Source organism: Daldinia childiae (assembly GCF_008694065.1).
Source record: "Daldinia childiae strain JS-1345 chromosome Unknown Scaffold5, whole genome shotgun sequence".
NCBI lineage: Eukaryota > Fungi > Ascomycota > Sordariomycetes > Xylariales > Hypoxylaceae > Daldinia > Daldinia childiae.
Genome location: NW_022984646.1, coordinates 201,644 through 415,358, shown reverse-complemented (window position 1 = coordinate 415,358; position 213,715 = coordinate 201,644). Strand labels below are relative to the sequence as shown.

Below are 213,715 nucleotides of genomic sequence, written 5' to 3'. Positions count from 1 at the left end.
GTCCTGTAGAGCTCGGACATGGCTTGAGGCGCCTATGTATAAACCACTTATCATCAATATTTCTGATTTGCTCGGCGGGGATTGGTTCGTCATTTATGACATATGTAAGTTGGGTAGTATTGTCTCTTAGAATGGAGCGGTAACATAGCCTCATAGCTGAATCATCCCAGTTCTGCTCTTCTTCCTCTTCTTCCCCTTCTTCTTCTTTAAATAACTCATAGCAACGCCTGCGTCAGCTCCTCCGAAATACTAGTAAGACATCATAGCTGATTTGAAATTGAAAATGTCATCAGAAAGCTCTGTTGGTTTTGCTTTCCAAGCAGATGTCGCCAATACCGGCTCTCTACTCCACCTACTCACGGGCAAAGCCCTCAAAGCTCTGAGCGACGGCGGGGTGGATTTCTACTCGGTAGTTGCTGCTATCACTCTCGGCAAAAGCTTCGAGGTTCGCAATTCTTTAGGAAACACTATTCCGGCACTTGTCAAGTCCAAACGTGGTATCCAATCCGTTTTATCAAAAGTCTTAAGCATTGGGTGGGGTCAACCAGAGCTTGCAGTTGCTATGGCACAGACTAAAGCAGGTGTGAATGCTCTAGTCCTGATTAACGCTATTGCTTATGGGTCTACCTACTACCAAGCTGCCGAGTGCTTTTCAAACCTCCTCTCACTACGGGGCTGTGAAGCTGACAAGTTGCCTAATGTCGACGTGCTGAAACATATGATTGGCTATCTCGCCCCCCTTCTTCTCGACTCGGGCTTTTCAAGAGTTGTCGCACATATTACAACAACTGCAACCCGTGCTATAAACCTGAACCAGCCTAGAGATCCTAAATTTCTTGAATATATTGAAAGAGCTGGGGATGCGTCAAGTGTCGCGGGCGCTATAAGTCAATTGATGCTGACCTCAGGAAGGAAAGAGAGTAGTTATATACCTATACGGTACGCCTTTATACCCTGCTGATAGGAGGGGTGATTCTTTTACTTCGCTAACTCTACTATTTCAAGCATGAGGGGCGCTTGGTTTTCAGCATTCGCAAGTCACATACTTGGGATGGCAGTCGAGTTACGTCTCAATAACGCTATCATATGGGAAAGTGCAGGAAGTAATGGGACTGCTATTTTTGAATTGGGAGAGTATCAAGCCAATGACTCCCACTTTCAGACCATCATAGGCCAGAGGGTCACAATAATCGAGTCACCAAATCCCGAAAACCAGGAGTCGATACTTTATAACTACCTTCCGATCGATATGGTTTTTGCGTCATTAATTTCTCGCGAACCGAGGATTGACATTTCACTCCAGCAAGACATTCATCGGGAGATATGTCGGCTATGCTTGGAGATATTGAAATCGGAGCTAGAAGTATATTATTCTCGGCATAAATATTTGCAGTTTCGCAAAATTTTCAAAACAGCCGAAGCACTCAAAGAAACTCTTAATGCCTTCGGATTTGAGGATTCTGTTTTTGATTCCGTTGAGAATCAACCAGTCATAGAAGAGGCACCAAACTTTACGAATAGGCTGCTTAGTCTTTGTGATGGCAATAGAGGTATCGAAACAAATCCGCAGGTGCCGCATAAATGTTCCGAATTATGTGACTATGTTATCCGCTTAGTTTATGGGTTTGCGTTTTCTGCAAGATGTCTGTAAGTTAGCACCCATGACAAATTTGCTTTCTCGACCCCCTCTTTCCCTCTGAAAATTTTCTTATATTAGAAATGGTTGTATTTATGGACAGGATTTCAGACGCTTTTCTAAATGATTGCTTAATAAGTGTTTAACCTATAAACTAACTGCTTACTCCCTATTACATAGAGCACGGTGCCAATTTGATGCTAGCCAACTCTACATTTACCCAGACATTCTTCTGGATTTTGGTAACACAAAAAGATATTCATACCACTGCCCTGAAACAACTGAAGACGACTTGTGGAGTATACTCTTTTTAGTGGAAAAGAACCCAGAAAGTATATTAACTACGGTACACGCTCTGGGATATTCAGGTAGAGACTTTACAGTTTGCTACACCTGTATACTGAGCTATGACTGTTTCGATAACCAGGGTCGCTTCTTAACTATACTACCTGGTCGTGCATCTGTGGCAGGTGCCTTTAGGTCCATAATATTAGAGAAAAACGAACCCGGTATACCTGCGCGGTTTTCAAGAGTTCCTGTTTCAACTCTACTCGCACCAGGACTATCTCTCATGCCACACCATGCCCCCTCAGAAAGTAACATATTCATGGACGTGTACTTTGACGAAAAAGCAATTTCACTGTCCTTCAAAGTTGGATACGAAAAGGCTTCTGCGGTATACATAGGTATCAATAGTTGTATCGAAGGTTTAGTGAAAGCACAGGGTGCGAGTTGCCTGCATGAACCTACATCGGAATTCCAGGTACAAAATGATCAAAATTTAGCAATTGTTGGATTCGGAGCCCTAGGCAGCAGAAATCAGAATGCCACACAGCTGATAGCTTTGCATGGGAATAAACTTGAACAGCTCCTTACATTTGGGATGATCAAGTCATATAATATGTCATTCGAGGATGTTCACCATACGGAGTTCATTTTCCAACTTACGGCATGTCTAAAGTGCTCCATTGCAACTGCGAAGAACGAGGGCTGTGAGTTTGTAGTCATGGGTGGATAAGTAGGTTATGTATTTGGTGTTCTAATATTCCTTAGATTTACGGCTACTATATAGAACTTGCCTTCAATTTCAAGTGAGGAAATCTCACTAGAAGACACAGGGAAGCTGAATGCTTGATATATCGGATGTAGTTAATATACATACACACAAGAAGTAGAAGGTATGATAAATATTGCATTGGCTAAGATTCGAGGATATGGACACTGAACAATGAATGGAGATATATGTAAAAGATAGCCTCTATTCAATCATTTAACAGCTCAAACCCGAGGTTACCCTCCGGGTGACACAAATGCCTAAGGTTTACACCGCACTATAAATGGTATTTATCAGGTATTATATCCTTAGTGAATATCAAGGTAGATTGAACAGTAGACTTACTCCTGAATCTACCCCTGAGTCATTTATACTTTAATAGGATTCTACCTCCTTTATCATTTATTTCTTTCTTTTACTACTTCTTATAAGGCAGGAAATTTTTGCATATGGTAGTAAGGCATACGTCCCGAATAGGAAAAATCTTTACTCGCATTTAACACAATATCCTAACTAACCTAACCTAATCCTAAGGTAATAATACACCTTAGGCATTGTAAAATTATACTGTAAAATTATACTGTAAAATTATACTGTAAAATTATATTTTTCGAGCTTCGAAGCTTCAAAGTACGATCTTTAAATACCACCGTTCATGTTTCTAAATCACTTCGATATATTAACAGTGAAAACAATCAGTTGATGATATTTCATAGCTAGGCACACATAGCTACAACCGTTGGAACGTAAATAGGTTAACTTAGGTAGGTTAATGGAGTCTAATACTGAATCTAAAGCTAGGACAATGATCAAATATCACAATAATCATAAAAATCCACCGCTTGTCAGTCTCTAAAGCGGGCACTTAAGGTACGTAGCCCACCACACCCGGTATGCACTATAATTGGCTCCCCAGCGTCATCCCAACAGCTCCATTTTTCCCCTTCCACCTAGGTACCTAACTGATCCACCTTCAGATCTTATAAACGATCTTCTTTCCAGTAACCCGTCCCTGTCGCAGATCATCCAGACCCTCGAGGATACGGTCCAAGCCGCCCTCGCGAATATCCGCCGGGTGCGGCTTAACCTTGCCTTGGGCTATCAGCTCGCCCGCCAGCTTCCAGAACTTGGTGCCGAACTCGAGGTCTGCGGGGTTCGCCGTGAACGTGTGTCCCAGCTTGACGAACGTCTCTCCGGTCGCCGTGTACGCCAGGGTCTGGAGCTTGGTGACGTCGTCGCGGGGGAAGTTCTCGACGGTTAGTAGAGAGCTGTACTTGCCGCCCTTGGAACTAAGCGCCTGCGCTGAGATCTCGGGTGCGGAACCCTCTGCGATGCAGTCGAATACGTATTCTAGGCTGTCGTTGGTGAAGGCGCGGATATCCGCACCGACGGTCGGGGACTTGTAGTCGAAGGTCGCGTCTGCGCCTAGGCTCTTTAGGAGATCGAAGTTGTGGGGCGAGGATGTCGTGATGACCTGCAGACCGGATAATTTGGCGAATTGGACTGCTAGCGTTCCAGTTGCAGTGCTACCTCCGTAGATAAGGACCGGGAAGGGCTTCTTAGCCGGCTCGGTGGGTAAAGGAAGGCCTAGCGATTGGTAGAGGGCTTGGCCGACTGTGCTGATGCCCACACCTAGCGTCGACGCCTGTTCCATGGTGATGGTGTCTGGGACCTTGATGGCAAGAGCTGCTTTCGCTACGATGTGTTCGGCGAAAGCACCATCTTCTGCGTTGCTCGCATTGGCGCCGGAGACGAAGCCTGCGATCTTGTCGCCGACTTTGAAGTTTGTGACGTCGGGTCCTAATTCCTCAACAATACCTGAATAGTCGCAACCAACTAGGCTGCCGGCAATTCCAACACCATCAATGTGCTTCCAGTCGGTAGGGTTTAGAGCAACAGCTACTGTCTTAACCTTGACGTAGCCGGGGCGCACTTTGGGAATAGATGCGTCGGTTACGACCTTTCCGACATTTCCCTCCTGGATAATAAGAGCTTTCTGAGTTGCAGCCATTTTGTTTTATGCGATTGGTATTCTAATGTTAGTGTAGAGTTTGGTGTATTAGAGGTTGAGTTATGTCGAGTGGTGTTGAGTGATATCGAGTGGTTTTAATGGTGTGATATAGTCTGCGTCGGCTGTTCTTAAATATTCTATTCTATTCTGTTCTTAAGTACGCGATATGTTGAGAAGCTTTCCACATTTAATATAGTTATGTGACGTCTCGAACCCCTCCACCCCTCCTTATGACAAAGCTATCGCGATATTCTCTGCAATGTATGACATGCGTAGTTGTGACCAATCAAATTTAGTTTGGTATTTACGTAGTCTATGGCTATTTTAGGAGATAATGTTATGTCCGACTTTATTAGTAACAGGGTCAATATATTTCCGATTACAAATTCTCTTGTCTATTCCCGATTGTGTTGGTGTAATTCTGTGGCTATCCAGGCTATCCACTTAGCTTGAGTCGCGATATCAACAGGTGGTTATACAAAATAATTATATCAGTCGATTTACCACCATCATGCACGAGAATCCTACGAGCCTCATGCAAGACGCATTTCCAGCGAATGAAATTATCTACTTTTTCTTCAGTGCTGACTATGAATATATTAGTATATTTCAATAGAGTATATTTCAACTACGTTAGGTATTTTTAAATGAGGGAACCCTTTTGGTTGAATTAAACCACTTGATATTTACAATGGTATTGATTATCCTTGATGGAGTTTTCCTGCTATCTTCTATTCATAAGCTACGTTAATTATATAACGGAGTTAAACGGAGTTAGTACTATCTGTATTCTCAAACCAAGCATCCCGGGACAAAGACGTCATTGTCTATTGTGGCTAGAATATGGCGTCTCTAGCATCTACCACTGAAAACACCAATCCTCAGTAGCCAATACCTATAGAAAATAAAAATCATAATGCTTCTAAGAACATGAATTGTCGATGCGAAAATCGGATAGACTACCCTTGATCATGATATCACTTATGCTGACATATCAAATTGAGCCTCAATATAGCGTCAACTACGCCGCAGCAATCTTGGCAGACCAGAAGATCCCCAGGTGCGAAACGAACTACTACGCCTCAATTATGAATAATCATATTTAGCACACCGACTACTACTAAGCCCGACGAGCTAGAATGCCTAGAAGATCATTAAACTTCCAATTACTAAGTATAGAATCGGCGATAATACACTTCATCCTTAAGATTACTTATTATTAGGATTTTAGATGAGACATCCAGAACAAAGGATGCTTTTAGTGTGTATAAATGTAGGCTCCCATGGTTAGCTTAAAATCCCTTGCGGAGCGGCAAAGTTGTTTTTGACCTGCAAGTAAACACGGGTATTGCCAAGATATTCTGGTATTAGACGACTGAGATTAGGAAGCTAGTTCTACACGACCATAATAGTAATACGACCCACTAGTCCGTAATAACTATTGGTTGAATAACCCAGGAAAATGGCCGAAGATTGCTCTTGATTATAAAGAAAATGGACACTCCCAACTTTTGAAGTCTCGGTAGTGAGTGTTCTATCACATAGGGACAGTATAATCCCGCGAGCCTCTAATTAACACATGAAACTCAACCCAGAATAACCGTGATATAAGAGGAGGTATAGAGAGCATCGCGTCTAATAAATTTGCCTACAAAAAAAATAAAGTAGATCTCGACTAATATTTCCCCTTATGATAACTCGATCGTAGCTGGCGGCTTGCTCGTCGTGTTGTAGAATACACAGCTTATGCCGTCGACTTCGTTAACAATCCGTGTGGATACATTCATGAGGAAGTCCATATCGAACTTATAAGCCTCGGCACTCATGAAATCCTTGGTCGTAACTGCACGCAGCAAGCAGAGGTATCCTTCGTAGCGCTTATCACCCTTTTAGAAAGTTAGCAATGGAATAAGAGAGAAATAGATCTTTGGATTTCTCACCATAACTCCTACAGCCTTGTTTGTGTCAAGGCCAGCATAGGCTTGGCTGATTTCGTTGTAGATACCTGCCTCCTTAATCATACTGATGAAGATCTTGAGTAGTGTCAGCACCTATAAGCCCCACATGTGAACAGATCGTATTTATCTAAACTTACGTCGTCTGCTTTCCTTGCAATCTCGACCCGCTCCGGGGTGACCTCGCCGAGAATTCGGATAGCAATACCAGGGCCAGGGAACGGCTAAAATAGGTAAGCAGTTGTTCGGGTGAACTAGATTCTAGAGTGACTTACATGTCTCATGACGAGTTCTTCGTTGACACCTAACTCCCGACCTAGGGCTCTAACTTCACTGTTTTTCTGATGTTAATACCTCACCAAACCCATTTGCAACATTTATGCAATTGGAACTGCATTAGGACACTTACTCTTTAAATAACTCTCTAAAAGGCTGTAACTTATTAGCAAGTATTTTGTTTTAGCAAAATAATATCTTACCTCAATAAGCTTGAGACCTTGGCCGTCCATCATTCGTTGCGGTAGACCACCAACATTGTGATGCGTCTAATTTACAGTCAATTTTGAACTCCTAATTAATTCAAATGATTGGTAGGACGTACCTTGATAGTCGCTGAAGGACCCTTGAAGGAGATCGATTCAATGACATCCTGTATAGGGAAAATTATTAGAGAATAAATTTGCTGGCTATTCAGCACGTTTTATAAGTGTTCTCTTACGGGGTATAGAGTGCCTTGGAGGAACCATTCGACTTTTCCGGCGTTTGGCGTGTTCTCCGCGGCCTTCTCAATCTTAATTGCTTCCTCTTCGAAAATGTCGATGAAAGTGTTGCCGATGATCTTTCGCTTTTGCTCCGGATCTAATACACCCTTCAATTTGGAAAGGAATATTTGAGAGGCATCTATAACCGTCAAGTTGATTCCAATATGCTCGCCAAGTGCTTCTTTCACCAATTTGCATTCATTGAGACGCATCACACCATTGTCCACGAGTACAGCGTGAAACCTATCGCCAATTGCCAATTTCACTAGAGGGGTATTATTAGTAATCTTAATCCTAATAGAATGGGCAAGAAGGTGGCACGCCGAAATCTTCTCATTTATAAAAGATAATAAATAGTATGACATTAACTTACTTAACTTTGCAGCAACTGTCGAGTCCACACCACCTGAAACGGCGCCGATCACCTGTCCGTTACCCACGAGTTTACGGATTCGAGCAACCTCCTTGTCGAGGAAGTCTGTCATCGTCCAGTTTTGGTTAACACCGCAAATGCCGACTGCAAAGTTCTTGAGAAGCTCAGTACCGCGAGGGGTATGTGTAACTTCAGGATGAAACTGTATACCAAAGATCGGCTTGCTCTCATGTGCGATACTAGCGTACGGAGAGTTTTTAGTGGTAGCAATGGTGACGAATCCATCCGGGAGTTGACTCAATTTGTCACCATGGCTCATCCAGCTGCTATTTGTTAGTAGGACCCTCTATCTATTTGATAGACGTCTATTAAACGCCAAAGGTTAATACACTCACACTCTCATGCCCGCATCCCCATACAAGCCTTCATATAATCGGTCCACTTGACTGTTGTGATGCTGTGGTATGAGATCCTAATTGACCATGAGTATTAAAACGCTAAATTTAACAATTGAAAGGTCGATGGAAGTTGTACCGCTTGTCCGTATTCTCTCTTGGTTCCGGCAACGACATTGTCTTTGCTCGAGTTCCAAGCAATTTCTTGGAGACCGTAGCATATACCTAGGATGGGGACTCCGAGATCGATAAAGGCTGAGTCAACATGAGGCGCATCATTGTCATAAACTGAAAATGGTCCACCGGATAGAATAATTCCCTTAGGCTTCCAGCTTAATTCTGAGAGCTTTGTAGTGCACCTATTTGGGATATTATCAGTCTTATAAGATTTGAATATTTTCTAATTTTTAGTTGCGTTTTTAAAAAACAAAAACAAAAACAAAAACCACTTACGGGAGCATCTCACTGTAGACGTTCAATTCTCGAAGTCGTCGAGTGATAAGATGCGTGAACTGGGACCCGAAGTCCAGCACCAGTATAGTGTCGTAGGCATTATGAGGAGCCTCAGCCTGCTCAATCTCTGCAGACATCTTGATTACTTGATATTATACTCGAGAAATGACCTGTGGACGAATTCTGGTATGGTCTTGGTTTGACATGCGACGCTGAGGTAAGGATTTGTTCGACTAATACTTGAAAAAAATGGTCGCGCGGAGGGGTTCGAATTTCTTATCTTTTCTTATCAGTCCTGAAATGGTCTAGTGGGGGTAAATTATTATCTTTGCGATTATTCGTACTTCGTACTTCGTATCATGCATTTACAAATTGTTTGCATGTGTACCTGGTTGCCAAGCTCCACGTGATCTCAGCTCAACAAGTATCTCGGTACATATTTGATGGTTATAATTCGTTATACAACTACCTAAATCAGTGACATATTTCCCTTTTTTTTTGAAGTCCTCTCTTAAGATCTCGGAACAATCTTATGAATTCAGCTTCATTACCTAAATAAACGTCCATTTCATTCTGGGCATGATTACACATGTCCAAGCTACCCCTGAGACGAGCCTCTTTAGCATTATACCTAAACCACCTTGGCCGAAGGTGATTCATGGCCCAAAATTAAGTAATAAAGTCAAAAACCAATTCCTATCCCACAGGAGAACGCTCAACTAATAACCGCTGCAAACGCCTCATACCCTTGTGGTCGTGCTACGTATCTGTCTTTCCATCCTAGACGCCGCCATATATGCCCTACTTGAATGGGATCCTCAAAGTGCCGCTATGGCCATCTGCCGATCCTCAAAATGATATTAGTGGCGAGCTCGCCTCGTGTTCGTTCGCGATAGCGATAGTAGGTAATGCCCATCATACTCCAATGCTCATCCACCCAAACGTCCCAACCGCAGAAGCTAGAACTAGGGCGGTTAGAATACCAGCACCTGCTCTGTCTCCTGTTGTTATTGGCGCTGGCGAGTGGATAAATGAGTCGCTTCCCGCTCCAGCATTTGGATCACCTTCGCTCGTACCACCGGATTCCATCGTCACTGGCGCTTTAGCCTTCCCAACCAAGAGAGACGATACAGCTCCTAGAACATTCATTGTCTGGCCAGCACCGACACTATTATCGAATATGCCACTTGCCCACCCGAACCCGCAGGTCTTCCCGGCTGGCGGCCCAGTACACTGCTTTACAGCAGCCTGGGCTGAGTCCTTTAAAACCGGTAGGACTTTCTCGGCCGTGAACGGGGCGATCTGTGTCATAGTTGTCATCCATCGGTGTAAGTAACCCTTGAAGCTCAACATATCTGTTGTGCAGGTCATGTGATCTTCGCACGCGATCTCATAGGCAACATTGTTTTTGAAGAAGTCGCGAATCGTTGCATCTAAGAGTCCACTAAGTCGCTGTTCCCATTTTGAGTCTCCACCAGTCTAGAGACATGTTAGTATCGGTATTATGGGGAGATTACGGGTAGTTCGTACGTAGTTGTACATATGCGCCGCCCCTAGTAGGTAGACGGCGTTATTGTATGAGAATTGGGCCTTGTTGATATCGGTACAATTGGTCTCGACGTGGGCGCCATCGTATATCCTGTAGTCGCTGTCCATCAAGCCAACACTCTGAACCCAGTCCCAAGTTTTCTCTGCCCAATCTGCGTATGTTTCGTTATTCAGATAACGTGCCAAGCGGGCGCCAAGATTGAAGAAGCAGCCATTGGCAATGCCTAGATCGGTATTAGTTTTGTATGTATAGAGTTGAAGTATTCGTGTATCTTACTGTTCTTGTAGTCATATCCATTATTCGCGAATGGAATTTGCCATCGCAAACCACCACCACAGGTATCATCATGGCGACTGGGGTCGGCTTGAGTATTAAAAACTGCTTGGGCTAGATATAGCCACTGAGGTTGGTCTGAAGGAGGGTCGGGGAAATTGAGCTCAGCCGCTAGCATGGCAGACATGCCCCAGAATCCCTGATCATCATTGCCAAGCGAGGCGGTAACGTTGGGGGGCATATAGTCTTTATTCGGACCAACCTGCCAAAGCATGGCTTGGGTAACTACGTCGTTGTAAGTGGTGTCGCCAGTGTAATGCCATAATCGATCATTGCTCCCCAAAGGGCACCGCCTTCCCACCAGTAGTATCACCCGCCGGTGGAGGGCCCGGGAGGATGCCGGGTGTTTGTCCGGATTCATTTCCGTGGTAATAAGTCATGACATTTTGAGCGAGAGCCTTAGATGTTGACATAATGTCGTCTGCAGCAGGAGGTATTAGAATAGCAGCTTACGAGATTATACCATTTGAAACACATCACGAAAGGCAAAGTAATAGACATACCATCCGAATCTATCTGGTAAGTTTGCGCGGATACGATATTTCTTTTAATAACAGCGCGACTGGATCGCGTGCGAAATGAAAGGCGACATGATGCTGGTAGTTGGAAGATTTGACATCCGCGAGAAGATAACGAGTGACGGAATTAGAAAAAGAGAAAGACGATGGTCGCGGCTAAGACCGCGTTTTCTTCAATACCAATCTATTGTATCGCACGAGGTTATAGATCAAGGTGACTTTGTAATTGCTACGATGAATACCGTCTTCTTCTCTGTACGAGGACAGATTTGGAGAGATAGTGACTGGAGTTAGAGTTTCGGACAAGAATGGAGATGTAGAGAATGAAATCCGAATTGATTGTCTACAGGTAGCGGGTTTCTTGGTGTAATGTACACATGTGTGTACCTACACCATATGCACCCCCGGGAGGGTGATGTATTCACCGTATAAATACTGTAATCATATTGCGTGTCACAATGTACTTTCCATATCAACTTGGTAACTCAACCAACTGTATATTAGCCCTCACTCCGCATCAAAAGCATGTTTAGCACTGTGGGGTGTAAATTTGTCTGGGGGAGACTCACGAGGTAAGGGCATTGGAGGGTACGTATTTGGCTGATGACGACTTTGGGACCCACAGCCAAGGAATACCCGCATGACCACCCTTGCTAATTCCTCTATTGTTTGCTGCTATGATTCGTCCCTTGGGTTAGAAAGAGTCTAGTGCCCCTGCTTCCAAGAAAATACAAGCTTTTCTATTCAAAATCCTTTCATCGATCGGTAGCCGTCTTGGCAAAACACGACCTAATAGTGTAAATCTAGAATCTAGAAACCCCACGCGAAACTACTGTCTCCATATTCAAGGTAGTAAACTATTTTTTACTATATTCAGCGGGTCCAGAAACATCTAAGGTCATAAATTCGATAGAACTGAAAAATAATCATCTTGGAGGGGAAGCTCATCCAGCCCCTTATTACAATTTCGGTTGACCAACAACAATGTTACGCACACATTGTGACGAACACGGTACAGATCAGCATGATGATCCCTAATTATGAGAGGTTAATATGTACGAATACAATCGGCAAATCGGCATATGTGTGAGACAATAAGGTTAGGACAAAAAACTTCGTTTCCGATAATAACTTTTAAGCGCAACTACTTACAATAGAATTTTTACTATTGAAATCCTTTACCGTCGTCTCTCGAGTGGTACCTACCCGTCCCTTTCGGGGTTTCACTAGGCTTGAGGCTTAATAACGGTCGTTTCAGTACCTTAGAGGCACAGCTCATTCGGTGGCTGGTATGTAAAAGCTTGGGATGCAAGCGCGTAGCCCACGTGCGTACCACATAGCAAAAGTCTATTTTTAGTAAGCACATTAAAGTGTCCATTAATAAAGAGAATCTTTATTAAATCTCTACATAAAGACCACATGAAATCCCTTATGTAAGAGATCAGACTCACTCTATTTTCGTGTATTATAGAGATATAGTTGATAGAAAGTGTCAGAATTGAAGTATTATACGAATCATGTACAATCTCATTGATTAAAAGAACTTTTCTGCAATCCAAAGGGAAGACCCGACTTATTTGTACCTTTCCTTTAATATACATTTCACTACCTTTAGCAAGTCTCTTAACCACGGTTTTCGACATACATGTATTACTTATGAAACATGATTGGGGTGGTTTGGCGAGTGGAAAATGATAAAGACATTTGTTTAACTACGAGTTAGTTATGAAAAGATTTACTTGCTAACGTGTATATTAATTTATTACTATAATATATGTTCCATATGTGGAGCCAGTTCAACTCAAGGTACTTAAGAGAACAAAGATTTCATATATATGGTGTGGATATTTAAGTGTTAAATACTACGTTAATTCAAGGTGCTCGGAGAAAATTTGAAAAATAGCTTAACAACTGTATTTATGGCGCCTCGTCTTATCACACTGTATAGGACACTTTTTTTAGAGCCAAATAGTGGCCCGCCCAATAGACTTATAGCAGTTCCATCTTTCTAAACCTCGAATAATACAGTGCATCTACTTCATTCACACATTGTTCCAATTGAGATATGCGAAGAATTTGACATAGATCTTTATATAATGTGATGTAAGGAGAAGATAGCTAAGAAACTAATAAGATAATAGCTACTTATTCTTATACATCTTAAATATGAACTATTTAAGCGCATGTAGGGAACAATATCCAAGGCATGGAAGGATAGCTGCAATGCTACTTGGGGGCCAGAAAAGTTCATGATAGTCAGCCTAGAACCAACCTGTTGGAACTCCAATCAAACAATATATGCAACTATTTAAGAGTTTCACATTCTAGTATTTCAAGTTCAAATCACACATACTCATGCGGTAACTGTTAGAAAGATTCAATAGAAATAATGGCTTGGTTATTTTAAGACTACGAGGTTATATAGGTAGTTAGGCGGTTATGTAAGTCTTATAACCCCGTGTATTATAGGTAGGTAGTCATGTTTATCAAACCCGAAGGATCCTTGGCGCAGGAAGCACAATTCTACTAGTCGAAAAATCCAACCTACGGATTTCAGCTGAATGCCTGAAATATGTGATCGCACTACTTGCTTGCGCATTGGGATCTAGCTTCGGTAGGGTTGCATAGGCCCCCAACTGTCGTATAAGTCTGACCCCCTCAGTAAACATAAAAGCATCAGCCCACGCCTCTTGAAGCTATCCTCACGTTTCCTGGTATCTGATGTTTCTTATCATCACGCCTAATTTTTGCCATAAACCTAGACATAATCCTACCTTCCCATCTTCTAACTTGGTTTGTTTGAATTTCGGTTGCTGTATGGCGCTCATCTATACGAATTTGATTAACTACTACGGCAGGCTACCTCTTAGTTGAATTGTAGCCCAATACACCAATCTTTATTAAATAGTGAAGATCTTGGGACCCTGTACTGATATCTTCGGCCACAGACCAGACCAGTCTAATCATGGAGGTCGTAGGTTCAGTCGCGTCCATCGCGCAGTTAATAGAGATTACAGCCAAAGTCTTCCACTACTGCGTCACAGTAATTGGCGCTTCAAAAATGATTGACGAGCTTGGTCGCACATCAAGTATGATGTTACAGCTGCTTTACGAGGTGAAGCGGCAGGTCGATGCAGATGCTTCCACGGCACGTAGCCGCCCCCTAGGACCCGATGACCTTATTCGAGAGTTACAAGATTGCATGATCGACTTATCACGGCAGTTTGAGAAAATGAGCTCCAAGGGTTTCATGCAAAAAATACGATTCGCTCATATGGAAAAGGATATACAGAAGACGGTTGAGAAGGCGTCTCGTATGAATGGCTTTCTTAACTCTTGGCTTACGCTGGACATCAAGCAGACGACCAAGGCAATTGATGATGGTGTCAAAGCACTCAATAACCATGCGGAAGAGGAGATGATTAATGGTAAAATTGATCGCATCGTAGAGCACTATGCTCCTGTTAGCTTCTCCGAGAAGCATGGAAACGTCGTTCAGCAGAGGCAGGACGGGACTGGCCAATGGTTTCTCGAGTCAGTAGAGTTCCAGGACTGGATGCAATCTGTCGGGGGGGCCATGTGGTGTTCAGGGGCACCGGGAGCCGGAAAGACAGTTATTGCCTCAACAGCCATAGAATATCTCCGGGACAGGGTGCGGGAGAGTGGGGATGGCCGTCTTGCATTTCTCTACTGCGACTATCGTCAACGCCAAGATCAGAAAGCGTCGATGATGCTTGGTAACATTTGGGCACAGCTTTTCCGACAGCGAGGTCCCTCCGCCACAGAGGTCGAGCAACTATTTGGAGAAATAGTAGCCCGCTTCGACTTTAAGCCATCTAGGACTCAGATAATAAACATGATCCGAGACGAATTAACAAATGGTACACCAGGGCAGATATACATAGTCGTTGATGCCCTTGACGAATGCGCAGACGAGAACGAACGAAATGGCTTCATTGATAGTCTGCGCAGCTTGCAACCGTTGGTTAACATATTAGTTACTTCCAGGACCACACATTTTGACAACGCAGGATTCACTGATGTACGGGCCTTTCGCTTTATACCCACCAACGAAGATATGAGTACTTATATAAACGCACGAATACGAGAATCGAAGAAAATGTCTGGTTATATACAACGGAAACCGGAGCTAGAGGGGGATATTCGACGCCTGGTTATCGAGAGGGCGAATGGAATGTAGGTTATAATCTAATACTTTCCATCATCCCTCACTCGATGATCAAATACTGACTACACGGTGTAGGTTTCTCCTATGTAGAATGCATTTAGATTCTTTGAGTAGAGCGATCACTCTTAAAGACCTGAAAAGGGAGTTGGCCCGCATCCCAGAAGGTGAAAACGTCATCAAGGATACGTACGACCAAGCCATGGAACGAATCCAAGATCAAGGCGTAAATATAGAGAAATTTGCTCTGAAAGTTATTCAATGGGTCTGTTTCGCAAGACGTCCGCTTAGACTGGCAGAGCTCCTGTGCGCCTTGTCTATTACCCCGGATGATACAGAACTCGACGAAGATGCAATTAGCGAAGAGAGTGATATCACTAACTATTGTGCTGGCCTCGTAGTTGTGGAAGGCGAAAGTAAAACCGTAAGATTCGTTCATTACACCACGCAGGAGTACTTCAACTCGCTGAAGGATGCACATAACTTTGCCCATAGCCACGGGGAGATAGCTTTGACTTGTATCTCTTTCCTTGGACTTAATGATCTGACACTTTCAATGAACGGTCCCTTGGCCCAAATCTGGTCCATAGGAGATGAAGCGCCATTCTTTGCATACGCGGCCATGCATTTTGGATACCACTATATCCAGGAGTCAAATCTCTCGGACCCGGAAGAGTCCGACTACTTAGAGGATATCACCGAGTTGTTACTGAGCTTTCTTAAACGTCCGGAACATGTTGAACGAGCAACCATGTCGATACTCAAGAATATAGGAGGTAGAATCTCCGTAATTTTCAACGATCCTAATCTTGGGGATGAAATGCCTGTTAAAGGTACGACGATGGATTTGGCGGCATTCTTCAACGTGATTAGGAAAGAATCTGATAGCCATCTGTTTGGAGTAACAATCGAATGGCTGTTAAAGAACACGTCCGGAGCAGCGGATGACGATAGAACACGTTTTGGAAACTCACTCCATTGGGCATGCCTTAACAATTCAGTCGAATCGATAAAGGTACTTTTAGAAAGCCCAGATATCGAACTAGATGCGAACGCATCTGCTGGGCATGGCGTCGGTTGGCCAACACAAATGGTTTCCGTCGCGTACGCTTCTCTCGGCACTCTTCAAGCCCTCTTAGATCACGGAATCGATATTTATAAAAGGTCTGCACAAGAATGGCACACGACACTATTAGAGGAAGCCATATGGTGGGCCCATGCTGTGAAGGGATCTGATAAAACGATACTGATAGAGGCGATAATGCAGAAAGATCCGCATGGTAGACTGTTACTCTCACGAGATGTTTACTTCAGCACGGCACTCATAGAAGCAGTGCGTATGGCAGACTTTAGCGTGTTTGAATGCATCATGGAGCATCATAACAAGATTCAAGAAGTTGGTAGAAGGAATGAAGCAATCATCACTGGCGACTTCCATAGGAGAACAGTGTTACATTTTGCTGTATCAGATTCCTCTCTGGCGTTCAAAAGTTCTGATGGAGGTGCGAACTCAGGCATTCTCCGAATACTCGAGACACTTTTGGAAGTCCATACGCCGGCCTCCTCCTAAAATGGCGCGATACAAAAGGAGATACACCGTTCGAGGCAGCTATCCGACGGAATAATATCCAAGCTGTCGATACTATCCTCCAGAAGCACGATGAGCACAAATTCCCTGATTTCTATCCATCTCAACTAATATCGGGTCTGTACCTTGCTGCTCGAGTCTCAAGTTCCTCTGTGATCGACCTGTTGCTAAGTAAAATGGACGATAGCCTTCTCCAAAATCCCGGTGCTGATAGCGTATTGCATTATGCTGCTGGTGGGAGTAGACCTGAAAACACAGAGTTCCTGCTGCAAAGACTCAAACATCTGTATCTCTATGGCTCTCCGGGGTCTGGGGGAAACCGACCTGTTCACTATGCGGCAGCAAGCGGCAATATCGACGCCGTGGTAGCTCTGTCAAGACAGAAAGGATTCAACATCGATTGTCAAAATGACCAAGGCCAAACCGCATTACACCTAGCCGCACACGGAAACTTAATTGATATATGTTCAAGTCTCTTGAAGGCCAACGCGAGTATCAACGTCAAAGACCTCAAAGGCTCTACCCCGCTCGACATTGCTATTAAGAACCGCTTTGCAGAAGCTGTACGTATTATGGCCCAACGTCCAATAACAGAGATTAGCGGCCTCGACGATGAAGATATTGCTTGGATACGGCAGCAGCCTTGGGGAAGTGCTTTAATACACGAGCCTGCTGGCTCCTCCAACTTAGTAGGAGACCCCGAGACGTGGCCGAAAGAAGAGGAAGACATCATAACGGCAGCGTTGTGTCTACAAAGGAAGCTTAGGCGACAAATAGGGGCATCTGAATACACCCACGTCTCAGCTTATCTCATATCCCGCATTCTTGATTTAGCAGAGTACTGGGTCAAGTCTACTAGCATCCGAGTTAGTATCGAAAGGGGCGGGGAGGTAAGGAGATGGGGCGACCCCTTAACACCATACATCACCAGCAAAGCCATCAACAGCCTGTCATCCCGACCTGTTCGACGCATCGTATTCGAAATCACAAGCCACGACCAAGGATACTGTTCCGACCCAAGTAGAGGGGAGAGCTGGACCTGGTTTACAGCCGACGTCCACCGGCGCGGGAACACATTTTCGCAAGACTTAGCCAGCCCGCAGGACCAAGGTACTACGAATAGGGAGATCTACCTCGCGCACAACCGCGGCGCGAATATACAGTGGCATACACATACGCTATCGTGGAACCTTGGAGATCTCACGGAGGCAGATGCCGAGCGTGGCTCTTGGATCAAGGCCCTAACGTCGGGGGATCGAGTCCTCGTCTTACCACACGCTCGGTACCCAGGTTGGGAGAATTGGGTCCGCCGCGTGAGGATCGATGTTTACACTACGTGTTTAAGGAGTAGTGGCAAAGGATGGTTAGAATAGGATAATAGGAGAGCCTAGATTCCTAGAAATCTTTAGTACAGCGTCGTGCCATAGATTTGAGCTGTCCTGCGGATTTAAAGGGGTTAGATGCATACGGAAGTGAAAAGGGGCTCTTAAATATTGTATATTATTACCAGCCAACATATTAAAGGCGTGTAAGATGAAGATTTACGAGATATTGTGAGGGAGAGCACTCATATGCCCTCGTACCTAGACACAACACTTGGGCAGATTGGGGATGGGATAGATTAAGATATAATATAGCATATATGGAAGTTAGGTAGGTAGCCTCATAAATGACGTATATAATTACCTGTACAACTACCTTAGGAGGTATGTACCTACCTGATATACTTCATGTACACGCGTCTACGGAAGTGAATCCATTAGGTCCGGTACATAAAACAGCTCTAGGGATTCCTAGTCATGTAACACAACATATATGATGTAAGCCAATCGATAGCCTTTTTAGGTATAATCAACACTCTTTCCTCGAGGTTGCCAGTTATTCGTTGAAACGTCTTATCTTTTTACTAGCTTATGTATCTTAAATTAAGAATATGTCTTATATCCGCACTCCTACACGGGTCCTACCCCTGGAGGAAAGAGGCATACATGGTAGGACGTACATACCTATCTGTCTCGAAAAGAACAATTTGTACCTCCCTCACGGTACCCGGCATAAGCGAGCGTCGTACACTCACCGCAATCTCATCTATAATTTCGAGACGTTCAACCCTAAATCATTTCGTTTGGTTTCTCCTTAAATTTCTCGATAACATCGTACATTAATAACACATTCAACCATTCCAACACTGAGAGGATAGGTCATCAAATAAAACCATCAAGATGGCCTTTGCCTACAATCATTTGAAGCTGCTCAATGCCGCTATTGACACTACGCCTCTCATTGATAACCACGCTCATCCACTACTCACCACCCAAAACATAAACAAACACTCTTTACTATCCATTGCCACCGAAGCAAACGGGACCGCTCTCCAAGATTCTAAAAAAGCCTCGCTCATCTTCGGCCGTGAAACACCTATCGAGTGTTCTTGGCTGCGAGCAGACATGGGAAGCTGTAGAAGCTGCTGTTGAGCGGAAACGACTCGAATCGCGCGATGCTTGGATCAAGCGCTGCCTCGACGGCATCGAGACTATTCTGATCGATGACGGACTAGATGTGCAGGGGCAAGCCGAGACCTATTCGTGGCATGGCCAATTTACCAACAGTGGATGCAAGCGCATCGTTAGGATTGAGACTATAGCAGCGGATATCATAGCCAAGTACTTCATCGAGCACGATGAGAATTCTTCTGCTATGAACGGCGATATAGCAGAATTCGAACGCCTAATGATAAATGAAATTACGCAGCTTGCTAAGGATCCCGATGTTGTCGCTTTCAAGTCCATCGTCTGCTATCGAACTGGACTGGACCTTTTTCCCTTAAAGGTATAGAAACGTCACATGCGGAACACGCTCTTGGGGACATTATATGTGCGGGAGTGATGTCTGGGAAACCCATTTCTGGGTTCTCACTGAGGAAGAGAATAGTGGATTCGTCCCTGAACGGCCTGATCGTTCATGTTGCCGCTGGCATCGCTCGGGACTATGGGAAGCCAATCCAATTCCACACAGGTCTCGGCGATAACGACATTACACTAACCAAGTCATCACCGTCTCATTTACAAGCTTTCATCAAAGAGTATCCTACACTCCAGATCGTACTTCTCCACGCAGGATATCCTTGGACAAAAGAGACGGCGTACCTAGCAGCTATGTATCCGAACGTCTATGCTGATATTGGCGAGGTGTTCCCCTGTATCAGCCGTGAGGGCCAGGAAAGCGTCCTGAAAGAAATGCTGGAAGTATGTCCGTGGTCTAAAATCCTCTGCAGCACGGACGGGCACGGGTTCCCGGAAATGTACTTGATCGCGACGACTCAGCTCCGCTCAGTTCTAAAGACGGTAAGTATCTTTGTGAATTATCTCTACTACCTTACTGACGCGGTTCAGGTACTAGGAGACTTAGTCCAGACTCGACAACTTGATGAAAAACAAGCTGTACAGATCGTTCAAGACATCTTGTTTTTCAATTCCAAGCAGCTCTACAGACTTGAGACGGAATCTACTCTCCTTACTCCTGCGCAGTTAACAACCGTCTCAACTGCCAATACCAACTGGAATAACCAGACAATTATCCGCAAGCTTCAGAGCATGAATGCCAAACATTTACGCATCTGCTGGCACGACTACACCTCCAGCAATAAATGCCGACTTATCCCAATCAAACAAGTGTTCAAGACGCTGTCTAGTGATAAACCACTGACCCTGTCCCTCCCCAAAGCCTGTTTTGGAATGACGCAGATTGATGTGTTGATTCCCCAAGCATCAGCGACCGGCATGTACACAGCCCATCCAGACTGGTCGAGTCTGAAGTCCGGCCCTGTCGATGGTCATGTCAGCTGCTACGCAGACTTCACGGAACTAGATGGCTCGGAGACGGTATTGTGCCCGAGAACTATTTGCGTAATGTGGTCAAGGATGCGGCAAATCAAGGATTAAACTTCCTCCTCGGTTTCGAGGTCGAGTTCCTCGTCATGGACGTATTAATCCAGATGAAGTTTTATTGGAAAAATTCAGAACATTACAAAATGATGGCCACAGTTGGTCGGTAGCGAGAGCATTCGCTGATTGGGGTCGTGAGGGTAGTTTTGCCACAGCTATTGACGAGATCCTGGATAATCTGGATGTGGCAGGTATCGAAATCGACCAATTCCATCCCGAGAACGCACCAGGCCAATTTGAGCTTGTATTGTCACCATTGCCACCGCTAGAAGCCTGCGACAGCATGCTCCATGCGCGCCAGATCCTCGAATCTGTCTCGGCGCGCCACGGGTTCCGAGTGACACTTCACCCTAAGCCGTTCCGTACAAAATGTGGATCAGCCTCGCACATGCACATGTCCATCTCCTCTCCCGGAGGTGATCAGCCGAAGGTTTATGAGCCATTCTACGCTGGCATCCTGGAACATTTCCGTGCTATTATCGCATTTACGAACAGCAACTTGACAAGCTACGAGCGTATGGTAGATAGTGCTTGGGCCGGTGGTCGATGGATTACTTGGGGCACGCAAAACAAGGAGTTGCCGCTTCGTAAGGTCGAGGGCAGCCACTGGGAAATTAAGGTCCTCGATGGCTTAGCAAACCCGTACTTCGCTGTTGCGGCGCTTCTGACTGCAGGTATGGATGGTGTCCGCAGAAAGGCACCGCTAATTTGGAAGGATTGCGCGGGGGATCCCGCCCACTTTACCATGGAAGAAAGGGTTAACTTGGGTATTGAGAAGATGTTTCCAGCAGACTTGCGGGAAGCTCTACAGGCGCTCAATTCAGACGATAGTCTCGGCCTTAATCCTGAGTTTATACAGCGGTATATCCATATTAAGGAGGCTGAGCTGGCACTGCTCGAGCCTATGACGGCTGAGAGGCGGCGCGAGTGGATTATGGAGAGATATTGAGAGTAAAAGAATAAAAAATGAAATAATAGAATCTGATAGAGTGGGGTATTAGGTTATCGGTCAATGAGGTATGTATAGATCATATGCTGATCCTATGGTCTTAGATATCTCGATTACAAAAGGTCATATTAGCTAGATGGAAGACAAAAGTGCGTTTTAGAAATCGTAATAATACAAAAAGAAAAGGCGATAACTCCTCATTTCGGGACTTAGGTACATGCAGTAATGAAATAATATGGCCCGAGTACTACCATCACATAGAAGACTTAAGCCACTCCCGGCCTTTTACGGATCCATACATAAGACAAAATATCTATTAACTCCAAACAATCTAATCAAACGTGATCTTCTTACCCTGGGGCTTAACAACAGCACCAGTAAGATACGTCGCCACGCCCGCATCTCCATACTTGGGCTTCGCAGGCTTCTCGCTCTTCCCATCCGCATTCACATCCCCATCCGTCCTCCGCGCCGGCCTAGGCTCTCTTCTCTCACCCAGCGGCCTCTCCCTCCCCCATTCCTTCTTGCCCGCCCCTTGAGGATCCCTATCCTTACCAAACCTCTTCTTATACCTCGCCTGGTCATCCTCCGCCAACTCAATCTTCAGCTCGCGTCCCCGAAGGCGATTAACCCACCACTTGCGCATCTTGAATTTCTTCTCCTCTCGCGCCACTCCGTCTCCGTCTCCGTCTCCGTCCGCTTTTTCATCCGCATCACGGAAATCTTCCTCCGTCTCGATTTCTTCTTTGATCTTGATGAACCCCTTTACCGCCCACCCTGCTGCTTCTGGCTCTTTGAACTTGACCCATCCGAACCCCTTGCACTTCCCGCTGTCCTCGAATGTTGCCACCTTGACCCATTCGATGTCGCCGCACTTGTCGAAGTGCGCGCGTAGGTCGTCGTCGGTGGTTTGGAAGGAGAGGTTGCCGACGTAGATTTTGCGGCTGGTGGGGGCCTTTTCTACTGTCTGGTTGCTATTTGTTGTAGCGCCGGTGGCGGCGGCAGTTCCATTCTCAGCTTCCTTTTTGGGTCGTCCCTCGTACGAATTGGAGTTTTTGATCAAGACTTTTCGACCGCTTAGTTCTGTCTCTGTAAGCGCCATGGCGGCAACAGATGCGGTTTCCACGTTGAAGTCCACGTATGCGAAACCCTTGTTTTGAGTCTTTGGCGTATCTTCAGCATTGCCGTATCTCCTATCCCCATTGTATTTACTCGTAGGCATGTTGACTCTTGTAATATTCTCTTCTTTTATCACGCCGCCTGAGCTTTCCACCAGCCATTTGAACAATTCCACTCTCGTCACGGTAAAAGGCAAGTTTCCTATCCATATGCCGTATTCAGAGCGTTGAGATTTCTTATCTCCCTTCCCGCCTTTAGATGCGCCCTTGGGTATAGATAACCCATCATCTGATTCAGCTTCGTCGTCGCTCTTGGGCTTTTCGGGAAGTGGTTTGCCTTTCTTGAGAAGTCGTTTCGCTTTTTTGGATGGCGGCTCTGGTAGCGTCAAGTCTACCTCAATCTCGTCGATTTGCGACTTGCGCTTCCTAGAATCATTGGTCTCTGGCGAAGCATGTTGCTCGGCCTCGGTCATAACTTCGGTCGCCATTGTAGTTCTGAGGCTTCCGAATTGGGTTTATTTCTGTAGTATGTTGGAGAGGCACACCGGTATTCGCCTTCATTCGACGTTGAAAAGTTGTAGGATGTAACTTTTACGAAATTTTTATGGATCTGATAAGATAAGGTTTGTGCTAGGTTAGTCGCATATATCATCTAGTCAGATAGGGGTGGTATATGCAAATAACCGATCTACCCCTGAACTACGCTTCATTCTGTCAAGAAACACCACTTTTCAAGCTGCTTTCATCGAATATGTGCAAGTCTTAAGATTTATATCTAACTCATATATATATCATATGTCGCCTGATATACTGCTCATTTATGAACCCACTTGTCATCCTCCTTACTCTTTATAATCTCATGCACATCAACCCTCTCCTTTACAATCTGCGCCCCATTCACAAGGTCATTCTCATCAGCACGTTTCCCAGCTTCCTCCTCGTCCTTCGCAATCCCGGCCTGGACATGTCTCTTCACCAGCCTCCTCCTTGCCGTTTCAAAGTCTACATCCACAAACCACCTCTCATCCATCAGCTGCGCAGCCTCGCGCCACTAGAGCAGTACGGATTAGCAATTACCTTTCCGAGATGTGAGTACCAGAATATGCTGAAAGTAACTCTTCACCCCTGAGACAAATGGATAAGAGATTTCTCGAAGTAAAACACATACTGGCTCCTTATCCAAACACACATAATTCCCCTCAAAAACCACAATCCTATGCGCCGGCAAAATCGCAATATCATCCGGTTTCGGATCCTTAACCGCATGGTCAAAACTCGGCGCATATACCGGTTGCAAAGGCGGCGGCGGCACAGTACGCAGCGCCTTGACCAGGGTCAGGAACGCGGGCCCGTCAAACGTGAACTCGGCGCCGCGCCGCGCGTGGGCAAGAGCCGGGTCCGGCATAGCGGATAGTTGCGCACGTGTCAGATGGTACCCGTCCATGGGCACGAAGACAGCGGGCGGTACAGCCTCGGGGACTTCTGGGTGCAGGCTTGCGTGCCGGGCGTTGAGGGCTGTGGTGACGATTTGGGAGAGGGTTGTTTTGCCTGGGGTTGGTTAGTGTGTATTCTGTAGTATAGGAAGGGTGACTTACCTGAGCCAGGAATGCCAGCTATCGCGATTACTTAAGGAATAATAGGTTAGATTTATAGATAGTATATCAACGTCATATTTTATGCGACTTACAGAGTCGACGGTCTGCCGGGAGCTGCTGGAATTTCTCCCACGCTTTGTCCACGAGGCGAGCTACCTGATCCTCCATTTCTCTCCAGTACCTAAGCTTTAACTAAATATAATGACCAGCAAAAAAAGAATAAAAAATAACGCTTGAATTCAAATCAAACGAAGCAGTTTAAGCAAGTATTATAGATCTTTGTAATACATAGAGATATGCTGTGTCAACGAAGCACCAGATCTCGCATTTGGAGATGTCAAGTTCCCAGTCCAAGTCAATTCTTATAACCCCATTGGCTCATCCCCCCTCACCCGGGGCGCGGAAGCTTTTATGCCCCACTAGCGGAAGAAGTAGACGCGCGCTGATGTCAAAGCCGAAGCAAACTTCGTCCAATATCTCGTTACACTAAAGAGATTTCCTCCGTCAAGGCAACGAACCCCGGTTCCAAAATCGGGCTCTTCATCCCCGTTTTAAGAAATTGTAGCATTGAGAATTTCGTAGCTAAATCATCCCGCAATGGATCCGGATCTCGATTCCGGCCTCTTCGGTATCCAACTCTCCGATTCCGAGGACGGAAGCAATGACTCAGAACCCGCTGAAGGAACTCGGCCGCCGAAGAAAGGAGAATCAAGCACGCCTGTAGACCGGACAGCCCAGTCGGAGGAGGAGTTTCAGGCTGTGCGGAGGGAATACCGAGTTAAAGTCGAAAACGGAGAAGTACGTATAACACTTCAACATCTACTCATGTGCACATTATTCATTACATATAGAAATATTGTAAAAAAGAAGAATATAGAAATAATAAAAGCCCAAGTCCAATAAGTTAACATATTCCCAGATATGGAAAACCATCCAACTACCCCTAGGACCAGGCCGGATCCCCAAGCCCGAGGCTCAAGCCCTACTACACGCAGTTGAGAGCTACTACTTCTTCCGGCGGTACTCCGAGGGCGCAAAATTTGCGCGAACTATTCTAGGTAGGAATGGGAGTGAAGGTATTGACGAAGAGGGACCATCTGGACTTGACGAGGACACTAAGAAGCTATTGCGATATTACGAAAAGAAATGTAATGAGAAAGTGTAACTATGGATGAAGAAGGGACTAAAAGGCTGATACCCCGCTACATAAAAGTTTAACTATACAAAATATACTGAAGTTCACAAGTTGATAGTACAACTAAAAAAAAAATCAAAATAAATGGGAGAAGAGTATTATTATCTTTATCCCTTGCTCTAAGCAGAGTATTCTATATATATCTAAGTCTAACATCTGTTCTCCCGTTCGTTCGGTCGTCGCGGCGAGGCAAATTGCCTACAGCCTATACCAGAACATAGACGATCTAAATAGCCCCTTTTTCTATGCAACACAGTTTGGTTGTTGGGTATGCCGGAACGCCGTGCTTTTTCGAAAACCAAAAATTCAAGTCAAGTTCACCACCCCTAATTTTTCTTTCTCTTCAATACTCCGGAAATGCTCATGTTGTGATATGGTATGTCGTTGTCTATCCCACTCGTCGGGTGACTTATGGTGGACGTCGTGGTCGTGATTTGATGGAATGAAATGGTAGGTACCCATATTCCTAGACCTACGCCATCATCTTGCCTTCAACTTGTAGCCTCTCCTTTTCCCGCTCCTCAGCGAAGACACGTCGGCTCATGGCAAGGACGCACTCGAAACCCTCTTTACCCTTTGTCGCGTTTTCTCGAAATCGGGTAACTAGGCTGTCTTCGATACTAGTCTTGATCCTCTGCCAACCACCGCACAGGGCCGTTATTCGGGCGTCCTGCTCAAATTGTGTCCTATGGGCATCTAGCGGGCGATAAACCACCGTCTCTTGAACGTTGACCATATTTGCCCAAGTGATGTTCTGCGATACCATAGTGACAGTCTTTGCGGCGGGGTCAACATAGGATGTCTCGAATACCTGACTCGTCTCCATGCAGCCGATGATCGATTTCAGCCATTCCGGTGCTGATTGCTTACAGGTAATAAGACGCTCTGTTCGTAATATGCCGGTGGCTGGATCGACTTCTCGGGCGAGTGTATCGACGGCTATGACATGAGTTGACTTGTCGTTCCAAGGGCAGTATTTCCGCCAGTTGGCGGTAGATACTTCTTCCCAGGAGTAGTTGAAGGTGTGGGTGTTGGAAAAGACCTTCATTTCTGACGGACGATCCCAATACGAGCCGGATTGATGGTTAGGGGGATAAAAGAACCCTTCCTCAAGGAAAAGACTTGTCGATACGGATGTAAATGTTTTTTTAAAGTCCGTCCGGACGTTCAACCGTTGAGTTTTAACAGAAGAAGTATGCGATGTCGGTCGGAGAGTGCGGACCGAGATAACAAATTCCGTAGGATCGCAGCGGTTTCAAAAAAGCACCGAATAAAATGTCTCGCGTGCTAATAAGGTACTGTGACGAAACAGATACAAACAATTTAAAAATCGCTCGTGACACGATAAATGATGGTGATATGGCAGAATGGCCAAACTCTTAGAAATTTTTTGAATGAATGCTAAGGGTGTCGAGGGATTTTGTTTTAAGTTAAGTATTTTTAAGTTGTTCAGTACATGTAAGATGCGAATAAAATGATAGGAAATGCAGAGGCTTTTGAGAAAATTTCAATCCAAAGGTCCCGACTGCCCGATCGGCATTGGCGACAAGGAATCTTATCGCGGATTCCTTTTTTGCCTTCCCGGCAATGTTCGGTATGTCCCCTTATAACCTCTCAGGATGTTCAATGTTATTTAGTGGAGATGTTGCTTGAAACAGTTAAATAAGTATTATGCTACTTTATTTATATGGTGAAATACAACCCCGTTAGAAGATTCTAGCTTAATCTTTGCCTGAATAGGTAATTTTGGATGAAAAAGTCTTCCCAAAAAATACGAGACATGTATTTTACCATATTATTTCGAGTGTTCCGATACTTCCTTTTTTTAAGTAACATCTCCACCAAATAACATTGAACATCCTAGTGTATTGTATATTCCCTTACACAATTCTTCTCGCTAGAACATCCTAATTAGGATTAGCTTTGCCAGGTCAGATAATAGTTCGGAGACGGCGTCAAAGCTTTTAACAAATTTCAAAATTTTAATTGGCTGATAAGTTCCTTAATGGATCCAAAGTGGATTATAAGCTTAGGCCAAGTGCCCAAAAACCTGGAGCAGGTGCGGAGTCAGCGAAGCATCCAGACTTTGTTAATGCTTCGTCAATTTTTGCATATGACAGAGACGATCTGCTGGGGCTGGATCCACGACCTCTTACCCCCTTACACATCAGTCTCCTATGATGATTTCTATGACTTCAACCCTAACCCAGACCCCTAATGATCATCTATTTAATCCATCAGTGATATCACTTGTTCTTAACCTGGAAAGTTAGTGATGTCTTTAATACTTATCAGGTAATTTACAGTCGGTTAAGCCCTAATAACTATTAGGGCTATCGGTTTATCGATAGGATCGCCTTCAAAATACCTACTATATATTTTTTGGTGATAGGGTCCAACGTCATTGTCTCCACCGCCACTTACAGGTAGGTACCTAGTCCATGTAAAGTAAAATCTCAATTACCCGATACAGGAACTCGGGGTGAGGTGAGCTTCAAGTTGATATCTGTGACTTCGACCTCAACTTACATTGTTCACTCTGTAAAGAATCACTTGGCTCTTTTACAAGTCATATATATCCTTCAGACAAGGAACAATAGCTCAAAGGTCAGAAATTTATTCATATTGGAATAGTGGCATAATGGCACTAGCCTGTCAAAGAACAAGTCGCCATTGTAATACAGGTTACTAACCCGTTGTTGCCATCCACCTCATAATCCCATCTAGTAATCGTCTCCACGACTAATGACCTCCTTTACGGTAGGTCGGAGCAAGATAGTCTGTAACCTCAAATCAGTACGACTAACATCTACGTCATAATTATAATAATAATAAAAAACTCACGTGCTCGAATTGGGCTGTATATGACCCTTTCTTATCCAGTAGAGGAGGGTAGTCCTCTACAATACCAGATTGGACGAGATTGTTAAGCTGATTCGAGGTCAACATTATTCAAATATGTATAGATTATTAGAGCGCTTACCCCCAGCAAGTATTTCTCCTGGCCAAGTCTGTCTAGGTATCTTCGTGCAAATGGAATAGTACCAAAGTTCTTCTTGATAACATTTAGAAGAGACTTGGCCGAGGATAAACGTAGGTCGACCTTAGGGGCATCGCTACGTAGAGCATAGTGGGAGACCTCTCCCTCATCGTGGACATAACCGTTTCCGGTACTACCGAAGGTCTCGATAGCGAAGACGTCGCCTTCTTCCATCTTCGTGTTGTCTTTCGTTTTAACAATGGGAACACTCTTGGTCCCGTGGATGCTATACGGCAAGATAGTATGACCAGTGAGGTTACGGATCGATTTAATCGGGTATGTAGTGCCGTTGATCTCGCATTCGTAGCTCTCCATGGCCTCTTGGATGTATCCACCAAGTTCACCAAGACGGACGTCAATACCCGCCTCCTTAATACCTGTATTGGTCGCATCCTTTACGGCTGCCAACAGGTTGTCATACATTGGGTCAAACGACATTGTAAAAGCGCTGTCGACGATCTTCCCGTTAACATGGACTCCAATGTCTACTTTCATGACATTACTTTGCTGCAGAACAGTCTTGTTCCCAGCATTGGGGGTGAAGTGAGCAGCAATATGATCCAAGTTCAAGCCCGTCGGGAAACCAACTCCGGCAACCTTAGCGTCACCTTCTGATAGCCCATCGTGGCCAACTAAGCGCCTAATGCTGTCCTCAATCCCCTCGGCGATCTCGGTCAAGGTTTGGCCAGGCTTGATGTTCTTCTGAGCCCACTGGCGAACTTGACGGTGGGTTTCGGCAGCATGACGATAGTCGACCAGGAAGTCGGTGTTCATGTTGTCCAAGTGCCTTTTCTCTTCGTTGGTAGTACGATAGAGGTTCTCATCTTTATATTCGACCTCTTCACCCTTAGGATAGGTGTTGTTCGGGAACAATTGGGACATCAAGACGCTCGGGGGGTCTGTCTGGGCGGTAGGAGCCTTCTTCTTCTTCTTTGGCTTCTTCTTTTTATTCTTCTTCTTCTTAGCGGCTTCGGGCGCAGGTTCGGCGGTTTGATCATCGGCGTCATCTTCGGAATCTTCACCAGAATGCTCTGCAGCATCGCCGTCCTTGGTCCCGTTGGATCCCGCGGCAGCCTTCCCGTTGGTGGCTCCCTCGCTCACTACTTAACGTTAGAGGATTATTTTTAAGCTATGATATTATTAGTTTAATACTAACCACTGAGCTTTTGGAGCTCATCCGATGGTGCTTTAGCAGCCATTTTGCGACGAGTTATGGCAAGGCTTTTCGGTTGTTTAAGTTAAGAAATCTAGATAAGATTTGAAGCTCGGAACTTTTGAACCCCACCAACTTTTTCTCGGTCTTAAGCATTACGCCAAAAACCCCGCTACTAGCTTGGCCTGCTCCCAATTCTAATATGATTTTAACCAGACTTTTAGTTAGACCATAACTAGATGTACATAAGGAACGCAATACATAGATCGAGGACTCATAAGTGGTTTTCAAATCGCATAATTTATTGGCCATTCAATTATATCCATGATTCAAACTCAACGGGTAAATATACTTAAAAACATCGTGTCAATTGCTTGTGATAATAATGGAATTGACAATTAATTCACCATTTGATAAAACACGTAGTTACTGAATGAAGCCTCATATCAATAATGATATCAAATGAAATAGCATACATTTAAAAAAAATTCGGGTTAATAAAAGAAATCCAAACACTACTTATCTGGAATTTGTGTAAACCATGCATATATAAAGTCAAGAAACATCCTTGTAAGAGTTAAATACTCAAATGAGAATGCGTATACATCATAATTATCAATAACAATAGCCATAAGGTTATTATACCAAGTAGACATTATTTAGGTGGACTAGGTAGCTAACTTGATATGTATTTAAGTTGTTTGTTACCTTAATTACGTTGGCACAAGGGCAAAGGAAAATGAGAATATTCTAACATCAACTTCGGGCACTTCCTCTCCGGCGGTAGAGGTTGAGTAAAACGCAGGGGCGAAAATTATTCTATAAGGAGCTCTACAGATATAAGTACCTGCATTCAAAGTATCCTTTGTTCTGGATGTCTCATCCGGAATCCTAACAACTAGCGCAATATCAGTGATTTGTGTGTTGATACAATAATTATCGCAATCCCCATGCTTAACGAAGGCAGACACATATTAATTTTGTGGTCTGTATATTTTACTTTTTAAAGAGACTTGGATATATATCTCTCTCGGTCTCTCTCCATGCGTGTCATGTTTTGAAGAACTAATCATTCGAAAGCACTAACAAGTAACGTCTGCGGAAAATTCTTGAAGATAGTTTATGACTATGAGATAGCTCTCCGGAATTAGTAGTTCATAACTTATAATTATCATTTCTTTAGAGTTTGTTATAATTTATATATAATTAACAATCTCACAACTTGATCCACAAGTTTATACAAGGTACCAGCTTAGTTTTACTAACCATGACATTTACAGTATTTAATTGTAGGGATTATAGTATATCTCACTGGTGAGATTGACATGATTAACTCTGCACGAACTAGAAGAAGTACACTTAGGTACTACAATGTCTAAGTGTTGGTCTTAAATCTGACCTTGTTCAATGACATTAGGATGATACACATTAAGTATTCAAGGGAAATATAATCTACTAATTCTGGATTATTCAGCGTGAATTTGCCTCTAAAGTCGATTTTACAAGATGATGAGATTGATGAAATTGGTAACCCCCCGAACAGATGCAAGAAAAAGGGGGCGGTGGTGACAAGCATTTACCTATCGGCTTTCATTCCTTTGCATATATGGCCGCGGCGCATTAATAGTACGTGAGATGACCGGAGTACTGAGTAAAGATAGTGTATAGCCTAGTAATTTAGTAATAAGGCTACTATCCCTCTTCCTCTTACAAAAACGTGAAAGGACTAAACTATTCTACTACTGGGAGTGCCGAAGCGATGAAAGCTTTAGCTACCCATCTTGCTCCCTTTTTAAAACTTAGACGCCGATTTTTTATCCACTTGCGGCTGGCATCAAGTAGGATGTGGCTTCTATTTCCTGCAGAGGCAAGCCTCCCAGTCTAGCTTCCCGAGAGGGTGTGCCGGGGAAGTGATATCTCAAAAAGAACTTTAGTACGTATTTCATAACTCACTCCCTATATGCGCCGTGTTCTCATCAACGATTTGATGAATTAATATTTCAGTAGCAAACCAAATTCTTAGTAGAACTCCTTTCCCTCGCATTCCATCTGGTAATCATTTCACGTTACAGCATCTCCGCGGGGAGGTTCTATTTTTACTGTGGCTTACTTTGCCCAGGCACCCTTAACTGTTGACCAGTCTGTTAATCCAATTACATTGTCGGCGGGGTGGATGGACTGCGAAACTGGCCCCAGTATCCTAATGGTATCTTGAAAGATAGGAGCCTAAGAGTTGATCTCCATATCCAATATCCTGACCGGCGGGCCAAAGAAAGATTAGTACTTAAGAAACTTCCCAACAGTCACATATAAATTTAGGTACCACGAGGTATCGTGGTAGGTTCGTGTCCCATCCGCTCTGGCCCGTATACGAAGATCTCCTTATTAGGAAGTTCATATGCTTCCCAGCTTATGTCCCGAGCTTTGGAATTTGGACAGCATTCATATTTGGTGCTCAAAAGGGCACCCATTTACCTGATATGTATGCGGCTGCGCCTTGTTTTGGCAATCCAATGGCATGGATACACATTTTCCTCTTCAATATCCATGTACACGGCTGTATTAGCACAGGTTACTGCCTTCGAGTGTATATATGCATACCTAGGAATGTAATGTAAACTTCAAAGCTCAACCGATATAGTACTTACGACATAACATTCACGATATCTCATTTATATCATCTAAGTTACTCAACGCAGCTCCGCTGGGGGTGACATATTCAAGGGTTAGAACCCTAAGACCATACAATTAATAAGAAGTCATTATGGAATTCGATCGCCCCCGTGGAGAATGGTTCAGGAACATTGAAGATTTCCTAGCCCGCATTAACGAACGTCTTTCTAGACTTGAATCTACTACCGTAAGTTCGCAAGGAGTTTATTTCTGGCTGATGCCACTGAAAATGTGATTAGAATTCCACACATTCTTGTTCTGCTTGCGGAAACGTCTTTACTACTATTGGTCATCGCAATCGACACGTTCGTGACTATGTGAAAAAATCATCCAACACACATCGTTGGACGGAACATAAACAGGTGTTTGATGTACTCTATCCGGATGCTGGTATGGATCAGCTACGAGGTAATGGCCATAACCTCCAATCTCCGAGAGTCGATCACATGTTGGGTCGTCTCGAGCTTCCTAGGTTTCTACCTACCGATCCCAGCCTCGGAGTAACAATGGGGACGTATGCTGTGAAACCACACTCAGTTACCGAACAGTACGGCTCAAATCAGCTTATATTTGATACGCCCGCACAATTCCAATATTCTGACAATTATGGCCAAAATTTCTATAGTGGCCCGGTCGCTTATAATGATAATTTTCCTTTACAGAGCTCCAATGCTCCAAGCCAGATGGGCTCTATTGAGCTTGATGGCGCCAATGAGAACATCGTTAATTACACCCAGCAAAACACCGACTCTAATGAAACTAATCAATACTGATTGAGAATTGGGGTGAAGGGGGGACCATACCTAGAGAGGAACTTATAACACTCGTTTTAATGGATTTATGGGTACATGTACATTTGGTGTTACCTACCTACGTGTAGCCAAATTCTTCATTCGTTTAAGCATGTCATTCATCAATATGTCAAGGTGGAACTACAGGATGATTTTCAAGATCTATGATCGGATTTATTTTTTACAGGGGAGATTCTTTCTCAAACATGATTTAGTTAACCCTTATAATTATTAAGTAATAAAGTGTGTTAGGGGTTTGGCCTTCTCTTATAAGGCACATTCATTAATTTACCTAGCTACTTAGGTTGGTATGCAAAGATGAATTTGCCGATGTTACCTTAGGTTGTTAGTGTTTGTAAGTAGTTCTCCTTGAGCATATATTCTCATAAAGCCTTCTATCAGACCTTAAAACTGTTCAAAATCTAAATTCATATTACTTATATTAAAAAGTACTCATCAGTTGTCGTATTGTATAGTCGTCATTAGCGCCTTGTTTTTTTTTTTGGCAATCATCTCTATCTAAGTAAATGTACTCATCCACTTCTTGTTAGATCTACCTAAGCGCTTTATGGTTAAGCGCATGCAGTATATCATTCTTGTTAAAGGAATATCTAACATCTATTCGTTAACTAACTAAAACTAAACAAGTTTAGCATGGATTGCAAAACATCCCAAAAACTCCGGAACTCCTGTGAAATACAAGTGTATAAGACAAGAATAGCTATTTTATGCAATCATAAAAAAGCCTTATTGGACGAAATATGTATGTCGTGGATACTTTAGTGATGTACTTTAGGACTCATGTCTGCAGTTTGATGGGATACTTTAGGTACCTGACCTAGGCACATTTTCTGCTCTACAAATTCAATATTAATAGTCCTTTTTTTCAGAAACTATTGCAGGTTAAAGTGCACGTAGGAATAAGTTACGAAGAAGTGTGACGACGAATACCGAATTTATAATCTTGTAGCTTTTATTTTCCATGTCATTAAAAGATATGTACCCTAAATTCTTTCTAAATTTAGTTCTTATTATAGGGTAGCTTTTATTACACCGTGTGCTGCATAGATAACCATGATGGATGCCAGAGGACATTCATGCAATATTTTGGTTATGGCTGCGCGTCATTATCACTTCACTAGAAATATTTCAAAAAGGAGGAAATGAAGGGAAAATGTAACATGACATCCCTTGATGCTATAGTGGTAAAAAATAAATGTAAAATTCGGTTCACTGTATAAATCATATATAGGAATTGTATTGATGGGATTAAAACTTCGTTGGTGTCGCCATGGATATGGCTGAATCCAATGGGTTGAAAACTTGGGCAAGGCATGTTGTTCATCCGTACAGAGGATTCAGTATGGAATATGAAATAGTAAGTATATATCTACGAGGTAACCATATACTGGAAGACTATGAAGACTCTCTGTATTACTACGAGTATTGCTGCTCTTGCGTCTCCGCTCTTCCAGTTATAATAATCAGAGCTGCTCGCAAAGCAGCCAAGGTTTTTTTTTTTTTTTTTAAAAAAAAAAAAATATCAGAGGTGGGAAGAGTCCAGTATTTTTCTAATTGAAGCCGTTCGCCTACTATTGATTATCAATCAGCATCATTCGAACCAGCGAGATCAACAGCATATATTAAATGAATTCGCTGGGCTAGCTACGCTGGCGGCATCTGCTGCCATTTTGGCGGAATTGTGACCTACAAAAGCTCTCGAACTCCTCGAACTTGGTCGAGGAGTTATTTTTCGGCTGAAATTATGTGCCCAGATGAATAGTGCCGGTCTCAAGAGACAATTCCCAGGATTACTTGAAGAGTCGAGTCGATTTCGAGTTTATCACGACTCTTCATTATTGGAACCATCGGAAAGCAAGACACTCGCCTATACTGATTCCATGGGATATATTGACATAGCCTGGAAATTATCAGCATCTGAAAGCTATCTACAACCCTTAGCAGGATGCGAATTACAAGACATAGCATCTAGCTGCCCTGTTGTTGTGATAAATGTCAGCACACTTCGCTGTGATGCGATTCTAAAAACAAGCGCGGCTCGATTAATGCCCCTTCCAAAGCTTCGTCATAAAGACATAGTAGAACAGGTCAAAACCTTGAATTCAACTCATGGATTGCTTAATAAATCGCTAAAATGCAAGCAAAACTTGCCAATGCTAATTGGAGTGGCTCTGGATCACAACAGCAGAGCCCATACTCGAGGCACTTGGATTCCAAGGACCCCCTATTGAAGGCAAATGGCCCCATATGTGGTGGGTACCAACAGGCCCGATGAGCTTGCTCCCGCTTCATGCTGCTGGTCGTCACTACTCTACATCATTTGAGACAGTAATTGACAGGGTAGTGTCATCTTATAGCAACGAGCCATTTGACGACGGAACAGTCGCATGGGCCGTACATCTAGCTACAAGACATATCCGACAACTTACTAGAGATAATGAGTACTATTCTTGCAGAGAGGGTGATCCATTTGCATGGGCCGCATATATTCACATGGGGCCGTATGTTACTTCCATACCTTCTGTCCTCTTGTGCTTCTATCTAACCCACTATAGGTGAACCCAGCCTCAAGTAAATGCAGTTCCAAATAGCAAAAGGGCTATGATGAGCCAATAAGGTGTTCTCTGGATGGTTGGAGGATGAGAATACGATCGTGTATTCGAAGAGTGGTTTAAATATGTACGTGTATTCTCAGGTTCATTATTTAAAAGGAAATTATTACTTACTTCATAACAGGAAGTTTTATGTACCTCTCTTACAAAAGATTGAAGTTTAATACACGGGATATAAATGCGGAAAGGTTGAATTGAGGTTACTCTAGCAGGTTTTCAAAATTATTGGTACACCTACCTAAATTAACACACTTGAGGTTGTTTCCACTACATACGAGGAACTATTTATGCTTCCAGTAACCTGGATACCTTTTATGCGGACTATGATTTTGACCAAGGTCTCGCGAGGTGGACTAAGAAGCTAGGAAATGACTGTTACGAAGTGGAACCAAACAGCGTGGAAACAACTTCAACTTCGTTGTTCCGTACCTAGGGAACTCTAAACGATCTAAGAAGTTCTACGTCTAACTATACATATTAAACATGTCTTTGTTCTAGATGTCTCATCTAGAATTCTGATATGAGGGTAAGGAGGACGAATGAAATTAATCATAGGTATGTAGGATCCCGGGCTGCAGAGGCGGTAAACTGCTATCTTCATTTTAATGGCTTCTTATCTCTACCGCTCTACCAATTAAACTACATAGAGATTCAATGGTGCCAAGTCATTCATCGCCACCTTTTACTATTGGGGGCTGAATGTCACACAGCATCAATAACCCAGCGCGAAACTGAACTTTCTCGTCCTCTCGTGTACTAAAAAATAGACGCCTAAGAAAAGTTCATGAACGTTCGAGTTAATCTCTCCTTCTACCATCGGGTCATCATTTGCCTAATTCAATTTTACATCTAAGGGATTTAGTTTTCCGAAATAATAATCCGCTACGTTATATCAACCGTAAAAGTCATCGAAATTTAGGATTTCCCCCCAGCTAAATCCCGAACCCCGCCACAGATTGCCTACTATGACTTTAATAACTACCACAGAAGAGGATATCCGCGGGAATAGGCCCGTATCGGTTCTAGAGGATGCCCAAGATGCTCAACCCACTCATACGCCCCTGCATGATTTACACAAGGATACCAATAGCATCCGGCTGGGCGATAGCTCCGAAGCTTCTAACAATGAATATGACTCTGATCACCAAATGATTTCTAGTTCAGACGACGATGACGACGATGACGACGACGACAAGTTATCCGATAACTGGTTCCAAGCTAAATTGACAAGACTGCTAAACTCTGCTAAAGGGGTAGCATCGAAGCCCGTGGTTAACTTTGTGGAGAAGTAGTACGTCTATATCGATGCATCTAAAGCTCAATTCAACAGCTATAGTGCTAATCTTGTTATAGCCTAAAAGGAACCAAGTTGATTTTCGTAGTAGGCCAAACGGGGACTGGGAAATCAACCATACTACAAGAACTAACTGGCTTGGATCTGAGTATTGGGTATACATTGAATTCAGGTACGTGCTGGGAGGTGTCATAAACGAAAATTAGGTTACTAAGTTAGCATCATAGGTACTCAAAAGTACGAAATATGTCCCGCGTTAATCGACGGGCAACAATATCTCTTCGTAGATACGGCTGGATTTGGCGCTGCGGATATGGACGACATGGCAAACTTTTATAATATAATCAGCTGCTTGAAAGCTCTTGGCCCTTTCGTCACAGTTGCCGGTCTTCTTTTTGTCTATGGCAGAATGCAAAACCGACTTCGCAAAGAGGACCTCAAAACCATCCAATGGGTTCAGTGTTTCTGCGGCCCAAAATTCTTCCGAAATATTGTCTTTGTCACGAACCAGTGGGATAGTTGGTCCCCAAAGACCCTCAGAAAGACTTGGAACGCAGTCCCAGAACTACTTAACCAGGAAGATATAAGCCGGATCCTGAATCCGCCAGGAAGCTACCGTGGCGGTACGGTGTACCATCACGGCTTTCCAGGAGGTAAAGGATCCGTTGACGATTTCGAGCATATACTAGACCTTGAGGACGACAAATCTCAAAGAAGGGACGAACTCCGGAACCTTATCAAACAACGCTACGCGAATGCAACGGGTATAAAACTGCAAGTCGCTCGCGAGATTGAAAGTGGCGTTCCCATAACGGAAACCGAAGCAGCTAAAGTGTTGAATGCAGACACATTCACCGCTAAAATCCACATCAAAAGTGGTCGCGCTCTCATCACGGTCAAGTCCGATGCCCTCCAAACATCAAGTCCTATTAGAGAAGCCCTACCAACACCATCTACCTCACAGTTACAAGTGCAATCCCAACGATCGGCTGGGTATGAGCTAAGCACCACCGACTTGTGTTCAACGGATCAAGTAGCGAAACCTCGCAAAGTTCAACCTTTTGTCCCAAAACCCCTCACCTTAACAGCCCCCCTACTTATAAAGGATACGGAGGATACGGAGGATACGGAGGATACAGTGAGGATAGGGAGTACAGAGGATACCGAGTCGTCATACCCTAAAAGTTGGTGGCAGACAGTCCTTGAATGGACAAAGCTAGCCTTGAAAATAGCCGACTTTTTCAAGAGCAGTCGCAACAATAGGCCCAAAGGCCAGAAAGAGAAATCTTCATAGATTATGAACAAACTGCCTTGAAGCCCTTTGACACCCTTGAATATTGCTCCAGATAACTACCGTCTAATCAACAGCAAGTCGGGTAGGGTAGGTAGTGTCAGCCTATTACATATATGAAAGAAGCTATTCGCATTCATTACATATATTTCTTTAGGGAGGCGGCATGGAACTTTCTCTGGGTAGTAGATTGCAACTTTTCATAGCTAACATCCATTTTATATCTTAGTTATGTAAAAAAACAAAGTGCTTTCTACTATCAAATACTATGAACAATTTCTAACTAGATGATAAAAAAAGGGCCAAGAGCATTTTAACCTACCTCATTATACTAGCAGCACTTAGTTTCAGTATTAAGTTTCAGTATTAGAATCACTTTAGGACGGGGGGAGGAGCAGGTACCCGGCCTATTTTATTATACACGTGAACAATGTAGACGAGGTCTATTCGGGTACTTGCTATACACCTTTGTAGACGATATTCTCAGGTTTTCACGGACTCAAAGAACCCCAAACTACGGAAAGTGGGGAGTAGAACATTAGGTATATAGGAGAAGATTAAAATGAAGGAGTTGATAAATTGAAAAGGAGATCACAATAATAAAAACAGAAAGTTGGGATTAGAGGGTAAACCATTGGACATTTAACCTAATTAAGTTGATCTTCTTGCTGCCCTGCCACAGGATTATTTCTACTCTCATCACGTCTCTAATCTCTAAGCCATGATAACTTCAACTAGGTAATCAGAAATCAAGAGTAATGAGGGGGTTTCTTATCATATTTTATAGCTTCCATCGCACCCCCTACTGCAGCTACCTAGCAACAGCTTAGAATTCCTAAGATGTAAGTTTTACCGTTTGTAATTCCAATGCTTCTAAATAATAAGCACTACTACGATTGCGATTCTATATTATGGCCTATGCCAATATGTCAGTCGATCTACCTACTTCTGGCATGCCATATTCTATAGCCCCTGTCTGCTCTTTTAGCTATGAGAAGACAAACTCACTTGAATAGGTACTTTATGGTGATTAGCTTTTTAGCCCAGAGTTTCACAAGGACAATATGCGGTTACGAGCCTCAGGTCGACGCCGTTTATGATCATCCCCAAATAGCAGCTTACTAATACCTTTAAATTTTATTTGACATAGCGTTATAGCAACATTTGTGCAATAATTCTTACTATAGATGTCCTAAAGCTATTATTTGAGCGGTAAAGTAGTTTATCGTGTACTATAACTAACCTAAGTACCTTTTAATACTTTCCGAAGTTATCCTACTACAATAGTTTTCTTTTCAGCTTCCTCCAACCACAATGGTGTCTTAGGAAATTCTATTATATCTGATACGTCATCAGATTCTATAAAATATTCGAAATATGCATATCTATTCATTATTGAGGGAAGATGTTGTCGGCTCGGCCACCGCCCTAAACAGCCAATCCTTTCGTAGCACGTACCGCTAGGTCTTAATAGTAATAAATGTGCATGGCTTAACTTCCAGAGGGTGGGAATATTTGTCCTAGAATCATTTCCGAGGATGAATCCGAGCACGTTACATGTCGTAAAATTGCTTTCATCAATATTAGTTTTAGCCTTCATGCGAAGGCCGGGGCGTATTTCTAGAGTCGCATATATTCCACTGGAAGGCCGCGTAGAGTATGCATCTATGCTAACACGTTTGCCGATAGTCCTTAGACGCGAGCTCTGCACTGGTTCTGTTTGCTGGATGTTTTCAAGTGGCAGGTTAACTGTAAAACCTGTTAGGTGCAAATATCGAGGCGTATTTTCACCAAGTCCCTTTAGTTTCGTGGTAATGGTACCTATGGGATTCCCGTCGAAAAGTAAGTTTTCTCCATCTCCTAACGATACTTCGAATGGTGCGCCGTGCTGGGAGTGAGAGTGAAGCGGATACATTTTGATGGGACCATCCCAGCCGAGAAATGACCAGCTGGGGAAGCCAAGGCGTCTTTTAGTTGGATGTTCATGGTACCAATGTATTGCAGGTAGGTTTCTATGTATGGGAATTCCCCAAATCAAAGTGAAGTTTTTGATTTCTAGGAGCCTTATAACACCATTAATGGCACGTAGTGCATCCAAAGGGTAACCTAGTTGTCTTCGGCTGTATTCCATTATCACTTCGTAGATATTGTCGATGCTATCTATGACTGTGTCATATTTGAAATAGGGTAGCATGAATGATTTAAGATGATGATCCCTATCGCTTGCTATTATGTCTCTTGGCTCTTTGTCGTGTTCGGCTAGGCCTATTGTATCGCAGAGATACGAGACTTCATAATCGGTGAAGATAAGTCTTCTTGGTGATAAAAACCCTTCTTGATATGTCCAACCACGGCTTGCCCAAACGGACGCCTTTAGTTGGTCGCTGAGTTCAGGGCCTGTCGTGTCTAATTGTCGTGCTCGGGGCCTGCTTATTCCGGGAAGACCGTAGGTAGGATTCGTTCCTGCGGCAGCAATAATTGTGATTTCTGCATTGGCATAAACATTGCCCATCTGGGAGATTTGATGATGTTTGTCTTCGTCGCTCTGATCGATGCACTTGTTATATAAGGTTTACAAATTAGATTAATCCTTCGTATTGAAAGTATGATGGCGAAACTTACATGACGGTCAACCCAAAGGTATTGGAGTTTCATCAATAAGGTGACTTCGATGGCATCAACAACCACCTGTGAAAAGCTGCTTTGAGAGGGGATAGGAATTGGATCATTGCCCCAAACATATGAAAGAGCTGCATACTTGCATACCGTAGGTGCGAAAATAACGATTCGTTGTGGGTGTTTGCAATCAATTACTCGGAGGCGAGATGCTGGGGGGAATAGTCCTCGAATACAGATGTTGTTATGTGCCCGATGACAATACGACACACATTCCTGTAGCCACGGAAATAAATTAAAATAAGGCAATATAATCTGTTCATCACACTTGAATGTTGCATCGTAATATGTTTTATATAATGATGGGTGTTTGATGTCCGCAAGAAGCCAGCAGATACGACAGCTTGAGGATTTGAGCCGCTCGCGGGGATCGGGTGACGGTATGATTCGTCTTTGTATCCTGTAATCTGAGTTTGCTGGTTTAGCCCATGGTATATTTCGACAGCGAGGACAAGCAGATAATGCCATATCCCTTTTCAAGTTCATCCTCAAATTCGTGTAGGGCAACCGAGGCTGCCTTGCAACCATCCTGTCCGACCGTTCCATCGTATTTGGTAGTACTCGTGAAGTTTGCTTGGAAATATTCAGTAGTAGTTTCTTTAAAAAAAATAATAATTATTTATTTTTAAAATCCCCTTATTGTGCCGTATCGCACATAGTTTATCAAGTCCCTTATTGGACCACGTTGAAGGGCTGAGCAATGAGGCGTTATGCGTTAAGAACCGCTCTGGGCATGTAAGTTAAAACCTAGGTAGGTACATACCTATGTCCAGCGGATATCCCCGGAGAAACCAATGGGAAGATGTACTGAATCAATATGAACCAGCATAAATAGGTTAGGTACCTACCGAAGTATCTATCGGGTGGACCTAGGAAGTCGGGACTGGTGCGCCCATCTCCCCTATCGTGTCGTTTCCATCACCTCCCCCACAACACTCCATAAAGAATTGGTAAGCACCTGGGTACTATGAATTAATAAAGGCGTATTCTTTATTATCTGTCCTTCTACCTACGTAGATAAAGTCACATGGTATCGTGTCGTCCGCCTGCCCTCTCTTCTCTGCTCTCTGCTCTCCGCCCATTACAGCGGCTATATTCCTACAACTTCTGTTGTTCTTTTTTTCCTTTTCCTTTTCCTGCAAGGCAGACTCGGGGCGGTATAAGCCACATTCTGATTATCCGCCTGCTCGGTAAACTAATCCGTTGGGATATATGCGTGGGCAAGTAGCAGCCACGACAACATACCAATAGTCTCCTTACTACTGTCCTGCCCTGATTACTGCTCCATATTCCAATCACCTTGTTTATCCAGCAAGCACGCCTTGGTCCGCCTTGAGCCGTAGGCGCTCTACCGCTTCTTGGCGCTCGGGCGAGGCTTACACTCGTCTCCCTGGATGGGGTGTAGCATGACTTTGTTGGGGTAGTTCTGATTGTTGCCCATATAGCCTTTACTCCAGTCGTATCCGACCGCGTATGCAAATATGGTGCCTCCCGAGTTGAACTTCGTCGCCGTAATGCTGCCTCCTACCGAAGGGTACCCCTTCAGCCGGTGTTTCGCATCCTTGTCCCAGAAGTGGAACGTGCCGTCGCTACCGGCCGTACTGAACGTCCCGTGCTGTGGATGGAATGAGATGTCGTTGACAGAGTATACCTGCGTCGTGTTACCCTGAGGCGGGTCACGGTGACATTTGAATGAGAAATTAGAGCTATACTACGTTAGTAATCTACTAAAATAGAGGGCATCTTTGGAAAAAAAAAGATTTTGGTTACGTACGCTGAGTCCTTCTCTTCCACATACTGGATAGCACAACGACCCTCGATACTGCCAATAGCAAAACCGCTAGCGTCTGTAAAACAGCTAACCACGCGAGTCTGCCACTTAAGGGGGCTCTGAAGTGTCTTGTAGAATTTCAGGGGGTCCTGAAGGTTGACGACGTTGATATAGCGGTCCGCAGTGCCGATTACCAGTAGCGTATTACGCACATCCATGGAATATACACGTTCTTGGCAAGTGACGGATCCGACAGGCGTACTTTGTCGTAGGTCCCAGTATTTGACGGTCTTGTCCCACGAGCCCGTCACGAGCATTGGACCGTTCGAGTTGGGTAGCTCGAAGAAACGTGCGCATCGGACGGTCTGCTCGTGCGCGGCTACCTGTGCCGTCTGGAGGGTTTGTAGGTCGCAGACTTTGGCCTGCTTGTCGGCACCGCAAGACACAATCTTGTTGCCATCCTAAGATATGTATTAATACACGATATTCAATAAGTATAATAGTGATAGTAATATAAATCAACTTACTTTAGAAAAGTCTACGCTGAGAACAGGGGCCTCGTGGTCATACATATGCTTCCCTTCACTAGTACCGTTGGCAGCAATCTGATATATACGGACCTTCTTGTCCCAGCTTGAGACGGCTAAGATATCTGAGGTAGGGGAAAAGGCGAGGTCTGAGACTGTGTCATCGGGGGGGTTCGCGAGGGCAACATCGTTCTTTAAGTCGCCAATAGTGTTACCAGGAGTTGATGCAGCAGCGCTGCTCCCGAAGAGTCCCGACATCTTGAATTGCGATACTGGCCGTTACAGCCGTATAGTTATGTAGTGTTGGTAATTCCTTAAGAATGGCGGTTTGTAAATATGGCGACAACAGCTAGAATATAGAGGATACAGCACGAGGCTGCCCTTCGGAATAAACAATGATAACTTTGTAAGCTGAAGGCAAAGCGTTAGAAGAACCGTATGGGTACTAAGTGACTTGTATAGAAATATGATGCGCCGGTATTATTATGTGGAATTCGGAATGGGGAATGGAAGATGAAGCGTTTTTGACATAAACGTGAAGTTAAAACGCGTGCTAGAATCTACATGTACTTAAGACTAGGTAACCAACTAAAAGCTACAGGTCATTTAGGTAACTAACCATTTCTCAAAGTTGGCTAGTCACATATTTGTCAGAGCTTTGATGAGTTCCACATATGATTGGATAATAATTCTACTAGGTTAACCCCACTATTTCAACTGCTTAGTCATTTCTAAAAGATGGAAACCTTTTAAAACTTTTTTTCCGGTCCAGCTTTTTTCATAAAAATTTCTTCCTTCTTCTACAACCCCCTCGCCCAACAAATCGCTATCGAAGCTACATACAGAGACTTTTGATCCATGATTGATCGTCTCCTCTTCTAGAATGCTTTGGGAGAAAGTCCCCGGACATCCTTCTTTCTGAAGGAAAGCGGAAACGCGCCGCCATAGAAGCACAGCGGCTTATATCTCTTTATCTGTCCCTTGTTCTGCTATAATTCGCCCCGTCTGTCGCTACATCGCTTGTTTTCTCTGCGTGCTGGCCCGTTCTTTTTGGCTTAGAGACCTTTTGGACGAAGATATGAGTCCGCGCTCTTGGTTGGGTGGTTCGGTGTTCAAGTGCCTGGGGGAGCTTGTCGATGACAGTTGGTCGTAGATTAGGCGAACGAGGGGCGCGAAGGATAGGTGTAGATCCCCTGTTGTCGAGATTGATAGTTATGCGATTGCCCTGCTTCTTCCCTGAGGAGGTGGCTCGGTTACTCGATGGGGCTTATTCTTGGTGTGAGGGGGTTCCCTTCATGATGGACTTCTAGACAACCCAAACTCTGGGCTTCGTGGGAAGCCTTTCTTCCGTCTATGCTGCTCCGGATCGAAGGATGTGGGTAGGGTCTTGGTAACTCAAGTGCCAGACGAATGTGAAGTTCATGTGATGATAACCAGTATTAGAGTCAAGCACTGAGGCTAGCCAATGGTTAGTTCGTTGAAGACTAAAAATGCGTTATGGTATCTGATGGACAGTATTCTCACTCCTTTTCTATAAGGTTAGTTCTAGAGATGTAGCTTAGGTTACATGATAGTCTCGGTCATTATGTTAGACAGTAATGCCTAATTATATTTATATACTCGCCATGGTTAGACATTGTTGTATACTAGTGATCATTATATGCATAATATCCAGTGATCATTATATGCATAATATCCCATTTAAAGATTTCAACGCCATTTTGCCCTAAAACCCATGCTACTTGGTATCCTCAACCGGAAGTGATCCTAAAAACACCAGGACAGCAACTCAGCCAAAACACAAACCCACTGTTACGCATATATAGGTATATATGTGAATATCCTCATCATATCAAGCCGCCAAGAACCACCTTACCCACACTAGCGATCTCCTGTTTCAAGCCCGTCCGACTAGAATCTTCAAATTCCTTAACCACACCTTGGATGATAATCTTGCGCACCTTAGCATCAGCTTTAGTAAATAGCTCCGCAATGATAGGAGTACAGTCTTTCGCTGTAGGAAGAAGAGACATAAGCCTCGAGTAGCAATCGATTAATACGTCGCATAGCGTAGCAAACGTCTCAAAAAAGTCGGGGTCGAAAGGAAGGTTCGGCGTTAAGAGGTGAGTGTACTCCTCTCCAGGCACAAGGTCGTTACCCTCACCGCCAAGACCGAAGTTGATAACGCTCGTAGGCATTGAGTTCACGGCTGAACCGCTAGCTAGGCTACTATTGCTGGTTTCCGTGTACAAATCATTGGCACCTGATTGCCTCCGACCTCTTCCACCAGGTCCTCGGCGGAACATATTTGGTATGCGGGCGCGGGAAAGCGAACTCGTGTTCACACCATTCTCGGTATGGATTTGCTGGTAGGATTCAAACTCGGCGAGTAGGGTATTGAGAGAGCGAAGAAACTCGAGCGGCGTGCCTGAGTTGAGGTCCATGACGGCCGGTAGTGAAAGACCGAGCAGAAGATAATTGGTAGCACGATAGGCCAGCTTGCGGCTGTCAAAATAAGGCATACGTGCTAGGTCGGGCTTGTCAAAGAGCAATGTGTTGAACCAATAGATGCGACCCTCATGACTAGCATAGATTATTAGCTTTCTAATCAAAGAGATATGGTGAAATACAAAGAGGAGGAGCCTGTTGTGGGAACATACGCTTTACGTAGATAATCTAAAGTCGATATCCTTTATTAGCAACTTCGTGGATATGCTGATGAAGCGAAGAGGGGATCTCGTTTGGAATTAAGGGGGAGAAGTTGTAGTCGAAACAGGATAGTAGCCATTGATGGGCGTTGGTGCCGTACGGGCTATCATCTTAGAAAAAGAATCGGTCGACGCCGGCGAGGGTACTATATCGGGTTCCTTTGCCAACCTAGCTGCGGCAGCAAGCGCAAAGTCAGGGGGGATAGCGGGTGGTATAGCAGCGTCGGTTCTGATCTGGCCTCCTGTTCCTGTTCCTGTTCCTGTTCCTGTTCCTGTTCCTGCATTGGACGAACTTCCCCGTCTTTTTCCCTTGGAGGGGGAAGAAAAGGATGGTTTGCGCCCAAAAGAAGGTTTGCGATCGCGGTCTTTAGTCAAGACGTTAGATTCCCTCTCTTTGTCCTTATCTTTGTCACCCGAACTGGTACCGGGGCGAGATCTGCTAGAGCTACGACCACCTTGGCTCGATTGCGACTGTGCGTTAGGGATCGAATTGACGCTGCTGTTCCCCCAGATATTGGTAGAAAAGAAAGGAGTCGCATTCTGCGTCGGTGTCGAAGCAGCAGATCTCTGCATGATTGACCGAGCGTAAGCGTAAGCGTAAGCGTGGGCGTGGGCGTGGGCGTGGGCGTGTGGCTCCCACCCTTCGAAGGTTGCGCCGTGGTAAGTCTAAGATTAGCGCGTTGCGCGACAAGGCCCCCGACAAGACGACCTCGATTCGTGTAAGCCGCTTCCCCCTATCTGGATTGGAAAATTCGTTTTGGTTTAATTGGATGTGGAGAGAGCAAATGCATGTGAAGGCAATTTAAACGAATTACTAAGAGATAGCAATACGTCCTAATTAGATGAATTATGGATTCGACATGATGTACATTAGATAAATGACGTTTAATGGGGATATATAAAGATTTGGGTATTAGATCGGAAGATGGAGCGAATGTGAAAATGGAGGAACGGTGTGTCAGTGTGTACATGTGTGCGCAGGATCGTGAGAATATTATGTACCTAATGTATGTAGGTACATATCTTAGATATATGCATGCAGGTAAGATAGTTCCCGTCCAAGTTGGCTGCGCTTGCTGTCCATTTAGCCTTCGATTAGAACGGGCAGGTAAGATCATATATGTACTTGTTTTACCGATAGCTGCATTGGCGGCAAGAGGAACCAACAGGTCGGGGTCGGGAGGTTATCACACGCATGCATTTGCTGTTTTGTAATGCAGCTTCAGGGGTTCCACTGATCCACAGCTTTATTAATTGGATAGAACAATCATAACGGATCTGTACCCTGATGTTTCATACCGAGCGAAGCGATGTAAAGCTCAAGATGTTGGTGTTAGAACGAGATATAGGTGACAATGGTCATGATATTGAATAGTACCTAAAGCAAGAAGAAAGTGATTACTATTTCAATTATATCAACCTTATAAAACAGGTAGATATGATGAGACCGAGTTTCTCTTATTTGAGTTCGATTCTATAATGTTTCAATTGTTTCAATGTTCTCGGTTAATTCTCCGAGTTGTGGAGCTAAACTCGTTTTGAGACTTGCTTCCATTTTAGCTATAGTGAATGTTATACCATTATTACCTAGGTAGGTCCAGATTCCATTTAAACGAGATCATAATAAACCGCTTATATTAGTTACTTGGGTAAATGTATTGTAAGAGTGAAGATGTAGAAATTGAATTAACCTAGAGGTTTTATACAATAGTGGGTACGAGATGTGTGTAAAAGGATAAGGTAGAAAATAGAATTGTTTAAAATCAAATTAGCATACACGTGTACGGTTACAACGATACGACAAGAAACCTTAGAGGGTTATCCGTATTCCGACTATAACCCCGCCAAATTTATGCATCTAGGTACCTAAAACGCGCTACGCGTCGATAAGACAACCCGTTATCAAATCTGTTAAAGCTCCAAGGGAGCATTTATTAAGAGAATATTTGTTTCATAGCATAACTAAGTCTACAAATTTACCTAAGAATAAAATACATGTCCCGATAATGCCCAGGTAGGCAAGCTCAAAATACCCCCCGACAATATTTATATCAATCTAATACTACTTTGAAGAGAAATCATTACGATTCAGGCGGGCCAGTGCGGCAATAGCAGTGAGTAATTCCCATTCGGAATCCCGAAAAGAGCTCTTGCAGCTAGGATATATACGCTGACATGTCCAAGTCGGTAGCCAGTTTTGGCAGCAGCTATGCCAGGAACACGGTATCAATCAAGACGGTAACCTCGAAGATTTTGCCACAGAGGGTGGTGATCGCAAGGATGTCTTCTACTACCAGAGTGACGATACGAGATATATTCCCCGAGCAATTCTAATAGATCTCGAACCCCGCGTCATCAATGGTATACAAACTGGCCCTTACAAAAACATCTACAACCCAGAGAACTTCTATGTCGGTAAAAGTGGCATCGGCGCAGGGAACAACTGGGGTGATGGGTACCAGACCGGTGAGGCCGTCCACGAGGAGATCATGGAGATGATAGAGCGCGAAGCAGATGGCAGTGATTCTCTTGAGGGGTTCATGCTACTTCATTCTATTGCTGGAGGTACAGGCTCCGGTCTAGGCTCCTTTCTTCTGGAACGGATGAACGACAGATTCCCCAAGAAGATCATCCAGACGTACTCAGTGTTCCCTGATACCACAAATTCAGGAGATGTCGTCGTTCACCCATATAACAGTCTTCCTCCATGAGGCGACTGACACAAAATGCCGACTCGGTCGTAGTTTTAGATAATGGAGCTTTATCTCATATCGCGGCAGACAGGTTGCACGTTCAGGAACCGTCATTCCAGCAAACTAATCAGCTGGTCTCAACAGTCATGTCGGCCAGTACAACAACACTAAGATACCCCGGTTATATGCACAATGATCTCGTTAGCAATTCTAGCATCGTTAATTCCTACGCCTCGCTGCCATTTCTTAATGACGGCATATACTCCCTTCACTGGAGATCAAGTTGAACAAGCCAAAACGGTCCGAAAAACTACCGTACTTGATGTTATGAGACGACTATTACAACCTAAGAATCGTATGGTCTCAACTATACCAGGGAAGAAGAGCTGCTACATTTCTATTCTCAATGTCATCCAAGGCGAGGTTGATCCAACAGACGTCCACAAGAGTCTACTACGTATTCGCGAACGAAGATTAGCAACATTTATACCATGGGGCCCGGCGAGCATACAGGTAGCTCTGACAAAGCGCAGTCCATATATCCCGATGAGCCATCGTGTTAGTGGTCTAATGTTGGCTAACCACACCAGTATCGCAACCGTAAGTCTCTTTAAATGTACATTTCACCAACAATCTATCAACTAACAATCACATAGTTATTTAAACGAATTGTTCGCCAATATGATGGTATGCGGAAACGCAACGCTTTCATAGATAGTTACAAGAAGACAGCACCCTTTTCAGAGAACTTCCACGAATTCGATGAGGCTAGGGAAGTAGTGACGGACCTAATTGCTGAGTACGAGGCAGCTGAAGATGCGAATTATCTAAACCCCGACGAAGGGGAAAAGGCGACATCTGCAGAGACGGACAAAAGAGTCGCGTAGTGAAAATGTTCCTTTGTAGGAAAAAAACAGAAATTATGAGATCATGTCGCATTGAAAAGCATGGCCAGTGGTTTTGTCGCAAGATTGGTAAGGGATATCAACGTGGTGTTTAGGCGTTCCAGGTATGACGTTTAGATATTGATATGAGGGTAAACCATTACCCAACAATACAGTGTCCCCTCTTAATAATTTAGAAGTATTGAGAATCCTCTAGACTAGGTAAGCAGTGACTAGAAATCGAATTTGCAGATTTGCAGATTCTGCTTCAATTTCAGCCTCTCGTTTGCTTAGTCGATTACGTCGTCGTCTGCGGGTCATCCCGTTCCTGGACCCAAGAATATTCAAAGGTTGACAGGGGCATTAGACGAGCTTTGGGGCTGAACAGGCGGGTCCAAAATCGGTACTGTGATAGCTTAAGATTGTCTATTGTGACGTCAACTCTCTCTTCAACCCATATTAGAGCCCCTCGAATGACGTCAAGATAGCTTCTGCTCTACCGGACCAAAAGCTCCTAGACGATATCATACATACAACTGACGTACATATTAAAGCATCGAGGTTCAGCAGTCTATTCTATTTAATCCTTATTTATCATTAGAATCACATAAAAAACACCAACTAAACTCAAAGACACTTCCCATCACAAGATCTATAACATACGACTAAATTCATACCTTGTCTTCTTCACATACTATCAAACAGTAAGTTTCCTAACCTAGCTATAGTTATACCAAATATAGCTTCACGACATGAGAACAACTCAAAACTAACATAGCCACAACAGAAATGACTCAATCAAAGGCAGACAAGATCGAGGAGGTCCGATCCAACCTCCCTCTACCTGACCAGCCCCCCGTCGCCTCAGACTGGAACTCGGCCGACGCCCGCAACGTCAACGTCGGCTCCGGCGGCGTCCAGAGCGATATCTCTACCGGCGCCGGCTCCACGTCGGGTCTGCGTGAGCCCGCAAGCAAGAAGGACGTCGACTTAAGCAGCGTGGGTCGCCAGGGCAAGGATAACCTGGAGAACCCGCCTAAGGATGCCAAGTCCAAATAGGGAGGTCGCGTGTTGTGTTGAGGGGATGGGATGGGATGGGTTGTGATGAGATGTTTTATTGGGACTTGTTTGTACAACATGAGGAACGGATCTATTCCGAAGGGAAGGGGGTGTCATTTATGGATGGATGACATAGATAGGTACGCATATATGCGTTGCATTAAAGTGCATAATAGCTTGGCATCGGTCGGCTACTTGGATAGTCATGAATTGACTATCATGAAGAATAATCTACGCGAGGCTCTCTCTTCACTGTGACTTGTTTTCTCTTTCTTTGGATTGTCATAATACAATTTATTTCCCTTCTACCCGACTAAGTCCATTCACACCAAAAGGTAATTAATCCATCAATTTAGGAACGCTGAAGGGAGTCCCTATCTAACCTGACACCTTCCGAATAACTACGAGCTTATCTTTGATTTGGCTTTCGTCACAGTGGTGGGCTGTAAATTATGCAAGAGCTCCAAGGTTTGTGAGTTGTTTCCAACTGATTGGGTGATAAGCTGTCCAGTTGTATCGCCGTGGCTTTCAGCTGCTGTTACAAGAGGTTGAGGGAAGCCATGACCGCGACGCACAACTCTTCTCCCACACCCTCTACCTCTTCAAAGCACAACACTTTACCTATCGACATATAGATTTAGTAGAAATTTTTGTTTAATCACCAAACATCTCACTAAGGAAAGGAAAGGAGAATGGCGGAATCATCGACAGGAGCAGATGTCGGTTTTCCACCTTTCAATTCCGACCGCGATGTCTTACTTGATGAATATTATATCTCTCCCGATATACAAGATATCCCGCCATCGGCAAGTGCTTCTTCAACAATGCAATCGCAAACGGAATCAGCTCAGTGTCAATCCAGAACTGGATTAACTGAAGAACAAAAGCAAGAGCTTCGTAGGTGCTTACGTTATTAATAATTATAGAATCAATGATAGTGATCTAATATTTGACAAAGTGAATGAAATAAATAAAGCAGATACACCAGAACAGATGAAATCGTTGATTCAGAAATGCCGCTCATTAGGTTCAGACCTCGACATAGACCGCCTTGTTCGATTTGCTGTCTACGGAAGTAAGCTGCCAATTGTCGAATATCTAGTCGAAGAAGAAAATGCGGACCTGACACGTCGAGATATCTTTGATAGATCTGTCATCTTCTACGTTCTGTACCCAAAATCTGAGCTTTGGGAGTATCTATCAAAACGCGGCTGCTTTGCCATAGAGCACTTGAACTACCTGGATAAGAAGAAATGGTCTCCCTTACACTATGCAGCAAGAGACGCAAATGAGAAGTATATCAAATACTTACTTACAATAGGTGCCAACGCTGAAATCAGAAACGGAGACGATAAGATGCCGATAGAAATGATTGATACAGATAGATTTGGAGGAAAGAGTAGCATGCTACTTCTCGCATTTTGGACGCTACGTCAATTATATCCACATTTGACAAATGCGCACTTATATCACTTTCGGGGTATCTCAGAGACGAAGCAGTTGGATATACTAAACCCAGGTTTCAGATTATTTAAAGGCACCGGCATAAGGTGGTGCCATATTCCGTGGACAAACGTAAGTCTACGGCAGCGCGCATCGTAACGTTAGGTAGGTATTCTAATAATTGATAGGGCATCATAGTCTTTGTATGTTTCAAGGACGACTCCGGATAATTAGCAACTAATACATTTCAGGCTGCTCTTCGGCAACTCCAACAAGGCAATTCGTTTTATACAGAGGATGTATATCGCTCGTGGTTCCAAGGTGCTACCCCCGTCCTTAGTAATCCAAAGCTTAACTGCCGTAAGCCATACTACGAGTCACATTATGGTCAATTTCGTATTGTAGTACGTACCCGCTCATGTATTGAAAATGCACAATTCTAATAAATACAGTTCCCTTGTCTCGTACTTCGGACCAAAAGCAATCATACACAGTCAAGGGAGGAGACTCTAGTGTTGAAGTCAAAAATGCTTGGTGGCCTTGCGCAGAATGTAGTACAGGTGGAACAAACACTGGATGAGACCTATTACTCGGCACTCTCTAAAGAAGCACTCGAACATCGAAATGGTGACCAGGTGGTTTACAGAGAGTACAAGGAAACATTTGATGGCATACCTATTGATGACCGTGATAGGCCGATTTTAGTCGTGTCCCAACTGTGGCTGTGGAGATCTGATAACTGCATTGTAACTGCCTACACAGAAGAAGGGCCATGTCTCCAACCGATTCCAGAGAGTACGTTCCACGAAGATTTTAAGAACGTAATCAAAGAATTTAGTCCAATTTGGGGCCCAGGTTTTAATGATTATTATTATACTGCATTACGAGCTATGCGTATTATAACCCATCGCCTTTCAAAATTTGGCAAATCCCAAGCCGGTGGGAAATTTCCATCGCCCCTTGATATTTTCGAGACCAGCGTGGTCCGAATCTTATCCGACGCTGAGGCATATACAGATCCGACCCAGAAATCGCTGCCCGAAGATATTGAGAAAGAGCGTGATTTTATGCATAGGATTGCTGACGTTAGAGAGGAACTGGTAATGATACAGGAAATCCTGGATCAGCAAAAGGAAATCCTGCAAGCTTTCATTCAGGATTTTGAGAACCATGAATTTGGTAGTATGTTAGATAGCAGTGATGAGCAAGATATAAAGGGGGCGAGGATCCTCTGGGAGCAATGGAAGCTACCAGCAAAAGACGTTGATATATTCACAAAGCGGCTTTCCAAGATTAATAAAGACGCAGAGAGGATCGAGAATCTGATTCAGAATCAGCTAAATATGAAGCGGACATACGCTAGTATAAGGGACACTCGCACCGGATTGATTCTCAGCGCGGCTGTTATTGGATTCACAGTTATCACGATCATATTCGCGCCGCTAGCCTTCATGACAAGCCTGTTCGCTCTACCTCTCGAGGGTCTCTTGAAAAATCAATACCAATCCGACGGAGGCAATGGAAGGGATCCGACCCCCGCGTACACCACTAGGTACGTTGTGACATGGTTTGGTAAGTATTGAGCCCTAGCTTCTGTCCCCTAAGCTTCTTAACAAACTAACATCTCGAAGTTGTGGCAGAGGTTGTATCGTTGGTTGTCACCATTTTGTTCGTAATGCTGTGCCTCTGGTATTTCGACGTTATCAAGAATTTCTCCGTGATGCGAGAAAACCATTCCAACAAAACAAAGGTGGCATGATTGGAAGCACCCCAAGCACAAGTCAAGTAAAGTGGACAATACGACTAGATCAGTCGGAGAGAAGAAGTCGGGATCAGATCAGGAGAATGCGGGTATGAGAAGAAGGATTACGAAACTTTGGAATCATCAAAAAAAGGGGGAATCGAGCATGGTATAAGGGGGTTTCTTATGATGTCCTGCGTCATGATTTGGTGTTTTTTGGTTGGGACAAAGCTTGTTTGAGCGAGGTGCAATCGTATTGGTAGTGATCTAGAGTAGGCTGATTAATCTAAATTCAGATGATTTTATGTAAATAGGTAGTTCCCTATTTTCCGCCCCTTTTCTCGCTTAATGGGGCCTTGGCCCACCATTTATCACAGTATCACAGCTACACATACTGAATTATACCACCTTTTCTGTACTCATTCTCTGTGTTATAAGCATGCTTATCGAGAAACTCTACGAAGGTTCGAGTACATGAAAGGGGTCCGGTTAATATCCTATCCCCTAGAGCTCATTGCTCTGGCTTAGTAGCTACGGAACTTCTTGGTCTACAGCTCGCAATTGTCAGAGGGGGTTATACCCAGGTGATTGATGTCATACACAGAGTGAATATCTAAGAAGGTAGACCAAAAGGTAAGGTATATTGAACTAGTAACGCCTGGCTTCTACTCTCTTTCGAGGGAGCTACGCGCCCTTATATAGTAGATAGACCCCTATAGGCCTCCTTACCCATTTATACTCTGACAGCAAATACTTATAAAGAACCATATAAAGATCATATTAATTTACTTTGGCAATGAGTCTAATGCAATCATAATTCATTTTTATGAACTGTGAAGCTTGGTGTATGTGAGGATGAGCTTGATGTTCTTTAGTAACGATGGTCTTTGGCTGTCAACCTCGAAAATGTATACCCAGACAGGCACTTATACCTATATAACAAGTAGACTCTAAATATTCAGGATATCATTGAAAGTATCTATAATCACCAATAGCTAAGTCGAGTTCACTGGTTATAGATCTCTGGTTTCGATTTAAATGGTAACATTACTGCTTTCAAACACATATATATCTACTCAGCTAATCTAGTCCATTATATCTTACATATTCTAGGCGCATAGGTATCTATACCTATATATATTTCTCAGTAGTAGCCGTCCAATATATGAATATTTCGTATTGCCTTTAGTATTGAGCATCATTTTAAATATTTGCATGATAACTATAACTAAAGCACTAAGGAAAATATCAAGTATTACATCCTTAACAATAGGGTATAATGAATACAATTACAACCCAATTAAAGCTGTTACTACTACTATCATATACCTTCGGCAGGTTACCTTTCTAGTTTCAGAGGATGATTGCTGGAGGTGCATGAAAGAATGCCCTAGAAGCACAGCGTCGACATACTATCAACATATCGGTAGGCTACTCGCTTAAAACACACAGGATATGCTAGATAACATTAAATCTTATCGTGCATGATATTAGGCGGCATTGTAATTATATTTGGTTTTGTTGCTCAGCACCGAACCTTTCTTTCCCATCTTCGTTTCCTAGTTCCCCTTTTCTACCACATACCGCATGAACGTGCAAACGGAACGCATGATTTCTTCCGCACGTTCAGATATCTCTTATATCTTCGTTACTAAGAGGTACCTTAAGTAACTTGACTTCAAGTGCATGTCAAGAAGGGAAAAGGTACGTACTCAGGCACATTTCCCATTTTGTTTGTTACTTAGGTAGGTAGCAACCGTACCTACCTAGGTATATGTACGCTCGTTCCGATACTCCCCTTGAGCCCTCGGCGATGACTACAAAACTACCCCTGACATATACATTGACATGCTCCGTCGCGTTAAAATAAAAACAAACTGTATGTGGCTAATCTGACCAGTCCTAGGGTTCGTGCATCAGTATTCCCTTTGGAACGTCCCGGAATAGCACAGACATCAACCTCATAAGAGGTACCGGATCCACTACCACTTCAAGTATCCGCAGTGATGTACGTGAAGTTTACCTGAACGAATTTTCACCGGAGACCCGGTTTACTTCAGGTGGTAATAAGGAAGTGACTTCCTTTCAGGTCACACCTTACTGGAATTCCTTAAGAATACAGTTCTTCCTTCCTTCTTACTTTTCTTCCTACCTTTATTCTTTTACGTACACCTGCTAGGTATTTAATCCTTCCCACTTTCTTACTTGGCCTATCTATTTACCTACCTTCTTCATTCTTCACTACCATCGGAGCATCCTACAAGGAACATTGCCTAGGTACCTTAGGTACCTAACATACCTCCTACACAACACTCCTGTCTCAAAACTTATTAACCAACACTATCAACTATCAAGACTCCATTTTTGGTTCGGGCTTGAGACAAGTCTCGATCTCTTAGATTCCTACCTACATTCATACAACGTTGTAGTTAAGGACTAAGGTCGCCGAGTAATTGTTTACGCCTTGTTTCTTTTTGATATTGCATTGGACGAGGCAATTCAAAAATCAACCATACTTTGTGTTGACCTCCTTTTCTTACTGATCACTCACGATGGTTGGTTCATCGGCGGATCTGTCCCAGCGCGAGGCGGACCAGCGCGAGGCAGAACAGCGCATCATGGACACTATGATGGCAAGTCTTCCCTAATTAATCTACTCAAGACTCAAAAGGACGATATACTAACTCTATTTGATAATAGGAGGATCTCGGAAATAGTCGTCTTGAGGAATTTGCTAGAGATACCGACGAAGATCGGCGTCGAGGCCATCAGACCTTCCAAGTAAACCGTCGTCTATTCTCGACGCAACGCGAGGAACGCCCTTCAGCGAATGACCCTGCTGCAGGCTGGAAGAGTGAGTTATTTACATACTATATATATTCATCATAGCCATCGCTTGATACGTAGCTAATCAATTGCGACAGATGCGTTTAAGGAGGGTCTGTTCAACGACTCCGATTATCATGCGGTCAAAGATCTTGACTCACTTGATGACGGGAATGCTCATCGCCTAAACCGAGTTGCAACGAAACCGGGAATTGGGGGTAGCGGGAATCCTGCTGGATATAACAGCCGGCCTCTAACCTTTGCATCCAAGGGAAATACTCCGATGTATGATCCACTGTACGTAACTGTTCATTTCCTAGAATTGATATGGAATCTATGCTAATTCAGTACCAGGAATCCCGGTTATTCTAAGAAGCCAAGACAGCCATCCCAACCTCTTCCGCCGGGACATAGAGAAACTTCGCTTGGTGGTATTGTGCCACCTGGGGTTGAGGTGAGACGATGGGACCCTAAGCGAGCGGAACAAGCTGGCAACCCAGTTCACTTCACCCCTATACCTAATATACCTGGCACCGGACGCGATACACCGGTCCAGGCGAGACCACAACAACCTCCTACTCTAGGCAGATTAGGACATGGCGCTCCGCTGCAGTTACAACCTACTCTCATGCCCCACGAGCAGGAGAGTACCCTGCTCCCGCACCAGAGACGACCAGCTGGACCAGCCGGACCCGCCCATAACACGCCTGATCAAAACAATGAAACTCAAGTCACTGGAAATTTGATCAAAACCACGACGCTTAAACTAGGTCGAGTTATTTTCCGAGATGAAGATGTTACTATCATGCTTGTCGTTGGACTAGATGCATTTAGCCCTGGCCAAGTTTCTCTCCATGAAAGACCGAGCGGCGTCGTTATCTGGAATCTACACATTAACACTGGCAGAGCGATGAGAGGCGATATTCGTCTCTGTTTGCAACCGTTCCAATACGGAAGTAGCGTTCATCTTCGACGACAAGATAATGAGGCTTCCGAAGTGCGATCGAGTCAGATACGATTCAGCAGTATTTCAGCCGCGCAGAAGTTCGAAGAAGTGGTAAAGTCTTATCGGAAGCAACAGGAGAATTCTCGCATACCAATCCTCATAGAAATGAGTGAAACCGAGCTCGTCCCCCAGCTAGAAAGTGGTACGGACAGCAAGGACTCGGAAAAGACAGATGAACAAGCTCCGGAGAATCAAGTATCTAAAACTGACCGCAGCAGAGTCGACACTGTGACTTCTACACCCCTTAAGTCTACACCCTCTCAGCCTATCCCGAGCACGGAGACCACGAATGAAGATTTGATTGATCTTCATTCTCCCGAATCCCTTAAGAGACCGAAGTCTCCTATAGACCTTATAGACCTGGGTTCTCATGAAAAGGCAATAGCCAATTCTATAGGCGATGCCGAGTCAGTTAGTCTCCAAAGAGAATCTGTAATCGCAGCGCCCATCAAAAGTGCATTCCCTACTATCGCCCAATCTCAAACTATTTCGCCATCAGTTACGACACAGTATAGCATTAGCTTCAGTACAGCTACGGTTCTTTCCACCCCGCAACTCGAGCAGGATATCGCGACAATTGAAGCGATCACAGCCGGAGTAGATCTGTCTCAAGATTCCCTTCGCGTACTTTCCTCCCTAATGGCTAGAGACTACGAACATATGATCAGAATAAGCCGAAACCTTCTGGAATATCTCATGTGGGCTCGGGATTCGTCATCAGTAACGTCCGCTAAACAAGCAGCAATGCAGGTCACGACGATGCAACTGAAGCGATATGAGGGATTCAGTGGCCTGGATCAAGACGAACAGAGAAAGGCAATTGCAGTCGTGTATGCGAATATCCTACATGGAAACGCTCCGATTATTCGTTCGGTCGACGAGATGATCATGCTGCGACAATATGCGCACCCCTGCCCCCCTAGAGTTCGCCGTTTTAACGAATATTTCCTCAGAGTGACTGGACGCCTGGGTCCGCAGCAGCCATCCACAAGCAACAATGCCTTCGTCTCAAAGGCTTCATTATTGCCAATGGAAAAGCATCTGGAAGATGCGCGATCTGTGCATGAAAAGCAATGGCCTGCACCGGAAGAGAAACTTATTGAAATAGGAGAACGATCTGAAGAGGAGACGGTAGAAAAAACCAATAAATTCTTAGCTCTATTAAGAGATGCCGTAAATTCGGACCAACCAGAGGTCAACATCTCGACGTACGCAATGAGTAACTCATCGGCGTCTACCATACGGCCTGGTGCAGTCCTCGTGCCACGTACCAACCCAATGCAGGAGGCGGATGCTTCTCCAGACCGTACGCCGACGGTTCATGGCATTGGTTCCTCTCGTTGGGCGAATCAGTCGCGCAATACATCTACAAGCAATGCCGACACGGAGAGCCGTCGCAACTCCCCAGCACCGAGTCACGGACGAACCGCAACGGGCGACTTAAGTTCTCTTTCGGGCATCACGGGGCGACTTGCGACGCTCGAGTTAGATGATATACAATACCTTTGATGCAATCAATCAGTCGTTTTCCCCAGAGTTCTTTTTTAACATACCTTATACTCTGGGTTACGAATTTCAAGCACAAATCTCCACGTGCTTATGAAGTTGAGCCTACGGACCATATTCACGCTCTAGCCATTTGTTTCATTTTCATTTTCCTGGCGTCTTAATAAGAAATCTCGGACGTCGCCTTCGATTTCCGCCTGGTCTGAAAGGGTGCTGAACCTCTTTTGCGTTACCTCACCTAATGTACGGCATTATGCCGCGTGGCGTTATCAAAGACCTTCGCAAAAATAATGTAATACCTAAGCTCGCCGAGATGTTCCGAGGTCTTTATAGATCTTGGACTATAGGGAATTATCTCTCCTATTTGTACTCTTCTATGATGGGATCATAGGATCCGACTCTCATAAAACAATAGGCCAGCAAACTAGGTTTTAGGAGAACAACTGTTGGGTGGGTAAAGAAACCCGAGTTTGACGGCAGAATTCGACGTGGGCAACAATGCATCTCGGAGAAACTCCTAATAAGCAAGCTCTTGCATGCTTAAGTCACTGCTAGACACAAGCAAAATTAGATTCTTGGCCGAAACCTCGGGTTAGCCGTGACGATGAGATGGCATGGTGGAGACTGTTGTATATAGGTGTGGATAATGCTAGGTTAATAGTGAATGTAATGAGTCGTGTAAACCTGATGTTGTTTTTGTGTGCCATGATCGGTTGACTTCTCGTGGGAACACATAATATGTACTCCTTGATTCAGTACTATCTATTAGCCACACGGATTCGATCGCTAAGGCTTAAGGGAGCGCATATATGTAAGGTTATGTGGCTAGACGGATCGGAGCTGTAGCCTCGGTTATTTGGCTATGATGGTAATATACCTGTGCAGTAGGTATATAGCTTAATATATTAGGTAGGTCCAGGTACCTACCTAAGTATTGTTGCATTTATCCTATGTTTAGCTCAGGTCAAAGCTCAGAAAAGTTCAACAACTACTTAAGCTAAAATGTGTACTTTTGTTCACTCAGTGTAAGAGCTTTACAAGGCAATTGATGATGTGTGTACAGTAAGAAAGAGGCGGTCACGTGTTTCTGACGGTGGCTTTTCTTAGGATCTTAGATTCTGATCAATGACCAATCAAGACGAGGGACGGGATGACCCTTGAACCGTTGCTGTGTTGGTAGCTTGTGACTTGTTTCCTTAGGAGATATGTTCCCCACAATGCGTGAGTTTAACGAGGGGTTCTGGTTGATGCTATGCGTTTTTTTGCTTATGCATAAGCCTCTTTTATGAGTATCTGATATACAGGTAGGTAGATAAGTACTTCAGCTGGTAACTACCTAGGTATATTAGGTATAGTTATTTTGAGTTAAAGGTGTATGTTATATGAAGATGCTAGAGGAGAGATTCATAAAGTATGCTTATGTTTATTTACTTAATATACCTCCTATGTTAAATATGAGATAAGGTGGCATGTAAGGATGTAAGGTACATGTACATATACATGTACATAATATGGTAAAGGGAAGTTGCATTGAAATAGGCATGAGGCACTAGTGCGGGCCATTGATGACAAAAGAGTAAGTGCGTAGGTAAGTACATATGTACATATGTACCTAGTAGCTCGTAGTGAGATATAGTACCGCTAGTCCACTTAGGGTATCACTACAGTGGTAGTACAGCTACAGGGGACCTTGTCTCCACCAGCTGGAGTCGAGAGAACCAACAACATTGCTAGATATATTGGGGATTTTGGGGCCTGACTTTTTTTTCCTTGACCCGAGCCAGCGGAAGGCAGTTTTCTGGATCATTAATGCCATCTTTTTGCGTATCTTTCCTTAGAACATCCAATCCACATCATCCACACGCACACACACAAACCTCCATAACCTCCATAACCTCCAAATCCTATTCAATCAAAGGGATTAGTCGAGTTATTAAGTTACCTTTAGGTGTTTGTTATTACTTTTTTTTTCTTAAACAGCTGCGCTACACCCTACACCCCTCCCGTCAATGCGCAACCAATATTAGGCTCCCTCTTTTATTTATCTGGCTTAAGGACCAGACGGAATAAAAGTAGCCACAAGTAACGACATTCTTTTTCGATCCACACTCTACATATCCACCCTTCTTACTTTCTCCCCTCTACTTTTTATTTATCTCTGGTTCTCCTCCTTCCCTCACTCAACCTCTTCCCCATCCTGCACCTCCGGTTTGTTCCCATCGTCGACGCCACTCCGCCGTACGTCAGATAAGCATACCGTCGATCCGTCGATCAGTCCAGCGTGGTGTCGACATCGCTATAGCTCGACCAAACACAGTCATCGAGAAGGGAATAGGATACCGAGTAGCACGACGTATTCGGACGGAATATACCTGCTAGCATAATGAACATTTTGTTATCGCCGCAGCCGCAACCGCCGTCTTTCTTCCCTCATCAACACGAGACCAATAGACGGTCACCTACTCGCTCAAGTATGTGAATATATTTAATTCCTCTGCTTTCTTGTTCCAAGTCATGTGGGGCGTTGTCTTGATACCCCTTTGCTGTGTGCGATCCCGAGCTGCGGACTCGACTACTCTGCATCTAAGGAAATCCAAACAGGCAGCAATATATATACTAACAATTCTGTTTAATAGTTTCTCCTTTTCATAACACTATGGCTAGTAACCGAAAGCGAAAGGCCGACGACGATGGCGATGAGATGTCGGTCTCACCCCTCAACTCCCCTGCTGCTCAATCACGACAGCTCGCGGCTAGACCATCGAAGAAAGTCCGGGCAAATGAAGTAGCGGGGCGGCCTCTATCGCTCCCTCGACTCCTCGAGACCCTCGACATCACGCAACTGCGAACTGTGCTACAGACAATCTGCGAGCGACAACCGGAAATTGGAGAAGAGGTCGTCAAAAGCGCTCCGAAGCCCTCCGTCGACTGCGCGCTACGAGTATTGAAAGAATATCAGGACAAACTACGAGATGCGTTCCCTTACGGCGATTCGAGTTCCGATTACACATACTACCGGGTCAAACATCAACTGATGGCACTGATCGATGCCCTTGCTGACTTCACACACCAATTTCTTCCGCCTAACGAGACAAGTGCCAACCTCTCGCTACAATATCTACATGGCGCCACGAAGGTAGTACACAGCTTGCCTGACTGGGAAAGCCAAAGCCACAGACATCATAAAGAGAACGTCTACTACGAAATATCACAAGCCTGGGCTTTGGTTATCAATGAGGCCTCTAAGAAAGGGGCCGGCTTCCTCTTACATTCGGGTGGTTGGGACCAAAAGCTTGCTAAGCACAATCTTCAATCGGGTGGCAGGTTAGGTGCTGCCATCTCCTCTATGGCCGCGAATGTCGGATGGGTCGGTGGAAATTCAGGCAACACTGCCTCAAATACACCTGCCAACCAAAGCTCCATTCTGGACCAGTTGATGGCTGGCAATTATAGCGCGCCTGTTCCTGTCGGACGTTGGTAGAGACTGCCACCACCAGGGAGGATGCAAGACAAAAAAGAAGATGGAGGAGGTGGATTTGGACAGGCCTAAAGGGGCACGAAGATTAATGAGCAAAATGATGTTTCACTAGCATCCAGCATATGACGGAGTAAACAGTCATGCAATAGGCATCGAGGATGGACGCATTTGCACATACCACCCACCTCGCAATGAGACTACGATGAATATTTTTGTTTTTCTTCCTTTCGTCTTAGGGGGCATGGCATAGGTTCATAGATTTGTCGGCCAAGGGTTCTTTGCTTTACGGTTACTTACTACATCACGGCGTTCTAGCACTTACACATCATATCACTGTTACTATCAATTCATGTTTTTTCTTTGTCATCCTGATATCCCTCCCCTATTTTTTTTTTTCTATTTCTTTATCCGAACCAATTACACATTACGGATACGTTAACTACTGTCGACCGAAACCTTTTCTGCATAGTGGATGGAACGAACCAACGAACGGAGGAACTGCTTCTTGGGTACCTACCTCTTAACTAGCTTTTCGGAACAGGTGGTCCTATCTACTTCTTACTTGTTGGTGGTCAGGGTGCCTTATGATGTACATGCAGCCCGTATTGACGCTGTTATAGTCGGAGCAGACGTGAGTGTTGTGGCTTAGCTCACCGGTCTGGCATAGGCATAGGGACATAATCATTACCAGCGATTTAGCTGTTATTGAAGGTGTTATGATTTTCAAATGAGTTTTTTTTTCTTCGGTGACTTGTTCGTGTTGTTTTGTGTTTTTTTGTGTTGATGTTAACCGGGCCGACGGATATACTGTCAAAAGCGCTATTATTTCGTGAATTATGAAGTGATGAGGGCTTTAGAGCGTTCGAAGTGATTCTAGATCTCATTGTCTGTAACGAAAGCAAATATCTACCTAAACTAACGGTGATGAAATTATATTTGCTAAATAAGGTCATTTTCTATGAGGAGCAATTACTAAGTCATATTCATTGCTTTCTAGAGCGGATAGGGATTTCCCGGTATTGGTTTACCCCTTTTTCACCTCGATAAATTCCAAAATACTGTGTAGCTTGATGAGGTAGGTACCGAGACCAAGCTCAGTAGTAATTTAGGTAGGTAGCCTTACTTGCCAGGTCTTTGTCACACGGGACATAGATCTTAAAACCTCGGTTTACAACGGGATAATCAGAAGGCCGTCGAGCAACTCAAGGTTCAGGTACCCGGTAAGCTAAACGCACGGGAAGACCTAGATGGTGAAACTAGCTCTTCATCTCGTATTATATACCTGGGTAGGTTAGGTAGGTTTTGGTAGCGAATTGAGTTTCAGATTGGACGACTTGTCCCGTGTTTTTGGAGCTTGGGTGGTGTTAAACTACGTATTTGCCATTAGGATTTGCCTATTAAGAAGGCACTTTATTACCGAGGAGCATTATAATACGTCTATAGCTTCTAGTATGGGCTTATTATCCTGTATAGTACCATAGTGATTTTCACGGAGTAAGTAATACAATAGGTAGAAATTTTCATTAGTTAAAAGTACCAAAGCTCCTACACAAGCTCGTATAGAATTATCTACTATGTGTGTCGTAAACCTAGAAAGGGGGTGAGCCTTTCCACGTAGTCTAAGCTCATCTCAGCTCAGGACCAGCCTAGAACTCTTCTCAACATGGAGCTGAACTCCATTAGAACTATATTCTACCAAGACCAATATCTACTACTTCAAGGCGATTTAACCATGCTACATAGTCTGAAGCTTATTTCCCTGTCCGTCCCCCGCGAACCCGACAGTGGATTAAGCTTTAAGATGGCATACCACTAAGTCCTTTAGGAGTACTATGAATATAGTTAATTTTAGGAGTCCGTCGCTCATTCTCGGTTTTGAGTATCGAGTCCCTTAGTTACCTGGATAAGTACACGCACTCACTTAACCATAACAGTGTTGAGCATACTTGGAGCTCTTGAGTGTCCTTGCTAGAGAGCACGTGTATATTCATCCGTCTAAAGGTCTCTTACTCCAGTAATATCACCCACGACATGGCTCACCCGGATAGCCTTGGCCGCCCAGGACAGAGGCAAGAATAAGCAAAAACCTACAGGAGTCACAGTGAAAAAACTATGTCCATATCAGGTCATGCCAACAGCGCTCTATTGCTACGATCTTTAACCTTTTAAATGCACACTTTTGAAGATACGTAATATAACCTATTTTCACTAAGCAATGGAGTCTAAGTAATTTGCGGGGTCCGGGGGTCTACGTGGAGAGCCTCATGTTTATACTCAGCCGTTGCATCATGCGCCGTATTCGGCCTCGTCGATACAAGGTAAGTGAAGACACGAAAGCTTGAAGATATCATCCACGAACTGAAAGAAACATGTGTCTTGAATATCAGTGAAAACATACATATACCAATCAACCTCCTCAAGACTATTCCATTCTCACCAAGCAACAGCGACTCGTTCAATAATTCATCAGCTTACCGTTTACTATTCATACATCTGTATAATACCAATAACTTACCAACTAAATTCAAAATGGTTACCTCTGGATCTCCTTCTGAATCTCCTCGTGGAGCTCCCAGCAATATTGATGCTTTTGCTCTGTTTGAGGCTCTTACGGGCCACAAGATCGACAGGCGCTCTATCCCTTCTAGGACTATGTCCGAGGACTACGAGGTTCTCGGCAACGAGAGGGATGACCATCCTCTCCTTGGCCAGGAGCCTTCTCCCGATGAGCCTCCTAAGGATGTGTTCATCGGCGCCATCAACCCGTATGCCCTGGTTGAGGCTATGATCGGCCATCGATTGGACCGCCATGCTCTTTCTACTGCACGCATCCTCGCGGATGTCCTGCAGACCGACTACGAAGAGCTCTTCGACCTGAAGCACAACTCCGTGCTCTTTGCTGGCCTTAAGCTCAACGAGGAGAACCGCCAAGCCGAGGAAATCTCCGAGAAGGAGATGCAGATCCTCGAGGAGCGCGACCTTGTCACTCCCGACTTGTCTCGCGTTAAGAAGCTTGATGATCTCGAGAAGATTGGCCTCAAAGAGGTTGGTGATGTCGCATCAAAATGGCCCGCATGGCAGAATGATCAGCTAGCTCGCGTCTCGTCCTCGATGGCCAGTCTCTCCGGCAAGACTGTCGGTAACCGCGATGTTACCGAGACCATCAACGAGCTTGTGCTTCCCTTCAGCCACGGAAAGGAAGACCATCGTGGTCTCCCCCTAACAGCTCCTGGCGCGACATGAACGATATCATCTTCCGGAGCATGCCGCGTCGCTTCATGATGGACGGCCCACCCTTCGCCATGCACGGCAGCTCCCACCAATTCCGGGAGCAATACCACACGCTTCGACGACCCGACCCAGGGAGCCTCGAGCAACAGCTGGCTAATCGCAGCCATCTTCTCCGTGTTCTGGGCGAACCCCGCCATGATCAACCGATCCACACGGATGACCATGACTGGACCCTGGACCGCGGCCGCCGCACCCTGAGCGTCCGCTTCCACGATAAGGGCGGCCGCAACAAGCTGACACGGACACTGTCGAGGTCGACTACCAGATCCCCGTCAATAACTCGACCGACATCACATCTATGCGCGCTCTAGCGACGGCTACGAGACTTGGCCCGCGCTATACGAGAAGGCCTTCGTCAAATGGATGACGCGTTCCGAGGACCCGCGGACGCGTTGACATGACGCAGGCTCACGCGGCGACCCAATCAAGGCCAGTGCGTACCTAAGTCATCCATCAATCCATCAATCCATATATTGAATATTTCCCTTCCTTTTTTTCCCCTCCCCCTTTTTCTCAACTCACACCGAAAGTCGGAGAATTTACCCCCTCCCCCCCCAAGACCCAGCCTAACCCCCTTTAGAACGTTCAATCGAAAAAGCAGCCGCTAACATGATATTTCATCAATAATAGTGGCCCAAATTAACGGCCGCGAGCCACGTTATTACTTCACCGACCGCCACTCGGGTCTGAGCTCGTGGGCCTTGTGCGCTCTTGCAGCGTGAACAAGCGTACATTAGTCCAATGGCTGCGTGGACGCACGCCACAGGAGACAGTATGTAACGTCTTGGGATTTCCTGTTTTCCCTTCGTGTATCGGGTCCGTGTCGAAAATTCTCGGTCAATGAGGCGGTGGCGGTTTTTCCGCCCGAGAGATAAGCGCTTTTGATTTGTTTTCGTTGGAGAGAGAGAGAGAGAAGAGAGATAGGCAGGTGGCTAATTCCCGATATTATTAGTGTTTCGCGGCAGCAACCTGGTTGCTAATCATGCGTACTCGGTCTTGGGCTGGGTCAGCGAAGGCCAAGAGGATAACGTGCGTGCCTTTATATATCCCCTTTTCCCAGCCAGCTTATCATCTCGAGCACTGTGGCTTTGGCGGTATGCCTTTCTGGGCGAGCCGATCAGAGAGCTATTGTTTCCGGGGCATTTCCGAGCCAGTAACGTTCTTCTCTAGTATAAGAAGCTAACCCTAACCACAGCAATACATTATCATCAGGAACCCGTGGGGCGTTACGGAGCCAAGAGGCCTAACATCGTACCCGGGCCTTCTTGATCGCGTCGAACCTGAATTCTGGCCACCGGCAGCTCTTCTCGATCGAGATGGTGTTTTTAGTGTTGAAGTTCAAGCTTTTAAGAAATATTTCGCGTGTATCGGAGTTGCCAAATAAGCCACTTCTCCGTCATCGGATAGTCTGTGAATCGTATCACAGCGTTTTCTGTGGGCTGATTCGAGTTTCAGTTCGGTGGGTTTGGGGTGGGTTTGCTGGTCTTGGTTTGCTTGGTTTGCATTGAAGTTTATCGAGTAAAAATGTCTTAAACAACGCAGATCTTTGTATGTCTGGGGACTGAAAAAAAAGAGGGTTGTTTTCTAGAAGGAAAAATTAGGGTACTAGGTTATAGACGTACAGATTGGCAATTCACCTTATAGGTTTATCATACCTTACCTACCTTATCCATCTTGAGCTGAGCTGTTTGTGTATATTAACTAACACTAGGCCAATCCCTAGATAGATATATAGATATAGCACATCTAGTATATTAACGAGAGCCAGCGCTAGTCGATATGATAAATGCGGAATCGTAATTAGCCCAATAATACCCCTGTACTATATCAATATACTTACACTACCTATGCTTAGTCCACGTCGCAAGCCTGAGAATAGACTGCATCAAACCATTCATCTCATTTAAGGTTAAATACGAGCTCGTCATTCTAGAGGTAGAGTTCAGCCTCTTAACTCACTACAGACTATAGCATGATTAGATTTGAACCACGTATTGTCCTATTTTATTTCAGCTTTACTTCAAATATATTTTTTATAAATAACATCCTGTCACGTCTGAGACCGTCATGCCTATGATTCTGTGTCATCATTGAAGAGGATGAGATATATCAAGCAGGCTCTGTTAGTCACATATCTATGGCGGCGAATATATATAGCTGAAAGACTGCATCAGGCATGAATCCAGGAGTGGATAGTGAGCTGACAAGATGATAGTGGAACTATACCCTGCAGGTCATATGCAGTGGATGGCTAAGGAGGTATACTAGAAGGTTCTTCACGCAAGGCTGCGAATATAAAATACTCCAACTGAATCACTTGGTATTACAACCACAGTCATCGCATTTCCTCGCCACTACCACTGTTCTACATAGCTGAGTCTCAATCAAAATATAGTTATGTGAATCCGAACTTATCTCATTTACTAGAGCTGACAATTATTTCAATGTCATATGCAATCACTCGCTGTGTAATTGTTAGACATCAAACTGCTAGTGACTACCTGATAGACGTTTTACTTTAGAATTTAAGTTTCTCTACTTAAGTAATTCTGCGGCGCATTATATATAAAGTTGGAAGGGCCTAAAACAATAAATCTGACGATACTTTCTCGTGGACACGTATCGCTTTTTAAACCCACACCTTTAATAACATAATGGATTCTACTATCATAATGGATCCCGATCAGTATCCTGGCCTTGAGGCTAATTTCCTCAAATTAAAGGAAATTCAAGATCTTCAGCTGGGTACTAAAGAAAGAAACAAAAAAATCATCGAGAGATGTAACTGGTACATGTTCTGCGCCTCAGATATCAGAGGGAAGGACTTTCAAGACCCCCATGAGTTTATTCTTCACTGCTATCAAAATGTCCAGGCAAATTGCCCCCCTAAGCAGATGAAACCAAATACTAAGATTGATGAAAATCTCGCAAAAACGTACGTCCAATATTTTCCACCAACCTTAAGGTCAATCAAGAAATAATATCATGCAAAGATTACTAACATGAAATAGTTTCATTTCCAAGTATCATAAACCATATGAAAAGGGCACCCGGAAATTCATTGACAGCCTCGATACTGTAAAGGCAGAAGAGATACAGGATACTCTTATCGATGCTTGGGAAAGGTGGAAGTGTGATAAAAACACCAGGGCTCATGAGTTCAAACAGGCTATAGATAGCATACCCAATCCAGAGAAAATTAAAAGGGTAGTTTGTTTAGGACTGGGTCGTATCCTTATGCCAAAGTTTTGCTCCAATCAACAATCTCCGGAGCAAAGCCCTACCAATACACAGAGTACAGAGAGTACAGAGAGCACGCAGAGTACAAAGAGACCATGTAACATCATCATGCCGCGAAATATTGCTCAACATATAGCCGCCATTTCGCTAGTGAAGCAATTAAGGAAGAAGACGGGCAATGAGGATATTCCACTCTTTACTGCAGATCCTGAATATGGAGACGAGCACAAGAAAGCTCTCAAGACATTACCGTCACCTCTTATTAACTTTACCGTTCTCGAACCAGGATACGGTATACACGAGCAATTTACATATATCGATGACGAAACTTTGGTTTTCGATATGGCTGGGCCGCCCCAATGTCCTACGATGAGAATAATCCAAGAGTTTGCTCGACCAGTCGCGATTATCACCGGGGAGGTTCCTCGCAGAGGAAAGTTTGAGGATAGGCTCTGGTTTGAGGTCCCAGAGAACGGCAAGGGAATACCAATACCGGGGTGCGCGTAAGTCACATCATTAAAATTCCAGATCTTTCTTCATATTACTAACGAGTACAGCCACCTACCTCTCCCCGATGGCTGCTTTCGATTCGGCGGACTATGCCCGAGACGGGTCAGAGACATGATCGTCTACGAATACAAACAAGAAAACAAGTTTCCCGCGGAAAAGGAGGCGTTTGCGCGGAAATGGGGTGCGTGCGACTTAGTGAACTACGGAGATCGGGAAAAATTAGACGCCCAGGTCGGCGCGTACTGGCACACCGATACTCGTTTGTACGTGCGTAGATCTCGTCCATCATACCTTTTGAGATTTCTCGAATGGTGTAGCGGTCTGCTACTGACATACTGAAGTCTACAGTAGACTATAACGTCGCTTTCGTCTATAAAAAAACAACACTTTATAGGTGGTTTAGTCAGTTTATTTAGTTAATATCATTACCGCGTTGCTTTTAGTTCTGACATTTACAGAGACTGCGAGACCATACGGAGAGGCTATTTTCCAAGGATAGTTCAAGATGCAAAATGACGAGAAATAAGTGATCGACAGAGCACAAATCCTTAGACCATCTGCTTTCCGGATATTCCGTAGATAAGTTCGAATTGTTTCCATACATCTACAGCTTGAGCTACGTTTGGACGAAAATACTGATACAACAAATTAATTCTATGCAGTTAGAACTTGAACGTAGAATTTCATTCGAGTATACTCCAATTTTCTTTCCAACTACCAGTTCCAGCCGTGCATAGAACTAGTCTTATTAGTAGTATTGAATGTGGGAATTTCTTTTTCCATCCACGGAGCCCACGTTCATCAAATAAAATAAAGACGCCAAGATTTTTGCATACCTACCGCCAACGCTAAAAATTAGACACAAATCAGATTCATTTAATTTCCAGACAAAAAAAAAAAAAAATATCCACCAGGCGCTCTAATACATATCGCGCCAAGTGGGCAGGCAAAAAAATAGTCTTTTGAGAGCTGCAGGATTCGAACCTGCGCGGTTTCCCATCGCGGGTTATATGGTATTCTTTGGGAAGACCTAAACACGACGCCTTAACCACTCGGCCAAACTCCCATTGGTTGTTGAAGAATTGATTATTAAACACGGCATATATACCACGGAAGCTTCTATAGTAAGCAGACTTCTTACGAAACTGCCCATTGATCTTTCGCCCCCTACGAGCCTTTTATTTCATTTCTAAGAATTCTTTTTATCATTTTTTATTTATTTTTTATTTTAGTTATAACATTAAGAGGGGGAGAGGTCTAAGTAGTTATGTTTATATTACTATAGGGCAAGATATTGATTCACTTTGTTTTATAAGTCGTTATAAAATTTAAGAACGGGTATCTCTAGATCTTAGCAAAATTCCAAACTAGATTACCCTAATTACCTTGGCTATTTTCATTATATTCAATTCTGTACCGTATTTCACTGCACTACTACTTTCATACGGCATAGAAGCATCTGTACTGTCTACCTTTAAACGTGGTGATGATGTCACGAGGTGGAACCAAACAGCATGGAAACAACTTCATCGTTCCGCAAGGAACTCTAGGTAACTATCTACGAGTTCTAGGTCCATACATACTAAACCTCTTCTTTGTTCTAGATGTCTCATCTAGAATCCTGACAGACGAGGTTCCAATGTGTTTTCAAGCGTCATTTATAAGATGTAATGATGCACTATGTTTAAGTAAAATCTTTACATGAAAAGATATGATTCTAGACGAGACATTTAGAACAGAGGATGATTTTGGTAATTTTATTCACGGGTTTACGTATGTATAGTCAAAATTCCTCGTATAATAATGAAGCCCTATCCCTACCTTTCTAGAACCACATTGTGATATAAACCCCAAATCTCTTTGATTACAATACCTCACATAAAGAATATTCTCTAGTATCTTGGAAAGAGATATTATACCTAAGACCATGTAAGTCCATGCCCGAAGATTCCAGCGGTCCGTAAACTAGTTTTGTGACTGGGAGGTGATAAAATGGAAAAAGTTCGGAGTTACTAGAGATTGTGATAACTTCGTATATCAGCAGGAGGAACTGGGATATTAGGTGGGTTTCTAGGCCTATGTTCCTTGATAGTATGAAGACCTTAAATAAAGACACGGGGTCCTAATTTTAGAGAATGATCGTGTATATTATTAAATATTTAAACTTCATGCAACTCTATCGTTTTACCTTGAGACTTGATTATAACCATATGCCCCTAGGCCAATGTAAGCAGCATGTTAATAGAAGGAACTATCTTGGTTATTACCATTCTCCTTATCGTTGCCATAGGGATCTATTGGAGAAACTCCCCGAAAACTCCCGTCACTCGACAAGCTCCTCGGCAAGAATTTTCGACTATTCAGCTACCCCCCAGCAAATGGAAGACAACTATCATTAACGGACTGGCGAAATTGCTGAGCTATATCGGAATTAAATTTGGTACACACAATATAGGGAAAGGATCCCAGAACGAGCGTAAACTGCACCATGGCTCCTCAGACGCAGAGATTATATCTTCAATTCGGGCACTTGGCGAAACTTCTTTTCCGAGTGACTATCTCGACTTCCTTCGACAAGACAATATGCCGAAATTTATCAAGTACGAGAATGGGCCGCTCTTACAATTCCACAACGCACAAGAAATTAAATGGGATGAGAATGGCCTTGAAACACGGACCTTTGTAGAATGCCTAATTGGAAAAACTGCCTTCAACGCCATCATCTCCGAGATAGAAGGTATTGAATCCCTCATTCCGCCATTGCGTGTGTTACACATCGAAGTATCTAATCGAGTATGTCTCATCGGACCTCAAGACTGTCGACGAATAGCCGAATTCTGGGAGCCTCTATTAGCCCACATGATTGTGCCCGAATGCATTAAGGAGGAAGCTTTTCGTTATTCCAAGGAACACTTCGGATGCACTTCTCCATTCGCGATGATGAAGTCCCAGCCAAGTTGGATTGTTGTAAAAATAATGTAAGAAAAACAGGCGCTCGGATATACCCGAGTTTTTCGCGCTATAGAGTAGAATTACCAAAAATGCAGGAACTACAAGTGGATATACGTGGCAGCAGACATAGAACAACGAATTGCTGCCTCTGATAGTCAGATGTGGAAACCCATCATTACGATAGAAACGAAACTGGACAACTACATCTTACCAAAATAGATTACCCGGATTTTCGCCATGTTCTTACGAGGTTCAGGCCAAAAGTCTTCAAGTTGGCAAACCCACGAGATGCAGCTCTTCACTATTAACTTCGAGCGTATCTAATGTATGGAGATGGAAGCGGAACGTGTTACCTGATTCACTCTTACGTTGATATTGAATTTATTTACAAGTATTATGCTATGTTATCAAAATCTTGGAAATTTCATTATTCTACGATAGGAGTCTGCTCTTTTAGAGATTCACCAATGAAACATCTGTATAATATATAATATTACGATACTTTTTCTTGAAATGACTCGCTTTAACTGAAAACAAACCTACTCGTCGATATGATTGATGGTTCCGGGGAAGCAGGCAACAAGAGACAACACCACGGTTATGTCTGGGGTAAAGTGTGGTTACTCCACCAAGAGCCGTAACATCTCATCAAATCGTGACTAAAGAAATGGGGATTTCTAGTTTGATCGACGGCACAAAAGTGGAAAGAGGGATGACATGGCCGTCTTAATGGTTGTATAAATGCAATTGAATTGGTTGACGCCATAATAAGATGTCAGGTAGCTATGGTGCGAAAGTAGTAAGCGAAGGCGCAACGGCAGTTATTCGAAGGTATGCTACTCGTCAGGGGTAATGGAATATCTAGAGTGAGGTCGTTTCCATTGCGTCTACATTGACTTCAGGTCATTATAGGAGTCAGCTCTTCGATATTTTCAACTCGGAAAATCGCGGATGTCCACTGCAACCTAACCTTAGATGCGGCCCTAATATTCGTTGCATATGCTACGTGAGGTATGAGTATGTCACGATGGATGGTAGTTCATAGAACTATACCTCTAATAAACGTTCGCTTGTCTCGGCATCGTTATATTGAGAATATGCACGGACGGAGTAAATAAATACTTGGTTTTAGTTTGCCGCTGGTTGAAATGGATGGCCGAAGAAATAAAAAATATTTCCTAAAATTTTCTGGTCACGACGTGTTCTCTTTTCACTTACCGCTTAGTGGTCAGCTGGTCTAAAGTAAGTAACATAGCCTGTCCCGTCGCCTATCCTGCCCATCGTGGTCCTCAAAATGTTGCGCTAGAGGGTCGAGAAGAGTAACGGCAGATCGACAAGTACGATCTAAATTCGGCCAAGCCGAAATCTGAAAAGTGCGAAACCTCTTTTTTTTTTTTTCCTTGCTTGTTACCAACTCCACATTTTGTGGATGCTGTCCTGGACTCTTACGCAGGTTTGAGGATGAAGCGGCACACGAACAATTTTTTATTTTTATTAACTAGCCGAATAATGGATCACATCGTGATTCCGATGAGACCGAGTTTTTGATGTGGTATCATCCCTCGGAGATGCACATACCGTCGCAGCAGTTCGCTTCAGCTGGTACAATGTAATGCTGTCGACAGCGCAGCAATTACAGCGAAGTGGCTGGTAGGTGCTGAAGCCAGCCAGCCAGCCAGCCAGCATGGCTTGGACATGCTCGACATGGCAAATCGCCTATTAGAATATAAGCATATGGCGAGATTCGGTCCTTAATTGATCTCAGCCTGTTGTCAACCAATCAAAGTGGTCAGGCTTTAGATCTATTGGTTCACGAATTGTAGCGGCTCTTTTCGATCAACGCCCGTACCTGCAGTGGACTTACATGGACTTAGACGGGAGAAGACTAAGGATTGGCTGATCCATCCTACATATATCTCTCCATTAGGTACATAAACAAATATATGTACAACATGACGTTTGCCGGGCCTTTGTTCCTACCTATGAATACCAGACAAGTAGTTAACAAAGATTCCAGCTCGCCCAAAAACAGAAACGAGATCAATTACACCACCAATTGCACCACCGAGAGCCCATTCTTGCCCATTCTTGCCCATCCTGCAAGAATCCCTGTCTAGCGGCGAGGGAGCAAACTATGGGGTAATAGTTAGGTACAAAAAACTCCTCTGCAGGTCTCATGATGCCTTTACCTAAGACCCGATTTCGTAACTACAACAACTTTTGCCAGTCTGAAAGGCTCTTGTTAGCTAATTCCTTGCTAATGGGATCCATCACGCGGTTACCCCAGATTCCACTTATACATGTTACCATACATGTTTCCCTTACGATTTGGACCCGCCAAGACGATGGTTTTTCCTGTCTAAGTGGCACCGGAATCTACCTGTCTGGTCCTATTTTTCTGAGTCTACCAGCCCTGTGAAGCAAAAATTCGGCTGGACCATGTTGTCATCTCCACGCGACGAGCTACGCCGGCAACCTCGCCTAGCGCTTCACACGAAGTCTTGCGTGCGCCGCGTGCCTTATGCCATCTCTCCTTGGGGCCATGAAAAAATTTTCCTTAATGGGATTCTATTCTACTCTAGGACTGAGTACGTAGTTACGTATCGTGATCGGCTTTGTCCCTAAACTCTCGCCCTGGTGCCACGTGCGGCAAACCTGGAACTTTCTCGAGAACTACGGTGTAATTTATGACAAAGGGGTTGCTCCCCTGGTCCTCACGATAAAATTATGTATATTAGCCCGTTCCCTCCATCCCACTGACCTATCTTGGGATCTGTTATACTATTTTGCTGCCACCATTCATCATATAAGCTTCCCAGTAGAAACAATATCAACCTAAACTTATAAATTTCAGAGATACACTAAACCCGCTGTTATCCAAGACCATTCCAAGATGCCTGATCTCACTATCACCGAGCCTCACCCAACCGTCCCGCAGAACTCATACACTCACTCGGGACGAGGTGGCGCTGGCAACTACTTCCGGGCTCCTAGCACCACACCCTCATCCGGTGTAGCGACAAAGCCGACATCAGTGCAACACACCACATCGCGCTTCTACTCCGGACGAGGAGGAGCAGGCAACGCGCACGTCGCAGCCGCGAAACCTGTTCTATCGTTCGACGAGGAATTCACCCACAAAAGCCACATCGAGGAGAAGCCCATCGGCTACGTTGGCCGGGGCGGCGCCGGAAATGTCTACGGTGCTAGCGGCTCTGGCGCCTCCCGCAAGAGCAGCGATGCTTCCAGCCAGCACAGCTCAAGCAGCTCAGGTAGCTTGTCCAACATATGGAGCCGCATAAGCCACCGACGCTAAGAGTCGCAACAGCTCCCGCTAAATGAACCACAACTATTAATTCACCACGACGTATTTTTCAACACATTGCATACTACACACCATCATCTCTCTACTTCATCACCATCATCATCATGGGAAAGCAAGGCGCATCGGAGTTTCGGGCATCATCATACTCAATCAACTACGGGTATGAGCAGGCAGGCATGTGCCCTAGAGAAAGGACAGGAAAAGGAGGATAAGGAGGGGAAAAAAAGTTTGGGGCCTCAGAGCAAACAGGGAAGCTCGAAGATTTGGTTTACGGGAGAAAGAAGGATAATAGGGAACATACTAACACCCATGACACTATCTATCTTTCTCCCTTCCGGCTGGCAGACTCCGGGACGAAGGAATCCTCACAACAACCATTTGTTTCTGGTGAATATTTACGAGCGATATATACCCCCCTACAGCGACTTTTCAGTTGAAAAGGTCTTTGCGTTTAAAGAAGGCATATAGCATTGCGCCGAATAAAATAGTTATACGTAGTTCATAGCTACGAAGAATAAAAAAATATGAATCATACCTCCATGATCCGTTCTTGATTCGAGTTTACATCGCGTAGTGTTACCTTACTAGTGTTACCATCCTCATACTATTAGTCTTTAGCCTCCTAGTTTTCCCCTGTAACCTCAGCAACACCTCAGGTCACAGACTTACAGTCTGACCTATCTAACCTAGTCGAACTCAAACACCACCATACCTAAGGTAGATGCATCATCACTATCACGTAACGCATATATCATCTTATATGGGATCTTCAAACGCCTGGGTATCATTCATCTACATAGATGACTTAAGTATTCCGCCAATAATCTGACACGCAAGCTTGTCGGCTTCTCTTCTCCGTCCCATCCTCTCTTCTCTCCCCCTTCAGACATTGCGAGAGCCTCAACTTGCTAGAGGGTCCTTTGCAGCCATACACTATCTACTACATCTCTGGACTGTTGCTTAGAGTGGAATGAGTCTCTCGCTGCGCTTACGCTATGCTACCTTACCATGAAATCTCCTCGATCTACTACACTCGGACCGGGAGATCGTCAATCCGTAACTAGTTGGCCTCCTTTCCCTGGTCCGAATTGTCGCGATTTGTGAAATCTTCCCGTTCTATTTTTGGGGTTCCGAAAAATGAGATAGGTAGGGAGATTATGTCAGTTTCTTGTGGATGATATCAGGATCCTCGTGCCAGTCGTCAATGCTAACCACATCTATCATCCTATTAGTACATATTTAATTAAGGAGTAGTGAAATAGCAGACGTACCTTTCTGAACGTGCTTAAGCCCGCAAGAATGCTACCTCCGATCCAGGTCGAGTACTTGCGCTCAGGCGGTGCGAAGATCTTGATCCGCATGTCCTTGACAGCTAGCTTCTTGACTTCGCTCAGCAGGCGGTCACCGAACCCTTTGGTCAGGGTACTACCGCCAGACAATACGATATTGGCATAAAGCGCCTTACGTAGGTCCAGATCTGTCCTGTTGATGGCATCTGTTACGATCTGCTGAATACCCGGATACTCTAACCCGATGAGTTCAGGGTCGAACAAGATCTCGGGCGCACGGAAACGCTCCTGGCCCACGCGCAGTCGGTTACCGTCAGGTAGCACGTACTCCGCCGTTTTCCCCTGGTCTAACTTCGCGCTCTGCCAGTCCTTCTCCTCTTGCTTAGGGTTTATAGCCACGTATGAAACAGCTTCCTTAATTAACCGCACGACTTCCTTTTCGGCACTCGTATGGAAGACGTAGCCACTCTTGCGCAGTAGCGTCTGCATGTACTCGGTGACGTCACGGCCAGCAACGTCGATGCGGCGCATAGAGGAAGGGATCGCAAACCCCTCGTATACAGGAACCGCATGCGAGACACCGTCACCCGAATCTAACACGCAACCCGTGGTACGTCCGCTAGCATAGAGGGAGAGAACAGCTTGGATAGATGTGTATAGGGCAGGAACGTTAAAGGTCTCGAAAAGTATTTGAGCTGCCGTATCCCGATTTGCTCGCGGGTTAAGTGGTGGTTCGGTTAAGAGGACGGGATGCTGGTGGAAATATTAATATTAGAGATGTCATACTGGAATAGGAGTCCTAGGATCATACATACCTCTTCGCTGATAGTCTTGAGTCCTTCACTATAGACATACTCCCATATCTCTCCATATCGTCCCAATCTGTGACTATGCCATGTTCTAAAGGGTATCTTATCTTTAGGAGCCCTCTCAGCTCCGTCGCCGCCTTTTGACCAATGAATACCTCGCCTTCCAAAGCACCAGCAAGTACTCGCAAGTGCTTCGGTCGACCTACAAAGGAAGGGAAGTAACATTTTGGTAGATCGTCTCCCGCAAAACCCGCTCGAATTGTACCAGAACCATTATCCAGTACAATGGGCGCGTTGTGGAGGGAGTCTGTCATTGTGGGCGTCTGGGCGTTTGGGCGTTTAAGCAGCTCTTCGTATGTATCCACTTCCGTCTCCCCTTTACACTTTGTACTTGACCCTTAACCGTCTAATCCTTCGCTTTCGAATCTGAAAATTGCGAGTTTTCACCCTTCACCACCAAATTGTAATTTTCGCAAATTACAGTCAAACAAAGTTGGTGTTCTCCTGTTTATTGGCCACAAGGGTTTGTAGCAGTTTGAAGCGAATTCGGAGGTTCAAGAGTATTATTATTAACTATAAAATAGCAAGTGGATGTAGAAAAAAAGGTTCGGTCGTCACCTCGTAAATCCAAGAAGCATTTCGTGTTGTGGTCGTCAAGTGGGAAAGGTCGTGCAGCGTTGGCGATCGGCTTGGGGACAATTTTTCGGCGAAGCTTCAAATTCACGACGCGCCTTTTGCCCAGGTGCCCTTTCCCTTTCTTTGGATGGTTCAGGAGCTCCTGCAGGGGGTTCGTTGTCGAATAGAGTACGTATTTACACGTGGCCCAAGCTTGATTCGCTTAGTGCACTGACCACTACCTTATCTCGAATTGCCCACTATGCCACTACGCTAACAGGTACGAAGTACAATGTGAATTACGACAAGACTTTTACTAATATTCTATCTATTATAGAAGTCAATTCTTATTCTTTACAACTTAATAAAATATCTCATAAATCTTGTATATCTAGTTCTATAAATTTGAAGTTACCATTCAAATAAATATCAAATCTTATCTCAATACTATTACCGGTAATAGTATTGCCATCTAATCTTCGTGCATGAACCGGTGCAGCGCTTCGTTCCTAGCGATATACTCCCTAATTCGCTTGCCGAAAATCCATAGAGGAATAGTCAATACGTTTACGCCAACAAATACGGCACCGAGTACGTTGAAGACTGCGAGAACTCCATTTTTTGCTAGCCAGTCGTTGACGAAATAAGTCAAACCAAAAGTCAGAATATTTCGAGCATTGATAGCCACGAATGCTACAAATAAATAATGATTAGCATGTACTCGAGATTGCCACAGATAATAAATAAGAGCATGTATACCTTCTTCGCTTAACTCCTTATGAGCGTCGATCACATAACCAAAAACAGATGAGTTAGATAGGGCAAGACTCATGTTTGCTAAACCAAAACATAGAACCGGCCCGGACCAATGAGTTTGATAATGGACAGTAGCGCCAAATCCAAAGAAGCCGACGATACCAACAAAGAATGAGATAATAATCGGTGGTAATCGGAACTCGGGTTCGTAGATACCACGATTCTTCTTAGCCAGATACATACAAACCCAATCGGTCAATGGGCCTGATAAGACCTCACCAACGAAGGTGAGAATAAAGGGGGATAGCGAGATCAGCCCTGTTTCTGATACCGAGAAATTGTACGGTGGAGCCGTGAAGATGACTGCGTTTACGACGCTGAATACCACAATCCAAGTCAAGGTGACCCCGTAAAGCAAGAATGCCCAAAGTACGGCTGGATAGAAGAAGACGACGACCGGACGCAAAAAGATCTTCCAAAGGGGCGTGGTGGTATAAATAGTACCACTCCAAAGTTTTAGGCTTCGTAGATACGAATCTTTGCGTTCAGTCACCACACCAGTCTCTATCGTTTCAACCTTAGCACTATCCTCTGGTCCGGACGAGGCATCTTTCTTCTCTGGAATCTCTGGCTTAGCATCTTGACTGTTGGCGCCTTTAACTGCTAGCTGTTGCTCAAACGACTGCCGTCTATATGCGGTTTCGGGGACAAAGAGTATCACGAAAGGGAGAAGCATGCCAAAGATTATGGCACACCAGATCAAAGTCCACTGCCAGCCTTGGTCCTACGAAGATGTTAGCGAGTCTAGCACAGCAGAGTCCCGAATGTGACTTACCTCGATAATATAACCGGCAATAAGAGCACCTCCGCTGATACCACATAACAAGAACATATTCCAGACGGCGATTCTAGTAGCCCGTTGGTGGACATAGTAGATGTCGGCGATCGTGCACTGTACGAGGATCTCGTAAGGTGCCATTCCTAAGCCGCTCCATACTCTGCTACCCAGGAAGCTACTGTAATCCTTCGCAAGGGCTCCCCAGATGCTTCCGGAGAGCATAATGATGCTCGATATCACATATACCGGACGCCGCCCAACTTTTTTTGCCAGCGGGTTGAAGACGAAGAGTGAGAGCCCAATCGTCAGAACTACCCAAGCTGTTGCTTGAGAAAGCGTGTTGACCGTTACATTGAGCGCTGCGGCAATTTCAACAAAAACCCGGTGAAATCATCGGTCCATACGCGCCCACAACTCCGGCGGAGAGGCCTACGATAACAAGAACAACATCCTTGCGCCATGTCGGCCACTATATTCTTGTGAGTTCTTAATTCCCAAGCTTCTCTGCCGTAGTGAACTCACATTAAGAGGGTCGTTGGGAGAGTCGCTTGGCTGAGGAGTTAATATAATATTGGAATACTTGCCGGTACCATGTTTGAGCAGCTCTCGAGAGACGTTTCGGTATTCGTCTGGTATATCGGACTGATCCGTGAGTATTACTGGAACTTGGATTAGCATCCGCTTTACCGCTTTACCGCTTTTTTGATTTTAAGAGATTTCCATACCTGTTCCAGGGACATTTCCCTCATACTTGCTCTCGAGGATTCCCCAAGGCATTGTGCCAACTTGCTTTGACGCGAATGATCCAGTCGTCGTTTGTCTGTTGCTCTGCAAAATCAACTGACGTTATTGGCACGCGTTCAGAGGACAACCATGTCTGAAATACATATGTAACAGTTGGAGATCCATGTTTATAAGCACTGACTACTCCTCGCGGTGGCCATGGGTGTGCAGGCAAGGGTTCAAATGACGGCAAGACGCATATGCAGTATAGCGTAGCATCGCGCTGCTCCCCGTTACCATTGCCGACGAAACAAGCACAGATCCACGGAATCTCCGCACATACTAAACCTGATTAACAGAAACTCCGCGTCTCTAAACTTGGGGAAATAAGCATTCTACGGGGTATCAGACGGCTCCGCGAGCTTCCCCACTCGAAGTTGAACAAGGGGGTTAACGACGCAGAACCCAAGTGTCCTATCCTATTGAGCCTTTCATTGGCTGCTGCTATCAAGGGTTATATGGAACCTGCTCGGGATAATCAACTCGACATTTAACCATCATCTCGTACTACAGTCCAGAGACTTACCGTCACGGCGCAACTGCCGATACTCCTTCTAGATCCTGATGCGGGGAATATTGATTCTAATATAGTTAGGTTGAAGAACTAGATAGGTAAGTTCGTACCTCCACCATGGAGATCCAGTAATGCACAAGTAGAAGTATGTGCCGCCCGGCCAGTTTAGATGTCATGTGAGAACGTGAGGCCTATACAGTTAGGTTAGACTAATCCAACCAGTTGATCATACCCGAGGTCAACTCAAAGACAGATTCATGATAAACACCTACTCCTCCAATCTCGATGGTTGATAAAGATAGAGGGTCGATTGAAACGATTTATCAGTAAAACGCAAATATTTAACAAAATGGCCGAGTCACAGAAACCTGCGCAGACAGGCATCAAGGTGATCGTGGTGGGCACAGGTTTCGCAGGATTAACAGCCGCGATAGAATGCCACCGCAAGGGACATGATGTATTAGTGCTGGAGAAATTCCCAGAGCTTAAGCTCCTAGGCGACATTATTTCGTTTGGGCCCAACTCATCGCGATTATTCCGTCGATGGCCAGGTGTCGCCGAGCAATTGGAGCCCCTTAGTATGAGAGCTGACGCGATCACTCTGAAATCCTGGAAAGGTGAAACACTATTTACCCAATACTGGGAAGGTGAAGACGCAGAGTTTGGCATCCGTTATGATGGCCACCGCGGCGAGTTCCACGAGGTCGTTTACAACCATGCCAAAGAAATTGGCGTCAAGATTCGGCTTAATGCCCGTGTTGAGGACTATTTCGAAGACGATAAAGAAGCAGGTGTAGTCCTTGAAAATGGCGAGCGAATTACGGCTGATGTTGTAATCGCGGCCGAGGGTGTACGTAGCAAGGGCCGCAAGATCGTTCTCGGATTTGAGGATCAGCCCAAGCCTTCCGGCTACGCTGTATACCGCAGTTGGTTCAGCGCAGACGAGATCGCAAAGGATCCTGATACCAAATTCTTTACCGAAGGTGGTGACCGGCACGTTGCTTGGCTCGGCCCAGATGTGCACTTCATCGCAGCCTGTATGAAGGGGGGGAAGGATTTCTCGTGGGTATGCACGCACAAGGACGAGGCAGATATCGAAGAGAGTTGGCAACTGGAGGCGCCACTGGAAGATGCACGCAAAGTTCTCGAGGGCTGGGATCCTGTCATACAAAAGATCTTAGACAAAACACCATCGCCCCTAATCGACTGGAAGCTTGTCTACCGTGACCCCCTACCAACGTGGATCTCGAAAGGCAGACGTATTGCGCTAATTGGTGACTCGGCCCATCCGTTTTTGCCAACGTCTATTCAGGGGGCGTCGCAGGCGATGGAGGACGGAGTCACGATTGCCGTATGCCTGCGCGAATGCGGCAGCCCCGAAAAGGTTCAAGAAGCAGTCGCGGCATTTGAAGCGATCCGATACGAGCGCGTTAAATCTGCCCAGAAGACAGGAGAACAGACACGCGACATCTGGCACCAAGGCGGACTTCGACGCCGCTAAGAAGAACCCTGAAAGCATGAGGCTCAGACGTGAGGCCTGGATACTGGGGTTCGATGCTGAGAAATACGCCGAGGATAACTACGAGCATACAGTCAATGTCCTAAGACGTACGGGCTTACACGATACTAGCGAGGCAAGAAAGCTGCACTTACCTGAAGGAAAGCACGGGTATTTAGAATACGGAAGTGGAACTGATAAAGGAACTAATATTTCTGTCGCCGCTCATGCGGTCAACGGTACTGTTATATCATAAATAGGTATATATATAGATAGACATATAGAAGAGGTTGAAGATGGTCGACAACGTTGTACGACTTCCAAGAATGCAGCACGACTCCAGACGATTTTTCCGCTTTCCTTCTCAATGCCCCCCTATTTACCCTTCTTCAAATTGATTAGGTAGTAAGCCAGAACGCCTCTGATTATCATATAGAATACAGCCAGTTATTCTGTTTCTCTCTGGCAGACCAAAAACGCCTTCCGGATGTCGTAAATGCGAGGACTCTATGTACAGGTGTATAGTCGTCGAAGTAGTGAATGGTAGGTATTATATAACCCGGTATATATGTAAAGGTAACACATGTTCGAAGCGAATTATAACTGTCCCATGTGGCCGTCGAGGACGGCCTTGCTGATGAAAGGCCAAGAGAGGAAGCTACCCAGAGCAGGGAAGTATCTAAGAATGACAGTCAGCTTCGTGTTCTTCATCGTATCTTAGGGAGGTATATATAGGGGTTGGAAGACGGGATGAAACTTACATTACAGCAACACCGGCACGAGCTCGTGCGATGCGGCCCCAGTCAGCGCGCTGGGATCGAACGGCTGAGGGGAGTGCTTCGGTAGGGCCCTCCACGATCCTGGCTGATTGCCGGAAGCTCTTGGAAGCTTGTCGGGCAAGAGCCGAAAGGGGAGATCGGGCGGCATTCATGGCGATGGCTGACATTTTGATTTTATGGGGTTGAAACTTAAGATAGTTTTAATAAGTGTGGATGGTTGTCGTTATAGTTAAGTGTCTAATAAGACAAGGTTTCGAAGTGGACTGGTTTTTTTTTCTGAGTTGAGATGAACTTCTCGAGAGGTGAGATGTCTATATTTGCTCTAATTGAGACTTTGGAGAGGAGATGTCTTTTTTGGAAATGTTTTATGATTGATGAGTGAAGATGTCTATGTTGCTGATGATGATGATGATAATACACATTATTTCCAAAATTCCCAGACTTCGCGGGCTGCTCTTATATTACATCCAACGACCGGCCACTACGGCGAATGACAATAATAATAATCACACTCCCAACACTCCATAGCCCTAGAGCCCGAGCCAGAATCTTCGTAGATACTGGCGAACGTATGACCCAGAACCCGTTCAGGGCTTAGCCAGGAATCCAGCGCCGCGGTACTGACAGGTGGTTCGGGCTGGTCCATGACGGCATGCGGCACCTATCCCCAGAAAGCTTACCGTCGACTTCCTGTATAGTACGAATGGGTCCGGGGGGGACAGTTTGCGCCTTAGGGATCTGGTGAGAGGCAGAGAGCAGTCATCATGTCACGCCACGCGGCTGCGCGTTATTCAGCTAGAAGGGCGATATCTAAGGATATCTTAGTAGCCGGCGAAAAGGGACCGGAGATGAGAGGCTGAAAAATCAGGTCGTTTTGTGCACGCTTATGGCATTCTGGCCTGGTGCGTGGTACGATGTAAAGGATGGGTGGTACGATCGGAGTTGGCCGATGGGTTGTGGGAGTGGGTAAATGGGGGGAGAAGAGCGGGTCGGGTTAAATATTGACCACGGGAGGGAAAATCTGGATTGAGGCACGTGATTTTAAGTGTTTCTTACTAGCTCGAGGTTATTTTTGTCTTTTCTGTCTGTCAATTATTACTTTTATGCTTATATTTGATGACAACCTTGTTGCAAATAGACTTGCTTCGATTATATAATATTTGCGAATGTTCTTTTTTCTATTTCTTTTTTTTCATGTTTCTGATTTTGCATTCTAGTTTCTCTGTTCTGGTATATCTTGAAAATAGAATACGTTAAGCGACAAGATCCTCTTAGGCCACTTACAGCAGACGTAGCTCTACATAGACCGTCAGTATTACTTCGCTCGTATTCATAATTCTACCACAGAACTCAAGAATAGTCATCGTGGTCTCGGTAAATACGATAATCTTGACAGCTCTAGCATAATGCTGGTTCTCCTTCAGTCTATTAAATATTCCCGATTTCAATAAGACCGAATTTGATGTCACATCGCCGTTCGGTAGGAGCGAGTGAAACACGTTCCCAGTGCCCAAAAAGTACAGCACCTGTCTTTAATTGATTGAAACGTTCCATTACCTGCCTAATCGCGCACTCCTCAAAGTGCTGCAAACGAATATCAAGGAAGCCTTGGACTTTAACTTTTTCCCCCTTGTAATTGAAGCTTCAGTTTATGCACCCAGGGTACGGGTTCCAAGGTAAACTTATAAATATTAATCATAGCGTACGATCCAGCCCTGGAACATCACGGCTCTCGGAACCGCCTCAAGTCCAATGGCTGGCACATACCAACTTGGCGAAACCACCTTCTCGAATAAGGATTATAATCGGTCTGCTAAAATAGCCCAAATTCAACTTTAACCCTAGTCGGCGGCGCCCCTTTGAGTCTCTGAGCATCTATAAGTAATCCACTATACTCATATTAAGCTATACAAAAACACTATGTTACCAAATCTGGACAGTTGCACTTGACAATTGGACCTTGCATACTACTATGTATATTCACCTGGCTAGTTAATCCTATGATAATGATTTCGTTAAGGCGACGAACAAGAGGAACCGAGGATGCGATGGTATTTCTAATGGTAGTACTAGCACGGGCATTGCGACAATGTGTCACTGTGTCTATATTATAACTATTAGACGCCCATATGATGATCTACATAGGCTGTGTGACGACCACGATCACGATCTACATCAATTACAAGCATATCAGCACTGTGCATCATGTTCGTCTCTAAGATCCTCTTCGCGGCACTTGCCATCGTCGAGGTAGCATCAGCCGCCCCGGCCTCCCTCGCCAAGCGCCTGCCGGGCCGCGTCGTGAAAGCCGGTGAGCCGGTAGTGATCGACACCAACTCTGAGTACGTCCGAGTCAGCTTTATGAACGACGGCAGCCTGCTCGGCGGGTACGCCGCCAAGGACGGCACTCAAAATGTCTTGCGCGTCGTGAAGTCGACCAACGGCGGCCAGTCGTGGGAGCATCTCGGCGAAGTATTCAGAGGCGAAATCGCAACCCACGACATCAACAACGCCATGCCGCTTCAGCTACCCAACGGCCGCATCCTGTACGCGTACCGGAACCACGACCGTATGGGCGCTGACTGGCACTACACGTACTTCCGCATCTCGATCTCGTACTCGGACGACGGCGGCAAGACCTTCAAGTATCTCTCTACCGTCGAGGAACACGTCCCGTCGGGCGTCAATGGTCTTTGGGAGCCGTTCTTGCGGATCGCTAGGGATGGGTCGCTGCAGTGCTATTACTCTGCTGAGAACAGCGGGGGCGACCAGGACAATTTTATGAAGTACTCCACGGACGGCGGCGCGACGTGGTCTCATTGGATTGCCGTCTCGGGCGGTGATAAGAATTCTCGCGATGGTATGGTTGGTGTTGCGCCTATTGACAATAACGGAAATCTCATGTCAGTATCTCTTCACGCACTCTCCAGCATTGCTCAGGGGCCGGCTTCTGATTATCACATGGAATACTAACGCGCCATAGTGCTGTCTTTGAAAACACCGAAAGCGGAGTCTTCTCAGTCAACTACGTGCTCTCGCACGACGACGGGCGATCGTGGGGCTCGCGCGGCAGGCTGTACACGGCGCGCAACGGGAAGCTGGCGGGGGCGCCGCAGGTGTACAACGTGTGGGGCACGCTGGTGGCCAGCTTCATGACGAACGAGGACGTGGAGGGCACGAGCGGGTACGACGGCGCGCAGATGAAGGTTATTACTAGCGTGGACGGAGGTAAGACGTGGTCCGGCAGCGTGGTTACCGGCGAGGCGGCGTCGCATTGGCCGGGCGTGTTTAATCGCGATGCTACGCATTTCTTGGCGCTGTATTCGAAGGATGGGCTCGGGGCTGTTAGTCAGTTGTATGAGTTGAAGAATTAGAACCGTGGTTACTTGTGAAGGGTCTTTGCGTCCTAGAGTTAGCTTCTGAGGGAACTTATTTTGATTGGGCTTTGGTCGTTTAACCCAAGTTATATAGGTAGTTATGTTCATTGTATATATTCTGCAGATATTGCGAGTTGTGAATATAAATTTGATTATAAACACTCAGGTTTGAATTAGTTGCTGTAGGATATGAGGCTTCAGTGGGTGCTATTACCCAAAGCTTCCAGTTGCATTTTCTCGACTATATACATATTATGGGTCTTATTCATATAAAGAACGTGAACAGGCCTACATATCAGGTCGCGTAGGCAAATTCTCCATTGCTAGGTACCTAGCAATTTTCATGGAAACTTGTATAGTTATCCCTCGAAGTGTTTGACATCACGTTATGGTAAGAGGCGTCGGCTGCAGCGTCAAGATTGATCGGTGAAAGCTTGGCGACTTGTTCAACTACGATCGGATTTGTATTATTGGGCCACTTCATGAGCTGCTACGTGACATCGGCCGCTGGATGCATTTATCCTAGGTGACCTGACTTGCAAAATCAGCGAAGCCGTTCAGCCGTAGGTGTATTTCATAATATGATCTATCGAGACTGTATTCGTAAACAACTGACCTGGCCACACGTACGCTTAGGATATATGCTTCCGATAATCATGTTTAGCCAATCAGATCCGGTCGATGGATGTGCTTGCTTTTAGTTGGCTGGAATCTAGCCACTCATACTGTCGCGAAGAACAATGGTAATAGCCCTACATTCTGCGGATGCAATCGCAGTTTCACGATGTAGACTCATTCCGTTAGGGCTCTTGTCCAATTGTGTATCCTATTCTTATCCTTAATTACTGTGTAGGCTTGGATGTAAGGGTTTATACAAACGTGTAGGATATGGAAATAGTAATATGACTTGTATTTTTTATATTCTCTTTAAGTCCGCTATTTGTCTGAAAACCACTACTACCCGGAATTTTGAGGTACAACAGCATTGTAGTTGCGGTGCTATAACAAAAACTTTTGGTAAAAAATTTTTTTTTAATATAAATGGACTCGGATGCGACGTAGAAGTACTTTAGGTGTGGTTTTAAATCGAATGTTAAGGTTGCTGCTTTAAGTAGTTGTTTTTACCAGACATGATAAAATAAAGAAGGCTCGTTAAATTAGTTTGGTAGTATAGTAAATCAAGTTGCTGTGTGTAACGTGATATTATACAGATATTGCGCTGACATTTATAAGTATAGTTAACGAAAAGAGATAACTACAGGATAAATAAGCTTGTTCTATAAGACTATTGTTATCATGTAATTATTGAAATACTTTGGTAAGGTAGTTTTGCGATATTATCAACTTTAATACATAATCGTAAGGCGTGGGGGAATTATCACCCTCGTATATGACTACGTTATGAAATATGATATGGAATGTCAACGTTGTAAGTCGCGTATTTTAAGCGCGCGCTATAAACGTAACTAATAATATTGCTAATAATAGGTATGTTTTCTTAGGCACACATGACAGCATAGTAGAACTAATCATTCCTTAGGCAATCTTTGCATATAAATTTTAAATAGCGCTTACCGCGATGATGGATAGATAGCACGCGACGTGTCAATTATGCGGTTGGGAATCCGTATGAAGATTATTGAAACGTTGCTAATAAGGGATCTTCTATGATTGGTGATTGGTCCTAGTGGAGGCGGTCTTCTGATCGGTATACTTGGGTGAATATTGACCGAACATCAACTAAATGTGTGGATAGAAAAGAATGAAACAAGGTGCGACTTGTAATTTATGTAAGAGATACTTTAGGTAATTGTCGAATATTCGTGTGTGACATAGTGGATAATGCAAGTGCACCTGAAGTGGTTATATTAATCTCGGCTGGTCATTTCTTATTTCCCTAAGTCAAAGAAGATTCTCCCTCGATTTGAGATAGAAAGGGCAAGTCCATTCTATCTTACGACTAAATGAATATAGCATTTATGTACCTAGGTTTATACATTACCTAAGATAACAATCGTAATAATCCAAGTTCGTAAAAGAAGGTACGGCTCTCGAGATTATTCCCTATCGCCTCAAATTATAAACTCCGTTAAAACAATAGTCCGACAAGCGACTCCACATCTTAAACCTATCGCACGGGCCACTTTATGGACAGTAGACCGTCGACGCTAATTCTCATCATTTACATACATACAGCCAGCATTGAACTTGTTACGGTGGACCATTATGACATTAGTGCCAAAATCAAGAAAATCAATAGCACTAGGTCTAATAAGGTAATAGTAAGGCAAAAATACAGTGTAAGCTCAATTAATATGCGCTGTATACACAATTAACACCCCTTTTAACCTTATACCATAATAACTTTACGAGTATCTATCCAAATCTTTTCTAAAAAACACTGATATTTTGACTAAAAGAAGAATAAAATTACAATCCAAATTGCATGTAATTTGACCCAAGATTGGTAGTGTTATTAAAAAGGCTATAAAGCCGGCCAAAAGTTAAATAGCCAATCAGATATAGCCTTTATCTTAGCCTCAAAATACACGAATTTAAAAACAACATTTACACATAACTAGTTATTTGAATAACTTTACCAATATACCATTTCAAAAAATATAATTAGTATCATTTTATAGCCTTGATTAATGCGAAAATAATGATATAGGTTGCATGTATATATCCTTTGGCTGGCGTGTCGTATAGCGTGTTATATCAATATCCAGTAAGTCTTATACGGCACGTGATACCCTTTATGACCACCTGTACACCTCCTTTTATACTACACATTATCTTTACGAAATAAATCAGCAATATTATGAGACTATTTTAATAATTTTTATTATACTTTAAATAAAATATTAATATTTATGTTAATTTATGCTAGTAATATTCGAAACGTTACTATAAATATAAGAATTCTGTATTCAATTTTGTATATACCCCGCATAGTATACTGTGCACTCGATATATTACCCTTTTTGGACAGCCCTGACCTATTTTCTTGATTTTGGCACTAATGTCATAATAGTCCGCCGTACTTGTTCCTAGGAAATTCATCTTTTATGTGCCAAACTATTTTCCCGTTTGTATATTCTTTTTCCCGAATTGACATTTGCACACCGACTTATTGAGACTGTTGATGCGATGTGATGAAGAATATTTCCGTAACGTCAGAAACGCCATTCACATCCATTTTACGCAGTGTAAAATCCCGATCGGCGCGATCCTAATCCGTTTTGGTGTTTATTTAAGCTTGCCAGCTAAATTCCCTTTCGGACCATGACGAGGAAGCCTTGCAGCCGTATTGGATCCTATACCGCAAAGGTATTAATCGTTACCGGTATGTTGCTTTTCAAATATTTCTACTTACTGCTGTTCTTCGCTTTAAGTCCTTATTTATTTTATTTTATTTTTGTGGCGAGGCTTGTCTATGATGAACAAATATGGTAAAAGGGCGGACTGCATCTATGGATATTGCTGGTTTTAAATTCTATAACCCGCCTCAAATTCAGCCGGTGTTTTCTATTTGAGAACGCGTCTTCAACCCCCCGCAACATCTTATGTAGGACTCGCCACACTTAAGTTATTGGCCCGTCTATCTCTTGGGGGAGAAGGCAAAGAAAGTTGCAGCAATAGCTGCATGTTCCGCTATATAGGAGCCTAGCTTTGCATTACCGCAATAAGGCAGGACCAAAGGCTGCGGTGAATATACGCCCCCTTCCCCCCCCCCAAACTCTGGGGATCGTGATAAGCGAGGTTCGGAATTCGAAGCCGGTGTATCCTGCAGGTTGATGACTCAAATTAAAAACTGAAAAGATCTGAGACAAGCCTCCCATTTTGTTTTTCGTTATCGTTTATCGGGTGTGTAGACTAGTTATTATATCCAATCTAACATTGTCTATAGGACCTCATTTCTTATTGGTATCTAAAGATATAAGTTGGGTATACCACAATCCTTCATCTTTTTAAGATAAGACTGCCAGCAATATCACAAGACGGATTAGTATTCAAGCCACTTTTTTCAGCAAGCTCTTACTTCCCCTATCTTCCTGTTATTATTGCTGCCGCCATTTTTTAACGGGTTTGTTCAACCATTTCATTAAGTACCTGTCTGTCATTCACCCCACCAACTCACATTTCTTTTTTTCTCGTTTTTTTTTTAATTATCTACCCAGATTGGTTTCTACTTTTATCTGATTTAGTAATTAAATTTACCGGTAGCGCATCCCCACGATATCTCACTTATTTCATAGTTTTCAAGTATTGACTTTCTACTTCAGGTAGTTCCCAGTGTAATCACTGAAGTTATTTCCATAGTAAGGGAAAAGGCGGCTAAGATGACACGACTTCGACAAAACTCAAGGGAACGAACGCAGGTATCTTATCGATATTTTCATAAGCCCTCGCGGCTACCCGCGCATTGGGACTTAACGAAGCCTCCTTCCTGCCGCATCACGTTCTTAGATAGAGTGTGATTGGGTTATCCCACAAATTGAGTCATGGAGAATAATCAGTACATCTTACAACGATGTCAATTCGAAGAATGCGAAGCTACCATCTTCATCAAGGGACTTATTGCACACCAACATACTCAGACGTCATAGACGCACCTAAGCCTACAACCGTTATGATGCCCTCTTCTACTCCATCCAGTCATCAGCAGTCAAGCAATGATGAACATTTGCAACGGTCCGCATCACAGCCCAAAAGCAATTCTGCTGCCACGATCCCCCCATCGGAGAAGCTAGGAGATGCTATCACTGTGAAGGCTCCCCTTCCAATGGCGGGGCCTGTGAACGAAAAGAAGCACCTTCCCATCAAAATGGTAGCGAGAAAGACCGTCGGCAGCGCGTTTTCTAACCCGAAGCATGAACCAGTAGGCACTCGAAAGCATGAGCCCAAGCATCCTTTTTATGCTAGCTCTACTGAAGATACTGCTTCCTCGAGTCAACGGCCACCAAAACGGCCAAGATTGTCTACTGACGTGGATAAAGGCGAAATAGAGGCCCGTCATCGTGTTTCCTCATTTTCTGAGAGCGGCTCTTATTCATCTCCTATTGCGGCATCGACGAATATTGGTGAACGCGATCATGAACCCGTGGCAGCTTCTGACTTTGCTCTTCGGCCAAAGAAAGGAGTCTCTTCTCCGTTAGAGACGTCGTCAAGGTCTAGGTCACGGGATGATCGTTCAGCTTCGAAGTCCTTCTACAAGGATCGGTCACATAAGCAACAAGGTCTATATGACAATTCTAAGAGTTATAAAGTTCCAACTCAAGGAATCATAGACCTCACAGAAGATGACAACCCTCGTCCCCGACCTTCTAGTAATGCCGTTGAAAATCTGAAGGTCAGTACAGAGAAGCATCAAGAAGATCATACTGGAGGTCCGAACCCTCGCACTCCACATATTGCTTCCGAGTCGAGACGCGAGGGAGAGTCAATAAAGGTGCAAGTCTCCAAAAGTAAAGACACAAATAAGCCTCATCGAAATAGTGCAACAGGTCGGAAGGAGCAGAATGGTGTTCGCAAAGTAAGTTCCTACTCGACAATTCGGCCCCTCCCGCGGAAGCCTCACGTTCATATCGCACCTCGGCCCCCGCCAACGTTGCCTTCGCCAGACTCGCAGGTCGCTTCACCCCCTACGGAACCCAAACCAGCCAACGACAAACAGGTCTCTGTCCACCGTCCTAAGTCGCCCCTTGAAAACCCCGCAGCTGAAGCCAGGCAAGATGATAATCAAGGTCAACCAAAAAACGAAGTACCAATACCGGCGGAAGATACTGGAAGAATTGTCAATGGTGCTGCTGCTAATCCCCCTCCAGTAGTGTCTACTGCTCCTACTACAGTTGCAACATCAGACACTATAAAGGTTAATGGGATTCCGACGAAGGAACAAGTAAATGAGTATATACGCAATATACTTGAAAATCCAACAAAGATAATATTTCCACCCCCAAAACCCCCAGAATTGATTTAGGTACTCCGCTACCTCGGTTAAATTCTGAGGAAGCATCTAATCCTACACACCAGTCACCAAGTAAGGGAGATCTAGATCCTTCGGGTACGCAGACAGTCAGTGGGCCGCAGATGACGGAGAAACGTCCCTTAGCAAAACGTCATCACGCTGCGCCAAAGACTGCACCGTTCACCAATAATCGAAACGCCGCAAAGAGGCCTATCAACGCACCAGCCGGCGAGTCAACTCTTGCATCTATAATTCAAAACCGACGTTGGAAACATCTGAACCCCGAGGAAAGGCGGCAGGTCTGGATATCCAAACATGATCCTGATAAATTCGACTCTTATATACGGCAAACTTAATGAAGCTAATAGACCTGGCTCTATATCATTCGCTCTACCTGAATATCAACAACCTCTGCGCCCAACTCGTCCAGCAGCACATTTTGGTCATATAGACCCGCGGGTCCACTGGACACGCCCTCGCTCCAAGAAGTGGTATCTCGAAAAGCAGAACGAGATTCGTCAACGAGGAAGTAGAAAAAGTAATTTTGGCCAAGTTGCAGCTCGTGCAGTAAAGCGGAGACTAGAAGAAGGCGACAATGCGCCTAGAATCGACTTACCTGATCGAGTGCGGAATAACCCCGCCTGGCTATCCGCTCTAGATGAACTAGACGCGATGACAGACCAGTATTACGCGCAAAAGCATCATGGCCGTCAAAATGGGATCCAACAAAAGGAAATGGAAAGTAAAATTACTAATGTAGATGAAGATAGCGATATCGAAATGGAGGAAGATCCAGCAGAAGCCGTTTAAACTAGCTACCCGCGAAGTTGATTGTCCGAGAACTATTCAAAAATGCACATATATAACGTATTTGGCTGGCGCTGCTACGAATAGCTAGGCTCTTAACGGCACGGCAATATGGACAATGTGGAAATGATTTTTAGAGAGCATTGCATCGGGTGGCGCGAGGCGTCTTTGGAGAGGAATATATTACCGACTAGGAGGTGGCTTGAAGTTCATGGAAGAGCTAGAAATATTAAATGAACCAGGTTGGTTCGAGGTAGCTAATCGACACTGTACACCTTGGTCGCATTTACATGCGACTCGGATATCATCCTGAGAAATTACTATGCGTATGGTATTACCAGAAATTACCTAGTATTTCAATATAAATGCTTGGCATCATCAGTAGTTTTAAGGGAATCGTACTTTTTGTTCTAGCTTTTTTATTCTTGTTGAAGGAACAGATACGTGAGACAAAAATTATAGACTGTTACTAATTACACAGCTATAATTTATATTACTTCCGTTGAGTTACAATAGATCGACGGGGTACATACGCCACAATCCTTAGTGAGGGTTACCTTTGAGAATTACCAGCAACATTCTGAAACATCAGGTTAGCTATTTAATAAGTGATTATGACGGGGTTCCGGGTAATGAAATCTCTTTTAAAAGTTAAGCTGAATTTAATATTTTGACTGTTATAGTCATCTTTACTAACTACTACCTACCCTTATAATGTAGTCGCTAAATTAATAATCAAGTAAGGCAATAAGTATATCAGGTAGTGAATTAGGCTGGACATTTTATACTAGTTATTACATCATGCTTACTATACATAGGTATTTATCCCTTCGTTGTGGCTAAAGTTTGACGACTATGAAAATAGGTAGGAAACATCAATAATGCTATAAGTAATATGTAACAGCTTATTAATGAAATGGCTTCCGGAGTAAAATGAGTAGAGGATAGAGGTACGTTATCATGTCTATATTTCTTTTTTACATCTCGACTAAATTTTTCGTATCTTGCCGCTTAGCATGCTTGTCTATAATTTTGCCATATGAACATAGACCATACATATCTGTCATCCAGCACGTAGGGCAATCTCCATCTATCTTCAAATTTATCCTCGTCACTTACTTTTTCGAGAGCAGATTCAGCGCACTACCCGCCAGAATGAAACCTGCCTGGTCCTTGCTAACAGCGTGCTTTGTCTTGATAAGCACTTCCTCTCCGGTTTTCTGTTTTTTCACCTTAAGTGCTACCTCACCCTTACCACCATTTTGCAGCATCTCATATAAGCCAATCGTAGATACCTCGTCGCCAGCACTGATCTTATCGTAGTCAGCCTCATCGGCGAATGTCAGCGGCACGACACCCTGTTTCTTCAGGTTCGTCTCGTGGATACGCGCAAAGCTCTTGGAAAGCACAATTCTGGCACCTAAGTATCGCGGTTGGAGCGCAGCGTGCTCTCGTGCGCTACCCTCTCCGTAGTTATGCTCTGCTACCACTAACCATGGTCGTGCAGCCTCCCTCCAGCGCTTTCCTAGTTCGGGAATCGTGTGCTTAGACCCGTCTAAGTCGTAAGCAACGTTAACTTCGCCAGTTTCTGCATTTATCGCTGTGTTGAGTGTATTCTCGCTAATATTGGGAAGATGGCCTTTATACTTCAACCAAGGACCGGCAGCAGAGATGGTATCCGTCGTGCATTTCCCGGTGACTTTGACTAATACGCGAAGGCCTGAGAGATCGGAGGTAGGGAAAGGGTCAAACGGTTCTAGAAGCGCAAGACGTTCGGAAGAGGGTGAAATGGCTACATCAACAGACGGGTCGGGGGCTTGGCTAAGAGGTCGAAACTGTTCTCGAGCTATCTCAAACGGCTGTGCTGGGATTTCGAGACCCGATGGAGGAGTAAATCTGAACTCCTTGCCAGATGGGGTAGGAAGCGAGTCGGTAATAGGGTTGAAGGTGGTAGTGCCTGCGAAAGTCATGGCGGTGACGATTTCGGGCGATGCGAGGAAGTTCATGGTATCTGGGTTTCCGTCGTTGCGGCCACGGAAATTACGGTTATACGAGGTAAGTATAGCATTAGGGGTCCCCTTTTCGACGCCATCATGTCGCTTCCATTGACCAATGCAAGGGCCGCAGGCATTTGAAAGTACAGTACCACCGGCTTCTTTAAACGTATCCAGAGGACCATCTCGTCGTAAAGTTTCCCTGATTTGGTCACTTCCCGGCGTTACGTAAAAGTCGGATGCGGGCTTTAAACCGGCCTCTATCGCCTCACGGACCATGCCCTCTACACGTGTCATATCCTCGTACGAACTGTTTGTGCAACTTCCGATCAGACCTGCTGATAGCTTGTCAGGCCAGTTTTGCTCCTGTACTGTTTGCTTAAACTGAGATAACGGCGTAGATAGATCAGGGGTAAAGGGTCCGTTGATATGAGGCTCTAGTGTGGATAAGTCGATGGTAATAACTTCGTCGTATTTCGCACCAGCATCAGCCTTAAGCTGAATAATATCGGAGAACTTCTTTGCCTCCCTTGCTACATCGTGTCGGTGTGTCGCCTCCAGATATCGTACGTGGGCGGCATTAAAGGGGAAAATAGAAGTCGTAGCGCCAACTTCGGCGCCCATGTTACACATTGTCGAGGCGCCAGTGCAGCTAAGTGTTTCTACACCAGGTCCAAAGTACTCGATAATGAACCCAGTACCGCCGCGCACCGTAAGTTGTCCCGCGAGGTTAAGAATGACATCCTTTGGTGCAGCCCAGCCACTAAGCTTGCCCGTCAACTCTACCCCTAAAATACGAGGGGCCTTAAGTTCCCATGGCGCGCCAACAAGAGCCTCAACAGCATCAGCACCCACCAACACCAATTGCTATCGTACAAAGACCTCCAGCGTTAGGCGTATGACTGTCAGTGCCCAGCATCATCAGGCCGGGAGCAGCATAATTTTCCAGGACACTCTGGTGTATAATACCAGCACCAGGAGGCCAAAATTCGATTCCGTATTTCTTCGACGCAGATTCTAGGAAGTCAAATACCTCTTGGTTTACCTTGATTCCCGCTTCCAAGTCAGCCTGTGCGCCTCGTTCGCCCCAATTAAGTGATCGCAGTGAATGCTAGCCGGGATAGCTGTCGAAGGGAGATTGCAGGTCATGAATTGTAAAAGGGCCATTTGTGCTGAGGCATCTTGCATGGCAACTCGATCAGGCTTTAGCTTAAGATTTGCCGTCCCTCGAATATTTCGTCCACCATCCGTATTAGTTGTAAGGGATTCCTCGACATTATCTAAATGACTATAGAGAATCTTCTCAGCCAAGGTAAGGGCAGCCCCTTTGCCCAGTACCTCTTTGACCTTTTCATAATTCTTGGCCAACTTTAGGTACGGCGGTATTCGTGGGTTCGAGGTGTCGAATGTGGGAGTCGCAAAGGTACGTGTTAAAGGGATGCGTCCTTGGCAATTTCGAGTTAGAAGACCCTATATAAAGTATTAATTAATTCTAGGACTGGGTGCAATATATGAAATATACGTACTCGAAGAGGTGTGCCTCTACGGCACAGGATATTAGCTGTCCTCATACTTTTGAATTGGCATCGCAGGAGCAAAGGTATGCGATAAGAAATACTTCAGCGAAAAAAAAAAAGTAACACACAAAATTCATTGCGACAATTGACAATTCAGTCATTTTGATTGGACCACACAAAAAGTTACTTGCGATGCCGGAGCAAGTGGGGCGATAGTAATGGTAAGTCCCTGTAAAATCTGGGGTACAGCAAAGACTGTATCATTGAAATGCACAGTGTAAACTTTATAGTATTTGATAATCCGTTTATATGAAGTAGGATTTTCTAATCAATCAGATCCGTAGAATCGCCCCGCAATTGGCAACATTTTCCTTTGTCATTCTATCGCATAAGATTTGCAAAAGATGCAAAAGGTATAAAAAAGGTTATGCACAATAAGCTCTATCGAATAATACCGATTATTAAATATCTTAAATAATTATAAGGCTATTTAATTGATTTTATAAAAAGTCTATTGGATGTGCGTTGAGGTGTGGCTAACTAATCAGAAAGGCCAGACTTATATGTGGCATAAGAGAGCTGATTTTATACAACTTTATACAACATAATAGCCTACTATATTTGTTTTATTGAAGATAGACCACCAACCTGTTGCCAAGTCAAACAATAGCATGTTCTTCACTTACCTACCTAGACAGATATGAACTTATCCAAAAATGGTCTACAGATTAAAACAGAAGATTCCATAACAAGTGACTATAGGAAGCGCGGACGCGTCACTGCCTATTTTTCAGGAGTAACTAATAGCACTTTTACTAAACTAACACTATGACTATTGATTTCTAGTTTATTAAGGTATGTTTATAAGTGGAACATGTTATCAAGTCTCTAGGATTAACATTTGGTATTAGGCATATTACTCTACTATAAAACGTGTTATAATACTCAACAGCATTAATACAATAAGGATAGACCAGCTTCACAAGGTACACACATTGTATAAGAGTAAGGAGTATATGGGAAATTTCGTCTATAGAAGGTGATAATAGTGAGTACGTTCTCATAACGTAACGAGGTACCTGCTGAACTACACGATTCAGTAGATTATAGAGACATATTCATAATAGGTAAGGCGGCATCATAGAAGCTAACTTTTACTAGGCATGAACTAATACCTATCTATACCAAGGTCTACCTCTACCCTCTAAGGCATTCGGTTTAAATAATAGCGACTTCCAGAGATTTACCGATTATTCTCCCGCGCTACGAAAAAATCTCCTCAATATCCTTGCTAGAATCATTATTCTGCAATGCCAAGAAGTGGTAATTTATTCCGACCCAAGATGTATTAGGATGGACCGCCGCTTACACCCGGTTGGGGTCCCCACAGTCTCCGCATACTGTACCCCAAATTGCCTTTTTGTCTGGATAAGTTGGCGTGGGGAAGCAAAAGCTGGGGGCATAACCACGTGTGCCGAGACAGCGGACTCAGTAGTGTACGAAGTATAGGCCGATGGAAGGGCCGACAGACCTGATTCAGTATCGGCTGGACATCATTTTGATCTTATGATCCTTTCGTGATGTTTTCAAACGTGGTTCGCCGTAAATCTCTGCCTCTCCATTACCGCCGTACATGTTGCCGTAGCTTCATAAATAGGAGAGAGTCTCGGGGAAGACAAGTTATGAATCTCTACAAGCCAGGCACCGAGCCACCGCTCTCGAATCAAGCATCCTTCAATATCACGAAGAATAATGAGCTCTCGTTTACTTGCCTTATTGGCATTATCAGCGTGGCCTCTTAATGGCTTCTGCTTCAGCACACCCCGCGGGTCGAAACAGCCATTCCTCAGCTATGCAACTAGCAATAATTCAAGTGCCCCAGCCTATAAGGACTCTTCTCTATGTGTCAACGATAGAGTTGAAGATCTCCTTCAGCGGATGACCCTGGAGGAGAAAGCTGGTCAAATGTTCCATGCGATGTTGTTCATGGGTCCTAACGGCACGCTAGATGAAGGGAGTGAAGCTGCCTTCCGGAATAGCACCAACTTCATGCTTGGGGACCAATTCATAACCCATTTTAACCTCGTTGGTGATATCACCGATGCGAAGCAGTCTGCTGAGTTCTACAATCTTGTCCAACAACGAGCTCTAGAGACGCGTCTTGGAATTCCTATAACACTATCTTCTGATCCTCGACACCACTTCACTGAGAATATCGGAACTGGCTTCAATGCAGGCCGCTTCTCTCAGTGGCCCGAAACTCTCGGGCTTGCTGCACTTCGAGATGTCGGCTTGGTTCAGAGATTCGCTGAGATCGCTCGAGAAGAATATCTAGCCGTCGGCCTACGCGCTGCGCTGCACCCGCAAGTAGACCTGTCTACAGAGCCGCGGTGGGCACGAATCTCTGGTACATTTGGTGAGGATTCGAACCTAACCGCTGCACTCCTTACGGCATATATCAAAGGCTTCCAAGGCGAGAAGTTCGGTTCTACTTCAGTGAGTACCGTGACGAAGCATTTTCCCGGTGGAGGTCCGATGGAAAACGGTGAAGACAGCCATTTCACCTATGGGAAGAACGAGACCTATCCTGGGAATAACTTCAACCACCACCTTATCCCCTTTAAGGCAGCTGTCGCCGTAGGCGCCCGCCAAATGATGCCGTACTACAGCCGTCCGATTGGCACTCAGTATGAACCTGTAGGGTTTTCATTTAACAAGGAGATTGTCACAGACCTTCTACGCAACGAGCTCGGATTCGAGGGCGTTGTGGTAACCGACTGGGGTTTGATTACTGATACATACATCGCTGGTCAATACATGCCTGCTCGAGCTTGGGGAGTAGAGCACTTATCAGAGCTAGAGCGAGCAGCGCGTATCCTCGAAGCCGGGTGCGACCAATTCGGCGGCGAGACGCGTCCTGAGCTGATCGTGCAGTTAGTCAACGAGGGTGTTATAAGCGAAGAACGCATCAATGCCTCTGTGCGAAAGCTACTGCGCGAAAAGTTTATCTTGGGACTTTTTGATAACCCATTCGTCGACCCAGATGCTGCCGCTCGAATTGTTGGGAATGATTATTTTACGCGCTTAGGCAATGAAGCCCAGCGTCGCTCGTACACACTGCTTACCAACAAGAACGAGACTTTGCCACTTCGTAACGTTGGGTCGGAGACTAAATTCTATATTGAAGGTTTCAATGCGACTTTACTTCAAAATCGTACTTATACGGTGGTGGACAAGCCCGAGGATGCTGATTACGCTCTTCTACGGCTGGCAGCTCCTTACGAACCGCGACCAGGAGGATTCGAGTCCGGGTTCCACGCCGGATCTCTTGAGTTCTCCGCCGAAGAACGGGCGCGTCAAGAAACTATATACTCGAAGGTGCCGACTATCGTCGACATGATGTTAGATCGACCGGCCGCAGTGCCTGAAGTTGCAGATCAATCAGTGGCAATGCTAGCTAGCTTTGGAAGTAGCTCTGAGGCGTTCCTCGATATCATATTTGGTGTTGCTGAGCCTGAAGGCAAATTGCCGTATGACTTGCCACGTTCGAATGCAGCTGTCGAAGCGTCTAAGGAAGATGTGCCGTTTGATACCAAGGATCCAGTATTCAAGTTCGGACATGGACTAGCATACGCGGATCGGTGTGGGAAGACAGGATGTAAGACCAAGTAACTTGATGACCAGTGTATTAACGATTCTAATGATTAGAAAAGAAGACTAATGAGGAGCTCTGGTTAATAATTAAGTAATATAATATAACTAAGTATAAAGAAAGATGCATACATGTTTCCCTTCTCGATACCATATTTGAGCTTTCTGAATGTTTGATATAGTATAAGTAGTGTTTCTAGTATCAAATAATGAATTTTTAATTTTTGGTCAATCAAAGGTAGATGTTCTTATTTTTTGAGTGGATCCCAAAAATGAGGCTATTCAGACCCTTGTAGGGCTTACTTTTAATATATCTCTTGGCGGTGAGCCTCGTATAATCCGCATTTCTCGTTTAAACCTAATACCTGCGAGGCCATTTAGTGACTCAGACATTGGCAAAAAGAAGACCTTAAGATTCAGAGACCATCAGAGGTTGATTTTAACCTTATTATACTAGCTAACTACCCGCAGTACACAAAAGGATGGACACCGTCAAGTAAATAAAATTAAAGCGTTTTTTAGTTTTATTTGTTTTGCTAGAAACGCTGATCATAAGTTTCCAACTATTTGCTGCATTAGGTAGGAGGTAGCTTTGTGCGATAAACTCTATCAAACAGAGTAAATACTATTATATATATGACAATGAGGTTCGTATGATGCTTTTGTAAGAAAAACTTCACGCTTTAGTCTTTGCCCCAATATGTTAGGGGTAATTGATTTTGCCGTAGAATTCAACCTAAGCGCATACCTAAGAGGTACTTATGTAAACTACAACGGCGCGCGACTGTGTTTTATAAGTTATCTATAAAACTCTTCTTCCTTCGAGGAAAATAGAGTTATAGCACCTACCTAGGTACTCGGGTACACATGTCGCTTTATATAAGATAGGTACTTCCACTCCTGCCTATACTATTACGTTAAGACCTTCCAACATGTCGGTAGATACTTAGACAGGTAGGAAGTACCTAAAGTATATACAATTCATGGAATAGCAGCTTCCTAACTTAAATAGGTATCTACCTCAGTATCTCATTTTCTAAGGTAGCAACTGTTATCAGACGTCCTTGCGCATTGAACTTTGTTGCGTCGTCATGGGAACTGGACTTAGCAAAGTTAAACTTGACTCGAGATTTAAAATATCTTCGCTCTTCCCATTACAAAACTTTCCATCTCTTACATACACAGACTACACAGAAACATTATCAATACTTCCCAACAGTTTAACATTGACAAATACATCAATCTTATTACTATACTATTTTCTTTACTGCTATACATACCTCTTGAGCACGTACATCATGATTAAGAAACTATACGACCATCATGGCAACTCAAACGTGCGTAGGTTATTGCTATGCAATAGCGGTATTCAACATGAATCCTATAAATACGTGTCCTCGAGTATTCGACCCGTGGCATATCATTCACCTGTTCACATTTTATTTGTACAGCTAAGTCTTCGGAAGAATGTGAATAACATCATCCTACCTACGATATATTCAATAGTTGCATCTAATAGGGACCATAGTCAAGCAGATTCACTAGCATTCCGACTATATATACCCTACACTAATTACATTACTTTTATTTTCAACTACTTCGGCAATATCGACAAAGCCGATAACCAACCGCCCCCTAAGGTAGCTTCTTTCGACCATAATATAAGGTTCTTAAGCTACTCAGAACCCTAATTCATAAGCCATGTCTTGCGATGTAAGTATTTATTCATGTCAATCATGCCACTAGAGTTGTTTACTTACAAGTTCGTAGGCTTATTGCGATGGGGTGCAGTGTTCACTACCAAGACACCATTCCTGCTATTGCGACAAACATCGCCTGCAAGAGAGGGCTCTATACCATTTCTATAAATTTGTTGAGCGCAAGTGTGAATGGTATCAGTACAAAGAGCTAGAGTCGGACGATATCGACAAGCTTGCCGAAGCCCATTATCTCCTCTCCATCGCGATTGGCGCACGGCAGATACACACCATTCGGTATTTTAGAGATGATCGCTGTGAAGGACATGAACAGCGTGTATTGTGGCTCGCATCTGATCGAAATAAGGTAGAGGAGTCGATTCTTCGCGCCGACTACGGAATTATTGGGCAGCGAGAGGCAACCCAGGGAATAGGGATATTCTCTTAGAGGCTGTGGAGAAATTTGACGAAGAACTACCTGGTAAGTAATGACTTGTACTCTATGATAACTATTCTAACATTGATTTAGAAGCAGATTTTCAAAGGTTATTAACGGAACTCCCGGCAATCCAAATAGTTCCGAAAGACACACCGGGTGCAAGGACTAAGGCAACTGACGATGCCAAGAGAGAAGCCCTAAAAAGTTACTACAGTCTAGGTGACTGGTAGTTTACCTTGGTCGAAGCCAGCGTGAAGCATCCAGATAGCACAAAGGCATAAACCTCGGCGAAGTATTTCCTCGAAGACCTGTGGATGGAACCTCGGAATGTGACAAAAAGACTCAACAGATGACTGTTGTAACTTGGGGCCGGTCTCTCACTAACAAGCCATTTATGGAATGGACACAAATTTGGGATTCGCTATCGTCATCAGTACTAAATCTGATAAATTATTACAATAACTTATCTACCTTGTCGACTAAGCCCTTTTATAACAACTTACAATAGCCTCCTTAAATACGGACGTCCGAACCGCTTTCTCCCATATGTCGTCGTCGGCACAGCATATGAACTATGAAGTCTAGGCCACGACGCTTTACTATCACATTAGCTCTAAGGCCAACTTGACGGATATGTCTGTCGAGAAATGCCCGATATATGTCGTCGTTATCGAGAAGGATCTAGAGGGACGGCCAGATAGGGGGCGAACGGATTCTTACAGAGATGGAATGTAAGACAAATACAACACGATGTACGCAGCAAAGTATATCGAAATTTTATAGTTGCGTTGGGTCTCTTACATTTCTTAATAAATACAATATAGTTACAATAATTCCTAATACCGAGTGCGCGGTTTTACAGCACTGTCTACATCTAACATACTCTATCCTACATCTCTATCATGGCAAACGGCCTATGGGCCTTCGCTACTATCAAAGAAAGTTTCACGCAGTATATATAATCTAAACTCGATGTATATTCTTGAGGAGTTAGTTATGTATGCCGGACATATAGTATATGAATTCATATTCATTGACGCTATTCCATAGAGCAACGGTGACCTAGTAGTAACTGTGTACAGTATTTATACTGTGGTGCATGAAAGTTAACCCCTGCCACTAAACGCTAAAGATACCTGCTAAAGATAGCTAAGATGCCTAAGATATGTGAACCGTAACAATTACGAATTTCATTTCATTTATGCCCATAACATTAACCACAACGAATCTTGAGTAAAACATTTATTATGGAACAATCAAACGCTGCTGGTGTCGAAGCGGAGGCAAGTGATAATGAGAATCCTAAAATCTATCATGGCGGTATCAAAAAGTTATTTTCGATGCTAACTCGTGCGGTCAGCGCGCGCGTCTGCGTCGCAACCAGCGAAACTCAAGAGCAAGGAAGCAAGCTTATATCCAAAATCTCGAAAAGCAATGGAATGAATGTATGAGGTTAGGGGCTCAAGCAACTATTGAGATGCAAAAGGAAGCCCAGAGGATTCAAGAAGAAAACCGACTTCTCCGAACTTTACTACATGATCAAGGCTTCGATGATGTAGCAATCCAACGTGTCATTGATGCTGCAAAGCTCGCAAAAGGAAGCACGAATCAGATCCAGGTCAGTTGCTTGCACAGTTTCTTCATGCACGTTGCCCTAAACTAGATAGATACTAATAAGTATAATAAAATATAGAATTCGCAAGATAGCTCAAATACAGACGCATCATTCAATTGCAGTTTCTCACCTATTCCATGTCTACCGGCGTTGTCTCGGACGGAAAGACCACAGCCCTCGGAGGACCGAGAGGACAGACCCCATCCGCCTCCGGTTCCACATAATTGCGTGGCGGATCTTTTCAATCCAGAAGATGGCTTTAATACCGAAATCAATGTAAGTCGTGGGTTAACACTAAAACATGTTGAGGTATTAATCATGCGGACTACCTAAGATACATGATCAAACGTACCAGAATTATCTCGATTTCACAGAGATATTATCTGACGAATCTATAAACTTCCCTGCTCTCTATGGCGCTGAGCTCGATCTCCCCGTATTTCCATTACAAGATGAGTACCCGACGAATGGTTCAAGTAGGCGAACGGATAGTCAATGCAGCCGTCCAAACCCCTAGAAACGTGCATGGCCCCGATCATTCAGGGGCGTCATAGGACATATGGGCGCTCAATAGCCTCCTAATTCGTCAACTTTCTAACTAATCAGCGACACACGGTTCTTTATCAATTGAATCTAACGGTGCCTTGTGTGGCTTCCACCCCATGTCCATTTCAGTTAAAAAGAGAGCCTCAGCTACATATGCCTTGTGCTCCTGGGCACAGCCTTACCATAATTCATCGCCTCTTATCCAGAAAATTGACTTGGTTAAGTTAGAATATAAACACCAGTCGGTGTATCCCTTCACCGATTATAGAGCGAGAAAGTTCGAACACGCCCTTAGCTTACCAGCTTGACCTTGATGATCAGGTGCGTAGTGCAGTATGCGCCTCATTACGCATTTCAAATCACCACTCACATCAGCGCGGGGTTCCCCCTGTTCTACGCCCATAGATTCTATCACTGGAGCCTCCATGACGAAAGCTAATAATCGACATAATGTTACGCGCCAGAAACCCCTAGGCACCTAATTCAATCATTGGTTTCGCCGTGTCTTGATACCTATAACATTAAAAACATTAAGACGATAGTATAAGTTTTGAAGTTTGGTTACTATATCTACCGTGAGGGGAGGAATTATTGTTCCGGATATCGAATTCATTGAAGCATTCAGTATTCAGTTCATACACTTCCCCGTATTTACACAGCCATTAAATTGAAGTTATGCCACGTCCAAAGACCAAAGTTGTTTTCCAAATTATATGACGTATTTGAAAACGGTCTGGGAGGTCTCATCTGTCTTCTCGCGTTTAGGTAGAAAATTTGGATTTGGCCTATTTAGTCGAAATACCCCAATTGCGCAAATACGACCCATATGACAGCAATTGAAATTTCCCAAGACCACATGCGCTACCCCTAAATGTATCAATTTATACATTAGATATATCATACGCGTAATTCAAGACCTATTTAGTATTCGGTCAATCCACTCCCAAAGATCATACCTCGTATTTTGGCCGACTTCGACGAGTGGCTTTCCTATATTTGGACAAACTCTACCATTCTGTTCGGTCTGAGGGGACTCAACTAGCGACGTTCGCCGCAATGGTCAAAACACCAAGTTACCGGAACTACTATGTTCTTATGTTCTTGTTATGCTCCTCTAAGGCCCCCCGTGATGATGAAGTCTTCGGTGAGATATCAGTACCCTACTCTGGAGTAACAAGTTGATTTCAATAATACAATAGGGACGAGAATGGATCCTTATAAAACTTAAATGCCGCCATCCTCGAAATCGATAGACAGAGGAGCTCCAGACGACAATTAGAAACGACTCAAACTTGCTTCATTCTCACTTTTACTTCCACGATATTAGCTTAAATCGGCCTAAATATGGCATCGAACACATCTCATACCTCGTTAACCGAGCCTTGCATTCAGATAAAAATGAAGATGCCATATGGAGTACCCAGCTTAGGCTGCCCCTGGTGCTCCTCTATATGGTTCAAAAGGCTCGGGGACCTTCAAAATCATTTATCCAGCGTACATGATGAGTTGTTGCGTCTAGCGGGTATCAATTTGACGCTACAGACGAATGGATCCAACTCGATGTTAAACGCTATTAGCCCTCTGCCGGGAAATTCCACATCTTTTCAACGTGGTAATATAGGCGCTATTCCGAGTTACAACCATGGCAATTCGATTCCTGTCCCTAGTTCTGGCCAGACTCCAGCGTTCCCTATCAGTAACAGCCCGTTCGTACTTCAGAGCCCTCAGTCCAAAGCCACCTTACCGCCTCAGTTTCCACCTCAGTCTCGGTTCCCATCCCAGACTCGGCAATTTATTCCGGCTCCGCGGCCCATATCCATTCCCACGTCTGGTCCGCCTCCGCCCCCGCCGTCCTATCATGCCCCGAGTCAGGGTCCGCCTCCAAATGGAGCTTTCCAACCCAACAACCATGCTACGTCCACCGTAAACGGAGGCGTTCCCCCGTCTTTTATGCCGCTGCCCCCTTCTAATACATCAGGGGAATGCACCTATAGAAGGTCTATTCGACTACGATCGGTTCCTGTCAGAAATTCAGATGGGACATCTGGAATAAAGGACAATTTCAGTTAGCTATAGGCTTCCATAGTTGGCTTAAAGTTCCTCGTGGAACAACGAAATTGGTTTCCTACTTCTAGCTCCACTTTATGACGATGGCTGCTCTGATTTATAACCTGGTTAGCTACGAGTTGATGGGTATATGGACGTGTGTGTGTGTGGATTCGGATTGGTACACAGATAGTAGTGAATCGGAAGTTGGAATATTCCTTCGTTATAAGAATTTTCCTTGCGCTCTTTTAGGTGGTCAAATTATGTATCTTAGTCCCTCTTTAAGTCCAATGTTTCTTCCCATATGTAGATCCTTTTCCATATTATACATTTTCTTATCCAATAAAACTTCTCCATCATCCCTTTTGCAGTGCGGTTCCATAGTGTTCGGCGGCTGATATAAAGACGGTGAGGCTACCGGGCACAGGCCGAAGCCGGATGATGATGGTGGCTCCGACATCGTGTATTATAGGAGCCGCGGGGCGACAAGATGCCCGAGTGCGGATCTTAGATCCCCTAATTATTGAAAAGGTGATTATTAGGCCATATCAAAGACAGGAATTTGAAGACCAGTTAATAAAACATGTACATGTAGTGACATATACTGAAGGTACTATGTAAATGGGCCCGGCACAACGGGATGATTGTAATAATTCCCAAAACCATCTGGAAATATCGCCCTTATATACGAGCTAATATCGAAGACAACACAGGGTCCTATCTTATCAGGCGATATATGAACTTCTTAATCTTCAATCTGAACGAGTGCTTTGAGGGCAGCTGTTGTGACTGTCGCAGTGATTGTCGAAATCCAGGCTCCGGAAGATTTTCCGGTGGCTGGTCCGGAATGGGGGGTTGCTTCTCTTGAGATTTCACACTAGGGGTTGGTTCTGGCGTGCTTCGAACTTGCCGTTCTATTAGAGTCCTGCGAACGACCTCTTCTTGGGATATTGATTGGACTTCGGGCTGTATAGATGACGTTCCCTGATATCCTTCATCGTCCTCGTTGTCTGAAATGATACTCCGTTGAACGAACGACTGCCTTGATGATTCTTCCGCTAGCCGCTGCAGTATAGGGGCCATATATTTTCGTAAGTCCTCAGTAGGAAATTCTGATACTGAAAATCCGTCCAACAGCTGCTCCCAAGACTCCGCGCTTGCATTTTTTATCGTCCCACCCCGAGATGTTATGAGGCAGGTCAACTTATAAAGTTCCCAGTGCTGTCGCTGATAGTGTCCATATGCTTGGAACCAGGTTGGTGCCCTCAGCGAATTCCTCGCGCAGAAGTGGTCCAGGGGCGTCATCCCCAGAGAATCTAACGGATCCACAAAGGCCCCCTTTTCCAGGAGTAATTTCACTGCTGGGAATGGGCCTACGTGCAATAGCGTACTCTTAACGTTCTTCTTACGGTAGATAGTAGGAATGCTAACATAGGGCTCTTGGCCATGGTCGAGCAGGAGCTCGATTAAGTCGACGTGACGAGATCGTAAAAGTGGATTTAGGTCGTCATCAACCGCTCTATATAAACTGTCGCCTCGAAGCGTCTTCATGGCGCACAGGCCGAAGGCCATTGGATCCTTTTGTGGTGTGAACCCGTTCTCTAGCAGTAGCTTAACCGTTTGCTTGATTTCTTCGTCTTTGGTATCTGCCGTTGATCTGACAACACAGCTCAGCAATAAATGTTCAGAAGTTCGCAGAAGGTCGGGATGGTCGAGAAGAGATTCGAAAAGGTATAAGCGGAGCCCAGTCGATGCGGCATACTCGAGTGGTGTCTCTATCTTTAATTCGGATTCAAATATATTTTCTTGAAAACTTTTTCGGAAACACTATTCAGAAACACTTTCATACTGCGACCGCTAACCTGCTCAGCAGCGCGCGCGTAGGTTCCATTAATGAGGGCTTGTTTAATCTGCATCCGAGTGGCCGGGGTCGTCAGATGATGGAAGTGTTGGAGGAATGGATCGCCCTTTGTCTCGTAAATGAGAAAATAACATTTAGCTAGAAAGTTATTGCCATTCTCGATCGTAATTCTAGCTAAGTTCCCTAGGACTCGCTGCTTAAATTTTGGGTCAGTCACGAAATCTTCTACGGTTTGATGGAGAACCTGGACGTATTCGCCTAAAAGTCCTTCAACAACTTCGATCAATCCACCACAATACTTCCTCGATTCTTTCATGGTCCATTCCCTAAGTTTGTCGCTGTTGTGTATCCCGTGTATGTTTGATAGAGCTACACGGCCGTCCTGGATGGTCTTGGACTCTGAACACTCGACAGCGCATAGAAATATTGCAGGTTCCAATGAATCCTTAGAGCGTACGGCAACCTCAAGCATAGCGTATGTTTTCCATCTATACGGTCGTGGAATTCGTTCGATGATCTCGGCATAGTAATCATTAAGCTCGTCTGGATAAGACGCCAATAGTCTCTCTAACTCCTCCTTGTTTAGCGTGCTGAACCTCGTAGCTTGGGCAAGATCTTTAACGACGAATTTTACCCATAGGAAAACACCCCTCGAGCGCATCACGATGTCGGGAACCAGATCCTCGAGTAAAACGGACGATAAGCTTTCTTCCCTGATAGAACCAAGACAGTAATCCCTAATATCTTCTTGTGTAAAATCATGGATCTGAAACCCGGCACAATCATGGAACGCATTGATGAAGATTTGCCAAGGTCGGCTGGAGAAACAGATTTTAATTCTTTTCGTTTGCGTAGGAGGAATTCTGCCCAGTTCCAAGAGAAATTGACATATGAACTCCAGTCTTCCATCATATTCGTCGAGTGCGTCCAGAAATAAGCAAAGATGCAACGGTATCTCTTTCTGTCTTATTATGGTATGGAACCCTTTTTGGAGAATGGGCAACGTCCACATGCTCGGGTGCAGAGACTCTGCGGGATCGAACAAGGACTGAAGAAATTTGACAAGTGGTGGGTTCTTCTTGATGATTTGGGACAGTAAGTTTCTCAGAAGGCCTTCGAAGGACTTTTGTACCGAGGTTCCACGATAGTGGAAAAAGAAAGCCACATTAATATAGCTGCTTTCTCCTTTCCAGTCGGAAAGCAGATCTGAAGTGCGCCGATCCCTACATATAAACTTCATCAAAGTTGATTTCCCGGATCCCGGCTTCCCGTTGATCCAGAAAAGACCATTATCACTCTGAAGCCATTCACCGAAACCCGAGTCCGGTTGGTCATAGATCCAGTCAAATGTGTCCTCAAACTTATCCTCGATTTCTTCAACCCGGCGATCTCCTTCGGGGACATAGAGCGAGTGCAGAATCGCTAGTTGAAAATAAGTTAGTGACTCGCTTTATAATGACAGAGATTTACCTACCTTCGTAACTTGGACCCCTGACCGGGGCCGCCTCAAGGTTCATCATCCTCCGGACTATGCTCGATTCGAGCATAAGCGTGTCTCTCCCTCTCGTTTTAACTAAAGATGAGGTCTTCGAAAAAAGAATCTGGGCTAACTTCTGCACTCTACTACAAGTAGTTGGAGTCGTTCTCGGAGAATTTAACCATATTCGAGTGATCCTCGTTAATCGGGCATATTGAGTCAGACCGCCTGTTTTCTCCATATAGCCCGCGTGTCGCAGAGTTCGGAGTAACTAATATCTCTCTAGGTCCCGTCCTTGACCATATACTATTCGAGTCTAGCTAAGAAGAGTCAACAAGCGAAAGGTTAGAAAAGGACTCGTGTATCCTTACGGCAACAGTTGGTGACTTCTTTGTCTCATAACACCAGTAGAGTAAAGCATTTTGAAGATACGAGATACCGCTAAATTGTTGATCGAGATACTGGAGATAGTCGGACTGAATCGAAAGGTCTTCGACAAGTTGCATATTAGCTTGACCTTCCACGACGGCCATAAGATGCGACTGTGCCATGCCCAGATTAGGTACGCCGAAAAACACAGCTCCTTTTATCGCCTGTCGAATTGGGTCATCGCGCTCAATCTTATTCGCAAGCGATACGAATGCCTGTTTCAAAACAATCCCTCCTAAGCTGTGAGCGAGGAAGACGAGAGGCTTGCAGGTTGGCAACGGTCCATCCGTTAGCCTTAAGTTGATTGATCAATCCCAAGGCAAGATCGAATATCGTCTGGAACGAAAGGCTCTCAACAAGAGTAGTATCGTAGCCGTAAAGGATAGGTCGTACATTGCGTAATGACTGCGGCAATGCATCACGAATCCACATGAACGACTTTGAGCGTCCTTTCGGCTGCCAAGATCCGAATGGGTGACTCGCAAGTCCTGATATTGCGATGCAACTAAAATTATGAGCCTCAAAACTTCAAATATGTAAGTAATAGGGAAATCTTACTCAGCATCATGAGTGTCTGGATCATATAAAGGTGTTAAGCCTCGAAAGTGAGCATCCAAGACTAAACCGTCGCGAATATTATCAACGGCAATACACCACTCATCATCCCTCTTCGTAACATTTGAGTTTCCATGTTTAAGAATATTCTGCACACTAGCCGCATCATTGAACATCAAGGTGGCTACTTTGCTAGGGAGCCATGGATCAACGGAGCGGGCAAGGGAGAAAATGCGAATCACCGAAGTCTCAACACCTAAGGCCGTGCTAAGTAGTCGGACAGTATCTAACCTATCGAAATCAAGGGGCAATTGCCGTAACCTGAAAACCATTCGGTCCATATCGGCTCAGGAAAAGACATGCTGTCGATCAAGATATGTAGGTAAATCGCAAGGCTGGGTTCGAAGCCCCTCTTAAGGGAAGGGCGGAGAGCTAAATTCAAGTAATATTACGCCAGCAGACGCACGTGAGAAGCCAACGAACCAATTGATCGGAAATGAAATCGACAAGGCACTATTAACCCAGATTGGGAAGTTGGGGGCTAGAAGGAGCTGAAAACCCCCAGGTCTGCCAAGAGATCCATACAGCCATAATAGGTAGGGAGAGAGAATAAGCTGTTATAGAATTAGAATTAAACTAGCTGATGTGGGATTTTATTTTTAGCAACCAGATTAAAGAAGGGTCGCAACTGAAAAGTTGCAATTGAGTATAAGACTCAAGTATAAGATCTATACACCAAAGTTACATTCCGCGCATAGCTTCAAGCTTCTGGTATAAGTGGATTAGACAAATGGGTCTTGTCAATTTCTTACCCGTTACATGAACTACATGTACCTAACCGTCTGGTATGAACCTAAGAGTCATAGTTTGTAAGGTCAGGAGGTAGTTTGGGTAGTTAGTTGAACGGGTAGTCAAGTTTGAATTCAAGTTGTTTGCAAGTCAGAGTTTCCAACTCGCAAACGGTAAGTATCAAACACCATCTCTTCCATATTTAAAGGCAGGTTGTCTCATACCCATCTCTTTTTTTTTCTCCAATACCTCATCATCTCATCATTGCGAGTATCATCCCCACGTACAGATCAAACGAGAAACTTAGTATTGATCAACCAAAATGGCTGACATTGCTATCCATCCGACTACTGCTGTGATAGTCAACAATGCATCTACTCATACATCTTCGTTGCCCCCTCAGATGGCGGATATGGCGGATATTGTGCTCCTAGATAGCAGCGTCAAGGCACCCTTCGACTCTATCCGCCAGCTCTTTGACCATCTCCGAGCCAGCCCGGAAGCGGCAGATGCTCTTAATGCCTGCTATCCGTCTCGTGGAGTCTTCAAGAGTGCTGCATTGAAGAACAGCATCTCGGATCAGAAGCTTACCATCGACATTTCGCCAAACCGCCTAGCTTGCATCCCTGCTGAGTTGCAGTCATCTCTATCCCCTCACGGCTTTGATGAAGTCATCGCCTTTTTCTCGGAGTTAACTTCGAAGCATCTCGATAATATGTTATCGATGCTAGGCGCAGCTGCTGGTGCCGACTTATTCCCGCTCCACCGTAGCCGTAACCTCAACTTCCGGCTCTGTGATTATCCCCCTGTCACGGCAGCCCCGGAGAGCGAGAATGGCTGTGGCGCTCATCGCGATTACGGTACCTTCAGCATCATCTTCCAGGATGGTACATCGGGACTTGAGATCGAAGACCCGTCTCAGCCCGGAGCATGGCTTCCCGTTCCGGCTGACAAGGTTGTCATGCTCTGTGGCTGGTGCGCATTTATCATCAGTGGCGGCGAGCTTCGAGCTGTCAGACACAGAGTCCGCCGCCAGCCTGGCGTCAGAAGACTCAGCGCTGTCTTGTTTGTGGCGCCGGATCTAGATGTGGCTTTGAAGCCAATCGCTCAGGGCAAAGATACCCTCCGGTTCTCATCTGAGGTATTGGAGGGTAAGATCAACGTGGGTTGGTTCAAGGAGTTCATGGGAAAGAGATGGCGATGGCGCGAGGGTAACGCTCAGCTTGAGGACGGTGAGGATATCACCCAGGATGAAGATATTGAGCGATTGATTCTGGGTTAGCTTAAGGAATAGATATCCTTTGAGTATTGAAAGAATAGTCAGGGATTTGAGTAGAATAGCCTCCCAGTTAAAGTCAATGAATTATTCTTAGTTTATGACACATCTGAGAAGTTCCAATAACTGTATAATGATTAATGAGTATTAACGTGTTTCTAGGGCTGGTAGTAGGTTAACTCATCTTAGGGGATGACATGGATGCTTCCACCCCAGCTTCTTCGTAGATCCCCTATAATTATAGTCTAGACAGTCAGCAATAGTATAGCATCATGCTCCTTGGAACCAAATATCACTTATTACAATCGTATGCTTATCTAGCTAACCACTGTGAATACTGTTATACTAAAATATTATGTCACGGATTTATATCACAGATGAAGCTTGAGCTTCCTCTAATACCTGCTATACATTTGATAAACACGAGCTATTGAAGCTAGAAATAGACTATCAAGTTCCATTCTATGCTCACTATCATATTCTAGAATGACCAAAGCTATTTGATGTTTCTGTGGTGAATGTATCATACGGAGTTAATTGTTGTCAAATGGGTGATCCTACAAGAGTTAATGTGCATAAGAGGTAACTATTCGGTTGTATGGACACGCCCTACACCGCAGTTATATAATTTGCTCTCCGAAACATCTTCGTGGTTAGGCAACCTGGTGTTACTATGGGCAAACATCGAACCTACCTAACCTAATAAACTAGGTATGCTTTGCTAGAAACAAATAGCTCGCCCTGTCACATTATCGGGTGTGTGCGTGTGTGTATCGTTTACACCCGTTCGTTATAAGCTAGATAGCTACAGCGGGCCAGGTTGACTTCTCGAATTTATTATATCACCTGGATGGCTAGGTATATTATTTATTGGTGGAAGAGATATGACATAACCGACCAAAGAGAACCGATGGAGGTGCGGGATTACATGCATATCCGTTCAAGCGTTAACCAAGTCAAATAGCGATTGGCCTAACTGCTGCGCAAACAACTTGTCTTGGGCGTACAAGAACAACTGGCATCGATCCGGATGCATATCAAGGCCGCAGCCACCAACCAGGTACCTGCTTTGGCGCATGATATTCTTATTGGATTATACATACACGCATAAGCTACACGACATGAGCATGTGCATATCCGAGACGTGCAAGCTTTAGCCACATTCGGCGAGATATTAGTAGCTCGAAGTATTTGCCTACATCATTGGCATATTAAGCCCGTGGCTTAGACGAACTATATCCTCTTTTCTCCTCCCCTCGGGCAATCATAAATATCTTGCTGCCTAGTATGCATTTATTCTTCGTCGTCATTATAGCTGTAGTCGTCAGCTCGATTGTGGCTGAGAAAGACGAGAAAAGACTGTGGCAACCCAGCTTTTGTCAAATTCGGACTCGATCGGGTTTCTATTTTTGGTTATGCAGCAAGATTCTGGAGAAACCTAGTCGCTTGGCCTTTTTTTTTACGCGACATCGCCTTGCGCGTTCCTACGGCTTTACCCGTTATTATAAACTGCATGTTTTTTTTATAATGTTGGCTGGGTTGGATAAGTTAGGTTGAAGTTATGATTACCTTTTTAAGACGCAACTCTTAAATGTAGAGGAGTGACGATAACCTTATGTGTAATGAAGGGACCTAAGGATGAGATACCTAGGTACTTAAAAGCAAACGACGTCACTTGGAAACGTGCTACAAGTGGGCGGAAGTGGAGCAAGATCAGACGGGTGCTGGGCCGACCGGGGTGGAGAGGGGAAAAAAGGTTAGTGTTTGTTTGGCACCCATGTACCCTTCGTACCCTCCGTACCTTATGTATCATAGTACCGATATCTTTTACAGGGCAGCTGCAGGGTTAAAGTATAGTTTTAGTAGCCTGTAATTCGTTGCTGCGCCCACTTTGTTGATCTGAAACAGGATTATCACCTGCTCCCCAAGTGACTTTAGTCCTTGACAATTAAGTTGATGCTCCCCCAATCGTCGCTACCCAGTCAATATTGTCGCAAATCTTCTGCCTGGTGAAACTCTTCGACGAGAAATCCAATTCTCTCTCTTCCGCCCTTAACCACCCTCTTTGCAAATCTCTAAGCGCATTCAACCCCTTGAGTTCCTTAATCCTCCCTTTCGTTTTTTTTTCTCCTAGCTACCTAAGGAGAAATAAGAAATAAGAAATAAGGAACTCTTCGGTAACTTCCATCTAGAGTAAATTCGCAACATACCTAATTACCAGATAACCACAACCCTTTGTTGTCGAGGTCTCATACAAAGTTAATTATTATAACGGGTGCTTTATACCTGGTAAAAACCCACTCGCAAATAACTCAATTTCAGGGTTAAGGGTCGTTCGAATCTACCGAGGACGAATCGAGTCTCCATCTAGACCCATTCCACGTACATGCCACCACATTGGCATATTGGCACATTCCAGTCACTGGTTTGAGAGTCTCTCGTTGCGATCGCAGTCGCGTATAGCCAAAGTCTCACTCACTTCTGCCGCACCCCCTTATAACTTAACCGCTTGAAGCGCCCACCTTTCCCGTAGGGCCATAGGGGAATAACACATAAACCATGTCGTATAATCGCTTAGGTATGTATCATGACTTAACCTTCCCTCAACCTGCTCTTGGAATCTTCCCATTTCGTCTTTTGCCTCTCTTTCACTGCCACTCAGCTGGGCTGTTCAACGAAAGTATTTCGTTACCTATTCATTATCACTTCTCACACAATTCACCTTAATATTTTTGATACCCTATTGTGTGGAACATACCCTGTCACTGCTTTGTTCTACTAAATCATAAGTGACGCAAACCTCCGTGACGCAGGCGGCACATGTAGCTTAAAGCGCTCTACGTGTACTCCGATACATATACTAATTCCGACCCTAAATAATAACCTCGAAGGCCTATTGTTCTGACGAGTCATAATTTCTCTAGACGACGATTACTACGATCCTACTATGGATAATCACAGAATAGGTCGTACGCCCTCGCCGGGTCACCCTCTTCAGCATGGGTATCAGCTCGACGACGTACCTTATGGTAGTCACCCAGCACCTGCAAGTAATCTTGATATACCTGCTGGCCCAGGAAGATATACCCCAAGCGATCGTCTCCCGTTAAATGCTGCGCACTCTATGGATAGCCTCTCTCAAGGCCCCTATGGACATAGTCAGGGCGGATACCCTTCCGAATTCTCTGTCAACCCCGAACAGCACCACGAAGCTTATTATAACCAACCTTATGAGCCGCCTACCACTACAACACCTTTTGCTGATCAACATGGATACGATTATGATGACCAGCACCCGATGTTAGGCCAGAACGAGCCTTACGCGCAGCCTCAACCGCAAGAGCCATATGCCGATGACCCAAATCGCCAACAGCAGCAGGGCGCAGGGATCAAGAGGTGGAAGACCGTGAAACAGGTGCTCCTATACCGTGGTAATTTGGTTCTTGATTGCCCAGTACCCCCTCGACTGCTGAATCAGCTTCCCCATGGTGAGCGTGACGAATTTACCCACATGCGATACTCAGCTGCTACTTGCGACCCGAATGATTTTTACAATGAAAATTTCACTTTGCGCCAGAAGCTCTTCAGCAAACCGCGACACACTGAGCTTTTTATCGTTGTTACTATGTACAATGAAGACGATATTCTCTTTGCCCGGACCATGATTGGTGTTTTGAAGAACGTTGAGTACATGTGTAGCCGGAAAGAAAGCAAGACGTGGGGTCCAGACGCTTGGAAGAAGATCGTGGTATGTGTGGTGAGTGACGGACGTGCCAAGATCAATCCGCGGACAAGGGCGCTTCTTTCCGGTATGGGTGTATATCAGGAGGGTATTGCCAAGCAGCAAGTTAACGGGAAAGATGTTACTGCGCATATCTACGAGTACACAACGCAAGTTGGGATGCAAATCAAGAACGACGTGGTGCAACTCATCCCCAAGAAGCAGCCCGTACAAATGCTTTTCTGCTTAAAGGAGAAGAATCAGAAGAAAATCAACTCCCACAGATGGTTCTTCCAGGCATTTGGCCGTGTTTTAGACCCCAACATTTGTGTACTGATTGATGCGGGTACTAAGCCGGGTGGAAATTCTATTTACCACCTCTGGAAGGCGTTCGATCTGGAGCCTATGTGTGCCGGCGCTTGCGGTGAGATCAAAGCGATGTTGGGTAGAGGTGGAAAGGAATTGATTAACCCTCTTGTTGCGACCCAGAATTTCGAGTACAAGATGAGCAATATCCTTGATAAACCTCTGGAATCAGCATTCGGCTTCATCTCTGTTTTACCCGGTGCTTTCTCGGCATATCGATATGTTGCTTTGCAAAACGACAAGAACGGTTTGGGGCCTTTGGAGAAATACTTCAAGGGCGAAACGCTCCATGGTGCTGGTGCTGGTGTTTTCACCGCCAACATGTATCTGGCCGAAGATCGTATTCTCTGCTTTGAACTTGTTACCAAGCGCAACTGCCACTGGATCCTGCAATATGTGAAATCGGCAACAGGAGAAACGGATGTTCCCGACACTGTGACCGAGCTCATTCTACAGCGTCGACGATGGCTGAACGGCTCCTTCTTCGCTGCTATTTACGCTATTGCACACTTCTACCAGTTTTTCCGTTCGGACCACTCCATTCTTCGCAAGTTAATGTTCTTCCTGGAGTTCGTCTTCCAAACCTTCAACATGATATTCGCCTGGTTTGCCATTGGAAATTTCTTCTTAGTTTTCAAGATATTAACGACAAGTCTTGGAGATGATAAACTGCTGGGCCAAGTCGGCGAGATTCTTGGCGTCGTTTTCGAATGGTTCTACGGTATCTCATTAATGGCCTGCTTCGTTCTCTCTATGGGTAATCGCCCGTCAGGTTCCGGTAAACTATATACAGCCATGGTTATTCTGTGTGTGATTATGATGTAAGTCTACCCCTATTATCCCCTGCAACTTAGATTGATAACTAACCATCGATATAGATACCTAACCTTTGCGGCTGTTTACATCACCGTAATGCGGTTCAAAGCGAAGTGCAGAAGAGTGTCGAACAGAATAAAGGGTTCGACATCAGCGATATATTCAGGAATAAGGTTTTCTACACTCATCGTCTCTATGATGTCGACTTATGGGCTTTGGCTTATTGCCTCGATTATGATGTTCGACCCGTGGCATATGATTACTTCATTATACAGTACTACTATTAAACGCCGACCTACGTTAATGTTCTTAACGTCTATGCATTCTGCAATACGCACGATATATCGTGGGGTGGGTACTAAGGGAGACGACAAGGCCGAGGAACTTCCTACAGTCGACACTAAGGACGGTAAGGTAAGACCGACCTCCTGATGAAGGAGACTTGAACGCCCAGTACGAGAGAGAATTGGCGGTATTTGGCAAGAAACTGGTGGTTGTTCAGAAGCCCCCCAGTGACGCTCAAAAGGCTGAGGCTCAAATGGATTACTACCGCTGGATCCGTTCATTGGTCGTCCTTATCTGGATGATTACGAACTTCGGTCTTGTGGCTCTAGTTCTCAGCACTGCTGGTCTTGAAAGGCTCAGCCCCCAGGAGGAAGAGCAAAACCAAAACCAACGCTCAACGTTATATATGACAATTATCCTCTGGAGTGTTGCGGGCCTCTCCGCTTTCAAATTCATCGGCGCTGTTTGGTTTCTCATCGTCCGTATGTTCAGAGGTGTTTAGGCAGCTTCCATTCCAGGTATATCCTAATCAACCATTATTCGTATTCTACACTCGCCGGATATTTAAAGAGCTGGCATCGTTTTACTGGAGGGCATTTCCCGAGCCCTTCTTTTATATCGGCTTCTAAAAACTTTGGCGGCTTAGAAGTAGTTAGGCAAATCTTCTGTGTCGCTACCGTGTCTGCAACATATTACTCGAAAGACTACTCTCAGACTTGACAACGGTGGGGCCTAGGCTTAGTGTGGTGTTTTCCCACCAGGTTGTTCCCCCTAGAAGCCGTGGATGATATTTTACATGAGCGTCATCTTCATCTCCCTGTTGATTCCACATGGCTTTGGATAGTGCCTATCTTACCCTTAGTATCCACCGTTGATTTCTGTTTCTTGTTGCATGACGTTGTGGACTTTTTCAAACGCGTCTTCTTCGATGACACTAGACCGCTCGCGGCATTTATCGACCTTCAGATTCCTATACTTTGGGGGACTAGTCCGGATCTATCTGGATTTTATTCAGCCTCCGAGTCGCACATCGTTAAACTTCCTTACCACATGGTTCTATTCTTGATTTCCCTTTCCGAAAAAATTTCGGATTTTGTAAGCATATACCCAATTCATCAAGTTCACTACGACATTCAGAGACTAGGGAATGAGACAGCGCAAATTTTTGTCGCATGGAATAATGCTGATTGCGTTGAATAATGAGACGAGAGAGAATATACAGCGAAAACTTGAGATGAATGTATAATGACGTTTTGCGCTGGCGGCATCAGATCATGATTTTATGTCCCTATAGAATGAAGGCGTGGTGGTGACTCTTGAGGATTATTGGAGTCGCTGGTGAGAAATTCTATAAGTGAAGGGGGTTCTATTTATCCTTGAACTGAGGCTATGCTATCCTTGACGGAAATAGGCTACCTAGTTTAGATTGCTATGTAAATATCAGAGCGATGAAGTGGTATCAGGGTAGTAGCATCGGTTGGCGTAGTGGAGTTCCCTATATTCTATTGAGTTGATAGTAGCATAGCTTTGAGATGAATTCATTATTACACCCTTTCAAACTATGTTTAGTATATAATGTAAAGGTGATGATCGATTGCTCTTAAGTGTGATGCATATTTCTCGTAGCTTCGTAAACGACCGTTCTTATTTTTTGACGTGTAGTGATACGGAACTTGTAGGACTTAATTACTTTGCTACAAGGGAATATTTCCAGGGAAATTGTTATATTTGAAACCGAGCAAGGTAAGTTCTACTTGTGTACGAAGTGGATGAAAGTAAATTAAACGGTATACAAGATGAATATTAGTTAGCATGTATGAAGAACCCAAGAGAAATTCAGAATTATGCTATATATGGTATTAAAGCTTCGATGGAATGGTATAAGCAACTGCGACTGATTTAATTAAGATAGGGTAAGGTAGCACAGTTTACACGTACTCATTCAAATCCAACAATAGTACAAGGACAAACACATTGTTGCAACACGCATGACGACAGGTGAGGCTATATTTCTTGTATTTATTAATTCATCTATCCCCATTTCTTTTAATCCCCTATCCTAGGCCGCTACGGCGGGTACGTCTACGGGACCTCCCGTCCCAGCCTCTCCAATTCCTCTTTGATGAACTCGTGCGCGTTCAGGAGCTCCGTGCTACCGTACACGACTCTCTTCTTGGCACGACCTCCCTCGCCTGTCCGTTGTACCCACTCTTGTAAATTGCCGTACTCATCCATGCTCCCGCCACCAACGGTGAATACGACCGCTTCCGTATACCCTTGTCGTCGCTGTCCGAAGCTGGCGCCTGTTCCGGGGCCCTGGATCCCGGGACCGCCGGGGAGTGATCCTGGTGTGCTACCTGCTACGCCGGCTCGTACCGCGCTTGGTGGCGGCATGCTACCTCGTGCGTTTGCGCTTCGCGGGTCGAAGTATAGGTAATTCTCTGTCTTGGCGATGGCGGATGTCGATGCAGCTTGGGGATCCATAATGGATTCGACGATTTTGGTGATAGTTAGGTCGCGGTTGGCTGGTAAGAAGTTTTTGATACCGCCTATTAAGGAGTCAAAGTTGGACGCGAGATTTGTGGGGACTCCAACACCAGTCTCCTTTAATCGGTCAGTCAGGCGACTCGACAGAGAAGAGAAACGTCCGAAGAGGTCAGTCGAGCCAGATTGCGCGGCGGAGGGTTGGGACGGGCCGATAGTTGTTAATTGGGTCATCTTCGTCGTAGCCCGAACCCTAGAGGTCAACATTAGCATTATACATATCGAAAAAAAGAGGGAGCTACGTATAATCCAAGAACTTACTGTCGGACATAGGCAAGAGAAGTAGTGTCTACTCCTGCCGCTGTGAGAGCTTCCTCGAACTGGGTCCAATCCGCCCGACTAACTTCCTGCTCTGTGCTCAAGAACCAGATTATGAACAAGCGGAGCTTGTCTAAGGAATCGTTGCCCTTATCGTTGTCCTTGATGACCTCTAGCACTTGGGCTTTCGTTTGCTTCATGACGTTTTCTTCCATCTGGAAGTAATTATCCAGTTGCCGATCTTTTATGCCCCTTAAAACTGACGCAAGGATATTCATATGCATATCTAACACGGCTTTTCGCTCCCTCAACTCTGGCAGTAACGTTATCGCTGCCTTAAGATGCTGAGCGCTCGCACTTGTGTCGTTCTGCAAGTCTTCTATAGACGATGCGCCTGTCTTTTTGGTAATTTCTTGCGCGTCTTCTTTGTACCGCATTAACTCAGCGTCGATATCTTCGGCGACTTGGGGGAAGGGTACACCGGAGTTCTTTTCCCAGAAAAAATCCGTAGAAGTCAAGTCGTAAGCCTTCTTTGTTACCCCCTTCGCCGGGTTCTCTTCATCTATAGGCGTCTCGATAGTAATCCTATTGAGCTTCATGTTAAGGACGTCATGTACAAGCGACTGATATGTCCAGGAATGCGAGAGCATAGGGTTTAGATCGACATTTCGGTCAAGGATGACAAGGACGGGACGAGAGGCAGGAGTGCCTGCAGATGAGGCGGGTCGTGTATTGGAAGAGAAAAGATTATCTTTAGAGTTGAGGATGTGATCGCGAAGCTTTCGGTCGAGTTTGCCAGCAATCATCTCTGCTGCAGCACCTTTAGGACATCGTATAATTGGAATGACACCTGATATATATAATCAGCATAACGATTATAAATGGATATTGTTGAGATACCGTACCCATAGTCACAGCAACACTAAACAAACCACTGACTATCCTGTCGACGACGTGATCTAATTCTTCATCCTTGGTCTTTGCACTATTCAATGCCCAGTATGTATGTTCCTTCTGCATCCCTAAGCTGAACAAGTCTGGTTCGGCGACGATAAAATTTAGGTACTGGTCGAATAGTTGAGCAATGTGCTCCGCGGTGCCGGCAGCTGCGGTTTGCGACGCGAAATCTTCGAGGAGGGGGGCGCGGTATGGATGAGAGGAAGTTGATGTAGGCAGGAGAGTAAAGGCCTTTTTGTAGATCGCCCGTTATGCCTTCTAAGTTCTTCGGGCTGGGTTCGACGAGATATATGACGGGGACGTCGGGAATAGGATGTCGAGATGCGGCTAGATGCCTAGGTAAACGCCGTAGGTTAATAAGTAATACGATAATGGCCTGTCCAATTCGCAAGGGTTTATTACATGTGCATAGTGACACCCATTGATCGCAAGTCATTTACTCTCATGACGCTACTGATTACATCGCGACCGAGGTCATCAAAGACAAGGACCTTCCATACAGGCTCGCCATTGGCATTTAGGATAGGACCAACAGGGGCCAGCCCGTTGGCATGGGATTCGTCTTCATCTTTCTGTTCAACGACCTCGTTCAAGTTGAGAATCTTCTTCAGCGATGCTAATGTATGTTAGCTACATAAGTCTAGGGAGCTAGAGGAAGAGGATATTTATGTTGGGAATCTGACCAATTTGACGATCGCGTAGCGAATTCCCCTTAACTCCAGCCATATGGACGATGATGGAGACGAGGAAGTTCGGGGGGAGTATATTTTATTCACAGCCGTTTTTGCGCCGCGTTACTGTGTTCAACCCTTGCGCGGTGCTGCTAGGAATGTACTTGTCGCCGTCGTCCAAGTCATACATGTATATGTTTTTAGAATGCGACCTGTAAGTTGAGAGAAGATGATCGAATTGTTAAGTAATTGTTAAGTGAATCGTAAGCTAATATTTCATATGTTTAGATATATTTTTAACTTGTCACTCGTATGTCGCTCTCTCGAATTGTGGGGGATTGCGATATCCCGGGGTATCATGCTTCATCCATCGACATGTACGATATGAACATGTAATGAGGTTGACGTCGACTTTATTGAATTATAGAAAAGAGCTTAGCTCCCGTCAATTCAGCAAATGACACGACTTCCTATCCGATGTACGAAGTACTTTGTAGCCTCGCACGTGTTAATGGAACTACCTAAGAGTCGAGCCTTGGTACTGTTCCTTAATTGGATGGCTTGATTATTCAAATATTCTATCTAACCTAATAAAGCATCGAAGAGCACTAGCGTTATTTTCTTTTTTAGCAAGAGTAAGACTATTTCTATTAGATGATTCAATGTACTTTCTTCTAGCATTACTCGTATAATAAGGTAACATAGACTTGCATTATAACTGTTGATAGGTTAAGTAGGTAAGGTATACATAGGTAAAAATATATTAACTATTATATTTACGAGATTCGCGCTGAAGACTTATGACCTATGATCCTATGATTACTGGAGCCCAAATATATATAATAGGTATACGCCACGTTAATAATAGTAAGATTTATAGGTAGGAGGTAGTTACCTAAGTTTAATTACTTACTACTTATGTACATAATATCCCATAGTTACATTGGATACGTAGAATACACCATACAACCGGGATTATTAAGGTAACATTTACCTTTTATTGATTCCAACTGTGAAACAAGGAAGCCGACATACCAACGCTAACCCCCCAAAGGGCCATAGGCGAAAGTCTCAGCTCCACTTTGGGTGGTTTTTCTTTCCCCTTTGCTCGCGCGGTCCCCCCCCCCAAAAAAAAGGTTGCGACGCCAACTTTCCTCTTTATCCTTTTCCCGCCCCGTCACGTCTCTTTTTCTTCTCTCTCAATTGCCACATTGTCTCTTGTCCTCTTGTCTGTCATCGACTTGCCATCACTTAATTGTACTCCATTGCAGCTCTGGTATTATCTAAATTTAATTCTCTTCTAATTTGAGAGTAAATAATTTCCATAGAGAGGGTTTCTTCGTGGTTAGTTACCCATATATTTCGCAATATTTGTACCGTTTGCTCGGTCGCTCGCTCTTACTTCGTCATCCGATCATTCAGGCTAGCAATCAACAGAAAAAAAAACTGTTCTACAGTCCACTCATTCAGGGCCCTTTTGAGATAGACTTATTTCTTTCTTTCCTCCCATCTAAATCCCGAGGAGATTTGATGTCGTAAAATTGTATCTCTCAATAATGAGAGCATGACAAGCAGCTATCCTCTTCATAAGAAGAAACAGTAGCAAGCAGCAGCAGAAGGAGGTGGATTTCTGGGAGTTAAGCTAAATACTAAAGGGTATGACAATAACATCAACTTTCCCTCCCCCTCCCTTTCCCCCCCTTTTCCCCTTCAAGAACCCTTTCAGCACTATTATCTGCACAAATTTAAGAGAGGCTCGTGTTTGTATAGTGTGTGTGCGCCCTGGTTGATTACTCTGTTACGGGTTTTCTCCCCCCTATCCCCGAACTCCGATTCTTGCAGCAGTATAATTGCATTTCGGCAGTAGGAAATTTGGGTTGGCAGCCAACAGCAGAATTAAAAAAAGGAAACAATGGACGCATCTTCACTTTGAATTACAGCGGAGCATTCGAGGGGTATTACTTGAACATTAAGAGTTCTAGTGACCAGTCCAAACATCTAACAAGTAACTCCTAAATTCCCATCTTACAAAGGGACGGAGAGTGAAAGAAGCTTAAAGCTGAAGAGAGACGTAGTCTCCCTGAAAATATCCTAATTTTGAATATGATGGCCTAGCAGCATACCCAGATCATTCTAGTCTGGGCATGTTGTTAGGCTCTTCATCAGTCAATTAATGGTCTCTCCATTGTTCGCAGCCAAGAGTTCTTGAGCCTCCCTCCAAGGGGATAAGGGACTGCTTTATGCCGGCAGGTCCACCAAAGGTTTGGACAGAGACAATTAGCGAAAGCTCATGGAGCAATACTCATCAATTCGATTTCAACCCTAGATATCAAGCAACATGTCTCCAACTATGCAGTTTCGACTTATAATTATAAGTTATCCGGTCCCCCTTTAGAGATTCCGGCAAGCTAAACCATGCTGTGGCTGTATCTTATTTCCTTTTCGAAAGAGGGCGTAAGCCTTATAATTGGAAGCTCAGGAGTCCCGAATTTATAGATGACCATATCTAGTCATAACGTCAAAGCCGATCCGAGTTGGTTACGCCAAAATCCCCTTCCCGGCCGATGGTTTTGGACGACGATGGTCCGATAATTCCCCATCATCGTCGAGGAGATGCCCAATAAAAATTTTTTTTTTACTGGTCTCTATCCAGTGTCGTGTCTTTTCTGCATTTCCCTAACTCTCGTTACCGCTTCTCACTTGTGCAACTTTTTTTTCTTTCATTTTCTTTTCCTCAAGGCCAACACTGATTTGTCTCTTTGCAGGTGGCTTTGATCTGCTGTCAACCCATACCTGTTCCGGTCTAAACGCAACCTGCAAGCCCCAACTGCTTCTTACAGGATCATCTTAATACCACACCCCTCCATATTGTGGGTTCACTAACACGACACCTTTAACTTATTGAAGATCCATATCGAGTTCCACAGCCATACAGAATTCAGGGCCTTTTCTCTGCGTGAGACATATCCTCTCATTCATGGTATTAGCAGTAATGCTGTGACTGAGATATCCCATCACGCACAATTAACTCAGGTAAGTGATGACAACTGCAGAGTACCTTTTTTTTTTTTGTTGCATGGGGCTAGTTGATATCCCCACTCCCCCATCCCCCTGACGATTTTTACCCCTCAATAGAGGTACAGCAGCCCCACTTCATCTGTGGCTGTGATGACTAATATGTACCTTGAATAATAGATCACGTGTCTTTTCTTTCTGTTTTTTTTTTCTGAAATCAATCACGTGCCACTTTTCATCCCCTATCACGTGCTCCCCCAAAGGACAACACCACAAATCACAATGGCAGGGCACCAGCCCTGGGACCCAAATGGGTATGGTGCAGGTGGTATCAAAGCAGATGAAGGACGCATCACGATAGGCTCTCTGGAAGGATTCCAAACACCTGAGGCTAACAATCTCCCCCACGCTCATGTTTATCCTTCACATCCTGGCCATCCTGGCCATCCTGGAAATCAGTTTGATCTCCAAGGGCAGTTTCCGGAAGGGACTGTCCAGATTCATGGGCGATACTATGAAAGTCCCCATGGTTTTGGTGGTGCAAACACAAATGGAGGTGGTCTCCACGGCCATGGCCATGGCCAGTTCGAACATCCGTATCAGGGCTCTTCTTTCAACGTCAACCCAGGATATGAAACAGGATTCTCCAATAGGGAAGTTCACAGTCAGTTCGTGACTGAACAGCCTAGTCGAACTCATAGCCATACGCCGAGTGCTTTCAGTTCGCAGCCATGGCAAGGCCCTCCGATTCAACAGTTCCAGTCAGATTTTGCCTTGAATCCAGTTAACTATGGTCATCGTAATGGCGACCAAACTTACCAGCAAAATGTGAGCCCTTACCAAGGAAATAATTTCTTTAGTCCAGAAGTATTCAGCGCCCGAAATGGACAAACAGGCTTCAGATCCCAACAAGCTCAACCTATGCTTCAGTCTTATCAGGGCCATCAAACTGGAGGTGGAACTATTATGCAGTTCCAGCCTAGTCCAATTGGAAATGTTCAGGAAACTTCCGATCAGATTTACTCGCAGCATCAACAGATGCAAGGTATTGTGCCGACACCTCAAGCACACCCCGCAACCGCAGCCGCAACAACGGTTGCTTCTCAATTAACGGCAGTTGTGGGGCCACCGCCTTCAAATGATCAACTCATTGCACAGGAACCCGACAGCTCTTGGGAAAATCCTGACGGGTGCCCTTTCCTTCTTGTAAGGAATCCACCGCCCACAAGGTTAGGCACATATTGCGACTTGAACCTACGAAGCACGGACAAATCCTACATCGCCAAAAACAACCTGCGCACAACTGCGCTATTACCTTCTAGACAGGGTCGACTCCCCTGTGAAATTCTGGCGGAACTTGAGCGCTTAAAAAAAGAACGCGACCAGGCACTTCAACCTGAGAAAAACAAGCTTGAAGGTCAGATAGCCCAATTAGAAAACGAACCGGTTATTGTGTCTACATCCAAAGGTAAGCATTAAGCACTTGTCACATTAAAATATTTACATTAGTCTTTTTTCCCCTTTGATTTGTTAAGCTAATATTTCACTGCAGACCTCATACCTGCTGCACAAGCAAAGGTGAAAGCCAGTTCGAAACATCAAGCTTCCAACATGGATTCTACTTCAAAGCCCAAAAGCTTAGAGAATGTGCCTGAAGATGAAGAAAACGCGACAGATGCTACAGCACGAGAGGTATGTTACTTTCAATTTCCAGAATTGCTTTAACTTCTTCCCATTATTATCTATTTGTGCCAAACATCAAAACTGACGCGACTCTGAATAGATCAAGTCATCCGGTCGGCCAAGCGATGCTCTTAAGGCCATAGAGTATGATATTATCAACATTCTCTGGCGCGATCCCAAGCATCCCGAATTTCCACATAATTTGGTAATCGACAAGCTCCATGTCTTTGCCGATTATGTTATAAACTTGTGGTCTAAGAGCAAAGACTTGAAGAGCAAAGTTGATGATGCCAAGAAGAAGAATGATCAGGCTAAAGCGACCTCACTTAAAGCTGATTTGGACGCCACATACGACACCATCCGTGTTGCTATCGAGGCCGCCATCATGTTTGGCGATAGATTTACCCTCACTCAAATAGGTATACATACCAAATTCCTAGGCAACCTTTCCATTCTACTACGAACCCTCTTCGTGGCTGAAGACTACAACGGCCGCCTGCCGAAGGCTATCTTGAAACTCCTCTCCCTATTTGTTACGGTAGAAGTGGAGTTCTTGAAAGAGAGAGTCAAGCTGGATCGCGTCCGACAGAAATTTAAGGACAATCTTGATGAGGAATCCACCGATTACATGGATCAGATCTTTGACAATGCTAAGAAGCGTTCCGCATTGAAAGCAGAGGAGACTCGAGAGGATGTCAAGAAGAATGAAGATGGCAAAAAAGCTATTCAGGGTCCTAAGAAGCCATCTTCAATGAGCAATAAGGACCCTGTTATAGCTCCTTCTTCTAAGACACCACTTTCGAAGAATGATGCTCTGTCAAAGAAGAACAACGCAGAGATCAAGAGACCTATTGACTATTCTAGCCTTGGATCGGCTAGAAAGGTTAGCAGTACGGCTGCAAAATCAAGCCCTTCTCTTACCGCTTCCAAGAGGCCTGGGGATGATGGCGTCGATTCGAGAGTCCCGAAGAAGCTTGCCGTCGAGAATGCAGCCGGTGCTCCGTCGAGTGCCAAGACATCATCTAACGTAACTCCTGCAATTCCCCAAAGTTCGTCAGCGAACGCACAGTCTCGCTCTAGGCCTAGCGGGTCAATGCTCCCCGGTAGATCACGATCGTCTGCCAAGGTACAACCGAAGAAGCCGGTTGCTCGACAACCCGCCTCTTCCGCAATCGGCGGTCTTCTCGCCGAGATCAATTCGGAGAAACCCAAGCAAGTCAAGGAACCGGAAAGAGCCCCAGAGACTCCAGAGGAGACTGAGATCAGATTGCGTAAGGAAGCAAAACGAAAGCTGCATGTCACTTGGAAGCCTGACGGTGAACTCACCGAGATACGTATCTTGGAGCATGATACGGCGGAGGACAAAGGTCGGGATGACAACATGTTACGGGATGCCCGGGACAACCGTTCTGAAGGTCAGGTGCTGAGAGAGTCAGTTCAACGGGAAAAGGAAGGGGTAGATGATGCTGAAGAAGACGAAGCCCGAGAGAAAACAAATGGTATTGCCCTACGAAAATGGACCGAACCTATCCCTTATTCGCCGGCACAAAAGAGCCGCATCTCTCAAAAGCGGCAAGAGGAAATGTTTACCTCTCGTGGTGGCTTGCGTCCCGTTGAGTCCAAGCAGAATAAGGTGATGGAAGAATACGAAAGCCGGGAGTTGATGGCTATATACACGAGCTTCTCAGAAGTTCCCGCGACGCCTAGATCACCAACTGGTAGGATCGCCGAGATTGTAACGCAACCAAAGATCCGAGCTCTACCATCAGGCCCGACGCAGTGGAATGAATCTCTACCGGCGATGAAATATGCAGAGATTCACCGTCGTTGGTCCGACAACATAAATTTCGGACGCGAGATGGCACTAGTCAATGCTCTCCATAGATTGAAAGCCTCACGCGGTCCGATGAATTTGCCTAACGTGGCGGCGCGTGGTCGCAGTGGATGGGATGCTTCGATTGGAAGAGATAATGGGTCAGAAGTGCTTGCATTACTACAATCGGACAAAGTCAAGAACTACGTAGATCCAGACCCATTCGATCCAGCGCGCCCCAAGACTCGCCGTCGGCATGATTACGGGGATCCTAAGGTTCAAGCAGACATCGATGCTTTGGAGGATACCTTTGCAATGTTCATCGGTAAACAGGCCCCTCCTAACCAGCCCCCCATGCTTCAAGCAAATGCTAGTCAACAATACCAACAGCTGGTCCAGCCACAGCACGTTCAGGCACAACAGGCCCAGCCGCAGCCCCAGCAACAACTTCCACCAGAGTACTTGGAAGCTCTTCAGAAAATCAATGCTCTCAGTGCTGGTCAAGCTCTCCAACCTAGCGTCCAGCCTCCTGTGGCCCCTTCTTTTCAGCCGAATCCTGTTGCCCAACAGCCATTCTTTGCCGCGTTACTTCAACAATCAGTAGTCCCCCCGCCTCAACCGCTCAACCGGCTCAGCCGGCTAATCTTTGCAAGGTTTACAGGGGATTTTAGACGCCTTAAAGATAGCACCAGCACCCGCGTATGCTACTCCTCATGCGGTTCCCAATGTTGCTACCAATGCTGCTTCCCACGCCGCGCCTCAGGGCTATTGGCCAGACTGGTCTCAGAACCAGCCTCAGATTCAGCCCCAAACCAGCCAGGCATATACTGGTTATGGTCATAACAACCAGTCTTTCGGCAGTCAATCCCAGCACAATCAACCCCAGGCAACGCAAGGTCAGCATGATAGTAATGACCGCGGTAACCGCAGGGATTTCCGAGGCAACAGAGAGCAAAAGAACATCAACCGCTCTCTCATCGGCACGAAACCATGCTCATTCTGGGCGAAGGGTCAGTGTGCCAAGGGCAGCAATTGCACATTTCGGCACGACCCGAACGATCTTCAGGACCAAGGCCAGAACTAGAATAACCAGTACTGGAACAACCTAAACCAAGACTTTAGCAGCTTGCCGATACCACTCTTAAGTTATATCTGCGCTTTTTTTTTTTTTTCGTTATTGTACAAAAATCTGCATTGCAAGGAGTTCGCCTCACGAGAGGAATAGGAGGCATACGGCATGAAAGGGGATTCTTGCATTGTACTCCCGTTGGTTGATCGGGACGTCATTACAGCCGGCCTCGTCGGCCAGTCTGAACTTAATTCTTCTTCTCTTCTTTTTCTACGCGCAAACAGGCCACTAGCATATGTTCTCTCATATTGCACACCTTGCCGAGCCTCGCGTTGAGTTACTACAAAATTTTTTTTTCTTCTTTTCTTCAAGAGGAAACGACACGAAAAGCAGCATTCTGACAAGGTCAGATCCGTATTAAGGAACAAGATTCATATTCAAGGAGGGATGGTGTACGAAACGGGTGTTACGAAGGACGAGATGATCACCAGGAGGAATGTATAATAGTTGCTTCGAGCTTTTGCAAACTTGACGATGGACTTGCGGACCTAGCCTATTAATCTTGACAATTTGTCTAAGATTGGCTTGTGTCTTTCCATCTTTATTGCTCAGCTGTAATGATACTTTTTTTGGACCCCGAAAATCAAGCAAGGATTGGCCCCTTATTTATATTAGGTCCCATTCCGTAGCAGTACATTAATAAGTAGAACCACGCTTGTTGCATTACCTGACCTAACCCCTATTGCTAGAATTGTGTAGCCTCCCATATTACTACTCTACGTAATCCAGCCAAATATAGATGGCAAATTAGTGAACCGCTTAGGTACTCAGTCATTCGTTTAAGCCCAGTCTGTCCTCAATAACAGTCACAATGTCCTTCCATTCCATCATAGCGCCGTCTCCAACATCCCCACACGCCAGTGTCTTCTGCTGTGGTCGTAGAACTTCGAACCAGCCACCATCATCGTCGGTATCAGCGTTTTCAACCTGCTCCTCTACTGTGTGGCTCTCATCCGCGGTTGGCGCTTGCGCTGCCTTGTTGCTGTTGCGGTATACTCCCCATTCCTCCTCTAGAACACGTAGTGATTTGGCCGTAACTGGGTGTCGCCACATGGCTGTGTTCATAGCACTAGGATGCTGAGTCAGTGATATACTCCAAGCAGCGATTGTGAAGATTCATCTTCTAGATGAGTCCTATGAGCAGGAAGAAAGATCACGAAGCATCCCAATCTCTGGCACACGAACGGATCTTTGACATGCAATTTTAATGAGCGGAGGTGGTAGAATTACTTACGGCGCTACAATAATATGCTTCTTCTGCCGTCTCCTTCTATTTCCGTCGAGAAGAGGTTGTTCGCCATTAGCAAGAACCAGATCGCTGTCAAGTTCGCCCCATGCGTCCCATGCGCGCACGACACTTGTTAAAATACCGTCGGCGAAGCCGCCTACGATCTTAGCCATGGTATTTGCGCTCAGGGGAGCAATGACAAGGAGGTCGGCCCCTTTTGTTCTGAGTTAGCCTACGTGACACGCTATTAAGGGGTAGGAATAGAATGCTTACATCGCGCCGCAGCTCAATATGCAGAATCGCATCGCCGCGCTTCCAAGGCTCCCGCCACTCATCTGCGTCCACGTAGACACCGTCGACGCATGGCGTGGAAAGTAGTGAGGATAAGGGAGGCTGCTCGTGGGACTGGCCCCCGAGGAAGCGCGATGCGGCTGGTGTTAGCAAGACGCGAATGCTGAGCTCCTTGCCACTATTCCGCTCCGAGTGCTTCTTCCCCAGTGCCTCGATAATCAGCGGTAGTTTAATGGTGGCAACGGAGCCGGAGGCCGCAAGTAGCAGATGTACTTTTTTATCCCGTAATGAGCCCGTTAGACTAGCGAGGGAATTCTTGCGCCGCCGCTCGTGGTGGGCGTCGTGTTGGGAGGATATGGCTTGGAGCATAGCTTCTCTTTGCTCTTTCTCCTTATGTTCTTAGGTGGTATAATTTCCGGTAGATAGGATAGATAGAGTCAATTAAGGAATTAGTTAAGTCTAGAGGAAAATGATCAGGTCGGGTTCAATCTACAGCAGGAATCAAGTTTAACTAAATAACATCAAAACGTCAAGATGATGGCAAGCTCCGAAGACGAGATCGGAGCTTCACGACCAGGTCTTTGTTATGTAAGCAGATCACAGGAGAGAAGTCTCGCTTGATATCTATGTAAGCTTCACCGTTTGTAGTTGGTATAGAAATAAATTGTTTCCTAGCTAGGGAGCTCCTTGCGGTTCACCCACCCCCCCAGATCTTGGGACCAGCCAGCCAGCCCACTTGGCTGTAGCGTCACACCACTGAGATACTGGGTAACCAAGTCTCGAACAAAGGAAAACAAGAACGTGAGGAAAACTTACGTTTCTCTAAATATTTACCTAGGTAGGTAGGTAAAGGTAGAAATTTGTCATATGATGTATTTGTGAAGTATTAATCGCATGATGGCAGATTGCGGGGTTTAATTATTAGCACCTTTCTGTACTATTATATGTACAGGTACTTAAGCTACTAACTCAAAGCTTCTACAAAGGTAGCGAGGGGTAGATGGGGCTTGCGATCAGAATTTGATTGGTCCCAGAACAACACAATGCCGGCTTCTTCCGGCTAACACTCGGCCCCACTACCTTATTTCATTCCTTATCTATTCCCCCTTTTTCCGCACCTGCTCCGTATCTACTCCGTGCCCACCCCGAATCCCCTCCGTGATTTCTTTATGCCATTTAGGAATGGTATGATAACAATTGCCCCTCCTCCGTAGGTTCATGTATCAACTGCCGCGCTCGCATTGTTTGGGACCAAGGAATCCATGGCGCATTCTCGTCGTCCTCGTCTTCTATTGACTCTACCGTGTACTCGGGGTTAGACGCGTAATTAGTGTGCACCCAGGGCGCGTCTTCGTCGCTCAGTGTATTATTGTATTCTTTCTTCTTCTTGTAGTTACTTGTGCCATAACCGATAGGGTTATTTGTGAACTCATAGTCTGGGTTGTCGCCCTTGAAGAAATTCCAATCTGCGCCTTTTCCCTCAACCATTCGGCTGATCATGTAACTTCTTGAGATTGAGGTAGTTGCGCGTAAAACGGCTCAGGATCGTCAACCGGACGCGTTCCAGTCCATTGATCGATAGCTGTTGCTAGTTTTCCCTGCTGCTTACTCTTATCGGCCTCGGAACGGCCCAGAATCCAGGTGATTCGGTTGTAAAGAGTGCGTGCGCGAATCAATTTCTTCATGAGAAGGGGGAACCGACCATCAGGTACAATTTCAGTCCAGCCGTGCTCTTTACGCGCTGATTCAATAATGGCATCCGTAGGGAAGTGGCTGTAGTCGATTGAAGCAGAATAAGTTTGCTGAAAGTTATTGGAAATGATGTTCGCGTCGTCCATGATACCGGCTAGTACGGCGTCGACCTTTTCCTCTTCGAGGGTAGGTGCGGGTGCTTCGATGGCCCATTTGACTCGAACCCAGTCTTGCTTGGTTTTGAAGATCTTGTGGCCTTCTTTGAAGACGAATCCATGATGGGGTAGAATATCTTCTAATTTGGTATCATACCAATTAGTGAGCGGTTCCCACGGGGCGAGTGGTCTTCCTGGTTCCATATTGATTATGTTGTGTTGTAGTCCTAGAGTTGTAATTATGTGTCGACGATGTGAGAATTATTGTTATGAGAAGGGAATCGCCGATTTATTTCGTCTGAAATTCATACGCTTTTGTGGGATTTTAAAGTATACGAATATTCTGCCGGTGCACAGATACACATTTAGATCAAGCACACATCATTAGGAAACTACTATGATAGTGGGCCTTCTTTTTCACAGTTACAGGGCTTTTCCCCCATAACGACGACAAACAGCACACAGTCACTGTCTTTTATAATACTTTGGAAGTTAAGAAAACGCCTCTTGGTTTACCAAGCAACATAACTTCTGTCAGGATTCTCGGTTAGACATCTAGGACAAAGAGCATATTCAGTATGTAGAAACGTAATTAGGTTAGAGATCCTCGGTGAACAACAAAGTTATTTCCACACTGTTTGGCTCCACCTTGTGACGGTTCCCTCAATTTCAACTTGACTTCCGAGGACGAGTTTGTATCTTATCTACCTGTTTATTTATTTCTGGCCCTTAGTCTTTAGGTGTCCTGTAAATATTGTTGTGGGGACGACTCGTAGTTGGAACTACTTGTAACCCCCACAGCGCGACCAAAAGTGCGAGTTTTACTCTTTGTGTGTCAGTTCAGTACTTCTTATTTTGATAAATACTACGGGTTTAACATATAATTATCAAATGATGCTAGAGATATATTGATCTAATCCGGGTTTCACTAAAACAAATTAGGTCTTTAGGGATAATTTATTATCTATTTTACTTGAATGTGGAAGTAGATCTCATAAAGTATTGTTTTATGATTACTTTGAAAATGTTGACTCTGTTGAAAATAAGATTAATTTTGTTTTGTTTTGTTTTCGCAGTCCTTAACTTTCGGAGACTGTCAATCACACCAGGTAGATAGAATTATCAAAAAGGTAATATCTCCTGACCTACGAAGAGCCCACGATGCCGTTTTCTTGTACCAAAATTTTCGCCAGAGCTTTAAGTATAAAACATACGTTCCACGGAATTTCTTGATGGATTGTATGTCCCTATGTAGAATATCGATAGGCACAGGTATCGAATTTTGTAGTTAATAGAGGAAAGATTTAGAGCATAGGTACAACCTACTTTGAATCAAGTATGAGAATAGTAAATTTATTCGATTACAGATATACTCTAATTTCTACATAATTACTTCATAAGATATTGTTAGTACTACCTATTTTCTCAAGGACTCATATACCCAATAGAGCTAATCACATAAGGAATTAAGATCGAGTTCTGCTACCTATAGTTTCAAGATTGTTAGATATAGCAGCTTAGCTGTTTATGTAATTTTATAAGTTAAGTTACTGAGGCTAGATCCGTGACAAAGTTAATCGTGACGAAATAATTTATAAGCTATTGCAGCATATTTATATTATCACCGAAAAAAATAGTTCTTGTGAATAATTTTCTTTTCTTTCTCGAGTCTATTGCTCCTCAATTTGTACTTCGTTAACTATGTCTATGTCAGGGTAAGTGATACTAGTATGAATTAACTAGTATAGATCTATATAGAATAGATATATAAAGGGCGCTGCGCCCCATCGAAAAAGAGTAGAAGGTTAAGCATTAATAGATTCATACTACTACACGGCTACTATATAGTAGCTTCGTTGCGGTTTCTACCATTACTCTACGTATGATAACCATCAAAGGATCTCAACAAACTATCAGCTTGCCAGGTTCTGATGCAGGTCGGGATGTTTATCCTGACCTGATTTCGAACCTGGTCATATTTAGCCTTTATGTATGTGATCAAAAATACGAAGTTTCTGGTTTTCTCTCGGCCTATTATTGATGGAGTATTCTAACAGCGCTGCGTAAGATGGTCTGGAATATATTGCTAGATGGCTAGTAAGGAATCGATCTACAATGCACTTGCAAGGACTCAAGCATAAATCCCAGTGTTTTCTTATAAGTATAATATGAATTCCAAATATTAATGAAAACTAGAAAGCTGATATTAAATTCCTAGTTTTGAACCATTAGATTCATCATCACATTAGCGCAAATCAAAACAACGGGATGATATCGAAAACGATCCTCTATGGTCTGGTCCTTACCAGCAGCGCACCAGCAGCTCTGGGTCACTGGACCTACAGCCGACTAATTGTTAACGACGAAGTCGTTGGAGAACCCTGGCAATATATTAGAAATCACAATAATTCCAATGCGCCACTGACGAACGTGAACTCGACCGACTTCCGGTGCAACGTGGACGCCCAGCCAGCCGAGACCTACACGGTGCGCGCCGGCGACGAGGTCGGTTTCGGAATCAACGAACACTTCGGCCACCCAGGAATCCAACAGGTATATCTATCTAAGGCACCTGAAGGTGTCGCGGCCGCTGATTACGACGGGTCTGGGGGCTGGGCTAGGGTCTACTCGCTGACATCGTCGCCAACCAATTCCACCAATTCCTCTTCTATAAATGACGATGAGGAGGAAGTGCTCGCGTGGGCCACGCACAACATCGAAACTTTCCGGTTCGCGCTGCCGACTTCGACTCCGCCAGGCGAGTACCCCTCCGAGCCGAGGGATTGGCCTTACACGCGGCGCATAAATGGGCGCAAGCCCAGTTCTACGTATCGTGCGCACAGAGATTAAAGTCGTTGCGGGGGAGGGGGAGGAAGATGTGACTAATCTAGGCGCGGGCGTAAGGGAGGAGGATCTTGGTCCGCTAGTTAAGATCCCCGGTGTGTATAGGGAGGACGAGCCGGGGGTACTGATCCCGGTATTCTGGTCTTCCTTGACGAATTACACGGCTCCTGGACCGGCTTTGTGGCCGGAGGGCACGCAGGAGCAGCATGTTGTTGAGCAGCTTTAGGGTTTATTTCCTCTATTAGACGATATGAGAGTAGCTGAGTTGTACGGGGTTCTTGATTTATACGAGTGCTTGAGGGGATATTTAGAGGGGTTTAGCTTAATGATACATGATACTAGAAGAATTATTTAAAAGGATGTATATACGAACATCATACGCGGAATGCTATACTTTTATTTAAAAATCCTCTTTACGTTATATAATATTAAAGTAACTATATGTATAATAAGATATATGATGTTCCATTTATTGGCCATACTTTTAGTCCCGAATTGGACAAGTTTCCTAGACGCCGTTACTTCGAACGGCTCCGAAATTCGGGGTCCCGAATACGCTATAGCAAGGACTATTAGGTACTATTTGCCGAGGCAGACTTAAGCCTTCGGGTACGAGCTTGGCGGATACATACAACTAAGGCCGTGGATACTCGAGGAAATCGCATACAAACGTCATTTGAACTCCCTTCTTCCCGAGAGGGTGAACTCTAAAACTATAATCTCGTCTTATTTGACTATTCGCTGTCTCTTAAACCGTCTTCGAATGTGTTTATACCCCGCTATTATAGGAAACTGACTTACTCAACACTTGAGAAATTGCTGTATTAAGGTGGACGAAGCCATTGGCTATCTCTCAGCAGCTCAAAATGCCTCTCGCTACCCCGTCGTTGTTCCCTCCGGAATCACATGTCTTTTCCAAGTTCCCAAGCCGGCGAAGTGTAGTTCATAGTACGAAAGGCATCGTGTCGTGCACACAACCCCTCGCGGCCAAATGCGGTATCGAAGTCTTGGAAGCTGGGGGTAACTGTGCTGTACGTGTTTATTAATAGAATCTTGGTGTGGATTGGATGCTCATATCTCTAATAGGATGCAGCTGTGGCCGTCGGTAAGACCTAACACAACTATATGATAAAGTGTAAATGACTAATAAAATCATGTAGCGGCCGGGCTCAACATGACGGAGCCATGTTCTACGGGAATAGGCGGCGACATGTTCTGTCTCTTTTACGATGCTAAGATAAAGAAAGTCTCTGCATTGAACGGCTCTGGCCGCTCGGGCAACAAGTGCACGCTCGAGACGATTCGCAAGGCGCTGGGAATCAAAGATGGCGAATATGGTAAGATCCCTATGAGCAGCGTGCATGCCGTCTCCGTACCCGGCGCCGCGGCTGGGTGGTACGACACAATCCAGCGCTTTGGTAGCGGGAAGCTATCCTTAGAGCAGGTCCTAGCACCAGCCATCGAACTCGGAGAAAAAGGCTTTCCCGTCTCGGAAGGAGTCGCGTACTTTGTAAGTAATTACATACCTTCTAAGCCTATTCTTGAGAAATGTCAGACTAAAACTCAAAACTTCGGACCAGTGGCATAAATCGGAGGCGCAAATAAGGGGAGCATCTCTAAATGGTGGCGAAATGCTTAAAAAGGATCCCGGGGCGCAGAATGGTGTACGTGCTCCTCGGGCAGGGGAAATCATGAAGAACCCGAACTTAGCTCAGACATTCCGGGCCTTAGCTACGGAAGGCAAGAAGGGATTCTACACCGGCCGTGTAGCGTCGGAACTTGTTAAAGTAGTACAAGATCTTGATGGATACCTTGAACTTGAAGACCTAGCTCACCATCTCGAAACGGGCAGTGAACCTGTCGAGCCCATCTCGCTGAAGTTTCGGGGACAAAACGTCCGCGAGTTTCTTAAAGACAAGGTTATCGGCGGAGGCGAGGGACAGGATGTTGGTCTGGAGCTATGGGAACACCCGCCTAACGGACAGGGCATCGTGGCCCTGATGGCGCTGGGTATTATTCAGGAGCTTGAAGCCGCGGGTAAGATCCCGACATGGGAACCCGCAGACTTCAACACGGCGCCATATCTGCATACTATCATCGAGGCACTACGAATCGCATTCGCCGACGCAAGCTGGTTTGTTACTGACCCTAACGTCACCAAGGTACCCACACCCGGACTGATCTCACAGCCGTACCTCGCGGAACGCGCCGCGTTATTTAACCCGGATAAAGCATCCCAGGTAGTGGACCACGGGTCACCGGCGTTGCAAAGCAGTGACACGGTATACTTCGCAGTATCCGATGCTGAAGGAAACGCCATCTCCTTCATCAACAGTAACTACGGTGGATTCGGGACGTGCATCGTGCCCAAGGGATGCGGGTTTACATTACAGAACCGAGCGGCCAACTTCTCGCTTGACGCAGCGCACCCGAACGTTCTGGAGCCACGCAAACGTCCATACCATACCATCATCCCAGCTGCGGTGACTAACTTGCACGACGGTAGCCTACACAGCGTATTTGGTGTTATGGGCGGATTCATGCAGCCCCAAGGACACGTGCAAGTGCTCCTAGGACAAATCGTCGGTCATCTTAGTCCACAACAAGCGCTCGATGCGCCGCGCGTGTGCATCGGCTCTGGTATGAGTCAAGGTGGTAAGGCGGACCTCACTGTATTCATTGAAGAGGGTATGCCTTCTGAGACGGTGGAGGGTCTGCGGAAGCTAGGACATCAAGTCGAGGTTGTGACGGATGTGGAGAGGGCACAATTTGGCCGCGGTCAGATCATTCGTTGGAGCATTGACCCTATTGAGAATGTGGGAGTGTGGTCCGCGGGCAGCGATCCGCGGGGAGATGGAGGGGCATATCCTTTATGAGAGCGTGTATAGTTGAATTATACCATCAAGCTTTATGTTTAGCTTATGAAGAGAATGAGATATTGTCTTAAAGAGTATTTTTCATGCTGGTCTTAGGATGACTATTAGGGTGCTTATATTTATGTTACAAAGTGCTATGTACTAAAACCGTGCTTTGTGCTGTTACTCGCTGAAGTGACTGTATTTATTATATTATCTCGAAATGTCGTGGATATACGTCGTGAATTGGTTACAAGTTATCCGATTCGATAGTCCTAGCTTGACCAAATGCTCCCGCATTAAATATATACCGACGTCTATATATGCATAACTGATCAAATCGTACAAACGTTGTCTAATCTCTATTTTAGAGTAGAATCATTGCACCTCGCATATTGCGCTCTTTTACTTGCTCTATTCCTTAGACTCGGACGTGCCGTCGAGGGGGGCTAGGACGCCCTTCTCCTCGAGCATCTTGGCTAGCGAACCATCCTGGTGCATCGATACGAGGATGTCGCATCCACCGACAAATTCCTTGTCGATGTAGAGCTGCGGGATTGTGGGCCAATCCGAGAATTCTTTGATACCTTTTAGATAGAGTGATGTATTAGCTAGGCATATCTTTATTTCTGTATCTCATCCCACAATGCGCTGTTAAACCGGAGATAGGGGGAGAAGAGAACCCGTACCTGATCGGAGCTCTTGGTCCTCTAATACGTTGAATGCGGCGAACTTGTTGGGTTGGGATCGACGCCTTGTAAACCGAGGATCTGGATGCTAAGCGCGCGAGAAACCACACTGCGGCGTTTCAGGAGTACCCTTCATAAACAACACAACGGGAGCTGAGGAAACGGCCTTCTGGATCGCTTGCCGCGTGTGGTCGGAGAGCAGTCGCTGCTGGAAGGTTGTGAGGAAGGGTGTTGGTCGACTGCAAATCACCGGCCGGGCGATGGGTCGAGCGGCTTGTCGCAGGGTCTGTCGCCACAAAGAAAGTTTTAGTTAATGTCTATCATTGCTAGTGCGGGGGGCGTAGAAGAAGACATACCGCTGAGAATAATGGGCGGGAGAACATCGTGATATGCCAGTCGCGATAAGTATCCTAGTCTCGAGCTGGGTGGGTATCTAATATCAGAAAATAACTTCTTGTAACTTTTGCGGTTGAAAAGTCGAGATGATCAATCCGTCAATCGGGATGATGTAAACGGCTGGTACCGGGGCTAAAGAGTCTTACAGGGTAGCTAGCGCCACAGTGTTATTTGTCCAATCATAGCTTATATATCAATGGATTACAAATATAGCATTCGAGTAAGTACTTTATACAACTTCGAATATACAATGCATTATGTAATTGCTCAATAACGAGTTGATGTTGAGAGTTTTCAGGGTCTCACAAATGCTCTCCGGGTAATGTAATTGTTTTTATTGGCTGGTTCTATCGGAATAGGATCGTATATTACTACGAATACGCATAGTAAAGAATATGAGATCGTCATGAAAGAGGGACTGTGATTGGGTTCTGAATGGTTACGTCTCAGTTGACACTGAATATTGCCTGACGATATTAACTGCGGAACTGCTGATCTCGTGTCGAACGTGCAGACCTACGGGTGTTTATTGTTGGTAGTACGTGTATACTATGCATTAAGGTTCGGGGCAACGATGTCAAACACAACTATGTGCTTAGGTTAAGGACTAATAGGAGACCAGCTGTCACAAGACTGACTATTCATGACAAGTATAAACGGCCTAGGTTAGACTTGATGCTAAAACAAAGAGTTTAGAAGATCTATATTAGCGACCATCTCGATGTAAAACTAGACCATTGTCTCAAGTCAGATTGTCATCAACATTGTCAAGAAGAGGTAGTTGAAAGAGAACAAGTCCAGAAATGAACCAATCGAGAGATGCATGTAAAAGGTAAAAGTATAATCAAGGGACTTAATATTCAAAATGCTGATTGGTTGATAGGAGGTAGATTGGGCATCGCCACCCATGGAAAACTAAGCTTTCCCCGCATTCTAGCGAGATCTAACCAATCAAATATCTGATTAATGTTTTTACTCGGCAGGTCGGATCCAATTTAGTGTAGATTAAAAACTGACTTTTTGCAGTGTCGGAGCTCGGGCGGATTGGTCGGCGTCGAATGTTCTATCCGTTGGTTCATTCCATGGCAGCATGGGTATGGGCATGGACATGGGCCCTCGTTCGATAACCATCCATTTAGTCTCCATCCTCCATTAGCAATCGCACACACATCACATCACCTGGCATCACCACCTCTTCCCCTCCTCTATATTCTTCCCCTTTCCCCCCTTTTTTCTTTTTGCTATTTAGGTCAGCAATCCCTTACAATTCATTTGTTGCTGATCATTGTCTAACACTTTATTACTCTAGCCTCGATTTAAGGGCACTATCACCTACGAAAGTTTGGGGAAAAGGGAAAGAAAAAAAAAGGGAAGAAAAATTCGTTCGGTTTCGAGGCAACCGCATCGGAACCTCTCACGAGCCACACTCATGTCGATATAGACATTTAAATCCTAGGGACGTCTAATATTTCACCTTGACGAGACCCAAAATCCCTACTATTTGAGACTTTTCTTCGCCTTCACACCTGGTTTTAAACAGCCGAGGCATATAAGATAAGATGGTTCTCACGCACACGACCAATCATACCTATTCACACCCTTTCCCGACCGTGACTTTAGCCTTCTTCCTCCGGTACTACTCGCCACGTCTCAATCCCTTCTCCAGTCATGTCCTTTCCACAGACACCATCTCGTCGCATGTCGACCCAGAAACGGGCCGCCTGCACACGACTCGCGTCCACATGAAGAAGACCCGCTTGCCCTCCGCCGTAGTAAAGCTCCTTCCTAGCAGCGTTACTGGTGGAGGTGGCGACAAGTCGAGCTATGTCCTCGAGACTAGTGTCGTGGATATCAAAGAGGGTTGGATGAAGACGGAGAGTCGGAATCTGAATTATACGGGTGTTCTGAGCGTAGTCGAGGAGCAACACTATTCAACCACCTCTCCCGACCAAGCTACGTCATCCTCATTGTCAGGTTCTGGGACCGTCGGAAGCCCTCGTACTCCTACAGCCCACCGACACCTAGCTCCCAACACCTTTGTTACAACTACGTTTTCCTACAGATCTACATTGGGCGGAAAGAAGCACGAAAAAGCTGCGACAGAATCTACAGATTCAAATGATGAGTCTGGCACACGACGATTTGGCGAGTGGATTTCGGGATGGGGTGCCAAGCGGATCCAAAGCAGCATTGAATCCATTGCTTCGAACAAGACAGACGACCAGATACTCAAATCGCGCGACGGGATGCGCATCGTCTTGGAGCGACTGCGGAGCAATGGCGTCGTCGCTGTACTCAGGGAGCTCAGGCGACGAGAAGGAAACGTCTTTGAGCAGTGAACATGGATGGATCCGGATTCTTTTTCCTTGGTTCAGGACTATACCCGTGTTATAACACAACTTGTATATCCATCTCTGGTTTCAAATTAGCAAGGCGTTTGGGGAATTAGCTGGAGGCAGTAAAAGCGATGGGAAACTCGTAACGTCTTTTATGAATGACCACAGCACGAACTGGAATATCCAAATATTATGGGGAGGGGAGAAAGGAGGGGGCGGGGTTGGCGGTAGGCTGGCTTGGAGGTTTGAAGTGCTTACGATACTACTATCCGCTCGTTGGGTAGGACATGGTGTTGTTTATTGTTCTACTCCCCTCATGTATTAAAAATCACTTATGAGTATTTTACTATTCATGAAATTCTCATTTTAAGGAATCTTGTGTGATATTGGTGAGATCAAATTTTATGAATGAATAAAAAAAATCATTTTATAATCTTGGCAAATCTTCATTTATCTCAATCGGGTATCCAAGAAATTGTATTAGATTTTACATCTCATCATACTCTAACTAAACAGTTTTATAATTGGCAGATCACAAATTTGTCATCGCAACCATAGTCATGGCACCAGCAGCCATTAGCACTACACTGAAGCCCACCCCGATCTCCGGCATCAGAGCCCTTCGCTTCAGCACTCGCAGACACGTTACCTGTCCCCTGCTCTGCCGCAGCGCTAACGTCCCAGGTCCCGTACCATTTCCCAGCGCGTTGCAGGGGCTGCGGGTAGTTGGGCTCGATGGTAACGGCTGGACGGAACTCAGGCTGTCGACGCGACCGAGCAGGAACTCGAGATGGCGGAATGCGGCACTAGGCGCGTACTGCGGGATCATGTGGCCGGATAAATCGACACTGACGTAGGTGAGTCCTCGTTCCGTGTGTGCTGTTCCTAGTACGCCTGCTGCTGCAATGCTGCCTAGCTTTGTCGGGTCGGTTTCCCCCTCGATCTGGTCAGCTGTGCTGAGGGTGTGGAATGGCACGAAGAACGGCTCGATAGGAGGGGTTTGGAAGCCAAGCTGTCCGCCCCACGTTGTGTTTTGGATCGTGAGTAGAGTGCCGTTTGGTAGTAAAATCATGTCGAGAGACCCGTGTCCGATGATGACGTTCTTTGTAGCGTCAATGACGTGCGGGAGGACTTTCCACGAAGACGGGTCTGATCGATCACCGCCTACGAAGACGTCGCCGTCGGCGCATTCGGCCCATTTCGTGTCGAGGTCTGCGTGGATCGCCTTCTTCACGTCGTCTCGGTCGAAGTAGATTTCACCGCCTTCGGGGAGGTATCCGATCGTGCCGGGGAAGCCGAGGACGTCGTATAGTATAGGACATGTGATGGCAACTTGGTATACGTCGAAGCAGGGGTTGATGCTGAGTGCTTCTTCTAGAATGACTTCCCACAGGTTCTGGCATTCGCGGCTGACGCTCTGGGTGTAGCCCTTGGGCTGCGGGCCTGATGGAGGGTATGTTAGGTACTTGGCGTTGTAGTCGGCGAAACCGCAAGAGTCGTGTAGTCCGTGGATGTAAGCGCTGAAGGAATTGTTGAAGGTGAATAGGTTGTGGTGATAGTCGACGAAGGGGACTGTGGTAGCGGATTCCTGGACGACGTCGTCGCCGAGGACGGGGTCGTATACGATTAGACCTGATACGTCGTAGTAGGCGGTGTCGTTCTTGTCTAACATGGCAGATGCGATGTATGGACAGTACGCGCCGGCGTAGGATTCACCCGCAATGTACACCTTGTAACCTTGTGGGAGAAGGTATCAATGAAGTTCTTCCAGAAGCCGAGGAACTGGGCGGCTACATCCTCCTCTCCGCGGGCCGTCACCTTGCCGCGCGAGAAACCCGTGCCGATGGGCTGTTCCACCCATACCACGTTTGTTAGCCGGTTCCAGGCCCACGGGTTAGGGATCGGCTTCAGCGTGCCGGATTGCCAGATGAACGGGCCGTTTTCCTGGAGGAGACCCTCGAAAGAGGAGCAGCCAGGCTATAACAACGGACGATAGTTAGCTACATAGAACTATGTATTGCTCTACAACCGAGAGTTATAAGTGATAGTGACTTACACCACCGTTAAGCCATAGTAGGATCTCCTTCTGAGTCGTGTTTGTCGGGTCGGACGAGGGGAAGAACCAGAAGAAGAGCTCGTCGGTGTCGTCAGGGTTGTCGGTGATGGGTAGATACCCAGCGTATGACTCGCCGACGTCGAAGTCGACATCAGGGATACCGGTACCGTTGACGGAGAACTCTATCGTTGGGGTAATTAGCCAGGTACACTTAAACACATCGTATGGTTTCACAACATCTCATAGCTATGTGGAACATGGAGGAGGGAGTCATACTTGTGGTATTCGCATTGGCGAACCTGGGCGGCGGCAACTGTCGCGTAGCTAAGAAACGCGTAGCGAAGTTATCATACTCCGAGATGGTGGACTTGGGTCTCGCATCCTTCTTGCCCACGTGCTGTAAGCTCCGGCGCGCGTCCGTCACGGCGACGGCAGACAGCAGAAGCCCAGACACAAGCTTAGGCCAATGCATGACTATCTCGTACTTATACAGAGAAGTATATGTATTCTAACGACCCCGACTCAATAAAAGGCCAAGGCTGAACTACTTTGAGCAAGCGTTCCCAAAAATGAGAAACTTGTGGCTACGCCGAGACTCTGGGCGATGCAGCTTGGAAGAAGGTTAGGAATGTGAGGGGGGAGGAAACCAAGATAAATGAGATCGAGAAATTCCCAGATGGTGGCTGGCGGTGGCAGGGTGAATCAACAACTTGCCGGGATTACGGCAACGGCAACGGCCTATTATTCGTATTCTGCCTACATGACCCGGTCTGGTCTGGTCTGGTCTGGTCACCACATAATTAGACTTACATAGTTACCAAGATAGGGAGTTCACGCAACAGAGCCCTGCCATGACCCAATGTCCCATCAGTGCTACGTGGGCTTGCGCCGTCTGTATGTAACTGCTGTACCACACCCATGTCTACCTATACCCCATAGAGGCAAAGAGTATATACCAAAGCGGTTCAAGAAAGTAGTGTAGGACCTTATTATGTGAGGGGAAATGAGCGGTTCCTGACTGTGCCGCGCGAGAGCTGGGGGAGCTGAAGATCAAACGCTGAGATAGGAAATGTCTAAACAGTGGTATTATTCGTTCATTTCTAGCGGGGACAATAAGAAAAACCCTTAGCAGAACTGAAGTAAATTATCAGTTAACTACCTAGAGAAGAAACGTATAACTATGTCTAACCCAAGTAAAATAGAAGACGTAATTCTTCAGTGAGACAGCTTCTCCAAATCCTACCCCAAACTTGATATTCATTCATACCTAACGTTAGGTAACTACCTCATAACCTACCTAAACATTACATGTATGTAATTCTCAGCCCTCTACGTCGACTTACAGCTTGCTTATCAGTGGGTACGGGAATAACACCCCAATATATACATATAAGACGGGGGAACCACCGTTTTATGGCGAAACCCGATCAATTGCCTCATTAGGAAGCTCGCCAGGAACCGTTACCAAGCTTCCTGATAAGCTTTTTCTACCGCATGTTTGTATGTAGGTACAGAATAGCTAAGAACATGCCACTACATACGGGCCCTTGCAATCCACGCGATTATTACGACCAATGGCGCTGCTTGCTTGATTTCCTCAGCTGAGATAATGAGCTTTAGCACATAACTAGGTACCTACCTAGGTGCGTGTAGCTATCCTGAAGCGGTTAATACCTAGGTTAAGTGAGATAGAAATTTCAACGAAGAGTACGGCCGAGGTGGGTAGCATCATAGTCATTAGAAAGTACCGTGTAGGTTAAAAAGCAGATACGAGATCGATCCGTACGTCCCCGGTCACAAATGTCACAGAAGATGTTGAAGTGACGAAAGAACGTCCCATTAGTCCCATTAGGGAGGTGCCGGCTTGAACCGGCTCACTGGGAATTAGTCGACTGGGGTTGTGTATGAAAAGCAAAAGATCACAGTTTATCCAAGGATACGGCCGGTAGGTTTTGGGTATCGTAGCAATCGAATATGGTAGCTGATTTGCTATAGGCCTCTTACACGCGAGACGTACATACATCGTCTATGTTGTGAGTCAAGTAACACAAAGCTGTTATTTCTTCATCTTCTTTGCTCCCTTAGTCGTGGGCGCCGCAGCAGCCTCTTCCTCGGCGATTAGCGCCTCGATGTCTCGCTTTACCAGCCATTCTTTCGCGCTATCTATAATCTTGTCTAGTGTTTCTCCACCCTCTAGCACGTCGGGTAGGTTGTGTACGTCCAAACCGCTCCGATGGTCAGTGCATCGGTCCTGGCTGTAGTTGTAGGTGCGGATCTTATTGCCGCGAGTGATCTTGTCTTTGCTTAGCACGCTGTTTCGTAGAGCCCACGCCTCTTCCTCGCGCTCCTCGCGCCGGCGCTGACCGATGCGTGATCGCAGCAGTGTCCACGCCGACTGTCGGTTACGGTGCTGTGACCGCGAATCCTGCATCGACACCGTAATGCCTGTCGGCTCGTGAGTTAACCTGATCGCACTCTCCGTCTTGTTGACATGCTGGCCACCCGCCCCGCTTGCGCGCATCTTCTCTTCCTTGACCTCTCGCGGGTCTACGTAAAAGATACTATTGGGATCGTTAAAACTCTGCTCGTTAGGCATCTCACTCTCGTCCTCAGGGAACGATGGTAAGACCCATACCGCGACAGCGCTCGTGTGTGTGCGCCCACTTGTCTCCGTAGATGGAACACGTTGTACGCGATGCATCCCCGCCTCACCGCGGAATTGGTCGAACGCGCCTACATCCAAAATCTCGAGCACCGCCTCTTGAAGCGGAGATTCGCTTGAACCACCAGTCAAGGACTCACCCCCATCCACCGTCTCGTACTTTAGAATGTTTGTGCGCATACCCTTACGCATACAGTACTGCCGGTACATGCGGAATACTGCGTCTGCGAAGTATCGACCTTCCATACCACCGGGCCCCGGGCGTACTTCAAGTAGGCAAGGCATATCAGCGAAGGGGTCACGTGGGGTGAGAGAGGCGGATAGAGCAGTGGCCAAAGAATTAAACTTGGCATTTGTCGTGGATAATTCATCTTTAGCTAACTGACGCAACTCGGTATCCTGTGAATGTAGGAGAGCATTAAGCTCTACTATAGAAGATTGTGCGGTTTCCCACTCTTTCAGAGCCTCGGCGACGCGCGACAGTTCGCCGACACGCTTAGCTATCTTGGAGTCGAAGTCATTGGCAAGTTCGGTTGCGAGCTTGTCATGTTCGGCGGTTATATTCCGTGCGCGTTTGAGAAGAACGGAGGGGAGATTCGTCTGTGACTCTTGAACAATGTTAGTTCTAGAATAAGAGTTCATCATTCAAATTATAGAGAACAGTATGTATATATACCTAATATATTACTTACCTGTACTAGCTAATCGTATGAACTGTCGATTCCGAGGCTGTGCCAATGCCTTGATACAGTGACGGCACACCCATTGCGATGTCAACATATTTGTCCCATTAAAGATGTAATACCTAAGACTCTTTTCCAGCTAAACTAAAAGCCATCAGACTATAGGGCTAACAAGTGAAAATTAAGGTTCGATGCCAACCTATCTTATCGATAGAATATCGATAGGACTTTTCGGGTTAGTACGCGTCCTTCTAGGACTTCTGCGCAGTTGCGCAAAACATCCTATGCGGGGAGGGGAAATGCCTTATACGTTTATTGCATTAGGAGGTACTCTTACAAGTCGCAGCATATGCAGATATGTACATGTTCCCAGGTACAGACAAGGTACAACACCTTCAAGTGCTCCCAGTAAAGAAATAAGGAATACATAACTAGGTATTACAAAGTATTTCTTTGCTGCCTTTATATAAGGATAATGCCGGACACTTCACTTGCATGTAAAGGGAGAAATAAAAATAAAAGAAAGACAAAGATATAAAATCCCTCACACTTACCCCTTCTAGGGTAATTTCTCTTTACACTTTTCCTCTTACGGATGACTACTACCGTATAGGGAAATCGACCTGAGATAAAATCACCACGATAATAATTTACCACCTCTGGGTCGATAATCTTTTAGGTTAGTTAGGTTGTATTAAAGTTCTATCATCGTTATAGGAAATAATGTTAAAAGCATTTAATAACGGTAATACCATACCCATGCCCCTAAATCGACTTAAATCCAGCTCTACACGAAGAAAGCAGAATCCATTTACATGGACAGAGCAACAACATTCTGCTAGGCAGAGACGCACAGTACCAAGATATTCCGATAACTTGGTAAAGAGATGGATTATTCCTCCATACCCTCCCGAGAAAGTCAGTTATAATATTTTCCTCTCACTTTTAACGAACTTAAACTAACAGGAGAAAGAGCAAGACTGAAGAATTGGTGGGCATGAAATTGTATAACGATTATTACGAAACACTTCAACAATTGGAAGCTTTCCCGCATCTTTGTCAACACAGTGATGTGAGTTATTATTAATATATGAGGTAGCATCATACTTATTCTTATTTGAATAGATATATGAATATGTCGTTATACCAGAATATCCCAATAGGGATAAGCTAAGAGAACTCACGGGCGACCACATTGAAACATTGGCCTCTACCAAAGAGTACTTTAATGTAAGAAAGAAGCAACTTCTGGATGAGGTTGTTCTTGAGATAGCACATTGGCTACAATCTGGATTCAACACAGCCCGGGAAGTTGCTAGCGGAAATATTCCAGAATCTAAAAGCCCTCCACCAGTCCAGCTAACCCAGGGGCAAGGCCCTAACCAGACTAATGCGTCCAAGAAGAGGAAACATGGCAATAGGGGAAGCGGTGACAGTGAGGAGGATGATAATGGAAGTGATCAAGATCAGCGAAGTATAAAAAAGGGCGTCAGTGGCAAGAAGCACCAAAAACAGAAATTCGCTTGTCCGTATTTCAAATATAATCCAAGCAAATACAAAGAATGGAGAACATGCCCCGGACCTGGATGGCTCGACGTACATAGAGTCAAGTACGGTTCTTTTCCACTTCCCCCTTTTGCTCGTGGACTTATTGCAGGTAACTAATAGATTACAGGGAGCATCTCTATCGGCGACATCGGCAACCATCTCATCGGTGTGGGCGTTGCTGGGAGCCTTTTGAGAGCGAAGTGGATTATCTAGGCCACCAGAGAATGATAGAGCCCTGTGATTTGAGAGAAAAAAAACCGATAGAAGGGTTTGATAGCAGCCAGGAGAAGCAGCTCAAGCTACGAAAAGGTACAAGTGACATGAGCGAGACAGATAAATGGCGAGCGGTCTTTTTGATATTATTCCCAGATGTTCAAAAAGAAGACATTCCTACTCCCTGTTAGTATCAACATGCAGAATTTAATCATCAAACTAACCAGAGGCGGCAGTCTACGATTATGATCACGCCACCAAGATAATACCCAGTCACCTAGATCAATTAGCGGAATGCGAGGATTATATCATACGGGAAATACCTTTGCGCTTGCAGGAAAGGCTACGACCCGAGCTTGATAGAGACTTTAACACCATCGAAGAAAGCTTAAAGAGAACAGCAACGTATTGCGTTAGGGGCCTCTTAGTAGATGCGTTTCGCGAATTTCGTCAGATACAACAATGTAAGACGATACCAAGGGCAGAATATGAAGATTCGGGGATGATATATGATAGATTTGGTCATACGCAAAAGAGTTTATCGCAGTGCTGTCAATCGGCTTCAGCTGAACAGACCAGTTCTGTAAATTTCGATTTTAACTTGGAATCATTCGACATGTCGCTCTTCGATAATCTAGAATCGTCGTTAGGCGAAGGTTTTATAATGGAAGGAATAATGGAACAGCCAGGATATAGGGAATAGAAAGAGTCCTAAATAAACCAAATACCGAAGCTTCTCAGATAGAATGGGTTAGATACGTCTAAATAGTCTATTGAATACTTACGAATATGTTTCCGATATTAACTGGACCTTCTATTGCTTCAAAAGAATCAAATTATCCGTATCTAACGTTTGACTACCCCTTTAGCACTAAGGACCTATTCCTGACCCGAAATTTTCAATGTCAACTAACACTAATGTAAACGCATCCAATTAGAAGACAAGAAATGTATAATATTTCTAAATTAGGAAAGTCAACACATAACCTAATCGACTGGAGGGCACCCCAGAGGGCTGCCACAATAGCCCGAGTTTACAGAGGTTATATTAGGTAGTTAAATATATTGAATATTTTGAAAAAAGACTCGGCACCCAAGAGAAGGGCTCGGCACCCTGACCTCGATACCCTCACCCTCAATACCCTCACCCTCAATACCCTCACCCTCAATACCCTCACCCTCAATACCCTCACCCTCAATACCCTCGCCTCACCCACCCAAAAGGAGGGCTCGGCACCCTGACCTCGATACCCTCACCCTCGATACCCTCACCCACCTAAAAGGAGGACTCGGCACCCAAAGAAGGGCTCGGCACCCTGACCTTGATACCTTTACCCTCGATATCCTCACCCACGGCTCGGCACCCTCAGCACCCAGGAAAAGGGCCCGAAGCCCTTACCTATAACACCCTCGAAACCCTCACCAAAAAGAGGACTCGGCACCTAGGGATTCGGAAGCAAAAAGATACGTATTTTAAGAAAAAGATGAAAGTGGAGACTTTGGAAAATTCCACTTATTTTAGGGATGCACCCAATAAAAATGCCTAAAACTCGCGCACAGACGAACTTCCTACTTCGTAAACCAGACCCTAAGACAATATCCCTCGTAAACTCGGGCAATGCGCTAACGAGAGAAAACTATTTCCCCCCGTCTCTATGAAGAACTCCTATATAAAAGAGGCCGAATTCCCTAAAATGATTACAGATATAGGGCGTAAGTATAACTGCTACTACATATCATCAGTTTTAGTGAGCATCTACAAAGTAGCAAATCACAAGATACCTATATAGATATTATGTACAACTTGCGATTACTATTCGTCCTTCCATAGCCGACGCCGGCTCCGAATGACGTCGGTTCCGAACACGGACATTATTGCTTCTATACATCTATCTTATATAAATATTAAGAGCTATCTAGTTATTTCCGTAAATATGAACCTATGAGTTTAGAAAAACCCGTCTTATAGAGAAAATTTTATATTTAGGAAGGATAAGTGACGTCATGACCGAAGCGCCCGATGAAAAGACAACGAGCGGCTTGGACTCCCCCGATGGCAACTCACTCGACGCCGAGTCAAGCACCGTACGAAACGATAGCAACATGAATAATAAAGAAAACCGTTCTGTTAGCGAGACTCCCGGTAATGATGAACCGGAGGTTTACTCCGTCTTTTCTCCCCGGATGAAGGTCATCCTCGTCCTCATGACCGTTTTCGCCACGCTGTTTTCGCCCTTCTCTTCTTTTATCTACTTACCAGCTATTACGCCCATCGCGGAATCATACGGTCGCTCCATTGCCGATATAAATCTCACAGTAACCCTATATCAGGTTATGCAAGCTATCGCGCCGCTCTTCCTCGGTGATCTCAGCGACCAGGTCGGCCGCCGTCCCGTTTACATGCTCACGTTTGCTATTTATCTCGGCGCCAACATCGGTCTGGCATTACAACACAACTATGCAGCGCTCATGGTCCTGCGGGCTTTGCAGAGCACGGGGAGTAGTGCTACCGTTGCTATTGGCAGTGCTGTTATGGCCGACTTCACTACAAGCGCCGATAGGGGCGGCTACATCACAGCCGTGCAAGCGAGTGTCATGTTCGCACCCGCTCTGGCTCCTGTTCTAGGCGGAATATTAACACAGTTCCTTGGCTGGCGTTCGACGTTTTGGTTTCTTGTTATTGCCGCCGGTGTATTTCTGCTTATCTACATCCCGTTCGTTCCTGAGGCGAGTTTACCCCGGAGCGTTGGTATGTGTGAGCTTAGCTAACGTGGTCGTAGACTGCTCGTAATATAGTCGGGAATGGATCTATTCCCCCGCCACGACTGAATATGTCTTTGGCATCTGCCTACCAATGGCGTAAGAAGCGTCGCGACGTCGAATCGCAGCCCGGCAATTCAACTTTACCACAGCCGAAGAAGATTCCAAGAAAGATACCCATACCCAATGTGCTTGCCGCGGTGCTTATAGTCTTTGAGAAAGACGTCGGCTCCCTCATGCTCTTCATGTCCTTGTTCGTCATGGCTAACTACGCAATGCTGGTTCCTCTGCAAGACGTCATCCGCCGCCAGTATAACTTTAACGATCTGCAGGTTGGGTTGTGCTACATCCCCTATGCAGTGGGGTCAGTTCTCGGGGCTACCGTCGTCGGTAAACTATTAAACTGGAACTATACGCGAGTCGCCAAGAGCATCGGAGTGTCGCCGGATCGCAAACGGGGCGATGATATGCGTAAATTTCCTATTGAGAGGGCTCGACTAGATCTGATGTGGCCGTGGACAATTTTGGCCGTCGCTATGATCATCGCGTGGGGATGGGTCGTCGACTCAGGGACCAGCCTCGCTGCACCCCTGGTAGTCCTGTTCTTTGGTGGTGCTGGTTTAAGCGGTCCTGTGAGTATCTTGACAACATTGCTAGTTGATCTCTATCCCATGAACCCTGGACGAGTCTCTTCTACATTCAACTTGACGCGCGCCGCGCTCAGCGCCGTCGGGACTGCTGTGGTGCAGTACATTATCGATGCTTGGGGTTATGGTTTTACATACCTCTTCATGGGTTGTATTGTGTTAGCGGCAAGTCCGTGCATTATAATAGTAAGGAATGGGGTCCTAAGTGGCGAGAGGAGAGATACCAGCGCTTTGAGAAGAAAGAGATTTTATGATTGATAGAACTTCGTACGATGCATTTATAAAAGGAGATAAGTTTCAGGAAATAGGGGTCCTCCTTAAGGACAGTTCCTAATGATATATTTTATTGTAGAGTTAGATAAGGGGTTTAAAGGCTTCTACAATTATTCTTGTATACGCTCAAACATCCCCCAAATACTCTTATGTCGCGTCGCGAATCTAAAATAAGGGGATGTTTCTTGATGAATACATCTAGATTCTATGCTTCTTCTTAAACAATTCCCTTCATCCTTTCAAATGATAGAGTACCATCCGATTCATGCTCAAGGCTCTCAGGCCAGAGTTTCTGTTCATGTAGCTTCAAAGCTATATTTCTCCCCATCCTACAGCTTGTTTCCATCGTATCCAGGAAGTTGTTATCGACGTTAAAAAGATTTGGTTCAAGTTCCACGTTGCCAGGCGCAGAATCATTTTCACTACGGACAAATCGCCTACGGTTCCAAGATTGCGAGTGAATCCAGTTAGCAGGCGCATCCCTTGCCATTTTACGGATAGTTTCTCGCGATAGAGGCTGATGTGAATCAACTTGATAAACGTCGACAGCCTGGTCGCACTCGTCATCAGGACTGCAGTCGGTATGATCGATATAAAATTCTAGCAAGGGTGTTATGCGTGTAATGTCTGCCTTTTTGTTGACGTGCGTCGAATTTTCAGTTGTCAGGACGGATAAACTAGTCCAGCAAAACTCTAGACCGATTACCTCTAGATTAGGCTGCTTGTAAGTTGAAAAATGTGTTACATGGCTTTGAAAACTGTCCGACCTTGGTGTTGATTGCGGTCGAATTTGATTTAAGGAGTCCCCTGTAAAAATGACTGCGTCGTATTCGATTTTGTTGCGTCCCGTTGGCTGAGATGCTACTGTTAGAGCGAATCGACGGTGAAACCCTACATCTATTTGGACTATCTGTGAGTTTAGAGATAGATGGGCCCCAGATTTTTCGATCATACGTCTGACGAGATCACTGTTACCGGATCTGATAGTGAGAGGTTGAGATCTAGTAGAGGCGAGAGATGCAACGGCGTGCAGACCAGAGGATTGTTCCAGGTTCATCCCAAATGAATTTCTAATACACGGTTCTAGACTGTTTTCTTGTAGTGATTCCGGAACTCCAAGGTTACTCAGGAGCTGCTTAGCTGATATCGAGGCTATATCTCCCAGGCCAAGCTTATCCAATTCTCGATAGATGTTATCAAACGTGCCATTTTCCCCGAATGAAGCGAGTTTCTTCTGCAAAGCTAAGAGTTCGCGTCGCAAATCCCAAGGCGTAAATTTGTGTTCCCATTCATACCGTAACACGGAAAGGAGTCTAGTCACGGCATTTCTAACTTCTCTTCGGGCAAACGGCCTTGGATCCCAAAAAGGGGGTATAGTCCATGGAGCTCGTTTAAAGCAAAAGTGATCATCTGATAACTCAAATCCGTTCCATATCTGGGTGTATCTAGTTGAGTAAATGGCTTTCAATTCCAAGTCTAGAGAGTGCGCTGCGTTAACGAGGCACCAGTCATCTTCGAAGAAATTCGATGCCCCACTCTCGAGAGCGGCGTATCGAGAGGTCGGCGGAAATATAGTTCTGACTTGTCCGCCCACTTCGGAACTTGATTCATAAATGGTAACTTTGATAGGTTTTCCAAACTTCGAGATAGATAGGTCGTGGAGATAGAACGCAGAGGCTGCTCCAGCGATGCCCGCGCCGACGATGGCAACGTGAAAAGCCTCGGGATCGTCGAATTGAAGAGGTGGGATTTCAGTCGGTGCGGCAAGACCACATAGATGGAGGGTTAAAAATAAGGTAAAATTGTTTCTGAATGATAACATGGTCATATTGCATAATGAAAATTATAAGATGCTATTATGTAGAGTTGAAGTTGGATTATAAGTTCGCAGGTACATGCTACTTGAAAATCTGTCATCAACTCATCCTATTATTGACTTGGCGGGGTTACTTGAAATTATTGATGACAACGCGGTGCAGTTTATTCATTGAAGTACATAGTAAGTAAGTAAGTATTACCAAGTACCTATGAATCCTTTCGCTTACTAGAAGCTCAGAGACTTAACAAATTGTAGTTATTTTTCATGTTGTAAATACTCTCGTCTTCCCTTTTACGATGGGGCAAGATGACCATCTTCTTAGGTCTACCTCGAGAGCTTGAAGGGTACTACGCCTGCGATTTGAAAGAAACCCTCTGAATCATATCTTACGCTAACAGCTTGCAAATGTGCCTCACTCTTAGGATCTTGGTGAGTGAACGTATAGTTCAAATGTCTGTAAGCGGCAGATACACTTCTACTCTGTGCCTCCTTGTCCATGACTTCGAGGGCCTTTTTGTTCACATCATATACCTTTTCGTCATTCTTAGGACTATCCCAGGAACTGTAGAACAATATCACAATAAGGGGGCAGTCTGATGGTTTAAGTCTGAGAGAGTTACCACCGCGAGCTATAGACTGTTCGATCATGGATACAGGCAGGGGTTCGAAGGTAATTGAGAACAGGAGATTCTCTACCTCTTTTAGCTTTTCGAAGGCCGCATGATATGCCTCTGCGGCATACTCGAGAATGCCAGTGTCAGACTTGACAGTTGTGGAAAACTTCACTACCCTATCTGAATTTAGCATTTAGGTATTCAAGTACTAAGGAGCATGGATAGGTTTACCGTTTAGAAGGAGCGCCGGAAAATGCTTCAGTAAGATTCTTCAAGTTATCAATCCGTAAAGTTCTCATCTGGTCGATCTAAGGTTGGATATCCGCAAATGGCTCAAGTACTTTTGGTTTCTCGGGCTTAGTGTAAAATATATCGTTCATGCAGAGGATACTGCCAACTGCGGCGGCATATCCGAGACTAACGCAGATATGGACATGAACATCAGCTTCTAGGTTATGCATGTAGTCGACGAGACTTTGTATCTGCTTAGAGAAACTTAGCTTGAAGTAAAAGACCTTGCCACCCCATAACTGGCCCTGCTTGAATATACTAAGGTCGAAGCGTGTGACAATCTCGAAGTTATTCTAACTACCTTTAAGTGCGATTCATAGATCCTTATTCGTTTCGCGCGTTGGCGTTTACGATCTCCCCATTGGTAAGAACAATTTCGTAATTGACAACGCTATCGCAAACGAAACCTCGAGTATAAGAGAAGTAAGATAGCCTACCTGGGAGAGTTAGAATGTAGTAGGTATGTGTGGTATGTATCGAGGCTTATCTTGAACGGCATCTCCCCCGATCCCACCGCTCGAGTGCCGAATCCCCGCAACGCCGAATCCCGCTGCTATTACTTTCTTATATACGTGTCCCATCTGTTCCCCGGCCGCAATAGAGACGGTTTCCTTTACATATCAATCTCGATCCCGCGGAGACGGCCAAGATATATCACGAGGCCACGACGAACATTTGCAATTGCGGGGGTTGCCTGTTGGCCGAAGCCGCAGATTGCAACCGTTGAAGGGACTGAAAATGGTTTTATGGCTGTTACTATGCTCACAATTTGCGACGCCGAGTTTAGACTTAAGAAACATGCAGGCTTCAGTTCGCGTTCTAGTTCCATGAAATACGATTTGGTAATTGCATCATACCCCTCACTCCCAGTGAGAACAACCAAGTCATTTGAGATACTCTTTACGACTTTGATTGCATCTGAGATAGACATCTCGGAAGAAATAAAAAACAATATTATGGAACTTAACTTGGAAGTGCCGTTAATAGAATGTGGTTACAAAAACGGGCTTACTGGGCGAATCATTCCATATGTCTATGGTTAGATACCTGACATATTGATAAGAGGTAGAGAAAAGGCGAAGGAAAATGGTCCATGGGATCCAAAAGAGCCTCTCATATCGACTACTAGTAAAATTACCTAACAATGAGAGAAACTGTACCCGAATATGTGGAAAGGGAGCAAATGAAAATCCTGTTGGATGAGTGGCGGCGAGGATGTATTGTTTATTTCAGTCCTATCTCCCGCCAATAACTATCGTACGACCTGAGGATTTATCAAGTACATACCTTAGGTACCTCGTATGCACACGAGGCAATACAAATTGAATGACGTTCTCATTTTCAGACTTACGTTTCCTTGTGTAGTATTCTGTGTAACCTGAAAAGCAGGCTACCTATGTTATAACTTTCAACTTCCTAACAGTCCTTGGCTACATACAATATTAGAAGATGATATATCTCACACAATTCTTATTGACTGTTGGGACCCCAACTCATATAATATCGCCTCCGAGCCGGCTTACCCGCTATGTATGTCTTTTAATTATAGGTTTACTCCCAGTGCGTTAAGAGATGAATAGATGCGTTGGTCTTGGCTTCCTATTTCGTACTTGCTAAAGCCTTACTCCAGTCTCAGCTGTATATATCCCATACCAATGTAAGCATCAAGACCTTGTCATACATAGAATTTGAAGCAGTCTGGTATTTAAATTGTTAGGGAAGTACGTTACATTTGGTTATTCTGGCCTCAACCCATCGTTTTCTATTGTCCGTTCCGCCGCTTGTACTTCATAAACTAAAGTTAAGTCTCAAAGTACTTAGTTAGATTGCAGTCATTCAATATAAGCCTTCCAGATCTCTTAGAATGTATATGTACTAACTGTTGGCGGCACGAATACTAATGATGTAGCAATTAGGATTCAGTTACTAAGCGTGTTGGTATCAAGAGGTGGAGGGGCTGGTGAAACTACAGGTCAAGTAATCAGCATTTGGCAGCAAGGGGACCGTGAATGTAACCATAATATTACATATGTCCCTTCCCTATTCAATTTTACGTATAAATCCCTACAAATATGGTTGAAATATAGTTATTGTCACAGTCACCACCCTTATGAGTGTTAAGACGGCCTATTTTCGGGGTTCTCTAAGCTTATGAACTATATTGATTGGTGGTAAACTCCGGATACTATCACACTCAGACTTGTGATTATGCATACTGAGTCATTCAGGTCGCTAAATACTATGATATATGTGCCATTGTTACTTTGAGGTGTTGTCCGCGGATCTATGAAATTGGCATGGCGGAGTCTTGTGTAACTAACATAATATAGAGCTATCTATCTACCTAGGCACAGATAGAAGCACGAGCCGTCTATTAGGGCCTTAAATAATATATCCCCCCATCTGCCTTATGATATAGCACTTCAGAATTTCATGTTGTCTTATACTATTCCTTCATCGTCCTGCTTTCCCCCCTTTTGACATAGCTATCTCATTTTCTACACATTGCGACCATGCACGCACATGTCCTAGATGTTGTGCTATATGCAGTGCTTGCCTCGGCAATCCTTTGCCTTATCCAAAGCAGTTATACATCAGTAAGGATACGTGGAAAGTCTCCTAAGCATCTCTGACATTTGTATTAGTTTGGCCCCTCAAAGCTCTACGACAAATTAATTTGCTATGTGAGAAAAAGGGTTAACGCCTGGAGATATCTGTTTCAGGGGGCAGATATGATCACATCCGCGTATAAAGAGGTAAATATTTTGACACATTTGGTATATCTTTCGATTCTAAGAGATAGTATCTAATGGTCTGCATTTCTAGGCTGGTGGAAAAGCTTTTGAGGTCCCTGGACCGGATCATAGCCACACCTTTATCAGTTCCAATGAGCACATAGATGAGATACGCAAGGCTCCTCGCGATGAGCTCTCTATGTTTGGTGCAACAAAACAAGTAAGCCCATCCATTACCCCCTTAAAAATCATTTTTAAACTCTATTAGATGTTCCAGCCTGCCTATACCATGCTTGGCCACAACTGGCATGACGAAAGAGGAGTAGAAGGTGTTGGGTACATTAGGGCTGTCGGTACTCTATTTCCTAGGCAGCTCTTCCACATTATGCCTGATATGCAAAGGATTATTCAAGAATCCTTTGAAGCGTTCTCGAAAGCGAAGATGTCCCACAGAGGTAAATACATACAGATCATGAGGCTAGACTTGCACTGACCAACGAGGCAACGTAGCCCTCCCCGCTTATGCACTGACAAAGAGGATATTGTGTGATCTCAATGGGTTTTGTTTCTTCGGTGACGAACTTGGTATGTTTCTTCTACCCAGAGAATATCTAGAGAATGGCAGGGCAGTTATAATAAATATCTAACAACAAATAGCAAAGAACGACTTGTTCATTGAAAATATATTCGAATATAACGAACTAGTCATCTATGCTGCCGAAGTCTTAAGGGTTATCCCTGGATTCCTGAAAAGGTATACATTGAGAATCTAGAACGCAAAATGGCAAAAACCTAGAAATATGCTAATTGTATAGAATTATTGGCCCATATGTTGGAAGACGAACTACTATACAACACACTGTTTTCAGTATGATCAGCGATCTCGTCGCGCGACGGATAGAAGAGAAAAAGCTCGCGGAGTCTGGAGAGATCTCTACGCCGCCACCGGTAAGATACCCATGCCCAATACTTGACTTTTGTCTAAGAAGTCCTAGAACGATATGATCCAATGGATTATCGACACTGCCCCAGCCAAGCTTGGGTGGGGTCCGCGTCGTATTACTTACGAGATCATCGCGATCTGGTTTGGTTCCGTCCACGCCCTATCTGCGGTGAGTGCTATTATTGTCCGAGTGTACTTGTTTTCTCTCTAACAGTACTTTACGTAGACCGTTACTTACGTTATTTTTGACTTATGCGAGCACCCGGAGTACATAGATCCACTCCGCAAAGAGATTGAAAGCTCCGAATTCGAGAGTTTCCTAAGAACAACCAAGGGCTTGCCACTTCTGGATAGTTTTATCAAAGAGTCTTCACGTCTCAACCCTATCGAATCTAGTACGTATTATTCAACACATAGTATATGTACATGCTAACATAGATATGTTCAGTGTCTGGTCGAAGGTCAGCCCTCAAGGATTTCACCTTTTCGGATGGAACAATAATCAAAAAAGGGGACTGGGTTTGCGTACCGACAAAGGCGATGTTAAATGATGAAGTATACTTTCCTCATGCCTCTAAATTCGAAGGCTTTCGATTCGCGCCCCCAGACAAAGTTCCGGGAAATATGGAAACAGTATCACAGCCAGAAGGACCGTCAAGGTTCTCGGACCTGTCTGAAAACTACCATGCATGGGGAATTGGAGGGATCGTCTGGTAAGTGAATGTTCAATTAATCTAATAGAACTATCTAATAATTATCATAGTCCTGGAAGATTCTACGCTGCTGTAGCAACTAAACTCATTGTGGCTCACGTCCTTAAAAATTTTGACTGTAGTCTTTTGGACAAGAACATAGAGAAATCTAGTTCTTGGAGGTCTTATGTTCTTCCGAAGGAAGATGTACTTGTAACTTTCTCCCCTCGTGAACAAGAGGCATAAACGAACGCGATTAGTTTCCTACTCTCTAGGCGAAGTTCTTAATTTACACCCTTCTGTGCTGGGTATCTGTATGTTTAGGTATCTAACTGTCTTTACATTGGAAATATAACACTATTAGAAACATCCATGTATTTTATTGTATAACTAAGCTACCTAATTCTATGTGTCGACTTCCTTTCCACCCCAACTAGGGGCCATTATAGAGTGAGGCTTAAAACGATACAAGTGTTAGTTCTATGGTTACATCAATTACAAAATTTTAACCGGGTTACACGACATCTATTTGAACATATTAGAAAAGTTAGTATAAGCGTGTTGGGAGTGTCTAATTTACTGGATGCTTTTGAAAGGGGGTTACATCGGTTGACTCTTCGTAGCCTACCTTAACAGGATTTTGGCAAGGTTTGAGAATACAACGTCAAAGAGCCTCATATTGAATGACAATTTATACCAACATGTTAACACTAACCAACACGTAGTATCTTAGTCTCCACACACTCACTTTATTTGAGTCTTATCAGTGTCGATTTATTGGTCCCAATTGGGTTCCGAACTTGGGTTGGTAACCGTGCCGTGCTAAAGCTACACCTTCGTGGTCTACTTGTTCCTACGAATTTTATAATCCTTACCTAACCTGCTGAGGTTGGTTACATACAACGAGTCATATATTCCCGTGTAACCTATTGAGTTTGGGGTTATTTGAATGTTGGCGTCTCGTGTCTTGGCCGATACGACATAATTGTATGATTCTACCTTTCACATGGCGATTAAACTTGTGAGAAGGCTCGGTACTTTTATTATGGCTGCAATTGTATCATCCAGTTACCATCCATACAACGGTGCCTGTAGTGAAACTCCAATCAGCGCTCTCCTTTCAAATAACCACCTAACAAAGACTTACTCGGGTCTGACTGTGCAACCAAAATCGACGTAGACATATGCCAATGGTTTGGTGAGATCGCCGTGTAATGCCTTTGGAGTTGATGGTGCTCGCTTAGACAAGGTGGTTGGTTTCACAAACACAGCCCAGTGGTAACCAATGCAGCCCACAGACACGCATCAATAACTGTGGCTGCATAGTAGTAATAAGCCTCTCCTTTTCTAGGGGGCTATGCTTTTCTTGAACGTATGTAGTTATTACATACTCTCAAAGGATTGAAAATATAGCTACTTAGCGTTTTAGTTGTTTTCCTTAAGAAGCTGTTAGTCTTCACCAGCAGTTAAGCGATTCATTATCAAGCTAAATCAGCATTTTACAAGAAACTATGGAGAGAGATTCGACTCCTTTCCAAGATGGTATCAACAACCAGAAAAGAATGGAGGATACATTAGAAATCATCGAGCAACAACCACTTTATACTCCGTCAAGGTTAGTTACATTGATATGCCATATCCTCTGTCCTATTCTGAGTTTCTATATAGCAACATTATGAGTGTTGCGTTTCGGAATCTGAGTGTTCACGCATTCGGCCGACGAACGGACTACCAACGCACTGTCGCAAACTTTCTCAGTGCATCTGTTGCAAATTGGGTCACCAAAAACCCAAAATATCGGATCGACATCCTCCATGAACTTGACGGGGTTGTACCGAGCGGAGAAATGCTACTAGTTCTCGGAAATCCAGGGAGTGGATGCACCACTATGCTGAAGTCTCTAGCAGGACAGACATACGATGTTTGCATAGATGAAGAGGCGGCTATCAACTACCAAGGTAAACATGCTGCTTCATGCGTCGAGATCGCGATATACTAACCTACATTTAAGGCTTGTCATCGAAGCAAATGTTTACTGAGTTTCGAGGAAAAGGGACGTATCAAGCTGAATTTGATATCCACTTTCCTTCCTTAACTATGCGAGAGACTCTTGAATTTGCCTACAGAGCAAGAAGACCTCCCAAGTACTGGGATGTGACCCAAGCTACCGTCGAGAGCGATGTTCGCGCTTTAGGTTTGTCTAAAGCCCTTGATACTAAGATGGGGAATGCATATGTTCCTGGAGTTAGTGGAGGAGAACGCAAAAGAACCAGTATCGCGGTATATACGATGATTATAACAAATCCGCATTCATGTGCTAACCGTACCTAGGAAATCCTCCTGGGGGATAGTGTCTTCCAATGTTGGGATAATAGCACACGAGGGCTAGACAGCGCCAATGCTCGTGACTTCGTCAAAGCCCTACGACGGCGTACTACAGAGAACCGCTCCGTTGCTATTGTGACATTATATCAAGCAGGCGAAGAGATATATGATGTGAGTATACCCAATTCGAAGCAAGCTACGTATCTATAAATTCTCATAAAACTTAGCTTTTCGATAAAGTGACGGTATTGTATGAAGGACGGCAGATCTATTTTGGACCTACGAAAGATGCTAGGAAATATTTCACCGACATGGGATATATTCCCCCAGAGAGATCCACTACCCCTGAATTCCTCACGTCTGTTACGAGACCGCTCGATCTGCGCCCTCAAACAAGGGATGCTATCGGATGGCTACCAAGAACCGCAGAGGACTTTGAGCAGAGATGGAAGACATCGCATCAGTACAAAGCATTGATTAACGAGATTGATACTTATAACGCCATTTACCCTCTCGGGGACGAGAAGAATCTCCGAGCAATGCGGAGGGAACTGAAAGGATTCGAAGAGCGAAGGTAAGTTAAGTTGGTGTCCGATAATACGATATGTTGGGATTACTAACAAAAGATAGAACCCCCTATGCTCTCCCAGTCCCGATGCAAATCGGACTCTGTGTGAATCGGGGGTTCCTTCGTCTACGTAATAATCTAACAGTACCAATATCCACTATCATGGGGAACTTCGTTGTTTCCCTTATCCTCGGTAGCATGTTTTACAACATGAAAGAAGACACCAATAGTTTCTTTGGTCGCGGAGTGCTACTGTTTTTCACTAGTCTGGTCAACACAACACTGGCCGCCTTCGAGGTAAGAAGCTATCCCACACTATGACATTTATCATACTTGTTTCTTACACCTACTAGTCCGTAGCATTATGGGATGATCGCCCAATCATCGAGAAACATGTTCAATATGGATTTTACCATGCCTTCACTGAAGCGATCGCATCCTTCGTCTGCGACCTACCGAACAAGCTCGTGCTCACATTCGCTTTTAACTGCCCACTTTACTTCCTAAGTAATCTTCGACGTACCCCTGGAGCTTTCTTTACATACTATCTATTTGGATTGATGAGTCTACTCAACGGATCTGTGGTATATAGATCCATGGGGGCTATGTCTCGAACTCTGGCTGGCTCTCAACCTCCTGGGGCAGTACTTGTTGTACTATTAACTATCTACAGTGGATTCGTGATACCATTTCGAGAAATGCGCCCGTGGCTTCAATGGTTTACATATATCAATCCGGTGCACTACGCCTTTGAAGCTATGATCATCAATGAAGTAAGTGTCATATCAACCCAATTGGCATCTCGCTTACCAATAGTTGTTTAGTTTTCTGGACGAGAATTCAACTGTAGCAATTTCTTCCCTGAGATACGCAATGATCTTTCGCCATTTATTTGCGCTGTGGTTGGTTCTAGACAAGGACAAACATCTGTGTCAGGGGATGATTATATTGCCGCACAATTTGGATTTACGAGTGGACATCTTTGGAGGTTTGTTAAACAATTCCTAAATCTATTCTAAGGTTAACGTGTACAGGAATCTTGGCATTTTAATTGCCCTCTTAATATTTTGTTCTTCTGTTTATATTCTCGCCACCGAGTTCATTACAATGCTTCCGCCAAGGTCAGATGTTTTACTATTCCAGAGGGGTCACATGCCCACCAATTCCATCCCCGACGACGAAGAGAAGGGTAAAGCCCCTCGAGATAGCCTTGAGAAATTGAAGAATGATAAGAACAGCAACTATGGTATAATTGATACAAATGATGGTGCAAACCTTCTTTGGAGCAATCTCACTTATAAAATCAAAGACGGAAAACAGGAGAAAGTTATTTTGGATAACATAGATGGTTGGATCAAACCGGGAACTTTGACTGCACTCATGGTAAGTACATTTCCTACCATATTAACACCTATTCTCACACTCTCAGGGTTCATCCGGTGCTGGCAAGACAACTCTTCTAAATGTTCTCGCCGAGCGAACTACTATTGGGGTTGTCACTGGTAGTAAAGTAGTAGATACATGCTACCAGAACATCGCATTTTCTCGCAAGATTGGCTACGCTCAGCAAGAGGATATACACCTCGAAACAGCATCTGTTCGAGAGTCACTCACGTTTAGTGCCTTGCTCCGGCAGCCCGAGCATTACTCCAATGACGAAAAGATAGCTTATGTCGACCATGTTATAGAGATGCTCGATATGCAGGCGTTTCAACATGCCGTGGTCGGTAGGCTCAACGTCGAACAAAAGAAGCGTGTCACAATTGGCACTGAGCTGGCCGCACGACCAGAACTTCTCTTATTTCTCGATGAACCAACGAGCGGCCTCGACAGTGACTCATCTTGGTCTTTCTGTACTCTCCTAAGAAGATTAACAGATAGCGGACAAGCAATCCTATGCACCATCCATCAGCCGTCGAGTCCTATACTCACCCTATTCGATAAGCTGCTCTTCCTTAAGGAGGGCCACACGGTGTATTTCGGCGATTTTGGGCCGCAATTTCGCACACTAATCAATTACTTTGAAAGCCACGGAGCCCGGGAATGCCTTGCCCATGAGAACCCTGCCGAGTGGATGATGGAAGTCACCAACATAGATGACGCCGGGCACTCATTAAACTGGGGAGAGATATGGGACAGATCCGCGGAATGTGCCGCTGTTAAAAAGGAGTGTGGTCAAATGAACCAACGGTTATCTACGGTCCCAAAAGCAAGATCTCTTGGTGATAGCCGTGCTACTGAATTTGCAACCACCTTCTGGTACCAACTTGGCATCGTTACTAAGAGAGCTTTTCAGCATGACTGGAGATCTCCGGAATACCTCTATTCCAAGAGCCTTACCACATTTGGTTATGTAGGTACCTCTTTCACTTTATCAAGAACCCAGTTTCTAATTTTGTATTTACCTAGGCATTCGTCAACGGAGTGAGCTTCTGGGCCTCGGGAACAACATCCCAAGACATCCAAAACCAGATCTTCTCTCTTTTCGTATTTTCTACAATTTTCGGAACATATGTACAACTTATAATGGAACGATTCTACAACAGTCGAACCTTGTATGAGAATCGAGAGCGCCAATCCCGAACGTACTCGTGGATCGTATTTCTTGCCTCAAATATCATAGTTGAGCTCGCATCACAAACTGTCATTAGCGTCATCGCGTACGTATCGTGGTATTACCCATTAGGCCTCTGGAAGAATGCGATCGCACAGGACGAGCTTAATAGCCGTAGTGGTCTCATATTTCTGTTGATTTGGTCGATGCTTGTTTTATTTCAGACTCTCTCACAAATGCTAATGACCATAATGCCCAACATTCCGGCTGGGATTAACAACGGAAACCTCTTATTTATGCTGTCGCTAATATTTTCTGGGTAACTATTGCCATTTTCCTTGCATCGCAAAGGGCCTTATACTAACCTACTTACAGAGTTCTCGTGCCTCCCAGCGCCCTCCAGAAATTCTGGATTTTCATGTACCGGGCGACTCCACTATCATACTACATGTCTGCTATCATGGCGACCGGCCTCTCAGGGGTAAATATCACCTGCTCCGACATAGCCATCTATAAACTAGATCCTACACCCGGCCAATCCTGTGCCTCGTACCTCAACCCACCCACGGTTTTGGTCGAGAACGCTGAAGATATGGAAGGGTGTCGAGTGTGCGTATCTAGCACTGCTGATGCGTTACTGGCCAGATTCGGCGTACGCTTCCAGGACCGCTGGTGGCAGTGGGGAGTTACTATCGTTTACAATGTCATCAATGTGGCACTCGCAGTATTGTTGTACTGGTTAGCAAGGGTACCAAAGAAGCCGAGAAGCAGGATTAGTTTGGCAGATAAGTGCAAGTGGCATCCGGAGTCATTGGAGAGATATTTAAATAGTTGATTTTATCATTCCCTTTTAGCTGGTTCTTTATATTCAATGCGTATTATAAGTTATAATGGTTACCAATGTATTTTTAGATTAAAAACGATGTATTGATTCCTCTATTCTATGAACTAGAAGACAAAATGACCAACCAATCATGATGCTCAATTCCACCGACATGTTTAGGTCCCTTGCTTGAGTATCCCCTCATTTTCCTTTGGTAAATATCTTTTTGGGCATGTAAGCAAGCTGAGGCATTCTAGTTAGTTTTTTATTTAGGTACCTTAGATATGTTATGTACCTACCTTACTTGAAGACTTCATCAATATGCCAATTACTTCCGTATCTTGCGTCCTTTGCGGTGCCCCGGTGGAAGATATATTACACTCTGTTATCTGGTTGCAAAAGTTTCGCGTCAGTGAGTGTCCCGGTGGCCTCAAGGCCTACCCAATTAACCACTTTTATAGTATATACCATATTGCAAAATTGGAATGAGGCCCGCCTCTCTGGGATTGGAGAAAGACGACAATTCGAGGATGTTATACCTCTGGACGATTCCGTCGATGCGGATCTCCCCGGCATCAATTATGAAGAACCTGACATTGGGATACGTCTCATGGTTACAAAATTTGGCGGCAAATATCCACCAAATCCTCCTCTAGCACCGCAACCTGCATGGGGATTTCCTTTTCACTCATCCTGCTTGGAAATTCTATCTGTCGCTTGTCCTATCTATGGGAGTTGTCTTGATCTCCAGGCCATTCTTGATCTTTGTAGGTCACAGCCATACAAACACGGCCCCCTCGACTGGGGCCATGACTATGAAGGCCTTATTGGTCCTCCTAGGGATATTAACTTATTCTGTCCTGGAGAGGAACCTGACCTAGCTCTAGCTAACCTTAAGACGGACATATACACACATGATCCACTGAACATTCCCGAACTACGCCGTCTATTCACTGATAGCATCGATTTATATGTTCGGAATGACACGAGTGCTGCTTACGAGATACCTACTATTTATTCAACCGGAGGTGATCCTTTAACTAAGCTACCAACCGAAATCTTACACATGATTCTTACTTGGATGGACTCGAGAGACGTAGTCAATCTTAGGTTAGCCTCGCCGGTATATGCATCTCTTGTCTTACCAGATGGATTTTGGCTCTCGCGTTTCTGGGAAGGGAGAGAATTTGAATACGTCTTCGAAGCAAATATGACTCACTCAGCTGGTAGAGACTGGCGACAGCTCTTCCAAAAAACAAAATTATTAGCTGGCCTGCCAAGTATGGCGAATAGGAAACGGGTTTGGTCCTTAGCTCGTCATCTCTGTAACCTCATTAATCGTAGACGGAGCTACAACTCATGCCATGGCAAAAAAATCCGCAGCCTATTCGAGCCTGATGGCATACCGAACAGCGACCACTGGGTCACGGCAGGACCTACCCTACACACCCCGACCGAACAATACAGGTCTGGGGCCAGGTCGCTGTATGAGAGAAAGATCACTCTAGGAACCACTCCGAAAAATATCTACGTGTCGACCGTCAAGATTATGAATAAAACGTATATTTCTGGGATTCGAATTGTGTATGATAACGGTCAGAGCACTCTATTCGGGTACTGTAATACTGATGATGGAGCCAATGTTACTTGGGAGGAATACCAACAGGTGATGACATTGATTGGGTTTCACATCGCCTTCGATAACAAAGGAATTCGAGGCATTCGAATATTATCTAGTGTAGGAGAGCCCTCGATGTGGGTGGGGGATTGGTATGACCTTTCCCAGAGAGTACTTGTTCTACCTACCCACCTGCCACCCCAAGATCTCAAAGGAGGATTTGATGTAGGTTATTTCAGTCCCAGATACGATATACATTCTCTAATAATTTCCGTAGGCCGTGAAATTAGTCTCACTGTCTATTTCAAGTGGCAAGGATACATCACCGGGCTCCCCCTCAACCCTCCATCATCAGCCTTTGAGCTTACGAGAGACTGCTATTTGGCATGGCGAAATTCCCCATAAGGAATTATCGTTCTTCGGCCCCCACAGTACACTTCTAAAGGACTACAGAGACAGTTTACCTTTTTCTCTTCTACTTTTGGAGGAGTAGATGGAACACAGCTCCCTCAACTAACTAGGATAACAGTCTGGGTTGTCGATAATACAGACCTTGGTATGTACGCCGACCGCACTCATATTTGGGGTCTCGAATTCTCCTTCAGCCGTCCTATCCAGGGTAGAGCTTCTATCCTACTTGGTCAAATCCCCGATGAGGGGTTATTCAACTCGGAGGTTTATCACATGGATCTTGAGTCGGATCTCGGTGAACGTATTACAGGCTTGGAAGCTTTTTATGAAGACCCTAGTTTCATATTTGGCCTGAAGGTAAGTAGTTCACTACCTTAGGTAGTTAATATCGTTTAGATAAGGCGGTGAGTATATGCTAATGATATTCAAGTTCTTCTATACTAACCGCGGCCGCGCTGTTGAATTCCCTCCTTCTTGCACCGACCAGCTGCCTAAGGACGAATATTTCTCTGACATACTTACACCAGAGGACGGGACCATTGTTGGCATATATGCTGTATTGGTAAGCTGAGTTGCGCTCCGAGTATTGATCATATTCTTCAACTAACAGCTATAACACCTAAAAGAAACACAAAGACGTCTTTAGGTCTATAGGGGTTGCATATATCCCTTCTAAATAGTTTATATTTATAATTTCTGTGTTTATGGTATTGGCGAAGTTTAGTTAAGGAGACAAGGTAGGTAAATATCAATGTACTGTATCTTTTCTAGAAGGCATTTAAATTCTGACAATAAAACTTTTCGATCCTGCAAACATTTCCTATAAATGATGCTACTTACAGATTCTGTGCAACCTAGGTGCTTATGCCATATCATTCTCAGGTACCTAAGTACTCGCTATTTCTATGTAAGAGCGAAACTGGGAGACCGACTGAGGTCAGCCTATAAGATAGTATTAAAAAAGATGCTTACGTTTTTTGATGTGATTGACGTTAAATTATCTACCTTTATTTGAACGACATCTGCACGCTTACAATAACAAGGGAGAGGCTGGAGAGTTTAGAGCTAAGCATCAGAGGTTAAACCTTAAGCCTAGTTGTTATAATAAATATCCGGGACGAAGTAAACCTTAAATACTAACCTAGAAGCCAGGCCCCCCCTTTTTTCTTCTAATCAACATAACCTAAATTGACCTTTAATTTATCCATTTTATCATTTAGTCTCCATTTATATTAAATCTCTCCTACTTCCCTATCATATTTGTTTTCTCTACATACAACTATCCAGATGTAGAATGCTACTATCACTAAAATCATAGTTCCAAACCCCTTTTCTAATTCACTTACCCGAGAATGAACTCTTTCCAAGCCAGTCCTCCAACCGCCTCATTCAAGTCTCCTAAGCCAATAGACCCGACCGATACCTTCTCAAAGTACTGCCCACCGCACTTGGAATCTACCAACATAACGCGATAGCGCCATCCGCCATCCTCTTCAACAATGTCAAAGTTCTTCGCCCGCTCGTCACGAGCCTCGCAGAGAACCACGAACTCGCGTCGGTATGGACTGTCGTTGGACGCATCGAGCTCGGAGAGCCCGCTCCAGTTTGTCGGCACGTAAATGCGGCCGAGTGCAAGGCCCGACTGTCCAGCTATGATGAGCTTAATTCCGGGTTGCTTATCAGGATCGAAATCGTCATCTTCATCATTACTAGACTCAGAGTCATAATCATCGTCATCGTCATCATTGTCATCGTCAGAATCAGACTCATAATCTTCGTCGTTATCGTCTTCGTTGGAGTTAAAGTCGGAGCTATAATCATCGCTATTGTTATCAGAGGATTCGGATGAAGTTTCTATCTCTTGTCTCGGGACTCGCTGCCCGTAGACGCCATCGTCGCCTTTCCCGACCCGACGCAGCTCGAACGTGGCTGACACGGTCCAGAACTGCAAAAGTCCGGACCCCGGGTTTTCGCTAAGAATATCATCCGTATACTGCGGCAGTCCATCTCCCGTCAGCGTCCGGGCAGTCGGCTCAGTGGTCGAACAATCAATGGCAAGAGCAAAGCGCTCCTTCTTGCGCATCGGCCCGCCGTAAAAGTTCAACTCCCTCCCCTTATCATCCTTGTGGTGTCTCCATACGAGTTCACAACTCGTCGACTCATGTCCCTTACGTTGATACCATATGATCCAAGTGCGCTTCCTAATACCGTGCCGCACGACCTTCATGTCGCGCGTATACCAGTCCCAGATACGCGACCATGCAGAATCGTGCCACCCGGCCCACGACCAGCTCGGCGCGACGGCCCGACGCTGCGGAGCGTCTTTTCCTGGTTGCCAAAGTAAAAACCAATCAAAGAAGCGCGCTGGTAAGCCGTGGCATAGATCCGACTTTAAGTTACGGCGGATTTGACGCGCGACGCCAGCAAAGGCACGGTAGATATCCGTTGCTTTGGTTAGGTGGCGCTCTGAATAATTCTGAATGTGGCCTTCGACAATATTGCCAATATCGTTGTCGTTGCCTGCGAAGGATGACCTGGGCAGCTTTTTGATCTCTGTTGTATCCTCAAATGTGTCCTCTGAAAAGTTCACCTCGCAACGACATTGCAGACTGACGGAGTGGTCAGTGAATATAAGGACGCGGCTGCCGAAATGCTGCTCCTGGTAACTGTGAGAAATAATTAGCCGGCACGAAAAGGACATCCTCGTAGAAAGGTCGACGAAAACTCACGTCCACCCGCGGGTATAATATGGAAAGTCCTCTAGTTCAGTGTCACTGTCCCCGCAATAGGCGAGTCGAAAGCCGTCAGCAATCTGCTCTATGTTCCGCACATTACTACGTGATCCGCGCTTCTTCTCAACACCGTTAATGCCCTCGAATGCACTTGCGCTACCTGCCGCACATATGACTACGTAGGCAGCGCCGTATATTAAGTCCATGTTCTGAATGGCCTTAAGCCAATCCTCGCCTTTGCCGTCCTGCACGATGCACAGGCTATCAACCCAGATATACCGCAGGCCTAGTCTCCGTGCCACCGTCATGGCATCGCGGATTGTGGCCGGCAGGCGGTCTTGGCTCTCCTTGCGGGCGAAGAAGCCGGGCGTCTCGCGTTCAATGACATTCGTAGTCAGAGTTTTGAAAAAGTCCTCGTCGGTACCACCTTGGCCCCAGACGTAGCTAAGAGCAGCATACCGCAGGTCAGAGTCCGCGCTGCGGATATGCACAAGGCAGTCCTGCTCGAGATCAATGCAGCGAAAGTCTGGAACGGCTATCACAGGCGAGCCCCAGTCCATCTCGCGCATGATGCGCTTGGACTGGCATACCCGACGATGGCGCGTCTCACATATGGCTAACCAGTAGCGCACGAGGTCGAAGTCGATATAGTCGCGGCGCACTGGGCGTGGGAGGAAGGGGAAGGCGGCGGGAGGTGTGTCGGCTGGCGCATCGTTAAGTAGTAGGGTGATCCGCGGGAAAATGTTCACCGTCTCGATGTCGATGTCGGCAGGATTGCCGCCCTCGACGATAAGTTCAGGCCATATAGAACGAATGTCACTGAGCGTGGCCCATCGTTCGTCGAGCGACGGCGCGTGCCCGTCAGCGCCCCAGCTAATACCGACATGCACATCTCGGTTGCGACGGTCGACATTGGGGACGCGTTCGCTGCCAAGCGCTACGAGAAGCAGTCGGCACAGAGGACAGTTAGTACGGCCCCGAATATCGGCGATAGAGGCGTGATATACGGGCTTGGTGACTCTTTCTGTCCACTTCTGGTATTCGGGATCGTCGGGGAAGACGACGAAGCGCCGGACCGTTAGTTTTAATGCGGCACAAGCCGAGCATAACTCATCGCCGGGAAGGGCGGCATCGTCGGGAACTGGGACGAGAGGAGGCGGCAGGGGAAGCGCCTTAGTCATGGCGATATTTCCTTTCATATCACGACCCATGGTTAATATAATAGGTTAGGGATTTGCGTTCGATTCCTTAGAAGCTATATTATGTTAAGAGTACAGCTGCTAATGTGTACGACGTCTAAACAAGTCAGGCTGCGATTTATAAGAGCAACCATGAGGATGAGAAGCCCAACCCTCACTCTCAAGGCTATCACATTCATAGCGGCCCTCGCCGATGACTAGCAACCATTCATCGTCGCCTGTCATACCGATATACCCCGAACCCCCGCATTTCAGCTGGCTTCTACATAAATATTCCATGGAAATCTCTTCCTATTTGGCTATGAATGATTCAAGCAGCTGAAAATATTTTCCCTTTTGTATCTAAGCCTTGTTCCCGAAGGCTTTTTTAAGGTAAAGCACCCGTGGTTCACGCCACTTATGATGTTGATGGTTGTAAAGTAAAACATTTCCTATTATTAATTATTCGATTTGATATGGTAAATTGTGTAATGTAGAAGGCGCCTTGTTCCTTGTATAGCCTTGTAGAGAGGTTATAGCGAAACTTATTTTGATAAAGCTGCTGACGTGCTGACATGTTGACTTGTTGAAGTGCGAAGACTCTGCAGAAGAACTACGACTGCGTCTACCAGCTATATAGGTTAGGTAGGTACTTAGGTAACCATGTATATATCCTGCCTGTCCGCCAGCTCGCCTATCCATCAATAAGAAGCGTTTCTGAGATCCCCGCAAAATAGAAAGTTTCCGTTTCAAACCTGACATGGATAGAGCTGTTACTTGGGATAACACTAGGCCTCCTAAAGCTATACCCCTGAGCTAATGCATGAAATTACAAGGACCCCTAGTATCAAACGGGGGCTGAATAGAACCGTGATATCTAAGGATATCTTTTCCCCTGCAAGGAACTGCAGATGTTGCAGGTAAGGGGCGCATTTTTAACTTCTTGTTCTCGAAGAAATCTGAACTGCCGTTAATAGGCTATCACATTAGACGAGACATCGAGTCATATAGGAGTATCGCATTGTCTTATTTATGTCTCCTGTCTATTACCCCTCACGCCGTAGGTACCTATCTCTTTACATAAAATGAGAGAAGCTAAGATTCTGTTGGGACAGAACGGGGGAGAAACCCTGCTGGTGTCATATAGCCATACAGAAAAACCTCAAGCTTGGCCATGATGAGATAAACTCTGGCCGATCTTGGTAATTGTGTCCATACGCTAAGTTAGTCAAGGGCTGCCAAGGTATACTAGTAGGATCTTATGGAGGTGGGTATCATTCAATGATACTACCTAGTATGTAGGTAGTGTACATATGTCAGGACATCTCATCAAACGTACCATGTAGATAAAAAAGCTGCGACGCCTCAGTATCGAAGTTGGTTTACCCTAAACGTTTGTTCTCTTGCCCGTCTCTTCTTATTGAACATCCTCACTTACACGCTCATTCTACTTTACCACGTCGACTACTCGTTACATTTTCATCGCCGGTCGAAGAAAACGAACATACACTCCTTTACGTGGAAATAAAACATCGATACATATTCAAAATGCAGTTCAAGACCCTCGCCATCGCTCTTTTCGCCGCCGCGGTCACCGCCGAGAGTCTGCAAGAGCTTATCTCGCAGATTCCGTCCTGCGCGAAGCCGTGCTTAGACAGCGCCTCGACCAAGGTTGGCTGCTCGACCACCGACAACAAGTGCCAATGCAGCAAGATCGACGACCTGACCAAGGAGGCTATTACCTGCGTGTCGACTTCTTGTAGTGCCGATGAACTAGTTGGTATGTTTACCCCTTGTTTTCGAACATTCTAAATCACAATTAACCCAGTGCTTCTGTGTAATACTTTTGGCAAAAGGAATACGACGACTAATAGAGAAACAGATACCACAAAGCTTTCCGGAGAGATCTGCGCAAATGTCGCGGCTGCCGCCGGTGGTGCTGCCGTTTCTTCGGCCATATCGAGTGCTAGCGCTGCTGCCACGTCTGCGATCGGCTCTGTTATCGGCTCGGCTACCGATGCGGCTTCGACCCCAACTGCGACCCCCGGAGCCGGTAACCGAGCTGTTGCCGGTCTAGGTTTTGCTGCGGCCATAGCTGCTTTAGCTCTATAAATGGTTGGCATGGCATGGTGTGGTTAATAGTAAACTTCTTTTATATAACGTTTTGATGGTAGTCTTCAGATCATGTGTATACTTAAATCAATAAGAGCAGGCGGGGAGGCTTAAAAATCAATTGGTAGTTCGTAATTGTCTTCGATGTTTACTCTTCTAAGGCTGAGTCTATGGATATAATTCCGAATCTGTATAATACACGATCAGTTGCATATATCGTGAGATTAAAAGTCTAGTGTGTAGATGCGGTATAAATCATGCGAGGCCAAATCTACCAAGAGCCCCATCTTCACCGCTATCAAATTGGCTTTGTAAACCATCTAGCGCCGCGAAATGTGCTGCAAACTCGTAACCTTTCTTACGTAATTCTTCCGTTCGCTTCCAATCCCAGTTGCCATGTCCTTCCTTAGCTTCAGCTTCACTAACGGCATGACCAGTGATCAGATGAGATGGAGGCGCCATTCCGTTCTCTGTAGTGACCCAACCGTCAGGCCGCTCTGGTAGCATTCCACTGGCGTCGATAAGGATAGCGGGATGTACTGTTAACCGTCCGATCTTGAATACATACTTGCTAATGGCTGTAGCATGTATCTTCTTCTCCCAATCCTCAACCTTCCCTTTGTCTTTCCTTGTCGTGCCAAAGCTTCCCTCGTCCCAAGACCGCGGTTTGACGGCACCATGCTCAACAAAATGCGTTACAATGTAAAGCCATTTGCGATCCCAACTCAGGACACGAGACCACATCTCATATTTTTGATACGGCTGTAGCTCCTTCTTGAAGCTGCATTGCACAGCACCGAGCATAACGCCGAATTTGCCCTTGGCCGGTTTCGAAGGGTCTGATGGATCTATCACAAGACGTGTTGAGGTATTATTTGCAAGCTCGCGACAGCCGCGCGCGAATAAGTGGGAGACTAGTTGAGAACGGCTGACGTCAAGGTCGGCGAAGTAGGTCGAGTTAGACTTGTGGATATTATAATCGACTTCGAGCAGCGAAACATGAGATGGCGTGATTATTGGGTGGAAGAGTTGGTCGGGAGTGTGTGTATGAAAGCGTCTAAGACCTATGTGCGTTATCATGGCGCCGAAAACGCGGAACTATGAGCATTTCTTTTAGTAAATGTCTTTCCATGGATATAGGACGACCAGCCTAGGGATTACTTACAGTCCACGCAAAAGGTAGGCTTTTCCAATTCACAAGTACGATTACTAGAGCTATAACACGACTCGTCCTACCGGGGCCTGTAAAGAAAGACTGAAGCATTGCCATCACGTTCCCTTTGTAGACACCATAAGCGACAGCCGGTAGGAGTATCGGTCCAGTGACTCTCAGCACTCTATTAGCTGCGCCGGCAGCAGACGCCATTGTGGTTATTTTTTAGGTATTCCGTTCGATCCCGATATTCTACTGCTAGTAGTAGTAGTTACAAATTGCGTCCGAAGGAATCCGAGGAGTAGTATGATTAGAGCGACACCCCAGAGAGGTACAGCTCGCAGGTAGCAGAGGATCGTGTTTGTACACTTCGCGATGAGATTGGTATTATTCGATGGAAACGGCATTCGGTTAAAGTGCTACTCGGTAGATAATTCGACACAAATAAAGCTCCATTATTCGTCAATTCCTATATTTACGAAAGAATTGAAGAAAAGATGAAGCAGATAATAAATATAATAGAAAAAAATAAAGTTGCGATGACGAAGTAGTGGAGACCAGCTGAATTAAGCTGACCGCATCTTCCCACTTTCAGCTTTTGCCTTGTTCCGAGCTTCAACCGACCCCTGAATCGGATACGTAGGTCCCCTTTACCCCTGACAAACGCCCAAGGGACTTCATATCGTACCTAAAGTTATATATTCACATTGAGCTTTTTCTTTTCAGCCTCCTCCAATCGAGCTGCTTCTTGTGTTTCTAACCCCGTCTTGTGGATTTTGTGTTCCCTAGACAATACTTGTTTACTGATAAGCAAGCTCAAAAACATTCCGACAACTCCAAGTGCAGTATAGAAAATCCATTCAGCCCGAAGACTCTCGTTATATACTCCAACTACCACCTGTCTTTGATCATGTGGCAGAGTTGGGATAATACTTAGTGCACCGGAGGCTTCACCCCCAATTATTTGTGTGGCTTTATCAGATGGAAGAGCTGCGACAATCTCTCCTAACTGTGCCGCCATACGATTCTGAAAAATAACTCCTCCGAAAACGATTGACATAGCTGTTGCAATATCGCGCATGAAAAGCAGTGTTGCTGCCGCACTTGCAATGTCTGCAGGCTTCGTAAGGCTGAACACTGCCACAATAGGGGCCTGGAAAATAGGACCGATGCCGATACCTGCTATAATCTGGTAGATAATAATGCGTGGCCATGATGGATAATCCTGGAGATTGATATAAAGGCCAGTTCCTAGGATCATCAAGACAAACCCTAAGTAGATTGGTGGTCGATATCTACCTGACTTGCTTATATAGACACCTGTCAGGCTCGATACCACACATAGTGTGACAGCAACTGGTAGGAGATAAACACCCGACATGATCGGACTCGCACCAAGGACGGCCTGGAAGTAGAGAGGAAGGTAGTAAAGGTGTGCGATAAAGATTGCGCCGTGAATATATGCAATTCCGAAGGAAGCGATATTAGAAGTCGACTGAAAAAGCCTGAGTGGAGTAATTGGGTATCTGGCCACTTTCCACTCAATGAGGACATATAAGCCAACTGTCACGACTCCGAAGATTATAAGGCAGATTACGACGGGAGAGTCCCATGGTTTGGCTGCCCCTCCGTAGCCAATTCCCAGTAGGAACATCACGGTGGCACCTACAATTGTTATCGTGCCAAGCCAGTCCATCGCAAGAAGTCCTTCAATGATAGGAGTCTTAGGCGTATGAACCTTGAGGAAGAAGCATACGAATACGCCAGCTAGGCCAGCAATTGGTACTTTAGGTAAATTAGCCTAGGTGCCTTCACGGTAGTTTCCTACGGGACTTACAGTTGATCCAGAAGCACCACCTCCAAGATACGAACTCAGCAAAAGCACCGCCGACGACGGGGCCTAGGCCACACGCCAATCCCCAAGTCACACCTAGTATACCGTAGTACTTGCTTCGATCACTGCCGAGATGTCAGCTTAATTATCAACCAGATAAAGAGAAGTATATACCGAGGACTAAAAACATCCCCTACGATGGTTACCGACAATCCCAATATCCCCCCACCACCGATTCCCTGTATTACTCTGCCTGCGATGAGCGTGTTCATATTATTCGCAAACGCTCCTACGAGAGAGCCAATGAGAAATACGATGATAGCCGTGAGTAGGATAGGTTTGCGACCGAAAATGTCACTAATTTTCCCCCAAGGTGGAGTAGCAGCTACGAGATGAATCAATCAGTTGTTAACTCGTAAGGACTAAAGCACCTAAGCTAACGACGTACCGGCTGCTGGCAGGAGATATGCTGTCCCTATCCAAGCATATTCCAGTTCCGTAGCTTGGAATGATTTGGCTATAGTTGGTACTGCAGTTGCGACAATCGTCTGGAGGCTGAGTTAAATTTTCTGATTTTTGCAATAAGGCCTTCCATAGTAGATAGTGCCATACCTGCTCGATAGCGGCAATGAAGTGAAAGTAGATACCTTTTATAATGTAAGCGATCCCACTTGCTTAATTCGCTCGGGTAAAGGGGTTCTTACCGTCAAAGATAGAACGAGCAAGAATGTGGCCGTAGGGCTAAGTCGCTCCTCGGGCTCCTCGTATTTCTCCTCAGGTACCATTACTTGGCCATTTTGGGGTGAAGTAAGATCTTCAATCGATATCTTTTCTCCGTTGCTCATCTTTTTGTTTCTATTATCAGGTGCAAGATCTGGGGCTAACACATATAATAAAGTAATGTTGGGCAGATCAAGATATCATAACGAACACACAAAGGATAGACGAGATAAATTAGCGTGCAAAGGAACTTACATCAAAAGCTATTCCTATGGTAAGTAATAAGAATAGCTAAGGTCGTTCTGCTATATAATACGTTACCACTCTCTTCGGCAGGGTCCCGAGTTAAAGGGGGGATTACCAACCGCCGAAGAGACCCACTATCTTCCGAACATTTGTGGGACTACCGAATTCTAACAAGGAACTACCGAAGACTTGGAGCAATACATCTTAATAATCGAGAATTGAACTTCTTGGTAATACTAAGCTTGGTTTTCGGCTGAATATTACTAACTATAAATATTAAATAATTGTCAAATTTATTTTATGATAATGCCTTCGAAGACGATGTCTCTTATAAAGATACAGTTGCGAGGCAGAACCTCATTAATGACTATAATCGAATAACTTCAATAAACTACGCAAAATTGGATAAGGAAGGTCATATTAAGATAGCTATCCAAGTATTGCCATATTCTCATTGTGATGAAGTGGTCCACTCTACGATGGATTACATAACTTCTCAGCTCTAGAGTTCTTCGGGCTAGAACGAAATCCACCCATCACTCCTAGAAATCACATAATCTCAGACTTCTTCACAACTCTCTCTCTAAATAGCTAAACATACACTAAATTCTGATGAATATTTTAATATTTGCTCGTCTTAAATCCTTAGATACCTAATTTATACTATTTCATACCTGGTACCTAGGTACTCATCTTAATAACAACTTTCGGATGAATCTTAGTATGCCTGACCCCATCCAACGATCTGCCTGCGACAGATGCCACGGTCAAAAACTAAGGTGCATGAGAATTGCATCTGGGGGCGCCTGTGTCCGTTGTGCTAGAGCTAGGGCAACCTGTACTTGGAGCCCATCTCTTCGCAGTAAAAAGGGGTTGAAGCCCGAGGCGATGAACAGCCTTCGAGATGATCGGAATAGTTCCGTCAACGGAGAGGATAATCTCGACTCAGCAAAAACCAATGGAAACCGCGCTCCAATACTATCTCTACTACCGATCCTATTTGCCAGATTCCTCTTCATAATATGAATTTTAATCTTGGTAGCGACCTCTTCCAGTGCGACTCGGTGTTGTGGGAGTCACCCCTTATCACGGACTCCACCTCTGGCTCTTCGCCCACCCTTGTCACATCTGCAAGCCCGCCTTTATCACAGATGTCATCACAGGGCACTTCCAATACTTGGCAAGAACGATTTAATCATGAGTGGACCATGCTGTCTACCGAACAACAATCTCCTTTGAAGAATGGTAGTCCATCGGGGAACCAAGATCCTTTGCGGGTCAATGTGCACGAACCTCCTTGTCTGCCATTGGATATCATCCAAAGACTCTCCGATTTGAACGTTGAAACATTCTCGCTTTCCTCTGCCATTCCTAAACCTCCGACCTCTACATCGCAACCGTTGAGTTGGAAGGATAAGGACTTCGCCATAGACAAAACATTCCAATTATCCCAGAGGTTCATCGAGGTGCTTGACAAGTTATATCCCCGTCAGCCAGCAGGTTCGGCTCAGGATTCAGTCATGTCTCCTATCTGTGGGCCTAGCATCACTCCACTTCCTTCATTTGACCAGGCATCTTTTTTATTAGTTCTCTCCTGCTATCAGAGGCTAATCGAAATTTATGACGACATCTTCGGCAACATGCAAGCGTGTTTAGACCGCTCCTCAGTCACGGCACCCGAAGACTATGTTCAGATGCCCGATGTGAAAGTCGGATCTTTCTCCTTGCCAAACTCTTCAGCCCTCCAAATCACTTTGGTATTGCAACTGGCTAGGCATCTCCTGCAGCGGATGAGTTTCATCATCAAAATCCTCAATCCACCCCCAATTGCCGATGGCGATACTACAAACGATTTGATGATCCCAACCTTTAAATTAGTTACTACTAGAGAAACTGATTTGGTTGAGAGAATAAAGATTTTAAGGGGCACGCTTGTCTCATTAGATATCTTATAGACTAGTAAAAGTATCGCGTTATACAACCTCTTCTTACCTATATAAGTTACCTCTTAACCGAAAAACACGAGGTAATATCTCTCTAAAGAGAAAGAGAGAGAGAGAGAGAGTAGATAGGTGGTATGTTATCGATATCCACGTCGAGTAAAATCCTTTTCAGGCTTAAGCTAACTAGAGATTTTGAAGAATATGCCTCAAAAAGTCATCAATTAGCATTAAGTACCTCTAAGTAACGGTATTCATCCGCAATTATCTATCATAAGTCCTCTAAACCTATCCTCATCATACACACCAAAAGTTGGCCTAATTTTCGCAATCGTGAATAACTGTTAGTACCTACCTATCGGTCATATATAATCCGGAGCCCATGCTGAATATATCCTTTGGGGGTAAAGCTTAATCTTATCCTAGCAAGCCTGATCCTACCGGCGGCGACAAGGTATATAAGCTTAAGGTAGAATGCTGACATGCGCCGGACCGAGAGTTTAACTATCCCGGCCCAATCAAGGATGTCAAGTCTGACAGAAAGTGCAACTTGTCCACTAGAGACGGGGGTTTGCATCCTTCTTGTGGCGTTATGCGGATGTGAAGAATGGCGGAATTGGTCTGTGATACTGAAGATCTGATTAAGATCTGATTAAGAGTAATGACGGTCATATGCCGATGAGGCTGAATCTGTGGAACGTACTTGGGAAGCGTCTTTGAACGGGCTTAAGTGAGGATTTATAAATATATATCATGCATATAAGGGCCAGCCTAGTTCCTTATTATGTCAACACACTATGTGGCACTGCTACGATAATGTACATCGTTACTATGGGGCATCTAATTTATTTCCTAACGTCTTGAGGCTATGGGAAAGACTGGCTTCGGGGATTTGGTGGCTGAATAACGTATTATTCGTGCCCCTTTGACGAGCCTTAAGTAAAGCTAACCACCAACCCTGCTTTGTATGGCTTCTAGTCGCATTTCACAGTCACTTGTAACAGTATAGTAGGTATTAACTGAAAAAAAAAAAGATACATGCATTACGATGCTGATTTAAAACCTATTAAAATCAGCATTAACTTATCTCGTCATATCCCATTGTCCTGCATCATACTCCACTGTATATTCATACTTACCTACCACCTTCACCTAGTTATTTATAATCGTTAAGTTATGGCCCAGAAGACTGGTAAGCATGTCCCATCAAGCTTTGCTAGACCTATTAATGTGCTGGACCAAGATATTGGTGAGAGTCGGGCCGTCTTGGCGACCCTCGATGCTCCTGCGTCAACCCCACTAGGGATCAAAGCGGACTGGCCCCTACATTTCGAGCACTTACTGCAAAAAATTTAGCGTCTTGCTTCCACGTACGACCCCTCCAAATTTCAGCTTTGGGCAAGATATGTTAAGGCTGGCCTGGGTAGTATTATTGCATGCCGCATGAAAGTAACCCATCTTACCTTAAGATATAAGTAAGTAGCACGTGGTCCTGTGCAAGTCTTTCAAATTCGGATGCAAAAGGCTGGTTCGGTTGTTATGTACTTGGTAGTATTATTAGGATCGCTAGTAGCCTTGGTTCAAGTGAATCCTTCGGATGAATGAGGAGACGACGAATTTCCCCAATTGTGCCATGATTTGGAACATTCAAAGACATGATCTTAGTTATTATTCTACTCATTTCTATTTATTGGCTAGAAATATCCTACTGTAGTATTATGTAGCGCACTATATACATGTATAGGCATTTCAATCTGTTTAGGTCGACCAGTGATATCGTAAGGAACCAGAACTATTCGGATACCCTTGCTTTAACTACCTTGTATACATACATGTGGCAGCCTACCTAAGTGCACGATCCATCTAGGTCATCCGTATTTTCGTGTGTATGGGTACTCCCCCACGGTCTGACTAGCATTAGTTCCATGTAGCTCCCGCCTTCATCGGTGTAGATCCCTAGGTCCCCTGCATCCTTAGTCCTTCGTGATCAGCTCTAATTCTCTAAACGGACAAATGGGGAGATTATCATAGAGAATGTGATTATCTAAACTAAAGGAGGGTGGTAGAGATAAAAATAAGTAAGAAAAAAAAAACCCTTTCCAACAGACGCATAGAATATCAGAGGCTACCTATGAACTGCTCTCGTTGGTTATGCAGTGCAACACATATATTCTCATATAGATGATCCTGTCGCAATACTATTTCTTAAATAAGCTAATGGGGCCAACTGCCGCGGATATCCATGGTTCGATCGCAAATCTGCGCCGCCCGTCAGCATCGTTAGAGCCAGTGGTTGGCTGCTTGGCGTTTCCACTCCCCTATCCGTATTTATCCTAGAAAAATACGCACGGAGCGCGCGCGAATCAAGGCCACTTTCTTTCCCCAGGTCTTTTCAAACTCCATAGCTCACAACCTTAATATACACATCGTCGCGCGGGAAACCCTGGGGCTTCTCAGCCCTGCCAATGTCCGGCCCGCTGCTATTCTTCGACGGTTTACCTTGAGATATATCATCTCGCGTCCATAGGGCGGCCGGCATCTGGTTCTTGAAGATGCCGTCGGTTTTCCGTCGCGCCGCCGCGGATGCTGCGCCCTCGCCGCCGACTGGGATCGTCGTTACGGACTCAGACATGAACCCTATCCTACAGATGATCACTTGGTTACTGATCGCGTTGACCTCGCTTATGCTCTGTTTCCGCTTCTTGACCAAGTTTTTCCTGAAAACGAACCAACGGTTTGGATGGGAAGAGGCACTCATCGCCTTGGCATTTGTACGTTAGCTTACGTCTCAACGAGAGGATAGCATTCAGTCGTGTTAACATTGTGACAACTAGTTCGCTGGTCTCGGCGAATCCGTGACGCTCCTCGTTCCCGAGGGGAAAATATTTGGAAAAGCGCGGAGTCTCATTTCCGATGATGAATTTACAGCAGGTCTTAAAGTATGTATATATCGTGAAGCATATCGACTTAATATCGAAGCTAATTGTGCATATTCAGGTGCAATACGCCGGACAATTATTGTATATCCTTGCGCTCGGACTTGCGAAGCTCTCGGTCTGTATAGGATTATCTTCCTTGTCCCCGGAAACGGGGCACCGTCGCCTCACCTCCGTCTTCATTGTTACCGTCATCATCTGGTTGCTAGTAGCCTTCATCGGAACGGCTTTTCAGTGCGGGATCCATGGTCCATGGGAAAGCAACGACTCCAGCTGCATTGATAGGGTAAGAGATAAGTTGATATGTGCTGTAGAATCTATACTGAAGACTTATTGCTAATGAGCCATATAGATAGCATTTTTAGAATACGTGGACATCACGAACATTATAACGGATGCTTCACTCATAGCTCTTCCGGCAATCGTCATATACCCTCTCAAACTTTCGGCTAGGACACGAATCATAGCTCTTAGCTTCTTCTCCGTGAGAATATTGTTAGTCTCACTCATATCTATATGATCTTCGTTCGCATGTCCCTAACAAGTTGAAGTGCTATTGCAGCGACGGTTTGCCAACTCATCTATCTTCCCCGCCTTGCCGAACACGATTATACGCTCCGAGGATTTCCATACTACCTTTGTATGCAATTCGTCCAATTCGCAAGTATATCGGCCGCCTGCGCTGCCTACTTCTGGCCCTTCCTCCGATCGCTACGAAGCGGATTCATATCAGCCAACAACAGAGCTTTGACTTCCGATTTCGCGCTCGCCAAGCTGCGTGTGACTCCTCCTAGCGGCGCAAATACATCTGACCTAGGGTCAGGGGGCTCCTCTCAAAATAGGGATCGAAGTAACTACATCAAAATTACCACCGATAATACAGTAACTACAGCTGCGAGACCGAATGAGCAACCACGAGAAGAACATTTCGGAAGCGAGAGATATTTGAGGGATTGGTGATAGGAGAAAGGAAGCAATTGTATGGCATTAATTCTTAATCAACACGGAAAATTTTATGCTATGGATCGCCAGCACAGGTGGAACCATAAGGCGTCATCATAATCCGAGGCGTCACCTAGATCAAGCGGAAGGATCCGAATTAAAAGGTGCACGATCACCCCGCCCATGTCCTATCCGCCTAAGTCGTACCAGTCACATACAGGCAACAAATAGGCATATGAATTCCTCGAAAGCAAGGTTTCTTGTCTCGACCGACTGCCTAACACGCGTAATATTACGTTACCAAGTCGCCCAAGCGCTCTATACGCAGTATATATAGTACAGATTGCGGCGGCATTGTATCTAGTTAGGAATATCGGCCACTGAAACGCCTAAAAGCACGATAGCGTCCTTGGACATATTGTCTAAATTATGGACTTTTCGCTGGGATAGGTGGGCAAGCAATAGTCCCCAAGAATAGCCTGCTGCCGACACATGCTTGCGCACCATGATGATATCTAAACCGGACTTCTCATAGGTTGTTCAGTTTCTTAAACCAACTACGATACCTACCTTAATGTGGAAATACCGAGTATCAAGGTCGTACGAAAGGTCCAGGATCGTGTGTTGAAGCACGATAAAATATCCGGGAAATTATTCACCCTGAAGGCAGACAGGGTTCTGGGATACAGGGTGAATTGAGAGGTTCTCGTGAAAAATCAGGGGGAGCTCAGTGTGTACTGTAAATATAACTACGGTCATGAATTATGACTTGAGTATAACGATAGATACCTACCTAGATTAGGTACCTAAGGTACTAATGAAGGGACACCATTTGGATCAAATATTAACTGCCTAAAATACTTTTTTTAGTGATTAGATACCGATAATGCCAAATATAAATCAACTGGTGTACTGTTATTGCCTATTGATTCCTTAGTAGTAACTTAATCTCCTAAAGCCAATCGCTATATATGACCTAATAACTTTATCACCTCTCTTAGGCCAATACTACGAGATTCGGTTTTAGTTGTATATTTACAAGCGCTCTTCAAGTTAGTGATGAAAAATAGCATCAGCTATAAATTGCGAGCCCCAACAGAGAGGATCAAAACTATAGGAGATATAAAATTACCTTCTTAGTAAGTGTAAGCCTCCTCGGCGTAATTATCGCCTGGCTTGCATAGAATACCTAGTGCCACGCGACCCAGCCCAGTTGTAACACAGAGTATATATTTTCACACAATGTTACAACGCTTCCCATCGTGATTACGTACAATCCTAAAAGAAGTAACAAGGTGGAGAGACCCGGATATTTCCTCACTCCAGTATCGAATGATCCAGGTCACATATGACCGCGATTATACAACTCCAAGATTCACGTGTAATTTCTATTTCCATAGTTAATGACCCGCGGTCATTGCCGAACGTGTACATCTCCACCTTATAATATGCCAATAACTAGCTAGGTCCTCTTCCAAACTACGGCATAGCCTTGCGTGTGGAGTAGTCTAACTAGGACACGTTTTGTACGCGATCACATACCACACATATCGTATGGGTTTTGTACAACGATAGTAACACTCTCGGTTCCGACAGAAGGGTAGTCTGGGGTAGGTAGTCTGGATATGTAACGATTTCAATTTTCACGTCGTAGCTGTTTGGGAGCCCTTATAATCTTTGAGGCAAGGTTGAATAACTATGGAGTACTACATCTGAGGATATCTAAGAGAACGGTCAAGCTCCTGAACGGACTACTGAGATCTTTACTATTAATGGTTTGGGTAGTCGATTGGTATATTGACTTTAAATGACTCCAGTATGAACTCCGTAGAGATCAGAGCTGGATTGCTGCAAGTACATGGCGTAAATTTACCAATTTAATCCACATCTGGCGACTCCAGGTTAAAATCCTGAGTGGCTTCCACCTTCTCTTCACTCTTTTGCTCATACTGCTTTTCATCCAACACTGAAGGGTCTTCCTTGGATTTGGTATCCTCTGAGCCCCCAGCAGATGGTTCCTCCTTCTTAGAAGGTTTAACACGCATCTCTACGCGTAATAGTTCTATATCTAGTACTACAGCGTCACTTTTCACCTTCGATTTAAGATTATCCTCATCAATGTCAAAGTACAATGCCCAAAATCGCCCTCCTTGACGGCATGGAAACCTTCCCAGCCAGAAAATGTCAACCTGCGGTCCTGTCGAGAGCAATCGAAAGGCCCGGGCCAATTGGGCTGTGCCAATGGACGAGTACCGAACTTGATCTCATATGTATCGCGATCAATGTATATCCAATTCATGATTGGTGGCTCGTCGCAGATGGTTGTGACGAGACCAGAGTACTTGGAATCTGGGTATGGGAGGAAATATCCAGCAAACGGATGACCGAAGGCCTGGTCATGGTCGGTACCTGTATCAATGTATAGCTATCAGAGACTTGTTAGCTTGAGCATACTTTGCTGAAACGGGCTTGTAAACTGTTTACCTTGTCACCAGATAGAACTACACGTCTCCCTTCGAGTATAGGGCTGTATTGTGATGACTTAGGACACCGTACTATCAGATTATTCTTTCGGCTCCGATGCTCCTTTCTCTTAGAATCTGACTGAATTTGTCGGATGGCTTCGGAAGTGCCTACAACAGCAGAGAAAGCGACGAGAAACGTGAGGGGTTGCGACATAGTTGCTATTCTGATTGATCGTTTCACGGCGTTAAACCAAGTCTAACTGAGCGCGGGGTATATATGCTCTCGTTGAGTTCATATCTATATTCGTGGATAGCCGAGATGGTAGCCCCATCGGTAGGACTTGAGTATCTGTGCGAGGCGATACAGCAGATCTCCTAATGATCTTTGCCCGCCCACGGAAGTATTGATACCCAACCGCTATGCTACTCGGGAGTAACCTGGACCGGATTCATGTGCTCGGTGCGCTAACGATGCACCTTGAATTGAAAGGATAGGTAACGGCAACAAAACTAGTATTAGATATCTTTAAAGATTTCCGGACTTGCCTCCGTTTCCTCCGTGTCGTCACAGAAGGGCCTCGACAGTGAACTGTCATGCATTGCAGGTGCCGAAGTGTAACTTTCAAAGACCACTTTCTCCTGAATCGTATGATTAGTAGGCATACACGGTCTTCTCCATTGTTAGGGCAGGCCTATCCTCTTGTCGAAATTACGAATAGAGGATCTAGGATACGACGCCCAACACGTTAGGATCTCATGAGGCTTGGATGACTTTACGGAGGTGAGTTCGCACAGCACTCGTCATAGTTTAGAATCTAACCGATATACGATGATCTCGTAGCTCACCTTTCAGTCACTGGAGTCTACGGCTATACATGATTACACTTTGAAAAGTTTGAAGATGTGTATAAAAGCTTCTTCCAGTCTCTTGTGATGAATATTTTTTGTCTTGAAGAAACAGACAGTTTACAGCTCCTGGAAGAGAATTTTGAGTGCCTAGAGTATTTACCTGGCAGCAATTAGCTCATCCTAAACCTTAGTTTTAACCCCCTTTCGCTCTATTTCGGTCGTGAAGACTTTCTAAGTGAATCTCTAGACACCACGTTTAGAGATAATAAACATCCCTGTCAAAAGGGGATAGTGTAAGTATCTCCTAAATTACAGCCTTACTTCCTAGCGGCTAACAATTCCTAAGAATCAATCATTAAAACCTACAAAGAATCATCATGTCTTCGTCAGTGATCTCAACCCATTCAGGAAATATTTTTAGATTAACATTTGTTTTCCCATAGGACTGGAGGTCCTGTCACCACCAGTGGAAACTCATTTGCTGGAGCAGAACGAAATGCCGGTGGAGCTTTGAAGCATAGTCTCCCCATGCCAGGACTATCCGGCAGTGCTAACGGGCCAGTTGGTATGATATTCATCCTATAATTCTGGCTATAAGTAACACCGCCTATTATTGTGCTAATATCATCACACTAGGCAACCTGCTCAAGGGCCCCGTTGATGAGTCCGGTAAGCTTAAGGATGCCGCCCTCTTGGTCGGGATCAAGCTGGATCTAGAGGCTGAAGTACATGCTACGGCTAGGGTCCGTGGTGATATTGTGGTTGGGCTATATTGAAGCAGAGTTTGGTAACGAAATATGGCATGGCGACGTTAGAATGGGTTACCGAGTCGTCTGTCGGGGTATCAGATTCTATTGCCTTTCGGACTGTCAGCACATTTCGACAGCTTACTTATCTGTCATCAGCATACACTTTTGGGCCATTGGACCTAAAGGTTTCCTAGTCACGACTACTACGTCACTCGCTTTCACGTTCACTTGAAGTTTTTCAGTCAGTTCACTTATATGATAGTCCATGTCACTCCTTTAATATTATATGTCCGAGTTTCTTACCAGTGTCGATTCATAGTGACTAGATAATATATGCGTGAGTTTTAGCGATAGCGCGATAAATATCTCCAGGGTAACGGATTTACCGTAGTACATGATGATCCTCGACACATAGAGATATCAAGGTTAGTATGACTTAATACTCAGAGTAATTAGATGAAAAAGGGAAACCCAGTAACTCGATGTCTAGGTATTTACCAAGACCTCGAGGCAAGAAAGATGCTGTCCAAGGCTCACTTCAAGCTCTCAGGCATGTCGAAGAGCAAGAGCTTAATTTATAATGGGGAAAAATGCGCAAATCGACCCTTAACATAGACTAATCGAAATATAGCAGCTTGAGGTATGCTGGTCGGGCCAATATCAATGTCGATAATACAATGGTTTTCTATAACCTCAACAAGGAAATAGTGGGCCTCTTAACCCCTGAAATCGAATCGAAAATTATCCGTAAGAATTTTTGAAGTATGTCCTCAGACATCAATACTACTAAGAAACAGTACAACAAATTGCAATGTTCTATGTTAGTTATCTGATTGTACTATTAGACTTCGTCCCTAATCTTGGTGCCATTACTTACGTAGCAGCTTCACAGGCCGAGTGGCAAATCGTACCTAGTAGAACCGTCATATATTTGGCTTTCTTTGCTCCCAAGCAGAGTCCTTGGCTAGGCCTTTGCCGTGGGCCTTGGGCAGATTTACTAAATTCTGGATTACAATCACCTTATCGGCGAGATCTCATCGTGGAAGTGGCTTCATATTATCTGTGTAGTCTTGACGTTCGCCGTGTTTATTCTACTTGATACCAGCAGTCAGAATAATAAATGATAAAGATTTAAACAAGACAGATCGAGAGAACTTCAAGTTCATATATCCACTTCAGACAATGTAGTTTAGACAGTCTAGCTAAGGTAACTGGGAAGTTATGTTTTGAGTTTCCGCCGCCGTAGTCTGTATGGCAGGTCACAATAGACGTCGTAGAAGATGGCTTCTTCCTATACACCAGGTACATATTGCGGTGTACGTACACAAACTATTCGCCTATTGCGACCCACGACACCCCGCAAGAATATATCACCGTATTATCCCAGCCATGTACATTAACTTTAAATCCTTTTGTATCTATTTCTGTCGGATAGACGGACACTCTAAAGTTTGCATTTTTAGACACGTCGGCTGAGGACATCCCAGTTGTTACCTTTGGGACAGATTTGAACTCTTTTTCAAACCAGATTCGCCCTTTGGTATCGTTCGAAGGATGTTCCCAAGAGCGAACCTCGCTCGTGTTCCACAACCCGCATTCAACTCGAGGTCTCCGAGCGGATGCTAACTCGGAAAGCTCGTCAACTTTTTGGGATAAAGCTGCAAGTTTGGCCGTCAAATCGGCTATGATAGCATCAGACTGTTCGGTCTTCTTTTCCTTGGTTGGTTCTGTGCTGCTTGGCTCGGACCCTTCTGCTCCTGTGGCTCCAGAGTTCGATCCGTTGTTGCCGAAAACGTTGACCGTCACTTGAGGACGAAAGAGAATACGCTTCTTTTCGCCCTGGTTCTTGCCGTCTCTGCGAACCTCTCCTTGATATAGGTCTTCGTGGTCAACTGACACAAACTGGTCATCCGCACCCACGGTTACGTAGTCGTCGGGCCATGTTAATTGAATCTGCTGCGAAGCATTTGGCGGTGTCGCTTCCTGCTTTTTTCCAAAGGATAGGCCTACCATCTTGTCCATCTAAGATGTAGATAGTAGGTATTTGAAAGATCCTTGGCTATAATCCTTAATACACATTAGATTAGATGTGCCATAATTTCATATTCTCTTTACGTACCTAGTGTAGCTGTTAGTGTGATGTTTAGATACGAGTGTGGATTTCAGCTAATCTATGTGAGGTATGATGCGGGGAAAGTTGGGCTTAAAAATATACCTGGCAGCCTGGAAATGTGCAAGGGCCATATTAGGTATCTACGTAAGTACCTTAGGTACCTACCTATCTACATGTAAACAAAAAGGTACCTATCGAATAACTGATGAAATATTTATTTTGATAGGCTTTCTTGCACAGACCACTTTTAATAAAGACAAACACCGGGGGGGAGAGGGTAGTAAAGAAACTAGGTACTTAGTACCTAACTAAGAGAAGCATTTGTTGCCTCTTTTTATTGGCTCTTTTGTTTTTATCATTCTCTGATTGGGTAATTCGATATTCGCGATTGATAAAACTACTTTCTAACCTACAAATACAAACATTGAAATAAGACATAATAAGACAGACATATGTCGATAATATTCCAAGTTGATATAGTTATAAGAAAAGATAATTCAATAGTTAAATGACAACACCTCCATATGAATTAAATATACCTAAATAATAGTATACCTAGGTACTTCCACATGAACTCAGAATAGTCACGAACCTTATCTTCGCAATAATCGCAAAACTCCTTTGCTTTTCCAGAGCCCCCGTCTTCTTTCTGTTTCAGCGCGTCTAGTAAGTCCTGTCTGATGTCATTCTCCTTCGCAATTCTTCCAAAGGGCACGATATAGCATCCATTTGTCTTCAAGCTTATATCCTTTGACAACCCAGCGTAAAGCTCCGTATATGCTGTCATCTTTGGAGCATAGAGTAAAGGCCATGCGAAAAAAGAGGGACGGCGTATGTCGGAAGAGGTTTGAGTAAGCAGAGCCTGGATTCAAGGCTACACTGACGACTCCCGACGTACAACCAACTGTTCTCGCCATTTCTGATGCAAGAAGCCAATTTCCAAATTTAGAGATTATGTAATTTTGGAGTTGGTCTTTGGAAGGCGTTTGTAGTTCAGACATATTAAAACCTCCTGGGGGTGCGGAGAGCTCAACGATCTGACTAGAAGTCCAGATAACACGGACAGAACTGGGTGGCTCGGTAGAGGCAGTCTCTTCTATCAAGGGTAGAAGCAGTCGCGTAAACAAGAATGGCCCAAGACAGTTAGTCGCTAGTTGTAGTTCAATCCCTTGCTTCGAGACACTACCAACGGGTGGCCGCGAGACACCGGCGTTATTCCAGAGGACGTGAAGCTTTGATTCTTTTGCCTTAAAAGACTCCACAGAAGCCTTAATGCTACTCAGATCATCGAGCTCCAAGTGAAGGAACTCGAGAATACCCTGGGAGGCGGGCGCACCGACTCGTATGTCATCGATCGCCTGACGGGCTTTGTCCTCGGAGCGACCGGCGATGTACACGCGACCGTGGTTTTTATAGAGCATCTTCGCAAGCTCGAGTCCTATCCCCGAGTACCCGCCAGTGATGATAAATACTTTGCCATTTTGGGAACCCACGTTGTCTTCCTTGAAGGTCGGTTTAGGTGGGAAAACCTGAGACCATTGTGCGCCCATTATAAAGAATAGTTAACCGAAAACAGACTTGTACTTTTCAAGTTATAGGACGATAGAATTGTGTGTAAAGTATAAAGTGTTTCTACTCGCTTTAAGAAGGTTTGAATTCGATGTAAGGCAGGTAGGAAGGGATTAAATTCAAGCTCTAGCATCCGGTTCTTCCCTACCCGTACAAGGTATACCTTAAGTACCTAGGCTAGGTACCTATGTAGCTTGTCATTTTGGGGTTGTTAGGTAGAGCATGGGTGTGGATCCGTTGCTACGCACGGACCAGGCACTGGGCGAGGCATCGCCACCCACCAGATTAGTATAATTGTAAATATTGTAATCCTCGTAACTTTACATAGATTCATCCAGAATACCATACATACGACGAGGCCTAATAAGACACTATTACATTATAGTAATACGATGTCACGGGCCCTTGTATCGACCACAAAGACGCATATTGTTAGGTAGAGCATGGACACCCTGTTATGTACGACATGACTTAGATAGATAATTACCTCACAAACCATACAAACAATATACAGAGATATTACAGAAAGGGCTTGTTTTAGCGTAATTAAATGATTGAAGCTAGCAGGTAAGTACAATATAATGGTAGATGGTACCCAGGTAAATACCTAATATATCCAACGTCTTAGAATCTCGATCGTTCTAACCTATGTACTACCAGAAATACTACATGTACCTACTTAGCAGGTTCAAGATAAAGCCAATTATTCTTCTTTCAATGAATTCAATGAATCAATATTCGCATACCTTTCGTGCTAAGCTTCGGAAGCGGTATCATGAAGTCATGTACTGGCTTTACATCACTTTTATCCGTTTCAAAAAGCTCAAACTTTAGGCCACCAGGGCGGTAAAGGACCAACATACCCAAGATTCAAGAGGGGTTTCTCATGCCGAACGGCCACACAAAATACACCATTCCTAACTCACGCCACTCCTTAGCCTTATCTTCACTTGGATGGGTTTCTTCTCGATGAGTAAAAATACTCTAAGATTCTCCCAGTCCAGTCTTTCTTCCTCTATTGCCTCGAAATCAAACGTCCAGAGAAGTTTTGAAATGATTAGTCGTAACTCTGCCATCGCCAGATTCTGGCCGAGGCAACTACGTGGACCAAGACTGAATGGCTGCACAGCTTCACGACAGTCCTTTGAAAAGGGAGACGTGGGGTCAGAATGTACTTCGGGAAGCCAACGTTCGGGAATAAAGGCCGATGCGGAATGGAAGTAATTGGGGTCCCTATTGGTCGTATAGGCTTGGACTGACACTGCTGTCTACATGATTCAAATTAGCTGGAAACAAATGTTGGCTTGCTGGCATATGTTACCCACTCCACCTGGAAGCCATATACCACACACCTTACCCCCACCTTGAGGGACTCGTCTTGGCAGTATCCAAGGGACGGGAGGGCACAACCGAAAGCCCTCGTTAATTACAGCGTTAAGATACGGGAGACCACGTAAGGCTTCTAGGGTGATATCCCCGTGGCGATGAAAATTATGACGTATCTCGTCTACTAGTATACCAAGTTTATCTGGATAATTGACCAGATAGTTCATGATTCCTGTGAGAAGGGTGGCCGTAGTTTCGCTACCAGCAGTAGTCAGTATCATGAACGTAGAATTAATTTCGCCAATTGGAATAGCCTCTTCTTCACGTTTCTTAATGACATATGAAAGTATATCAGGTCGTTCCACTTCGAAATTGAGACGCCGATCGACCTTATCAGCAATACGTTGGTAATGATCAGTCTGCGTCTTCATTAAAGAAGGTGGAATGCACTTGAGTAGGATCGATTCTACTAAAGGATAGTAGCGTGCTGATGCTACCCATGTAGCAGCTTTAACGGTACTAAAAAGTAACGCGATCCAAGGGTGGTAGCGAGAGTGTTGTAGACAGTTAAAAGAGTCTCCAAAACCAAGGTCTCCGATTATATCAAATGTTGTGAAGTTCAACCAAGGAACAAGGTCAATTCGAGCCTCTTTAGTTTCCCGCGCGCGTTCGTGCAGGCGTTCAACAAGTAGGTTTACGTATTGATGTAAAATAGGTTCTTGATCTCGTAAAGCTCGTGGCGTAAACCCAGGCGCAAGAAGTCTTCGGATACGAGCGTGTTTTTCAGGGTTGATTGCACTCAAGATAGTGTCCGGGAGGCCTGGCTGAGTCTCCCACCAAATGTGGTCCTTCAAAAATGGTTTGTTGTCCGGCCGAGATTGAAATATATCTTGGTAGGCTTCTGCTTGAGCAAATGTAACTTCGTCTGGAGCGATGCGAACAACTGGGCCGTATTTTCGATGAAGATTTTCCACGTCGTGAATTAGAGTTCCCCGAAGGAGCGAATATATAAACGGTAATCGTGAGGCAGACCATAATGGTGGGCCTTTTATCTTGGACAGAGGATGGAAGAAGAGGTTGCAAATCGCTCGATAAATTGGATACTACAATTGTTAGCTTAATATTCAGAATTTATAAGAGGCTAATATACGAGTAAAACAACAAATCCAACCCCCAGCGTATACGAGATAGCAGTTTCTTCCGTGCCCAACATGGTGAAGTTTGTTGGCCTTAGCACGGAAGCAAGAATGCAATAGGAGAGCAGGCTCGAAAATTTTAGCAGACCGCGAGGGGATTATACAGGAGACAGGGCAAAAGGCGCTATACTTGTAAGGGAGGATACCTACCTCGGTACTTAACGTAAGAAAGATAGCGAATTATAACCTAAGTGCGTGTGGTGAACACTGTATAAAGTACTTCAGATCTAATATTTTAGGTACGCATGTATATGGGTACCCAAGGTACTGAATCGATCTAACTGTACAATCCGATATTCTATCCAATCCACTAAGGATCCAGGTGGCTGGTTACCTTAGGTAGTTTATTACTGGTTGTCACGAGGTGGAACCAAATAGCGTAGAAACAACTTTGTTGTTCGGTAAGGAACACTAACTAGGTACCTATGAGGTTCTATGTCTATACATACTAAACCTATTCTTTGTTCTAGATATTTCATCTAAAATCCTGACACTGGTTTTCTGGCAACGGCATACGTATTTTGATTCTGTTTACGTACAGTTGCATGTATGTAGGTAGTAGACAACTATTCCAACCCTATTGATATTCTTAGGTACCTAGGTATCTGGACGTCTTAGAAGCAATCAAATCTATATTAGTGCCTAAGTATTTTTAGAAGCCCCATATGACCCGTTCGTAAGATTTTTATCCAATTCGGTTTCATACCTACCTCCTAGCTCCTACCGATTCCCTATGGCTACCGGCTGGTTTGGGGCTATGCCTCCTCCCCCGGGGGTTGAAGCAAACCTCATCGACCCTCCAACTCAGATGAAGCAGAATATAGTCCTACATACAATATGCCTAACCCTAGCTTCATTCTCCGTAGTTATACGGGTGTATACCCGTATATATATTTCCAGTGGAAAATTAGGCGTCGAAGACTGTTAGTATCCATAATTTCTTTTACAAGCTCAGGTACTTTATTGTGTTAGCTACCTACCTAGGGAACTAATAGTCAAATCATAGATCTTTGTATTTTGTCGTGGGTAAGTTCAATTATAGATTCTATTAGGCAATGACCATTAAAGTACCTAATGTTTAACAGGCCTTGAGTGTAACATTCTCGGGGCTGATGTTCGCTGGTATGTCACTTTTGAGAGGTATTAAGCCTTATAATAAACTTCGAAGACGTTAATAGTGTATTTAGCATATTCAAAGGGGATTGGCCGTCATATATGGGACACACCAGCAGTATGGATCGTGGGTACTTTGAAGGTAAATGAATGTTTTACTTATGGAAATGGGAGTAAATGCTAATAAGTTAAAAACATGGGTAGATATACACAATTGCCACGTTTATATATTTGATCTTAGCGACGTGCATCAAGCTAACCTTCTTGTTTCTTTACCGCCGTATCTTCTCTCCAAAAACAAAGTCAAAATACTTTATTTACGGAGCTATTTCTTCGTCGTCTGTCTTAATAACAGCATTGCTATTCACTACCATTTTCGAGTGCTCGCCAGTAGCGCGGTCGTGGAATTCGGCTTTAGACGGCCATTGCATCAACCCTAAAATTCTCCCTTATCTTTCTGGTGTGTCGAGTTTCCTCACCGATATTTATATCCTTATCCTGCCTATACCTCTTTTATGGCATCTGAATATGGGACGAAAGCGAAAATTCAGACTTATAGCAATCTTCGGGACAGGCTTATTGTAAGACAGCCTTCAAGTGAGCTCTGCAAATCTGGATGGGATATGAACTAATTATTTCTCATAGTGCTTGTGTTGCAAGTATTATCCGATTAGCAATGACACCAGTCCTCTCAAGTAGTCTCGACGCCACCTGGAATATTTCTAATATAACAGTTTGGGGGTAAGTCTTTCCTAAGAAAGAGTTTGATTCTAGCTCTAATGCTTAGGTACCTATATTTATTTAGGACACTCGAGGTCAATATTGGCATAATATGTGTGTGCAGTAGCCCTACCTGCTTTCTTTGACCGACATTTACCAGAATGGGTCAAGTTGTCTATGTATCGTCTTCGGTCCTACACTCGCGGCTTTCTTAAGGGAACCAAGGGCTCAAACAGTGCATCAGGTGAAGTTTAAAATCAGTGGCAGAGCTATACGCATCTAGGAGAATCGGGATCTATGAAATTGGTGATACAGGGAACTGAGACATACGTTTTGAAAGATACCACCCCGTCCAAAATATCCAATCAGATTATATTAGACGCGATCTAAAAGTTGAGTTATATGATATGTTAGAGGAATTAGAGGTAAACTAGGTGTAATCTAAGGCAAAGAGCACCTGATTATCCATATGAATACTTCAGTTTTGGCTAGGCTAATATCAACATAGTTATTCTCTTATAAGTAACATGTTAACTGGTCAAAATTCAATTCCGATCATGCGTGGTGCACCAGTGTTTACCTAGGTGTAGGAAACCTTTGAGATAAGAACGTTGTGGTACTTTATGAAGTATGGTCTGATATTTAACTCGTGAAACATGAATCAAGCATAGGATATACGTCAACTAAAACGGCTTTCATGCTTAGGTACCTAGCTTTCTATGAAATGGCTCAGTCTGATTTCTATATGTGCAATCAAATACTTATCCTAGCACCGATCTACATATGAGGTAGGTATTAGGGTCTTTGCTTTGCTTTGCTATGAATATCTTCCCGGCATGATCCCTAGCAGCAAGAAATGCCTCTTAATTACTTGCATTATGGGGTCTCGTAGTTGAAAACTATTAGAAATAAAGCACGCATATGAAGTAGACTGACACTGACATCATATTGGCCTGATGTAGGTAGCTCAGCTATGAAAAGCGACCGGGGATGACCCCACGAATAAGCGACGCTTCAATTCTAATAAGACACTTTTATCCGCGGGGTCAGCCCAGATCGAATGCGCCCGACACGATGGTTCGATGGTCCCACACGATGTCAGCCCATCATTGACCATCATCGCTTCATTCCTAGTGTTACAGAAAGAAAAGAATTGGTATTTCTTTTTCTATAGTTATTGATTCGGGTATTTTATAAAATTCGGATTCAGTTTCTTCCATTTTTATTTAAATCACTGTGAATTGCTACTCTCTCTTACAGCTCAGCTTCTTGACTAAGTAGAACTTTTGCTTCTCCTTAAACACCACTAAGTTTAAAGTTATTCAAGCACCAAATTCAGCTTCAAGGATTAACATTCTCCACAATGGGACCCTCAGCACGTCCTCGGCAGCATATCGATCGGAAAGATCTATATACAAATCTCGAAGCGCGAATACAGTATCTCCACTCATTTATTGATTTCAGTTCAAGTACGAGGCTCAGTCTTTGGTCTTCATGAATTCTTATATTGACAGAGTCTTAGATGATATCGAAGCCTTGGTGACAGGCTCAAGATACATAAAACAGCTTATCCCTGCCATCGTCAATATCGTCTACCAGAAACTTCTGCAGTATGACATTACGACGCGAGCCTTAGAAACCCGGAGTACGAGCTATGAAGGTCCGGTAGATGACAATCTAGACGAAAATAGCCCGCAAATATTACATCGCAAAATGTTCTTGAGGGCGTACCTATCGAAGTTATGTTCTGACCCTAGCACAATGGAATTTTGGGAGTATCTGGACAAAGTGGGGTGAGTGATATACATCTACGACTGATCAAATATCAAGATCTCCTAACGATGAATTTTAGTATGATGCATACTGGCCGTGGACGTGAACACCCCTTGCACGTCGAATATGTCCATATTGGGGCATGTCTCGCCTTCATCCAAGACACTTTCACAGAGGCGCTTCTTTCGCACCCGCGCCTACGGACGGATAAGAAGATTGCTCTAGTAAAGGCCATCGGCAAGGTCATCTGGGTCCAGAACGACCTTTTCGCGAAGTGGTATGTGCGCGATGGTGACGAGTTCGCAGATGAGATAGAGAAGCAGAGAGTCGAGCCGGAAGGGTTCTTACACGGGAAGAAGATATTAGAGGATATAGAGGAAGGCATTCCATCGTCTCCTTCATGTCCCTTCACAGGATTTTCTGCCGCAGCAAAGGCTGACGCATGCAATGGATGTGGGGAGAATGGCGACAAAGAGAATGGGTGCTCATCAACATTACCCATACGAACGCACGTTGAAACGAATTGAGGTTATACATTGCGATCAGCATCATGAATTCATTTTCTGACTTCAGGTTCAAGTGGGCTGCAATTAAAGGGCAAGGAACTATATCATCGGCATATAGTGGCGTCAAGGATAGTGGGCTTGATGGAATCACTCGGGCATCATTGTGGCAGCATCATAGCAGCGTAAATTTACGTGCTTTCATTATAGGCGCTTAGGTTAAATATAAGCCCTTCAATTTCACAGTGCCTTGGATTTCATGATATATTGTGTCGACTTGCGGGTGATACCAGACGTAGGAAGTGCCCGGATTCTAAATATTGATGGAATCAAGAGCGATATACTCCCCTACCGTACCTCGTTAGTTGCCTCGCGTGAACATTCTCTCAAATGTCACCCTCTTTTCTAAACAATCGTATAGCAATACATACCTCATTTGTTACAACTTGCTTGACAGCCCTCGTGAGATAACCCCAACGCTCCTTAGGGGGAGACGGGAGACCAAGTCTCCTTTAGTCTTCTTCTCGATGTCAAGACTCGATGTCGGACTCGAATTCCTCAACTCATTCTCCTTTTTAACATGGCCAGCGCCCCGTTTTCAGCGTATTACACTCCAAGACCACTGTACCTACGTCCAAGTCTCGAGTGTAGCCCGTGCGAGCAAGATCGAAACCTTATTGTAAGGGACAAAAGGGGTTCCCGCCTCCAGTCACCATAATTCTTGTGTTCGCCAATAAGTTGATAAGACTGAACAAGCCTTCGAAACGTAAACTAATAAAGTCGACGCCAGTTTCGCGGAATGCGCCAAACACGGTCGGTAATATGCTGCGGCTTGTAGTAAGGATAAGAGGTAGCTTATCTTTTCCTTGCATCTTGGGGAAAATTTATGAGAATATTTTTTACGGCAGTTTACGGAGTTCTAATATAAGATGAATACCTTGAAAAATAAGCTTTAAGGTGATCTCCCGGGATTTGCTCTGTGTTAAGTCTCCTTAAAAACTACCGACCAACCCCTTTCACCGTTCTTCGATATAATATTATCCAATTCTGAGAAAACACTCAGTAACGTTGGTTCTATATCGGTGATGCCGCCTAGTTAATTCCCCATTCAGCTTATGTCTTGATATCTGCAGTAGTCAAAACCTAAATGTAGCTAATCTAAGCTTCTTTAGCTGATCCTAACACCGCGACACGTCCGTGAACGTCTAATAGGTTGTCGCGGCTGTTTCTTAACTGTCTATCTACCACTAGTAGACTATATGCAACTAGTTCTAGTTTAGGTAGTCGTAGCATCATCATAGCAATGTGTAATGGCCATAATATTGCGGCGGGTGGCTCTAGGATGGCGGGCACTAGCACGGCGTTTACATTTCGTCGGCGAACTATGGACCTAATCTCGCTTTCCCGGCTAATGGACTAAACCCAATTTCCTTAGTTACAAGATCCAGTTACGGGCTATCGGGTTTGTGGCAGCATAAAGAGACGAGTTCGTTAGTAAAACGAGGCGGGTTCTACCTAACTAAGGCTCCATTGGAGAGCGTGCCGTGACGGCAACGGAAACTACCAAGAGGATACCGTCAGAGTACAGAGGTTAAAACTATGTATTTAGATGAGCGTAGTCAAAGCTTAGACCAAACCTTACTGTCTACAAGCTAGATGTAGGCTAGATGTAGGGTAGGTATAATATATAGGGCATTTTAGTACCTTCTGATTTATGTGGTAGGCGTTAAGATATCTCTTTAATATACTACATATAGGCTCTATACCAACTGGTTATCTGTCACATCGTAAGTGACATAAGTGATATGACATACCAAGCGGGATCTCTGACAAATACATAACAATATCCAACACTTAGTTGTACAGATTTAGTTAAATAGTCCAGGTGGCAATTCTTAGGATAAGTACACAATCCCTTAAGACATATTACGTACCTATTTAGCTTTCCAATCAATAAAATAAAAGATCGATAACACAATACATCTTGAAAAGTCTATTCATGTCTATATCTATGTTGTCATGTCTATGTTTCTTTAATGTATTCTAAACTCTAAAAGGAGTTTCTTGCGATTGGTGCTGAACCTTCTAACTCTTCAAGTAGAAAATCTATTTGGCCCACTTCATAACTCCAGGGTTGCTCGGGTCGTTTTCTACGTATTGGCAAGTACGAGAAGTCTCCCATAATGAACCCATAAATGAATGCTCGTCGCTATGGTAGAGATCACCGAGAAGCGGCTTAATCGCTCTGGTGGCTTCTTCAGCGTAATAGAAAGGGATTCGCCTAATAAATATTAGTTAACTCCGTATCTAATAAGTATATCGTGATAATAGTTTTCACTTACGAGAACAAGTGGTGCACAACGTGGGTATCGATAATACCATGGAATATGTGGCGGCCAATGAAGCCGAAATCACGATCGACAGTAGCAAGAGCTCCAGCTACGAAAGTCCATCGTTCGCCATCATAATGAGGGACGTCCTTGTGCGTGTGGTGAAGGTAGGTAATAGCAACTGGGTATGATGTTAGCTGAGTGCTCGAACCGTTTAATCTTGCAATTCGAAACCTACCTAGCCAATGGTTCACCCAGAGATACGGAACTCCGTATAAGAGGAAAACGGTTTGCCAGCCAAGAGCCAACGAGCTGTAGTAGAGGCCTGCGGCTACAAGTGCAAGGCCCAAATCCGAAATGAGAACATAGATAGCTTCCTGGGGTCGGAATACTCCGCTGAAAGGATCCAAGTGGCTACGCCTCCACCATTTGGCCTCTAAGTTCTGCATGCTATCTTCTCCTGCCGTGGCGTTGAGGAGCATATAAACCTGCCACCCTCCTAGCTGCTGGCCAAGTAGGCGAATCAGATTCACCAGAGGCGCATCCTCTAGAACTTCAGAGTTGACGAAAGAGCTCAGGGAATCTCCTAGCGATTGGATAAACCAGGAGGGCTTCGTCTGCGGAACGAAAGCCATATCCTTCTGCATGTGGCCGGTGAAGCGATGGTGCCGAGCGTGCGAGAACTTCCACGAGAAGTAAGGCACACCCAAAGCGCAGTGCAGAACCCAGCCAACTGTGTCATTAAGATGTCGATGGACCGAGAAAGCGCCGTGCCCGCACTCATGCGCTAAGATCCGAGGCCGACACCGACAAGACCTTGGAGAAATCCGTAGACAACCCACAGAGAAGTGCGGTAGACTGGATTAGATACAGAAGGGATGTACGTCAAGGCCCCGTAGGTAAGCACGGCGGCCATGACGAGATCCCGCGCAACATAGGATAACGATCTCCATGTTGAAGGCTGGAAACAATGAGGAGGAATAGCCTTTCGGATAGTGTTGATATCTGGCAATGCCGGCTGCTCTGCCTCAGTTTTCTGTCTTGAAATATTAGCATCGAGTCTTCAATTCGTTATGTATCTTCACATACCAGTTGCACTACACGAGACCTCGCGACAGGCGCCTCAATCTGAGTAGTAACTGTCGACATAATGGATCTGCTTTAAGCTGATAGCAGTATAAAACCAGCTTAAGCGAGTTTTTCAGTAGTTTCCAGCTGAAGGACTCCTCGAATGACCTCGAATGACCTGCAATTCAACTGTCTCTAGAGAATATAGGTAGAAGGAAAGAAGAACTTCAGGGTCTCGTATCCGCGTTTTGAATGTTTGCGAAAATTTTCGCCGGGGCAAGCTTATTGTTAGTGCCATTACCCTTTAACCCCATATCTAGCCTAGGGTTAAGAAAAAGGGGGTTACTTACCCTCTGAATAATACTCCACTAAACCTTTTACAACCTTTTACAAGCTACACGTGGGGGTCTGGAGCGCGAATCTTCGTTGAGATGAGCCTCAACACAGTTCTAGGTCCGCTTCAGAATGGATAGGGGTCCTGGGGTTTTGGATCTTGGAAGCGGGTCTAGCTCAACATCTAAATCTGGTCCTTAGTTTTGCACGGTTCGTAGATTGGTAGAAGTTATAAACACTAGTCCTATTTTATCTAATTTCCCCTTTTAGATTCAGGGGTCTTAAGAGAGCTAACCCTGTTCCACGGTTTTAGAAAGCATGTGTACGAGGCTTTTAACCAATAGAATATTGTTTATAAAAGAATAGAGGTGGATATATCAAGACCCTTGTTACACCACTCTGGTTATTAAGATAAACACATGAAAATTCCTACAAACGGATGGTCAAAATAGATCCCATTCATCTCTCCATTTAAAATCTACACGTGTCTTTCCAATATGTTGCAGTATTATAATTATCAAAATAATAATAGTAATAAGATTCTTTTTTTTTTCTTTTGCCGTTCTAAACGCTGTATGAAGCTCATTGTCATTGTCATTCTATTTACTAATAGATGGGCTGATTTACTTTACAATCCAAAGAGCCAGGAGTCGGGAGCCGTATGGGCTTCCAATACATACTAAACCCAGGCATTGTCTTGACCGCTATCTCTACTAGCCTATGGAAACAGTCTGCCGTTTAAAAGACAACCTGACAAGTATGCCTCTATGGGCTTAAGTATCATTACACCCGACAATTCCCTCAAAACTTGTGGACATTGAAGGCGAAAGCATAAAGGTTTCATACATACTAGTTAAAAAGTACTCAACCATAAGGCATTGCAAAGTGTACCTCAGATAGTCATCCCAGTAATCTTTGAAGAAAACTTCGAGAAAAAAAAGCGGCAAACGAGAGAGGGGAAGAAGAGAAAAAAAATTAAGGCATAGCTCAATACCTAAGAGTAGTTCCTCCAATCAGACTTTTATTCATACTTGTTTGCGTTAGGCTATGCTCTTATCACATGCAGATAAAAAAAAAACAACCAAGATCCATCTAATCCATTAGCTCGCTACCAAGGCTTCCTAGCGAGATCCACGCTAAGATACGTATATTTTTAATGGGGAAATAGCTGAGTACCCCTTTTTGATACGCAGAGCTAGTGGGTTGTAGCGGGGGGGTTGAGACCAGATCCCTGCTTATACTCTTCTTCATAAGCCGAGACTAGAACTTTTCCATAATACGATGATCGATTATTGCCGACATGATGTTTGAAAGAATCTTAAATGCCCATCATCGAGACATATCAACACATTAACACTCTCCGAAAGGTTAAAATAATAGACACCGTTGTACATACCTTCGCACTGTGTTATTAATCGAATCAACGTTTTTTTATGTTTTCATCTGAAATTATTGCCAATGGGTCAATATTTTATATAACCCCACCATCATAACCCTTTCAGTATCTGTCCTGGTTCACCGACTTTACTAGCATTCAATAGGACCCAAGTATCCACGTCATACGATGCTGGCCCAAGGCATGGGCCTTAGCGACAACACAATGAGGTTGACGAAACTAGCCGTCAATTTAAAGATTATTTGCAAGAATCAGTAGTCTTGGTCAGTTACCGACCGCGTATATTTCTGCACTAGTTATTTAATATCTTGCAAACGTAGAGTCCCTCTTCATGATTTAACCCCGACTTTAATATCGACAAGAATGTATATATATAAAAGATATCTATTCTAGAAGAAATAGTAAGGTTATAGGAGACAATATTCAAGCCATGCCTAATAAGCCAAGCATATAATTAGTTGTCAGGCATCAAAAAGATCCACCAAGGCCAGTTGTTTACTTAGACAAGCTCCTAGTGGATATGCGGTAATTCGGCACGAGCTGAGGCAGACATTAATAGCTATGTTTTGATAGTAATGATTGTTAGTTCGGTTGATACAAACCACGGCTAATGAGAGAATAGCAGATATAACGATTAGCTTCTGAAATGTATGCATTTAGTTGCTCAGCTTAGCGGGTATGAGGCTGGATAGTAAAACTACCTACTTAGTATAATAGCTCCTAGCTATTTCACTATCTATTCCATCACGTACCAGATCTTAACAAACACGAGTTTGTGCACGAAAATAAAGATTATGATGACGAAAGATACCGTTAGCAGTTGACAATAATAACAGATAACCTCACCAATAGATATCTATTCGTATAAAACGAGCTTCTAAGTTCAGATAGCTCTAGGTTAAACGCTTTAAAGACCGTTTAATAAAATCATTCCCTACAGTTCAACCCCATTTGTACAGTTCCCCGTAATCCCTTCTCAGAATATAAATGTCGATTATACATATATAGGGGCGATTAGAAGTTCGGTCGCAACATAACTCGAAAATATTAAGATATAATCACGACGCCTGGTTAAAAAGCATCAGGTTCTAATATAGAGGGCACTGCAGCATGGCCATATATTGCTAGAAAAATATTCATTAATATCATAAGAATAAAGGGATAATATATCGTTAACCATATACACTACTTTGATATTCATGCATGTTGTCGGAGTGGAATTCTCTTCAGTTGTCAAGTGGAAAGCCAAATACTACCCAAGACGTCGGAGTTTCCAAATTTAACTTGCTTTATAATATCTTTTTCCATGTTCGGCGTTGATTTCATGGCTCTTTTAGAATTATCACCAGATTAACTAGCCAAATGATATATAAACAATGTCCTAGGTGAACCTAGGCCTTTTTGCTACTCTTATGAACGGTTAGAGAGTCTAGAGAAGGCTCAAATAGTGTATAAAGACTTCGTCGACAACGGACTATCATATTTATTAAATACCCAGAGATTTTCCGCTTTCTCTTCGTATTGTTAATGATATGAACAGATTACCTTAGGCACTTAAGATAGGTAAATGGTAAGTTTCGGTGAGATGTAGTTGAAAATGACGGAAGAAAGAACTCGGGATCCATTACAGGGGTGAATAATTGAAAGATCATAGAGAGATACCAATATATGTTCGCTATTTGTTACTGCTGAGTACCCGGTACGTGATATGATGCCCAGTAACACATATCATAATTGATTTGCAAGTTGAGTCCAATACATATATTTAGACTTATAGTGTTAGAGCAACCAACTATTTGGTCGCATAGTTTATTACGTTAGGTATCTCTTAGGTAGGTATGCAACCTGCGGATAATGATAGATCATATTGGTCACATGTGCAGCAGAATGCAGCCTACCGCTTCTCAACGTAAATATAACCGTATTTCCCCCGCTTCGATCGAGCGCTGCTGGAACGGCTATCTTTACTCCTCCCAGCTACATTCAATATATACAAAGACAATGAGCCATACATTTCATTGGGGGCTAGATGGCCTGGATAAGTCTCGCTTCGAGGCGTACACCAAGATATTGAGCCTTCGCAATGGAGGACAGGCTGATGATGCTATTACATTCGACGCCTGTGAAGTAGGCCCCGATATAATAGATCTACCAGAAGACGGCGATTCCACTGCGGGACAACGTTTAACCAACTTCGATGATGATAAACTTAAGCGCGCATTTCTTGACCGATTATCTGAGATTCTATCACATACAAGAGGTGGCTATCAAGTAGCTGCTGCATTGATGATAGAGAACTTGGGAGTCACTGAGATCACCGTCGCTAAGAACTCTGGGTTAAAGCAAACGGATAAGGACTTCTTAATAGCCTTAGAGAAGGTCCTGGGGCGCATGGTGGGCGGTCAAGGTATGTTTATAGGAGGTGTAGCTCTACCCTGATACTTATCATAGCATATAGTTTCGCCTAAAGACACAACCGAGCTGTGGGAGTTAATTCTAACTCAGTACACGCCGAGAGTAAAGGGATATATATCAGACTTGCAAAAACCTTTGAACCAAGGCCGGATCCACATGAAGCAGTCTGGTTCGGATATCACTAAAAACCTTGCAGTGCAGATCGAGGCACTATCTCTAGTCTTGAACCAAGTACCACACGACCTAAGTAAGATTGTTCTCGAGGCGTATAACATACGAGCCCTCCATGACATCTCCACTTTTGAGAAAATCCAACCAGAAAAGCCATCAGTCGGCCGGCACATTGGCGATTTGATCTATCTATTGAGCCGACCTCACGTAGCCTTTCTAACTTTTGTTCGGGCTATCGAAAGGATTGAAGGGTTTGACAAGTTGCGTGTGCGATGGGTCGAGTTTACGTCCCTCACAAAGAAGGCCCCGCTCACCAAGAAACAACCTGTGGTCCCCCCTGGACCGTTGGCCAGGTTTTCAAGTCACTCGGTCTGAAGTTTAATGACGCGGAGACGAGTATCTTGATGAGTCCGGGGACGGGTAAGTCATCAAAGTGGACCAGGGACAAACTGGTAAATAGATTTGGTAAGCTCAAGGCGACTGAGAATAACGTCCACGCCGAAGTCCAGCTCGTGGTGGACTTATTTAAAAGGGGTACACAGTTGGACCATGCATTCAAATACCTCGGCTGTAGTAAACGGTCCTGTCTGCTCTGTTACAAGTTCCTTTCAGTGGTCGGATTTGCTTGCCGGGGTTGTCATGGAAAAGTCTACGAGTTGTGGACTATACCTGAGCTTGATGGGCTTAGCGAAGACTCTCTCAAACTGATCTCCGAGGCAGTTAAACAGTTACAGAGCCAAGTCGCGAAGTCCCTTAGGCATGATACGAAGCCTAGGCCTCATGTAAAGGAGTCAACTATCGGAGGTTCCTCGATTGCAACTGTTGTACCGCATACCGAGAATCAACACTTGGCGACACTAATAAGGGATCATCTGCAAACGAATAGAGAGAATTCGATATTGAGAGAACCTATAATAAGGTAAGAATAAAGTTCTGGGAATATGGGTTGATTGAATATTTAATAAGTTCCGTTCATTTAGGCCGGTCTCCCCGCAAAATGAGGATATTCTTGATGAGATTCCTTCTCGATCCGGGCTTCCAGTGGAACTTGAGATTGAGGGCGAATGTAAAATATGCGACAAAATAACATCACGGCGCTGCAGCCTCTGTGGTAGAGATTGGTACTGTAGTTCGCATTGTCAGAGCCAAATGGGGATTCATCATATCTTCTATTGTAATTTGCGGCCACTCACCACAGCAGATTATTTATACCGAGACTGCCTTTCAGATAAGATGCCAGATGACCCTGAAGTATTAGAAGACTTTGGATTTAGCCGCTGTAAGACTCGGGACGAGCAATCGCATCTACTTGGCGTCTACATCGGTTTATTCAATCATCTCGAGATTCCTAGCGAGACCGTTGATGTCTGGAGGAAGAGCGGGGTCCTCCTAGATCAGATCGTGAAAGTGTATAACGAGATACCAGAGATATCGCGTGGGAAATATTTCCCGTGGCTTCTTCGCAACACCCACCTGCTAAACCAAGACAAGGTAACTGAGACGAGTCAAGAATCCCCTCAATCTTACCTAGAAAGAGTATTTGAAGAAGCGAGGCAATATCTCAAGGGTCAAGATAGTGGAAAGACCATGGAGCAACTGGAACCGTTTGATAAGCGACGATGTTTCGTTTTCTTTGCCTTAACACTTGAAAATGCCAACCCATCGCCCATAGAACATGCTTTAGACCTCTGGTATGACTTCGGATTCGCTACATGCATTGGTCGCGGCCTAACTCCAGAAGGGATTCAACACGCCGAGGGTAGGCTCGGGGGTTTATATCTCTGTTATTGTGTGGTCACAAGCCTAGAAGGGCCTACTGTAAAAGCCTTGGAATCCCATACGATGGTCCTCCTGATCCACCAATATGCTCTTTTGACGAGTTTTATAGGGCCTGGAGTTCCTATACATTACCTTCCGTGTTTGATAAGTACGGTTATGGCAGTCAGATCGATCGTTGGCCCTTTTTAGAAAGTTCCTCTCGTCCAAACCGGAGAGACGTGCACATATTTGGAGGTTGCTGCAGTACATAGCAATTGGCGAACTGAATGCTATTGACTCAATACCAGAGCTGAAAGATGCAGCAAAATCCTATGGGATTTCCCCGCATTTCGATACAAGAGACCGACTCGCCCTATACGAGTTCTATCGCCAGTTGCTGGGTGTTGTTGATCCTTTCTGTCTTGATGAGGCATGCGAGCGAGGTACTTTATTAAGATTTGCCCTTGAACATTTAGGAGCAGACATGAACACGAGAGTCAAGTCATCGCTAGTCAGGCTAGACCTTTCGAAGAGGACTAGAAGGTAGATGGACAGGATGATTACATGTCCATATTGATTGAATGTCCCATGTAAGGTATGTTTTATCAACAATCCGACATAGATAGGTACCTACCTAGTTTTCAAATATCGTCTCGCGGGTCGCCATCACCCCAATCTTTCTCCCGTTCTCGAAGTAATATATCTTTAGCGCCTAATGACTCGATCGTTATGGCGTCAAAGAAAACGTAACCGAACCGACGAATAGTATCCTGCACGTAGTATCCATATAAGTTGCTATAGGTGCCACCCCATATTAATGTCCAAGCCAGTGGCGGACACGATTATGCATCTCCATTGAAGGGTAGCAGGTCACGTCGGTTTTGCTTCTCATCTCTTTCGGAGAGGGCCTCCTGGCGCCGCTCCCATTGCGCTATCTCTCCTAAGGCTTCCTCTGCGATAAAATTTCCCAAGGGCAAAGTAATATACTCTTGCATCGTCTGAACTAGTTGTGAGTGGTTCTCGATTTTGAACGTTATCTTGTGCAGTAATTCAAGGCCACGAGACACAGTTCCAGTCAACAGCCACTCCCTAGCCCCTGGTTAAGTTAGCAGTTGAACAGACTACCTATATTGCCGCAGGGTTGCGGGCTCTCTATGGCCGAAGAATTAAAACATACAACTATTATCAGGATCAAAGGCCCCCTCGGGCGTAGGTGGGCGTTGACCGTCGAATTTTGGGTTTTTTTCATTCACGTCCCAGGAAATCTTTCGAAATATCTGGTCATACTTATCCTGAGCGAAAGTATTAATGCAGGATATTTCTTCAACTTCCCATGGTTCGAATTGGCAGAAAAATAGCCGAAGAATCTCGACGGGACGGAATTCTAAGTTTTGTTTCGTACATTGCCTTTGATCACCGTGCCTGAATATATTACAACAAAGTTGAAAGCGATAGAAGGAACGTAGCAGCCGAGTTTTCTTCACTTGGCTGAGAGCTATACTTCTAGATATATTTCCCGTTTCGGTGACGAGGTTAGCTAGGGTCCAGCTAGTGTAGTATTGGAGAAGAGGTGATATTATAGATAAATGGAAAGCGGCCATTTCTACTGCTTCGTGTTCTCTCAGCCTCTTGTAGAGAGGTTTATTATTGACCCGAAAGGTCCCTAATAAATGTATAACGTCTTCGCGCGTATATGAAAAGTGAGGAGATCTAGACTGAAAAGCAGCACAAGCATCAGAGGTGACGGTGCCCAGTGTCATTTCTAGCGACGAACAGAGTAGATACCGCCGGTCCTCAAGATACTGCTGGTGGAAAGTAGCAGATGAATGTACCAAGGAATTTAGGTTCTGCAAGTCTAGAATCGAGAGTATTTGGCGTCGTATTTCAGGTGGAAGTTTCTCTAAGCCGTTGTAGCTCGTCACATAGGCCGGAGTTGGGAGTTTGGATGTAGGTGATATTACGGTCTTACAGTCAGACCGAACATTACTTGCTACGTTTAGTGCTTGACTCGATGAGGATAGGTTAGGTGGGGGAGACAATGCAGTGCGCTTAAATTCAGTAAGTAGTTTTTTCATCGTATAATCTCGTCAATTTGAGATCGACTGAGAAAAAAATGGAATAAAATGAATGGGATGAAATGAAATGAAATACACCTAAGGTGAAGAGCAGCAACTGTAAATGAAATTGATACCCCCCCCCCCCCCCCCCCCCTGTATTAATAAGCGCCTGCACCGCCACATCGGCCTCCTAACTCGCGGGTCTTTAAGTTATCCAGCTCTGTTTGATAATGAAATATCTTAACATACATGCCTCAATAGGTACCTAGTCTCTTTTTGGCACTTACTAAAGATACCTATGCTATGTCGTTACATTAAATTAGATAACTGAAGAAATAATCTAAAGTGTATAGCCTGAGCGATCTTGATTATCAAAGCCAGTCGCTTCAATCATTCGTCGATGCTTACAAACTAGAATGTTTTCATCACTTTTAAGAATCCATTCATTCCTTTAATATTTTCCAACCCTCCGTTCAACGAGACCATCTGGCTCACAGCGCTAACATGATTTTTTAACGCGGTGGCATCCCCCACTGCAAACTGCATAAGATGGTTAGCTTAAGATATAGTATTAAAGATGAACCCCCCCTCAAACCTTAGAAGCAAATAGAGCGGACTAGAATTCATGATAATGATAATAGTTACTTACTTCATCTGAAGCTAGCTGAAGCGCAGTGGAGATAGTAGCATCTCCTACTGCAGATATAGACTCAGCTTCGCTCACTTCAAGTGCTGCACTGACAGCATTGCTAAGCATTCTTAAGCAGACAGCCTTATACTGTAGAGCATATTGGAAATATAGTCGTGCACCCGTACGAGCGTATAAGCTACGAGACGCGCAGAGGAAGAGACCCATCCGCATGCCAGGATCTGCGATGGCTACCGGGAGCCAATCATTCATAGCCGCATGCTGGTATGAAGAGTAGACGCTGCTAGTGTGGTTATTCACAATTGTAGAAATATCTAAAAGGGTTATGTAAGTATAATACCAATGTACATTTCGAATACCAGGACAGGGTAATAGGGTAGTTGACTGGGAGTACTAACAGTGGCTCATAAGCGAATTTTCAAGCGGCGATAATGGAACTGAAAAATGGTTAAATGAATCTCCGCGTGGCGGGGTTGTATAATTCGATATCCAATGGGGTATATGATAATAATGTGCTCGGTCGTCATATAAAGTGTAGAATGCTGGAAGAGCCTGATTACGATGTGACTCTTCGCTAGTCATACCACCATCGAGAGGCGTATTGGATCTTCCGGGAACACTATTTGGGATTTCTTTTTGTTGCTGGTACTCGAGAACCCTCTTTCTCCTAACAGTTGCGTGGGTACGTTTTGCGATATGAGATTTAAGCAGCTTCCGCGAGGTTTTCAAGTCAGATACCCAAACTAAGCCCGTATCACGACTGGTAGAGCAGGTACGTTGCTGTTCTTCTAAAGGAGTATTGCAGCTCACTCTAGTATTCTGATTCGGTGGCATTGTGTTTGAATACTATCAAACGGGATTTCCAAGACCTAGGAACACATAAGATGAGGAGAGAAAGGGGATAGTATTATAGAGTCAAAATAGAAAATAGAGACTGCTCAGTAATTGACAACCCCTGTAATCTTCCAAATCCAACTTACCTTATTGTAGGCATTGCAAAGCTTGGCAGCGGATGTAATCCGTAATTCGTACACTACTTCACAGCCCTACACCCCGCATATCACCTTGGCAACTTGGCAACTTGGCAGCCTAACAACATCAACTTCTACCTAAATGGAAATTTGGTTACTTCAAGAGGTAGTCTTATGATATTTTATCTTTTCATGATAATATAGACACTATTATAAGACCTGGTACTCATCCTCATCGACTACGATGCAAGCTTACTCACCGCTATTATCCCTCCCACGGGAAGTGCTTGATCGTATTATCGACTTTTATCTCACCGTTGATCACGAAGATTTTGAGGATACACTGCGTCCCCATCTTGTATATATG

At 44.7% G+C, this 213,715-nt stretch overlaps 51 protein-coding genes across 54 annotated transcripts; 26 read left to right on the top strand and 25 right to left on the bottom strand.

The window, feature by feature from the left end:
- Positions 1-3,663: 3,663 nt before the first annotated feature.
- GL218_05274 (Protein TOXD) lies at positions 3,664-4,701 on the bottom strand (the record flags this gene model as incomplete). The annotated part of the gene is made up of 1 exon (XM_033581925.1): positions 3,664-4,701. One exon carries the CDS (start codon positions 4,699-4,701, stop codon positions 3,664-3,666), a length of 1,038 nt encoding a protein of 345 aa, XP_033434845.1.
- A 1,688-nt stretch (positions 4,702-6,389) lies between these two features.
- On the bottom strand, positions 6,390-8,775 carry GL218_05273 (GMP synthase [glutamine-hydrolyzing]; the record flags this gene model as incomplete). The annotated part of the gene is made up of 12 exons (XM_033581924.1): positions 6,390-6,587; positions 6,642-6,734; positions 6,797-6,880; positions 6,932-6,989; positions 7,066-7,088; positions 7,136-7,201; positions 7,258-7,305; positions 7,375-7,682; positions 7,791-8,113; positions 8,186-8,262; positions 8,325-8,544; positions 8,639-8,775. 12 exons carry the CDS (start codon positions 8,773-8,775, stop codon positions 6,390-6,392), a joined length of 1,635 nt encoding a protein of 544 aa, XP_033434844.1.
- Positions 8,776-9,553: 778 nt separating this feature from the next.
- GL218_05272 (Mannan endo-1,6-alpha-mannosidase DCW1) lies at positions 9,554-10,734 on the bottom strand (the record flags this gene model as incomplete). Its single annotated transcript, XM_033581923.1, has 3 exons — positions 9,554-10,117; positions 10,169-10,410; positions 10,464-10,734. 3 exons carry the CDS (start codon positions 10,732-10,734, stop codon positions 9,554-9,556), a joined length of 1,077 nt encoding a protein of 358 aa, XP_033434843.1.
- A 3,395-nt stretch (positions 10,735-14,129) lies between these two features.
- On the top strand, positions 14,130-15,239 carry GL218_05271 (nacht and ankyrin domain protein; the record flags this gene model as incomplete). The annotated part of the gene is made up of 1 exon (XM_033581922.1): positions 14,130-15,239. The coding sequence occupies one exon, from the start codon at positions 14,130-14,132 to the stop codon at positions 15,237-15,239; it is 1,110 nt and encodes a 369-aa protein (XP_033434863.1).
- A 6,797-nt stretch (positions 15,240-22,036) lies between these two features.
- On the bottom strand, positions 22,037-23,311 carry GL218_05270 (Nucleolar protein 13; the record flags this gene model as incomplete). The annotated part of the gene is made up of 1 exon (XM_033581921.1): positions 22,037-23,311. The coding sequence occupies one exon, from the start codon at positions 23,309-23,311 to the stop codon at positions 22,037-22,039; it is 1,275 nt and encodes a 424-aa protein (XP_033434862.1).
- Positions 23,312-23,637: 326 nt separating this feature from the next.
- GL218_05269 (uncharacterized protein) lies at positions 23,638-24,586 on the bottom strand (the record flags this gene model as incomplete). The annotated part of the gene is made up of 4 exons (XM_033581920.1): positions 23,638-23,874; positions 23,992-24,371; positions 24,419-24,448; positions 24,511-24,586. 4 exons carry the CDS (start codon positions 24,584-24,586, stop codon positions 23,638-23,640), a joined length of 723 nt encoding a protein of 240 aa, XP_033434475.1.
- A 429-nt stretch (positions 24,587-25,015) lies between these two features.
- Positions 25,016-25,583, top strand: GL218_05268 (uncharacterized protein; the record flags this gene model as incomplete). The annotated part of the gene is made up of 2 exons (XM_033581919.1): positions 25,016-25,216; positions 25,338-25,583. The coding sequence occupies 2 exons, from the start codon at positions 25,016-25,018 to the stop codon at positions 25,581-25,583; spliced, it is 447 nt and encodes a 148-aa protein (XP_033434476.1).
- A 502-nt stretch (positions 25,584-26,085) lies between these two features.
- GL218_05267 (Protein UPS2, mitochondrial) lies at positions 26,086-26,661 on the bottom strand (the record flags this gene model as incomplete). The annotated part of the gene is made up of 1 exon (XM_033581918.1): positions 26,086-26,661. One exon carries the CDS (start codon positions 26,659-26,661, stop codon positions 26,086-26,088), a length of 576 nt encoding a protein of 191 aa, XP_033434467.1.
- Positions 26,662-28,336: 1,675 nt separating this feature from the next.
- GL218_05266 (Methionine aminopeptidase 2-1) lies at positions 28,337-29,852 on the bottom strand (the record flags this gene model as incomplete). Its single annotated transcript, XM_033581917.1, has 4 exons — positions 28,337-28,393; positions 28,458-28,544; positions 28,597-29,753; positions 29,810-29,852. The coding sequence occupies 4 exons, from the start codon at positions 29,850-29,852 to the stop codon at positions 28,337-28,339; spliced, it is 1,344 nt and encodes a 447-aa protein (XP_033434468.1).
- A 12,660-nt stretch (positions 29,853-42,512) lies between these two features.
- GL218_05265 (Poly(A)+ RNA export protein) lies at positions 42,513-43,720 on the bottom strand (the record flags this gene model as incomplete). The annotated part of the gene is made up of 3 exons (XM_033581916.1): positions 42,513-42,870; positions 42,939-43,396; positions 43,463-43,720. The coding sequence occupies 3 exons, from the start codon at positions 43,718-43,720 to the stop codon at positions 42,513-42,515; spliced, it is 1,074 nt and encodes a 357-aa protein (XP_033434469.1).
- Positions 43,721-45,309: 1,589 nt separating this feature from the next.
- On the bottom strand, positions 45,310-46,743 carry GL218_05264 (uncharacterized protein; the record flags this gene model as incomplete). Its single annotated transcript, XM_033581915.1, has 3 exons — positions 45,310-46,045; positions 46,340-46,412; positions 46,464-46,743. 3 exons carry the CDS (start codon positions 46,741-46,743, stop codon positions 45,310-45,312), a joined length of 1,089 nt encoding a protein of 362 aa, XP_033434470.1.
- Positions 46,744-48,176: 1,433 nt separating this feature from the next.
- Positions 48,177-48,881, top strand: GL218_05263 (Tubulin gamma chain; the record flags this gene model as incomplete). Its single annotated transcript, XM_033581914.1, has 3 exons — positions 48,177-48,184; positions 48,244-48,284; positions 48,355-48,881. 3 exons carry the CDS (start codon positions 48,177-48,179, stop codon positions 48,879-48,881), a joined length of 576 nt encoding a protein of 191 aa, XP_033434471.1.
- Positions 48,882-49,409: 528 nt separating this feature from the next.
- GL218_05262 (Tubulin gamma chain) lies at positions 49,410-49,750 on the top strand (the record flags this gene model as incomplete). Its single annotated transcript, XM_033581913.1, has 2 exons — positions 49,410-49,463; positions 49,520-49,750. The coding sequence occupies 2 exons, from the start codon at positions 49,410-49,412 to the stop codon at positions 49,748-49,750; spliced, it is 285 nt and encodes a 94-aa protein (XP_033434472.1).
- Positions 49,751-50,536: 786 nt separating this feature from the next.
- Positions 50,537-50,806, top strand: GL218_05261 (uncharacterized protein; the record flags this gene model as incomplete). The annotated part of the gene is made up of 1 exon (XM_033581912.1): positions 50,537-50,806. One exon carries the CDS (start codon positions 50,537-50,539, stop codon positions 50,804-50,806), a length of 270 nt encoding a protein of 89 aa, XP_033434473.1.
- Positions 50,807-53,139: 2,333 nt separating this feature from the next.
- On the top strand, positions 53,140-59,331 carry GL218_05260 (uncharacterized protein; the record flags this gene model as incomplete). The annotated part of the gene is made up of 4 exons (XM_033581911.1): positions 53,140-53,801; positions 56,708-56,844; positions 56,915-57,113; positions 57,171-59,331. 4 exons carry the CDS (start codon positions 53,140-53,142, stop codon positions 59,329-59,331), a joined length of 3,159 nt encoding a protein of 1,052 aa, XP_033434474.1.
- A 2,380-nt stretch (positions 59,332-61,711) lies between these two features.
- GL218_05259 (Tethering factor for nuclear proteasome STS1) lies at positions 61,712-62,809 on the top strand (the record flags this gene model as incomplete). The annotated part of the gene is made up of 2 exons (XM_033581910.1): positions 61,712-61,799; positions 61,965-62,809. 2 exons carry the CDS (start codon positions 61,712-61,714, stop codon positions 62,807-62,809), a joined length of 933 nt encoding a protein of 310 aa, XP_033434842.1.
- Positions 62,810-65,335: 2,526 nt separating this feature from the next.
- On the top strand, positions 65,336-66,049 carry GL218_05258 (uncharacterized protein; the record flags this gene model as incomplete). Its single annotated transcript, XM_033581909.1, has 1 exon — positions 65,336-66,049. One exon carries the CDS (start codon positions 65,336-65,338, stop codon positions 66,047-66,049), a length of 714 nt encoding a protein of 237 aa, XP_033434841.1.
- A 35-nt stretch (positions 66,050-66,084) lies between these two features.
- Positions 66,085-66,408, top strand: GL218_05257 (uncharacterized protein; the record flags this gene model as incomplete). The annotated part of the gene is made up of 1 exon (XM_033581908.1): positions 66,085-66,408. The coding sequence occupies one exon, from the start codon at positions 66,085-66,087 to the stop codon at positions 66,406-66,408; it is 324 nt and encodes a 107-aa protein (XP_033434838.1).
- Positions 66,409-69,445: 3,037 nt separating this feature from the next.
- On the top strand, positions 69,446-70,198 carry GL218_05256 (uncharacterized protein; the record flags this gene model as incomplete). The annotated part of the gene is made up of 3 exons (XM_033581907.1): positions 69,446-69,840; positions 69,895-70,110; positions 70,189-70,198. 3 exons carry the CDS (start codon positions 69,446-69,448, stop codon positions 70,196-70,198), a joined length of 621 nt encoding a protein of 206 aa, XP_033434837.1.
- Positions 70,199-75,692: 5,494 nt separating this feature from the next.
- GL218_05255 (uncharacterized protein) lies at positions 75,693-76,115 on the top strand (the record flags this gene model as incomplete). Its single annotated transcript, XM_033581906.1, has 1 exon — positions 75,693-76,115. The coding sequence occupies one exon, from the start codon at positions 75,693-75,695 to the stop codon at positions 76,113-76,115; it is 423 nt and encodes a 140-aa protein (XP_033434840.1).
- A 1,069-nt stretch (positions 76,116-77,184) lies between these two features.
- On the bottom strand, positions 77,185-78,536 carry GL218_05254 (Actin-like protein; the record flags this gene model as incomplete). Its single annotated transcript, XM_033581905.1, has 4 exons — positions 77,185-77,202; positions 77,396-78,166; positions 78,229-78,324; positions 78,378-78,536. 4 exons carry the CDS (start codon positions 78,534-78,536, stop codon positions 77,185-77,187), a joined length of 1,044 nt encoding a protein of 347 aa, XP_033434839.1.
- Positions 78,537-79,309: 773 nt separating this feature from the next.
- On the bottom strand, positions 79,310-81,208 carry GL218_05253 (uncharacterized protein; the record flags this gene model as incomplete). Its single annotated transcript, XM_033581904.1, has 6 exons — positions 79,310-79,530; positions 79,597-80,377; positions 80,429-80,751; positions 80,813-80,900; positions 80,954-81,090; positions 81,157-81,208. The coding sequence occupies 6 exons, from the start codon at positions 81,206-81,208 to the stop codon at positions 79,310-79,312; spliced, it is 1,602 nt and encodes a 533-aa protein (XP_033434834.1).
- Positions 81,209-82,077: 869 nt separating this feature from the next.
- On the top strand, positions 82,078-83,229 carry GL218_05252 (6-hydroxynicotinate 3-monooxygenase; the record flags this gene model as incomplete). Its single annotated transcript, XM_033581903.1, has 1 exon — positions 82,078-83,229. One exon carries the CDS (start codon positions 82,078-82,080, stop codon positions 83,227-83,229), a length of 1,152 nt encoding a protein of 383 aa, XP_033434833.1.
- A 2,981-nt stretch (positions 83,230-86,210) lies between these two features.
- GL218_05251 (uncharacterized protein) lies at positions 86,211-87,379 on the top strand (the record flags this gene model as incomplete). The annotated part of the gene is made up of 2 exons (XM_033581902.1): positions 86,211-86,908; positions 86,989-87,379. 2 exons carry the CDS (start codon positions 86,211-86,213, stop codon positions 87,377-87,379), a joined length of 1,089 nt encoding a protein of 362 aa, XP_033434836.1.
- Positions 87,380-92,015: 4,636 nt separating this feature from the next.
- Positions 92,016-93,365, top strand: GL218_05250 (uncharacterized protein; the record flags this gene model as incomplete). Its single annotated transcript, XM_033581901.1, has 1 exon — positions 92,016-93,365. The coding sequence occupies one exon, from the start codon at positions 92,016-92,018 to the stop codon at positions 93,363-93,365; it is 1,350 nt and encodes a 449-aa protein (XP_033434835.1).
- A 1,910-nt stretch (positions 93,366-95,275) lies between these two features.
- Positions 95,276-96,787, bottom strand: GL218_05249 (putative aconitate hydratase, mitochondrial; the record flags this gene model as incomplete). Its single annotated transcript, XM_033581900.1, has 1 exon — positions 95,276-96,787. One exon carries the CDS (start codon positions 96,785-96,787, stop codon positions 95,276-95,278), a length of 1,512 nt encoding a protein of 503 aa, XP_033434446.1.
- Positions 96,788-99,423: 2,636 nt separating this feature from the next.
- GL218_05248 (putative beta-glucosidase C) lies at positions 99,424-101,343 on the top strand (the record flags this gene model as incomplete). Its single annotated transcript, XM_033581899.1, has 1 exon — positions 99,424-101,343. One exon carries the CDS (start codon positions 99,424-99,426, stop codon positions 101,341-101,343), a length of 1,920 nt encoding a protein of 639 aa, XP_033434447.1.
- An 11,755-nt stretch (positions 101,344-113,098) lies between these two features.
- GL218_05247 (uncharacterized protein) lies at positions 113,099-114,058 on the top strand (the record flags this gene model as incomplete). Its single annotated transcript, XM_033581898.1, has 1 exon — positions 113,099-114,058. The coding sequence occupies one exon, from the start codon at positions 113,099-113,101 to the stop codon at positions 114,056-114,058; it is 960 nt and encodes a 319-aa protein (XP_033434444.1).
- A 3,118-nt stretch (positions 114,059-117,176) lies between these two features.
- Positions 117,177-119,742, top strand: GL218_05246 (Chitin synthase 3; the record flags this gene model as incomplete). Its single annotated transcript, XM_033581897.1, has 3 exons — positions 117,177-118,960; positions 119,018-119,048; positions 119,410-119,742. 3 exons carry the CDS (start codon positions 117,177-117,179, stop codon positions 119,740-119,742), a joined length of 2,148 nt encoding a protein of 715 aa, XP_033434445.1.
- A 1,580-nt stretch (positions 119,743-121,322) lies between these two features.
- GL218_05245 (Protein sly1) lies at positions 121,323-123,725 on the bottom strand (the record flags this gene model as incomplete). The annotated part of the gene is made up of 6 exons (XM_033581896.1): positions 121,323-121,977; positions 122,046-122,892; positions 122,948-123,230; positions 123,283-123,334; positions 123,402-123,615; positions 123,683-123,725. The coding sequence occupies 6 exons, from the start codon at positions 123,723-123,725 to the stop codon at positions 121,323-121,325; spliced, it is 2,094 nt and encodes a 697-aa protein (XP_033434441.1).
- Positions 123,726-126,967: 3,242 nt separating this feature from the next.
- GL218_05244 (uncharacterized protein) lies at positions 126,968-131,265 on the top strand (the record flags this gene model as incomplete). Of its 2 annotated transcripts, XM_033581894.1 has the most annotated exons (5): positions 126,968-128,153; positions 128,238-128,377; positions 128,469-130,086; positions 130,138-130,781; positions 130,843-131,265. In XM_033581894.1, the coding sequence occupies 5 exons, from the start codon at positions 126,968-126,970 to the stop codon at positions 131,263-131,265; spliced, it is 4,011 nt and encodes a 1,336-aa protein (XP_033434442.1). The 2 variants fall into 2 exon arrangements, with proteins under 2 accessions (XP_033434442.1, XP_033434443.1); XM_033581895.1 differs by lacking the exon at positions 126,968-128,153 and having other exon boundaries at positions 128,297-128,377; positions 128,469-130,781.
- An 816-nt stretch (positions 131,266-132,081) lies between these two features.
- On the bottom strand, positions 132,082-133,198 carry GL218_05243 (putative thymidylate synthase; the record flags this gene model as incomplete). Its single annotated transcript, XM_033581893.1, has 3 exons — positions 132,082-132,379; positions 132,545-132,695; positions 132,775-133,198. 3 exons carry the CDS (start codon positions 133,196-133,198, stop codon positions 132,082-132,084), a joined length of 873 nt encoding a protein of 290 aa, XP_033434439.1.
- An 807-nt stretch (positions 133,199-134,005) lies between these two features.
- Positions 134,006-134,880, bottom strand: GL218_05242 (uncharacterized protein; the record flags this gene model as incomplete). Its single annotated transcript, XM_033581892.1, has 2 exons — positions 134,006-134,367; positions 134,439-134,880. The coding sequence occupies 2 exons, from the start codon at positions 134,878-134,880 to the stop codon at positions 134,006-134,008; spliced, it is 804 nt and encodes a 267-aa protein (XP_033434440.1).
- Positions 134,881-136,944: 2,064 nt separating this feature from the next.
- GL218_05241 (uncharacterized protein) lies at positions 136,945-137,526 on the top strand (the record flags this gene model as incomplete). The annotated part of the gene is made up of 1 exon (XM_033581891.1): positions 136,945-137,526. One exon carries the CDS (start codon positions 136,945-136,947, stop codon positions 137,524-137,526), a length of 582 nt encoding a protein of 193 aa, XP_033434437.1.
- An 860-nt stretch (positions 137,527-138,386) lies between these two features.
- Positions 138,387-140,396, top strand: GL218_05240 (putative gamma-glutamyltransferase YwrD; the record flags this gene model as incomplete). The annotated part of the gene is made up of 4 exons (XM_033581890.1): positions 138,387-138,551; positions 138,607-138,625; positions 138,681-139,030; positions 139,101-140,396. 4 exons carry the CDS (start codon positions 138,387-138,389, stop codon positions 140,394-140,396), a joined length of 1,830 nt encoding a protein of 609 aa, XP_033434438.1.
- Positions 140,397-140,789: 393 nt separating this feature from the next.
- On the bottom strand, positions 140,790-141,447 carry GL218_05239 (Monothiol glutaredoxin-5, mitochondrial; the record flags this gene model as incomplete). The annotated part of the gene is made up of 4 exons (XM_033581889.1): positions 140,790-140,962; positions 141,065-141,145; positions 141,194-141,350; positions 141,421-141,447. 4 exons carry the CDS (start codon positions 141,445-141,447, stop codon positions 140,790-140,792), a joined length of 438 nt encoding a protein of 145 aa, XP_033434910.1.
- Positions 141,448-143,019: 1,572 nt separating this feature from the next.
- On the top strand, positions 143,020-143,799 carry GL218_05238 (Protein UPS1, mitochondrial; the record flags this gene model as incomplete). The annotated part of the gene is made up of 1 exon (XM_033581888.1): positions 143,020-143,799. One exon carries the CDS (start codon positions 143,020-143,022, stop codon positions 143,797-143,799), a length of 780 nt encoding a protein of 259 aa, XP_033434909.1.
- Positions 143,800-144,328: 529 nt separating this feature from the next.
- On the bottom strand, positions 144,329-146,324 carry GL218_05237 (Carboxypeptidase cpdS; the record flags this gene model as incomplete). Of its 2 annotated transcripts, none has more annotated exons than XM_033581886.1 (4): positions 144,329-145,461; positions 145,524-145,773; positions 145,853-146,091; positions 146,129-146,324. In XM_033581886.1, 4 exons carry the CDS (start codon positions 146,322-146,324, stop codon positions 144,329-144,331), a joined length of 1,818 nt encoding a protein of 605 aa, XP_033434416.1. The 2 variants fall into 2 exon arrangements, with proteins under 2 accessions (XP_033434416.1, XP_033434415.1); XM_033581887.1 differs by having other exon boundaries at positions 145,853-146,034.
- A 1,584-nt stretch (positions 146,325-147,908) lies between these two features.
- GL218_05236 (putative peptide chain release factor 1, mitochondrial) lies at positions 147,909-149,159 on the bottom strand (the record flags this gene model as incomplete). The annotated part of the gene is made up of 1 exon (XM_033581885.1): positions 147,909-149,159. The coding sequence occupies one exon, from the start codon at positions 149,157-149,159 to the stop codon at positions 147,909-147,911; it is 1,251 nt and encodes a 416-aa protein (XP_033434234.1).
- Positions 149,160-152,962: 3,803 nt separating this feature from the next.
- GL218_05235 (Quinidine resistance protein 2) lies at positions 152,963-154,623 on the top strand (the record flags this gene model as incomplete). Its single annotated transcript, XM_033581884.1, has 2 exons — positions 152,963-153,685; positions 153,739-154,623. The coding sequence occupies 2 exons, from the start codon at positions 152,963-152,965 to the stop codon at positions 154,621-154,623; spliced, it is 1,608 nt and encodes a 535-aa protein (XP_033434413.1).
- An 8,784-nt stretch (positions 154,624-163,407) lies between these two features.
- On the top strand, positions 163,408-164,635 carry GL218_05234 (ABC transporter CDR4; the record flags this gene model as incomplete). Its single annotated transcript, XM_033581883.1, has 4 exons — positions 163,408-163,690; positions 163,744-164,012; positions 164,064-164,228; positions 164,285-164,635. The coding sequence occupies 4 exons, from the start codon at positions 163,408-163,410 to the stop codon at positions 164,633-164,635; spliced, it is 1,068 nt and encodes a 355-aa protein (XP_033434904.1).
- Positions 164,636-171,373: 6,738 nt separating this feature from the next.
- Positions 171,374-173,974, bottom strand: GL218_05233 (uncharacterized protein; the record flags this gene model as incomplete). The annotated part of the gene is made up of 2 exons (XM_033581882.1): positions 171,374-172,697; positions 172,761-173,974. The coding sequence occupies 2 exons, from the start codon at positions 173,972-173,974 to the stop codon at positions 171,374-171,376; spliced, it is 2,538 nt and encodes an 845-aa protein (XP_033434419.1).
- A 1,515-nt stretch (positions 173,975-175,489) lies between these two features.
- On the top strand, positions 175,490-176,053 carry GL218_05232 (putative cfem domain-containing protein; the record flags this gene model as incomplete). Its single annotated transcript, XM_033581881.1, has 2 exons — positions 175,490-175,721; positions 175,824-176,053. The coding sequence occupies 2 exons, from the start codon at positions 175,490-175,492 to the stop codon at positions 176,051-176,053; spliced, it is 462 nt and encodes a 153-aa protein (XP_033434418.1).
- Positions 176,054-176,308: 255 nt separating this feature from the next.
- On the bottom strand, positions 176,309-177,419 carry GL218_05231 (uncharacterized protein; the record flags this gene model as incomplete). Of its 2 annotated transcripts, XM_033581879.1 has the most annotated exons (2): positions 176,309-177,151; positions 177,219-177,419. In XM_033581879.1, the coding sequence occupies 2 exons, from the start codon at positions 177,417-177,419 to the stop codon at positions 176,309-176,311; spliced, it is 1,044 nt and encodes a 347-aa protein (XP_033434906.1). The 2 variants fall into 2 exon arrangements, with proteins under 2 accessions (XP_033434906.1, XP_033434905.1); XM_033581880.1 differs by lacking the exon at positions 177,219-177,419 and having other exon boundaries at positions 176,309-177,133.
- Positions 177,420-187,701: 10,282 nt separating this feature from the next.
- On the bottom strand, positions 187,702-188,503 carry GL218_05230 (uncharacterized protein; the record flags this gene model as incomplete). Its single annotated transcript, XM_033581878.1, has 3 exons — positions 187,702-187,892; positions 187,955-188,249; positions 188,309-188,503. The coding sequence occupies 3 exons, from the start codon at positions 188,501-188,503 to the stop codon at positions 187,702-187,704; spliced, it is 681 nt and encodes a 226-aa protein (XP_033434417.1).
- A 1,012-nt stretch (positions 188,504-189,515) lies between these two features.
- GL218_05229 (uncharacterized protein) lies at positions 189,516-189,914 on the top strand (the record flags this gene model as incomplete). The annotated part of the gene is made up of 3 exons (XM_033581877.1): positions 189,516-189,523; positions 189,582-189,703; positions 189,775-189,914. The coding sequence occupies 3 exons, from the start codon at positions 189,516-189,518 to the stop codon at positions 189,912-189,914; spliced, it is 270 nt and encodes an 89-aa protein (XP_033434524.1).
- Positions 189,915-191,216: 1,302 nt separating this feature from the next.
- Positions 191,217-191,900, bottom strand: GL218_05228 (uncharacterized protein; the record flags this gene model as incomplete). The annotated part of the gene is made up of 1 exon (XM_033581876.1): positions 191,217-191,900. The coding sequence occupies one exon, from the start codon at positions 191,898-191,900 to the stop codon at positions 191,217-191,219; it is 684 nt and encodes a 227-aa protein (XP_033434525.1).
- Positions 191,901-192,683: 783 nt separating this feature from the next.
- GL218_05227 (uncharacterized protein) lies at positions 192,684-193,550 on the bottom strand (the record flags this gene model as incomplete). The annotated part of the gene is made up of 1 exon (XM_033581875.1): positions 192,684-193,550. The coding sequence occupies one exon, from the start codon at positions 193,548-193,550 to the stop codon at positions 192,684-192,686; it is 867 nt and encodes a 288-aa protein (XP_033434320.1).
- Positions 193,551-194,486: 936 nt separating this feature from the next.
- Positions 194,487-196,108, bottom strand: GL218_05226 (Isotrichodermin C-15 hydroxylase; the record flags this gene model as incomplete). Its single annotated transcript, XM_033581874.1, has 3 exons — positions 194,487-194,837; positions 194,895-195,998; positions 196,067-196,108. The coding sequence occupies 3 exons, from the start codon at positions 196,106-196,108 to the stop codon at positions 194,487-194,489; spliced, it is 1,497 nt and encodes a 498-aa protein (XP_033434519.1).
- Positions 196,109-199,287: 3,179 nt separating this feature from the next.
- On the top strand, positions 199,288-200,224 carry GL218_05225 (uncharacterized protein; the record flags this gene model as incomplete). The annotated part of the gene is made up of 3 exons (XM_033581873.1): positions 199,288-199,393; positions 199,447-199,717; positions 199,777-200,224. 3 exons carry the CDS (start codon positions 199,288-199,290, stop codon positions 200,222-200,224), a joined length of 825 nt encoding a protein of 274 aa, XP_033434520.1.
- A 2,082-nt stretch (positions 200,225-202,306) lies between these two features.
- Positions 202,307-203,679, bottom strand: GL218_05224 (Delta(12) fatty acid desaturase; the record flags this gene model as incomplete). The annotated part of the gene is made up of 5 exons (XM_033581872.1): positions 202,307-202,481; positions 202,543-202,711; positions 202,769-203,263; positions 203,338-203,566; positions 203,620-203,679. 5 exons carry the CDS (start codon positions 203,677-203,679, stop codon positions 202,307-202,309), a joined length of 1,128 nt encoding a protein of 375 aa, XP_033434521.1.
- Between the last annotated feature and the right edge of the window lie 10,036 nt (positions 203,680-213,715).